At 35.9% G+C, this 213,044-nt stretch overlaps 3 protein-coding genes across 3 annotated transcripts; 2 read left to right on the top strand and 1 right to left on the bottom strand.

The window, feature by feature from the left end:
* Positions 1-11,040: 11,040 nt before the first annotated feature.
* Positions 11,041-40,569, bottom strand: LOC135154761 (mitogen-activated protein kinase kinase kinase 10-like). Its single transcript, XM_064102537.1, has 2 exons — positions 39,207-40,569; positions 11,041-12,453 (listed from the first exon to the last, which is right to left on the bottom strand). The coding sequence occupies exons 1-2, from the start codon at positions 39,973-39,975 to the stop codon at positions 12,269-12,271; spliced, it is 954 nt and encodes a 317-aa protein (XP_063958607.1). The 5' UTR covers positions 39,976-40,569; the 3' UTR covers positions 11,041-12,268.
* A 4,741-nt stretch (positions 40,570-45,310) lies between these two features.
* LOC129265264 (pecanex-like protein 1) lies at positions 45,311-107,656 on the top strand. Its single transcript, XM_064102536.1, has 33 exons — positions 45,311-45,674; positions 54,305-54,576; positions 59,975-60,092; positions 64,934-65,129; positions 65,616-65,705; positions 67,675-68,973; positions 69,523-69,651; positions 70,368-70,499; positions 71,460-71,642; positions 72,248-72,394; positions 72,913-73,036; positions 73,912-74,349; positions 74,792-74,945; positions 75,553-75,585; positions 82,520-82,700; positions 83,187-83,297; positions 83,964-84,055; positions 84,777-84,883; positions 88,219-88,327; positions 88,909-89,001; positions 90,297-90,447; positions 91,562-91,697; positions 92,940-93,132; positions 93,728-93,836; positions 94,696-94,825; positions 95,283-95,341; positions 96,009-96,224; positions 96,968-97,027; positions 97,645-97,838; positions 102,836-103,066; positions 104,807-104,910; positions 105,677-105,827; positions 106,784-107,656. Exons 1-33 carry the CDS (start codon positions 45,522-45,524, stop codon positions 106,973-106,975), a joined length of 6,087 nt encoding a protein of 2,028 aa, XP_063958606.1. The 5' UTR covers positions 45,311-45,521; the 3' UTR covers positions 106,976-107,656.
* LOC129265265 (pecanex-like protein 1) lies at positions 107,109-148,535 on the top strand. Its single transcript, XM_054903273.2, has 5 exons — positions 107,109-107,272; positions 132,907-132,985; positions 139,310-139,584; positions 146,265-146,365; positions 147,245-148,535. Exons 1-5 carry the CDS (start codon positions 107,109-107,111, stop codon positions 147,595-147,597), a joined length of 972 nt encoding a protein of 323 aa, XP_054759248.2. The 3' UTR covers positions 147,598-148,535.
* Positions 148,536-213,044: the final 64,509 nt, after the last annotated feature.

Genomic DNA, 213,044 nt, shown 5'->3' with positions numbered 1-213,044 from the left:
AGTCTGTTGCATCCTTGAATTATTTTCATTCTCATTATCATTCTTACACCTCAAAAGTTTTATTCCAGGCTGAGCCCATCTCTAAGAATGCCAGAAATGAGACCATATCCACGTCAAGTATCCATTCGCTACCCTTTGGTTTAGAGTGGCTATAATAGTTTCATATCTAACTTAGACCACATGGTCCAGTCTGGGCACACATCCAGACCATGTCAATTCTACATGTACAAATATACAGTAGTCAACCTGTACATTAACAAGAGGTGATTTCAAACCGCCTCGATCACAAGAATCCGTCACAATAACAAGAACTTTTTCAGGCTAAGAAATATCTGTTAATCATTCCCACATTCACATCGCCCGGAAACATACCCTTGGGATAAGCTCCTGAAGTTACAAGCATGCGCAGTATGGTCTGATAAGAAAGCAAGGCACAAGATTCAAAATCGCTAGCTCAGCAGCCACCCACGTCGCCCGCGCCCAACTACACGCTGGGCTAAAAGTTCCTGTTCCTGTTAAAAGTTCCTGCGACCTTGGAGAAATCCCTGCAAAAGTTCTCGTAATTTTGACAAGTACCTACTATTTAGCGGGTATTTTCTTTCGGAAAGATTACGCGTAATCGCCTTCACACTGCCAAAATTACCTGGTATTTTCTGATCACGATAAATTTCCTGATCAGAAAATACCTGGAACTGATGAACTTCCAAGGTGGTCTGAAACCACCTAGGGAGACCAAGAGACCCAAAAACAAGGTCTTTACAAACAGGTGGTCTTCATGGACAGGTTCTTGTAAAACATGTTTCAAAGGGGAATATAAATCAAGGGGGAAAAGACTTGTGGTCTTAACAGGTTGGACTCTACTACACTCAAGAGTTTTTATTAAATATGAAATGAGCAACTGTTGGTTAACAATTCATTTTGCAATTGCATGCAATTTTGTTTTGACCAATAGTCGGTAGATTCATATCTGAACAAACTGATACGATAGGTTGGTTAACAAATTCTCGGAGTGTATGCTAAGAAAGAAAACATTTGCAGATGAAACACTCATTTGTACTATAATGTTCAAAACCAAACTCATTGTAGGTCAGTCTACAATTATCCTGCTCACTTATGTACAGCATATAAGATTACTTTTTAAATGAAATATTCAAATGCATGAAAAAAAAATTATTATTCTGCTTATTCATGGCAACCTACATACAGTAACTAAATATTTACAAATCTCTCCATTAAAGTATTACTTTACTCTAGATTTATATGCAGTTGATGGAAAGAATCTTGTATATTAAAAAAAATCATGTGCTTTGAACTTGAAATGCAATATACTCAACAAATCCCGACATCATAGGCACAAACCTAAATCTCTGGTGATTCAATTCAGTCCTAGATATTGGAAAATTAATGAAACATGAACATAAAAGGGTAAAAGACAAGCAGTGGACTTGGAGGCAGCGTACACATGTAGGCCTATATAGGCATCAAACAGATTCCATTTAACTAGAGCATCCTTAAAGGACTAGCTTGGAAAGAAAGAAAGAAAAAGAAGGTGTATATTGAGAGCAAGTAAACATTAACATGTTGAGAAGAAAATTCCACTTGACTGCTGTCCATTGTCCTGGTGCCCATCTCCATATTCAATCGAAGTGCAGTGACCAGGTCATATTTCCAATCTCGCGAATCCTCCCTTTTTCTCCCCTCTTCTACTTAAAAAGTGCCGTCCATTTGATTGAAATGTTTACAGTAAGCTATTTTTGTGATGCGCTTGGACTGAGCATGTCTTTCCGTGATTCAAATTAGATTTGCACTGCCTGTTCCACCGATTTGCCAAACCCTACCATGTACCTTTGACAAGCACGCAACAAAATCCACATGAATGGTATGCCATAGTCTTTACTCGTCAGGTGAGGGTGTATATACACTTGAATGACATATGTTTATCACACTTTGTTTTGATATTGGAGAAATCACTTACAAATAGGCAATTTCAATTTCAGTTATTTTTCTACGATTCATTAAATATTGATAGCAAAAATGCACAAAACAATCCAAAACAGCAATGATTGAAAAAATATATAAACTTACTTCCTTACAATATCAATCAAGTGATACAAAGTACAGGAAATAAGCAACATTTACTATATATACGCTAATTTAAACAAATGGCTGGACAAAGGCCCTATGATTATCAAAGGTTTATTCCCAAAATAATAAGGATTAACTGATAAACTAGTGGGTTTTTTAACTCAGATTTCTTCCTTTTTTGTGATTTTTTTAAGAGTTAGTTTTCAGTAGTTGTACCACCTTCCCCATTCATGCAAAATCTACTTGAAGTAAAATGTTATGAATGCTAAATATGATTTTAAATCTCAAAATGAAAATAGCCTAGAAGAGTAAAATTTTTATTCATTATTTCAATACTTTGACTTCAAAAAGACTACAGAGTCTTTGTAGATTACAGCAGAAAAAATTAAATGGCAAATAATGAAAATAAAACAAAATATAGAAAATAATAGATTCTTAATTATTTTCTGATACATATCCAACAAAATTTCCTCTGAAGAATGACAGTGCATAGCTGTTTTTAGATCACAAATACCCTCTTTAACACTTATAGAATATTGATCATTTTCATCTTTTAACTTGCTCTCATTTTGATCATGAAAAATACATCTCAGACATCCACGGTTTGGGAAATATATTTATTGCAAAGTGATGACTGAAATGGTATTGAAAAAACTGTCAAAAGGAAGTAGGTGAGAAAAGATATTTCAGAAGATTGGAAAAAAAGGGAAATGAGAGAAATGAATGTAGTCCACGGTGATTGCAATCAATGCCGTTGAAGGTAATGATCAGACACCTGTCTTTGCAAGATGGTCACTCGATGGTAATAATGGAATATCCACAAAGGATCTGAAAAAACATGACAGCCAAGATTTGATAGAAATAGCAATTAAGAAATTGGCATCAAACTGACTGAATAAGTCTGACTTTTTTCAAGTTTCATTTCTGGTGAATATTAAGTATATTAATTTAAGATCACATATCAATCTATGCAACAGTAAAGATGTTTAACCTGTTGCTTCCATGTGTATCATCGACTCTCTCATAAGTTGCATATCACTGAGTTGTGCATATTGATCTGTGTTTTTTTTTTTATGAGTGAAACTTTAAAATGTCATAACTTTCTTACTTTACATCGATTTTGATGAAATTTTCAGTGTTATGCTTGTTTGATTTTTCTCTTTTTATTAAAATCAACTTTTTTTTCTGGGGTGGACTTGACCTTTAAGAAATGACCTAAACCCTCTGTTTTTCGTAAATTTAATCAATTTCTAAAATGCTTTCCTGTGTTTCATTTCAAATAATAAATGTGGACAAAATTTTGCATAATATAAACTGACATAATTCATCCATTAAATTGGTATTAATAATTGATGAATTTCCAATCTTGAATGCAATTATTTATAAAGCTTGTTTTGGAGACTGGCTGAGATTAAGGAGCTTTGTAAAATCACTGAGGAATTGACACACCTTTAATTCTTCATAAAAAGAAACTTTTGCATTACTCGTGTGAAACTTAAAAATCAATTGAAGTATAAAGTTCCACACAAGTATGAATAATTAATACTTTGATCAATACTTATAGAAGTTTGAATATATTTCTCAATTTTTTTTCTGCTTTAAGAACCAGGATTTATTACCATTTTAGATTCTTTTAGATCATAGCAGACTGTTGTTTAAGCTCTTTACTCAAGACCATAATTGAGCTTCAAAGTTAAAACTCTTATACAAGGATTCAGTGTACCTTGCAGGCACAACTGTTAAATATTTTACAAAATATTCATGAGGTCACTTTCCAAATTTGTATCAAAGAGCTCAAATACACAAAAGGACAGGCTTTGCTATGAAGTAGAGTAACATAATCTGATAGGGTAGGAAATCTCTTTTGGGAAGAAGAGATAGCTTTTCTAACGCATCATTAAAGAGCGAGTGTTCTCCTGGGAGATATCTGTCTTATTGAGTGACTGTAGGCAAGACTTATGATAATTTTCCTTTTAACAGAATCCTATTATCTTATGACACCCCTAAGAGGAGAGGACGCCGATGTCCAACCATCATCTAACAACTAATGTGAATTCCTAAAAAAAACAATCGAAAATAAAAGACTTATCTAAATTAAATTCATTTTCTCATAAATATTATTATAAAGGGTATTGAATATATATGACAGAAAAGGTGGTATCGCAGATCTATGGAAAATTCATGAAATCTAAAGATTAGAATATAGTGGGAAATAACTTCATCATGTAATTTTTAATACTTTTGAGCAAAAAAAAAAGAAAGTAAAGAAAGTGTTTAAAAATGGATATCATTCCAGATGATGCTGAGCTGCATACAACTTCAAAATCAACTTGTTTCATTTTTATGTACATGTATCTACCTATGCTTCATATAAAATCAATCTTTTTTAACAAAAAGGAGACAAACTCCATTAAAAAATCTTTATTATACTAACAAATTGAATCAATCATAAAATGCATAATAGGAAAAAACATTCATATTTACATTATACCGGTACTCATTTACTAGGTCAACTGTATACAACCATGCCACAAATAAATCAGCAAAAATGTATTTTATTTTTACTGAAATCATCAAAATTTTATTCTGATTTCCAATTATACTGAAAAATGTTCACCCATTGTGCACCACCCCCTTAAGACCATTCTAATTGCAGATTCAATGCAACGAGGAAGTGAATGCATTTGTAATTTGGAAAGAGGGTTTAATATCATGTCTGTAAGGTATAGATTAAGAAAATAAAGAAATAATTCCCATGATGCTGTTAGCAGAAATCCAGAAAATTTGAGAAATCATAAGAAAATATGGAACTGTTATCAAATTCCCATTATCATCGTTTGCCTCTTTTACCTGTATCTGACAATTCATCTCCTTTGGTATTTCTATTTTTAAGGGGGAAAAATGAGCAAAAAGGTAACACTCGTTTTTCCTAATTGGTTTCCCACACATGGTACTTTACAGTAAATGAATTTTAAACCCAATGAAAGTTATTTTCAATTTTAATGGTGAAAAGCACAAGAGAATGATCATTTAGCCCATCATGTCCAAAATAGCCCTAGCCCCCCATAAATATTATGCTGTACCACATTAATCATATGTAACTACATTTTTGAACATTGTTTATTACCAGTTACTCGATATTCATTTCAATGACCACCAATGAGAATGATCATTTAATTTAGCCCATCATGTCCAAAATAGCCCCCTCCCCATAAATATTATGCTGTACCACATTAATCATATGTATCTACATTTTTGAAAATTGTTTATTACCAGTTACTCGATATTCATTTCAATGAACACCATGAGAATGATCATTTAGCCCATCATGTCCAAAATAGCCCCCCCCCCCCCATAAATATTATACTGTACCACATTTTATGTAACTACATTTTAAAAAATTGTTTATTACCAGTTACTCGATATTCATTTCAATGACCACCAATGACTGCATTTTCATGCTGGGGGTGAGGGCTGTGTATTCCTTGAAACATGTCCCATTTATCAAAATATTATTTTTCAATATAATTTTTGTCATGTCACACAGGTAGGGTTCAATAACTCAACCAGTACAGTAAAGCACCATTGGAATGAGCAGGAAGCAGAAAGAAAAGCTCCTAAATTCTGATACAGAAAATTCAATTTTTCTCCCCCAAATTCAAGGTGTGTATGACTGTTATGTACATTGTACATACCCTTTCCCCTCCTGAACAAAAACAAAAAAACAGTGAAATATTTGATAAGATAGGCCTACTTAGAAAACATATTACTATCATGGTTGTCATCTACTACAGGTGTACAGTGTATGTGCAAAGAACTTACATTGTAATAATGAAACGCATATCATAAACCCTTCACTGTGCGCCTATTCTTTGGAATGCCAAGGACTCGCTCTGCGATGCAAATTATGTATGATAATTAACCACTTTGACCGTTCATGAGCTTTAAAGTTGAATTAAGAAGACGATTCCAAATATTGAGATATTTACATTAATAGCAACCTTACAATCCCCCAAACACTAAGAGGTGATTCGACCCCCCATTTTCTTTTTTCAAAATAGTGAATTTGAACGATTTATCCCTACCCATTTTCCCTGAGTTCGCTCCTGCAATGCCTACCGAGACGGGTGTTCTTTGAGTGTGACGTCACCGGGGGGTATTCGGTCTCGGTGTAGTAAACAAGGCAGTGCCGCTTTGTGTACTATGCACGTACGCCTTCATATGGAATAACTGCAGTTGAAGTTGTATCTGCGAGCCGTAGAACTTGCAAAGAGGAAATGATTAAAATATTTGTGGCCGTACTATTATTCCAAATATGTAAATTCCCTCAGAATGATACCATAGACCCTAAAGGAATAATTTCAAGGTGAATAATATGAAATTTGATCGAGATCTTCTCACCAGTCGATAACGTAGCAGACGTGTTATTATGACATATTTATCCGCGTGTGACGCGGCTCTTGCAAAAAAACACAGTTGGTTGCGGAATTGCTTTGTGCCGACCGGCCGCCCGCTCCGGCGCAGCTAGCTGTCGAGCTACCGTACCGCATACCTTTCTTGTTGTCTTCAACCATAGATATGTATACTAATTACTATAATATCCCTCTGTCTTCAACTCACTTGCGAATTGCGTTTGTATGTGTGACGGTGACCCCTAGCGTAATTAAATATAGAAAACAACTCAGAAGGCCAAGAAAGAATAATACGTTTGGTTCAAGATTGTTCTGTGGAATGAGCTATGAGTGGAAATGATCCAGAGGATATAAAAGTGGAGTCAAAGACAAAAGAAAAGAAGAAAAAACGCCAGGGGATCGCTGCACGGCCATGAACTAAGTCGACGTACCAGACCATAGCAGTACACTCAATGCCTGGGTGTTGTGTCTACTAGTATTATGCGTTCAGCGCGCGCTGAGCGAGAGCTGAGCTAGCCGCCGGAATTACTTTCCAGCTATTCACTTGATAGAACATCGTGATAAAATAAATGAGAAATAGTGAAAATATCATTCAATAACTCACTGTTTGCTATCTTACATCATGATTGAAGAGTTCATGATGGTTATTCATACTGTTTTTTATACAGGGAAAGTAAAGATTTGTACATATCAGTCCTATTTGTTTGATTTGAGTTGCTTTGAAAAAAAATTGTAAAATATCTTTCTCTCTCTGCATAGCATTTCTGTATGACATTCAGGCACCTCTTATACTAAATTCCCCCCGGTGACGTCACACTCCGAGTGGCTTTTCTGTACACTCGTCTCTCGGGCTCTGACAGGTGGCTAATTTCATAGACTTTCAAAGCAAAATATCGAGAAGGCAGAGGATTTTTGTGACATGCTATCTGTTTGAACAACTTATATATACTATATATTGTGTGTAGAACCTATATTTATGGAAACTCACCCCCTTCTTAATTCAACTTTAATTGACCTCAAATACATGTAGGCTTACTGCAGCACATTTTCATGGTTCTCATCTATATTTAACTCTCCACTGCATGAGGCGTGGCCTTGAGATCAGCGCTGCAATACATTTCACTGGCATTCGTACAGCTAGCCCATGCCATAATTATGTTGCGACTTGCGAATGACAAATAGATTTAATCAAATTCACTTCTGTGGATAGCCTAATCATGTTATGACGGTAGATGATAGTTCATCATTATTCAATTCTCTCACATTTTGACCTTTTACACTAAATCAAAGACAAACATGTGAGCATCAACCAAGTTACATGTTTAGATATTACAACCTTTTCTTATTTTTAATCATATTTCAATGAATATAATAGTGATAAATAAACCAAAATAGAATACTTCCTTATTCCTTTTGATGATCATTAAAAACATAGGATATTAAGGATATATTGCAATGAAATTTTAAAAATGAAAGTAAATATGAATTTGTGTATGAATAGCTGAAAAAAAAATTAATGTAACAAGATAGGTTATAAAATGAGATTTCAATTTCATACATGTATGTAGGGCCAACATTCATAAGGAGAGAACCCAAAACTACAGTTTTCACATAGGGCAATTCCATAAAATAATCAACCTTTTTGTACATCTGACCCCCATTTTTCTCGGATGTACATATTTTATGGAATTGCCCGACAGTAGCTAAGATTTGACTAGTTAGTAGAATATTACAATATAATTACCTAACAAGGAGTTAAATTGACCATTTATAGATTTTGCATTACTGGTATTGAAATATTAAATATTTTGCATTGATGAGACACTTTATGATTGGTATCTTTAAGATGCACACCATTTTAACATACTATCAAATTAACTTTTTAATCTAAAAATGTTCATCAATTTTTTAAATAATTAGTGGTTAAATTTTCAAAGCAGTCTGACCGATATTGTCAGGCATGGGAAGAGTGGAAGAGAGAAAGAAAAAAAATACAGTCAATAACACCCTGTACATCACCCTGGATACACATGTACAGTACACTGCAAAGACTCTGGTGTTGATTTAACACCAGCTCGGAATCTATATATGTCCACACCAGAGAAGTATTGAAACAACACCAGTTTGGAATCAAACCGATGCTGTTTTGATACTAATTGGTGTTGACTAATACCAAAACCGGCGTTGTTTAACACTTCTCGGGTGTGGACATATATATATTCCCGGCTGGTCTTAAATCAACACCGGATATTTTGCAGTGTACCGGGTATTAAGCTATTTCACTCTTCCATATCTTCCGGCTGTTTTGATGTTGTTGAGGGATCATGCTAATCTAATTTTTATACATGATGTAATTCATTGAGACAACATAGAAGTATACACATTACATGCCTGAAATTTCCTCATTAAGTACATGTAGGCTGCAATTAAATTTGCCAAAATAATTTTCATGAGATTCAAGTACAGTCCACCATATTGTGTAGAAGCTAGTGGGTAAACCTTACTCTAAGACTTATTTGAAATATTTACGGTAAATCACTTTTGGCGTTCAGAAAAAAACTTGAAATCCTCCTATACAGAAACAAGTAGATCTGTCACATTTCCAAGTATAACAAATAAATTAACTTTTTAATTCACTCACAAAAATTTACAGGATGATTTGTTTTGGACATAATGGATCTAGGCCCAATATAGTACAGTGGAAAAAGTAGGCTGAGCTGCAGCTGAGCTTGGGCAAAAATTGACTGCATTTTTATTTTTAGGTCAAATACAGGCCCTGAAACAGCTGGGCATTTGGCTCACCTCTGCAAGTAGTCTCAGCCTGGCATTTTCTCACTAGAAACTCATGCAGGGCCAAGCCATGGCTCCTTGAAACCGTTCTCATTATACTTTCTAAAACTTTTTTACTGGAAATCGGTTCAGGAAACCAGTTTGGAAGATCGCTTTGCTAGCGTTCCCATTTGATCACCCGAAAGTGGTTTTCAAAACCACTTCACGTAAAGCAGTCTTGTTGCTATGGGAACACTCTCATTGAGGTGATATGTTTCACACGAAATTTGAGACCGCAGCGTAGGCATTCCACATTTAGTGTGTGGAGTAGCGCACTCAAAATGTGCGAAGATTGCTTCCCTAAAACGGTTGTATCCTCACTTACGCTAAAACCAGTTTAACGAAGCAAAGTGATCTTCAAAACTACATCGCGAGGTGGTTTTTTGAACCAGTTTTGAAGATCACTTCCAAGACCGCTACGACCGTTATAATTACATGTTACTTACATGAGAATGGTGTCATAGACCCTGTTCTCATTACCGCCCTAAAACTAGTTTACTGGAAACTAGTTTAATGCATAATGAGAACGGTCGAAGTGGTCTTGGAAGCGATCTTCCAAACCAATTCGGAAAACCACCTTGAGATGTACATGTAGTTTTCAAGACCGATTTGCCTCGTTAAACTGGTTTTAGCGTGAAGACACCACCATTCATCGGGAAGCAATCTTCGCACATTTTGAGCGCGCTACTTCATACACTGTGAGTAAAAGTCTATGCTGCGGTTTCGAATTTCATGTGAAACATGTCACCCGCACTGAGAGCATTCCCATAGCAACAAGGAAACGTTTCATGAAGTGGTTTTGAAAACCACTTTCAGCTGATCAAATGGCAACGCTAGCAAAGCGATCTTCGAAACTGGTTTCCTGAACCGATTTCCAGTAAAATAGTTTTATAGATTATTTAAATGAAAACGGTGTCTCAGTCTGGTTTTTAATGTAAACGAGACAAAAACCATCCTAGAATATATGTGACATGCCAACCCTCTATCTTGACCCCGTTCACGCCCCCAAAATAATCAGTGTGTTTACATGCAGAGTATCACTCTGACAAAACAGTTAAAGTTTAAAATTCAGGCTGGGCCGAGTCAACTTCTGTAAATTATGCATGAAATTCAGGAGCTTCTGAGTACTACAATTTTAGCCCAGCCCTGAGCTGGAGGCAGAGAACTTTCACTTGGTAGTGAATGGAAACATGCGTATCACTTAGCCTAGTTTGCAAAATGAAAATGATGGGAACAAGCTTCAGTGATACTAAGATGTCACCTTTTGAATGATCTGTGTACTCTAAATTCTCTAATATGCATCACTTAACCACTCAATATGTAAAGAGCCCAAACCCTTAGAAAAATACAGCTTGGGAAGGCACCTTACTGCAACGCAGCTTGAGAGCACTTACAAGCTACATTACAAACATAACATAAAGCCGACATTACTTCATTATCAAAATGCACTGAACAGTTCAATCAACCTCATTTCAAATCAATCATTCCACAAATTTATTGACCGACCCCGACTATAACAATATTCTGAAAGGTCTCCATGTATTCACATAATTACATTACTCATAAATCAATAGGCGATTTTAACATAAACCCACTTAATGGTATACACTCACTCTTCTATCATCCATCCATCCATCAAATCTTCTTTCCTAACATTCCTCCACCTATATTGAATACAATTTGTTTCATGACCCCCCTCCTTTAATTTTTATTTGCATTATCGTTCTAGTTCTCATTTAATGTATCCAAGGCTATGGCCTTAAATGCCCAAATGATTGGCGTCAATGCCCCTTTCACTGCCCTAGTTTTGCCCTTTTTATATTTTTATAATTAGTTGTAGTAGTAATATAAAAACTGTGCCCTTTTTTAAAGTGGCCTTTTCTTATCCAAATAATATTGATATAAAAGACAGGATGGAATTTTCATCTTCTCCGTATCTCTACAGCATTCTCATTCATCTCTCCATCCACCTGAATTGGGCCTCCATCCATTCACATCCTGGTTGACTTTCACCATCAATCCACTCACTACACATGTCACCGCTAACTAATTAAACCAACCATGACAAGAACCTGCACTCCACTTCTCAAAACATCCACTGAAATTGTAAATCAAAACTAGGCTAAGAATGCATTTCATGCGTATTTCAGTTACCTCCATTCCCAGACAACACTGCACTACCAGAGATGCTTTTCACCATCAATCATACACTGGGTGATTTTAAATTTGGTAGGTGTTAGTGTTTGGTCAATATTTATGTCATCATAGCAACAAACTTCAAATGAAACTGGTCACTAGGGACTGAGCTATCAATAATATGATTTGGATCATATTTGTAAACTCAGATTACAGTAGGAATTGGATAAAGGAAAGACAATCAAATTTGTGCTTCCAGCACCAACTCTAAACTTGAAATCACCCAAATGCTTGAATGTAACACCAAATATGGTGTTACATGAACACCCCACCAATTAGTGTTATTTCGGGATCCGAATAAGGTTTCTGTTGTTAGTGGGGAGTAGTACATGGTTCCTCTTATTCATGTTGATTTTTATCTCCCACGAAAAAAATATTTTGAACTCAATTACTTATGTTGAAATTTTGTAAAAACAGCACTCAACTTCTCCAAAACATCCGACTGAACCAGTAAATCAATACCAGGCTAAACAAAGGTTTCTGTCCTGGAACACTTTGTCAAGCATTGTGGCCAGGTGGATTAGTCTTCTGACGTTGAAACAGAGGGTCATGGGTTGGAATCCCAACCACTTGTGGCATAATTTCCTTCAGCAAAATGATCCACATTGTGCTACATCTACACTCAACCCAGGTAAGGTACATGGGCACCTGACAGGAATAAATTCCTTGAAATGATTGTGCGCTGTTTCAGAAAAGGCTTGCTGGGCTGAAGCATATGCAAGAACTAAATATCATTGTTACTGAACCTACCTCCAGACATCGCTGCTCTTGGAGAAGAGCGATGACTTGATGACTTCTGGTGCCATCCAGGCGTACGTCCCTGCAGCACTCATCCTTGTGGTCTTGTACATCTCACGGGCCAGACCAAAGTCAGTGATCTTCAGCTGGATGTTGTACATATTACTATGTTCAACTTTCTGATCAAGGAGAACTGAAAGAATGAAAGAAAATATATGTATGAATGAAAATGAATGGGAAAAAACAATTCCTTAGGCTAAAAACTGTTCAATTATGATGATGAAGATAATCTGGTGATAATGATGAAGATTTTGATGATGATGATGATGATGATGATGATGAGGATTATAACGATGATGATGGTGAAGGGGATGATGATGAAGTTGATGATGATGATGATGACGATGACTATTGTGATGATCTTGATGATGATGATGATGATTTATCTGTAAGAATCATTCGAAAGCACTGGCTCAGTTGCTAGAAAAGACACTATCAGATCTGAATGTCAAATGGTTGTTTATAAAAACCTGTTTGAAATTGAATTGAGGTGTTTTTAGAACCTCTAGAAGATCATCATATACAAATGAATACACTGTAACATATTTCCAACAAGATGGGGTTGGAAAGGATCATTCAAATTATTACAAAAAACAATTATTAAAAAATTTCATCACTTATCCCTTAACAAAAACAGTTCACCTGTGTTCTAGAAATATTTTTTATAACAAATATGTCCATTATTTGCATTCAGTATTTCAGAAAAAAATTCCATGAATATCTGGAGGGCCAATAAGCATACACAGAATTCAATTCAATTCAATTCAATTCTGGTTTTATTGTGAAAATGGTACATGACAAAAGTCCGAAGACTCATATTATCATATTTACAAAGTAAAAATGTACATGTATATTATTAAAAGATTACAATATATCACAATTCTAGTGCTAGACAAATAATGAACAAATAAAGCCAGAAAAAATAATTTTGGATTTTGAATTGCTCAAAAATAACTAGGCAAGCAAAAGATATCATTTATCACCGCACCTTGGACTTTACATTCAAAGGCACCCATGACCTTTGGATCTTTACATAAAATAAATTGAGTGGGCTTGGAAAGAGAATTGCATAGTTATATCCGTCCATATTCAATAACATATTGCTTCAGTGCCTTCTATATCATTCCTCTCTCTCTTTCTCTCTTTGTCCATCTCTTTTGGTCTGTCTCTCTGCCATGCATCAAACCAAACTTCAAAGGCAACATGGGAATAGTATGTTTTGTATGTAATAATAAAGTGCAATCTACTGGAAGAGTAGTTATTGGACTGGGACAAAGGGCTGACATGATAGGTTATGAGAGGGACTGTTGTGCATCGGTATGCGCAATATTATTAAAAAATAAGATTTTATTGCAGAATGATAAATCACAGTGTACAAAGATGTCAACAACAAAAAAAGATTTAAAGTAGGCCACCATGTTGTATGTACACAAAAGTGAATACATCATATTCTTGAGTGTATCTCAAATTTAGTATTAAAAAAAAAACAGCAACAGAAATTCAGAATGTTTTTGTCAGTATTATTTTAATGTTATTACAAAAAGCCAAAGCAGTACATGTATTCAGTCCTTCCTTGTATGTACAATAGACAGCTCTATAATGTTGACACAGGGTCCATGGAACCATTTTGAAGATGGGGGGGGGGGCTAACCATGCAAAAAAATACAGTCAGATGGAAGCCCCCCCCCCCCTGTTCTGCATCCCACATAACATACTTGGGGGAGAAGATAAGAGTTGTATTTCCCCAGTGCTTCCAAAGTCGAAACATTTAATGACACGCACAAGTTTAAAATAAATTTCATTTTCTAATTCAAATAAAAACAAATTTTGGATATCCAAATAAATTTGCATCAAAATTAATCAGAATTATAGCAACACTACCACTACTGACCAACCAATCCCAAAGATACAAGCATTTCAACCATCTACTCAGTACTGCACACAGCCTCAATTAGCATTTGTCATCATAACACCTCAATCAACCAGGCAACTCATGGTGTGAAACTGTGAATGTACAATCAAGGTTATTCTGTTTGAAGCTAATAATACATTAAATGAATTATCATTATCTGGAAATTGCAATAAGCTTTCATATTTTTACTGGTAAATATCACCTATGGAGATATCATGATACTAGTCAAATACATGTACATGAAGAGAATCCATGAATGACACAATGTTATAGATAAAATAGAGCATACTGTGTATTATAGAATGGATGAGAAAATCCCTGCAATCTGATTGGTTGAGAGCTATGCAAGAATTTTTACTGGGCTGCATGAACGATATCTCGATAATCAAAACGATATTCACTGTAAACAAGCTATCGCCCGAAAAGGTCATTGTGATGTCATCGCGCATGTACTGTTACGCTTGTTTACGTCAAAATTTTGAATTTCCGATCAAGGCAGAATGAATCAAATAAAGGATGCAAAATGATCTGTAAGTACAAATACGGTACCGTAATTGTCATAGGAGCCGTAGGCGCTGGCCCCCGACGCGGCCCGGGCATACACACACAGCAATTGGAGGTCTGAGCCGAGGCTGCCTCATATCTAGTCAATGCAAAGCTGTATCTAGCATTTTGGGTATAATAATGCTTTTGTGCCAACATATTTTCAAGTTAGGCATACATATTTATGTTGTCCAGGGTTATCAAAGGGTCTGCATTACATTTTGGAATTTTCATGCATCCGGTAAATAAATCATGCGTCCGGTAAAAAAAATCATGCGTCCGGTAAATCATTAATTTTTGTCGTTTATTCAATAAATTTTTTCCATTCTATAAAACAGATGATGCATGGGTTTCTTTCGTGGGTCAGTGGAACTGTGTGCACGCGGTAACTTTGGCATTATGGTCTAAATCCACTCGGCTGCGCCTCGTGGGTTAAACCATGCCAAAGTTACCTTGTGCACACAGTTCCTACTGACCCACTCTAACCCATGCATCATTTGTATATTATAGAATGGATGGGAAAATCCCTGCAATCTGATTGGTTGAGAGCAATGCAAGAATTTTTACTGGGCTGCATGAACGATATCCCGATAATCAAAACGATATCCACTGTAAACAAGCTATCGTCCAAAAAGGTCATTGTGATGTCATCGCGCATGTACTGTTACGCTTGTTTACGTCAAAATTTTGAATTTTCGATCAAGGCAGAATGAATCAAATAAAGGATGCAAAATGATCTGTAAGTATAAATACGGTACCGTAATTGTCATAGGGATTAAAACTGCCTGCAAACTCGTTAGTTGAGAAGTCCAGACATACGATCTAACGTTTCAGCTGGGCTGGCTGTGCACAGCCAAATCTCCACTGCAGGCCCAGGCAGCCGTAGGCACTGGCCCCCGGCGCGGCCCGGGCATACACACACAGCTATTGGAGGTCTGAGGCTGCCTCATATACCGGTACTCATAGATCTAGACTAGTCAATGCAAAGCTGTATCTGGCATTTTGGGTATAATAATGCCTTTGTGCCAACATATTATCAATTTAGGCATACATATTTATGTTGTCCAGGGTTATCAAAGGGTCTGCATTACATTTTGGTATTTTCATGCATCCGGTAATAAATCATGCGTCCAGTAAAAAAAATAATGCGTCCAGTTAATATTTTCATGCGTCCGGTAAATTCAATTTACCGGACGCATGAAATTATCATGCATCCGGTAAATCATTAATTTTTGTGGTTTATTCAATAATTTTTTTCCATTCTATAAAACAGATGATGCATGGGTTTCTTTCGTGGGTTAAACCATGCCAAAGTTACCTTGTGCACACAGTTCCTACTGACCCACTCTAACCCATGCATCATTTGTATACTATAACGAAGGCAGAGAGGGAGGAAGAGATAAACAAAGAATCATTATTCGTTTACCACAAGGTATTAATAATTTTCCAGGGAAAACAAGACTGAATTGAAGTTAAAAGAGGACTTAAACATTTATTGAAACTTAAACGGAAAATGAATGATTCTAAAGGGAAAAAATTATAACAAAAGGGTAGAGATAGGGAGAATAAATGATCAGTTAAATAACAAACATATATGTATAGATGAAAAATCCTAATAAAATAGATAACACCGAGCACTGGAACAGAGAAAATTAAAAATAGAAAAAGAGAAAAGGAAATGCAAAAAATGAAGGATATTAAAATCAAGGAGTGTTCAAATACATTCTAATAAAATAGCCCTAGTATCCCTGTATAGTACAAACAGAGGAGATGGGAGTGAGACAGCCCATGAGGGAGAATTAAAGAGGACAGAAAAAAAAAGGATCAAACAATATTTTAAAATGAAATGAAGAGAAAGGGATAGCATTACACTTTAGTAAAGAAAGTAATAAGCAGAAAGAAGAGAGTTGAGCGAGAGATAGAGAGCAGGAAAGAGAGGGAGAGAAAGAGAGCGAAAGAGGGGGCAGGAGAGTGGGAGTAATATCGCCCAAGATTTTGGTGCAAATCAAGTTCAATTCCAGCTTGTGGTTTTTTACAAAAGTAGGCGTTCTTGCCTGATCAGTTTAGGACAGTGCTGCCAAGCGATGCATGAGAGAAAGAGAAGTCCATAAACAACCAAGCTCGTTTTACCTACAAAATCTACCTGCTCTCTGTATGGGTGGGAAAAAAATAGAATTACAACAAGGTTCATCATAATACTGCATTTTTTCTTTTATACATACGCTCCGCACTGTGAACATTATACACAGGCTTCTTTCATACAGTGATATCTTGATCTATAAAAAGCAGGAACATGACATTTGATTTGATGAATGAATTCATTGTTTGATATCTTGTATGCATTGCTTTTAATAAGATATATTGTGTTACAATAATTACACTGCCTTCCAAGAATATTTTTTTAATGCATATTAGAGCATACACTTTATACAGTCATGGAATGTGGCATTTGCTGCATTATAGAAACAAAAATTCATGAAAGGCCTACATCTTCATTTTTCCTTTATATTTATCCAGCTTTTCGAGAAGAAAAAAAGTATAAAATTATTCAATTAAATGAATAATGAAATAAGTCATAATAAAGTACATTGTAGGTCTACATGTACCAATCATTGGAGATTTATTGTAGGTACATCAAAGCAAAGCTTATCAGGAAAGGAAAATATCAAAAATGAAAATTTGGCACATCGATTCTGTTATGACAAAAAAATTGAGAATCCATTTAATTCAACTTTGTCATAATCAAAAACACATAAACTGTACATTTCTCCCAACCACTGAACAAGTTCATTATGGAAATTCCAGTATATGAAATTTTGATATATGCATACTGCATGCAGATGTAACATGTTCATATGTACTGGTGAACTGCAGTACAAATATTTACATTCTTAGTAGTACCTCGCTTGAAGTCCCGGCAGAAAACCTCAAGTAAGAAGAAAAAAATCAATCACAATTATGGATTATGATCTCTATTCCATAGGTCCCTCAACTAATTTTCCTCTTCCACGCCTCTCCCACTTTCCTCAATTTTCTGATGTGCCTAGGCTCACTGAGGTATATGATTACCTGTACACCTTCACACTGACTTTACTATGCTAATGTTATAAACCCTTTTCAGTAAATTGCTAGTCTGAATTACAAGATGAAGTAAAATTTTAAATAACAGAACAAGTGAAAGGACAGTTTACAAAATCTGCACTATCTTGGCTCTGCTTTAAAAAAAAAAAATCTCAAGAAAGTATTAAAAAAGGTCTGCATTATCTTAGCTCTGCTTTAAAGATAAAACCATGAATCTCAAGAAATTATTTTTAAAAAGTGTGCACTATTCTTAGCTCTGCTTTAAGATATATCCCAAAATCTCACAAAATCATAAAAAAGGGTTAACATTAAGATTAAAGATAAAGCCAAAAATCTCATGAAACCGTTTATAAAAAAAAGTATGCACTATTCTTAAGCTCTGCTTTTAAAGTTGAAGCCACAAAAATCTCACGAAATCATATTAAAAGGGGTCTGCACTATCTCAGCTCTGCTTTAAAGAAAAAGCCATAAATCTCACATAATCATTAAAAAAAAGGTCTGCATCATTCTTAGCTCTGCATTAAACAAAAAATAAAGCCAAAAATTTCACGAAATCGCTGTGCATGGTCAGAGTAATACTTTCTGTAGATTCAGAGGTGGCACTGGTGAGTATGGATCATACATTACAAAGAACCCACTGGACTGTTCGTATAAAGAGTAGGGGGTAAACCCCAGTGTAGTGGTCCACCTGCACCCCCACCCCTAACAATTTACAATGGGAGGAGAGACCTGCAGATCATAGTGATTCAGATTTAGAATCTAAGAATTTTAGAAGATTTTGTATCTTTTAATCAGAGTAGGCAAGCTGACACTGAATTACATCAGCTGCAGATCAATATTCATACCATTAAGACTGGACATGAGCTTTAAATGTAACTCATTTCAGTGGACTAAAATGCTTTGAACCTCCTGAGCAAAACTGATACTATCATGTTATCGTGAGCTGGTACTGGATTAGGGAACATCACACCATAATGGCATTGATCGTGGACCGTCAGTGCAGTGAGAATGAGAAGGGAATCTGGGCCGGTCCCCTGGAGAATCCAAGCTGACAGGAGCGCGTGCATCCCCAATGCACCTTACAGTGGGCAACCGCAGAATGACGCTACCTTATCCTCACAGACACCGGACCATCACTCACCCTTATTCTACAAATGATCAGACCCTAACTTAGGTCGGGAAGATGTATTAAGAGGAAAACACCTGAGATTCAGGGTTTGACAACTGGGACCCGTCTTACAAAGAGTTACGCTCGATCCAATCAATCGTAACTCTATGGAAATCCATCAGTGTCATAATTTCTTCTACAGGAAATTTGTAAAATGTCCTTTGTAGACAATGGAGAACACACCAAATTGTCAAGATCAAGAAATCAATGAATTTATGGATAAACATTCATATCTAGAAAAAATGTTGAACAAACAAGCATTTTACATGTATATGTTGACGTTGCTTGTCGTCCATAGTTGCGATTGATCAGATCAATCGTAACTCTTTGTAAGACGGGGCCCTGGTATATAAGTGCCATATATTCCAGAAAATCTGAATTGCTCAAATGAGCCCTGAAAAATCCCCATTCGCTGCAATATTAAAGCTGATCAGGGCCCCGTCTTACAAAGAGTTACGATTGATCCGATCGATCGTAACTCTATGGAAATCCGTCAGTGTTATAATTTTTTCTACAGGAAATTTGCAAAATGTCCTTTGTAAACAAAGGAGAACACACCAAATTGTCTAGAAAACAATGAATTTATGTAATTTACGTCATATCGAGAAAACATTTTGATCATTCATGCATTTTAGATGTTGACATTGCTGGCCGTCCATAGTTGTGATTGATCGGATCAATCGCAACTCTTTATAAGACGGGCCCCAGATGTTGCAGATTTTTTTTTATTATGCAGCTGGATGTGAAAAGTAATCACCAAAAATAACAATTAATTTGTTTTGCCTGATTTATTCACATTTTCATTTGATGAATTATATTGCAATCAGTGAAGTACAAATACATGTACCAAACAATATATATTTTCAAACATTTGTTGACATTCAATTAGAAAATTATATTCATTTCTTGTGCATGTTCTTGTTCATGTTCAGCCAAACCTGCATATTAAGGTCACCCAAGGAAAAAAGAAAAAGTGGCCACTGGAGAGTGGAGAAAAAGAGCCTAGAAAACTCAAATATTGCAGATTTAGCCAGTAGGTTGTAAAGTAGCCCCCCCCCCCAATAAAACAAAAGTAAGAGACAGTTCCTCAATGGGTAACAATTTTGGTAGCCACTAAAGACAGATTTCACTATTAATAAAGATAGATAGGGTGGCCATGAGGACAGGTTTGACTGGAGGCCTACTTATCTTTAGAATGATTTCTATTTTCATGCACTGTAGCTTTTATCACCACAGAATATTCAGTATTTGCAGTAGTTTACAACATAAACATGAATCCTATTGTAATGCAGCATACGCCCCCAGATGGTCCGAGCAGAGCAGAGGAGATCTTCATTGCTCAACGAGTGACCCTTGGCCATGCTACTATGGACTCTGGTAAAACGCTGATACTAGTGGTTCCTTGGTCCATATCTGCTGCTCATAAAAGGATATACATGTACACTAGACAATATTTTCAAAGATGACTAATTTTCAAATGAATTTTCATTATTTATTTTACTTACCAACTAATATAAATCAACGTCCGCTAAAGTTTTTGTTCTACGTTGCAGCATACACGTATCTACAGTGTTTAGTGATTCACTTTAATATTGAAAAACACCCTATTTTGTGCCTCATTTTCAAGCAATAAGATCCCAGTTCATGAGATAGCAGAAATGTGTCTGCACTTTCATCGGTGAGAATTCTTATTGGACACTCAGTCTGCTTTGTACTTATAAGATTATCAGTATAGCTAAAATTTCCTCATCAAACATAATGTATTCTCTGCCAGACAGTCTTTACAAGCTTTGTGTACAAAACGGCTTATAATGTATCTGAATTCGGTTATTTGTACTGTTTACTGAAGGAGTTTCATGTATTAAATCCTGTGTAAGCAAAGACATTGGCCACTGCATTCCTTCACCCTACATAAATCCGGCCACCCCCCTCCCCCGTAGTCAGGGACTAAACCTGATTCAAAACCTGGATGACACATGTTAACATCGTGGACTGTTACATTGACTTCACTCCAATGCACTATTCGCAAATTGTTATTTCCATGCACAACAAAGTAAATGTGTCTGCTACATAATGTCACATGACATAAATTACATTGCCAATCTATAAAGGCTACCTTAAATTACTAGCATTTAATAAAACCTTAGCCAAACATATTGTATTATGAATAACCACGGTTTCAGATTTTCAGCACACAAAAAATAGACCGACATGAATACCCAGGGGGGGGGGGCAGTCAAATGTATTGCTGTACACATGCGAGACCAAACACCCCCTAAACAAATTTTTCTCTGTGTGCAAAATAACCCCTTTAACAAGTTTTTCGCTGGCTTCATAAGTATACATTTTGGCCCCAGGGAAAAAGCTTTGGAAAAAAAAAACCCTAAACACGTTTGGCTTGTCTAAAAAAACAAGCTTTTTAAAAAAATACCCTAAATACGTTTGACCCCGCAATTGACCATTGAGCAGTCTTTCAAAACCACCCTTTTTTTGAAAATCTGTATTTTTGATACCATTAACAGGTGCATGCGCAGCCCGCGTCCAAAACTGAAAAAACACCCCCTTAAACATGTTTTTTGGGTCACGCATGTATTTAGCAATATATTTGACTGCCCCCCCCCCCCCCCGGGCATGAATATATATCTGTATCTTATTACAGCTGGCTTTAATATCTCTTTCAATTAAGTGAGAAATTCTTACAAATTACATTGTGGCCAGAAACAAAAGTATCTTTTGAAATATATTGTTTCATACAAAAGAAAACCTATAACTTGCCAAAACATTTTTTTTTACATTGACGCACTTGTACATGTACCGGTACACAATGTAGGAGCAACACAAAATCCAATTTCATCTTGTTTCCAATACAAATCAGATTCCCTGAAAACAGTGAAGACTAGGGTCAATGAGACTACATGCGGCACACCCGGTCGTTTTGCATCGTCAGTAGTTGCCGAAAAAGAACTGGAGGGGCCCTCACGCGAAGCCTGATAAGCTTGAGCATCCCCAGGGCCTGTAACGGATACGCAAGACGAAGGGGGAGAAATGGGATGTACAAACACACTAGAGGGACGATTGTGCTTGAGTGTGCACATCCAAGCGGGGGGCAATCACAGATTCACAGGCCCTAATCAATCACATATTGATGATTCTACGAGGGGCTTTGATTATCTCAGATGTTTGGGGGCAAAGAAATCATTAGCGCCTCACTCGTTTGCCAATTCAAACTAAAAATCATTGCTGACAGGAAATGTCAAATTCTAGTATCACGTTCTACATTCAATGTATATGTACATGTACAGTATGTAAAAAAATATCTTCACATTACGACATACTTAGATTTATCCCGTATTAAATCTGAGAGGCCTGCAAATTCGTTTTCCATATCTACTTCTTGATGTAAATAATATCTCAACAACGGAAATGCCACAAATTTACATACAGAGAAGAGGCACAAGGGTACTTTGGCATGCGTAACGCAAATGTCATTTTCAGGACGACTCCCCCAAAGGAAGTTTTTAAAAACATTCTTGCAATTCTAAAGACATACAACATACTGTAAACTGTAACATCAATGCAGTTGCTTTTCCATTACATGCACCAAACATCCAATGAAGATTTCTAATTTACCCAACTGCAAGAGACTGATAAAAAAGCAATGATTTATATAAACATACAAAAAGTAGGCCTATTATAGGTCTGCAAAAAAAAAGGCCTCATAATGTCACCCCAGGAGAGGCAGAATGGGTACCCAGTAGGATAATTTCTTGAATGCACAGAAAACTACTGATAAATGATAGCTTGGGGAAAGCTAGGGTAATATGATATACATAATTATACATAAAAAAGCACTTTGGAATAGATCATTTCTAGATAGATAGAGCTGTACAAACGCAAATCACTAATATCATTATACTGGAGAGGTGCGGTAGCCCAGTGGTCAAGGCACCCGACTACATGTATACATGTAGGTACACCATGAAATTCCGGTGTACGATTCCCAGCATGGTCGTTGACCAAGGAATTTTTATCTACATTAATCTTTTATCTTGCATCAAAATGAAAATGCTTTTATTATTGATACCAATGTGTGCACGTAATATCATGATAATCATGATTGGCCATGCATTTTATGTTGGGCCCACACATACATGTAGGTGGTATCGTTACATTTGCGCGACAAGCACAGAAATGATTAATGGTATAAATCTTATATGCTACATTGGTATATTTGGTATCATATTAAAGGGAATCTTTATACCAATTACTTTAAAGAAAAAGAAATACCTGAAATTACTTCATTTACCAGTAATTAGCAATGATGTAACATCAATTGGCGATTTTTGCATGGAGGTAGACGAGGGGAGCATAAATTTTTATTTCATTAAGAAAATGAATATGTAACATCACAGTACCTAAAATATGTAATAGTTTTGGGGCTCACTGGCTTATTCTTTAATAATAAGTGAATCAAATTTGAACTTATAAGTTTTTAAAGGATACCTGATTAAGCTAATTAGTATAATTAATAGATGTACATCATGAAATTAACATGATTGAAATTGTGGCTGTCTGATGTAAAGAAAATGAGGAGAGATAAAATATAGTTGTGGATTACACCTTCAATAAAATTTAGAAGCTGGAAAAACTTCAAAAGGAAAAGCACAAACTAATTAAAGACTTCAAAGAGAAATCAATCTGTTGTTAATTATTACCACATGGTTTCAATTTTGACAGTGTAAAGTCTGACAGTGATGACTTTGATGTGTCCGAATCTTCAGATTATTCTGGTATTAACAGATAGCCAGTACACCTTTTATGCAATTTTGATTTAATACTGAAAACTTGTTTGTAGCAATAAAGCCCTCATCTGATGCCAATTACTCTTTTTTCTTAAATTTACGTCACACTGCGTCTATGAATCAGTAGATGACACATTCCAATGTGACAACACTTTGGCTGGCACAAAGGTGTTCAGAGAACATTTTTCCCAATTATATCAAAAAATTACTTGAGAATGACACTGGTACAAAGATTACACTAAAACAGAGGCAATAGTAGCCTACCCATAGAATGTGTTTTGTATTGGCATTGACATTCAACCCAGGACCAAGAGACAATGTCCTGCAGAATGTTGAGCAAGAGGGTACATGTACATGTATATTTAAAACATAACACTATAAAATAACTAACCGAAGTATTTTTGCCAGGTGTAAGATAAATGGATTTATTTATAACATGTTAGTTGTTTTTGTTCACACTATTAAGTTTACGCTAAAGCAGTTATGAGAAGTTTCAATGTGCATTCATATTTTTCCTATATTTATGTTAAACCTGAATCTCAGTTGTAAACTTTTGGTCCGCCAGTCTTTGAGCGAAGAGATGACAAATCCCATGATTTGAGTGAAGTAAAATCATTTTTCATTCATAATAACCACAGTAAATATATTACAATATACTGGTTAGTGTTTGCAAGTATATTCATGCAACTAAAGGCAAGACTACATAATAATTTGGGGGGTAAATCAGGCATTGTTAGTATATTTACCCGAAAAAATTATGATGTGAATTTTTTTTTTAAAGATGATTGCGCAAAATTATTTTGGTAAGAGTTATCCCTAACAAGTATATGCGTGTTATTTTCCTATAGGGTGTAAAGTTTTTCTGATTTATTGGGAAGTATATTTTTTCACAGTTTTCCACATATTTTGACATTTAACTTTTTATGACATTACCTATGCCTTTTCTGATTGCATTGAATATATATACTTTTAACTCTTTTAAAAGTTACAAAACTTTCTTGTTCATCAAAACCATGCAATTCTATGCCATAACGAATAAAATATACATACATGTGTATTGCTTCAAGTAATGACTCAATGAAGGCTGGAGTGTTAGACTACAGCAGAGCAAGCCTGGCACTCAATTAATTCATAACTCATCACACCGGTCGATGCACCATGCCCGTAGGTATCATTTGCAATGGCTACTAATCATAAAGTTGACCAACCTACTGATGCCGAGCTAAAAAAAGGCAAGCCAATAATTGATATGCAAGATCAGTAGGATTTTGAATGCTGCAGGCAGTTACTACAATTATATCACCCAAAAGGAGTCTTAAAACTAGAGAAATGAAAAAATATATGTATGAAATGGGCCCCTGGTCTTCAGTAAGCTTAAAATTGACAATTACCTACAATATCAGTACCCTTTTTTCATGTTTGTTTAACAATGAAAGATACCAAAATCTTTCTCGATTATCAGCTGTAAATATCAGAAGTGTATTATGAGAAAGAGAGAAGAAGGATGCTGATAGTCAGTGATGAACATCACACTATATAAAACTATTCAGATACCTTTTTAAATATTATACTGATAAATAACTAAATACTGCTTAAAAATAGCATCCTTGTGCATCCTATATGTATATAAATAAATACTTTTTTTCAACTGCAAATATGTACATGTAGGCTATGTGTAGATGTATAGAACTAGTTAAATATCAGTGCTGAAGTGTATATTCAGTGATTGTATTTTGTCTAATCTTTTTTTTTTTGTAGCCCTTATCAGGTAGCTTTAAAAAAAACCAGAGTATTTTCATGGCTGCCAAAATTCTAAAAAAACAATGGACCAGTGGAAAATCTGCCAAGGTTCACTGTGATGTGAACGACCCCATCCCTAACTGGGTTCTAGTGAGAAATGACCTTTGGAACACTTGGTAAAATGACTGGCGGGCAATGTGAAAAGATTATAATGTGCTGTGCACAAGCAGCATTCACAACCAGATTACAATGTATGAGAACTAGGAGAATCTAATGTAAAGGAGGTTGATCATAGTCATCATACTACATAGTACAATAGTGACAACTACCATTCAGTTGAAATACATCTTATAAGTAAACAGAATACATCTTGGTCAATGTATTACTTAATGTGGTTTTATTCTTTGTTCCAACCAAATGTACTTGTACAAACCAACATTTTACATTGTAATATATACTTGATAAAACATCTAAATAACTATAAATATGAAATACTAATTCTTTTTTTTTAATCAAAATAAAATAAAGACTCTACACAGATGAAATCAGCAGTAGATATAGACATACTATAGATTTTTTTTGTATTTATGTTTTTATTAAGAATCATATCAAATTACAATATTTACAGTTATTCAATGAGATTGAAGAAATCACAAATAATCACATTTACAAGGTTAAAAAAAAAAAAGAAAAGGGGGAAAAAATTTGAAGAAGTGCCAAGGAGCACATGACCTTAAAGTAGGTTACAGAGAATGCAGGCCGATAGATTGAGGGGTCCATGCTCTATAATGCATTATAAACACTGGACTAGACAGGAACTCTTGCGATTTTACTTCATTGTACAGCAAGTATCAGGGCAATATGGTTGATTTTTATTATCGAAAAATACTTTTTTAATTTTTTCCTTTTTTTTCACATTTTCTGATAAAGTATCTGGTATCGTTTTTTTGCAATCAATAGTGTTATAATGTCCTTTTCCTTGCCGAACGATGACTTCATCTCTGCCTAGGGCCTCGCTGAAACAAACAACCCTTTGGCTATAATTTGTATAAGATGCAATCATGGTGCCATTCTCCACTGTCCTACATACAGCGGGTGAATAAAACCCCTTTCTTGGTTAATACATCCCTGGTATTTCTTATGAAATGACGAAGTATGAAAAGATGAGTCATCTCAGAGAGGGTCCACACCCTTCATTGGAGAGAGCATTAATCTATCGGCTCTTCCCTACTCTCAATCACAGGATGCTCTTTCCATGTTTACATGATCATTGAATCTCAGTCAACATGTCACGCCTCCTTGATGTGGTGAGAGGTTTTTTTTTTTAAAGCTATGCATCAGTGTGACTGATGTATGCTTTTCTTTTCGTAGCAGTTCACGTCGAGTTCTGATTAATTCCTGGACCTTCGATTTAATCATACTTACAGCTAAATTAACTATAGTATCACAGCAAACAATGATTCCATGAGAAAGCTTTTTCAATTCAAGGTTAACGAGTCAATATCATTATTCAATGTTGGTCTAATTCTAAATCCTGGTATAAATTCACCAAACTTTGTGAAATCATGAAATCTCATCAGAAAACTAATCATACTATAAAAGGGTACCAACACAGACAAGCACATGTGGGACAATGAGCTGTAAAAGGCTAGCTGGGCTAAAGCTATGGTAAATTCAGACATTAGATGGTAAATGGTAGTGTATGTGCTATATAAGAACTGAATCGTACATGTACATTTGTAGAAGTAGTAGAAGTAGTAGCAGTAGTAGAAGTAGTATTAGTAGTAGTAGTACTAGTAGTAGTGGTAGTAGTAGTAGTGGTGGTGGTTGTATTTAGTAGTAGCAGTAGTAGTAATAGTAAAATTAGTAGAAGAAGTAGACGTAGTAGTAGTAGAAGTAGTAGTAGTAGTAGTAGTAGTAGTAGTAGTACATGTAGAAGTAGAAGTAGTAGTAGAAGTAGTAGTAGTAGCAGTAGTAGTAGTAGTAAAACTCTGTAAAAGTAGTAATAAAATTAGTAACTAGAAGTAGAAGTAGTAGTAGTAGTAGTAGTAGTAGTAGTAGTAGTAGTAGTAGTAGTAGTAGTAGTAGTAGTAGTAGTAGTAGTAGTAGTAGTAGTAGTAGTAGTAGTAGTAGTAGTAGTAGTAGTAGTAGTAGTAGTAGTAGTAGTAGTAGTAGTAGTAGTAGTAGTAGTAGTAGTAGTAGTAGTAGTAGTAGTAGTAGTAGTAGTAGTAGTAGTAGTAGTAGTAGTAGTAGTAGTAGTAGTAGTAGTAGTAGTAGTAGTAGTAGTAGTAGTAGTAGTAGTAGTAGTAGTAGTAGTAGTAGTAGTAAAAGTAGTAGTAGAAGTAGAAGAAGTGGTACATTTAAAAGTAGTAGCAGTAGTAGAAGAAGTAGTCATGGTAAATGTAGAACAATCATACACTGTCAATGTCAATTGAAAAGTCTAAATTTTGGTTCCTATGGGTCCCTGATAATTTGCTTGAATTCTTTTTGAAAGGAAAACCACTTATAAAGCACGGATTGGAACAAAATATTTCAGGCTACAATCTTTATTGCTTTGTGTAGGCCAAAGTGGTTGGTGATAAATTCACACTGGCAGGACAGAGAATGGCTTTTTCTATTTTCATGAACTTTTTACTTTATATTCAATGTGTAAATGTGCTAAGGGTGAATCACATCAGAAAAAATATAATTGCAAAATGGACAGTTATTTTTCGTAGTTCAGTTCATTCTAAATACATGAAACTACAGCCATTAATAATAAGGATTGTTTGCAATAAAAGTTATTTTTTAATACCCCTATGGAGTGAAAAATTTGCCCTCATTCATGTGTACATGACTGATACAGTACACATAGATATGCATGGTACCGAAAATAATGGATTTTTTAAAAACAGCCAATGTTCACCACATTCCTTATTGATAAAATTCACAAAATCAATAAAATACATATATTACTCAGCATATTTTACATTGATGGGTTAACTGCCATAAGCCATGTATACAGTACAGTACATACATGTACATGTATGGTTACAAAATAATGGGATTTCCAAAAACAGCCCTATTGCCTTTTTACTGATAAAAAAATTCATCAAGTTTAAAAAAAAAATATTATATCCCCTGTCCCCCCCCCCCCCTTCAAAAAAGAAACAGTGGTTTGCCCACTAATAAATACAATGAAATGCAGAAGGACGTGTACATGAAATGTACATGTACATATAATGCATGTTATTGATATTTTGCATGGCCCTCTTATAGCAAAAAGTGTACCGGTATCCTAAACTCAATGTACATGTATGATGACTTTTGTCATTTATCCAACCTAAGCACCAGCCATTGTATCCTCATATACAGGTATAATGACATTCAATTGAAGTTCTATCCAATAATGGTTCTAATAAATTTGTGAAGTCCTTTCATGTGGCCGCAAGGTTATCCCCTAGAGCCACAGAATGCATAAATTTGAAATCATATCTCTGTTGAGTGTTCATAGACACAGTTATGGCATAGTTAATAGTCTTATAGCTACAGTAGGCTAACCAGTATGAACACTGTATACATACAAAATACTTCATGTATAAAGGATACAGAATGTTTCACAAATATCTACAGTAAATGTATTCCAATCAAGTCTGTTCACTTTCAGTTTCTACTAGTTATATATTATGTAGGTTTCTACAATTAGGTGTGTCACTTAATATTTCTTTGCATCAGATACCTGCCAAACCTTTATTTTATGTATAACAATTTCTTCTTCTTGCATTTTAATGCAATATATTTTTTCATCTCCACGATTTCTAAAATACATGTGCATGTATCTCATCAATAAGAAAAATATTTATCTTCTCATCAATTGCTATTTTCAGAACAGATCTTTTCTGATTTACATGTATGCAAGTAACACCTTCACATCATTATCCATTCAGAAATACAATTGTCAATTTCTATTAACATTCTAATTTTTACTTGTTGATTTGCTCTCTTTAATTGTGGAGTTACTCTATTCCTCCATGTACTGTACATGTACAACTTCCCTTTCGAGAAGATAAAATTACGGAATTGATCTTCTCAACCCATAATCCCTCCTCTCGACAGATTGTGTTCAAATCTGCCTCACACACATTAGACTATTAAAAATAAAAGTCACTCATGAAGTTGAATAGGAATCGTCTGAATTACCGGTTCCATGACATTTGCTCTGGCGACAATTGAATTGCTCCGATGGAAAGTCTGCACATTAAACAAAACACAAAACCTAACCTCCAAAACTAATAAACCCTAATCCTAATATTTACATTATTCTGAACCAAAAACTCTATTACAATCCTAGCTCTAATCCTATTCCTTCTGAGATATTAAAGTTGAATTAAGAAGACGATTCCAAATATTGAGATATTTACATTAATAGCAACCTTACAACCCCCCAAACACTAATAGGTGATTCGACCCCCCATTTTCTTTTTTCAAAATAGTGAATTTGAACGATTTATCCCTACCCATTTTCCCTAAGTTCGCTCCTGCAATGCCTACCGAGACGGGTGTTCTTTGAGTGTGACGTCACCGGGGGGTATTCGGTCCCGGTGTAGTAAACAAGGCAGTGCCGTTTTGTGTACTATGCACGTACTCCTTCATATGGAATAACTGCAGTTGAAGTTGTATCTGCGAGCCATAGAACTTGCAAAGAGGAAATGATTAAAATATTTGTGGCCGTACTATTATTCCAAATATGTGAATTCCCTCAGAATGATACCATAGACCCTAAAGGAATAATTTCAAGGTGAATAATATGAAATTTGATCGAGATCTTCTCACCAGTCGATAACGTAGCAGACGTGTTATTATGACATATTTATCCGCGTGTGACGCGGCTCTTGCAAAAAAACACAGTTGGTTGCGGAATTGCTTTGTGCCGACCGGCCGCCCGCTCCGGCGCAGCTAGCTGTCGAGCTACCGTACCGTTCTTGTTGTCTTCAACCATAGAGATGTATACTAATTACTATATATCTTTCTGTCTTCAACTCACTTCCGAATTGCGTTTGTATGTGTGACGGTGACCCCTAGCGTAATTAAATATAGAAAACAACTCAGAAGGCCGAGAAAGAATACTATACGTTTGGTTCAAGATTGTTCTGTGGAATGAGCTATGAGTGGAAATGATCCAGAGACCAGAGGATATAAAAGTGGAGTCAAAGACAAAAGAAAAGAAGAAAAAACGCCAGGGGATCGCTGCACGGCCATGAACTAAGTCGACATACCAGACCATAACAGTACACTCAATGCCTGGGTGTTGTGTGTACTGTACTAGTATCATGCGTTCAGCGCGCGCTGAGCTAGCCGCCGGAATTACTTTCCAGCTACTCACTTGATTGAACATCGTGATAAAATAAATGAGAAATAGTGAAAATATCATTCATTAACTCACTGTTTGCTATCTTACATCATGATTGAAGAGTTCATGGTGGTTATTCATACTGTTTTTTATACAGGGAAAGTAAAGATTTGTACATATCAGTCCTATTTGTTTGATTTGAGTTGCTTTGAAAAAAAATTGTAAAATATCTTTCTCTCTCTGCATAGGATTTCTGTATGACATTCAGGCACCTCTTATACTAAATTCCCCCCGGTGACGTCACACTCCGAGTGACTTTTCTGTACACTCGTCTCTCGGGCTCTGACAGGTGGCTAATTTCATAGACTTTCAAAGCAAAATATCGAGAAGGCAGAGGATTATTGTGACATGCTATGTGTTTGAACAACTTATATATACCAGGGAAGTGTTATAGATACTATATATTGTATGTAGAACCTATATTTATGGAAACTCACCCCCTTCTTAATTCAACTTTAAGACCGGAGCAATTGTCGCAGGAGCAAATATCGTGTCACCTAATTTAATGTACCAAGGACTTGGGAGAGCAGCATAGGTACATTTAGGCAGTTATGTACAGTAGGCTTTACAGTAAGTATTTTATTCATGAATATGTGCAAAGTACTTGACCTGTCCATGTTATATCAAGGAGAGTGATATCTCCTTGGTTATATTGATAGCAGCTAGAGTTGGTTGGTCCCTCACCTACATGTATTTCCTCCCCCTCCCATCTTCATGGGTAGATCTCCCTTCCTCTCATGATCTCCATCCCTCTCTCTTCTCCTTCTCACCCTCCTTCCATCTTTCTACCTTCCCAGCCCCTATCTTACTTCCTCCAAGGCAATTTTTTTTTTTTTGGGGGGGGGGAGGGGGAGGGGGGCTTCCATTCACACCCTAACAAGTATTAAAATCTGCAACATTGGTTTAACATGCAATGAATGGGGATTTTCCAGGTATCTTTTCAGCATCTTGGGGTGAAATCAATAAGCCCCCATGTACCCTTTTCCCCTACTTCCTCCATTCCCTTTCTCCTCCCTTCTCCTCCTCCTTCTCCCCCTCTCTCTACTCTGGATCTGCTCTCCCTCCATTGACACGGGCATTGACATTGCTACATGTACATGCTATCTCAGCCATGAAAGCAGGGTGAGCTACATCAGAACACCTTTTGGCATGCCTCGATATGTCTTGGGGGTTTATATGGAAAAAAAATAGTAGCAAGTACACAGTGTATGTATAGTGTACATCATACATGTAATTGTATTACAAACTGACTACAATATCAACATGATTGCACATGTAGGCATGCATGACTTGCTGTACTAGTATTTCAAAAATTTCAATATGAAACATTCACATTTCTGCCCATCCAATAGCCTAAAGGGCGATTCAGAGTTTATTTCTTTCAAAAATTATCCTTGATTTTTCCAAAAATATACTGTGCAGATAAAATACTATATCATCATACAGTATTACAGTAATAACAATGCAGAATGAATAATGGTAATCATTGACTGTTTTCTAAATTCTACAATTAACTTAAAGAGCTTTAATTTCATCATAACTTAATAGTAAATTAGCATAATAATTCTTAAATCATGCAGACCTCCACACACAAACATGTACATACTCTACATGTACATGTATATGTGTACACATCAGATCGTCAGTTATACATGAACATGTATGGAGAGGCCTACTGGTTTTAGTTTGCACATGACATGAATTGCCTGTTTTGTGTATTCATTTAAATTTCAAAGTAAAACTTTATTACAGACATTTGCATGCTGCATCTAGCATTAAGATCTCCCATGAAAATAACAAAGAGACTTTAAATAGCTGAATAAATAAGATGTGGGTTGTATTACCAAAGTACAAGGATATTTTCAAAATCTAGTCATGCATGCAGTAGAGTATTATACAGTTCAACACTATACTGTAACGTACTGTATGTCCTCCAATGTAGCACAGTGGTCATTCACTGCATAAGCATTTTACATTTTAATTTGGATTTGACTTAACACAGGTTCACGGTTTGCTCAATTTGTGCCTTATTTCTAGACAGGAATGACTTTGTCGAACCCTGCTTGGCATAATAGACCAGACCTTGGTATTTGCCACCCATTTACATAGGTCTGTATTGATCGTACAATACAGCTGTAACAGCAAGCACACATGTACATACCATTATAGCGTAATGTACATAGTACCATTATGCATTGCACATCCTCAATAACTTCTGCTCAATTCATACACATTATAATGTCCAATAGTCAGACGTATGTGTATAGTACTTTGTACATGTTTATATCATAGGCCTTTATGTACATTTACCTGTACATTTACATTGAATTCATCTGTCTTTGCATTTAATAATAATAATGGATTTCTGTGCTACATGTAATTCAATTACAAAGTGAATATGATTATTAATTGCCTTAATTTACATGATCCAATCACTACGTGTATAATGTCATTGCCAATGTAAAATGAGTAGGCAGTTTTCAAGCTTTGATGACACCAACCCATCGATAAGCAACATAACAAGCATCATGCCTATACATTACACAGCCTTGAACCAGCAGTGGTCTGCTATTAAGTATCCCCTTGATGTTTGACAAATTATGTACATGTTTCATGATTTTACTTCAAGACAGGAAAATTCATTATCTAAGTACAATATTGCAATTTTCTTTTCATTTCATTATACATGTATATGTTAGTTTTGTGGCTGGTTAAGGTACGAAATTCATGAAAATAAAGCGGCTGAAAAAATACCCCCCCCCCCCCCCGGTACACGTTTAGACAGGTCTATATCTACAGTTGTCCCCATATAAAGCAATAAATGCCGAACCATGAAACATCTTTGCTCATCTCCCAACTGCAACATCAAGGAATATATAATAGTCTAAGTTCTACCATGAAGGCAGCTGATCCATGAGTTTTTAAAAGGGCACTCAAGACTGAAATAAAAATATCTAAAGTAAAATAAATTAGCTAAAGTTTCATAAAAATCTGATGTAAAGTATTACAGTTATTGAATTTTAAAGTTAAGACATATATACTAGGCCTGAATAATATTTTGTTTACAAACCATTTATCCCATAACATACAGAACAAGTATATGTACATGTACATTTGTTGGCCCTACACCATGGGTTGTGTGATCGAGGAAGTAATTGAGAAGAGTACATTGACACTGGATGGAGCAGGCATAAGAGTTAAGACATATATACTAGGCCTGAATAATATTTTGATTACAAACCATTTATCCCATAACATACAGAACAAGTACATGTACATGTACATTTGTTGGCCCTACACCATGGGTTGTGCGATCGAGGAAGTAATTGAGAAGAGTACAATGACACTGGATGGAGCAGGCATAAGAGTACTACTTCTGCTAATGTTTGTAAGTCAGGTCATATTTGGGTCAACTAAAAAAAGAACCTCATGGTATGTAAACTACATCTACATGTACACCCATCAGCTGTTACTAATCACAATACCAGTGATGGATTTTCAATGTTCAGGTATGTATCCAGAAAACCAGAACACTCGAATAAGCTTTACACACTGCATTTACTTACTATCCTTAAAGGTAAATGCTAGTTTTGGTAACGATATCAAAATGATTTCGTACAGAATCCAATGAAATGACCACCAAAGTGTCTGTTTGTATAAATAAAACGCATGTGCCAAAGGATTCTGGAAGAAATTGTGTAATTGCTGAGAAATCAGCAAATAAGCACAGGATTCGGGTAGAGCGTCGGGCCCGACGCTCAAAGCAATAATTATACACAGTCCCACGTGCGCTTATCTGTGTTGGGGAAGTTCAGTCTGAACATTTTTCAGCGTAGATTTCAAGATTTCACAAAGTTCAGTTTATGTAACTGTACCAGATCTAGATCCTTGATGATATACTGACAATTAAGCCTGGTTTTACAGACTTTCTCATGAAATCAGTGTTTACTGCAACTACTGGAATTTCTCTTTAACCCCATACTAGATCCTTAACCCCCAGACTATCCTAAACCCCAGACTATCTTTTTTTGGTTTCACACCCCATACTATTTGCTTAGCCAGGGTTAACGCCTTAACCCCGGACTATCGCACAGCTCATGAATATTGATGATTTTGCCACACAGAGCATGATTTAAGTGCAATTTCGACTTCGGTGATTGGCTAATTAATGCTTAGCCCCACTTTTCCTTAGCTCCCGGTTTTGTTTTACACTGCATCTCTTCGCACCGCATTTGTGGTGCTAGCACCGCAATAAGCCGGCGAACCCTGCTTTTTTGCAGGGCTAGATGGTACCGTACCGTGCTAGCCCACTTAGCTAAAATGTAGTATGAAACCGAAGTGGGCTAAGCTTAACCCCGAGAAATCTTAGCCCCACCAATTTCCCGGGGTTGGGGAATATATGTGCAGTGTAAAGAGCTTAAAAGAGAATCATCTAATGCAGTAGCGGACCCAGGGGACACAGGCTGGCTGTCCCCTTTTTGAGAGCCATAATCAAAATTTGTAATGTAAAAATACCATTTTCACTTTTTACCCAAGTGTGCCCACCCCCCCTTTGAAAGTGAGAACCCTTTTCTTTTCTTTTTTTCTTGTCAAATACATTTTGGTCAATTTTTTTGCGGACGAAATGACCTGTAATTTTAGGTGAAAACCTTTTTTTTTTAGGGGGGGGGGAGCTGGTCAAATTTTCATTGGGAAAATGTGCCCCCCCCCCCTTTTGTAAAATCCTGAATCCGGCCCTGACCTAATGTAATTTCTTGCTTCACATTAAGTTTAGATGTGACGAGCAACTCCAAAATAGTAAAAAATATAACTTCAAAAAATAGAAAATTAGCTTGGTAGAAAAAGTATTTTCTTCTTCTTCATAAAGTCAAAGCTTGAAGATGTAAAGTTGAATAAAGGACAATTAAGACACAAATTAATGTTTCTTTGACATAATTTTCTTCTGACTGCTTGGAGGTTTCACTTAATACATTCACAGTGTGCATGTGTGAACCCTGACTCTCCTTGTTTTCTTCCTAATTTTTGAAGCTCTCTCTGAAGATCTTCTGCATTCAATCAAATATTTGTGCAGGTTAATTTAATATTCATTTATTTATTTATTTTTTTTTTTATTTATTCATTTGTTTCTGCATGTCATGACAATGTACATAGTGTGACCATCACAAAATTGAATACATTAAATTTTACATAATAATGACATTATACATTGTATAATTATGATCATTTACACAACTGATTATACCAAGGTTGCAGACATGCAGTGGTATGACAATATAAGCAGATGCTTGAGCTGTTGTCACACATTTGGATATATGAAATACATACATGTATATAAATATAAAAAATACTAAAAAGTCCAAACTAACGATTACACAAAGAAAAAAAAATGAACAAATTATTATGTGCCACAACTATTTACAAATTTATTTACAAGGATTGTATGCACTATTAAAGTAGGCCTATATCATTTTAAAGGCTTTTAGGATGTGCTTTTTCAAGCTCAATTAAAATCTAATAATTCATTTTGGGCAACTTATTGTTGGTTTTTAGAGTGGCAGGTCACATGTTGAAGACAAATTTCTTTATCTGAACATGCATATTACATAATGTAACTCACATCAAAGCTACATAAAAGTAATAGAGTCATCCCTGCTGAGCAATTATTTTGAAAGATGGTTTATGAAATCAAAATCAAGGTGAAATTATTATCGTCTTAATCTTGGACAACTTCTGACAGACATCTAGCAAGACAACAGTGAAATAGTGATTCAAGCTGAAAACCGACACATGATTAATAACAAATTATAAATAGCCCTAAATACTGAAAATCAACAAAATATTTTTTGGATATGTTCAAGTACTTGTACTGTAGTCCTGTATCATACATTAAACATTAAATGCCGTAGGCTACTTAATCCCTTTGCCAGCTCATAAAGGAAGCTACATGTATACTGGTATCATAGGCCTAGAGGCCTAGAGGTTGAAATTAATTTGAAGTCAAACAATATAGCCATTTGCTTGCTCTTCGAAACTGGACTTAATCCCTCCCTCGCCAGTTGGCAATTTTTTTCTTCAAATTTGTTATGGAATCAGGAATCAGATCAAATTTATAAATCTAGAAAAGTGGCATTCTCTATTTTAATCAAAATTTCAAGTATGCAGTACATTGTATAAATGTACTACTATGTACAGTAGTATTGTATAATTCTATCAGTGACTTCAAACTCACATCTCTTGGGACAACACAAATAGGAGAAATTCTACTTATATGTACATGTCATTAACACGAAAAAGGCAATCACTATTCATAAAACTTACATGTATGGAAAGGCGACTTTCAGAACATCTATGAAGAGTACTGGTGGCAGCGGTGGGATTCAAATCATTCAAAACTATTTCAATAATTTTAGAAAAGAGATCGTTTGTAGGACTTGATTTGAAACTCAGTACTGGTATTGATTGTTTCCACTAATACCGACTTATTTTTTTTTCATCTGACCCGTTCTATGAAGTGATGCCTTCTTTGAACTTGCAGCAGGCAACACAAGAGGTCACAGTGTGAAGTTTTCTAAACCCAGATGCTTGACCAGTGAGGCAAGATTCATCCAGTGGGTCGTTAATGACTGGAACTCACTCCCTGAAGATGTATTTTACAGCTCAGACTGTGAATAGCTTCAAGATCAGACTGGACAAGGTGTGGGCAGACAAGTAGTTCTGCTCACCATATGAGTAGCAAACCCCTATACATGTAGAAGATAGAGATCTGAGCCAAAATGACACCGACACCAGTGACCACACCAATCATTGAGACGGATGAAAATGGCACAGAACTGAAAGCCTGACTGCTGGGATCCTAAGCACTCTTCCAGAATCTTATGTAAAGGTAAATGTATACACAATTTATCCCCTGTATGAATCTTGTGCTGGGTGCCCTACATTGCTTGTATTTACAAGTTTCCATGAAATTTGCTCAGGACTGCGACAACTGCTTCGCTATAAATTCCACACACTATAAATCGAATGACTAACCCTGGATTTAACTATACATGTACCCTACCCTAAACCTAACCATACACAGAACATAAAGCCTATTGCAACCATAACCCTAATCTTGAGACAAAGCAAAGCCTAGGGCAATTTTTTTCAAGAACAAAGGTTGTGTCACCATTTGCAATGCTCCTTTTTATGGAAATAGATCAATATATTCATTTTGTTGTCCTAGATAATTCAATCCAAATCATGATTGGATTATGACAATCATACAAGTCAAACTCCGGGGGGGGGGGGCCAATCAAATATATTGCTGTACATACCTGTGACCAAGGAATTTCCAAACACCCCCTAAACGAGTTTTTCTCTGTGTGCAATATAACCCCCTAAACAAGTTTTTTGCGGGCTTTATTTACACATTTTGGCCCTTAACAAGTTGTCGCCAAAATATGACCTCGGGGAAAAAGCTTTGGGGAAAAAAACATACCCCAAACACACTTGGATAGTCTTTAAAAAAAAGCTTTGGGGAAAAAAACATACCCTAAATACGTTTGACCCCACGATTGACCATTGACCAGTCTTTCAAAACCACCCTTTTTCTTGAAAATCAGTGTTTTTTATACCCTTAACGAGTCCACGCGCGGACCGCGTCCAAAACTGAAAAAACACCCCTTTAAACATGTTTTTTGGGTCACACGTGTGTACAGCAATATATTTGACTGGCCCCCCCCCCCCCCCCCCCCCCGGGGTCAAACTTAACATTTGGTAAAGATACTGGACACCTTTTTTTCCTTTGGCAAGGTTCAACATTTAAAAGAGTACTTCTCTCCTACAGGCAAACAATTATGGTTGTCCAAATATTTTCTCCTCCAAATGCTCTGTCTTACTCTTGGTACCAACAAACTAGTGTGAAGGCAACTGTCTGCATCTTCACCATCATCATTATCACCATCACCACCATCATCATCTCACATCACCATCTTCATCATCTCCATCATCATCATCTTCTCTTCTTCATCATAATTTCTTTCAGTCATCATTTTCCATCTTATTTACGGGTGGCCTACTCTCACGCCATGACACTCCCTCCTCCTTTTTAATTCAGACTTCAGTCTTGGTTAAACGTCTTCCAGAAGTTTATGGGTCAAGTAACTGTATCAGATAAATTAAATACAATACACTGTATACACATTGTAAGATTGCTCTTGATAAGTTACATTAAATGATTTTCAACTTTTTTAAAGGAGAGTTTAATACTTACTATTGCTAGACTTGAGATCCCTATGGATGAGCGGGATTGGAGCTTCCCAGTGGAGGTAGTTCATGCCATCGGCGATTTGGTAAGCCCAGTTTACTAGAACGTTTGGCGGCATCGGCATCCTCTTACTAACAAGTAACCTGTTCAGCGAGCCTCCCCTTGCATATTCCATAACTATACACACATGAGGTTCCCGAAGACATGCACCTCTAAGTGATATAATATTCGGATGCGATAATAAACTGAAGAGTTTTGCCTCCTGTCTAACATTATCAATAGTTGATCTCATATTATCGTCTTCCTCCGGGTCGTGCCTCGCAGCTTTCACTGCGACTTCCTCTCCTCTCCAGGATCCGCGAAAAACCTTCCCAAAACCACCAACACCAATCAACTCGTTCAGCTGTATTTCGTTGAAATCAATTTCGTTAACTCCATAATTAATTTCCTTTTCGAGGATGAACTGCGAATCGCTGACATAATTATTCGGAAATATCCCTTGTTGGTCACCAACTTTGCCCATCCACCATCCATCGTCGCCTGAAACAGCGTGATCTTTGGAGATTATTTCCACCAAGTCGCCCCGGTGAATGGTCAGTTCGTCGTCTGCCGTGGCTTCGTAATCATACATTGCTGTGCATAGACTAGTCACAGGGAGAGCACCAAGATTTAGACTATGGTTTGTGCTCTCACTGCCCCCTGAAAGTGTTCTCGTTAGCGAAACCTGACCACCACCTGTCAGGGGCGAGGTGCTTAATTCATGGTTTTGTGCCATGTTAACTGGAAGATTATAAGTAAATTTGGCAATGATATAAAAATGATCCTATTCTATATAATTCCAATACATTAATTCCACATTAACCTTGACGCAGTCAACTTTTACTGAAGTTGACATTCGTCCACTTCATTTTCCAGCAGCTGACTGCATCGTATTTACCGAGCTATCCACAAATACACACACACACCCTCCCCACATTTGTTAGCTGGCTCCCGATGATGAGGATCTACCCGTTATGTTTGCAGGTTCCACGTAGCACACATTCCAAAATTCTCGACTAAATTCACCATATTCGTCAAAGTAGCGGGCATTTTCCAGGCTCCATTATGAGAAGAATCACGTTAGAATCACTATGTTAGCTCATTTCTAATGGCAATAAGTAGGTCTCCGAGTCCATCACAAAATATGCCAATCTACATTACGAGCGGCACAGGTGTATATTCTACAGGAAACGCCATTGCATTCACACGTACACAGCTTTACGCCAAAAAATCGTCTACCAACAGTGGTACTGCACTGGTCCATGCAATGCACACTCTCGCTTTAGTGGAAGAAGCCATTTGCAGTATGAATAGCTTTAGCGAGCGCATAGCATACACAATCTTCCGATCGTGTCGAGGTGGCGCTCGATTGGTTTCGGCCAGAGAAGCCATACACGTCGACTGCGGCATTTTTGAAGACGAACGTCATTATAGGGGGTTCCCCGACCCCACCAATGCCAAAACAATTATTTTAATTTAAAGCGGATCATCGGTACTCGATACCCGATATTTTGTTTCTTATAATTACTGTTTTGACTGTTTTGTTTGGAGCAACATAATATAGTGTCACAGGAGGCTCATCATCTCGGGAGGGGGCTCTTATCACAAACTTTCGACGGCACCCATTAAACATAATTTTTCCTGGGGGTCAGTGACCATCCTCATATTTTGCGAATGAAAAACCCTGTTTGGGCATTATCATATTTTTTCTCTAATCATGAACAATATGCATCCCGCTAAACAAATTAATGAACGCTCGAAAAGGCGATCAGAATGTGTATGTTGAATCGGAAATGGGACACTACAATATGCAAGTAGGCCCAATGCTCTTGATTATGAGTAATCATAATAATGCTCGAAGTCTGTCACTATAATAGACATTGGCAAATATTTATTGCTCTTCTTTGTTTCTTTGTATCTTCTCAATCTACTTCATGTCTGCCTTGTCGTTTTGAGAATCAAAGGCATTCCCGTATTCAAGGACTCGCGGCAGGATCTCTGAAGAGCATTGGCATAGGCGGATGAGCATTGGCATTGGCAAATGGCCCGAGGGGCCCACCCCCCCCCCCCCCTCTATTGGCGGAGCAGGAAAAGGGGAAAGGAATAAGAAGAAAGGAAAAGAGAGGAGAAAAAAGAAGAGGAGCAAGACGAGTGAATAAAATAAGGTGAGGGGAAGACTTGGAAAATAATTATAATAAAAAATCTTCATGCCATCATATATAAAATTTTCGCTCGCGCTTCGCGCTCGCATTGCCCGTCCAATGAGATACATATCTTGCTCAATATAGGCTGATATGGAGATGAAAGTATCAAGTTTTGAAGTCAATGTACAAAACATGTATCAGCTCGGACATCGAGCTTTCATTATTTTGTTTGATTTACAAATAAATTTTCAAAAAGTGCTCTGTAAAAATATGTCCGTCTTATGGTCTGAATATCAACATTTTCAGCTCGCCCTACGAGCTCGCATTATTTGATATTTCAAGTACCACTACGCTCCACTAGATACCCGGGGGGCTGGAAGTTTGGGTTGATGCAATTTTTTTTCCTTTCTTCTTTGAGCAAAGTTTTTTTTCCTTACTCTATTGAGACAAGTTTTTTTTTGCACCTTTCAAATGATTTGTCAGTGGACTAATAATAATATAATATAACATAAGATAATATAACGTTTTTTATTTTATTTAAGTTTTATTGAAATAAATCATAACAATCACAATATTTACAAATGATTAGTATAATAAAAAAGCATAAAATCATAAAACATTACAATAAAAAAAGGCAGATATTAGATTATAATTATCTAAAAGTTTTCAAGAGGGAAGCGCCGAGATAAAAACAAAAAAGACCGCCCTAAGAAAAGGAGAACAGAAGCTAATATAATATAGTATGATAATATAATGTAATATAATATAATATAATATAATATAATATAATATAATATAATCAATGCGTTATACCGGCAATGGCCTATGGTCCTGAAACCTGTTCTGTAACAAAGAAAATAGAACAGAAATTAAAAACCACTCAACACAGTATGGAACGTATAATGCTACGGATATCAAAACGTGACAGGAAGACCATACAATGGATTAGGAGCTATACTAGAGTAATAGACATAATCAAAGCAATTAAATCAATGAAATGGAGATGGGCTGGCCACCTTGCAAGATCACATGTTAATAGGTGGACCAAACGCAGGCAGAATGGAGACCATGGCTAGGATCACGAAATTGGGGTAGACAAAAATTGAGATGGAGTGACGAGCTCACAAAATTCATTGGCATAAATTGGACTGCATCAGCACAAGACAATCACCTTTGGCACCAACTTGAGGAGGCCTTCGCTTTGCAGTGGGCTGAAACATGGCTAATATGATGATGATGATTATGAATATAATATAATATAATATGATATATAAAATGATATAATATAATACAATATAATAAATAATATAACATAATATACAGTAAATTTTTCCCCACTACGTTTCTTATTCTTTCTTTCTCCCTCTTTTTTCTCTTTTTCCACCTTTTTTTTTTGGGGGGGGGGCACGTAGTTACGCCACTGTTAGTGAGGTACCTCTTCGTGAATCCCTAAAACAACATTGATATTGCTGTTTACAAGTTGTTGTCATGCAGGCATATATCAACTCGTGCTCCGCATTGGCACACCATTATAATAAATTATAAGAAATATTTCATTGAAATCGGTAGAATGTCCCGCTTTTATAGGTCTATATCTCACTTTATTATTGATCATTAATTTTGTATAATGATTTACGTATCGTATTTTCTATTTCGTTTCTGGTCAGTATATATAAATAAGAGTTAGCTCGTGCTTCGCCCTCGCATCATTTTTTAATGAGATGCATCTTTTTTTTATCATTGAAAAAAGGGATTATCAAATGTCCTGTTTTCAGATGAGTTAAATAGAATAAATCAGCTTGTACTTCTCGCTGGATCGCATTCATTATTTTGTTAGTTTATGATTACAAAAGGTGCTATGATCGTTTCCTTTTAATACATGAAATATTCAAAAATGTTATCTTGCACTTCGCGCTGCATTTACTTAGGCCTTATGAATACATTATCCTGTTTGCAAGAATAAAGCCAAAATGTACTTAAATTTCTGTCTTTATGACTAGAGACCCCCCCCCCCCCCCCCCCCCCGTCAAAAATAGCTTTTATAGCTCTTCGGGCCGATCGGGGAAAACGCCTGGAAATACCACCCGGCCCCCGCGCTGATCCGCCCCATGCAGGAAGAATCATGATCCAGATATTCCAGACTTACGGAAATTGAGTCGCTTTCTAATACAGGAGGAATGAATAACCCCTTTTTATGAAAGCTATAGTTTATTTTATTTCTTTTAATATTATGACGGCACTTTTGCATTTTCAATATACGTAGTTAGATTTGAAGGTATAATTTTGATGAATTGCCATGAAAAATGTAAGCTCTCTCTCTTTTTTTTTTTTTTGGGGGGGGGGGTTGTGACCACCTCTTCCCCATACTAGTTTTGCAACCATGCAACCCCAGTACAGGGGCGCTGAAATCAGCATTATACAATACTCGGGAGGCTGGAAACATAAGAGTCTCCACAATATCCTGCTTTTGTATAATTATGTTTTCTGAAGGCTAAAACCGGGTTTCCCATCAGAGGACTAATACTTATTAACTTCATTTTTACAAAAAAAGATTAGGTATTTCGTCACTCCTAAGTTAATCATGCAACTCGAAGCAAAAACTGATTTAGAAAAAGGGGCAGTTTAATTACTTTTATTGTTTTTAAGCAGTAATCTCACTAAACTACAATGCGATAATTTTTTTTCTATGAACTAACCTGAAAAAAATGACATTTTATAAACAATATTTGGTGAAACATTTATTATGTACGTCATCGTGAAATTTGCAAAAGATGACTGATATTGTCATACCTACGCTTTGCTTTTCCTTACGTTATACATCCAACTATAATAATGATTATTTTATATTTTAATGCATGTACTAATGTACATAATGATTACGTCTCCCTTGTAAAAAAGGTGCAGCAATATTTATCTTACACAACGAATCAGTAGTCCGATCCGATTTTTTTTCTACTCTTGGAGGAAAAATATGATTTTGAATGTATATAATAAAATAAATGGGGATATGACATCATCATGCATGCAGCTTGCTAATTGCATAATCATGAAGACATGCATAGAATGCACTGTCACTGTCCAAAAGTCAAACACTTCTCTTTATCAATCTACCAAGCTCTCGGCTGTAGATTTCCTTTAGCTCCCTATATACATGGACAGATTCAAGAATAGTGTTGATTCATATTTAAATAGCTTGATGTAAAACATTGTACTTTTAAATTTGATTATGGTTTATTATACGTGGCAGCCATGTGCCACTTTTCATCATTTTATGATGGCAACATGATCAACATCAGGCCTGAAGAACCAAAAAAATATTTCACCGAACCGATTTTAAAAATTTAAAATGTCATAACTTTTGCTGATTTTTGTTCGATTTATATGACATTTTTGTTTGTCTGATTCTGTTCATAGAATGTTTAGCCTTGGAGAACCCATTTAAATGTTCTTTATATGCGACTTTTATACTATATTTTACACAAAGTTCCCTATCTCACACTTTCCACAAGATAGGTCGCTTTGCTCCCTCGCCGATGATCTCACTCTATCAAAAATTTGTGCTCCCTATAAGACCCCCCTCCCCCCCAAGAAAAATGTACCGGCGCGCCTGTGCTTCTATTTCTTTGCTTATGGGGGTTATTTCATAAAAGTTGTCAGCACTGACTAAATTTTCAGTGTAGACAATTTCAGTGAAATTCTAAGTTTTGATTGGCTGAAAGGCACTGGCCTCTGATTGTTACTATGGTAACTGTCGGAGAAATGCTGATAACTTTCACGAAACGGTCCCCAGTCCCCAGTTCTGAAACTGTGGAGTTCTAAAAAAGCGACTGAGTGATATTTAGCACTTTTGGGGTTTAGCGCTTTGGATACCAGTAATATTCACCTCAGCACGGAAGATGACCTTATTTAGCATTGATATATTTCGCGATTTACTACGTGCAGAATTTCCGGATGTGTATTGTAAAATGGCTGCGCTGTGGGCTGAAGTGAATGTGAAGTGATGCGAATTGGAGACTTTTTGCCTCAAACTCTTTACGAATGACAGTGAATATTGATAATCCAAGAACATAGAAACACCTTAGTTTAATGAAGTCTTCTCCCCGTTGGAGCGGGTCAGCATGCAGGGAAATGTGATACTATGGGTTCGCATACTCTAGAAGTTATCCGTCAAGGATTGTGGGGTTCAGTGACTGGCGGATGGTATTTTGATCCTCATCAAGGAATTTTCTGCAACACACTCCACCTGTATCTGTGGATAATTTTATTGTGTTTGCCCCTCACTTTTTATTTGGTAAGATAGAAGAGAATAAGACAAAACATGAACTTTTCCGTTTTAACCTGTCAACTTTTTTTTCTGGCTCTTTCTTTTTTACTCCAGTGTCAGTGTCATGTTCTTCCTGTTTTTGGAATTGAATTTGAATTCATCAGGTTAATTTCATTTGTTTGTTTTATTCATTCTATTCATTCATTTAATTCATTTATTATCAATGTACATGTGCACTATTCTTAAATCAGGAATTCATGGCATTGAGGTCAATAATCGCAGGGGTAACTATAATTATCAGGTTTTTATTTTTAAGACACGAGGTTTTATTCTGAAAATGAGTCACCAATCGTTCACAGATCTGTCAACTCACTGCGGTTAGTTAGACAGTGCTTATATTATATCATTAATTGATTAGACACACATACATGTATGTATTGAAGGGGAGCCCCATGTCTGGGCACCTATAATTTTAAACTTAAGATTCAAAATGAATTCATTCTTATTCCACAATGTTTTCAGTTGATGATGTATTCTTCTTCTTCTTCAAGCTACACTGCCTCTAAAGTCTAAGTTCAATCCTGAAGATTCTTGCAGTATTGTAGTACCGGGGACCGGCAGGTGCAATACACCGGGTGAACACCCTACTCTTTGACGAATAGTGTATTGGTTTTAACGTGCATTGGTTGTGACTCTCCTATACACGGGACCAACATTTGCGTCCTTTCCGATGGACGGAGTGTTTTCCAACTGCATTCACACCCGCACCGAACACAGCGGTGAGGCACGTTAACACACAACGCTAGCATCAGTTTTTTTGTTAGACGTCTTCCGGCATGCTGCGGGACTCGAACCCACGCACGTTGAGATCTACGATCTTATCCGGAACAGGCGCTCTAACCGACTGAGCTACACCGCCTCCCTGTATCACTCCTAGTACCAATGAGGTCCAACATTACATGTATGGACCTCATAGGCGACATCAGTAGTATTTTTGGTTAGAAATCTCTGAGAACAGGATATTTATATATTATATCACAAGTACAAGCTATATTCCTTTCTCTTATTTAAATTATAATTTTATAGTGTAAATGCATCGTTAGCAACAACAAAAAATGAAAGAAATGAAGGGGAACTTACATTTTCACGGTTTTTTCCTGATTTTCTGGGCAGCTGCTCTTCTCTTCTGACTCGCGATCGAAGCTGATATGAAGATCACGTGATTCGCGTTCTCGTCAGCTGATCGGTTGGTTATTCTTTTCGTCAGACGTTAATAATATATATTTTATAATGCTAGCATTCATCGCTAATTTAGGTGAAAGAGATTGAAGTTAAACAGCGCCAGGTCGGAATCATAATTATTTTGGAAGAGTGTATTTATACACTCGATCTCATACCTGACGTAGACGGCGCTATTCAACAAATGCACAATCTTCAATATAAAAAATAAAACAGAAAGAACGCCTTGAACACAGGCCAAAATGCCTAACGATTTCTCCGCGGCATTAACAACTATCGTAAAGGGCGCTCCATTTATCAATAAAGATGGATGCTAAGCTGTCTATGGCGACAAAATTTGCCGCAAATATTTACGAAGAATTGTGAGAAATGGTCTGAAAATGCAACAAAAGAACCGGTGAGTACCGATTAAACATTATCAATTTATTTAATAGAACATATTTAATGACTACAATGTAACAATTTCTAGATAATATTGCTTAGTTCTAAGCTAGGGCGGCCCAAATGCGCGTGAGTGGAGTCCCAGTTTATTAGCACGGGTAAGTATTGGGGTGTCGCCTAGAGTGCCCTGTATGTATGTATTAATTATTCTTTTGAGTATGGCAGTGAGTCCAAACTTCGCGTGTGTCCATACTTGGCGGACAGTCATTATCTCAAAAAGTAGCTAATATCCTTAAAATCTGACATCAGCGTGAAAAGCGAACTTAAATTACCCTTCGGCGTAAGTTTCTTCAGGATGAGTTCAGTATTCATTAAAATATTGACAAAAGATCTGCAAATTTGTCACCGTTAGCGCCCTTTCCGAAGAAATCTGATATATTCTCAACAAGCATCACGATATCTATTTGCAAGCAGATATCATCAAAAACTTGAGTTCAATGTGGTACTGACTGAGAGTATTTCGTCATCAATCTGATATAAATATCTCACCTTTTGAGCTTGAGTTTTTGTTTAAACCTCAAAAACTTTGGTCCGCAAAGTTAGGTCACACTTTTTCAGAACTGTTTTCCAGCACAGCGCGCATTCGTCGATCAGAATAGAATTTTGAGATTGCGATACCGGGGAAACCCCATGACCTACATTATTATTACATGTACTTCACATTTTCGTCAAAGATTTTTTAGTTTACGATCTTACCGTCAATGTGGTAATTATTTCTTGAATTGGTTTTGTATAAATTGTGAATATTTTGTAAACAACTTTAAGCCTGATGAATATTTTTGAAAAGTCTGCGAAGTTTGGACTCCCCATCATAACTAAGTGTGCCAAAAATCTCGTGAAAATTTGAAAGAAATGGATCTAAATGATCTTCTTGGAAAAACCCTCAGACAGTCATTTTCAGATTGAATGAAACAATGGTGCCCCTTGTCTGAGCACCCCATTCAAGGATTTTGATGAGAAAGGCTGCATTTTGAGGCCGTCGCTTGAAATGCCTGAAATTCATTATTTTTCCACCATTTTGAGTCAGATTTTTTAATGAATATCAGGTGTAAAGTTTGTAGTCGTTGCATTATTGCATATCTTTTATTAGAATTGTGTACGTGTATGCGCAGACAAGGGCACTGCACAGAATTGGGCACCTCAAAATAGATATAAAACAAAACTTTGCAATTCATCAACTCTCAATCTCATGGAATAATCTGGTCCAGCACAAAATGTTGATATGGTAGAAGCTGGGATTCCCCATCTCAACCTTAAGCTGAAGCATATTCATATTATGGCTGAAAATCATTGTTTGTAGCATATGCATACATGTACAGACCTGCCAACCAGTACGTTTTAGCCGTATTAAGTACGTTTTTGCAACCAAAATACGGCAGTACGTTTTTTCTTTAAAAAATATGTTTTGTAAAAAATATTTTTTATTTTTTTATTTTTTTTTACAAAATCGTAATTTATTGAGAAAAATCATCTCTATATGTCTCTATTTCATAAAATGTACACAAATATGGTTATTAGATCAATGTAATTTCAGGTAACTTGTTTTTTTTTCCAATCATTTTGTAAAAACCAGGGTGAGATACAATGCATACACGAGTTTCAATGGGTTTTTTTTTTCGTCTGCAAGAGCAGTGCGCATTTTAGCTTGCATGCAGCTTGAGCGCCGTGATGGGCGAGTGCGCCAAGCATTTTATTATGAAATACACTTTTTGGGGAAAAATACAAAATATTTATCTCACATGGTAAAAATACTGATTTTTTGGTCAAAATATTGATTTTGGGGGATAAGAATACTGAAAATGCAAAATACAACTTGGCAGCTCTGCATGTACATGTACGTATGCTCACAACATGTTCTACAGTATCTACCATTTTCCATAGTACTCTTTGCATTGGACAGACTAGATGCCTATTTTTATTTATATGCTTTTAAGTTTGACAATAGTTTTTAAAGATGATTTAAAGATTTCTACTTTCAAGATTTATAATTATCATTTGCTATAAAAGTTGCCTTGACATTGATTCAGATGTTATTCTTTCGGAAAACTCGAAATTTCCATTAAAATAAGGTATAAACTTAGAGGGGATGCTCGCTCCATCAAAAAGTTAATTGAAAGAAAAAATTAGATAAGCATAATGCTGTAAACTTCATTAAAATTGGCTGTAAAATAAAATTCATGACAATATCGGTTGATTTCACAAAAATCTGAGCAATGAGCATCCTGGTCTGTTCTGAAAATGAAAGATCTTGGCTCTGTAATACAAAGATTAGCGATCAATCGCTAAATGAACTGACCAATCACGATCAATTTTACACGCGCATTTGGCTCAAAATTACTGATCAGGAACTATCAGAAGTGTTCTTTCATAATTGCTATTCATCATTAAGCTTTTGCTTACATGTACAGGGCCTTGGTTATGTCACCCTCTCACTATTTCTTTTGTATAATGAAATACATGTACATTATTTTCATCCTCATAATATGAAACAAAGTTTGATTCTTCCTTGAACATGTGCAATTGCCATTGGTGTAAAAGAGATTTGTTTTGCAAAATCTGGAAATTATTGCATATCACTGTGTTGTTAAATAGTAACTGTTTTGTGAAAAAAACCCCAACTAATTCCTAAGTTAAAGCAGGTCTAAAGTTTCCGTAAAGGATCAGTAATTTAAATTATAATGGAGTATCATCTAACAATACATGTACCAATCTTTTAACTGCTGATTCTGTGTGAAAGTTTCAAATATTGCCATACGTCATGAGGTTGTCCACCAAAAAGGGTGGTGCTGTTAAATATTTTGTTTGTCATTCTTCATTATTTTCAAAACCATGGGGCTATTTAAACAAGTTTGGATAATTTTGAAGCTGAATTAATTACTTAATACTCCATAAATTTTTATGACTCTAGTGTAGGGTCTATAGAACTTGAGTTGCTTGTCCTTAAAGGAGAAGAAAACCTTTAGAACAAGATAGCTTGTGTGAAAAGAGAAAAATCAAAGAAACAGATCAACAAAAGTTGAGAAAAATCGGACAAATAATGAGAATGTTATGAGCATTTGAATATTGCGATCACAAACGCTATGGAGATCCTCACATGGGCAATGCGACAAAGATGTGTGATGTCACTTGTGAACAACTCCCCCCATTACTTTAGTATATATTTCACTTAAATGGCATCTTTTATCACATCTATCAGTAGATCTTGTGTTCTTTCTATAGGAGGGCATATAATACAGATTTTAAAGAATACATTATGGATAGAGAGTTTGTATCACCATAAGAAAAAGCAAAAAGAGACATTTTGGGGGTATTTTATAGTCCATCAAAGGGAAAGTTGTTCACATGTGACATCACACATCCTTGTCGCATTGCCAATAGGAGGATCTCCATGGCATTAGTGATTGCAATATTTAAATGCTCATAACTTTCTCATGGTTTGTCCGATTTTTCTCAAACTTTCGTTGATCTGTTTCTTTGATTTTTCTGTTTCGACACAAGCCTACTTATTCCAAAGGTTTCATTCACCTTTAAATATGGAGCATCAGGGGGTGGTGCCGGAAGCGGTTCCGCTGGAAGCAGTGAGTGCTGCCTGTACAAAGTGAATTGAGGTTCTCAATATTTTGTACTATTTGGGGTAAAACATATATTTTTGTCAAAACTTGACCTCCATCCACAAATTTTGGTAGTAAATCATTAAAAGCTAACCTTCTTTTTCACAGTTTAATGATTGAAAAATAAATGTAGCAATGTCATTGACATGTGAATAGATGCATTATAGCGATGTCACATACTCGCGTTGGTCACAATTTTTATCTGCCACTGTACCAAGAACACTTTAAAATCTGTGTTCATCGATTGTAAATGATTACATAACATCTTTTAACAAACAGCAGGCCTCTACAAAAATTTTTGTTGTCACTTGCCCTGTCAGGCAAGTTATGAAATATTTGCTTGCCCGATAGAAAAAACTTCTTGCCCAATTTGTTTTATAATTTTATTATGACGGCACTACTATTATTTTTAAAGGACATACAAAATAACAACAATTGAGAATCATGTATAGTATAAAAGAACACACATTTAAAAGTTTACTCAGCAACGTAGGCCTGAGTCATTACGTTTATTTTGAAAAAACTTTTCGCTATTTATAAATGGGCGTTTAAGGTTAAAAAAAAAAACCTTAACCAAAAGTTGCTAAAATTTCATATTTTGCATCTTTAAATCCACGGAATGTTTATCTGTTTGCCATATTTCCTTAGAATTGTTTTGATTTAGTTGGAAACTATAAAGAAAGCCAGTGAAAAATATTCAGCTCTTTATTGACTCTGAAAAAGATCGTTTTATGATGTTAAAAAAAAATCATCAAAAAAAAAAAAGTGGAGTGGCTAAAATTTCACATTTTGCATCTTTAAATCCATGAAATGGTCATTTATTTTCCATATTTCCTTGAATTTTTTTTTCATTAGTTGGAAACTATCAAGAAAATTAAGAATATTCACCTCTCTCTTGTCTTTTCTTCATCATTTTATGATGTTACACTCGGTCAATATATTTTTCATTGTAGTCCCACATGTAGACTTTCATTTTTTTTTTCATGCAACATGAAAGTCTACATGTGGGACCACAATAACAAAAACATTTACCGAGTGTAAGCATCATCATAAATCAGAGTCAAGAAAGAGCTGAATAATCTTCATTTTCGGTAGTTTCCAACTAAATCAAGGTAATATGGAAAATAGATGGCCATTTCATGGATTTTTGCAAAAATGTGAAATTTTAGCCACTTTTGGTGTTTTTTTTGGGGGGGTTTGCATCAGCAAATTGTGCAAGATAGTAGCGTATGTGCAGTCATTGCACACATAGAACGTAAGATGCGATGGCACAGTTTTTCGAACGAGGTACCTGGCGATAAATTATTGGTAATTGGCGCTGATTTTACATCAGTTTCCACTTTTTTTACTGGTTTGACATAATATGAGAGATAGTTGTGATTATCCAAAAGATATTGAAATTTAGATGGTCTACTGATATTTTATTATTTTATTTCCAAAACAACCACTTGCCCGATCGGGCAATTGATTTTGAGAAATGCTTGCCCGCACGTCATTTTCACTTGCCCCGGGCAAGCGGGTTTGTCGCGCTCTGTTTAGAGTTTATTAATATTTTGTGAAAATAGTTATATGCACATCGTCATGAATATTCATTAGGTGGGCTGATGATGTCACACCTCCACTTTCCTTTTTCTAATGTTATTACATGAAATCATAAAATGTATCATTTTTTCATACATGTGTAAATGATTCGTCTCCATTATGATGAAATACATGTAAGTTGCGGCAATAAATAACTAAACTAAAAAAAATCAATAACTTTGTTATTATCCAATTTTGATAAAATTTTCAGTATTTTGCTCTGTGAAATTTACTCTATTTATTTAGATATAAATATTTTCAGCCCGGACCATCCCTTTAAGGTTGATTTTGGTCTAATTAAAGCTTGAATTAATTAAAGCTTAAATCAAACAAAATTATTCACTGTTTAATGAAATGCCTAAAATCTCTAGAAATCTATTCTGTACAGAAATATAATGATTTTGGTCATAGAGGTACTACAAAAATTAAACTAAAATTGAGATTGGGAGAAAAAAGTAAATTTTTCCATGTTCAGTTCAGTGTAACAATGTTGCCTCTCATAAAGATTAAAAAAAACCCCTCCCTTTTCCCTATTTTGTTGGTTGTTCAGTAATATGTGCAAATGTACAGTGTACACACAGTAGTACTATTATTGTTGGCTATTTCTGGAATCTGGGTCAAGAACAACTTGACTACTGTAGTGTGAATAAAATAAGGACATAATTGTGTCAAAGTTATTGGGTCAGCCGTTTTATAAGGATATTTATTTTCCTTTTTGGCTGTTCCCTCTCAATGCTTTTTTGTAAACTTTTATGTCTTTGATGTTATGTAAACTTTGTTCCCATGTATTTTATCACAATTATGTCATTTTTATGCAGAGAGCAAAATAAACTTGAATTGAAAAATTGAATTGATCCAATCATAGACAAAAGAGCGAGTGGACAAAAGATATTGAAAAAAAAGCATTGTGCTTGAATTTCATTCTTGAATTGTGTCTTTTACATGCACATGGTGATAGACATGGTACAGTACATGTACATCACCACTTCCTATTCTTTATCAATTTATGATACCTATCATTCAGATGTTGCATACATTTTCTAGGGGTTATTTTTTCACATTGAATTTTTGAGGCCATTTGAGTTGTAGGGTATTGCAATTGAATGGCTACTCTCTTTGAGCAACAAGCAATTATGCATTTATGTATATGTACATGTATATACATATTATCATTCTACAGTACATGTATGTAAAATCTTGATTTTCTAACTTTTTTAAAATATTGTTTGTGGCAAATGTTGGGACAACTCTAGAAAAGATGGTTTCCTCCAAGCATTCCATTTAATAGGGAATTGATTCAATGGTATGTACAGTAATGAGGTTGAAATTACCTACATGCATATATGCATGTTTATACAGATACATGTACATGTACACATATTTCCAATAAACTTCCTTTAGAGTCAATATACCACATATCCATTGTTATATATATATTACATGTATGTCAGTACAGATAAACACTTTTATGTACAGGATGTCATGTAAATTGGCCTTGATGATTTGAAATGTGTGGTATGGATGTAGTGGTTCGAATTAATATGTGTTACAAGTTTAACCTCAATCAAAACTAATGTCATACTGTACATGTACACATGATCGTGAATGATGTAATATTTTGTTACTTGTTACACTTGTGTCCATTAGAAAATGATTTTTCCAGAACTTGTTCTTTGATTTTTGTTTTGTAACAATGAATTTAGAGGCATTTGAAACAACAGTGCAAATTACAGCATATGAATTATGATGTAATGATTAATTTCTTTTGAATTACTTGTATTCCAGGCATTCCCACCTACAATAGCAGTATGGGTTATATACAGCGTGGTCATCACCGTCACCTTCAGTGTGATCAAGATAATAAGCTATCGCATGCATCTCATGTTTGATGTCGGTGAACATGATGGAGCTGCTAACACAGAGGAGAATGGAGATGAGAAAGCAGCCGGAGACAAGGGAGATAGCGAGGAGTTGGAGTCCAGCTCTCAGAGTCGAGACTTGGAGAAAGGAACAAGCAGCACCCTCAGTGCCCATGGACACAGCTCATCAAGGATTGGGTAAGCTTTCCATGTTTTTCCTTCTATAATGAATTGAAAAAAATAAAAATCATACATACACATATAGGTGGGCTATAAATGGATGATATTTCTAAAAACCAAATATTACATCTCATTTATTAAAGCAGATTTTTGTCCTGTACTTGCCACACAGAAACGTTGTTTGTGCTAACAATGCAGAAATATGTACAAAACATCAATCAGCTTCTGCATTTCAATATTTTTTTATAGAAATTTTGCCAAACATTGGGCTAGATTATATTTTTTGTAATTTGTTTTCTAAGTTGATATTTTTACGCAGTGCTACATGTGGGGGGTGATATGCTTCCGAGCAACAGCATGTAGCACTGCTCCATTCTGTGTTGTTTGTTTTTACCATGTATAATGTCATCTATGGTTGTAATCATGATTTGGTCAAATAAATAATAATAATAATAATGCATGAACCAACGTTCTCGCCAGGTTCACTCTGACGCTTGGCGGCGCGAAGCGACGCAAGCCGTGCAGCGGCCTTGGTGCATGCGAAGCACGCACGGGGGGAGGGTTCGGGAGGGGGGTGTCCCCCCTCCCGTCGCGAACTTGATTCTTAAACTTCAGAAACTTGATTCTGAAATATCACCCATTTTTACTTCTCTACATGTATAGCCCACCTCTATTACACAAATAATATGAAATTTTTTGTAAAAAAATATCCAAATGAATTATGATAATACATGCATATTACATATTTGTCATGTCGGTGCAGGAACACCCTTAGCAACACACTTTAAATGCACATTGCATGTGTGCAAAAACACCCTTAGTAGCATCATGGACCTACTAGACCATGGTAGCATGCATAAAGTCATTGCGTAAGGGCGTTTCTGCACCGGTGAGGTGTGCAGAAGTCTGGTGCGAAGGGTGTTCCTGCAATAACACAACAAAGTAGAAATATAATTGAAAAAAATTATAAACTTCATCCTGTATTCATCAAATTTTGTGATTATTTATATGTACCAAGTACGTACCATTTCCTTAACCCAAAATTCATTAAATTTGGTGCCTTGTGATAAGCATTTATTTTTGTCTATGAACACACTTTTTCTATATACAGGCATGTCTTTATTCATTTCACTTCAAGTATTTCATGATGTATTACTACTCTGATTTCTTAGCAAGTACAGTATTGAACACTGTCACCATATCAGGTGACATGTACTTCACACAAAAAACTACAATTGTTTATTTTTTTTTGCGCTCCTCAGTTGAAGTGGCCCTGAAGTAACATAAATGTGTAATCTGTATTAAATTTGTTAACAAAATTTGTTTTGTTTTAGATATTTCTTTTACATGTAATTAGATAATGATTAAAAAAAATTAATTTCTAACGATTTTGTTGAACTTTGGTGCACAACACAATAACAGAAAATAACGAAGAGTTACCTCTAAATTTTCGGCTGCTAACTGCAACCTTCGTCAGCGATGTGACCCGATTTGACCTTAGTGACGTAATGGTTGATGATTGGGTCGTAGACATTCGGAAACTTGTATCGCCCCCCGTCTCTGTTGAGAGAAGGTCTGAACGCCCGGATTTAGATGGCCTCTTTCACACCTCTCTCGAAGTACCGCGGCTCCCTGTCCAGCACTTGTACCTTGTTGATGTCAACACGATGGCCAGGGGATTCGATGTGGATGTGCTGAGATACCTCGGAGGAAGTGGAGCTAGGGCGTCGATGTTCAAGGAATCTTGTCCTAAGGGAACGTTCTGTTTCTCCTATGTATGATTCCTGACATAAACCCTTGGTCGTCTGTCCTTGACAAGGAATCAAATAAATAGGACCGGTGATATCCTTCTTCTCTGTCTTATCTTTTGGCGCAACCAAGTACTGTCTAAGGGTCCTTGTTGGTTTGTAGCACACCCTAATGCCAAATTGACTGAAATTCCTACAAAGGGCTTCCGATAATCCTTTAACGTAAGGAAGTACAATCTGTCCTTTGGGTGGCTTGGGGTTATCCTTTTTAGGCGGAGACTTTCCGTTAGCTGAGTTATCAATCTTGTTGAAGACCCAACTAGGATAGCCGCACTTGGAGAGAGCCTGTTTAACGTGAGCTTTTTCCTCAGAAACGGTGACTGGATCCGTGATAACCGCTTCCGCTCGTTGGAAAAGAGTCTTGATCACACCGAGCTTGGTTTCAAGTGGGTAATTAGAGGAAAAGTTCAGGTATTGGTCGGTGTGCGTAGGTTTACGGTAAAGTTTGATATCCAAGTTGACGTCTGGTAGAATAACCGTGAAAGTGTCAAGAAATGCCAGTAACCAGTAACCGGATCAATTACAAGCTTCTGAATGTCTATGACCCGATCATCGACCATTACGTCACTAAGGTCAAATCGGGTCACATCGCTGACGAAGGTTGCAGTTAGAAGCCGAAAATTTCGAGGTAACTCTTCGTTATTTTCTGTTTTTTGTGTTGTGAACCAAAGTTCAACAAAATCGTTATCTTTTACCAACACAGATGAACTTTCATGATCGTAAATTAATTTCTATTTTAAATTCTCAGGTTTAAATTAACACCCTAAAATATACAAAAATGCAGAATGTTTTCCTGCATTGTGTGTTTGTATAAAATATATCCATGTATAGTATGTGTACTCATGTACATGTACATATACTCATGTGAATCTACAACAAATACTGATTCATGACATTTATCCATTATGCACTGACTTTACATGCTTGAGCAGTCATCTTGAAGAGTTGACGGGAAAGACCTCTTTCTTCCTGTTTTAATGTAGGCCTATTTTTAGACATAAAAATGTATTGAATTTTTTTTGGGGATTCCAAACCATAACAAGCATGAACATTGGAAGGTTTCATTATAAAGTATTGAGCTTGGCAGGTGTCACTTAGTCTGCTTTAATGTAACAGAATGTGGATGGTGCTTCTGCCAATGGTAATATTGAGGTAGAAGTTCACTCGAGTTAAGGGTCTGAATGTGCAGCCTACTCATGCCTTGTGTACTGAAGGCCCTTGAAACGTCAAGTTTTGTATGTGCTAGTCTTTGCATGGCGACACACTTGCTGATCAAAGTTTCAATCAGGGTCTGTACCTGCAGACTAGGCGTCACTTTCAACGCAGAACAAACCATGCACTATACATGGAGTTTACATGTAGGTGTGTCTGCACATCAATATAGACAATTTTGTCTAATTTTGTCAGACTTTACATGGATGGTTTCTATTCTGTGAAGTTGCGTGAAATAAAACAGGATGTTTGCAAAACCAATGTAAATACTTAAAGGGGAATCCAGCCTTGGCCATAAAATGTTGTGTTGGGAAGGAGAAAAATAAATTTAACAGAATGGTGAAAGTTTGAAAGAAATCGGACAAGCAATAAGAAAGTTATAGCTGCTTTAAAATTGAGATCACTAATAGTATGTAGATTTCAAATTGGCAACTAGGTAAGTAAATTATGACAAGGGACAAGGACAACTTTCCCATAGGCCATGTACTTTATTATCAGGGATTTGTGGTTTTCTCCTAAGTACCCATCCTCTGGGGCAGTAATCTAAATATAACCCAGGTAGTGTATTGTTTTATGTCCACATGAAAGAAAAACAAATTTAAAATAAAACTTTTAGGAAAAATGACATTTTAGCCATAATATGTATTGGAGTACATGGAAGAGTAGTCCTTGCCTTACATCACTATGACATCCCATATGCGGCCAATTTGAAGTCTCCATGGGTATAGTGATTACCAATATTTACAACTTTTAAAAATTCATAACTTTCTTGTTGTTTGTCCAATATTGTTCAAACTTTCACCTATCAACTTGTCTGATTTTTCTTTTTCTTATAAAAACAAGTTTTTATTTGGGTTGGATTCCCCTTTAATATTTGCACTGTATTTGTAATGATTTAGTTTCTAAAAAAAACCTTTATAGCATAGCATCAGGATCACATTGATTTAGTCAGTGAAAGAAAATTGGTTTGAATTTTAGTTATAGTACAAGTACATGTACTTTGATTTTGTTGTCGCTTTTTATTGCATTCGTGGATCAATGCCCCAAACATGTTATAAAAGTACATCAAATAGGTCTCTATGCTCATCAACATCTGTTAGCCTATCCTTGTAATTCCAAAAAGAAAATGGTAAAGACCCTTTTATTTTTATTTACTCTAAACCTCTTTTGGCTTCAACAGTATGGAGTAATTTATCATTTAGAATTTTAAAGACAATCTTGTGAAATGTACAATACTTTAAGTGGATTGGAGTGTACTTAGGCTACACTGTACACAATGCTTAGAGTATGCAGGCAGTGTGCGAGTATTATGATGTTTCAATCAAGACTCATTGGATAATTACATTTACTTCAAATTTCAATTTGAAAAGGCTAATTATGACTCCCAGATATCTCGAACATAATGTATGTGATCCCATACTGCCATTCCTACATTACTGCCTCTACAATTCAAAAGTTGGGACAGCTACATTAGACTGTCAGAATAAACTATTTCGCAAATATGCACATGTATATCAGTCTGAAATAGATCCTGAATGAACATATATATATTAACTGATGAGAGAAAAGATGTCCTGCCAATTATTTGAAAGACAGGTTTTGCAGACTGTATCTTTTGAGTACCTATCTCAATCATTCAGATTGATGCACATTATTTATCTGTTTTATCACATATTTTTTTCTGTCAAGCTATTCATCACAATGTGAACATATTTCTGAATGGGAATACCTCTAGATTCAAGCTTTCTAATATTACGAAAAACAGGGACATGTGTGCCTGCATGTACATGTTGATTTTCATAAACCTTCAGTTATAAATTTGTTTTTTTCTGATTATGTTACCTTATTTCTGACTCCTTTCCTTTTTTACGGTTTTGTTTTTATTATTATTTTTTTTTAGATAGGGCTAGTATTATTGAATCATAAGGAGCACTTTTCATTTGCTTAATCACATCCCTTGTTGGATCCTTTTTGTCAACGCACCTCAAAGCATGTAAAATTCAACTTGAAAATCATTTTCTAAATCATAATTATAACATTACTAGCGCTTTTCCCAGGATACCCCAGTTTGAGCTGGAGCTACCACTTCTTCAGCATTAAAAATAATGCCAGGTTACTATTCATTTCACCTGGGTTGAGTGCAGCACAATGTGGGTAAATTTCTTGCAGAAGGAAAACATGCCATGACTGGGATTCGAACCTACAACACTGTTTGAAAGACGAGTCAGAACCCCTAGACCATGATGTGCCATGTATGTGTACGTGTGGGTATCTTTCATAGTTCTTCTCTTAATTACCTTCTTTGTTTCTCTTTTGCCTCCTGATTGTTTTTCAGTTGTCATGATGAAGATGAAGTCTTATAATCCCTTTTATTATTTCTATAAAACCCATAACAGTGAGGATAGTGATGCTATTGAGATGGTAGAACTCAACTCCAATCGTCCGAACTATCACTCAGGAACATCCAGCAGGACCAGAAGCAGGACTGCATCGTCCAATAAAAGCACAAAAGTGGTAATTCAAATTTCAATTATTTACATTAATTAATAAAATAAAGTATGTGGCCTTTTAATCCTATCTTAACATGAAGTGTACAATTGAATTCTTTGATATCTCTCCATGTAGTTCATCTTCATGCTTTTTTTTCTTGTAAGAATGGGAAAAGACTCCTGTAATATATTTAATATGAAATGCATGACAATGTGATAAGAGGAAGGGGGACATCTTGGTGCTCTCTTGGTGGAGACTGTGGAGAGACACCTTGGTGCTAATTTGTTATCTGATGCTCAGCACTGGGGAAATGTAATACACACTTCCTACAAGTGTTCACCAGGTAGTTGGACAAATTGAATAAAGCTTTGGTTTGATGTTTGTTTAGAATTCCTTCATAAAAAAATATATATTTCTTGGCAGTGGTTTACTGTCCCTTTTGATTTCTCATTGCCAGTGTGCAGTTAGTTGAACAAACAAACATCAGTTTATGTAATAACCTAACTATTTTTAACAGGAGAAAATCCAAGCAAACATGCCAAAACATGATTTAAATTTGAATAAAAACAGAGTACATTGATACATGTCTTAAGAAATCCCTATATCATGCAGTATTCTTTTGTGTATCCTGGAATTCATACATGCCTGTATATTATAGTAAATCTACTAGCACAATTATAATTTATTCATGCGGAGGATGGGGCTTCATTTATTCAATTTGTAGGCCGATGTAGCAGCTCATTGCATAAAGCATTTCATATTTCCTGTATAACTTGAGAGTGACTGCAAAAGGAATGAGGCTAATGACTACAGGTACTCACATTAAACTGGATTGAATATTAAAGCATCACTTTGTTACCCAACAGAGAATACAAGTATGCTCTGTTGCCGCTAATGATGAGGCACGGGAATTTGACTTGGCAATAGTATACTTACATCATAAAACACAGTTTTATTTATTAGTTTACATGTACATGTCAGAGAGTCATGTAGGTATTCATCTTGATCAGTCATTTGCATGGCTGCCAAATCTCTACTAATTTTGAAACCCATGAACATCCGTCATATCAGCTTTTATGACAGGAAACATTACATTTCACTTATTTAACAAGATTCCTTCATACATACATGTAGTGTACATTTGATTATTTATTATGAATTAATGCCTTAAGCCACATGAGATCAAACATATTTCTGATTTTTGTAATGTATATTAATGTATTTGTCTAGTAATTTGTTTCTTCTTTTTTTTTCATCACTTTATTTTCAAATCTGCACATTAATACAATGCATCCAGGACACTCCTCTTGAATGAGAAAATGCTGGGCAATAAAATTAAATACAAAAGAAAAAAATAAACCCTTAGAATGTAATACAATATTTATCAAAATATCATATATTGACAATGCTTGAGAGAGAGAGAGAGAGAAGAAAAATTTTTTTGCAAAAACAGCAGTGCTAATAGAAACACCAGCTGGTGATGTGAGAGGACTGCAACAGGCACAGCGCAACCTGAACACTGGTCAGATGCCTGCCCAAAAGCCACTGATGCCCTTATAAATGATTTTCAGTGTTACATCGACACCATGCAGTTGATATTATTGAAGTCTTTCGGCATGTTTCTACAGATAAACTTTAAACAGTATTACCCGCGTAAGTTAAACAGTATTACCCGCGTAAGTATCCAGAATTCCGGAAAACTTCCCTGTAGAAACCACCGTGATGCAGTTTATTGATAAACCGCATCGCGTATTTGCGACTTGGATTGTGAGTTAATCGGATTATTCATTCTGTAGAAACAGGTCGGTTTAAGAGTGATATGGTTTTTCAATTCCGGAAAAGATAAAATATTTTTAACGATTCTCTGTAGAAACACGTCATCTGTTTCAGTTTTATTTTTAAATGATGTACATTCCTATAGATGCATATACATGTACAAGTGGCTTTCATATGAAGTTCGAGTCTCATTGCATTTCAACTCACTGTCATGATAATTTTGACCTTTTACTAACTACCATGGTAACAAGGATAAACAATCAATCAAAATAAAAGTTGTATTATTTCAATAAGGTTATTTTTTATGGAATGAGACTCAGAGCATTTTTAAACCTCTAGAAATTTCAAATGCACATGTCAGGGCTCCACACTAACCCTTTTTTTCTACTGGTCCAACCTATTCATGTCGGACCAGTAGATACCCAGTTTTTCAATTTTTTACTGGTCTGAACCTAAATTCTACTGGTCACAAAAAATAAAGAAAACATTAAAAAAAAGGCGCGAGTTCATTTTGCTGTCCTTGTTACCCCCCCCCCCAAAAAAAAATGAAGGAATGAAAGACAAAAGGAAAGCAAGACAGAAAGAAAAAAAGAAAGTAAAGAAAGAATAAAAGAAAGGAAGGAAGGGAAGAAGGAAGAAAGAAAAAAGAAAAGGTAAAGAAAGGATAGATGTGAAGGAAGGGAAAAAAAGAAAGAATTTCTTTAGTTCTTTCTTTTTTTTCCTTCCTTCACATCTAGGAAAGAAATGAAGCAAGCAATAAAAAAAGAAAGAACAAAAGACAGAAAGTAGTGAGGGAAAGAAAGAAGAAGCAATAGAAAAAAAAGAAAGGGTAAAAGGAGAGATGGAAAGAAGGAAAAAAGAAAGAGAGGAAGGATTGAAAGAAGGAAGAAAGGAATAAAGAAGAAATAAAGAAAAGGTAAAATGATAAGAAGGAAAAAAGAATGAAGGAAAGAAATAAATAAAGAAGGATGGGAAGGAAGAAAGCAAGCAAGCAATATAAAAAAATTAAGAAAAGGTAAAAGAATAGATGAAAGGAAGAAAAAAAGAAAGACGTGAGAGACAAAGAAAGGAAGGAATTAATTAAGGAAAGAAAGAACGAAAGAAGAAAGGAGAGAAAGGAAGCAAGCAGTTAAAAAAAAGAAAGAAGGAAATGGTATAAGGATAGATTGAATGAAGGGAAAAAAGAAAGAACAAAAGACAGAAAGGAAGGAATGAAGGAAAGAAAGAGAAAGGACTGAAAGAAGGAAGAAATAAAAAACAAGAAAGGGTAAAGAAAGGATGGATGGAAGGAAGAAAGAAACAAAGAAAGTAACAAAGAATGAAGGAAAGAAAGAAAGGAAGAAAGAAAGAAGAGATAAATATAGGATGGATGGACTCAAGAATTAAAGAAAGAAAGAGAAAGAGAAAAATAAATAGAGAAAAATATTTTTTTAAAGTATAGAAAGAATGAAAGAACGAATTAAAAAAAAAGGAAATTAAAAAAGACAAAAAAAATGAAAGAAGAGAGGGAAGAAACAAAGAAAGATTGAAAAGGAAGGAGGAAAGAAAGATAGAAAGAAACCAGAGGAAGAAAGCTTAAACTATCATAAATAATCAGTTTCTTTTTGGCTCAATTAAAATATAGCTATGAAAGAAAGTCAGAAACCAAGTGTATCAACACACACACAAATGCATGTGTGGGGCTATCATGTATTCAGACGATATCACTCGAAACCCGAACTGTTTGAACTAAAACAGAAGTGAAAAATTCTCCTTTTACTGCTTACAAATGACAGAATTAACCCAATTTTTAGGAAATATGGACATTATAAGAGCTTTTCATGAGTGTGAACTGTGAATTTTGACAGTTCTGTGAGAGATTTCAACCAGAGGTTAGCCAAGCTTCGTTCGTGCAGCCAGTAGAAAATTTACCATTTGGGCTGTGTGGCTGGCTACATGTACACTATATGTTACCCTAGTAAAAATTACATGCGATTCATTCTGTGTGTATTCTGTGTGTGAATGACAGAAATTAACGGGAGGAAAATGGTTTGCAATTTGAGTCATGGAATATTTTTTATGTTTATGTTAGACCAGTGAATTTGACCATTTCTGGAAAAGTTACTGGCCCAACAATGATTTTTATTACTGGTCATGTCGGACCCATAAATCTTGCTATTTTTGGAAAAATAATTGGCCCGACAACGATATTTTTTACTGGTCATGTCGGACTGGTAAATCTTGCTATTTCTGAAAATCTACTGGCCCGACAGCGATTTTTACCGGTCGGGGACCGTCAGACCGGCGCTAGTGTCGAGCCCTGCACATGTACATGTTTGTTTATTAAAGTACCATGCACCTTCCAGCAATGTACCAATGCATTCACATTTATTTGGCTGTCTCTCAAATTACTTAAAGTGCCTGAGTAGGTTAAGGTTAATACAAGAGATACAATGTCTTGTTCCTGGTATCTTGTACATGTAGATGAAAAGCCTTTTTCGTTGGTGTATGGAACACAGCCAACGCAAGCAAAGATGGGCTTTTTTATCATTACCTGTAATAAATTACAAAGGGTTTATGAACTCTTGCTTGCTCGAAGGGAATCTGTTGCAAGAAATATGCAATCACAGTTTGGTCCAAAAGTTAATCGTCTGGAAGTCAGAAATTTTGCAATTGGTTTGAAGTGGCAGACCAGTGCAGCTTCTCAGTCGGTCCAAACCAACGATTTCCAAATATTGTCAGAGCTGACAATAAATAATCAGTGCTGACAACATTCATTAAACACACTTCTGAAACACATGTACTGGGTGCATCTGGTATTTCATAAAGCTGATCACATAAGATACAGATGATTTTACGCATGACTGTGGACACTTTCTTGTGCTAATTGTCGTATTCCTATGTAGCTGATCTAGCATCTGAGAACATTTTCCAGTGGTGTGTGAAGTCATGCATAACTTTACAAACAGCTTTATGAAACACCCACCAGGACTTGCATTTGATTTTTTTTTTTAATTGCATTTAATTGCAAATCTTTCTTAATTGGGCCCATGGTCTTGTTCGGTGATCTCAATTGTTTTTCTAATTATTCTTATTCTTTTATCTAACAGAATGTGGATGGTGCTTCTGCCAATGGTAATATTGAGGTAGAAGTTCACTCCCAGAGGAAAGATCTGTCGGCATGGGAGGAGACCCTCTTACAAGCTCTTAATGCCATTGAAAGAGGTCATAGAGATGATAGTCATACCAGTGATGATGGGCTTGATAGCAATGACCAGTCTCTTTCAGATGACTCAAAACCACAAGGTAATACAAATGTTATATTTAAAATAAAAATACATTCACTGAAATTGAAAATTATGAAATCTTGGGGTTGTTATTTATTGTGTACAGGTATATACATTTGTGTTTTGAAAGTATTCAATTCCTATTTCATGACATGAACATATTGTCGTTTTATTTTTATGAGATTAGATTTGAGGAATCCTCAATTAGATTTATAAGTGTCTCATATTAGCATGTTCTTTACTGTGATATCTTTTGTTATTAAGCTCAGACTTGAAACTATTTCAGATTTTCAACATTTTATTCTTTTTTCTTCTACTCTGAAATTTACTGTTGAAAAGGTGGGTAGAATATGTGTTTATTAATTAACGTCTTGCAATTACAGAATATCATGTGTTTAGATGAAAATTAGTAAATCCAAGTTATCGCAATCTGTACATGGACTTTATTCTTGATCTATATGAATCTGTGCTTACTTTTTGTGTCATTGTGTTGTTCTTTAAAAAGGTGCAGGAGGAGGCAGTGATACCCCTAGTATTACTATAGATGACGGAGTAAGGTCACGCTGTGTAACCACATCATTCCTCGAATCCTGTGGTATGTCTTACCTTTTCCATCAATCTAAGCTTCTCTAAAAAACACTCTAGTCCTCAAAAGTTAAAAAGTTGATACTATTATGGTGAAAATTGCTAAGAATTGGAAACACAAAGTTGTCGATTGTTGAAGGGAAAATGTCTGTGCACGGTGCAGGGAATTCCCCTTCAGCTTGTTATTTTACTCGCACATTGTATTGGAAGTCAATTTTACTTCATCTTGGTCATCTGGGTACTGGAAATGGATTGTCACTTTACAAAGCCTATTGGGATGATAGATTTCAGTAGTCACCAGGCTGTAGGGACAGATCAACAGAAGAAACCATCAAACCTGGGGGGTGTTTCACAAAGATTTAAGTATGACTCAGAGTCGCACTTAATGCTGACGTGTACATGATGGGCAACGCGCAATCTCATTGATCATTACGCAGTAGTGCGCGTCCTCTTCGCATGATCTGACCAATGCAGTCATGCCTTTTATGACGCAAGCAAATAGACATTTGAGTGCTACTTTAAGTCATACTTAAATCTTTGTGAAACATCCCCCTGGGACCTGTATTGGTTACTACTCTTGTCTTTCAATCAGAGGGACGTGGGTTCGAATCCCAGCCATGGGGTGTTTTCCTTCAGCAAGAAATTTACCCACAGAGTGCTGCACTCGACCCAGGTGAGGTGAATGGGTACCTGGTAGGATTTATTCCTTGAATGCTTTAGCGCCTATATGGCGGCTCAACTACAGCCGGGGTAAATAATATGATACCAAATATCAAGCGCAGTAGAGTATATGCAATTATAGTAGCTGCGCTATATAAATGGACCTTATTATTATTATTATTTTCAAAACTTTTGCCATAAAAAAACTCTGGGGAATAAACAAAATCTCTGGCAAACAAAATTATGCCATTGAACATTACACATTAAAAAACTCTGGCAAAAAAAATTGCTGGAGTTTTTTATGGCAAAAGTTTCATGCAACGGGCCCCTGGAGTGACACAACCTTGTATCTTTGCTGGGTAAATGAATGTTCAGGGGAGTGTTTTGTGAAGCGAATAATCAATGATTTTCACAGGCCAGGGTTGGGTTCAATTACAAGGTAATTGATCAATTAAGTATTAAATTAATTACATTTTTTTGGATAATTGAAATTGAAGTTTTGAACGCAAAAGTAATTGTAATTGTAACTTTAAAAAATGTAATTGACTTCAATTACTGTCAATTAATTTTGATTACATTCAATTACTTTACAATAAACTTACTTAATTTATGATTTAATTTCATGACCTTTTTCATGTCAACTGCTTCAGCCTCAAAGAGAGCTACAGGCAGAATCCGTTTTCTTTATAAACCTAAACCTTTGTCTTTTCAGTTTCTCTGTAACTTAAAATTATGTTGAAAGAGGTGGTAATGCGTACAGAATAAAAATTGGTTTCAGTTATGACTTTTCTAGACTTTTCTAGTAATTGAAATTGTAATTGATAAAAGTAATTGGTAATTGTAATTGAACATTTCTTTAATTAAGTAATTGTAATTGTGATTGGAGAAAGTAATTGAGCCCAACCCTGTCACAGGCAGATGTTATAAAGTACTGGAAAGCAAATTAATCAGTGGAAATCATCGACTTACGTCTTCATGAAATGCTTCCCACAAGAATTTTTTTTTTACCTTTGTAAAATGTCCAAAGGGATAATCTTCCATTTGTAGTAGTTATAAAGGTTTCGTCTTTTACATTTAAAATTGGAATTTGGACAGGATATCACTCATTAGATTATCCACCAATTTATAAGAATATATTGTACTTTCTTTTTTCATTTGTACTTCTACATGTATATTTTATTTCATTGGCAGAATGAAATAATAATGAGGATAAAAATATACATTTAGCACAGTGAGTGTACATTTACTTTTTAAGAAAAGGTTATTGTTGATTTTGAATAACTAAAATTTTGAATTCAATATATTTGATCTTATGACAGAAGAAGCAGATGCTCCGTGGAAAGATATGGACTCATCTAATGACATCAGGGACAGGGCCAGACTAAAATCATCCAAAGGAAAGTCTTCAGCCAAATCAGGCAAACACAGAACTAAAAGCTCTGGTATATCAAAGAGCGTGAGCAGCCAGGGTGTGTCCACAAGCACTCCTGCAGATGACGAAGATAGCAAGGACTTGTCCAAGTTGAAAGATCGTAACAAGAGGACTTCCTGTAGGTCTTTGGAGAGTGATCCTTGGGTGATGAGGGCCGATGAGCTCGCTTGGGAAGATGAACTAGCCATCATGGACCAGATATTTGCCCCTATGAAAGTAGTGAAAGGAGAGGAATCGGGGGATGAATCAGCCAAAAAAAGTGGTGATGATGAAGAAGAGGAGGAGGAAGAAAGTGTCGAGAAGCCACCTGCTACAAAAAAGAGTGACCTAGAGAAGGTTGTTGATGTGAAGAAAACCAAAGTGAAAAGGATCAGGAGATCACAGTCTGAGTCAGACTCAGGACTGGATCAAAGTAAAATTATTGATTTCAGGACTAGTGGAGCAGGGAGTGTGAATCCCAGACGAAGTTCAGGTGGGACTAGGGTAGGACCTAGAATTATATCAGTTGGACCTCCCTCCGGGAGTTCCTCTGTTGACTCAGCTAAAGCAGATGAAGTAGCGTGTGGGTCTGGGGCTAAGCCAAAGAAACACGGTGAGAAATCCGATCGTAAACGGAACCTTAGCACAGTTCCTATCTCTCCCCTGGAGGGGAAAGATGAACGGTCTTCAAGGAAAAGCCGGCACGCCAGCGCCCCAAGCTCATCCGCAGGGAATTTTAAGCGAGAGAGTAGCAAAGAACAAAAGCGAAAGACAAAAGAGAAGAACAAGCCACATGAGGGTTATATATCTACAGCAGATCGATTGAATAATAATAATGAAGTGCATGTGAAAGGAACGCACACTAAAGAACCAAAGAAACCTCTATCTGCATCTTTTTCAGAAGGAAGCTCATGTGAACCATTGGCGTGTTTTGGTATAGATGACAGTGAAATAAGTGGACAAAGTGGTTCAAGCAACACCTTGACACCGGAACATAGACTGCGTAGTCACTCCTTGTCCTCCAGCCTTAGCTCGGGATCAGATGATAGCACTGTCATCTCAGAACGATCTGCTTTTCTGGGTTCTTCTGCCACACCTAGTACACGGAGCACATCAAGTTCAACAGGTCTTCAGTGGCTGTTTGGTCTGGAAGGAGAATCACCGATGCAACTCAGTAGCCAGGGTAGTAGCCCCACTTCATTCAGATGTAAGACAAACCTTGAAATACATCTGCTTATACAGCCATGACCTGGGGCCCATTTCATAAAGATTGTTATTATAACAAATTTTCAATAACAGTTTAAAGCTCCTAAAATCATTAAATTTGATCAGCTGAAACTTATAAACTTTATAATTAAATTATTTTTTTGTTATTATAAGAAGTTTTTATGAAACGGTACCCTGTATGTTTAAATGCAGTCAATAGAAATGCTAGTACAAGGAAATAAATGGATTTTATGCATGAAAAATTTCTTGCTTTTGATAGGTTTATCCAATATGATTCTTTTTGAGGGAGGGAGCGGGGGCAAACTATAGACCATCAAAGAGGAAGATACATGAGATTTGATATAATGATTTTGATATAATGAATTTGATAAGATTTTTTTTTGGTGAGATATGTTTTATCTCATGAAAATTTCTGTATTTGTTATCTATCCATCTGACTATAATCCGTACCTCAAGCAAGAAATCATTTGAATCTTTCATAAAAATTTCCTAATTGATACCCTTGATTATTTGTTGCTTTATTGCACAGGCCAGCCAGGTCCAAGTGAAGAAGCAGCAAGTACATGCTCGTTTGATGCCAGGGGCAGTGATCGCTCACAAGACAGGACTAGAGAGGGAGCCATCCCAAAGCGGAGGGCAATTGTGGAGCGCAGTACAAGTTAGTATCAAAGTATCAAAGGAATGCTCTGATATAATGGTTGCCATCATGATGATGTTAGTGTGCATTATAATGTGTTAATTCTTGCTATCGACCATAACCAAAAGTTCCAGGATGTAGCTCACACGATTTACATGTATGACCTGGTAACTTCTGGTAGCTTGAAAGTAAGAGAAGTATACTGCAAGAGGGAAAAAACAAATAGCAAGTTTGATGATGATTCCTGTAAGAAGAGATTGAGAATGCAGTGTAAAAGCGGATGCGACTAGACTAGCCATAGTTACAGTACAAGCAGACCGGGAGTTGGGTCACACACCTCTGAATAACAAGTAGACAAAATACATTAATCCTTATGTTCAATGTTGAATGAATATAACTTATTATTACCATGTAATTGTAATTATATTGCTACAGTGAAAGCTATTCACATTTACAAAAGTTTCACTGACTGCTCGTAGAAAAGAAGGATACTGTTTTCAGTGTAAGCTTTCTACAGTATACATACCAAAAAGAAACCATACTAAAATGAAAAGAAAATGTAACTTTTTTTAAAATTCATCTTGGCAGGTTGTCAAAAAATACTTTTGATTTTAAGTTAAAGTTCAATGATTATTTTTTACCGAAGTTAGAAAGGATTCTAAAAAGAAATTATATTCCCCATCTGCATGTGTAACCTATTTGATTTTAGCATGACTATTTGCTTTTCTTGGTTTTAGGTGAAGAGTCTGCTCGTTATGACGAACCCTATGTAGCGCCGGATGGAACTGTTGTTAGCAACCATCTTCTGAGTAAAATGATGAGGAGGATGCTAAGAGAAGAATCTATTAGGTCACAATTAGAAGGAGCAGGTAAAGTCCACTTAGCAAAAAAAATGATTAGGTACCATCTATCAGGTTGGGTGTTTCATAAAGCTGTTTGTAAGTTACAAGTGACTTTACATACGACTCACGATCTTTTCTTTTCGTAAATGATGTACACCCGATTTTCATTGGTGTTGATGTAGTTCCTAAGAAAGGAGAGTCACCAGTTCGTAAAGTTGCTCATAACCCACAAACAGCTTTATGAAGCACTCTCTTGGTCAAACTTAGAAGTATCCTTCCATCTGAACAAATCAAGAAGGTGGTTAGAGGGACACTTTGAGCATTTTGGGCATTCTATTTTGGTATAGCATTTTTTTGTTCCCACATCCTATGTAACATTTTCATTCCTTTTGTTCAAGTACAAGACTAGAGGAAGATTAAGAGAGTGTCTTTACTTGAAAGCTCTACAAAAGGAATGGACAAGGTAGTGATGGAGGCGAAAACGAAGACACGAAGAAGAGATTAGTAAGGGTATAATTATATGGGGTAAGATAAGATTTCAGACGCAGAATGGGGATTAAACAGGATGTGTCATATCCCCTTGAAGATCAGCAAGAATGCTTTGAAAGTGTCGAGAAATAGGTTAATAAGACGTGAAAGGAATGATAAACTTTGATTTAATACTGAATCTACTTATGGCCATTACAACAAATTTCCTTTTAATTCTCTAAACCCATATGACATCACAATAATTTTATATTTAGGAGTGAATTAATTTTCCATCATATGTACTTTTTCAAAGCTTTCCAAAACTAAGATCACTTTTTCATAATAATCATGATTATACCGTAATTGCTTTTGAAATTTCTTGATTCTTTTGTAACATTGCTTTTTTGTTGATTTTATGTGTATTTTTATGCTTTTTGTAAAACATTTGTCAATTCAGCTTAACAAGCTGCGTCTTGTGTTTTAATAAATCTTGAATCTTGAATCTTGAATCCTATTCAGTGAATCCAAACTTCAGAAGGAGAAGGCGGTGGCAAGCCAGATACGTTAGTTCAACGAGTGAATCCCGACAGAGGGTGAGAAATAGCAGAAGTACCTTTCATGGTTCAACCGCTGCTGAAGACGAGACTAGACAGAGGCATGCTTCAGGAGAGAAGTCAAGACGACATAATTCAGATTCAACAGGTTAGTATACAAATAATGAATAGAACGATGTGCATGTTTGGAGATGCATTGCACGTGAGGTTTCATAAGAATGGTGTCAAACTATGCATTAAGCCGTTAATTGGAGGGCTCAGTATGCCCCATCGGAGGAAACGGAGGTGTCACGTCATTGATATATACATGTTTTAGATCAAGTGCGTGAGTTCATAGCAACACAGAAAACATGAGTCTTTAAACAATCTTACTATACATACTCTTCCTTCTCATGATAGTCTGGTCAGTGGTATAAAAAAGTTTGATCCATCACCTCTAATTGTAATATTTTTGTTACATACATGTCTTTTTTGGGGGTGATCCCATCATTATTAAGAAAAAAGTGATTAAGAAAAGCACACATCCTTCCGACACAAAAATTTGTTTGAAAGGTCCACCTATCTACAAGCAAATTTTGTTAGAATGTAGACTCTGATATCTGCTTTGTAACCCACTTTTTTAAAATATATATATATATATAAACAAACTCCATAATGACATTGATAGCATTCCACTCAGTTTATAGACTATTGTTCTACTACTTCTACTGATTCATGACCGATTCTCATCTTTGTCTTTGTTGATTGTGGCAGAAATGGTAGGAAGCCGAGCAATGATACCAAACTCATCTCCTCACAATGCCGCACTGACTATGCTGTCTAGAGCAGAGGGAAGGTACCTAGCTACCAATCATAACGATACATCCCCTGGTTCAGTTCATTGCTTTCAAGATGAACACGGTAAGTTTTTCATATCGATGCAAGAACGCCCTTACTACCCCCTATTTTGTGCATCACATCCATGTGGAAACAACCTTGTATGTGGTATATAATCCTGCTAAGAAAAAAATATGATCTCTTTCTATCTTATTTAACACACGTTTTACTCTTCATGTTGATTTATTTATTATTGTGAAGGGAAATTAATGTATTATGTATTGTGTACAGCAAAGTGAAAACTTAGTATCGCTCTTCATTGACGGTAACTTAGGCAATTTGTTTAGTTTAAATGAAATGTTGATATTCTTCTCCACATTGTCTTGTGGCAGATCAGTGTACAGGAAATGAAAATATACATCCTATACATGTATCTAATATACCTGTATATAACTTAGATACCATGATATAATCACTATATAAAAAACAGAATATTATTATATCATTACAAAAGAATAATGCCGAAAGCTGTCATATATAAGATGCATCTTTCAAATATGTGTTGGTTTATGCATTTCTCTTGGAACTGTTTTTTTTCATAGGTAACTGGATGACCTACACATTTAGTGATAACAGCTCTGGCATTGCTCAGAGAGTTGAAGCTGATCAGAATCAATCGCCTGAAGCATCACCTTCACCACCTAAAGAATCTACAAGCAACGAATGGTGAGTGATAGCTTTAGAACAACATCCTTTTGGGTTGGAAATAATAAGCTGAGAGGCATTTCATAAAGCTGTTTGCAAGTTACTCATGGTTTTACAAAGGAGTGTTGACCCTCTCTTGTGGTAGATCAGTTTGCAAATGTTTGAATTCCTAACAGCTTGAATTGACATTGGATCTTTGGAGATAAAAAATACTTTTTAACAAGGATTAGAATGCAAGATCCATTATTTGTCTACATCTGATATGAATGATAGAAATTCACTCTCATTATATTAAAATGGGAAATTAGGGGTATCTCATTAAGCATGAGAAAGGATTAATAGCCTTGAGTGAAGTCATTTGTAACTAATAACTTGGTCACGTTTGCTCTACGGCGGCTGTACGGTGAGTAAAAAACAATTGTTTTATTAATTTCAATTCAAACCACCTATATGTAGCTGGTATTAAAATGTTAAAATGGCCGTTTTGGACTCGCCGTAGAGCAAATGTGACCGGGGTAGTATGAACGGGTTCATGAAAAACAATACCCAGGTATATTCCAATGTAATGTATTTAGAGATATGAATACACTTTCGGATTCACTTTTAATGATATGCTTATTAACTATTTAACTTAAGGTAGTAGAATGCTGTGTAAATGCAGAAATTTGTTTCGAGGGAACAAAAACTTGATTTGTATACAATTTCGTTATGATACATTTTCATTCCACTCAATTTATTCAATCAATAAAATTATATCAGGACTATGATTGAAAGTATTAAAAGCATAAGACAGAAAACTGGACAACTAATGAAATTTGGTTCATGATATCACAGTTAAGCTTTAGGAAATTCCTGACTGTTCAACCATGCTCTTTGTCACTTATTTGATATCTCAGGGAAGAGACATCGAGCTGTCATTCTGACTCTACCGTCATATCAGTACCAAAGCCCAGGCCACCTCCTCGGGCCTTACGTGCCATCAGCAGCACGTCCGCAGGCGGAACCAGCGTTGGAGGAGGAGCAGGGGTAGCCAGCAGCGGGATAGACCTGGACCTTCCCACCAATATCCTGGACCGTTTAACGGATCCGCACCAGTGGGAGGCCACCCTGACGGGTCTCTTTGATGCCTACCCTAACATGGACTCTAGTAGTACTTATGAGGAAATGCACAGCATGGAGAGTAGGTCGGCGGTGGCAGCCAGGGCCACGGGACGGTGGATACGCAATAGGGACAACAAGGTCAAGGTCCTCCATAACTATCGCTTCTGGGTCCTGCCGTGGAGATCAATACGAGTCAGCTTTGATAGGCTGGCATTCCTGGCCCTCTTTGACAGGTTGGTGACTTCAAGGATGATGATGATGGTGATGGTAATGGTGGTGGTGTTGGCGATGATGATGAATGTGATGGAGATTATGATGGTGGTTGTGATGATGGTAATGTTGATGAAAATGTTGATGATGATGATGCTGATACTGGTGATCGTGATGCTGATGGTGAAGATAATGGTGCTGATGTTGAAGATAATGGTGATGATGGTGATGGCGATGTCGATGGCAGTGGATATATCAATGATTAAGATGATGGTGATGGTGTATCCTACTACCTGGGAAATTTTGAAAAATCAGAGAACATCATTATGAGAATCACAAATAAATAAATACTTTCGTATTTTTGTTATATGCATTTATTTGTTCCTGAATATAAAAATTCTAGTGAATGATATTTTTTCATCTATGAAATCCAAATGGAGTGTGTTTTTTGCTTTTTTATTTCAGGAATCGCACAGTGGTGGAGAGTGTTTTTGCAGTTTTGCTAGCAGTACTAGTATCCCTCTTTGGCTTTGCTGTCATGACCCAAGGTTTCCTTTATGATTTTTGGCTGTTTTGGTTCTGTCTCATTGTAGCAAGTTGTCAGTACTCTCTTATAAAGGTACGTATTGAAGAAGCGGTGTACCTGAGTTGGTACTAAAGGGAAAAAATTTGTTTGCCCTAACCTGACCGACCATTGTCAAATCTGCTGACATTTAATTTTCTATTTGATTTTATTTTTTTAAACTGACCCTCCAACATGAAAGTGTGCAGACTGACCCTAGTTTTCATAGTTTTTCCTACTTTTTATTTTATTTTACTGGCGAATGGCATGGTAAAACATCATTTGTGACATATATGTCACAAATGATGTTCTACCATGCCATTCGCCAGTAAAATATACGAAGGAGAAAAAAAAAGACCTGACCATTTTAGGCTTTAGATTTTTTTTCGGATGAGATCATATGACCATAATTTCTTGCTCATGCCAAAAGACATATAACACAAATATAAGGATCACTGCTGTATCAGTGGAGGTATGAGTGCTGCGGCACACCAATCAACAAATGAGCTAAAAATTTAACTTTTGTTGTGCTTTTGGTAGAAAATATGTTAAGAATTCATATAAAAACATGTTCATCTTACCAAATAATTAGAAATTTGTCCTGATTTAATGCAGCATATATATAGTATTGATTTGTAATTGTTCTCTCTTTTGTTTTCTTCAGAGTGTTCAACCAGATGCTGCCTCCCCAATGCATGTAAGTATTACTATCCTCTTGGCTTTCCAATGTGAAGGAATTGGGTTTATTGAAAAGTATTGCCTATTCAAAATAGGCAATGAGAAAATATGAGGTATATTGTGTGAAGGGTATGTCAAGCTTCATTCGGGTAAAAGAAATTGAACATTTGAATACATGCATGATTATGGACATTCAAAATTTGTCATTTTTGTCTCACCTGCATAGCAGAGTGAGACTATAGGCGCCGCTTTTCCGACGGCGGCGGCGGCGGCGACGGCGACGGCGGCGGCGGCGTCAACACCAAATCTTAACCTGAGGTTAAGTTTTTGAAATGACAGCATAACTTAGAAAGTATATGGACCTAGTTCATGAAACTTGGCCATAAGGTTAATCAAGTATTACTGAACATCCTGCCTGAGTTTCATGCCACATGACCAAGGTCAAAGGTCATTTAGGGTCAATGAACTTAGACCATGTTGGGGGAATCAACATCAAAATCTTAACCTAAGGTTAAGTTTTTGAAATGTCATCATAACTTAGAAAATATATGGACCTAGTTCATGAAACTTATACATAAGGTTAATCAAGTATCACTGAACATCCTGCATGAGTTTCACATCACATGACCAAGGTCAAAGGTCATTTAGGGTCAATGAACTTTGGCCGAATTGGGGGTATCTGTTGAATTACCATCATAACTTTGAAAGTTTATGGATCTGATTCATGAAACTTGGACATAATAGTAATCAAGTATTACTGAACATCCTGTGCAAGTTTCAGGTCACATGATCAAGGTCAAAGGTCATTTAGGGTCAATGAACTTTGGCCAAATTGGGGTATTTGTTGAATTACAGCCATAAATTTGAAAGTGTGTTGGTCTAGTTCATAAAACTTGGACATAATAGTAATCAAGTATCACTGAACATCCTGTGTGAGTTTCAGGTCACATGATCAAGGTCAAAGGTCATGTAAGGTCAAAGAACTTTGGCCACGTTGGGGGTATTTGTTGAATTGCCATCATATCTCTATAAGTGTATTGGTCTAGTTCATAAAACGTGGAAATAAGAGTAACCAAGTATCACTGAACATCTTGTGCGAGTTATAGTAGTTTTCAAAATCAGCACTGCTGCTATATTGAATCGCGTGATGCAGGTGAGACGGCCAGAGGCATTCCACTTGTTTTAAAATATTAATTGGTACATGTAATCTCATAATTGCAATCTTTTTCATTGTAACAATACCTCAAAATTAGATCATTCACTATCTAAATGTAAATAGAAGGATGTGTTTTCATAGTGAATAGAATGACTTTTACAGTTCTAACAAGTGCCTCAACGATACCGACAGAAGACACAAAAAATCGAAAATCGATCCAATGATATGTGTACATGTACATGATATACAATGTAATTCACATGTATAATGTAGCTCGAGCACCCCCAACCCACGTTTGGTAGTTGGAATTACAAGCACATGTCTGACCCAACAGCTGTATCTGTAAGATATTTGAAAGCATTTCGGGTACACTATAAACACGCAGCCACTGTGTCTGTGTTATGGGACAGAGCCAAAAGTCACATCACCACAACAGGATGGAATTTGATGAATTTCATCATAATCATTTAGTTGCCATGGCAATATCACTTTGTTAGCTCCATGGGACAAGATTGCCAGACATGTTTGCTTGTTCTTATAGAGGTTAATTGCAATAAGGACCGATCTTTGCAGTGAAGGGAATATACATCCCCACTACTTTCAAGTATGTTTCTGTCTGATTTCGTTTTAAAGCTTGTAACATAGTATGTACATGTATAATAAAGTTTGTTTGGTTCTTTAATTGGTGCTATAACGCATGTTTGACCCTGTTCACAGTTAAATGTAGTAGTGCATGTACTTCCTGAACTGGCTCCAAATAAACCAATTCAGTAGGAATGGGTTCAGCATGACTGAAAGCTCGAAAGTCTAACCAATCTTGTAGAACTACAGTGTATCTTGTGATTTGTTTTATAAATTGGCACAGTAATCAAGACTGCTTTGCTTTGTGAACCAGTTTACAGTGAATTTTTCTCTACCAAAATCATTCTTGAAGCGATGTTTAGAAGTATGTGTATGTTATCACCTAGAGTACATGTACATATGTACAGGACTATAATCAACAATGTATAATTTTGATTGATGTGCCAAGCTCTGACCCCACTGCCCAGCACTAGAGTATCCCTGTACAGGACATGTAGGCCTTTGGCTAATGGCTACATTGGTTTCCTACATGTACTTTCAACTCAAAACAGTGACCACCAACAAGTTCAACCAGAGATTAGTAGGATTCAGATGTATTGTTATTGAAGGACAGTCTCCAAATCTTCCCTTGTCTGACTATTCTACAGTGATTGGATGCTAATAATGGGATTATGACTGGTGGTTGAACACTATTGTTCCAACTTGTATGGAGAGTACCATGTACTGTACAATCAAGGAGTTCTCTACTCCTGCAACTCCCTACCATGTTCATGTACTAGGATTATCTAGGGCTACTTACATACATGTTTAAAGCATATAGGCCCATATTCTGATAGCAGGTTTAACTTAAACTCGGGTTTAAAGATGTGGTTTAAGTATGGCTAGCCAATTGTTACATAAATCACTAACAGTAGAGATATCATACTTCAGCTCATTTGGCTCTCAAATCATTAATATTTGTCTAGGAAGTATAAATAGATGATTGTCTTCACCATCAATGAATCATGAAAGAGCATAGTAAACATAAGAAACGTACAACTTAATAAAAATTTTGATACTTTTGGCTTCCCATACTTAAACCACAACTTTAAACCTGAGTTTAAGTTAAACCTGCTATCAGAATACGGGCCCCTGAATTTACAGGGGGATTCTAATTTTCTTGTCTTTTACCCTGTTGAAGCTCTTGTTTCTTTTTTTCTTGATAATGTTATAGTACAGTACACTAAAGGGATTAGGGATTGCTTTCTATAGTTTATTTATCAAAATCATCAATATTTCTATAATGATTTTGACGGGAAGGGGGGGGGGGTACATGTATGTAATTGTGACTGAGGGCTCTCAGAAAAGGTCAAGTGCATGGAATAACATCCCATTTAATCATGCAGTATATTATTCATGTAAATGATAAATTGCTACAAATATTGCCATTATTTTATAAATTACACTTTACGTAATTTTCTTGATATTTTAGTGGGGTTTTTTCTTCAAAATTCATGAAGGCCTTTGCCATTGTGCATTATGACAACATAATTAATAACATAATATTGTATGTACATGTAGTACGATAATACACCAGTCGTTGGACAGTACTTTATCAGAAGAAGAAGAATAGGCCTACACATTAAATCACACAAAAGGTTTATAGTAATATTGATGGTAAGCTACATATATGCAAGGAAGCAAATCAATACATTGTTGGGCATACAGTATAAAGTGTGCATTATGTTACCTTGAGCCAGGATTTAATCAATTTTTAATTTGTAAACAACTTGTTGAAACTCTGCTAGTTAACCTGCTGAAAACTAGGGCAGCATATATTTTATCTCAGCTGCAAAAATTATAAATAGAAAAAAAAATCAGGATTAGAAACATGATAACGAGGAAAAGTAATGATGTACATGTACATGGACATGCTTACCTTGGCAAGTCAAGGGAATTAGGTTGTAATTTTAGATTTATTTGTCCATTTTGAACTTGGTATCATGTCCCTTTAAAAAGTTGAAAGTTGGGGTAGGACTATTGTTGATGTACTGGGAAATGATATTTAAAAGATATTGAAAAAGTCAAACCAGTTTCATTATATAAAAGAAATTCACATATATATTTCCCCAGTTTTTGTCTAGCCTGCATAGCAGAGCAAGACTATAGGCTAAGCGCCGCTTTTTCGATGGCCCGGCGGCATCGTCTACATTGAAATCTTAACCAATGTTAAACTTTTGAAATGTCATCTTAATTTAGAAAGTATAGTTCATGAAACTTGGACATAAGGGTAATCATCAAGTATTACTGAAAATCCTGCCCGAGTTTCAGGTCACATGACCAAGGTGAAAGGTCAGTTTAGGGTCAATGAACTTTAATGTTCAGGATGCAGAATAAATTAACAAGATTCTTATTAAGAGAATGAAAGTAAATACCGGTATTTTAAATTAAAATGTAGATAATAATTAATCATATGAATTAAGATTTTGATTAAGTGAGTAGTAAAAGTATGAAATTAATAGATGAGTAGAATCGATAAAAGGGGAAAATTGGGGGGAAATAGATGCTCTTCATGTATTTGTCTCGCCTGAACAAAGTTCAGCAGAGACCTAGTGAGTCTGTTGGTCTGTTACAAAAATGTTCAAGTTTTTGTTCAACTTGCTCTCATTGTCTCGCCTGCATAGCAGAGCGAAACTATAGGCGCCGCTTTTCCGACGGCGGCGGCGGCGTCAACATCAAATCTTAACCTAAGGTTAAGTTTTTGAAATGATGTCATAACTTAGAAAGTATACAGTCAGACTGCAGGTCCCAAGAAAGTGGCTTCTTTTATCCAAGTGATATTCATAACTTGAGATGTTTTGCATATTTAATGAGCTTGATGCGGACCAAAACACCTCTTTTCATTCGGTCATTCCTGCTCTAATTGCGCATCGAATTTCATGAATTTGGTACCATTGTAAAGAAGAAGAATCATTCTTTCAGGTCATGTGTTTGGATTTATTCAAAGATTTTGTAATATAGGTTAAAATTTTGATCTAAAATATGCTACAAAATAAATTTTTTCACCTGACAAAAGCTGCTATTTTCACACTTTATTTTTGTTTGAGCCCAAATGATTTTTATATTATGATAAAGCTGAATATGTATGCTTTGAAATGATATAGGTTTCAAAATAAGAATTGGTTTAATCGGGTCAAGATCACACTTTTCATTTGCCAAGTACATAAAGCAGCTTGAAAACAAGAATACTGCACTCTGATTGGTCAACAAGACCACACAATGGCAAATTCCAACGGTTCCAGTGCCTGGGTTCGTGGGAAGGTCACACTTCCCATGTGGTAATCTCCTTAAATACCCCGCGCCTGTTGTTCTGTGAACCTTATCCAGCCAATCAGAACTCTGGATTTCATGCAAGTACAAAATTTCAGAAATCTCGTCTTGTACCTTGGTGGGAAAAGTGTGATCTTGACCCGATTAAAAGGTGCCGCATATCAAGAGTGGCATCGTGAGAAAGTACAGAAGTTCAGCTTTATGGTGATATAGATATCATTGAGGCTCAAAATAAAAAGTTTTGCACAATTTGCAAAAGAAAGCAGAGGAAGAAAATTCAGTTTTGAGGCACATTTTCAGGCCAGAAATTTACTTATTTAACAAAATATTGTATACAAAATAAATGACCAATATGAAAGAGTAACTTTTACTCTGTCTGATGGTGCAATAATATTTCATTTAACTTGAGGTTAAAACAGGTAAATTCTTAGAGAAAGAAAATCTCATGAATCACGAGATTTTGCAAGGAGGAGGATTCAGCCACGAGATGATTTGGATGAATCTGGCCTTTTTGCTCATTAGCATAGGGACCTGCGGTCTGACTGTATATGGACCTAGTTCATGAAACTTGGACATAAGGTTAATCAAGTATTACTGAACATCCTGCCCGAGTTTCAGGTCACATGACCAAGGTCAAAGGTCATTTAGGGTAAATGAACTTAGACCATGTTGGGAAAATTATTTTCAAAATCTTAACCGAAGGTTAAGTTTTTGAAATGACATCATAACTTAGAAAGTATATGGACCTAGTTCATGAAACTTGGGCATAAGGTTAATCAAGTATTAGTGAACATCCTGCTCGAGTTTCAGGTCACGTGACCAAGGTCAAAGGTCATTTAGGGTCAATGAACTTTGGTCAAGTTGGGGGTATTTGTTGAATTACTATCATAACTTTGACAATTTATGGATTTAGTTCATGAAACTTGGACATTAGGTTAATCAAGTACCACTGAATATCCTGTGTGAGTTTCAGGTCACATGACCATGGTCAATGGTCATTTAAGGTCAATGAACTTTGGCCGTGTTGGGGGTATATGTTAAATTACCATTCTAGCTCTGAAAGTTTATGGATCTAGTTCATAAAACTTGGACATAAGAGTAATCAAGTATCACTGAACATCCTGTACGAGTTTCAGGTCACATGACCATGGTCAAAGGTCATTTAAGGTCAATGAACTTTGGCCGTGTTGGGGGTAGTTGTTGAATTACCATCCTAACTGAAAGTTTATGGATCTAGTTCATAAAACTTGGGATATAAGAGTAATCAAGCATCACTGAACATCCCCTGTGAGTTTCAGGTCACAAAACCAAGTCAAAGGTCAGTTAAGGTCAATAAACTTAGGCCATGTTGGGGTAATTGTTGAAGTGCCATCATAACTTTGAAAGTTTATGGATAGAGTGAATGAAATGTGGACATGGGTGTAGTTGACAGTCTTAAGTCTCCGTTCAAATGTCATTTATGGTCAATGAACGTGGTATCATGTCATTATATGAATGGTGTTTTTGTGAATGATTATTTTATAGTAGTTTTCAAAGTTAGCACTGCTGCTATATTAAATTGCATAATGCAGGCGAGACTGCCAGAGGCGTTCCACTTGTTTTCTTATATCTCTGGTTTTGTATATAAATTGGTGAATGTGATTAATGTATGCTGGTTATTAGGCAAAAGAATGCAGTGAAGTATAGGGAGTTTATTGTAGGTTGTATAAAGGATTCCCTTCATTACAAACTTATTTGTATTTGATTAAAAACTCTCCAGCTTTTCATCCTTTGATTGTGTGATTTCTTTATTGACATCCTTCACAGACCTATAATTTTGCTTATATAGTATCTTGTTGCTTGATGGTTCTGTGAGATAAGATGTCCCATGTCTACATTTATTATGTTTTTGACTCTCTTTATACAGGGTCACAATCCAGTAATAGCTTACAGTAGACCACTGTACTTCTGCCTATGTTGTAGCTTGATCCTTCTACTAGATCATCTTTCCAGTACGTTACCGCATCGAAACAGAACGCTCTTTGAGCTCTACAACTTTACCTTCACTACTCTTGAGTTACTTATATTTGCAAGGGATCTTTTATTAGGTAAAGTATTATTAGGAATCATCATTTTCATTTCTTTATCATTTTCATTTTCGTCTTTGTCTTCCTCGTCCTCCTGTTTCTCCTCCTCCTCGTCATTACCATCATCATCATGATCTTCATCATCATGATCTTCATCATCATCATTGTCATCATTATCATCATCATCACCATCATCACCATCATCATCACCATTGTCATTGTCATCATCACTATAAGTATCATAGATGATGTATGATAGATGATCCGGAGATGTATGATATGCATTCGGTATATATGAATTATAACAGAATGTGTTATCTATATATTCAGAGAATATGTTTCCTTGTTGTATTTTGCAATGACAACTTTCCTTTCATAATGCTTTATTTAAAAAAAAAAATTCATCCTCATAATGTTTCTAAAGATCCCATGAATACATGCATTCAATGTGATTGTTCACTAAAGTCTTAATCATTGTAACATTTGTTTTATTTTTTCTCCCTACAGTGTTTATCTTGTTCTTTCCTCTGGTCTTCCTAGTGGGTCTCCTCCCTCAGTGCAATACGTTTGTTATGTATCTACTAGAAACAGCAGATATTCACATATTTGGAGGCAGTGGTAAGTTTACTTATGTACGTTGTTGAAAGTCTTGTGCTGTGACTTTGCGCTATATTCCACTTTAAAGGCACTAAGCGTCTTTTCATAGTGGCTTTCCTGCATTAGCCTATTGTTATGTCTGTGATGAGGTGTGAGAATTGGAAATGAAAGGCCGCTTTTAATCTGATAAAATCTGAATTGTTTACTCTGTCATGTCATAAAGAGGCAAGCTTGCATGTACTCAAAGGGTGATTAGAAAGAGTTCAACCTTGTCGGAAGTTATTGTTTCTCTTATAGCTGATGAGTATGCATGAGGAAACATGCATGGTATTTTTGTCTGTATAGGAGATAACCATACCAGGCTTTAACCGTATCAGCTGTCACCCTCTTGGTCAATCTCGGAACTATTTTAGCTGCACTGACAGTATGATCCTTGGGGGTGGGGTTTCACAAAGAATTAATTGTGACTTAGAGTCATGCTTACATGAAGACGCACACATGGTATGTTTTTCTTATTGATAAGTACACGGTAGCTCGCATCTTTTTGAAACACCCCAGGAAACGAATGGTCCAGGAAAGTGACTGAGGGTGGTCAAAGACACATTAGGCTGTCTTTTATTGCTTTTGTGTGGTTTGATCAGCCACTGAGCAGTCTCTGTTTGATCATTGTTTCTTTGGTGTTTGTAGGTACCACTGGTTTGGGAGCTGCTGCTTACTCCACCTTCCGTAGTATAATAGCTGTACTGGTTTTATGCGGGTTTGCCTATGGTGGCCTTCAGGTAACATTCATCTTTTCCTATCACTGTAATGAATTATTCTCCAAATATGATTTTAAAAAATATAATTATATTGATGCATGATGGAAGTTGCATTTGTAACCAGACACCACCAAACCACAAAAAGGTTGCCAGGGATTAAGGTGACATTGAGAAGATTTGTACTCTATAGAATTTTCATAGAAGTCATCAAATTAACAACATATTTGGCAAATAAGTAGTAAGCATATTGTGTTCTTTATTCAGAACTACCATAAATGTAGGATCCTGCCACATGATGAATCGAGGAAAGATAAAAATGAACTAGATATTTTGGGTCTCGGCTAAAAGAATTCACTTTGGGATTGATTGGTACTTTACAGCACATATGAAAATGGATATTACTCTTTAAAAAAAGAAAAATTACCCACTGAAATGTGACCAATATTACCCAAAACACAGTTGATTTATTTCAATTGAAATCTTCCCAGTGACACTTTTTGGTTGTTTTGTAGTGGTAGGTCACATACATGAAACGATCATTGCTACCGGGCCCTGTTTCATAAAGATTTGTTATAATAACAAATGCTCAATTTCTACAACATCAGCCAATCAGATTGAAGGATTTGAGTAGCTTTTAACTGTTATTGCAAATTTGTAATAACAAGTTTTATGTAATGGACCCCTGTTCAATGAAACCAATATGAATTAAGATATAATTAATGTTTGAATGTATTTGTTACAGGATGAAGAAGCTTCATCCCAACATGTGTTGTTCTCTGTGTTTTGTGGGTTAGCTGTAGCAGTCAGCTATCATCTCAGTAGAAGTGCCTCCAATCCTGGTGTCGTATGGTAAGATGCTTCTCTAGATTTCATTATATTTGTGAAAATGTCTGAAATAGCAGATACCACTGTAGTGTAGATGCCTTCTACGAGTGACTGAGTTTCCACAACTGAAATTAATTGTAACTTTTGTGGAAATCATTCAAACGACCACTGTGGTGTTTCTATATCATACAAAAAAGGAAGATATTTCAACTGCAATAAACAGCTGTAAATTCAAATTCAAATTCATTTATTTCACATCTCTGAAAAACAAACAAGATACAATATATCGAGATCAATCAAAATGATTCCATAGTAAAGGAGTAATGAATAATGTAAAATGACAAATTAACAAAAATAACAAAATACATAGGGTAATGAATGCGATGTGGGGGAATAGCAAAAGCCAAATAGACCTATCTAGGCTACTCCCTGATTAACATTCATTACCGAAAAAAGACCATCCTGCAATCAATTTATTAGATTGCAAGAAACACACATTACAAAATAAACGAAATCAACAAACTAATGAAGAATTTGAATAAAAACAACAACTATATTACATATTATATATATATATATACACTATATATACATATTATAAGCAAGCTTATTCACTGAGAACATGGTGAAGTATACATATTTAGAAGGTAAGACTTACATCTTACTTTAAAAGAATTTAGCGAAGGACTTTCTTTTATTTCAGGGGGCAAACTGTTCCATATGAGTGGTCCACTATAACTTATGACTGTTCTTGAGAAAGAAAAACGGTAAAAAGGAATGTATAAATTATCAGAATTTCTCGTATTATATTTGTTTACACTGCGATTTGTTTTAAAATAACTGTTGAATGTGTCAGGCAACTGATTCCTGTAGTATGAAAACATAAAACTTGCAGTGTGAAGGGTATGTATATCATAAATTTTTAGAATCTTTAATTTACAGAATAATTGATGAGAGTGAGCTAAATATGGGGAATTTGTTATTATTCTTATTGCCCGTTTTTGTAAGCGAAATAATTGTAGCATTAAATAATTTGCACAGTCCCCCCATACGATATTGCAATAGCTGAGATGCGTGAGTATCATTGTATTGTATAATTGAACATGAATATGCAATGGTAAGTCACCTTTTATTCTATTAAGTACACCAATGGTTTGAGAAATCTTCATAGAAATATTATTTACATGTTGTTTCCAACTCATGCTATCGTCAATTGTGACACCTAGGAATGTCCTATATTGCACTTTCTGAATTTCAAAATCATTTATATATAATTTTATGGAGTTTTCTTCAATTTTCTTATTTTTGGGCTTGAAAATCATAAAACATGTCTTCTTAGTGTTAATTTGTAGTCTGTTGGCTTGGAACCAAATGTGATCTTTTTTCCATTTCAGAATTTAAAATATTATTTAATTGAATGGGATCCTTACCAGATAAAAATAAACTTGTATCGTCTGCAAATAAGGTAGTAGTTAAAATATTATTTACATGTTGCAGGTCATTCATGTACAATATAAAAAGAAGAGGGCGTAGGTTGGACCCCTGGGGTACCCCTACTCTAATATCCTGAAAATCATGCATACACATTGTTTTCGATTTCTTAAGTAACTGATTAACCACTTCAATACTGTCTCTCTAAACCCGTACGATGATAGCTTATCAATTAAAATGTTATGGTCTATACAATCGAATGCTTTAGATAAGTCTAAAAATACACCAATCGTTATTGCTTTGTTTTCATATTCCTTAGCTATTTTTTCAGTTAAATCAATTAATGCATGAGCAGTGTTGTATCCCTGTCTGAAACCGAATTGCTTGTTATATAATATGTTATGTTTTGAAATAAATGCTATCAATTTGTCATATACTATTTTTTCAAAAACCTTGCTGAAAACTGATAAAATTGATATGGGTCGGTAGTTAGTTACTAGTGTTTTATTACCATTCTTAAAGATAGAAGTTACTTTAGCAAGTTTTAAAGAGTTCAGAAACACACCATTTTCAAGAGACATATTAATGATTTTACATAAAGGGGAAACTATTGCATGAATTGAATATTTAACTACCTTAGGACTAATATCATCGTAACCCGCGCTTTTATTCGCATCCAATTTCAAAATGACATCATATATATTTCTTTCTGTTACTGGCGTAAAGTACATAGAATGACAAATACTGTGTTTCATAAACCTTTTAAAGTTATTTTCTTGAGATAGATTTCTAGTACTCTCATGTATTTTAGAACCAATACTACTAAAAAAAATCATTAAATACATTTACAATTTCTTGCTGATTATCGATCATTTCTCCATTATTTTCAATACTATAATCAACATCTCTATTCTTATTTTTTTTTAAAATGTTATTTATTATTTTCCATGTCGCTCTAGAATTGTGTTTTACATTTTCAAATTTATGATGATAGAATTCACGTTTCTTTTTACGAATGAAGCTATGGACCATGTTTCTGTAACTTTTATATACATTCTCTCTATAGGAAGTTGGGTTCTTTAAAAATTTCTTATATAAAAAGTATTTTCGTTTGCACATTTTCTTGATATCCGTATTAAACCATGACCTTTCTGTAGATGTCTTTTTTATTTTAACATTTGTTATTGGAAAACTTTCATTATATAGTTTTTTGTAAATGTCTAAAAATATATCATAAACTTCATCAACGTTTTCTGTATTGTTTAAACATGTCCAATCAACACACTGTAATTTTCTACAAAATGTAATCATATTTTTTTTCACAGAAGTCTCTTATAGGGTAATGGGTCTTTGATTTATTAGAGATTAAAGGACCTTCAATTATTAAAAACTCTAGTGTGATAAATTTCTTCAAATATAAGGACCCTTTTAAATATTCATGTATGTTAGGAATTTGAATACACAGATGATGACACAGTTTTTTTTTTTAAATCTAATTTAAATGATATATCATATCAAATTTACAACTGTTCCAACTCTGCCATCACGTCAACTTTCTTGATAAGAGCACAGCAGCAACAGCAGCAAATCACTATCAAGATTTCCATGGTAGTTACCATAATGGCAAAGTTACTATAAATGTAACTCTTTATGAAACGTGTGACTGGGCCACATTGCATAAAAGTTGCCATTATGGTAACTTCGCCATCCAATGGTAACTTCCACGGTAACATGACCCAACAGCCAATCAAAATAAAGGATTCCATGAAAGATACCATTGGATGGCAAAGTTACCATAATATTAAGTTTTATGCAACGGGGCCCAGATCAAGTTTTTATTAAAATGGAAATTTGATGGGGTACAGTCATGGCAAAATGAAAATTGACTCAAGAATGAAGAACTGTTATTCTGTGGTTGGTGTTGATAGGTCCATTATCAAGGAACATGTGATGCCTGAGGATCATAGAGGGAATACTGAAGAGACTGAAGAAGAACAGATCAGGGATCCTCTTCCAGACAAACTTAAGAAGTCTGTGGTAAGGTCATCCATTTCAAGTCAATCAAATTCATTCTAGGACCTATCAAACACATTGATGTATGTATTCACAGAGGTGTACTACATATAATACTTATAGAATCGATGGCTGGATATTGTTAGTCAGAACTTAATAACAGATTTATGCACAACTGGAACATTTGTCAAACCTGTGAAGATATGACAACTCTATCTTCATTCTTCTGTTCTTTTTCTTTACTGGACCTCTCGACTAACATCATTTATGGTCATTTCCATTTTTTTGTATTGCTCATGTCTAGAAAATGTTCATAAATCAAACATCTATCCAAAACTTGGCTACCCTTTTATTTTAGGGTCATAGCTTTAATCTCTTGTCTGGTGTTTTCATATAGGTGTGTCAGGCTATGAGTTGAGACGTGTGGACATGCAAGAAAAAAGGTGTCTGTATAAAATTTTAAAAGTGCCATCACTGAGCCTGACCCTGCCTTTGCTTGTCCACACTGCAACAGACCAGTTTGGCCGCAGATTGGTCTAATCAGCCATCTTCGAACCACAAGGGAAGGATGAATATAATCCTCCCTATTTTTGTTTGTTTGACAGAGTGAGCGTCTTCAGTCTGATTTGATAGTGTGCCTTGTGATGTTGGCATTTGTTACTGCCCTTCATGTCAGTACTGTCTTCACTGAACTCATGGTAAGTACATCTTTTAGTCCTTGTGGATGTTTCATAAAGCTGTTAATAGGTTAAGAGTGACTTTAAGAACGACTGGTGAACCTTTCTTATGCTCGAAATAATCGCCAATGAACATAATTGGTCAATATCCTTTACCACAAGAAAGGTTCACCAGTCGTTCTTAAAGTCGCTCTTAACTTACGATCAGCTTTATGAAACAGCCCCCTGGTCATAAAATGGTGATATGGATCCCAATCAATTGATTGGCTGAGATCTTGTCATGTGACCAGTCATTAATTGTAGCTGTGGGGCATTTGCTAATAAGTGGTACTATTGACGAGTACTATTGATGAGGATGGTTTATCAAATGAAAGGGGTCCACATCAGTGTCTTCTTGCCTTGGTATGAATAATTAGCCATACTTGTTATCTTTTGATAGTCCAAACGCCTACAGCTATGCCTTGGGCATTTTAGAACTGTTCCAAAGGTATCTTGTGCATGTGATTCTTTATGATCCCCTTGAAGATGTTTATTATTTTAGAGAATTTTATTCTTAATGTCTTTCCCAAGGGAAAGTTACTCATATCATATCCAGGGTAATATTTTGAGCTGTGATTGAGTTTCTTGTTGATCTCTTGATAATTTATATTTAATTCTGCAAATATATTTCACTAGCTGTTTGCTGATCATAAGTATTAGCTGAGTTATCATAATTGTCTTCAAAACTTGTTAGAATGTAAGATACTCCTTTCAAGGTTTAACCAAAAAAGGTGACAAAACTGTCATCTCAGTCTTTAGTCAGATTGCTTAATCATGAAATGTAATGTGTAATTTAAATGGATTATTCCATTTTCCAATCATGGATTTGAGTGCAAATTCAAAGTAGCCTCTTATTCTTAGTTATGTCTATTGTTATATTGATACTTGTCTCATGATTCTTTTTATTATGCCTCCACTCACTGCAGGTGGTGTCGAAAGCATTATTTGTAATTCATGCAAATTTCAGTTTTTTATTGTTATTTTTATCGGTAGAGGTGTTGTGGCTTGAGGGATAAATTGAACCACAAGGTCCCGGGTACAAATCCCACCACAGCACTCGCATCCTTTGACAAGGTGCTTATCTACATTTCCACTCTCCACCCAGGTTTAGAAATGGGTACCTGGGAGGAAAGAATTCCTTGAATGCTTGAGCACCTGGTCAGGGTAGCCGTGCTAAGGCAGGGGTAATTGTACGCAGCGCTTAGAAACATTTTATTAAGTGCTATATAAATGTTGCATATTGTTATTATCTTTTATTTTTCATTTTCTCCTGACAGCCTGCATTGAGCTATGTTTTGTTCATCATCGCTGTAGTTGTAGGATTTCTTCTCCATTACATCTTGCCTCAGCTTAGGAAAGAGCTTCCCTTCGCTTGCTTCTCACAACCCCTTCTCAAGAGTAGAGAATACCATCAGTTTGAAGTCAGAGGTAAGAAATCATTTGAAAATGGTGATTGACTGAAATGTATCACATGATCAGTCAAATGACCTGTACAACAAAGTAACAAATATTAAAGGTTTTTAATTGGTAAATATTTTATGGAAGGTTGAATATATCTGTGAATTTAAAATGGTGATATGTATCCTAATCAAATGATTGACTGAAATCTTATGGTTAGTCGTTTATTCATTTATTGAACTTGACAGAAAATTTGCTAGTGACTGGTACTAATGATTAGTTCTACTGACTAGTCATTTTTTTTTTTTTAAAGATTTGATGGTTTATCAAATATGTGTATTATATTTTTAATGTAAATATATGTATATTAAATTAGACACACAGGAGTGCCATGATCTACTACGAGGAATACTTGCAATGTTATCAGTTGGTTACGATTGTAATCTTTCACAGTGCAGAAAGTACTTTTGTGAAAAATAACTATCAATGTACAGTGACAATCATTCTTTGATGCAAAATAAAGTTCAAATTCATACTGCATATTTATAAACTATTAAGATGATTCACACTGTAAGTCATAACAAAAGATTTAGGATGAATTTGCTTTTTTTTTTTTCATGTGTGTAGTCTTGAATAATAATAATAATAATAATAATAACACATTGTATTTATGTAGCACTTAATACTTGGTGTTTCTAAGTGCTTTACAAAACGATTAAGTAGCATACATTAATATAATTGAACATTTAACAAACAAGAAAGGAAATGTACAGTGTAAAGTATTATCATATTACAAATTACAAATAAGGTAAGAAAACGGCCTACTCAAGTTGGGAAATACAAATTAATGATAATAATAAAAGCAATGACGTTTAATAATTAAATTTTTCAAATACAATAAGTTAAACAAAATGAATTATCAGAAATACAATAACATATAAATTATGTTCGAATAACAAAGCAGTGCAATAGCTATACATAAAAAAGCAAGAAATAAAGGAATATTCGTTTGATATTGACAAGATTAAACTTAAAACTTAAAAGAAGAATTGTAAAGGTAATCGTTGGCATAAAATAGTACCTATTTCTAATTGTTATATCTCTTCGATATTACTTTCTATCTTGTCTGTCTTTTTGTTTATAGATGCAGCCAAGATCATGCTATTTGAGAAACTATATGTGTGGTTATGTTTCATCGAGCGCCATGTACTCTATCCTTTGGTCTTTGTAAGTGGACTCACTACATCGGGACCAGCCATTGCCAAAAAATTCACCCCATTGTAAGTACTTATATCTAGAAGCATTTGATGTAAATAAGAAGTCTCATTTGTCCCTTCTACAATAAAAGATACAACAATTTTACCAAACTATTGTAACTTTGAGTCTCTGTAAAACCATGTAAAATTTTAGAAGTCGGTGTGCCTTTACTGGGGTGATAAGACCTGTTTTTCAAATTTATGGGAACCTAGGGGAGAATATATTTTTTGTTACATATTTTATCAAGTTTTTATCATTTCCAGATCCCAGGTATGAAACAGCCTCTCTGTGTCAAAGGGGAGACTATTCCATTTGAATACAATTTTTTTTGCTGGCTGTGTTTTTTTTTGTTTTACTCTCTTGAACATTTAATATCTCTGTGAAACAAATTTCGTTATTCCAGCAACAATATAGGAAATAATATTCACTTGTGTAAAATTAGTAGGAATCCACCAAAACTATGTCCCAAATCCTTTGTTTTAAAGGTGAATGAACCCTTGGATCAAGTTAGTTTGTATGAGAACAGAAAAAATCAAGGAAAGTTCGAGTAAAATTGGACAAACAATAAGAAAGTTATGAGCATTTGAATGTTGAACACACTATTGCTACGGAAACCCCTCCCGTTTTAAACATGGCCAAGGTTTGTGATATCACAGAAGTGCAACCCCTGTTGTACACTGCATGAAAATATACCCCAAAATATCTTATTTTGCTCATTCTTATGATAGTACAAACTCTTTGTCCATGAAATATTTTATAAATTCCCTATAACACATCCTCCCATGAAAAAACACCTGGGGCCCGTAACACAAAGCTTAGCAATGATCTTAGAACATTTTTCTACGATTGATTGCATTGACTACAATGTACAATCAATCGTGAAAATCAAGTGTACGATTAATCGCTAACCTTTGTGTTACGAGACCCTGATCTATGGATAGACTTGAAAAAAGTGGCATTTGAAGCAAAGTATGTAGTAAAGTAATCGGGGAGGTGTACAACTGTGACATACATGTTGGTCACATTACCAATGGGAGAATTCCCAAATCATAAGTGATGTCAACACTCAAACTCATAATATTTCTTATTATTCGTTAAATTTTTCTCAAGCTTTCATTGATTTGTTTATTAGATTTTTTGTTTTCACCCAAGCATAGAATCAATATCATATGTTCATCTTTTAAATAATGTGTTTCCTCATCCCTCTCCATCAAAATAAAATTTGTGTATTAATCAGTGAAATATAAACATTTTTTTTTATTCAGTGGTGGAGCCGTCTTAATGAGTATTTGTGGTGTGAAGCTGTTGAGGGGTGCATACGGAGACACGGCTCGGCAGTACCCTATCCTTGCCTTCACAGCTCTGTTCTTTAAGTACGATTATACGGCAGGATCAGAGACATACCTCACAGATTACTTTGTCATCCATTACTTCATCATGACCATTCTACTCACTAAGGTAGGACATTTGATCTCCATTGTTTTCTTGTTCACTAGCAGTTCTAGTAGTAGTAGTAGTCATAGTAGTAGTAGTAGTAGTAGTAGTAGTAGTGGTAGTAGTAGTAGCAGTAGGAGCAGTAGTAGTAGTAGTAGTAGTAGTAGTAGTAGTAGTAGTAGTAGTGGTAGTGGTAGTGGTAGTGGTGGTGGTGGTGGTGGTGGTGGTGGTGGTGGTGGTAGTAGTGGTAGTAGTGGTAGTAGTGGTAGTAGTGGTAGTAGTGGTAGTAGTGGTAGTAGCAATAGTAGTAGTAGTAGTAGTAGTAGCAGCAGTAGTAGTAGTAGTAGCAGTAGTAGTAGCAATAGCAATAGTAGTAGTAGTAGCAGTAGTAGTAGTAGTAGTAGTAGTAGCAATAGCAATAGTAGTAGTAGTAGTAGTAGCAGTAGTAGTAGTAGCAGTAGTAATAGTAGTAGTAGTAGCAGTAGTAGTAGCAATAGCAGCAGCAATTTAAATAATACACTGATGCTAAGGTGCTTGAGAGAGAAGTGTCTATCAGATCTATCAGATTTATGGATAGCAACTGAACATTGTTTCTTGGATGTATATTTTCTTTTATCAGATATATGAATGGTTGCTGAAGCTCCAGTTTGTCTTCACCTACATAGCGCCATGGCAGATCACATGGGGGTCAGCATTCCATGCCTTCGCCCAGCCTCTTAGTGCTCCTCGTATCCTTTTAACTATCATTAATAATAATAATAGTCGGTTCTTTTATAGCACATAACACATGAATAACGACTCTATGCGCTTTCAAAGGACTTGGATATTATTACCCTGGCTGTAGCTTTTACGCGGTAGGCATTTGAAGGAATAAATTCCTGCCAGGTACCCATTCACCTCACCTTGGTTGAGTGCAGCACAATGTGGATTAATTTCTTGCAGAAGGAAACTACACAATGGCTGGGATTTAAACCCACGACCCTCTGTCTCAAAGTCCGGAGACTAATCCACTGGGCCTCAATGCTCCATGTAAACATAAATGTGGCTATGATCTCAAAATGACCAGTGAAGTGTTTGTATGTGTAAATGCGATACGTGTGACCAATGATTCTTGTCGAAAAATGTTGTAATTGCTAAGAAATGAGCAACGTATACATTGCATTCCAGCCATGTGTCTGGGCCCTGTCTTACAAAGAGTTGCGATTGATCGGATCAATCACAACTATGGACGGCCAGCAACGTCAAAATCTATTTTGCATGTTTGTTCAAAATATTTTCTAACTATGATGTATATTCATGCATTCAATGTTTTCTTTAAAATTCGCTGTGCTTCTCTTTGTTTACAAAAGATATTGTGCAAATTTCCTGTAGAAAAAATTATGACACTGATGGATTTCCATAGAGTTACGATTGATTGGATCAATTGTAACTATTTGTAAGACAGGGGCCCTGGTCTTTTTACAAGCAGTAATAATACCCTGTTCCAACATGTGCATATCTGCGTTGGTGGTCGACAATGTGATCGTACCATGTGAAAGCAGTTTTCATGGGCGTTTAATATATTTTGACCTTGACAATGATATCCAGATTCAGCTATGTTGTTTGTCCAGACCACCATCTCTGCGTTGTTCTCTACTCCTCTCAACCCTATCCTCGGCAGTGCAATATTTATCACATCTTATATCAGACCAATGAAGTTCTGGGAGAGGGATTACAAGTATGTCTCAATTATCATTTATTCCTCATGTTTTTAATCTCTAGATTAACCCATTTTGGTGGCATTTATCTACAAATGAGCTATACTATCTGACAATACAAAATACTCTGTTGATAATTTAGTTAAAATGTAAAGCATGTAACAAAGAGGTTTTCCTTAGATTACATTTTCAGTACTATATACTGCCTTAGTAATTTTAACTTCTTCATTCCTTCAACTACCCCTTGATGAATTTTCTGTTGAAGACACTTGCAATTGATTATGCATGTAACAATGTATGTTCTCTACAAAAAGTGGGATATGGTATACAGCGACACCTGTCTTTGATGACCGCCAAAGGGAAACGTAAAATGTGGCCTTTGTTGACAGGTGGCTTCTTACACAGGTTTGACTGTAGTATGATAATATGATCATAGTGTAGCTGTCATTATGCTCATCTTGTTTTTGTTTTATCCAGTACCAAAAGAGTGGATCATTCCAACACAAAGCTCTCCACACAGCTTGAGAAAAATCCTGGTAAGAATCCTATTAAATTGTTGTAATCTCTTGTGTTAAATTTGTGAAGATGAATTTGTTTTATTGTTGAATACTTAAAATAAAAAGTGGTTAAAGAAAAAGGGAACCTGATTCCTATCTTGTTTGCAAATGTTCATTATGAATGGGGTGCTTCATTTATCAAGCCTTGGCTTTAGGAGTCTCCTGGTCATTTGTAATGCATTGTACTTTTTGTTTGTACATATATGATTCATTGATATTTGTAAATGGTTGATAAGACAATCTAGTTGAATTGAATCAATATTTTAGGGGATGGTGGCATTTAAATATAGAGATTCTTATATTAAATTGTGCAGCTAAATTTGCACTTGTTGAATCACAGACATCTGTATGACTTTAAGAGAAACTCGAAACTCGAGGTATATAACACATTTTGTGCATAATCTGGGGCCCCGTTTCACAAAGGACTTGCAACTGTAGTAACTTTGCCATTATGGCAACTACCATGGTAATAGGGCTCAGCAGCCAATCATAATCAAGGTTTCCATGGTACATGTAGTTGCCATAATGGCAAAGTTAAAACAGTTGCAAGTCCTTTATGAAACGGGGCCCCTGGTCTAATATTTGACTTAAGGAACATCGACTTATGCAAGTTTACCTGAATATTGCATTGTTTCATCTCATCAAGGTGCCGATGACAACAATCTGAATTCCATCTTTTACGAGCACCTGACACGATCCCTGCAGGAGAGTCTATGTGGTGATCTGGTGCTGGGTCGCTGGGGTAACGTGATGGCCGGGGACTGCTTCATCCTGGCGTCGGACTACCTCAATGCTCTGGTACACATCGTAGAGATGGGAAACGGCTTCCTCACATTCCAGCTACGTGGACTTGAATTCAGAGGTGAGCAAGCCTGTAATCAAAATAAACTTGGGGGTGTTTCATGTAGCTGTACGTAAATCAACAGTGACTTGACGAATGACTGATGACTCTTTCTAAGAAACTAAATCAACGCCTCTTGATATCTTGAGTGTATCACTTACCAAAAGAAAGGATCAGCAGTTGTTCATGAAATTGCTCTAAACGTACAAACAGCTTAATGAAGCACCCACCACAGGTTAATTCACAAAGATTTAAGTGGGTGGGAAAGAAGAGCCAGCTACATGATAAGAACCTCCAGCCATCCTAATAATCCAATCCATATCTTAATTGTTCGAAATAGAAATCCTCTAAAAATTCATTTTGCCCTCTTGATTGTGGGCCCAGGAGCCACTGAGCAGCGCCAGAACTACGTCCCTCTATCCCTTCAATCATTGAACGCCAAACAGGGTAGCAGCAGTTCCCATCTTTTATGTCTTTTGGTTTGACGTGGCCGGGGTTTGAACCCCCGACCTCCCGGTTGTGAGGAGGACGCTCTACCAACTGAGCCAACACACCGGTATTGTAATGGAGCCCACTCTGGTGCAACCAAACTGATCACGATCTATGATTGGAACAGTAAGGCAGTAAGCGGGCAAATGGATCATAGAACATTAAATTAAAAAAAATTAAATTGGAAATGAGTTTGAAATAACAGGAAATCATGGTAAAATTGATATTCAAATAGTTGTAATAGTTGACTCTAAATAATCTTTGTTTATCATCAGGTACCTACTGTCAACAGAGGGAGGTTGAAGCTATTACAGAAGGAGTGGATGAAGATGATGGTAAGTACTCATACTTTGTCAACATTTAGTGTTATATTTTTGTTTCTTATTTAACAAACATCAATGTATCTGTACAATGTATTCCACAAGAATAAAAAAAAAGAAAGCTCATCATCATCATCAACATCATCGTTGTCGTCGTTATTATTATTTGGTTTAATCATCAAATATATAAAAAGTACAAGCAATGGTATAAAGAGAGTCACATGATTGCCAGGGAAGTAAATTACCAACTGAATAACTATAACTTGAAGGTCTTCCTCTTGGAACATATTTTCATTATTGATGTGGTGTATCAAGAAAAGCAAGATGACCAGGGCCCTGTCTTACAAAGAGTTACGATTGAACCGATCAATCGTAACTCTATGGAAATTCATCAGTGTCGTAATTTTTTATACGAAAAATTTGCACAGTGTACTTTGTATGCAAAAAGAAGCACCGTGAATTTTCAATAAAACAATGAATGCATGAATATACATCATAGCTAGAAAATATTTTGAACATGATTTGTAATAGATGTTGATATTGCTGGCCGTCCATAGTTGCGATTGATCGGATCAGTCATAACTCTTTGTAAGATGGGGCCCTGATATATTCTTGTGTTATTTTTGTTGTAGGATGTTGTTGCTGTGAGCCTGGTCATCTCCCCAGGATGTTATCTGCTAATGCTGCCTTTGGTCAGCGATGGTTGGCGTGGCAGGTGACCGCTAGCAAGTATGTTCTCTTGGGTTACAGCATCTCTGATAACTGTGCTTCGTCCATGCTTCAAGTCTTTGATCTCCGCAACATCCTCATCACTTATTATGTCAAGGTCAGTTCACAGTGTAGAAAAAATAACATCATTAAGACGTGTTATAGGCGGCGGGCGGAGTGACGTCACATCCGCTTTATAACGACAGCACTGACCTTACTGCGAAGAAAACAAAGTATAAGAAACACAATTAAATAATGTCAGAAACAGCACTGAAAATTTCAGAAAGATTTGTAAACTTCCAGATAACGAAATGGGTAAACTCGATTATCAGGACGTTCAGCACAAAGTATGAATGTGGTGTTGTTTGTGTATTATGCATTGTAGGCATGCCGAAACGCCACACTGCTGTACGCTGTTTTCATCGGCCGGTCATTTGCTAGAGCTCGAGATTAATAGTGCTGAGATGTTTGCCCAGGCCTATACATGTAGTTACAAATGCCCAATTTCTATAGCAAGTTTATTAGTCAATCAAATTGAATGATTTCAGTAGCATTAAACTGTTTTTGCAAATTTGTAATTATTAAAAGATTTATGAAATTGGCCCCTTATTTACCGTAAGTAACGGTGTATTAACCGCACCTTTTTCTCGGCGGGATATAAGCAAAAGTCGGGGGTGCGGTTTATCCACGGTGACGGGTCTGAGCCCACCCGCGTAAACCCTCCCGAACATGTAAGAAGTCTGCCAGTTCACAACACATCGAGTGGCCGGGCGTAGCCGCCCAGGGCAATGTCGTTTAGAGGGGTATGAGCCGCGGGTAATGGGAAGCGATTATTACGATCTTAATCAAATAGTGTCCATAACAAATGCACCCACCTTCATGACACTAATTTCGACTTTATTCTCGGTTCAAAGCAGCGAAGTTCCCTTTCAAAGAGACGCCAAGCATTCTCGGTAATAATTTGTCACAGCTGAGCAAGAGCCGAGAGCTAGCTTGCGTTGTATTGTGCTTTTAGTGCGACTTAAGCTGGCGCTATTCATTTTAACCCCTCAAAGTCTCGTTTCGCGCCAGCTTATTTTTTTCTTTCCTGTTTGCTTTTCATAAGATACCATGTACACCGTGCACCACGTATGAGAGAGACGGCACGAAGCCGTAAAACAACTGGAAAAAATGCCAATTTCTTTATTTTGTAGATGAATTGATCAAGAACAGCAGATTTCCGCATACCGGTAATCTCTTTGAATACTTTGAAATCTTTAACTTAGTTTTTGTTTCTTCGTACCTCAAATATGCATGTAAATGTGAGAAGGATTTTTTTATTTTTTTTTTTAGTCCAAAGTTGGGGGTGGGGTTAATACACGGGTGCGGTTAATACACCGTTACTTACGGTAACCACTTTGTGGCAATGAGTCATTTAACAGATTTTATACTCCAAATTGGCAACATCTTTTAGTCACAACTACAGTGTACACTAAAATGGTTGATGAACACCAATCTGCCACCCATCTTTAAACTGGACATTAGGGTCAAGCCTACACAAGGTGCATTATTCTTCAGCTGTTTTTCAACCCTTCGTAAATAATTATTTTTTTTCTAATCATCCACTGCCTAGATATTTGACAAATGTATTTGGATCGTATGAGAAATTTAAGAATTTATTTGTACTTTACTGAATCGTTGATATAGTCTGCTTTCATGGTATTCAAATGTAGCAATGTGCTCTTGTAGGCTTTGTGCATGTGGGCACGGGGTACTTAAAAAAAAAAAAATATCACAATGTAATATTCATCTAAAGTATTTCGGGAAGATATTTACAAGTTCATTTCTTTGACTTTCTTCTGGGTTTGTGCCAGTAGTGAAAAAAGGTAAAATTTAAGATTATAATGATAGGAGGGGAGGAAGTTCATGAGACTTTATATCCAGCGTGTCATATATAATTCTAGCAAGTTACTAATAATGATTAAAAGCTTACATTGATACTTGACAATTTGACTTTAAATTTTTATCAGACAAGGCTGTCTGTATGTATCCAATCACTTTGAAATGACACTGTTAGGGTTGGGTACAGCATGTATTCATATAACATTATTACCATTCGAACCCTTGAGACAATTACCCCTCTTATCAAGAAATTAAATTTGATAACTGGAATTATCAAGTACTTAGTCAATAGACCATAAAGATTCATATCTCTTTGTAAATGTTGAGTTTATCAAGATTCAGGAGCTTTATATTTTTGTAATTAATGTAAAGGCCAGTATTGATAGATATCTTGGTACTGTATTAGAGGCACGTTTTAGTTATTTATGTCGTGATGTAATCAGTCAGAGATTTCAGTCATTGATATTGAGGAATCTTGAGTGGGCTTGTCCTGAGAGGAATGTTAATTAGGTTCATGCTCTCAGTGATTTGAATAAATAAAAAATGTCCTAAAATTTCTGGAGAAATGTCAGGGTTGGAATCATAATCAATTAGCATTTTCAAGCTTTATGGTTGGCAAGGAGTGTACTGAATAATAGAGACACAGTTGGATAAAGGACAGAGTAGTTTATGTACACATACATCAACATTAATACAAAGATATCACAGAGCTAATAGCATGTAGAAAGAGATTGTTCTATAATGTCAGTAATTGTTTTCTCATTAAGCAATTTTCTGACTTTGGTAAAAAAAAAAAGGATTATTTTTAGAATTCTATAACTATTGGAGGGTATTTTGGATGCCCTCCCACTTCAAAATAATTTTCTCAGAAAAATGTGCTTTGTATAAAAGGAGAGTGGGTGCTGTAATTATGGGGATGGACTAATTAACTTTAATTTTTTTTTTTATTGGAATGTCACAAACAAGTACAGGATGGCAATTTTTTATGAATTACCGCATTAATGAATCAGGATATACAGAGACAATGCATGTTATTTGCATGTGATTGTAGTTTAACAAATTGATTTTTATATGTCAGTTCATCTGATGAGACGTTGTGGATAGTTCTTAGGTTTGCTGTGAGATATGGAAGGCAGTTCAGTTCCTGTAGACTATGGAATATGTTTGTACAAATCATTTTATTTTTTAGCCTGCAGAACTGCATTTCACAAAAAAAAGAGAATAGGAAGGAATGTACATTTTAAAGGTAGTAAAACATAAGGAATTTTGGGGGGAAAAAGAAAAGAAAGAGATTTAAAAAAAAAAAATGAGAAGGAATAAGCTTTGATAAACAAATACAATTGATAACTTTAATAGGAGTGACATGAATCTGACGGAAAGGATTTCATTATTGTTTATCAAGTGACCTGAGCATGACCTCAAGTAAAGAAACCAAGTTCACCATAATATTGTCTTCTAGATCTAGTGTAAATGAATGTTTTGAGTCTCACCTCATCTATTGAAGCAGAACACTTCCCTGCAAAGTATTACCTCCCTTCCTGAGGGTATCCCCCTCTTTCCTGTTGGGGATTCCCCAGGGAATAGAGGGTGAAGTGTATGTTTGATCACATGATCAGTGTGGGTGAGAACATGCTCTTCCTGCTCTTGTCATACACAATTAACTGTCAAGGTGTCGAGATACACATGGGTGTTGTGCGTGTGCAATACTTGTATGATATTTTCACATTGTTTTGATGTACTGTATGTATACAAATGCTATATGAACTCTGTACTTCATTCTTCGCTTCTCTAGAATGAAACCTAACATGTATCAAATTTGTTTAATGATTCCATTCAACGATAATTAAGTATTCGTTTGTTCTATATTTGAAAGCAGGAAGATATTGTCATCAGTGTTATTGTTATTGTGTCTTCTTGCTTATCGTTGGTGGGCTGTTGTAACAAAATTTATTGAGAATGTTGAGGAAGGTTGAGAAGAAATATATTTATGAAAGTTACAACATAAGTGGTAACAGTCTTTTGCTGAGAAAGAGTTCTCACCAGGAATTAGGAGACTTGATAATATGGGGTTGTGATCATTGCCATATTCCTAAAATGCTGCTTTTTCTGAGCTATCCTAAACATTATTTTATTTTGAGAGATGAGGTTTTAATGGCTCATTGAGGATATTAATTATCAGCTTAGAATCTCTTAAGTAAACTCTGAACAAGAATCAAAACTCCTTTACAGAGTCTGTGTACACCTATTAGTGGAATAATGTGGCCATTTAATGCCACAGGAAATACATAAGAGATTTGATTTATTGTGGTTTCTTCCTGCTCCCTAGTTATTGGAAGCCCAATCCTATGAGAATCACTCTCAGTTTGCATATATCCTGAAGATAATTCAACCCTGCTTCAGCTCTTATTAATCACATTTAGGTTGTTTTATCCTGTAATTACACGGTTTGTGAAAGTGCTTGGTCCAGAGAGATTTGTCATAATTTACACTGTCATAATGGCCCTCAAGATAGTTATCATACAAAATGAGGGTAAAATGAATCTGTAGATGGAATTGGAATAGAAAATTAGTTCTTATTTATGTTCTTATAGTGTTCTGTTATTGGTATTAAAGAATTACCCCCAATCTATTAAAGAAATGAAATGAGTAGATTTCTTTATTGTTGATTTTTTAGAAGAAGTTTTTTCAGACTTTCCTTGATAAGCTGTCTTTCTAATTGCATTAAGAAAATTTTCTTTAATGTCTTTTGGTAGATTATGTCTTTTAAATAATTTTGATGTTGATAACAAATGCAAAATTTACACAATTAAATTTTTTTTTAACAGTCTCTCAATATTGAAAGCTTTTAAGGAGGACCTTAATTTTGAAATATTTGTTTAAATTGTGACCCTGATCTTTGTTTTGTTCATATTCAATTAATACAATGAATATACTAATTAATTTAATAGCCATTGAGATGTAGTATGACACCTGCTTGTATGAATTCACCCACTAACAAAGTAAATGATATGAAAATTATTTATTCATTGTTAAATTGTTTAAAACCAACTATATTTTGTCTCCCTGAACCGCTGTGACAAGGTGGTGGATACTTATGTCTCTACCACTAAAAAGTCCTTGGTGATAACATTGGAATGGGTGTATTGTTGATATTCTATGTATGAAAAAGAAAACTTTTCAATATCATTTGCTTTTTTCTATTAAATATCAATATTTTTTCTCCTCCCTTTACAGAGTATCATTTACTATGTTGTCCGCTGCCCAAAGCTGAATCAGTGGCTTGAGAGTGAATCTCTGTCTGCTGCCCTCGAGGGCACCACAGTACCCAAGTACGTGGACTGTGACCCGACCTTCAACCCCAAGATCGATGACGACTATGATCAGGTCAAGAAGGGGGTTACACGGGATAGTTTCTGTGACTGCTATCTGGAGTGGATTCAGCACTGTGCAAGCAGACGTCAAGAGGTAGGCTAGGAGATCTACCTCTGGTTAGATCTGTATTCTTGAATGCGAGAGACTAAGGGTCACATTAAAATTAGAAGATTTTCCATTTTGGTTTGGAATAAATATTGTTTTCAAATCATAGACATGCCTACTCCCGTGCATTAGAAGGAGACCCTTGCTTTAGGGACTCATTGTGGGTGTTTATTGAATGTTGTCAGCACAGACCAGTTGTCTTTCTCCGACAGTTACCATAGTAACTGAGACCAGAGCTTCTCAGCCAATCAAACCCAAGGATTTCTCAGAAATTGCCAGAGCTGACTATTTAGTCAGTGCTGATAACTTTCATGAAACACCCCTGCTCATGGCTCCATTTTATCACATTTACAACCAGTCCAAAGCTTAACGATTTATTGTAAAGTTGATCAGTATGCTTGGTTGCCCATAATGGACAATGTAAATCGAGCATAAAATTTAGCCGTATGATCAAATGCTTAGCTTTTTTTTATTATGCAGCCTGGTTTCTCACACATAAAATGACAGCCCATTCCAATGTGCATGATATATAATCCCTGGCGGTCTCCCCCAAAAAGTGACAATTTCCTCCCTACAATTTTTCAACTTGGCATCTCTGATATCCATGTCATGTGATATAGTGATCATGTGACTCCGAGCCCCTTTCATCAATGAAAGATTGTGACTTTGGTAGCTGACTGATTGCCTTAGTTATCTGTGGTTCTGCCTTGGAGGTTGTACCTATTCTCCTAACAGAAATGAGATACTCATAAGAATGATGAGAATGATAAGAGTATTACTCATAGTGATGCTGTAATTGTCACTACCCTTGATAACCTAGTCACGATGACCCAAGAATGAAAGAGAACAATTTCAACTCAATTTAATTTATTGACCATTAAAAACATCAAAATATTTGCCGAAATGACATTATACAAATAATAATACAGAACATAACATCAGAGTCTTACCAGGGTAAATCAAATACAAGTTAAAAGGTACATAATTATAATGGCCAGGACACCTGAGAAGCAAGACTGCTTATAATCAGGGCCCTACAAATAAACCGGTTACAAAATAAACAAAAACACACACACACACACATGTACCCCAACACAATGCAAAAACAAACAAGATAGATAAGAAAATGTCATGAAAAGAGATGATAAATAAAAATACAGATGGAGATATGAATTTTTGAATAACTAAATCAAAATGACTTTGATAATGTCTTGAATCTAGAGAGTGTTGTACTGTTTGTAATATAATGTGGGAGTGAATTCCATTCTTTTGCTACTATATATCTGATTGAATTGCAAATAAATTTTATTTTATAAAGAGGAATATGTAAATTGCTATGTTGTCTTGTAGAGTAATTATGAATTTGAGAGTTTGTTTGAAACATAAGAAATTTTCTGGGAGGTTGCCTTTATGAAATTTAAACTTAAAAATCAAAGTTCCTTTATTTGGGGGATGTTTGACTTGTGTCTGAGATATCGATGAAGCAATCATTAATGGTGAAATTCATTTTAACTCCACATAGATGGATTCGTCCACATGTTTTATTGGTATTGCCATATGCTTACTGCTTTTTTAATTAATTCATTAATTGGTATGTTGAATCAGACCTGTTACTTGAAATATACAATAGTATGATTAAGCATAACTCTAAGGGTGCACAAAATCATGTGCAGAAAATTACAATTAGTTTTAAGTGTTGATTACGTGTGTACATGTTTTCTTACCTAGCCTCTTGAGAGTGGTAAAGATTCTCAGTTGGTCACCCTATGCTTTGGACTATGTGTGTTAGGACGGAGAGCTTTAGGTACAGCATCACACCACCTCTCAACAAGGTAAAACACTCTGTCATCTTGGAAACTGAATATTTCTTATCATCTGATTGTGTTTGTATCATTGCATGGTTTTCCTTACATAAATTAATGTTCATGCTGTATTCAAGATCTCCAGTATTAGTGTTACAAAATGAAAAGTAGTAGTATGCAATACATTTAATGATACATAACCACATGAAGCAAAGAATACAACCATTGCCTAATATCTAGGTGGCTTACAGTTCACCATTATGTTGGTCCTAAAAGGGACTGTTGGATAGTGGAGATCAAAATTTGAATGCAAGAAAGATCAAAAGATAAGAACGAGAAGTATCTTATGTGAAGAATTGTGAACTAGATGAGAATTGATGATTTGGAGCAGAAATTTGCAAAGTCATGGCAGTGTTGAGGAGGTGAGCTAGAAAGCTCATCGCTAAATGAGTAGATATCACGAAATATATTTTTCACCCTCGGCTTTCTCTTTCTTACCTTTCATTTTCATATCTATCACTCCACCATCCAACGGTCCTTTTCTGGATTAACCGCATGGTACATTATAAACCATGAATCTCCTTTACGCTATGTATACCACCATGCAAGCCTCCAAAGATCATACCGTAGTGACCTGCTGTTGCATATAGATTACAATCAGTGTTTATAGATTACTTTCATATTTAAATCATACTTTTTGTCTCGCCTGAACGAAGTTCAGCAGAGACCTAGTAATCACTTTTCCTGTTGGTCTGTTAGATATGTAACCATTCACATATGATTGATTCTCTTTCAGTATCCTGGAGTCTTTCCTGTATGGTCTACACGCGTTGTTCAAGGGTGATTTCCGTATCACGTCTCCCAGGGATGAATGGGTCTTCCAAGATGTTGAGATGCTCAGGAGGTGTGTTGCTCCGGGTGTTAGGATGTCTCTCAAACTTCATCAGGTAATTTATCTTAGTTAAGACCCTAAATGCGATTTCATTGACATGTTTCAACAAATTTAGTGGAGAAGTGTGATTCATTGTCCCTCTTCGTTTCTTTACCATGCACATCTCCCTTTGTCTTTCAATATACCTTATGTTCCTCCTCTTATACCCCCCCCCCCTTCGCCCCCACTGGATGTTACGATGTCACTAAAGCTTTTTCAGGTATAAACTTTCTCATCTTATTGTCAGAATCTCATTTCATTAAAAGATTTTAGGAGAGATGTATAACTCATATCCCCTCATTTCTTTACTTTTCACATCTCTTCTCCTGTTTTCTTTCTTTCTCCCTTTCTCTCTTTGGCTGTCTTTCTCTGTCATTTTTTCTCTTCCTCTAAGTTGATGGATTTTTTTTTTAGAGGGGGGATAGGGTAGGAGGATACCATTATAAGTTGATTTTTTTCTCCAAAGTATCTATTTTAATATTTGATTTAAAATATGCCATGTCATGTATCAGCATATATCAGCAGAGTAAGTATATCATACTCAGCAAATAAATTTGATAGCTCAGAGAGCATTGCTTTATCATTATTATCATGTTTTATATGCAGAATGATTTTCAAAGTTTGGGGGGGGTAGCTAAACATGCTTTTAAACAAACTTCACACCAAAAAGCAGGGGCCGCGGAAGCGGGGGGGCTGGGGGGGCTTTGCATGGTCAGCCCCCCCACTTTTGGCTCAGCCCCCCCACTTTGAAAACCGTTCCGCGGCCCCTGAAAAGGGTGAGGGGGTGAAGCCTCGACAGCTGCCCACTTCCATTCCACAGCCCCTGATATTCCATTATTATTGTTATTATTTTGTTTATGATATGATGCAATCTCAAGTCCTGAACAGAAGTTAGAGAAAGCTAAAAGTGCATTTGACTAATCATGTTTGATAATTGATATTCCATTATTATTATTATTATTCCTGTTTTAGGATCACTTCACATCTCCTGAGGAGTATGATGATCATCAAGCCCTCTATGATGCTATTTCAAGTCATGAAGAGAACTTAGTGATAGCTCATGAAGGGGATCCAGCATGGAGGAATGCAGTCTTATCCAACACTCCTTCACTTCTAGCACTCAGGTCAGTCACAAGAGAGGTTTTTATATCTTATGTAAATTAAATTATTGAATATTTTTATTTTATTTCTTCTTCATTTACGGGCTGGATGGCCCTCTTCAGCCACAGGCTGTTCAAGGGGTCCAGTAAATAGCATCATGTGACCAAACATATTCTTGCTATGATGTTGAAACAAAATGGCCATTGCTATGATGACATCAATGATGGAATGGAGCAGTATTCCATCATCGATGTCACAGATTATGCAATCTTTCGGATGCGCCAGTCAACAAGTTATCTCCCGGGAAAGTCCCGGCTCAGACGCTAATCAGATTCCGCTGAGCATGGTGGTTAAACAAAGGTAGGTCAGTCAGTGGAATTGTTAACTCTGCAACCAGGATCTGTAAGCGTAGTGCATGATCTAGGTTTTGGTCCATCATTAAGAATGATTTTGCATCTGCAAAGTACCTTTATCCATTAGGGTATTGGTAGCTTGTAGAAAGGTGATATGAAAAATAACATCAAGAGGACTTTTTTACTTGTTATTATTTGCAAATCTATTCCACTGGTATAGATATTAAGAAGATTTTACAAATAACAGAGAAGTGAATTTCTGTATTTTGTACCCAAAAAATGAAATTCAGAGGCCCTTACAAGGATTTTGCTCTTAGAAAAAAACACTTACCGTAAGTAACGGTGTATTAACCGCACCCGTGTATTAACCGCACCCCCCATTTTCGGATGGAAAAAAAAAAAAAATCATTAAAAAAAAAATTTAATCAAACTTACTTTCTATCTCTAATATGCGTATTTAAGAAAGAGTCAAGAACCAAAAAATATCGAAGAATTACTGGTAAAAAATGATGGGAAATCAGCGCTTCGTCACTTATCTGCAAGTTGCCGATATTATTGGCCACTTCCACACTCCGAGTCACCTCACACACACACATATGGTACCGGTGTTCATTGCAAGTACCGATACCAGCATCAACATGGGGGCTCACCCATACGAGAAGATCGTTCATATCATATTTCCTGCATCACAGCCCCACTTTTGCTTTCAGAATTCTGTCTAGCATTCAATGTCTTGACATGAATTTTAGACAAGGGAATACGGGAAGGTTCAAGATACGAGAAATTCGCAATTTTGTTCAGGTGTTTTTCTTGTCTGCTTTGAACCACTACCGGTAGTTCTCAGTACGTGTGTGGCGGTATCTTACAGACAGCAAAATAGGGAAAAAAATGCTAGTACCGGTATACCGTATTTTCAATGGGAGCTCTGGGCGGGAATAAAGTGAATAATAATTAAAAATAAAAAGTCGGAAGGAGTGAAGATGGGGATTGAAGATTGATTTTGAGATGATGGATGATAGAGAGAAATGAAGGAAAGGCAAATGAAAGAAATTAATTGTCAAATAATACCAATAATTTGTCAAACAAAATAACTTCCACGGAAAGGTAAAGCGCCAGCTTACGTTGACGTTGCGATAAACATTACACATGCATGTCTTATTCGGCTAGCTGCACCGCGCTGTGCGATCGATTGGCGTCTGAACTTTGCCGCGATGACTAAAAAATGACAACAAAGACAGAGTCACACCATTAAAAAAAGTCAGTTTCATGAAGGTAGGTGCGTTTGTTACCGTGATATAACTTTGAGTCATAGTTGCTTCCCTTTTATACCCGCGGCTCATACCCCTCTAAACGGGATTGCCCCAAGCGGCTACGCTCGGCCACCCGACGCGAGTTGAAAACTGGTAGTGGTATCGGGCTGAGATTGGCTTGGCTCAGACCTGTCACCGTGTATAAACCGCACCCCCGACTTTTGATTCTGTCCCGCCGAGAAAAAGGTGCGGTTAATACACCGTTACTTACGGTAAACACAACTGGAAAACAATCTGCATCAATCCCAACTGTAAGCTTCTAATTGGTTGAATACCAACTTGGGTTTGACTTGTGAAGTTGCATTTGATCACAGCTGTCTATGGATTGGGCCATATAAGTCATGACAAAACATCTTTGAAACAAGAGTTTGAGCACTGCTGTTAGGTTGTCTTTACTATCAAGTGCTATCAAGTTCATAGTGTTGAGGCCATGGTGACTTACCATAACCACTCCTCAAGGTCAAGACATTCTTGATGACAAACATACACTTGACACCTTGATGACCTTGATACTCGATGTTGGTTGACAGCAGTTGCTGTGTGTTTGTAGAAGGTATTAATGATGAAAACATCCTGTTATTAATGTTGCAGTATGAGTTAGAGGGACGGGTTGGGGCGAGTGGAAGTGTAAGGTGTGAGAAGTTGTCTTTATCAAGGATTGACAGTTCCCTTTGGCATGAGGCTGTGAAGGTGTTTGTAGGTAGTTATGTTGCTGTATGATAACAAATGTGAGCACTTGCTGTCTAAGAGACATAGGGGTGCTGCCAGGAAATGTTTGCAATCAGTCAAAAACTTCTCATGCAAATTTACAATTGATATAGCAATTGGTTTTACTGCTTGTTGCAAGAAAAGCTGACCAGGGCCCCATCTTACAAAGAGTTGCGATTGATCCAATCAACCACAACTATGGACGGCCAGCAACGTCAACCTCTAAAATGCAAATTTGTTCAAAGTATGTTCTAGATATGATGTATATTCATACATTCATCACATTCTTGACGATTCATTGTGATTATCTTTGTTTACTAAGGAGATTGTGAAAATTTCCTGAAGAAAAAAATTATGATATTGATGGATTTCCCTACAGTAGAGATTGATAAGATCAATGGTAACTCTTTTGAAAGAAGTGGCCCAGCTATCAAGTCCAAAGTTGCAATTAATTGCCTGACTTAAGATTGATTTCTGGACCCAAAGTTAACATGCAATTGATTGTAAGTTTCTTGCAATGCCGTAATTGTGACTTAAGCATTTCTGAGTTTCTTTGGTGTGACCAAGGCACTGTAACATGAAATATATGATCAGCTGTATAATGACATATGTAGCTGTCAGTAAATTTTAAACCTTGTATGAAAAGCTACAATTGATGTTATTATTACAATTATTGTTATTATTTCTTATTTTGAGGGACCCTTAGTTAATTTGTGAAGATAATAGACTATAAATGAAATGAATTATGATATTTAAAAAAAATAAACCTCTCATCATTACATTGTTAATATAAGCCACATCATATATCCCTTTTAGGCAACACAACTAAATTACGAAATCACACTGCATGTATATGTAGACTTAGAAACCACAATCACTTCTACAAAGCACTTTTCTGCAAGTAGACTTGGACTCTTCATCTTATGAACTTTTAGAGTGCAAGCTCATAACAATATTGATTTAATATCCAGATGAAATGACCCATTAACCTTATTTCTTAAACTTTAAGAGGAAGTACACTGTTTACTGACTCAAGACTCAATAGCAGAGGAAAGGGGTACCTGTTTGTTCGAAAACACAGATTACATCAAAACGAAATAATCATCATTTTTACAGTGGATTGATGCCAACAATAATGATGTTGTATCAACACTCCGTGTGCATCAGTCAGATAGATTTCATGTAGACCCCAAGTTTGTACATTGCTATTTGGTCCAATTTCCTGATTGTCGAGCACCACTTTGACTAGACCTATCCAGTCTGCTATCAATATGGTTTAATTGTCATTTGGTCCAACTACCATGTGTTCTAGTATCCACCTGTGCTACTTGGTTTCATTTGCCATTAACAATTGTGCAATTGTCTCTGTTTTCACCACTCTTTCTCGTTTTCACCATACATCTATTGAACATTACATCTTTACTGGTTGTTCCTATCAGATAGACTAGGGTATTAGACCAAGTGGAGAATTAGATGAAATGGATACATAACAAATAAAGATGAAATAAAATTGTAATTTGGAGAAATAACGACTAGGCCAAAAGAAATGTAAATGAATTGGGAGACAAAATGGGAGGGTACCTTGTTAGTTGAATCTAAACATACTTGGACAGTAGCAGATTTTTATCTAGTGGCAATTAACCTGTTCCAGAAGTATAATAGTCTTGAACACACTAAGGTCAAATCATTCAGAGATGAAGGAAGAAATTGCTTGTCATCCTGAAAATATCCATTCCAACAATCATCCACAGCATATGATTCATTTCAATCAATCTTGGCAGTAACCTAACACCGTCCCGAGACCAACCTACTTGGATCACCTCGGTACTGACACTTTTAGGTCATGATCCAGGAGTTTTTAATCAAGGGTCCTAGGACGATAGGAGGACAAACATGGTGATCAGCTATTTTAATCTGCGATGTTGCTCTTTCATGTTAGCATCTTTCCTTCCTGTCGGAGGATAGGCGTATCATATCCAGACACTAACATCCTCACCTGAATGTTAACAAGGGAATCTACTCCCAATACATCCTTCATGATTGACATGGTCTTAATCTATTCTAATCAATCATCCAATTTGCTTGGCAGGTATGTTTTTTAACTTGACATTGATGCATTCTACCAAATTTTCAAGCTGTAGGGTCCCATTGCTTGAAAATCACTTTTGTAGTTTTATTGTCTCGCCTGCATAGCAGAGCGAGACTATAGGCGCCGCTTTTCCGACGGCGGCGGCGGCGTCAACATCAAATCTTAACCTAAGGTTAAGTTTTTGAAATGACATCATAACTTAAAAAGTATATGGACCTAGTTCATGAAACTTGGCCATAAGGATAATCAAGTATTACTGAACATCCTACCTGAGTTTCAGGTCACATGACCAAGGTCAAAGGTCATTTAGGGTCAATGAACTTAGACCATGTTGGGAGAATTATTTTCAAAATCTTAACCGAAGGTTAAGTTTTTGAAATGACATCATAACTTAGAAAGTATATGGACCTAGTTCATGAAACTTATGCATAAGGTTAATCAAGTATCCTGCTCGAGTTTCAGGTCACGTGACCAAGGTCAAAGGTCATTTAGGGTCAATGAACTTTGGTCAAGTTGGGGGTATTTGTTGAATTACTATCATAACTTTGAAAATTTATGGATCTAGTTCATGAAACTTGGACATAAGGTTAATCAAGTATGAGTGAACATCCTGCCTGAGTTTCAGGTCACATGACCAAGGTCGAAGGTCATTTAGGGTCAATGAACTTTTATCCAAGTTGGGGGTATTTGTTGAATTACCATCATAACTTTGAAAATTTATGGATCTAGTTCATGAAACTTGGACATTAGGTTAATCAAGTACCACTGAATATCATGTGCGAGTTTCAGGTCACATGACCATGGTCAATGGTCATTTAAGGTCAATGAACTTTGGCCGCGTTGGGGGTATTTGTTAAGTTACCATCCTAACTCTGAAAGTTTATGGATCTAGTTCATAAAACTTGGACATAAGAGTAATCAAGTATCACTGAACATCCCCTGTGAGTTTCAGGTCACAAAACCAAGGTCAAAGGTCAGTTAAGGTCAATAAACTTAGGCCATGTTGGGGTAATTGTTGAATTGCCATCATAACTTTGAAAGTTTATGGATAGAGTGAATGAAATGTGGACATGGGTGTAGTTGGCAAGTCTTAAGTCACCGTTCAAATGTCATTTATGGTCAATGAACGTGGTATTATGTCATTATATGAATGGTGTTTTTGTGAATGATTATTTTATTGTAGTTTTCAAAGTTAGCACTGCTGCTACATGTATATTAAATCGCGTAATGCAGGCGAGACTGCCAGAGGCGTTCCACTTGTTATTAACTTTGACATTATAGTACATGTGGTTACATGTACCTATGGTGTCTTGCTTTTAATTGGCTTTTGAGCCCTTTAAACTTGGTAGTTACCATAATGACAGTTGATTGGGAATAGTTAGTTTTCATCTAAGGAGGTGTTAGTATGGGATGAGTATTTTTATATTTCCTGATATATAAGATTTTATATAGGCAAGGTAATTTGTTAAAATGTGGAGCATTGTGGTCTGGAAATTAATACACAATGTGCTGCACTCAACCCAGGTGAGGTAAATGTGTACCAACAGGAAGTAATTCCTCAAAAAGCTGTGAGCATCAGAATAGTTAGTCCAGCTTATCTTGAGCACCCAACATGGTGGATATGTTAGCAATATACATGTATTAATACTATGAGCAATGATCATGGTAATTCTGTTTCATATATTTCTCCCCTTTTCATTTTTTATGGCCAAAAAGGGTTTTTGCTGTAAATGTGAAAATTATATTATCATACCAAGTGGTATGTTAGCATTCAGGAAAAGTATTTAAAGTACAGTTTCATTAAAAACAAAGGAATGAAAATCTTACACCCAAAATATTAATGACAAATATGAATGTGTCAGCAGAAGTAAGTTTATTTTTATTATGTATTCATACCTGTTTCTCTCACACCCAGTGCCATACCATGCACTTCCATATCTCTTCCAAGCATGAAATCCCTCTTGGAACAAACAGAGATATTCATATGTCAGACCTTTGAAATGTACTTCCTGCCCCCTTTATCATTCTACTCGTCTTGTTTCTATTGTTGTACTACCAGGGGAGGGGTTGACCACATTAATTAGAACATACACATCCGTACGGTAAGCCAACCGTTCTCGAACGAACGGTGACAGACGAGATCTGTGGGTACGCCCAAGGCATGCCCCTAGATCCGGGAATTCCTGATGATCCTGAATGTGCTTCACAGAGCTGATAGGTCATGATTCAATCTTAATTATAACTATATAGTCAGGAGGGATCAATTATCAGAAGGTTTGTAAAGACCTGGGGCACATACATGTAACACAAAGCTTATGATCGTAGAACATTTTTCTATGATTAATTGCATTGACTACAATGTACAATCAGTCGTGAAAGATTAATCGCTAACCTTTGTGTTTCAGAGCCATGTTGCCTTTTTAATGAATTATGGTCGACTTACTCACATGTAAAGTATCGTGTTTGATTGGATTTATGTTCACTTGGGGGCAATTCCATAAAATATGTACATCCGACCCCCTATATGTGGGGCCTTCATGACATTTTCTGTCTCTGATTTTTGGTTCTTATGACAGTCTATAATGCTGTCAAATGACCATGACTTGGTCAGTTTTTTAAGTGAAGTAAGACTTAAGAAAAATGGGGGTCGGATGTACAAAAGGGTTGATCATTTTATGGAATTGCCCTTGGACTACAAGTAGAGGGTCTACTTCTCACTTGGTCTGCAAGCACAAGTGGTCTACTCAGAAAATGTAAGAACACATGGGCTAAACCCATCTGGTCTACTCTGAATGTGGTCTAATTGGCATTCGGTCTATACAACACCTAGTTTAATTTCCACTTGGTCTATTTCTCAATTGGTATAATGCCCATTTTGTCTGAATTCCACTTCATCTATCCGTTCTTTTTTACTGTCAAAATGAAACTTTGGTTCATAAACAATCCATCGAAATCATATAGACTATTAGACAAATATGAGACAAAATGGCTCAGAAAGCCTAACTTGGAATAGACAGATTGGAAAAAATGGGCTAAGTGGCAGTTAGACCAAATGGTTAGTAGACCAACTGGTTGTAGACATAGTACCATGTGGGATAATTTACATTCCATTCCTATTAACATCTCTAATTATAATTCACTCTGTGTCACATTGCTATTTGCTTCACATTTTTGTGAAGACTGCTACACAAAAATTCTTTGTGAAGCAGATTTTTTTTAATTATTTTTTACACATACGTGTTGGACTGTGCAGAACTTTATTGAGAGCTTTTTCCCTATGACCAAAATTGCTAATCAAATTTGATAAGAAAAATTATTCCCTGTATGTTGTGACTACCCTTACTTTAGCAAACCTGAGTCTAAAGGGAGTTGCTGACCACATTAATTACCACATTTATTTCCTGATGTGACATCGATGAAGGAACATCCCTTAATGCATTATGACAGATGAAATCTATTAGACCCACCCAAGGGATGATCTAAGCTCAAATAGTCTGACATTCCAGACCCAATCTAGATTCTTTTTGATTTATTTTGTTTTTGATGAGATCCTTTTTGTTCATTTGATATACAGAAGTTGATTTACTGGTGATATAAACAATATTGAAAACAGTTTAAAGTCATATGAAAAGTCATTTGAATAGCATATTGAGCTTTTGATCATCACACTTTCATTCTATGAAAGCCTAAGGGAAATCATAGTGAGATGAAATTCAAGTGTAAGAGCCATTTTTTTTTTAAACTGATGTGAATTTTTAAAAGAGAGAAATATAGCTAGTGCACCAAGATTAGGAATGGTTCTGATTTTATATGTTATTTATATAAAATTTTTCATGTTATTCATTTGTGAATATCAAAAATCAATTCAGTTCTCTCTATCACTCTCTTCTGACCAGTTCTGAGTCTAGAAAGATTTTCCACATGATGATTTTTTTTTCTGCATGATGCCAGATAGAATAGAAGTACTATTTCATCATCTGGAAAAAAAGTCAGTTATCCTAGAAATAAGGATTGCCCTGACCTTATTCAAACATTAGACTAATAATTGACCAGGAGATCTATCCATTCATCTGTATCAATCAGTTTTAAGTCACTGCCCTGTCAGTTGTGTATATTAGTAGGAAGGGGTTGATTTAGGGTGGGGCTAGGGGTAGAATAAAGTTGTGAAACCATACATTGATCATCACCATAGGGTTTTTGTTAAGTTTTTATTTGATTTTTTATTTCACATAAGCATGACTAAATTGTGCTTTAAGTGATTTATTAGTTATATGTATAAAGTCTATTTAAGTACACATTTACCGAAGAATACAATTTTAAAGTTATTTTCACGATGGGACTAGTAGTTTGCGATAAGTGTATAAAGCTTGTCATAGTACCTTCAGGGTTTTGTATGGAATAATCAATAAATTTCTGTCATTTTAGGCAGATGTATTATACAGATGATTCAATGTCATATCAACAGATGCACCTTTATGGCCCGAATTCACAAGGGTGGTTTTGAAATCCCACAGTTGAGTCCATGGTTAATGCAGATTTCCTGCATAAATTACGCTTATTTTACCACATATATTAAAAAATTCCAATGCTGATGCGCGCTTTTGTCACAGTGCGCCAAATTGACGCCTGTTGCCGTGGTTATCCACGCTATTTTATTCATGAGTCCACTGTTTTGAATTAATGAGTCCACTCTTCAAACAGTGGACTCGTAAATAAAATAGCGTATCTAATCATAGTAACAGGCGTCAATTTCGTGCACTTTGACAAAAGCGCGCATCAGCATTGGACATTTTTTACACACGCACCCGATACATGCAAAATTAAGCATAATTTATTCAGGAAATCTGCATAAACCATGGATTCAACCGTGGGTTTTTAAAACCACCTTTGTGAATTTGGGCCTATATGTCTAGTAAATTTCTTTATTTCTGTTATTAATATGAACACGTATCAAGCTCACTTACAGAGATACTGGAATAACTGGCATTTATCTACATGGGATAGCATAATTCATTTTTGTGCTATTTCTGTATATTCTATTAACCTTTTCCTTAAGCTTGTCATCCTGAAAATAGAGATGGAGAGGAAATTGTATCATTTAAGTGAATTAAATTATTCCATCAAAAGCTTAGCAATTATTCAAACATTCCTCCTCTGTTTCATACCCAGTGTTCTTGTAATGACTAATAAACAGGTTTAGGTGAAGCATAATTCATGATTCATTATGAGAGACAGTGCTTTGGTTCATGTAAGTGTCGACAAGAGAATCAAAATCAATTAAGCAATGTCTAGGTGCTTTGACGAAGAGAGGTGGAGTGATGTAAAGAGGAGGCAACTAAAAGTAACTGAAACCTGTGTCTTGGGTGTAATTGAAAAGTCAAAGGAGTAGTGAGGGAGTAGAAAATGAAGCCTATCTTATATTTCATAAAATTGAATCATATTGCAGTTTATCAGTAACATAATGCAAATTGACATTTTTATTATGTGATGGAATAACCAAGTTGTTGGAATTTGTTTTCCCCCCCAAAATAGAGCTGTCATTTTCCTGTCTTTGTGTGTTGATTATGGAATGAAAATGAACAAATTTTCAATACCATTCTTCTAAGAATTGCACTATTTTTTGTGGCATGAATGTTGTTATGCTCAGGATTTCTGTAAATAAACCGGATATTTGATAACAAAGGGGGAATGGAACATGACAGTGTGATTTTCTATGTGTGTACAAACAAATGAATGGTAAAGAAACTGACACAAACAAATGAAGCTTATTATTAACTTACCGTACATCAAAAGAATGCTTGAAATTTGCACTCTCCAATTAAGCATTATTCATTCTTCTCTATGTGTAATCTAAACCATTCAAGCTCTTGTATTTTTTTAACCCATAAGTGAGCATGCTTTAACTATTCATGGTACAATAATGCTGTTTTGCTATAAGCAGTATCTGCAAAATCGGATCTGTTAGCATTAACTCAGTGGCTATGTCCCATAATAAGAACTGGTTGAGTAGATCTAAAAAGAGATCAAAATTGGTAAGGTGTGGGACGTGTATCTTAACATATCTTCGACCTGCAGAAGCCCCTCTCTCTGTCGAAGGAAAAGCCTTGATGTGGGTTATCAATTGAAATCTTGAACTCGAGTTAAGAGTTTATTCAGTCTGGTCATTTAAACTGGGTCAGATTAGGGGTGATAATCCAACTATTACCTGGATAGCTAAGTGGAGACCTGAAGAAAAGCCTTGATAGAGTAGGTTAGATCCAGCCCTGAAGCAGTCTGGATATGAGATGTGGGTTAGTGAAACAGCCTTAGGCTGTTCAGGGAAAGGGAAGGTACAGGCCGCTTCATGCTGAACGGCTTCTCGCCTTAATGACAGCTCTTGATATGCAGGAGCTCTGCAGCCATTTCTAAGAGCAAGTAATTGAGAAAAGAAAAAGGTTCAAGTAGAAGTGTGCTGGTCACTCTAAAATAGCATAAGTTTCAGTTCTAAATGATTTTAATCATTGAAATGATATCACAACTTATTTTTTAAGACACTGCAAAATGAAATTAATCTGTACTTGGAGGATTTGTTCCATGACATATGTTTCTGTGACAATCGCTCCGCGGTAAATCCCACTCACTAATGGAATGACTGACTTCAACCCTGGATTTAAAGTAGAACTATATTGAAAATCGTAAAAATGGAGAATCATATATCAAATTAAAGGAGAAAATAAGGAGAACACGATGGTGTAAATCATTTATCATGGAGACCGATGGAACTCAGTTAATTGATAGTTCAAAGTTCTCTCTCTGAATGCTTCAAACACGCAGAATTACGTCCGCGAAATTGGGGATTTTTTTATGACGTCACTTTCTGTACGAGAGGCGTGATTGGCTCTCCAACGTGAAGCTCCACTTGCATGCAAAACCTGTTGCGAGGGTACGTTTTCTCTACATTGTCACTGAATACTTGATCCCGAAATGAAAGAAAACCCAGAATTTTATCTAGATTTGGATTTTCAAATTGATGATTATGAAGATGAAGAGAATGATGATGAAGTTTCTAGCTCTAGAAAAACAAAGTGACGTGGATAGAGGTATACATTAGGGGAATTACGCCGGTGATTATGAGTCGGACAATTCAACTTGCATGCCGATTCGCTACCAACACATGCAGCTGATAGCTGCACCGCGGGTCAAATCCATGAAAATGAATTCCATCACGACCACATCCAGACAGAATCTCTTTCTTCTATCAACATCATAATGAGAATGAAAATAATGATATAACTGTACTTACAAACAAGTGAATATATCCGAACCTAGGCTGAAGGTAAATCAACTCAAGGAATAACAGCAGACGATATGCACCGACGATGAATTTCACGTGGCTGGGAGATTGTCACTCGTTCTGTTAGATAAAATTTCTATCTCATTATTTTGACTAAATTACGAAACTCGGAGAATTAGTATTCTACATAAAAATTAAGTAACACCTGGTACTATATTTTTTGAATTACGATAAAACCTTTTTGAAGCAAAGAAAATGAGGTGAATTAAAATTAGATATAAAAGATCATCCGCCTAGCTCGCATTCGATTGTAAACAATCAGCAAGGCGAGCACATAGAGTTGGATAAAGCTACGCTTTATCCAACTCTATGGGCGAGCAAGCCACTGAACTGAAAATACGTATTTTCAGTTCAGTGGAGCAAGCTGGCCATGTACTTTTGATTGTTTGTTTACAATCGCATGCGGCTAAGTGGGTGATCCTTTATATCTTATTGTAATTTACCTCAATTTCTTTGCTTCAAAAATATTTTATCGTAATTCAAAATATAGTACCAGGTGTTACTTAATTTTTATGTAGAATACTAATTCTCCGAGTTTCGTAATTTAGTCAAAATAATGAGATATACATTTTATCTAACAGAACGAGTGACAATCTATTCCAGCCACGTGAAATTCATCGTCGGTGCATATCGTCTGCTGCTATTCCTTGAGTTGATTTACCTTCAGCCTAGGTTTGGATATATTCACTTATTTGTAAGTACAGTTATTTTATTATTTTCCTTCTCATTATGTTGTTGATAGAGGAAAGAGACTCTGTCTGGATGTGGTCATGCTGCATGGAATTCATTTTCATGGATTTGACCCGCGGTGCAGCTAGCAGCTGCATGCGTAATTGGTAGCGAATCGGCTTGCAAGTTGAATTGTCCTACTCATCATCACCGGCGTAATTCCCTTAATTTACCACCATCCACGTCACTTTGTTTTTCTAGAGTTAGAAACTTTATCATCATTCTCTTCATCTGCATAATCATCAATTTGAAAATCCAAATCTAGATAAACTTCTGGGTTTTCTTTCATTTCATGATCGAAGTATTCAGTGTCAGTGTGGAGAAAACGTACCCTCGCAACAGGTTTTGCATGCAAGTGGAGCTTGACGTGGGAGAGCCAATCACGCCTCTCGTACAGACAGTGACGTCATCAAATTCGAGTCAATTCAGAGACCGATGCGAGGCATATTTCGGAGAGGCATTTTAGCGCTTTTTAATTGGCGATTAACACCTTATGTATTATTTTCGTTATTTTTGAATGACCTAATGGAAATCCTCACATCATTACCTCTCCACTGATATATAATAAGGCCATATTCATAATCAATATATTTCTCCTTTAACACTATACCCTACACTGCACTACATTAACCCTGAACCTAGTATAAAACCCTATAGCAACCCCAATCCTAACCTAGTCTGCAGGCAATGACCCAGATTTAAATTTTGATCAACAGCTGTGTCTCCACGCAAAGACTATCACATACAAAATTTGCTGTTTCAATTCAGGGTCTGAGCGAGAGGGCCTTCAGTACACAAGGCATGAGTAGGCTGCAATTCAGACCCTAACTCGAGTGAAGGGTTTTTTACAGCCGACGTGTCCTAACCCTAGATCTTAGATTGAATAAAGCCCTGAGCAGTAGTTGCAGGAGCAAATGTTGTGTCCCTGGTGGATGAGGCACTACGTGCAAAAGTTTTGTCAAAGGTTAACTTAGGTTATCATTAATGTGACAAAAATCCCTAACCTGAACTACACCTTATTTTTTACAGGTTCTATTCAAGCTACTTATCTTTACTTCTTGAATACTTGCCTGAATCTTAGCAAGCCTTTGATTTTAAGTCCAATTTTCAATACCACAGTTTACATTTTCATTGAGGAGGGGGACGTCTGATCAAACACATATCCTGTAAATCCCCAAGAGAAGTAAAATGTGATTTTTTTCTAGAGTTTACAGATGGAAAGTTCAATAACATCAATGTTTTTTTTAGATTTTTTCCCCCCTCTTTCAGTAGGACAGGATAGCCCTCTTTCAGGAACCTATGGCTGGCAACGTAAAACAGGTGATCAGGGTGTCGGGTTTCATCTCCGTCTGTGACATAGTTCTTCCTGTACTTGGGTTTCCCAGGAAGGTTCTCCAAATGCTCCTGAAATTCATGGAATGATTGTTGGCACGCCCGGAGTAGAGGGGATTCACTGCATCCTGGGCAAATGTTCCGATGAATTGAATGAAGGGGTTTTAGGAGTCTCATGGTTGTGATTAAAAGTGTCTAGACTAATGTTAACAATGGGTGTGATATGAGAGTTAGGGTGGTATGTTCATATCAGAATAATTCTTATCTGATGGAAGAACTTGTCGGGTCTTGGAGAATAGTTCAAAGGGTGGCTCAGGTAATATTGGATCTTGACTGAGGGAATCCATTCAGCCCTCTTCATATGGTAAATGGTCAATGGTGGTGATTTTTTTTTTACCCGATTGCTAAGAAAGCATGAATGCCTGTAAGCAAGCAACCAGAGGACCTATGGCTTAAGGTCCTTTCCGAGGGACCTGGTAATGAGGATTCTCTTATTTAAGGGAACTAGTTCCCGTATTAAAGGGAACTAGCGGACGAAGTGGGAATCTACATGTAACCCGGGTCACTGGATCCGAAACCCCCGCTCTTCTGACTGAGCCATCGTGCCTCCATATATGTGCCCTGTAGTTCCTTTTCAATACTATCTCTCCTTCAACTATCATAAAATTTAATCTTTATCTTGGATTACCTCCTAGTTTATATGTTGTAAGATGTGAATTAGAATGGAGTTTTTCTTGATCCAGCAGATTAAAGCAAATAGTTGGTAAGATTAAGAAGATGAGCAAATCCAATCTACTGGACTGAAGTGATTGAAATTTGTTATTGTTCTCAAGTAATATGTAGAGAATTCAGATGATTTCTTTCTACAATAATCAAAATCCATATTTTATACTGAATTATACTTAAAATTTCAAAAGCTTTTGGTTTTTATTTTAGAACCTTTTCATGCTCAAACTTCTGTGTTATTATAATTTGTGTGAGGTTCATCTTTCGTAGCAACAGATGTATGCAAGGTGGATTCCATAATTGGAATTATGATGATATGTAGCAGGTGATTGGGTGCATCATCAGAGTTCTAGGAGGGGTCAAGAAGTGACTGACACTGTCTCATAGGTAACCTTGGTTTTGTGTGAACAAGCTGCCATGACTTACATCATCAAGAATGACAATACTCGCTACGTATGTTCACACCAATGTCTCATAGCTTACATTTGTTCCATGTGAACAAGCTGTCATGACTTACATCATCAATGATGACAATGCGAGCCATGTTCACACAACTGAAATATTGCTGTGATACAGTTTAAAACTGACAGATTGTTTTACTCAGAAAAGTAATATATAGGAAGATTTTATGTTAATGCAAAACTGGATGCTGCAAGTTCTTGGTAAAGTTTATAAGATGGCATGCATACACAATAGCCGGAAATGATTAAAGCTTGTAGTTTTATTGGGTAGTACCATAACCAATGGCTATTGAAATCATTTTTTGATTTGAACACTTGAGGCAGTTCTGTGCCGTATGGTTATAAGATGATCATTGTCTTGGATTCTGAGATTGATGAAAAAGTCCAGAGGGCGTTTCCTCAACATATTTTGTTGTCTGACAAGTTGTCAGATCTGAGAACTTTTCTTGGTTTTGATTGGCTGAGGAGCATCCCAGCACTTTGTCTTGGGTAATTTATGCCCTGGGTGGAGAGTGGCAAATTTGCAGAGTACTACCAGATGAACTCGGCTATCATGCATTGCCTTGATCGATAGCTGACATTTCTCTTTTCAATCTATGAAACATCAATACATATGAGCCAGTCTTCTTCCGAGTAACATGAATCACCTGTATGACCTGTACAATGAGGTCAAGATGACTTTCACCAAGATAAGGAAGGGTGGGAGCTGACTGAAACACTGTTGAAAGTCCTGTAATGACCTGTCTTTGTGCTTTGGAATCGTGAATGTTAGACACTCCTTGGTAATTTAGAACAAAAGTCTGAAAGTGTTTACAGCACTCCAGGATTGTTATACTTCTCTTGGAATGATTACATAGTAATATTTACCCAGTGTAGCCACGTCAGCTCTCTTGAATTGTTCTCCCAGTGGGCCCTGCAAAACATAATGTTTTTATCATTTTTCTGATAATGTTGAGCACCAGACAAGAAGCGCCCATTGTTATTGTCTTACATGTACGTATGACTTGGCCGGGATAGAACCCACGACCTCCCGTTCATCAGGCGGGCAATTTAGCCACCATGCCTGGTCTCAAGAAAAATAAGGATATATAAGGATTTGACCGGATATTCAAAATGAAATCCTTTGGCCAAGCCTGACTGGAAAACAGCTCCATCTATCATTGAAAATACATTCAGTAGATCTTCTAGGACACATCGGACACATCTATGGCATGAGGTGGAGTGTTATCATTACATGAAAGTAATAATACATGATTTATGATGATGATTGATGTCATTAATTTTGCAATTAGGGTTAGTTTTGCTTTGCTTAAAGGAGGGGAAAAATCCTCTGGTTAGTGCACTCTCCGCCTCTATGTGACTGTCCCATAGGTGGTCTATGTCCTTCTGAGGTAGCAGTGTGATTCATTCCGTGACTTCCATCTCAAAGTTCAAACTGACATTATTCATACAATCAGGCCGTGTTATTTCATTTTTAATCCCACACAATAATTCAAGGAATCTGTCTGGGTGAAGAGGCCCCCTTAAATTGCTTGGTTGGCCGTGCTAAATCTCTTACTCTGCAAAGTGCATAGAGAGATTTTTTGTCTATTATGTGCTTCACATATTAATCTTTGTTATTATTATGACTACAGGTATATGTATGTACAAGATTTATCAGAGCTACCAATTTTGAATCCAACCTGTCCTGGGCAGATGTACTCTAATATGCTAATCATTAAGATTTTTAGCATTCTTCTCTACCTCGCTTCACCCAAAGGAAAATGTCACCAGTACTAGGGTAAACTCCTGATCTTTTAAACATAGATTCATGACATGGATTTATGTAATATTACATATTGAAAAATTCAGTCACGCCAAAAATTGCACAGACATTGCTCCGGGGCAGTATTTCTTATACTGGCTTTAGTATTAACAACTCAGACAGTTCCAGGGGTTACAGATATCAATCTGCACATTGCTAAAATTAATCTGGATACTGAGTTAAGTTGAGATAAGAATCTTCATTTTTGTGGTTTGTCTCTCTCCCTCCAGCCTCTAGGTTCGGTATGCAGGTACAGACCACAGGAGTCATGGTTGCCATGGAAATAAATTTCCTTGGCAATGGTTTTGATGGTGTATTGCCAATGTCCTGTTGAGGATTTTGAATGGTTTATCTTCTAAGAGCAAAAGTTTGTTTTGCTTTTGTTTCTGCCAAACAAAGCAGAATCATGAAGCTGAAGATTTCTGAAATGCATCAAGGTGTTATCAAGTTCAATCCATAGGGTAAAAGGATATAATTCTCATTGATTATAATGTTCTTGAATATTTTTTTTTCAGGTATCTGAACAGATCTTTTCTATCCCTACACATGTACATATTATTGTTATTCATTTCAATAATATGTGACATTTTTCTTGTTCTAGTTCTTTTGTAAGTACTTTCTTTAAGTGATTATATTTAAAAGATATATATCTCAAAGTACAACTTTTGATGTTTGTGATATTACATGTATTTAGAAGTGTGATCGTACTTGATGGAGGGAGGGTTAAGTTAGGGCTGTGGTTGCTCTTCTTCAAAACACAATAACACATTTTCCCATAACAAACATAGTTATGATATTCCAAACAACAAATCATTTATATATCACCTTTTTGTTACAATGGTCACAATTTGAAACAGATGTTTGTCATTCCAGACATTCATTGCAATTCACAATGGAGACCAGCTTGGTTTGGGGTATCCTGTAAACTTCAGTTACAGTGCCACTTTAAGTCTGCATGGTCATACAGACCACATCCCACCAGGGAATGTGCCTTGTTCTGGCTTCACTGACGGTCGCTATGGTTACATATGTTTGTATATAGTGCTTTTTTCTGCACCTAGGTAAGACTGGATGAAATATATATAATGTGACTAAGGTTCTTGTTCCTTGTCCAGGTTAAAGGAGTTTAAAGATTTTCATGGACATGCATGAAGCATAAAATACTTTTTGCCCATACAGTGACTCAGCTCCCATAAGTGTGTTTACAGAAAATGTTGAAGACATAAAGGGGGTGGGGCATAGATTAGCGAGTGATCTTATTCATTATTCGTTTTGCAAAATATTGATAACTGTTGAAATGCTGTGGAGTAAGCATCAGACAAATAAAACGCCTAACTCCCCCCCCCAAAAAAAAAAAAAGACATGAAGATATTATTATTAAAAGATGTAAACAAATAAACTTGAAGATGTATTAATGGAGATTATCTATTATTTTTCTATGCCTCTATCACATTTTGACAAATAGTATAACTTATTTAGTAATCATCTATTAACTGTTATAAGACTTTTGATTCATGCTTTATTGTAAAGTTGAGACTTCAAAACCTTTGTTATTCTCTAAAGGTAATATTAGAAGTACATTGAATGTAACACATGAACTTTAATGATACAAAAACTCTGATTACCACCAACATTTGATATGATGTTAGTTGTAATATTATACTGACTTTTGGGGGGTTTTGTAAGACAAGGCTGCCTTGCCCATCCACTATCACTAACAAAATGACTCATAGAGGATATCTTGCCGATCTCTTATTACTACTGTGTGACACAACATTACACCTCAGTCGTCGGCTAATTCTCCTTGTCAGCATGTGCAAGTTACGTTGCTCTATGCTCTACTTTAATCATGAGGTTCACCTCTTTACATAATTCCTTGGCATTTTTATGCCATAGTCTGGCGTCACATCTTCTGCTGAGAGTCATCAACATTTTTTTTTTGCTGCTCTAGATGTAGGTAATTCTGTTTGAAAAATATTCCCTAGAAAGCTGTAGGCCTACTTTTGAAAATACATAATATATATAAATGCTTTGGGGACCGGCTAATTTTGTTATGATAATGTGATTGGAGGCCTCTGTTTACAGTACGTTAACTTTAAATTACTTTTCTGATGAATGAGTGAATTACTGGTAGTCTCTGGACATTGAAACTCTAATAGATTTGAATCCCAGCCATGGTGTAATTTCCTTCAGCAAGAAATTGATCTACTATGAGCTGCACTCAACCCAGGTGAGGTGAATAGGTATGGCAGGAAGTAATTCTTCAAGAAGCTGTGAGAATTGGAATCGGTAGACTAGCATAGCCGGGATAATATAGGAGAGACTTGAGCACCTAACAAGATGGATATGAATGCTGTACAAATACTGTATATTATTATTATTACTATGTTTATAGTAATTGGAATATACATTTTTAATTATTTTAACAAATATTAAATTTGCACCTGCTGGGGGAAGGGTGTTAAAATGACATACTTCTTTTCTTCTTCCATTAGAGAACATCCCTCTTGAAGAGTATTGTCATACTTGTGCAGAAAAGGTGCAGTGGCAGGAACACATGTACAGAAAGTGCAGTGATGTACTGTACAATATACAAAACATTGAAGAATCTCATTTCTTTATGTCATTCAAAAAAAAAATTGAAGGTCATTGTTAGAATAAATGGTAGAGATTACTTATTCAAAAAGTACCAAAATAAATCAAGTAATATAAAAATAAAAGAGCAAAGACCATGAAACTGCATAATTTGCTGTGCATCTTGTATATCAAAGTTCCTCTTCCTGAGCAATTATTAGGCATTTCAAATGGAAGAAATGATACTCTTTAAGAACGAAAGCAGTAGGAATGAAATGTTCTTTCACCCACATAGCATTAGATACAGTGACTGACAGATTAGATCCGGCATGTTTGTTGTGTTCTTGGTGATACCGAAGCCCGGTCAGTGGCAGGCGAGTATAACGAAGGGAAATCCAGGCATTTACACCGCGACCGGGTCTGTTGAATCCAGAGGGACACGGCCAATTGGTTTTATATGTTGCGTGGATACTGCTGTAAACAGTCTCTGGGATTCAATTCTGACTTTATATGGAGTTTGGTTATCATGTGATGAGATAAAGCTGAAGGTGCTCTTGCTACCCCATGTAGTTATGAGAAAGAGAAATTTAGAGGAAAGTGCCACTTTAATTTCAATTAGTGCCGTCTCATCTATTTGGGTGGCTGGATGCAGATGTGACCTTTGATATACCACCTTGATTTCCTCATTCATAATTGTCTCACCATTTCTGACCATATGACTTTTGAATTCTATTTAAAAAAAGGTCATATTTTTAAAGAGAATGCCACTGCCCCCCCATTGATTCAAATTGGCTATTTTTTTGTTTTTAGGACCTCATAATATCCTTGGCGTTTGATACAGTTGGTAATAATAGGCATTTATATAGCGCCATCTACATGTACCTAGAAATATTCTACCGAGGCACACTATTATTACCCTTGCTTCAGCTCGAGCTGCTTTTCCCAGTGCTCTGCCTTCGAGGAATTAATCCTGCCTCCTGTCACACATACACCCAACCTGGGTTGAGTGCAGCACAGTATGGATAAATTTCTTGCTGAAGGAATTCACGCCATGGCTTGCATTCAAACTCGCAACCATCTGTTTCAAAGTCAGAGTCATGAGACTAATCCACTCAGCCACAACGCTCCATTATTCCTCCATTCATTCATTCATTCATCCATCCATTCACCCTTTATTTTCATAATTTTTTGTACACAAAAATCTGCATCAACTAGCAATCCTCTTTAAATACTTTCATCATTAATGGATATTATTGAACTGTATGACTTTTGGCCCACACATGCATTTCATTTTGTAGACCAGTTTTATCGTATAACATCCGTGAGTGAGATAATTTATATCTGAGCATTACATCTGTGAATCTCAGATCTTTTCGCCATCTATGTGATATAGGAAATCATGAAGACGCCATCTTGGACTGATTTTCAAACCATTGAACCCCTCTTTATACCTCAGACACTATTTAAAGGCATTGGTTATGTTAACTCTGATTTGACTTTTTAAAATCTGAGCTGCAATGTCTATTTGTTCAATGTGTCTGATATTTTGTAAAAAAATGACGCCCTGAAGAAAATGCACCTGAAAGTCATTATTTTAGTGCTTCAAAAAATAAGTGATCAGCTGGAACACGATCCCAATTTTATTCCATATTCTACATGTGATACAAGTAGACTCCCCAAAAGATAAATTGAATGATGATTTTTTTGGTCTACACATAATTCTTTTTTCTCCAAGGATGTTTTTATTGATATGAAGAATATTGAATATGACACTCATCAAACTTGTGGATTTAAACAAAATAAGACTCTTGTCATGTTAACCTATGTCTGTAAGTAGAATTTTTCATCTCATGCTTTCCGTCTCCTATCCGTAGAGTAACACTTGTCAACCATTCACCAACCGAAAGCATTCATGTGCCAACACATACAAACAAAAGGAATAAAAGCCCTATCTTGAACTTGAGGAAGAATATATAATATAGTAAATCCTGTGACACAGGCAACCAGCCAAATGCATGAAAAGTAATCCCGTCTATTTTGAGATTAGAAACTTTCTGTGAAACTCCTTGGATTGATGAAGTTCAGATGCAAAGACATTGAGGACATATGTGTGAAGTATGCTTTCTGAGGGGCAAGGGAAGTAAAAGCTGTGAGAAGTCGTGCTCAAGAATATTTTCCCATGATATCCCTTCAAAAAGATGTCTGCAGGGTTACAGGCATACTTCCTTGCCTTCACCAGAGGACTGTCTTAATCATCATCCCAAAACACATGAATAATGTAACAAATGTCATTTTCTATCAGGGTTATACTTGAACATGCATTAGATCCATGATTTGGGCAAGGCCAGTCTGCAGTCTTTTGAAATACATATATTGAATTAAATTCAATACTTAAGTAGATATCAGCTTTGGAGAGATAGAGGTTTGTAAAAAAAATAAGCTTATTTTCAGTATCATATAAACTTGAAATAAGGAAAGGTTCCCAACAGTTTTGAATACTTTGTAATCTAATTTGATGTAGTCTCCTGTTAAGGATTGATGAGAGATTCGTTTATTCTTATTTTATTAGAATAAAGAATAAGCTACTTTCTTAATATGAGGGGCAGAATAAGATATTGATTTTGGATGGCATTTTCGTTTTAAACATTTGGAATATTTTCCAAATTCTCCACTCCACTCCACTTGTAGAGGTGTTGTGGCTCAGTGGATTAGTTTTCGGACTTTGAACCACAAGGTCCGGGGGTTCAAATCCCACCACAGCACTAGTGCCCTTTGGCAAGGCGTTTATCTACATTTACCACTCTTGACCCAGGTGTAGTAAATGGGTACCCGGTAGGAAGGAATTCCTTGAATCTCGATGCGCACGATCAGGGAAGCCATGCTAAAGCTGGGGTAATTGTATGCAGCGCTTAGAAACATTTGTATTAAGCGCGATATAAATGTTGCATATCATTATTATTATATTAAGTCAATCTGCAACAAGTACAAAAACTTAGGAATTTGAGGATGAGAATAGGAAAGAAAGATGATTTTTTAGCGTTTTCCTCAGACAAATTTCAGTCAACGTCACAGTCCAGTTAGAAGTCTCTGCCTCCAGGTAGTTGCTGAAACCAGGTCATCACTGGATATGCAGAAAAAGAAACCATACCACAGACAGACGTGATGAAATCTGTAAAATCTGTGTCATCTTGTAATACAGAAACAAATGATATGGGTTTCACCTTTTCCCTTTCCACATTGGCAAGAATGAAAATTTTTAAATGAATGAATGAATGATTATGTACGAATGAATGAATGAATTATGAATGAATTGATTAATGAATACATACAAGAATGAATGCATGGATGAAAGAAGAATGAATGATGAATGAATGAACGAATGAACAAATGAATGAATGAACAAATGAATTATGAATGAATGGATGGATGGTTGGATGGATGATGAATGGATGGATGAATGAATCGTAAGAAATTATGATGGTGCTGTTCATTGTGAATGAAATTTAAATGCTATGGAGCGGTCCAAGAATTATTTCAGCAAGTGCTTGACATCAACTCACTAGTCACTGTCACAGTCCAGTTCCACAGGTTGCCCTAAAGGTAGAATTAAATCCAGGTGAGAGAAAACTAGGCTAAGGGGAATACGGATAGGAGTGGAATATAATGCTAAGGGAAGTGGAATATAATCTAAGATAGCCAGAGGGAATATATCCATTGTCAGGTGGAAAAATAATTGTTTTTGACAGGTACATGTACGTAGGTGGGGTTTTGAGTTTGAATTCTTCTATTACCCCGTTTATACTTAGCCCCAGCTTAAGAATTCCACCCGAGAGGCAAGACTGACTCGCCCCTTTCCCCCATTGTAAACGTAAATCACCTGCCCCGGAGGCGTGTCTGACTCGTCTTGTAGAAAAGGCATGGATCGTCCTGCAAACTCGGCAATTTGTTTTGTGGTGTAGCGTGCATACTTTCATATTGCCAGTTTCATTTTTATGGTTTTTATTGTGGTGGATTGTGGGTAATTGATGGAACTGACATTCAAGGCGAGTATGCTGAGCAAGCTGGGGCTAAATGTATAAGCAGGGAAGAATAACCCACAAGCTGAGGCTCATTTACGAGACGGGTCTGATCCTTATATAACTAGGGCTAAATGTTAACACGCTATTAGTCGTAAAGATCAGCAGTGAGGTGAAAGTCTGAGTCTAAAACTGAATGATACTGACAAATACCATGGTCTAGAATTCTTTCGCGATAGTCGTCAGCTAAGTATGTGATAACTAGTGTAGTATCAATCTTAAGTGCCTCTCCACTTCAAAATGAATGGGCTAATTGCAGAATAGAAAGGCATACTACCTGTATTTGATCCTGTGGATTTGATCCTTCCATTTGAAACAGGGGATCATGGATTCAAATCCAGCTATAACATTAAATTTCTTCCATAAGATATTGTGCAATGTATTGCATTCAACTGAAGTGAAGGCTTAATTCCTTGAAATTCACTTAAAACACTAGGGACCGCAACTCTGGCGAAAGCTGGGGTCATATAGGGCCATAAGGTTCCTCTGAATTTGGGCAGCTAACGGACAATGCAATTATTTCATGAAACAGGGTGGGTTGGCTCAGGATTCAGATAAAGATACAAAACCCATATAGATGTAGCCAATTACATCTTCATTACAAGTATTCTTGAGCTCACTCTGATGGGGCAATAATAATAATAATTTTTACTCACTTTTTTTAGCAGATGTGAAGTAATTAACTTTATTGTATGAGCCTGCGCCTTTGACTTTGTGCAAACAGAAATATGGTGCAATGTAAATGCTGTGGATCATCGATAATGTCATATTTTTAATACCCAGGGTAGCCACTTCAGTTCTGAAAACTTTTATCCCAGCAGGCTGTGCTTAACATGATAAAGCATGCCAGATGAGAAATACTGGAATAATTTGCAAACTGATTTGCAAACCCCTTTCATAAACCCAATAAAACCCAATTATGCGGCTAATAGCAGCATAATTTGGTCGTAAAATCAGAGGAGGACAAGAGTTATCCGCATTATTCTGATGCTGCTATTATCCGCATAATAGCAGCATCGGGACAAGATTTTGAGTTTATGAACGTATTGCCAAATAATGCGGATAATTGCCATGGTGCGGTCACAAGGTCACCCTTTTCCAACACAACCGCATCGGAGGGGGCGTGTCCAGTTGTCATGACGATTATCCGCCTATTTCAGGACGGGCGCTCGTAAAAATAATGCGGATAATTTTCGGAGTTTGTGAACGCAATTTTTATTGAATTATCCGCATTACTCTTAGGCGGCTAATTGGAGGATAGGTTTTATTGGGTTTATGAAAGGGGTATGACTGTCTGATGAAAGCAGACTTACATTCTGAATGAATACCCAAGTCATATCCATTTTTCTTATTTTATTGAGTAAAATGCCACACTACAGCCTTCGCCAGGGGGCATTGCACCGCTGAAATCCTTGGTCTTCCTCTTTTCTAACCAGCTTCCCCCATCTTATTTCAAGCCTCTGTCATTCCTGCTCTGTACACCATTCATGCTCATGAGGCATTTTCAGACCGACTCGAGACTATCAGACTGTACTGCGCACAATTATAACTTCGAGAACTTACCCCGAGAGGGTGTGGCTTCACGTTGGTACGAATGCAGAAAACAATTATTTGGTATTGTGAGGCTTGAACAAGTTCTCATAAATTTTCAGGTATTCTGATAATTAAGTCGGTCCGAATTTATAAGCCTATAGAAGCTTTACAGAGTGTTTATGAATATTGCTTGATTTTAATCCTGATATTCATCACTTTTATCTGCGTTCAATCAACACCTTTTTATCCTGAAAACACAAAATGTTGCTTGAACACTGGTCCCTATTGAATGTCTTTTGTTTTTATGATTCATGTTTGTGATTTTAGTTTTTTTTAATTAATTAAATACAATGTTAGTGCCATAAGCGTTTTAATGATTAAAACTTGATGAAAGTTGATAATAAGCTACATGTACAGCTTGGGAAATAATGATTAGACCGTATTGTATATGAGCGTAGTAGGAAAGTGGTCTAATAATTATTTTTCAAACAGTGTAACAGTATTATGTTTTATTCTGTTTGATTTCTTTTGGTTACCATTTCCCACTCACTGCAATTTATCTTTAAATTCAGTGTAGTAACATTACAAAGAAGAAGAGAGGAAAAAGAAAACCAAATAAAGTTTCTCCGGCCACTCACCTTATTCTAAATCAACTGTAGCTGGGGGAAATGAACAAGGATACAAGTTAAGTCGCTGTCAGGAAGTTCTATGTAAATCAGAATGACAGCAAATGGGTTGATGTGGTTAGATCATATTGCTCATTGCCGCAGTATCTTTTCCATGTTGTCATAGATACATGTATGTTAAAAACTGGAAATTGAAATATGAATATTTCTAAAAATAATTGTTTGTTCAAATTGAGACATTGAAAAACTATATCAATGCGTTTTTCATATAGAGTTTTCAGAATTTTCGCATTAAAAAAATGTTGAATTTTTGTTTGATATTTATTTTCTTCCTCTACAGGCATGTTTTGGATGAAGGAACCGATGACTATAAGATCATCATGCTCAACAGAAAATACCTCAGTTTTAGAGTCATCAAGGTCAGTAAAATAAATCTGTACATTTTCCCACTTATACTCTGTTATCCAGCTTTATTAGTTCCACATTCCACAATAAAAAACTAAATTGAAATTGATCATTGTTCAATTGAAAACTATCATAAATGGCATATAAATGATGCTCTAAAAATATTTTTATGGAACTGTGTCCTCTTTTGTCTTAATGAAAGCATTTGTAAATACATCTTTGCTGCAACTTAGTGCAAGTAATAATTTAGTTCAAGGTATCACAAGTTCATGTACGATATCTCTCCTTTGGGGCTTAGATGCAAATCTGTTCTTCACAGGAACTTTTTTCAAACTTAAATTCTGAAACCATACTCAACAGATGGATATTATATGTCCTTCATCATTCAAATCATCATGGCAGGAAATCAGGATCTCAGCTCTGTTTTGTGAAACTTATTACCGATATTGATAACAACTTACAATTATCTCTTGAAAGCCATTGATCTTGTACAAATTTCATTGGCTGACAGCAAGTTTACCATACACATTGTTCTCATTGCGCTTTCTAAAACCAGTTTACTGGAAACCAGTTCAGGAAACCAGTTTGGAAGATCGCTTCATGTAAAGCGATCTTGTCGCTATGGGAATGCGCTCAGTGGGGTGACACGTTTCGCGCGAAATTCGAAACGGCAGCGTAGGCATTCTACACCTGTCGTGTGGAGTAGTGCGAAGATCGCTTCCCGAAGAACGGTTGTGTCCTCACTTACGCTAAAACCAGTTTAACGAGGCAAAGTGATCTTGAAAACTACATTGCAGGGTGGTTTTCTGAACCGGTTTGGAAGATCGCTTCGACCATTCTCATTAAACTAGTTTTAGGAAGGTAGTGAGAACGGTGTCAGAGATTCACGGCCAAGATTATGTTCTGAATATAATTATGGTCACTGATCAGATAGTTACCGTCCCATCCTTGATTTGATGCTGCCTTGTCCCACATATATGAAATGATGTAGTTTGATAAGTATCACTCCAAATTGGCCAAGGTTCATCTCAGGCATGTGGTAAAGAGCTCGGAAGTGAAAGCGCCATTCCATTTCTAAAGTCTTCAAAGCTTGGGTGCTAATTAGATTTACACCTCGGTTCATATAATTTATAGATATGATTTACTCCTTGCCAAAAGAAATGGAGCCATTTCTGCCCTGCGTGTGTTGTAGATTGATTGATTTGACTTTTATGTAATGATTTACTTGGAAAGTATATAGTATGGGATGGAGTAAGAGGTAAGGAGGGATGGGGCCATTCCTATTAACATACCACTGCACTATTCAACACAGTGCATCCAAAATCTTGCCAGTGGTCTAGAATATTGTCTATCACCTACTGGTTACTTACTTATCAAATGAAAGCATCACCTTCGAACTAGAATAAAAGAGACCTACATTAATTACATTAAAGTCATTTGTAAGGAGATGCTAATTATTTACAAGAGAAGAAAGTGCAGGAAATTTTTTAATAACATAGATTTAAAAATAGAAGATCAGAGACAATAATAGAAACATGATTATCAGTAGTAAAAAATTAAATAATACCCCCCAAAAAAAAAATATATATATATATTTATATATATATAAATAGATAAATAAATAAAAATGAAAATAAATAAAAGAATAAAAATAAATTAATTAATTAAAAAAAACACTAATTAAATATCTGATTTTGAACTATAACAAAATGGCAAATCTTTCATCACCATTTAGGTTCAGATATTAATCTTTATGGATTTCATAATAATAAACTAGGGTGTTAATTAGATATAGTTTATGTGCTCACCTATGCAACATATCCTTGTCAGCTTACATCAAATATTGAACTAGAATGTCGGAAAAGCCTGTCATTTCATTTCCACTTATATAAAATCTTCCTAGTTGGATAAATCTCTTCAAAAAGATATAATTATCTCAGTTTTGTTCCTGTTGTAATTGAGGCAGGAGATGTTTTAACTTGGTCAGGAAATCAAGATGGATTATCAAGTTAGTAAACAGGTATCAAATGTTGATATGCTTGTTGGAGGGAAGTGCGTGGTCAGGCCTATCTAGGACATTGTACTACAGGAAGGATATTCCTGTCACTTATAAGGTATACAGTACATGTAGCAATGTTCTGTCAAAATCTCATGTCCTCACATTGGGATATGGGATCTACCGTAGATTTGACAATTCCCTGGATTATATCTTCACACACCACCATTTTGAATCAATCCAGAAATTATCTAGATTTTTTTTATTATGTATGATATTTATTCTTGATATTTATTTGGAAAAAAAATGCATGTAGATATACCGACTGTCAATATAATCAATAGAGAAAGAAGCCTAGTAATTAAACTATATTTCATGGCATGATTTTGTATATTTCATGTTTACAAATGATATTCCAATGAAACACAAGCAACATTTATTTGTTCACTTTTTTTTCATCCTTAAAAGTTGATAAATGATGTTAATTCTAAAATATAGTAACATGGTTTGTATCACTAAGGGTGACTGTCATCTGTGTATTAAAAAAAATCAGATAAAAAAAATCAAATGTAATTCTTTCACTCTTGTATTTCCTTAACTGCATTAGGCCCAACAAATTTGAGCAATCCATCCATTCATTGTTGTCGCCATGTCAGGCATAATTTCAGAATGAGTCATTTGCCATGTTTGTTTACAAGAACTGATGCTTTCTTATTTTCCAAAAATAACTGTTGATAGGATATCTTTTAGTCCCTTTCTTCCTCACAAGGTAAAATTCATACAAAATCTACCCTTCAACTGACTCAGAGGAATGACAATGAACTTGAGATAAAACACATTTTTTTTATCTCTTTCTTTTTGCTATCCTTGACTTGGAACTGATGAGTGAAATTAACCATATTTATTTTCTATTTCCATTCTCTGGTTGTTTTTATAAAACATATAAATCATTAAATTTAATTTGTTATTTGTGCTCAGCCAATCAAATGCCAGTATTACAGGAAGCTTATATTAATAACTTTAAATTGTCATCAAGGAGATTTTTTATAAAACACTGTATATGATATTAGTTTTACATTTGTGACCGCAATGTTTTCTGAGCAAAACTACATGTTCTGGACGTTTTTTGGAGGGCATATCCATATCATCAAGTGATGACAATTTACTGAAGTCACTTACACTCGAGTCCATGACACATAATAAATGACTTATCATTTAGAAATGATTAAACAAATTTATTGATTTAATTTTACTTTATTAATCCAGTGTCAATTTTCTTTAGCCACATTTTAATTCTATACCTACCATCAACCAACACAATATTCTCCATATTCATAAATGACAGTGTAGCATTTGCGAGGTCTCTTGTTAGTTTTATGTCTTATCTTTCCAGTGTGACAGAGGAATCACTTTTTTCATAAATAAACCTTGTTCACAGGGGGGGGGGGGGGGTAATGATGGTTGTGGTGATTGCTGTACTTAGCTGTCATCGCTAAGCTAATTAGCAATTAAACTATATCCACAGGGAGAAGAGGATATGTGCTGCACAGGACTTGTTTTCACATCTTAATTTTATCTCGGTAGAATAGGGTATATTTTACACTTAACAGGTGTAATAGAGTAATCATTAATTTGTTTTCAAGATTATTTTGTTAGTCAAAGCAATATTAATATTTTTTAATGGAAGTAGGAAATTACTCTTCAGATTATTCATACTTTCCAAATTTATGATGTTATTAAGCTTAGAGTTGCAAAATTCAATTCACACATTCATAAATTATAGCAAACAGGTTAATTAAATTTTATCTTGATTCATTATTTCGTTGTGAAGAGAAGGGTATTTTCAAGACTGGGGATGACTTTAATGATAGGTATCAATATGCTCATCAAGTATACATGTATGTATATTCAGTCATTTTCCTCTCATAATCTGTTAGATATAAAGACTAACTAATACGCATATGTTACATTAACAAAAATCATCCATCTTTACTGAATATGTAATTTTGCAATGACTTTCCCCAATCCCCCTCAAAAAAGAAAGAAAGAAAGAAAAAGAAAAACCCACAAGTAGAAGGGGAAACACTAAATCCACAGCTAAATATTTTTCAGGCATTTGTTGTGAAAAATGTTATGAATATATTTGATCTACATTCACCACATGAAATATAATTAATGTAAAATTTCCAACCAAACATGAACTTGACTTGACATCAGACTATTACTTAAAGGAGAATGAAACCCTTGAAACCAGCTGAATCCATATCAAAGAGAAAAATCAAAGAAACATATTGTTGAAAGTTTGAGGAAGATTGAATGAATAATAAGAAAGTTATGAGCATTTGAATATTGAGATCACTAATGCCATGTAGTTCCTCCCATTGGCAATGCGACCAAGATCTGTGATGTCACACACGTACAACTCCCCCATAACTTTAGTACTTATTTCACTTATATTCTCACTTTTAAAGAGTCTATCACAAGGTGAGGTGTTCCCCCTTATGAGAAGACAAGTACAGAGGTTTCACAACATTATATCATTGATGAATCGTTTGTCATATGATTAGAATGAGCAAAAAGAGATGTTTTGGGGTATATTTTCAGTGTCCAAAAGGGAAGAGTTGTTCATCTGTGACATCATAGATCTTGGTCGCATTGCCAATGGGAGGATCTCCATAGCATTAGTGATCTCGACATTCACATGCTCATAACTCTTCTATTGCTAGTCCTATTTTACTCAAACTTTTGTTGATCTTATTCTTTGATTTTTATGCTTTCACAAAAGCTAACTTGCTCCAAGAGTTTCATTCTCCTTTAAATTCCACCGAAGCGACCATGTTGTCCTTGCACTCATCCTAAATCAAGACTTGAAGATTTAGGATGATAGGACTGAAGGATAGACCATGTCTCTCATTCATGTTCTTTCATTGGATGGCTCATAACAATGATGGAATGACTCACATTCATGTTTCTCAGCTAAAAGCAGGTGCTTATCACCATGGAAGGATAATATCTTTAATACAGTATGTGGAAGTCATTGGCTCCATCTTGGGAAGAGTTTAAACAGTTTTTGAATCAAATTCAAAATGAGATTGATTTTAAATTATATCTCACAATTGTAAAATAAAACACATTATAAGATATATCTTAGTTTGATTTGAGACTCTTTGTGACATATATACTCCAGTTTTTTCATTTTTTGGGAGAAGTACATATTGGGTTTGTGTTAGGATTTCCAAACAGATTAAAAAAACAACAACTGTAATTTCCCAATACCACACTTGAAATCTACATCAACCTAAAACACAATTATTTGGTAGTAGATTTGTGGACTGGTAAGGTTGTTAAGATTAAATAAAACTATTTATTTATTGGTAGTTAATAACGCAATATTCAAACTTTGGGTGTCTGCACATTTGAAAATTAAAAACATTTGGACTGAAGAGAAACTTTCTATGTTGCCAAATAACAATTGTCAAGCAGTGGAACAAGAGATGTAATATAACATATTAATATTCTTTGGATTATTTCCTAAATTTATTCAAAATTAGCCTTTAAGAGTATCAGATATCCAGCTAAATAATATTATGAATGACTAATTTTTGGTTGTTGTGTACAGACATGGAGGGAAGTGATTATAATTAATGAGTAATAATCATATTTCAGATTGAATGTAAAATGTGGTTGATAATGTCATATGTTATGACTTTGTCACACAGACATACTCACCTAGATGTTGCAACATTCAAGTTTTCAATTCCTCTCATTTCCTCTTCAACTTATATGTATTTCACATTATGTCAGCTCGCAACTTTGATATTAATTATTGATAAAAGGGGGAGAAAGTTAAAATAATGATAGGGGTTCGTTGGTCGAAGGATACAAGACAGGAAGTTATGATTGACTGTTTAAAAAGAAAACCAAGGTGAAGGAAGGTCTTTATACAACGGATCTCGAACAAGTTGGGAAATTGATATTAATAAACTTTGAAGGCTCAGGAAGAAATTTAACTCTCAAGGGAACAAGTGAAAGGAGGAATGAACTTCCATATTTCAGCGAATGAAATAAGATTTTAAGCTTATCTATGAAGAGAAATTATATGAACTGCTTGGTTCAAGAGGTTATTTTGTACCCTTGTTGTTAAGTAGGTGAAAGGTTGAATATGAATGTAAATAAAAATGTCAATCTTTTTTTGTTGTTTTCAACTTTTTAAGTTTTGAAAAAGATGCAAATAACAATTGAAATATATGACTTAAAATTTGGCTTAATACTTATGATTACCAAGAAATGTTTGTTGCCTGCCTTTATATGATTAGCAATTTATTATCTTTGTTGTTTGTAGGTCAATCGAGAGTGTGTCCGTGGCTTGTGGGCGGGGCAGCAGCAGGAGCTGGTCTTCTTACGCAATCGCAACCCTGAGCGCGGCAGCATCCAGAACGCAAAGCAGGCTTTGCGCAACATGATCAACTCTTCGTGCGACCAACCCATCGGGTACCCCATCTACGTGTCTCCGTTGACGACATCGTACGCAGACAGCAACAAGCAGCTCTGCAATGTAATCGGTCGACCGCTCAGTTTTGCCTGTATCAGGGAGAATGTTGCCAAATGCTGGACAAGGTATGTCACTGGTTGCCAACCTTTCACACCAGTAAAATATATTAAATCATTCCAGATATTTCATCTAATATTCAAGGGATAAAGGTTGCAATGGGTTAAAAGAATACATGATTAACCATAAAGCATTTACATTTATGTTATGGGATTTATGTTAAATACTGAAGAAAAAACAATCTATTAAATTGAAATTGGCAATTAAGTCACTGTAAAATATTGACCACATCATGGTTCGCCATTTATTGCATAGCATGTTTCTTCTTTGCACATGCAAGAAAACTTTCTTGTAAGTTTTTTGCCTTGTGCCGGTGCGTAGTGTATTTCTGTAAGTACATAGCCATATTGAAGCATAAGTCTTGATTGATTAGTACGGACACCTGCTCTGAAGTTCATGAAGAGTAGATTGCCTAGGTAAACCAAAGGAAAGCTTGATGATGTCATCAAAGTGGGTCACATTTAAACCCAAAACTACTGAGGAAGCCAAGATTGTACTCCTGGTTCAAGTGGCTCTGCACTGATTCTCTCCATCAAGTCTCACTTTTTGTCTCCGTATTTCAATGATATATCTGCGCAGTATGATACGTTGAAGATTTGATCATCACCTGTATTAGGTTTAAGCTGTTAGAGATCCTGGTGTATTACTGGGTGATCCTCGGGGCTTTCTATATCAGTTATTCAGGACTGGAAGTGAGCTCATGATGAATCCCCTACAATCCAATCTACATGGAAAGGAATCCTGGTTTAATTCCTCTGGAATTTATTTACACATCATATTATAACATAGGTGCATTATTTCAGGCATTGCAATTGGTCAAAATGTGTCACATGACATTCAACTTCTTTCACACATTGCAAAATGTGTGCAACGAAAATTGACATTGTGCACTCAAGCAGACCAATGCTATCGTGATGGGAGTAGGAGAGTAATAAAAATACCATAGAACCTTTTAAATACCTGTGATTCTGTGCCGTTATTTTATAAAACAAATAATGCACTTGCGCTGTTGTGTGTAAATGCAGTGAAAGCTTGATTTCTTTAGATGGTGCACACTGGGTACTCGACCAAAGGCTCGCGTACAATGTGCTACCTATCTAGAAATCTCATGTGCACTGTTTTTGTACTCATGCACTTGGTTCTGTGCTTTATTTGTATAGTATAGTCGATTACCCAGCTATCTAATTTGCTCTGTTTTTTTTAGTGACCCTGCCTACCCAGTAGACTCTTAGAGTCGTATCACTTTTATGTCGCAAGCTAAGATTGATGTTGCTTTAAAATTTGATATTCACCAAAACTGAGGAACTCCGCCGTAGATCAGGAAATAGTTAATTATAAGTCTTCTTGTAAAGGACATACCACATTTTATTAACATCTCTTTCTTCAAATTTATTCCCCTCACTTTAGCTTTGATGGCAGTTTCCAGTTCTCATACCTTTGGTATGAATTCTACCAAAGCCAAAGGCTTGATGTAATAATCATCTTGTCCATTTTATCTTAATGGGAGATATAATCATTAAAAAGTAGGAGAGAATTTGACCTTCCTAGGTCTTGATTTTGACCACTTCCATGAAGGTGCATTGGGGAATTGAACAAACCTATTAACACTTACAGGTCATAAAAGGTGTCTGGAGGGAAGTAATGCAGATATATGCCCCGAGGTGGTTTTTCCTATTTTAACTATATAATGATAAAATTTGTATACTCTAGGGGTGAAAAAATACAGTAAGCCTGTCAAGGGAGGTAATGCAGATATTTCCCTTGAACCATTACTCCTTGTTCACATAAAACTAGGCATTCCTGTTTCCCAGGGGCTAGTAGGATCCTGCTACCATTCGAAGTTGAAACAAAGAATAAAAAACAATTCTCTTTATGTCAGCTTTATGCTCAGATTGAATCATGAGATTATTCTACAGTATTTAGCAGATAGCATCTTGATAAAATCATCTTTTATTTTTAATAGTCATTCCATTTTAGTGGTATTTTTTGTATTAGGATACTACATAAGCCTGTAAAATATGAGAAAATGATGTTAAAAGAATGAAGCAAAGATCTTTCAATACTAGGGCAGTATGATTACAGTTGTATACAGATATTCATAAGGTCTGACAAGAACCGGTATGCTTCACAAGTTTGTGGCTTAATCAGAGTAGGAAAAAGGTGAAAATGCTCACAGTTGATTTTTAAAAATGTATAATTTAATTTTGGAAGAGTTTTCATAAATATTTAAAATTATTTTTCTTGTTTTCTTTATTGGTAGTCCGAAGAAAAATATGATTCATGACTTGACTAATGAAGAAGAAAGAAAAATAATAATGTCGCTCTTCACTAGATTGGTTCTCACCAGTTGTCCCGATACCAAAACATGACAATGTGACGCTTCATGTTTTCCTTAACATTGATATCAGAGTAACTTCAGAAAATTGCATTATCATGTTAGATGTAAGCTGGGAATGGATGTTGGCTCACAGCATCGCTCTTTGCGACAGACGAGGGATTACACACTCATTGTGTTTCACATATCATCTCAAAATCTTGGGAATTACGGGGGGATTCATTTACCCCCCTTCCAACAATCACCTGTGTTCTTAACATAGGATGAGTAAAGTGTGATCCGATAGATTTGGGTTACTTTATCAACGGTGATGGGTAATCTCTGATTGAGGTGTTAATTTGTCAGAGATTTTGAAGTCATCTTCCTGGGATATATATTTTAAGACTTTTCTGTTTTTTGGAAAATTAAGGATTATTCAGATACCCAAGCACCTATAGCAGGGGAAAAGTCACTTGGGGACTTGGGGCGATTTCACTCCCAAGATGCTCAAAAGAGCCTTGGACAATGCCCATTCATTGCAATGTTAGGACTTATCTAATTTAGCAGATTTAAAAAGTAGCTCCCCAAAGAAAATAATATCAATAATAAAATTTAAAAAAAAAATAAAAAAAATAATGAAAAAATGATAATAATAATGATAATAAAAAAAAAATTTAATGAAGAAAAAAAAAAAAGATAATTAATAAATAATAATAATATTATTTTTTACTGGCCTAGAGAATGAAATTAAGATTAAAAAGCACTATATAAAAGCTTATGTATTATTATTGTTCTTATTATTATTATTGAGACATGATCTTTCATGGTATATTTTTGTCCTGGTGTGAAAGAATCCTGATGATGAAAAGACAAAATGATAAAGTAGGGCATATATAAGATGAAGATAATTGTGTAGTATAAAAGCATCCTTCTGAAATCGGTTACATGTAAACCCATAATGATGATTGATTATGTCAGAGGTAGATGTTATGAATTGATGACTAATTAACTGAATGTGGGCACCTGAATTTCTAATCTGTAGAGCAATGATATCATGATTGCCCTTAAGCAATATCTTTTACTCCAAAGATTTATATGTCAGCCAGGCTTGACTTTCTATCATGGAGCCGTACATTTATCACATTGGTTCCTCAGAAGCAGAAGGGCTTTAATCATACCTTGATACATAGATAGGAAGACCTTTTTTTTCTCAAGACCTGACATAATTGGCTATTGTCTGTGTAAGATCATGTTTGACGAACCCTGGGGCCAGAAATCATACAGGACTGGGGATGATTCATGAATCAATAGGAAAATGAACTCTCAATTGTGTATTACCTGATGGTAAGAGGGAGAAGGGGAGGAGGGGTAGAATATTCAACTCCTGACCTGCCCCTTTTTTTCTTAAGTAAGATGGTAGAGAAATTAAATAATGCCTACATTGTGTGTGGGCAAGTCAGAATTCAATGAACGGGACAATGATGTGTCTGTACTTGTGAAGCATTTGAAAACATAGACAGGAATAACCATCGTTTCTGGGGATTTCCTTAACAATTTCTGACATTTCACTATAATCCCCATTCACCGACGGTTGTACGTTAGTGTGAGCTCGCATGTGTTATCACGGTCACCAATTCGGGCGACTAGTACTATCCAGACTTCAATATTTTGAAAAAAAAATCAAATTCACAGTCAAAGGATTTAGAAACTACCTAAATAATGTCTTGAGAATGTGAAGAATCAAGAAATTTGAAAAAATAGATTAAAAGGTGATAAAATAGTATGTTACCGATGTTTACTTGTCTTGGTCTCGAGAATCACCCCCCAAAATGGCAGCCAAAATATGAAGTATTTACCAATGAACGGAGAGGGCGTCAATAATTTATGAATGTGATATCGATATTGCTTTCAATATTATACGATCTGTTCCACATGCGAGCTAAACCGCTACGATCACAGGTAGCAGACGACATTCGATATATCGAGACATTAAAAAGTTAATAAGGATAATGACGTCATTCAAGATGGCGACTTGCAAGAAAAACCGTCAGCTTAGGTGAAAATGTCTTAGATGAAAGATTTCTCAATCATCCAGAGGATTTTTTTTCAATAACTCCGGTCCAAGGTACGCAATTACTTAAGTTATTTATATTTCCCTGATAATGGAAACCATGAAACTGTAAATTTCGCTTAAAAACAGTTTTAAATCGCGACCTATAAAACGTTAGTTCACTATACGTTGTCTATAGGTACGGGCCAACAACTCTTCAGTCTATGTATTGGTGAGTGGAGCCAACGTAGTTCAGCGGAACAACCAAAATACAGAGACTGAAGCTTTTGGTCTATTGAAAACATTGCTTTGATGAATTGAGTATTCCATAATGGCCGAATACAATGTTTCCTTTGATTTCATGCACACCAGAACTACAAACAAAAAAGTGCAAATTATTCTGAATTCAGTCATTTTGAACTAAAAAGGTTTGCTTTCTTAACCAAAATGTATGATATTTTAATGACATCGCTTACATTTATCTCTTTGATTTTTCATTTCTATTTCTTCATTTCCATTGTCTGTCCCCAGCCCAACCTGCATGTCAAAAACTAAATGACATGACTACTTTCAAGGCCAATTAATATCATATTTTTACAAAATTTGTCCTTTATGGATCATTCAAAGGAAAAAGACAATTTCACATATTCTAATTATTAATAGCTTAATTCAATTAAATGTAGAATTGTCAAAACCACAAATACAGGTTTACTGAGATCCGCATTATATCTCTGATATTTCTAATTCTGAACTGGGTTGACCTATAGAGAGTTAACCCAAGGATATCCTTTGAAGTCAGTTACATTTACTTTTCCAACTTGAAATTTTAATCTTGATTCGGAAATAGAAGAAAAGCAAGAAAGGGAAAAGTAAAAAGATGATGTCAAATTGTTCTAGATATCTGTGATTTCCATTCTATAAAAGGAAGTGGTTTACCAGTGCCACAAAGCAAGTTAATCCACTTTTCTCCATTAATTTCTTGTCTTGCCAACTTTGAGGATATTTTCAGTCTCTTTGGGTCTTTTTATGTACCTAATAAAAGAGCTCAAGAATTGATTGGATTTTTGCAGGAATGACTGAGTGAGTTTTGAGTGGAAATAGAAAAATTGCCAAGGAAATGTGGAATTTGGGGCACTTTCCCTTGAAAAGCTCTGTTTCCTCTTTTTGCTTCAGTTTTCCAAGATTCTGGACATTGCAGACAAGCAAACCATGTGATTCTTTTATAGTGATATTTCAGCAGTATCATGATGATTTGAATTTTAAGTCTAAGATATTTCTTTAAAAATATATATTTGGAGACCACATATTGATGTACAAAAGAAAGACATGAAGAGAGTTGAAACTTAATGATGCATTATAGTCTGGTGTTGATATTTATTATTGGGCAATAAAAATCATTGTGAAACTCTGATGCATCTACGTTTCAACTTTTCTCTCTCTCTGGATATGTTAAAAAACGAAACAAGATTGATACATTCAATATGTCAGAAAATTATATGAACATGTACCTCGAACATATCTTAGATTGGTTATTCATGAGCTTGCACATGAGCAGCTCATAAGTTCATATGAATGTGAAATTCCAAATGTCTGGTAAATTATCAGATAAACTAGAATCGGGATGAGAATCTGGTTAGGAAATTTTCAAGGAGTGATAATATTATGGATAGAGGAAGAATTGCCAAGACATTGGTATGATGTGTTTTAGTTTTGGTATATGGTATGATTTAGTATGTCAGCATGATCTGATTTGAGGAGAATGTGTGGATATGGCAGATAACATAATTTCAGATGATGGAGACATGTTTTATACATTTCAGATTTGATGTCATGGATATTATTTAGAAGAAAAAAGAGGTTCAATGAATTAGATTATGCCAAAAACAAACTTGTGAAAATTGTCAAAATGAGATCGAAATCTTAAGCTTATGAATCATGTACTTCAACGATTAGTGTAACTTAGTACTGTTTGCAACACTTTTCTCAACGTTTTTATTGTTGCATTTCCGTGATATTCTGATCTTATTTTGGTTTGAAGGAAAGTTTGAGATGATAGTTGTCAGTGTCCTATGAGGAAATGCATGAGTACATAGGTGGAGTTTAATTGGAAATGAGAAAACTATGATTATAATTTATTGAATATAATTATAATTAGAGAAGGAATTTGAATAAAAAAATAAACTGATCAACAAAAACATGAAGAAAATTAGCAATTGGAGAAATATCATGACTAGCCAGTAAATTCATTGCATAATATGATATTGAATAAGTTCAACATTGAAACAGCCATTAACAAATCATTATTGTCAATATTTTTTCTGCAGGTTAGTACAACGTTGTGTAGCTGGGTGTAGCAGTGGTGGTACTGTGAGGCGTAGTGGAGATAAGGAAGAAGGCGATACCAACCAACAAGGTACCGGGACAGGTACGTCAAAACTTATGTTTAATGCTTATAAATGGTCCTTAGTTATTAAAAAAAAACCAAAACAGGCATATGTGTGGATGCATTGTAGTTCTAGTGGTTTTGAATCTTTTCTTTCAATCAGAGAGCCATGGTTTCAAGTCCCAGTGATTAAATAATTTCCTTCAGCAAGAAGTGAATTCATATTGAGCTGCACTCAATCCAGGTGAGGTGATGAGGACCTGGCAGGAATTTATTCCTTGACATAATTGCATGCTGTAAAAGACCAGGGGGGTACTTAGATTTGGTTTGGACCAAAGTTTCAAAACCCATACCTATTTTACAGGTCATTTTGGCTAAAAAGGTACCCATCATTAAGGATTTATTCAAATTTGACAAGGAAAAAAAAAAGGGAAAAAAGGTTACCATCCAAAATTGGAGGAGAATATGGAACCATGTGTAAGGCCATTATCTAAAAAATGGGGCCATGGACCCCTGTCTAGGCCAGTATCTAAAAATTGGGGTCACGTTTAGGGATTTTCCTGCATAAAATCATACCCCACATTTAGGGATTTCTTCCCAAAAAGCGGCCCATTCCAGCGGCACATCCCCTTATTTTGTGAGTACCCCCCCCCCCCCCGGGGTTAAAGAATGCACAGCTAATGCAAGGGTAATAGTATCTCTTTAGGAAGTGCATAGGGACATCATATCATAAGATATATGTGCTACCTAGGAGCTATGTGGGTTGACTAGCTGTGATGGCAAAGGAGGAGCTATAACCGAGAAAGAAAGAACAATAGAGATTCTCTCTTGTGAAAATGCAGGATCTGATGTGGCTGGGTTTTTTTTTCTTCCAGACAACAAGAAATCAATCCTACACTACTGAATTACTCATTTATACAGGGAGCGGTTCTGGGGATCCGACACGTCAACAGCAAATGCAACAGCACATGCAGCAACAGCAACAACAACAGTCACAGCAGCAAGGGGGTTCAGAGAGCGGCTCGGTACGCCAGACACCAGCCCACAGCCGAGGGGGAAGTGGGCAGGGTTCAAACCTCGGGTCAGGAAGGAGGCTGAACATGGGGCGGGTCCCCATAGCCAATCTAGCCACCCTAATGATGGAGGACTACGGAGGGCCGGGGGGTAAAGAGTCTCTGCTCAACCACCGAGTTAAGGTGAGTGAAACCCAGGCAAAACTGCCCTGTTCACATGTCAGATGTGCAATACTTTTCAAAACCTGTCACAGAAATTAGACTTTTAATAGTTTAGAGTGCAAATACTTTTTTACATGATTTTTCACTTCAGTTGTTTTCCTTCACATTTAAACATTAAAATACTCTTTTTTTTCAACTCCTTACTCTAAACAGTATTTTCTTTTCTTTTGTAGGAAGAAACTATTATTATTATGTTTTTGGGGGGGCATTAGCCCCATTACCTCTCCCTTTTAAGTACTTTCTTCTTTTCAAAGTTGTAAGTTAAGAGGGAGAGAGAGGGCAACATTTTAAAAAGAGTTGATGAAAGAAAACTACATTATTACATAATTTCCTTCTCTCCCTAAGGAAGAGAAGATATTCATACTTCCTGTGGCCCTATCGTATACCTTCATAGATATGTGACTTGCCTAACTTTTAATGGTTTAATGGTATAGTGAAAGTAAAACTGAATACTTTCTTGTTTGGAATAAAATATTTTAAATGTTGATTTTAGTTTGGCAAAGCTTCATGTGAAAACATGCACTTAAAAACAAGCTGTTTAATGAGCGATGTAAACTTTTAGTTAAGAAATGACCCAGATTTGTATATTATTGCTGCTTCATTAAACTCAACCTTACCACTTACATGTATATCAAGTAGCGAGATATCTAAGCAGAAAACTTCCTTTTTCTCACAAAGATTATTATTCAGATCATTGCATTAGACCAGATTAGACTTACATATATAGACAATGTCAGAGAATATCAATCTCTTTTCTCATTTCTGTACTGTTTAAAGTAAGTTGCGTGAAATGTAGCTCTACAATTCACAAAAGAGATTGAAAATGGAAGAACCCACCTGTTCATATATCATGCATTTTTAAACATTTTGTGCATTTTATAATACATGCATCCCCACTGTTCATTATGATAAGAGGCTTATGGGTCGACCACTTTTTCCTATGACATACAAATTAGCATTGGCCACAAGTGAGAATTAAAAAAAAACAATAAAGAAATTTATAACTGAATGATGAATCCCAGGGTAGAATGAGGATAAGTAGAACTATAAGTGAGCTCTGAGGGATTACTTTGAAAGAGAAACATTGTGATTAATACATGGTGTTGAGTACAATGCGGTTGACCAATCTCTCAGGATTTACGTGAAAGAGTGACATCATAATAAGGGCACAATTTGTGCATATTATAAAACAAATTGAGGTGTTCTTTGATATTTTTTTTAGAGCTCTTTAATTCCTTTTTTTAAAATAATAATAATAATAGTACAGTTCTTAAATACGCATAACACCTACAGGTCTCTATGTGCGAGGAAAGCGAGAAATGTGGTTAGAATTGTAATTTTAAATATTAGACATCAAATAATTATACATAACATCAAAGAATATTAAACATGGATTGGACCTACATGCGACTAAGTTAAACATTCTGAAAAGAGGTGGGTTTTTAATTGTACTTTGAATTTCTCAAGCTGGGTAATATTTCGTAATGTCGGTGGTAGAGAATTCCATTGTGCTGGTGCAGCTTTTTGGTAGCTAATTTTACCTCTTTAATTCTTTTTTAGAGCTCTTTAATTCTTTTTCCAGGGCTCATTGCACTCTTCTACTCTGTATCTTATACCTGTACCTTTGACTCCCTTGTCAACTGACAGTCACACTGCTGTCATGGTTAGCTGGGAGATCTCATCCCTAGTAGTCCCCCACGGCAATACTTGACTTCCTCCTCCCTGCGAATTGATGCTTCCTCACTAAATAACCTTCTCCTGTAGTAAGGCCTTCATCATTAAATGATCCATCATTAAGCAACCAAGACCGGAGGCTAGTCCAGGAACCAAGACCGGAGACTAGTCCTGGGCATGAACCTTGCAGGAACCAAGACCAGTGGGGTGTCCTGTTCAGCTAAATTAATCCAGTCCTTTTATTTAATTTTATTTATTCAGAGACTAGCTATCTTGATATTTTACCAGGCATGGTGGTTCAGAGGTAGAGCGCCAAGGGCATGAACGGGAGGTCGTGGATTTGATTCCAAGCTGAGTCATACCAAAGACTAAAAAAAACCAGGACCTTCGGCCTTCTAGTCAGGAATTAGACCTAAATGTATTAGAGTTAGGAAGTAGACCTAAATGTATTAGAGTTAGGAACTAGACCTAAATGTATTATAATTAGGAACTAAACTGGCTACTCTGGGTAAATAAAGTTATTATTATTCAGTATTTAAAGACTTGTTGAATTCATGTAACATGTGTCGAGTTGTAACATGTATGATAAGAAGGGAGAAAATCAAAGTGATTAAGAGTATTCTCATCTGAAATTGTGCTCATTTGAAAGAACAATTGAGTGTTCATGATGCATTGTGATTTTCAGTGGTAGTCATAGGCTACTGAAATCATTGTTGGAGCAAGTCATGTATGTGATATTGAAAGAAGAAAGAAACCTACTTTTCAGCATTTTGTTTTTGCAGGAGTTTCTGCATTTTATTCATAAATCAATAACAAATGAAGAACTTGATACAATAACAATGACATACATGAGTGCATTTTTTGCATGGCAATCGAAAAGATAAATTATAATGTATAAGACTGAAAACTGTATTATAAATAAAGCATGTTACATAGTAAATCAGGTAAAAAATGCATCTGAGCATCATGAACTGTGTTCTTCAAGCTTACTGGAAGACAATTCAGACCACCTATTAAAACAGTCCCTGACCTACAAGATAATGAAAGATATCTGATGGGTTAATTACCTATTGGTCTTCAACCGCATTGTCTACTGCCCTAAAGGACTTCCTTCCTATCGGTACCTATTTACTTCTCCTGGGTGGAGAGTGGCAACTGTATATGAGCACCTTGCCAAAGGATGTGAGTGTTGTGGTGGGACTTGAACCCTGGACTTTGTGGATCAAAGTCCCAAGACTGAACCGCAACACCTACTCTTATAATCTTGATATTTTGGGTTTTTCAATACTGATAATCTGTAGATTGTGCCAGTCAGCAGAGTTGTCATTAGAAATGGCAAGTTCATTAAAAAACTCAGGCTTATGTAGACTGGCCTTTGTCAGCAGTTCATGTGCGTTAATACCAAGTCATTTTCAGTTGATTAAAGTGGCATTTCACAGGGGTGTTTACCGTCTCGGCCGTGAACGAGCCCACCTCTGATACCTGTCTCGGTGTTTCCCGTCTCAGCGACCAGCATATTTTCTCACTTTCAGGAGACCGTATCCCATGGCATGATTGAGCAGTTTTGGCGATTGGTTTTCTACTCCACTGACACGGGCAGGGATATCACCTTGCTTCAGGCCTGTTAGAAGTGATCTTGACATGGCCAGCTGACAGAAAAGGAAGAGAGAGAGAGAGAGTGGGCAATATGAAGAGAAAGAGAAAAAAAGAGAGGGGGAATACAAGAGAGAGAATGATATCAGGAAGAGAAGGAGAGAAAGAGAAAAAGGGTCACAGATAGAGCAAGAATCAGATAGAGAGAGGGGGAAAACATATGTAAGAAACAGAGGCAAAGAGAGAGAGGGGCTGAATGTGTTAAAATGAATACATTTAATTGATGTCAATCGATTATCAGATAGAGCCGCTCATAGCAGATGAGCTCAGTGGGATATTGTTACATTTCAGAAGACCAATTAAGTTATGAGTACAGTTCTGTAAAGGAACTGCCATATCAGTGGACTCATGAAAGTTGTAACCTTAGTTATAAGTGTATTTATTACTGGACGCCTTTTCAATATACGTCTCATTTCAGCATAATCAATTGAAAGATTAAAAACTATGCATAAACTATGGTTTGAAACTTTGGATTCGAAATCACCTCTGTGATTATTAAGATGCTTTCACACAAATGTTTTTAACCCCCCCTCCCAAATAATATGCACTCTAAAAAGGTAGGATTTAAGGAGAAGGAATTATGGTCTGTATCAATGATGAGTTCATGAGTCTTGAATACATCCAAAAGGTTAAGGTGTACTTGAAGTTATATGATTATTGCAGTGAAAAAAATTAATTGGTTGAACAGATGTAGACGTATGGAAGATCGCCAGTTGAAGATGCATATTGAGCATGAGTTGTGATTTTCATGAGTACATTCATACCTATACAGCATGGAGAAAATGCCGATATTTTTTTGAACAATCCTGAAATACCTGGCATGGCTATAATGGTCGTAATGATGATGCATATTTTTCAAACCATTATTTGATGTGTTTCTAAAATATTCTATCAATATCTAGTGGTTCCATCAACTAGCCAATCCCTTTATAGCTGTAATACTGCATGGAGTCTGAGAATAACCTGAAATTAAAAGTGAGAGCACACCTTGAGAAAGCGAGGGCCTTGTATCAACTCATCTTGAGCTAATTTTGTTGCAGAGGAGAACTTCTTTCAGTGATAGATTCAGGATTCTGTTACAAATTTGGATAGCACTCAACTAGAAGAAAGTGTTATCTGTCATGTGTTTGTGACAAATGGCTTGAAGTTGGATCATCGCCAAGGTCTTGTCATGCGTTGGAGATGGATTAACAACTTCTGTTTCCCTCCAAAATATCTTTTGAAAGTTCTCTTTTCAACTCTTTATCAAGAACATTTCAAGATCATGTAAATCTGGCAAGTATTCATAAGTGTGCTCTGAAATGTTACAGAGGAAGTGATCATGAACACGGAATGTGTTAATCTGTGTTTTTTTTTAATAAGTAGGAGAGCTTTTCTTGACCAATTCAGTCATGCTACCCCCCCCCCCTGTTTAATTACACATAAAGAGATAATTAGATCAAGAGTACCATTGTGTAATTATGCAAACTTCAGATATTAGGGGAGTCAGTTTCCAGCTTCTCTCCTGCACCCTTCCCTCATTACCCACCCAACCTCATCTTACATTTAGATTAAATCCTGATTCCACTCTTGATTATTATAGAGATTTGAAATAAATCTAGTTGTTTGTACTTTGTTTTTGTCGAACTTGAAATCACAGTTGAATCCTTAACATTTCTTTTTTTTAAATCTCAAATGATTCAAATTTTCACTTTATATTCAAATCTTTCAGATCTCAATCTAGTGTTCAGCTGGTTACCAACCATAGCTGATCTCGGTCCCATTTTATAAAGACTTGTTATAATAAAAAAATGTCAAATTTCTATAACAAGTTTGCTATCAGAAAATCAAATTGAATGATTTCAGTAGATTTAAACTGTTATTGGACATTTTTTTCATAACAAATCTTATGAAATGAGCCCTGGATTTATTTTAATCCATGAAATTTAGCCTTTATATCTTTAACTCATACCCTTAAAAAAAGTGGCCTAGTCTGTCTTCTCGCACTGTAAGCAGACTCAGCATGGTGTATAGGATTGTGAATGACCTTGCTGCAATAACCCAAGACAAATTTTTTCCTTAAGCACCACTGTCACTAGGAAAAATCACAACAAGTGTTTTCAGACATATCGTCCAAGAGGCAATATTGACAAATTTGCCTTTGCCCAACAAATCTGTACCTGAATGGAATAAACTCCCTCTTCAAATAGTTAATGCAGTTTCGCTTGACAGCTTCCAAAAGCTTCTGCAAAATCACCTTGAAAATATCCCTCACTCCTCCTCATAACGTGCGTCCAAGTTTAATTTCATCTTCGAGATAGGCTGCAGAGCCCTTTGAAGATTACAGCAGATGATGATGAACCAGATGAGCAAAGGCTTAACGTCCTCTCCTAGGAACCTGACAACGAGGATCAATGCCTTACCAAAGGGCACTTGCGCACCCCCCACCCCTCTAATGACTGAGCTATCACACCTCTTCTGCCACCATGGGATCCTTCTACACCCTCTCCACACCCCTCCTACCACCTATATAGCCTTTGGTGATGTAGAGGTAGCAGGTGGGTGGACTTTTGGCAGTGAGTGCCCTGTATCATGTGATGTATTGTTTGGCATATAGGGTTACAGGGCATGTAGAGAGCAGCCAAAGAAAATGGAACCACACCCGCTTCCAAGGAACAGTTACATCATTCTTCATGTTGTACATAATGTTGATAAGATGGCAAGATTTAAAGACATGAATATGAGAACAGTCACATTATTCTTCATGCTGCATGTTGATAGTATAATTCTTCTTTTCTCCCCAAAAGAGAAAGATTTAATTGATAAATTAAAGAAATTACATTTTGAATTTCTCGGTCAAGGAAAGAAGACAATTTTTTTGTTCATCAAGATAGATCTTATAGATAGATAGATTTTAGATAGATAAATTTTATTTACACATGGTAAAATACCCAAGCAGATGCATGGTCTGGTTTCCATTGGGTCTGTGCCATAAATAAATAAAAATACAAAGTAAAATGCACCTTATCTGTGAATAGCACGTGAAACATAATAATCAAAATTCTTAACTGCTAAAAAATAGAAATGGGGAAGTTTAAAAATAATTACACATCTATATAATATTTAGTATATGGCATTGATCAGAGACAAATGCATCAGGAAATCTTCTTAGGGAAGTGAATCAAATTTTACTTAGCATAATCATTGTAACTTCTAAGAAAGTAAGTATCAGACTTACTGGCTTTTATTCTCGACACAGGTGGTTGACATTCTGTGGTCTAAGTGTGTGGTTAAACTATAGATAGATAGCCAAATATGACACAAACCTCTAACAGAAAAATATTCAATTTTTCTGCTTATTTGGTGCTAAACTGTTAATATCTATGAATGATACCCACATGAATAAAGAGTAAAATAAACATTAATGAATATGCACTTTTAAAATGTGGTATTCTTTGCTCCCATAATGTCAGCACATGTTTTCAACATGGTTTTAGTTAAAACCAAGTTCAGAAGACAGACCAGCTTCTTTGAAGCCCTCTCCCAAAAAAGGTCAACACTGCTCTTCAGAATTATTCTTTCATGTCATATTCTAACCTCCCTATAATTCTAATATTGCTCAGCATTTTCTACCAAAAAATTAAGTAAGTGTTGATAATATTAGAAATGAATGAATCAGCTTTTATTCCATATTGAAATGTTGGTGAATGTAATCTTATTCAGAGTTTATACTTCTCTAGCGTCTACGCAAGGATTTCAGAAGTCAGATAGATGTCATTGCTCTCAGGCATTTAATGGTGTTCATGGTCAAATATGAATATTAGATTTGATGGACCGCCTGGAGTGTGGTCATCCTAAAATGATTTCTACCACTCAAAATATCTCGCTTAGTCATTCATAATGCTGTGAGGAGTTTAAAAATATCAATCCACTATCATTGACGATCATCTGGTCAGTTTTCAAGAAACTGTCGTATGAAAGTCTACGAGCGATCTGTCAATCACATAACACTTATCAGAAGTATCTCAAAGCCCATCTTCAACTGTTCTCTCTACCTGAGACTTACCTTGGTGGGGGGGGGGGAGAGAGTTGCAAGGATGTTCCATGTATATGCAATCAGTCGCAAATATCAGATGAATCGTTAATTGATAAATTATATCTCTAGCAAGTGTGATGATGGCTTCTGTTGCAAGATGAGGACCAGGGTCCCATCCATAAAGAGTAAAAAGAACTATTGATACTTTGTCATTATGGCAACTACTTTGGTAACAGAAATTAGTAGCCAATCACAATCAAGGTTTACATGGAAGTTACAATAATTGCAAAGGTGAAAATCAATCACAAATTTACAATGAATTGGAAAACTTCTGATATATTTTGGGACTTTGAACTTGACCTGCTAATTATGGAAGGTCTCTTGCCCCACCTCTTCATCAATTGAGATATATATGTGGTATTGCCTCACTTTACTGGTTGTGGTTACTGCCTAGCAAGGATGTTCAGTAACTTGTGTTGGTTCATTCTCTGATCACTCCCCAGGGAGAGGAGAATGTGCAGACATTGTGTGCACGCAAGCCAGAATCCAATGGTGGAGGGGGCGATATATTTTCAGAAACAATGCTTAAGTAAGCACATTAGGAAGGAAAATATTGTCATTATGATTGTCCCATTTCAGTGATCTACATTGACCAAATGCTTTAATTTGTGTTCTGAAATTGGTTTCAATCCCGCTCTTAACGCATTAACTTATCTTACCCAGCCTTAACCATAAAATGTGAGCCAAACATATTAGATTACAGCTTCATATCTGTCAGCAAGGTTTTTTATTATGAAATCTCATAGCACTTGTTCTTAAGACTTTAGATCAATCCTACTATTCAACCTGTTCCCCAATGGCTGTTGTTGAATTTTTGGCGCTTGTGGTTTGTTTTCACCTACCACATTTTTATCTCTTGGGTGCTATCTTTCCTGCTGTCCAATGTTGGCTTCCTATACATTCATTCCTTATATGGGCAGATCCTGAAAGCCACCATTCCATTTTGTTTGCTATAAACCTTGATCCGATGTCCGTCACTTAATAGGGATATAGGAAATCTATTGTAATTTTTTTTTTGACATTACACTGTGCTCTGCAAAGATGTAGGATGATAAAGGAGTGATTTCATGTATTCATGTTTGTTCTTTGCTGTTTATCCCCCCCCCCCTTGATAAAAATTTTCTGATCTTTCTCTTCTCATCCCTCTGTCTTTTTCATGTAAACTCTTGCTGTCCATCTATCAATCTATGTACATTTATCTGCCTATCAGTCTGTCCGTCTAATGTCTGTCTGTCTGTCTTCTCTTCTGTCTGTCTGTCTGTTCATCCGTCCATCCATCCATCTATATATCTATCTATCCGCCTGAGAGTCAGTCTGTCTTTCTATTTATCTAACTATCTCTCCTGTTTTCAATGTTGAGTTAGTAATGAATTGCACGTTATATTGGCTAAAGGCCTATTTTTTATGTTCACTGGTGGATCACCAATGCAAGCTGAATTTTTCTATGTAATTCCTGCATTCATGGACGGTGGACCAACAAAATGGATCTTGTATCTTTGTATAGAATGTGTCAATCTTTAAATCTCCTCTGTCTCTTTTCTTTCTCCGCAACCCACCTCATCTCTCTGTCTATATATCAACTGTTCTTTGTACTTCTCTCTCTTCCCTCTCTTGCGAATTCTCCCCATTTATGTCATCCTCTCATTCATTCCCATAATTCCTTGTATCTTTGTATAGAATGTGTCAATCTTTAAATCTCCTCTGTCTCTTTTCTTTCTCCGCAACCCACCTCATCTCTCTGTCTATATATCAACCGTTCTTTGTACTTCTCTCTCTTCCCTCTCTTGCGAATTCTCCCCATTTATGTCATCCTCTCATTCATTCCCATAATTCCTTGTTGAATTCACACTTGCCCATAACCCCATCTATCACCCTTGAATAGCCCACAACCACTGTCGCTATCCCCAGTTAGATCTCAAAGTGTTATTTCCTTGAATGGGAAACCTACTCCCGTTTGAGATTGAAAAACTATCTGCTCTTCATGACGCTGTGAGCTACATGATAACCTTAACAAGTACCCAATTTAGAAGGTGTGTGACCCACTTTACTGTTTCATCAAAGCTTTTGTTTGAGATGAACCAGCTTATGTTTTCTTCTGCTTGTGAGAATCATAAATGATCATGTGGCCAAAAGTGTTTATTATCTTAGTAAAAATTTATTTGCCATGGAAATACATACCCTACTACTACAGCTCATCACTCAAGAAAAAGCATGCCTAAATATTATGTATTCATGCCTTTTCTTTATATTTTGAGTTGAGAACTATTCGCTGTATATATAATTCCCTCATTTAATAGAATTATTCCAAGTGTTTTTGTGCTTTATTTTGATCCATTTACACCATGAGGGCAGCCAGTCAGCTCAATAAATTAAACCAGGAAATTAAAAATGTTGATAGGATAACGAAGAGTCCTGTTTTTCATTCCTAGACTTGACATTGAATAATTAAGGCGACGAAGCCCCCAAGGGGAACCCACACATCAAATGTCTGAAATGACTGTACTTAAATAGGCCTCTCAGAAAAGTAACTTGATTATATGCCTAGAAGGTTGTTGGCTGAGAGATCTCACATAGACATAGAGAGAGAGACAGGGGAAAGGATGCTGTAATCTAATTAAAGATTTGGGCTAAATTTGGTTAAGAGAGAATCTATTTCTTCCCGTCTAATATCGTCTTTATGAATGAAATAGTTCATGAGGGGAATAGGTTCAGTGTTAGATGGATCTCTTGACCTTCAGAACTTGACCAGCTTTCAATGGAATATTATAGAATTATGAACTTGATTATGTTTGAGGACCTTTGAAAGTATTTGAAATCTGGAATAACTATTGCAATTAAAGTGATGACCTGTCTTTGATACTTATATTAGAATTACTATTTCATATCAGCTGTAATTTTATCAAACAATGAAGGTGGAAATAAGAATAAAAATTATATTGTGGGAAGCAAGTTTGCATAATGATATACCTATATTAAGAGAACTTTAAATCCATCTGAGATCTTTTTCAAATGAAATGTCAATAAACATGTAGATGGATGGGGGTTACATAATGTAAATACATGTATTTGGTGAAATAGTGATGCATATCTTCATGAATGAAGTGTATTTCGGTTTTGAAGAATGTTTTAAAACAAAAAAAGATTATATGATTAATGATTTATCCACATCTTTTTGTTTGTATCATTGTTATTTTTTAATGGCACAAAAAGTGTATGTAATGAGTGAACAAAAGCAGAGTTTTTATTTTTTTCAGTTTATTTCATCTAGTAAAATTTGAGATCAATACAGAAAGGAGAGGTATGAACTCATCCTTAACTTGATTTGTTTTAATTTCATGGGAGGGGGAGTGGGCAAGACTAAATAGATGAAATCAAGCATAAATGAGAAAGTAGTTAAGAAAGTTGAAGTGAAGTTTGATGTGTTTTTGTGATGTGATGATGAGGGAAGCGTCTTAAAATAGCCTTGGTTCTATCAGGTGTTGGTCACAGGCGAGTGGGATGGGTAGATAGGCATGTCACTCCACACAGGAATACTCCGGAGGGTCCGTTCATACAGGATGTTTGTTTCTCAATGGCAGGGCATGAGGGGAAACGTAGTTACGTAGTCAGTGTAAACTGGTCAAGGGATGAGTTAAGATGTGCAGTGTGTGATGTTAGGGAAGGGACCATTGGAGGTTGGTGCTGCCAAAACATAGGGTGCAAGCCACCTTTTCAATATGCAGTGTTTGCAAATGTGAATGCTATTGAGAATTGGTTGCTAGGTTCAAAGTAAGGTCTTGATGGTAGAGAACGAGAGATATGATATGAAAGAAAGAAAGAGAGAAAGAAAGAAAGAGAGAGAAGGACAAAAATACAGATATACTGACTAGTAGACACTAGTAGACAAACGGACAGATACAGAGGTACAGAAAAGTAGTAAAAGCAAGGAAGATACATCGAAGAAAGAAAGAGAGAAGGACAAATATACAGATAGATAGAGAGATAGATAGATAGACTGACTGGCAGACAAACAGACAGATACAGAGGTAAAGAAAAGTAGTAAAAAGCAAGGAAGATAAATTGAAGAAGGAAAGAGAGAAGGACAAAAATACAGATAGATAGACTAGTAGACAAACAGACAGATACAGAGGTACAGAAAAGAAGTAAAAGCAAGGAAGATACAATGAAGAAGGGGGATTGATGAAGAAGGAGTACAAATGTGTGTGGGCTGTTTTTTTCCTATAATTTTAAAGCTTTTTTTTTCTTTTCAATTAATATATTTTCATAATCTTTTATAAAATTTATGTATGATCATGAAATGACAGTAATATTGATAATTTGTTAGGATTTGTAAGGTGTGGAATGTCACATTGAAATGTCAAATTGAACTTGGATGCCAACCTTATGTGATGGCTGAAGAGAGGGAGAGAGAAAGATAAATAAAGAATATGAGATATTTGACACAAATTTAAAGATATATCACATAGAGCAAAAAAAATAATAATAAAATCTGTAACTGTCATTTCAGGCACTTCCATTATGTCAAGTCTCCTAAATCAATGTTTTTGTGTGTGCTAAAATTGTCTTATATCAGATTATATAGTTTAAATATCTCCTTGCTTTGAGATATGGAAACACGTGTGGACCAGGAATCAATACATATTTTAGTGATGTTATAAATTTCTAGTACTTATTTGGTGGGTTGAGCTGATTTATTAGAGGTATGCACAGGTAATCCACTATGTCTACATGGTTGAACATAACAGGTCATACCTTATTAGCAATGTCCTGCAATATGTTCTGGTGAGGATTGGTTTATGATCATGTTTGTTGATGCTGAGAGAATATTTATCTTGGAGTCCCAGAACTTGAAGACATGAGATACCCTTTCAACCAGAGATCACCCCTCGATAATACCCTTGTTTTCAAAATGTTTAAGAAAGATGATAAGTCCTAGGGATGTTCTAATTTTGATGTTGTTCATGTATAATTAGATGTCTGTTTATCTACAGGCCTCACGCTTGTAATATTTTGCTATCGTTTCATTCATGAGCTGATCTAATCCACGAACATTGATTTAAGAAAACAGTCATTAATTTGTCACTTGCATAATTAATGTATTAGCCATTGAAGGTGAATGTGATAGTATCTAACCTAGATATTAAATCACCTGTTAAGAGCAATAAGGCATCATGTCGTATTTCATTACCCCAGTCATCGGATCCCGGCTTGCCTGCATACAATGGATGCACTTTCTCCAATCTAACTCTAACTCCAAAAAGAGTTTCCAAAGTCATTTGCTAGGCATACAACATAGAGTTGAAAAGTGTGGATTGACAACTTGCCAAAGGATGCTATGCCAGGGTAGGATTGGAAAACATGACCCTCTGATTTCAAAACGAGAGCCAGAACCGCTACACCATGATGATTTCACAGTTAGTTCAAGCCTTGTTCAGTCTACCTGGAAGAGGGTGTAATATGAATGACCGAATGTTCTCCCCTAGTTGAACTTGATGGGTGTTTTCCTCTTCTTGTTACAAGAATATAGGCACACAGTTGATTTAATGGGTGATTGATTAAGACCCCTGCTACATCTAGAAAATTGTGTACCTGAGGCGTCACTGTGGCCTACATGAGGGTAGGAAAAAATTGATGTAAACAGGGTAGACCTATCCTCGGTCACATTTACTTCTGGTAACTGTAGCCATCTTGGACCACGTCCAGAGCAAGAAAATGTATTTCTGTGATACAGAGGTGGTCCTTGGCTGGACTTGGGTTTACCTTGGGGCCACTTAAACAGAAACCAACCTCCAACCCACCTGGGTTCACTTGCAGTAGTTGCAGCACTGACCCTGGTTAGTCAATAGTGGTGTGAATGGTAGTCAGAAAGACAAAAATTCTGATTATGAAGTGTAGCTTCTACAAAATCAGATACTTGGCACTTGTTCCAGACCACTTTCAAATCTTAACATTTATCCAACATTTATCAAATTTAAATCAGGGTCTTTGCTTTCAGACTAACCAGAAGGGGTCAGGAAATCAAAATCTACATGCACTTTGAGATTGGATAAAAACAGTTTACATCTTTAGATTTGCAATCCCACTTGGTGTCTTTGACTATTTTTGCAGTTGAAGAAATAATGACATGTAGGTGTTCATCAAGTAAGGAATGAGGTGCTATCTGGTACAATTACAAATTTGTAAATTTGATATTTTTTTCCTCGAGGATAAACTATCCCGTTCATGTACATTTATGAAATTGGTCTTATGATATCTGAGAAATGCCCAAAAGTACTTATTAATGATCTTCCTGCGTGTAAAATCTATTGAAATGTCAGTTGTATTTAATTTAGAGGTCAAGATCATGTGTTAGTTTCATGTCACCTAATTCTATTCCAATGTGGGCGTGTAACCCATCTCATCCTCATTCCCCCTGTCACCCCCTCTAGCACCACAGGGTGTTGTATGTTCCTCTCTTGGCCCCTCTAGCACCAAAGGGGTGTTGCATGCTCCTCTATCGGTCCATCTGTGGTTGAAAACAGGAAGGTATTGTTTACCTACCCCTAGCTACATCTATGTTCATCTTATGTCACTCCATTATTTATCCATCTTTGCCACCTTTTTCCTGCACCTGAGGCGGATGGGAGGGTTTGAAATCATGACTCCCCCAAAATCAAATTTCTTTTCAGGTTTGTAGACTCTGCTTGAACCTGTGGTTGATTATCTGCTTGGGTTCGTGAGCTGAGCACGGTGCCTCTGGAACTTTATGAGTTTGTAAATCATCTCCCGAGTGGATGTAGAAAGATAAACTTTTTTGGCAGAAAAGATGGCAACAGTTGGGCTGTGTTTAGTTTGTTTGACAATCAGGGCATGTGCTTAGTATTAGAAAAAAAACCTGTACCGAAAAATTGAAGTGGAGGTAAAATTAAAAGGTCATGTAGCACTTGGTTTGGTTTAAATTATTCTTTTTCATAGAAGTGTACATATACTTCACTTTAACCTTGTGAACTGATGTGGAAGGTATTGTTTACAAACTCTAATCAGTGTTGACATTCATCTGTGAGAACCACACCTTTATATTAGAGTTGAACACCTTTTTCCTGATCCTGGGGGACAATGATAATTAGTATGATTTGTCCTTTCACTGTGAATCGTGTTTTGGGCGATGGTAAACCTCTTCCTCTTGGAAGTATGCTTTGATCAGGGAACATTGTTCAGTTATATTGTCTCATTAGTTTGAGTGCCTAATCTTCCATGAAATCTAAATAATGTTTACCTGAAAGGAAGTTGTTTTTGCACTTTCCCTTTTTGATTACATTTTCCAGTTTTGTTACTACAGTCCCATTTTGAAATATGTACAGTATCTTGTATGTACAGATTTTTTAAATTTTAACTGTGATAATGCAGTAGTGTCCCCTCATGCTCTCTCCACAGTTTTTTTTTATTTTTTAATATCCATATATGTTTCTCCTCAATCGATGTTTACAAAATGTAAAAGCACCCTTCAATAACTTAAACCCACAGAGCAGGAGATGCCGACTGAAACACACTCCTACATACATTTATATGTATGATCTTATACCACTTTATAAATTCACTTCATAAAACACTACGTCCTTACTTTCTCTAGGCAGGCTTTGATTTTTACAGGTGATGCCACCTGCTCTCTATTCTCTTAGAATTTTTCATTAATGAAAATAATTCTATATGCATTCTCTTTTCTCCAGATCATTGATGAATGCAAGGTGTATGACCGTCTCAACATCAACAAATTTGTAATGTGGCCTGATGAGACCATGCGACAGAGCGGCGGCGCCAGCGGTTGGAAGGGATGGTCCCCCGCCCCCGGAGCCGAGGGACAGGTAGTCCACGTCTGGGTACCCTTCCACATGGACCAAGCCAGACGATCTCATATAGACAAGACTATTCTGCTGGTCAAGATTGAGAACAAGTTTGTGCCTATAGCTGATAGCGGGGTCTTGGATGTAGGACCTGAAGTACATTTATAGCCCCTATTAGGTGACCAGATCGGGCCTCAAGTATTTGTTCATCCGGCTTTATATGCAGATTTTTTTTATTGCAGCAATGTCAAGAAAACACATTACTTAGAAACTCATGTTCAGGATATCCCATCTCTATATCTCAAAAAAGTGAAACCACTATGCCATGTTGAAAGAAATAATATCTTTTGTTACTGTTTTAGGGCAGCCATGTTTTATTTTCTCTAATTCTTTTTTTCTTCTTTTTTTAGATTCATGGTTTTTGTTGTCCCATTATTATCATCCATTGGAAGGAACAGCTGTTGATCTTATGGTGTGTTGTAAGAAAACAATTGCAAATATCTGTTTGCAATTTTACAAATGATAGATCAACTTAAGTTGTAGTAAATAAGTTTAAAGCTAAATGAAAGTAGTTGCAGTAAAACACTGATTTCATGAGAAAGTCTGTAAAAGCAAGGTTAAGTATTACTATATCATCGTGGATCTAGATCTGATACAGTTACATAAACTGAACTTTGTGAAATCATAAAATCTAAGTTGAAAAACGATCACACTGAAGATCGCCAACACAGATAGGCACACGTGGGACAGTGTATATTATTATTGTTGGAATAAAGAATCCAGGCTTTTTGCTTTTTTCTCAGCAATTACACAATTTCTTCCAGAATCCTTTGGCACATATTTTTTATTCATACAAACGGGCACTTGGGTGGTCATTATATTGGATTCCGTAAAAAGTCATTTTGAGATCGTTATCACAACTGGCATTTATCTTTAAACTCTTAACAAGAAGCAGATCATCATTTAATTGCAAATTTGCAATTAATTATAGACATAAGATTCATTTGGGGCCCCAAATATATTTCAATCGATCGCAAATGTCTTGCAATGCCCCATTTAATAGTCTTTGTTGACCTTTGTACCTAATGATGAAAACTACCTTGTGCGTTATGCAAAACGATGTATTAATGTTTGCTCATATGTTAAAGACGTGTTCAGCACAGCGTGTATGATTTATGTGTACTTTGTGAAGAGTGTGAAAGTTGATACAAAAGGAAAGCTGCATTTTGTTAGTTTGTGATGAGAAGCCTATACCGCTGCAATGTAGAAACAATAGTAGAAATACATTTTTTTGTCAGCCACTTCTTTATTTTGTTTTCAGTGATATTATTTTTGATTCACAGAATGATTGCGTTTAGGTGATTATAGTTTTAATTTCTGCAATAATTAACCAAAGCAGATGGGAATAACCGATTTCTTCTGGAGTAAACTTCATAATCTAGAAGTTATGATATGAACTGTCTATTTATTCAATGTACATTTCTTATAATATAGTTTGTATGCGTTCACTTTCTTAATTATCATATTTTCCTGCAAATATTGATGCATATATTCAGGATTAAATTTCTTGTGACAGATGTTAATTCATCGCTGAAATGTTTTTGCAAAGTGACCCTGTTTCCCCTCACAACTCTTTTATGACTTACATGCAGTGAACATAAACAGTACTTTGCAGTTACACATAGGGAGTCAAAAGGTTACATTCCTACATGTAAGTATTGCATTGGATCAAGTGAGTTAAACAAAATGAAATCGCCATGAGTTTGTTAGCGAATGAAACAATTAAGATATGTAGGCGGTTATTTTTATATATACAAGATATATATATTTCAGGTGTATTGAGAGAGAGAGTATATGTGTAGTTCACTTGTACTAGGGACTGCTATTATCGCTGTACGACTTAATGATTATATAACTATAAGTCACAGACATGTGGCATAAGCATTTGCCCTTATTTGAAAATTTTCAATGAAAACATATATGCTTCACATTTGTGAATTCTTGTTATTTATAACACATATCAGTGTTGGCATATCCTTTATGGCACCCAAATGATGTTTTTTAATTTCATAGTTGTTTCTTACTAAAAGCTGTAGTAAATTGTTTTGTGACAGCTTGCTCTTCTGCCGTCTTGCTTTGCTGTGTCTGGAAGAAGTCTTTACACTGCTGAGTTGGCTGAACTTATGGACCCTCCAGTACTTTGTTATTACACAGACCTCTCATTATGTATTTGTTAAAATCAAATTGGAAAAATTACAATAAGACAAAGAAAATGTGGTAATAGATGTTTTTTTTTAATTATAAACCAGTGAACTATTAGCCTATGATTATATGCTATGCATTGATATTAATGATGATGTATACAGGTGTCTGTTTTTACTCTAGAAAGTACTATGTGTTCTTATCTTCTCTATTTAGAATAAAGATAGATCGAATAAAAAGAAGAATTATTAACTATATGAGCACTTTTGATAAGTGTAATATGTGTAATTGTTAAAAAAATGAAGATGATACATCAAAGGTTAAGGAATGCATTCATTTTGTATCATACTTTGTATTTTGACGATCACAATAATGTATGACTACTGCTTATGTCTTACACTTTGTAACAATGATCTATGTATCTAATTATTTATCTGTTGTATGTCATTAACATGATTTGTATTTTTTTAAGAGAGATAATCTATGATGAAAAATGAGATATTATATCACCACCTACTGTAGGTAATACTTCTGTTGACAGGTGAAATGCTATATAAAAGTGTGTGTACTAATATTTCTTAAAGACTTATTGACTATGAATATGGTACACTTAGTGCAAAATACTGAAATGTATACTTGTATTTATATTATTTTGTTTTCATTTTTTCTGTTTCTGTAGGTTATTTTTGAGCGCCCCTCACAGTCCACCATCATATTAGGCCAAAGAAATTGCATGTATTCTGACCGGCTTACATTCCAAGCAATAGAAGATGAAGTTTGCCTGGGAATACAATTTAGATCCTTCAAAGTTTGGTATCTTAAAATTGGTTGGTTATTTTGGTTGCTTACTTTGATTAAGTCTGAGTTTGTACGTGACAAAGGTTGCATATGTTCCATGATGCTAATTTTCACTGCTTATTTGTAACTCACCAGGTAGAGAAGAAACGGTCCAAATCCAGCTTCATCACACATGATAGAATTCTGCCACAACCAGCCACTGTGTAGGATCAGAGACAACCTTTTCCAATTGTTTTTTTCCAAACCAAAAGATTATTCTGTTGTATAGGATATTGGAAGCGTTTCATGAACCATCTTGTCAATGATTTTCACTGACCTAATTCATTCTGAGCCAATCAGATGCAAGGATCTCAATAGCTTATAACAATTGTCAGTCAAACTCACTGACTCTTTGTTTCATGAAATGCTCCCATTAGTCAATACCTTTCTGTGTGTAAATGTAGAGCTAGTGAGTTTGAAAATAAAGAAATTTCACCCATATTGCCGCTTTACTCTCTTCTCTGAAGTATATGAAAATTTTAAATATTATACACATGTCATGTTTTTATTTTCATCAAAGCGAGCGATGTACATACATGTACAAAATTTGACTGCACTAAAGACTTAACTCAAGAAAGCCATTCAATAAATAGGTTTAAAAACTGTATTGGACAAAAATATTTCAGTGTTGAATTATCAATTAGTGTTTAAAATGGTCTCAATATTTTCTGGTGTTGATCAAGCGGACTGAGGTAACTATGGGTGAATGTTCTGAAAAGATGTTAGTGATTGTATGCTTACCGGAGTATGACCATTTCTTATGATTTTTATGTCATTTCTTTGTTTGTACATGTACATGGTTTACTGTTATTTACTCTGAACAAAATGCAATGAATTTTAATTTTATCGTGTCACAATTTATTCAGATGACCATTAACATGAGTTTAATGAATTTGAATGCTGTTCCTCTTTGCTCAGGCTAACATTATTTTTTGAAATTACCATTTACTAACGATCGAATAGATGTATAAGAGTAGTAATTTCGTGTTCTTTCAGACTTTTTCTCAGTTGCATTTCATGACTTTATTGGCAAACTTTATTTTGCAACAATGAGGGAAATTGTCTTTTTTAGATGCTGCACTGGTATGTTACGCATACCCATAAAATTTTGTTTTAATGCAATGTGTAATAGAAAATGCATATTGCTTGAATAGAAACTATAGGAATATTGTATTTTCTTGTATGGTTATAAAACGATTACTCTCTTTACCCGATGTTGTTTGTTATATCAGTTTATTCAAGTTGTTCTTAATTATTTGCGAGCCTCTTCAACTCATTTTTGCCACCATAAAAAATATATATTATTAGTGGGGAAACATGATGTTCAGTTCACACACATTTTATGACAGTGAACATTGCAAACTGAGCAACAAGTCTTGTGTTCAGACTACTTTTCTATGTTATTTTAGAAAGTCAATATGTCTACTGCCTTTCTTAAAATGTATATGTAAAAGATCATAGTGTTATGTCATAAGCATCATGTATGTACATTTTGTTTTAACAAGAGATTGATTGAAAAATTAATGATGATTGTGACACATAAATGTTTTTGAAATTAAAAGATTAAGCCATTTTGAGAGCTTGATTTAAAACATACAGTGTTTGCATTCTCTATTTGTTTTCCATGAGAGCTTACTTTTTACCCAAATTATGTAAATGAAAATGCGTGAATGATTAGAAGAGATGAGCATGATCGGTTAAGGGTTAGCATTGAGGTGAAAATTTTTTTTAAAGGTATTTCTATCAAATTTGCTTTTAAAATAATCTTTGATATCTCAGGTTTAAAAAAACTTAGTTTCATGAAGATTGATGATTCCTAAAGTACCGGAATAGTCCATTTTATTCATGGGGGTGCTGTGACCTTTCATCACGGACGGACATTTCTACTCAAATTAAATTCACTCTAGTTTTATTGTTTTTAAAGTTACTCTAATTTGGTTTGGATGTTCTTGCACTCTGAACATTACTCTATTATCAGACATAAAGTAGGAGAAAAAAAATATTGGGAAGTAATTTTTTTTAGTAGGTGTTAACATTTTCATTTTGAAATTTCCGTCCGTGATGAAAAAAAAGATGAAAAGTTTTTTTTATTTATCGGAATAGAAATAAAAAATAAAAAGGTGTAGAGGTATCTCTCTAAACACTGTACATCATTTTAGTTGAACATAGCTGAAATCCATACATTTTATCCATATCATAAACTCAATCAAAAATGATCACGGACGGACATTAATTTCATCACGGACGGACGAGTGAGTATATAAGCAAATACTGTGGAATGATCCATGTATGCAAATGAGAAACTTTGCTGAGCAGATTATGAATTTAATTTTAGCTTCCATTTGCAGCGAAAAGTGGCTCTGAGAATTATTCAGAACTCAAATGGAATAAACCTACAACTCTTCACAATGTTTTGTGATATCTTTGTTTGGCTGTTATTGGGGCTATATTGTTGTCAGGAAAAATTGTTAAACATAATTGGAATGCAGATAGAGTTGAAAAGCTACATGTACATGTCTATGCCAAAAAAGCGGGAAATAAAATATGGCAAGAACAAGTCCAAAGCTGTAGATTTCATCAATTCAAGCTTGCAGAAAGTGATGGAAAAGAAGAAAGTAAAATGCAATGCATAATCTGATAAGCAAAAAAAATCAATTTTTCCATGCACAAACCTATGGATTCACAATGCTTCTAACAGAACATGACATCACGGTCTTGAGGCTTGTGAAAAATACATGAATACCTTTTTTCAAAGTCCATTTTGGAGCTACGTAATTGCTTATCTGGTAAACTGTGAAAATGCATAAAGCTTGCACTGCAGTGTTTAGAAGTTTAATAAGCTTTGGATTGGTACATGTATATCTATTTCAATTTTGGATTCGGTCAGGGCCTAAATACATGAGGGCTGTTGATGTTATGGGATGTCTCCACTTTGATATGTGCAAAAGATGAATTTGAAGAGAGCCTCTGACAAGTGTTGTGTCATACTTGATCCAACAAACAAGCATAAGGATCAGCAACCTGTCGATCTTTTCGATTTAGTTTTTGGACCTAAAAAAACATCTTTGCTCTTGTAAGAGTAATGCCTAAAAATCACCATGATCATAAAAATACTTGTATCAACATGATCATTGATCAACTAGATGTTGATTTGGAACCTACTAGTATTCTACAATTAATATTCTTTACATTCGATTTTGACAAGAACTGTGTTAAGAGCAATCATATGACTCTAGATCAGCCATTCTCAATTAATTTTGTTGAAGCGCCAAATTTCTTGTTGAGAATCTGGACTGCTTAACTATCCAACACGCGAAGAGCGAAATATTGTGGTATGGGGGGGGGGGGGGGGATGCAGGACCACCTGAAGAGCAGAAGACCTTTTAAATGGCCGAGAGGGATTCTCAATCAACAGAAGATATAAAAATACCAACATACTACACAATTTATTTGAAATAAAAAATGATAATTGACTTGCTCAAATTAGTGTTAATTATAATGTTTCTGTATTAAAGTTTGTTCTTGATGAGGGTCGTGTTTAAAAAGCAAACTGGGTATGTTGATCAGTGGTAGAGCGTCAGCCTCATGAACGGGAGGCCTTGGGTTCGATCCCCAACAGAGTCATACAAAAATATATATAGGAATGGAACCTTCTGCCTTCTTGCTTGGCGCTCAGCATTTAGATTGGAGAAGGGTAGTAATGACATACATGGAAATGCAGGGCCCGCTGCAGTTCCCTAACCGAAATGGCTACTTTGAGTAAATAAAACGTAATTATGATTATTATTGTTATTATTAAAAGCACTGTTCACAAATCTATGTTCACATATTATGTACATAGTCTTTGTACCAATCGTAAATGAATACATCAAATAGATCATCCATAATAGGGGTTATCGAATGCTAGATTACACAAAATCAGAGGAAATCAAATAGCATTTATATTTTAAAAAGAGCTGAGTTCTTTATTTTCCCTTTGTAATTAAATGATCAAACCTCAATTCAAGATTAATAGTAGATCAACCTTTTATTTTCTAATGTTTTTTCTTTTTCTATACCGGCTCCCACGCGCCACTCCGGAAGGCTCAGTGCGCCACAAGTGGCGCGTGCGCCACCATTTGAGAATCCCTGCTCTAGATTATACTCTGCGTCTAGCATAGAAATCAAGTTGCTACATCTTAAATCAAGTTGTAGCAACTTGATTGTGCAACTAATACTGTTTAATAATATCAAAATATGTACAAATCATCAATACAATAGCATTTGTTCCCCCCAAAAAGTATTAAGAACTTCTTACAGGGTACTTCCAATGTATTTTGATTGTGTCCGTCCGTGATGTCCGTCCGAGATGTCCGTCCGTGATGGAAAATATTTGCAATTCTCTCAGAAGTTTGATATTGCTTAAGAATTCAATATGCTGAACATAGAAGCTAACATACCTGAGTGTTAGTTGCATTAACAATTATTGGTCAATGTTAAGCTGTTTAGATAGAAACAATAAAAATGTACAAAAATTCTAAAAACCACATTTCTATCATGTCCGTCCGTGATATGGCACATTTAGTGGATACCTATGTTTGTAGGTAACCATGGCAACAATTTTTTTTCATCATTCAGCATACTTTGTCCTACCCTTCACTATAAAATACAAAGGAACCTTGTTCATCTTATTCCTAATTTGTTACAAGCCTTCAAAACTTTCAAAATCTATCAAATGTCCGTCCGTGATGAACCGATCACGCTAAGATGCAATATATATTCAGCATTTATAAAAGAGCTGAATTGCTGAAATCATTAAGCAAAACGTTAATTTCTATGATTTTTGTCTCACCTGCATAGCAGAGTGAGACTATAGGCGCCGCTTTTCCGACGGCGACGGCGGCGGCGACGGCGGCGGCGGCGGCGGCGTCAACACCAAATCTTAACCTGAGGTTAAGTTTTTGAAATGACAGCATAACTTAGAAAGTATATGGACCTAGTTCATGAAACTTGGCCATAAGGGTAATCAAGTATTACTGAACATCCTGCCTGAGTTTCATGTCATATGACCAAGGTCAAAGGTCATTTAGGGTCAATGAACTTAGACCATGTTGGGGGAATCAACATCAAAATCTTAACCTAAGGTTAAGTTTTTGAAATGTCATCATAACTTAGAAAATATATGGACCTAGTTCATGAAACTTATACATAAGGTTAATCAAGTATCACTGAACATCCTGCATGAGATTCACGTCACATGACCAAGGTCAAAGGTCATTTAGGGTCAATGAACTTTGGCCGAATTGGGGGTATCTGTTGAATTACCATCATAACTTTGAAAGTTTATGGATCTGATTCATGAAACTTGGACATAATAGTAATCAAGTATTACTGAACATCCTGTGCAAGTTTCAGGTCACATGATTAAGGTCAAAGGTCATTTAGGGTCAATGAACTTTGGCCAAATTGGGGTATTTGTTGAATTACAGCCATAAATTTGAAAGTGTGTTGGTCTAGTTCATAAAACTTGGACATAAGAGTAATCAAGTATCACTGAACATCCTGTGCGAGTTTCAGGTCACATGATCAAGGTCAAAGGTCATGTAAGGTCAAAGAACTTTGGCCACGTTGGGGGTATTTGTTGAATTGCCATCATATCTCTATAAGTGTATTGGTCTAGTTCATAAAACGTGGAAATAAGAGTAACCAAGTATCACTGAACATCTTGTGCGAGTTATAGTAGTTTTCAAAATCAGCACTGCTGCTATATTGGATCGCGTGATGCAGGTGAGACGGCCAGAGGCATTCCACTTGTTAGTCCTAAAATACTGCATTTTGTTGTGTTGGATATGAGAGAATGTTGGAGAATAGCTACTGTGGATTTTGGTGATTTTTGATTAAAGATAATGTTTTATTTTTATTTTGAAAGTAAATGTCAAAAGTAAATAAGAACAACTGAACAGCGAATGAAAATAGATCACAGTGGACCTGCAGGTTGGTAGGTTAGCCGGGTAGAGTCGGGATGGAGTCAGTATGAAGTAGAGATGGCTTTGGATGTTAGGCGGCCTGACCACCTTTAATTCGATCAAGTTTTTGCAAACGACATTTTCCATCATTGATGCGCAACAATGTCTCGGTTATCTAAAAATGAGAGGAAAAATATCTTTCTTTTTATGTTGAACCGTGTATTTAATTCATCTCAGTAACAAATGTGTAGAATTGAGATAGGTCATTTACTTGGGGGAAAGACGCATATCCTCAATGCAGACCTTCTTCAAAGGTTAAATGGATCAGTTGATGATCCCATCCAAAAGAAAAGTTATTTACCGTTGTCCTGATTCATCCAAACAAAGATGACCTCAAAGACAACGATAAACACTTTTGAAATCCACCATAGCCTTGGTGAGACGACGTAGGCATCACATGTATTTATTAACATTCCGTCAGAAAAGAAATTAATATTCAGTTTTTGCACTAGCATTTATAGGAGGCGGGTCTTTGGGGACCGTGTATATTATTATCCGAATCCCCTACAAGAGGAAGAGAGAGAGAAATGGTGTGGCTTCTCTCCCTTCTTTTGATTCTCTCTCTTCACTTTCTGGACGTTATTCATCTTTGAATACAGAATATAAATTTGATATCATGTAGCACCAAAAATAAATTGATGAATAATTCTTTAAAGGGAAGAGGAAGAAATGACAAAATGTCTCATCAGATTGATATCCGTCTTCATGTAAAACGAATTTATGGATAAATGTAATATCGATGTTGGTACAACAATTTTTCAAATCTGGACCCTGTAGTTTTCCTAAGAACCGCCATTGCTGAAGACAATTCCTTTGGGAATCATTCTTGGTCATTAACTCATGTGATTTTCTTAATGAAACACTGTTTGGTGAGGAGAGAGCAAGTTTAACGTGAAAGATTTATCAGTGACCACGCAGGAAACTCTCCAAATGTCAAACCGCGGTTTGGTGACGTTGCGTGCGCGTCATAATCAGCGTCAGCCTTCTCCCATCACCTGGTTGCAACCATTTCTTGTTTGTTGTGTTTTTCCGCCAAAAAAAAAAAATCACCGCTACATTGCCCGCTTGGTGAGTATGTGGAAACGCCACAAACACCTGAAAGCTGAGAAGACGCGAGGGAACGGAAGATTTCCTGATGCTCTTATTTAACTTGGCTCCAAAACTGCCGAATTTTCGCTCGTGAGGATGACGATAATGCGGAAGATTTTATGGCAAGATTTCAGTGTCATCAGTGACGAAATAAGAATGACGTAACATAGATGTTAGAAAGTTTAGGGAAGAATTCAAGATTCCAGGGAACAAAATGACGTTGGAGAAAAATACTAGCATTTACAATTTAAGGTTAAATTGACACAGTGTTGTTCTTTGTTGTTTTCTCTATTTTTTCTCTCTTTTTGTCACGACACATACGATTATACAGCCTTTCATAAATAATCAAAATTGTGCCTTAAGATAGCTGAAGTAAACGCGCATTGCTGTTAAAAGAACCACATCATCATTAACGATATCATACATTTTGTGGCAAATAATGATACTTAAATATAACTTTAAAATGATAGAGTGAATAATTTCCAAAAAAAAATTCGCACACAGTTCTTTCGAAAATATTGTTTGTATATATACCTTTCAAAACGCGAAATTGAATGAACAGCGCATTGCTTTGTTTATGTCAAAGTTATTAAAAAAATGCATTTCAAAATTAACGCCATTCATAAATAGGTCTTATTTTTTCCCAATCTTCGTAAATAATAGTTATAAATCTTTAGTGTACGGAGGTCAATGTCATAGGAAATAGATACATTGTATCTCGCGTCTATAGGATTAATGATTATCTGATAACAATCTTTGTTTTAGACGAGTTTAAATTTGTTAATCGCCACAAGGGAGTCATATCGTAATGACCAATGTCTAGGCCTACACATTAATCCTCTGATCAAAATGATATTAACATTTGTTTTATAATTCTAAGGAAATAATCCGACATTTGATTTTATTATCAAAACAAATCTAATTATTGTATTTTATGATATGAAAGCTTCTCTTCATCCTTAAGTTTGCTTCCGTCAGTATGGAGAGTTACTTTTCATTTGCGCATTAAGATTCCCAATTTTGTATTATTTCTCTTATTTTCAATTCATCGAAATATTCTCAGTAGCGGATTGGGGGTCATAAAAGCAAATCCGGAACATGCTGAACTGCAAAACCTTAAAAATTACAAACTCATCATAATTGCTATTACATAATGCAAGCAAAATCAACGTCAGCAATTTACAATTCATTTGAAAGGTATTAGCAAAAAGTGTTAACCTATGTTACTTTATATCAACTTGAATTTGATAAATTTCATGTTTATGAATAGGAAATACAAAATGACCAGCAGAAAAAAAATCATCAATATGTTTACAGATTGAATGAAAAATTCAGCTCCCCCATGACAGAATATTCTATGAAACATTGTGTCTAAAATGTGTAGTAAATTTAAGGTCTATGAGGTAATCACTATCCCTTCCTGAAAGTCTGCGAAAGTAATTTTCACTCCAACTTACTTCATATTTTGGGGAAGCCCTGTCTAACCGTTACTCATTGCTGTAACAGAACGATCCAGGCTTGTAGGAAATGTTTTTTAACGAAATAATGAAGTTTTACTAATGACCCTCAAGAGGTTCATCCTCGGGACAATAGACAAACCCTTTACCAACCAATGGAGTGAGGTTTACAGGAATGAATCTGATAATGAGAGTAATTTGTAACATGACCAACTCTGTAGTCATAATTTTTAGTATTATCATGGAAATATTACCAATGATAGATAAAATGACATTGATGTTTACGGGATATGATTCATTCCTATTGCTTTTTGATTAACTTTTGCATAAGACATTGTGTCAGGGTTTGTTGAAAACACTGATTGGACCTTCAATCGCTTTGGATATTCCTCCAAAGTTTTGAATGTAAAATGAGCACATTTCTTCGCCACAACAAACTAACTTTCTACATTATTTTGTGTTTGTTTTATTTGTTTTTTCATTCCGTTCTTCCTTTTTTCTTAATCTGAAAATTTCCGACGGAAAACTGAGAAAATACGTTTGCCATTTGGCGACTATACAAACATTATGTTCACTTTAATAAACGTGCTATTGACGATTTTTTTTGCTCTTCTTTGCACTTGCTGTTGGCGGCAAATTTTTCTTATCATAATTTCCACAGTATTTATCATTATTGTTATGAAGAAAAAAAAGAAGAAAAAATAACAATGGACATCTCCATGTCAACCCTCGCCCGAAGATGGTCATGAATCACGCAGTGGAATGACCATGTAAGACAACTCATATAATGTATATCGGAGCTAATTAGACGAAGGACAATACTGCTATCCTACTCACAACATGTGGCAATTAATTACCGCGGCTTGCTCTAGGAAATGTATCATTGATTACCGTAATTGTTGGACAAATTGCCTTTCGAATTAAAAACAGTATGAGTAACGTTTCAGGTGAGGACAAGGATAACACAAGGTGTGGTTATAATGGTGTCATCACACGGTAGACGTGAAGGGTGGTCAACATGTATGGGTTCTGATTATAGCAAGGGCTGAATATTTGTTGCAACATCATGGTCGCATGGGAAATAGAGTTTATAGAGAACAGACAATAGGGAGTTTTCATTCTCAGTTGTTTCCATTACTGACCTGTCAGCTGGTCAGTAACGTACAAAATGTTTTTTTTATAAATGTATTTGATGATACTTGATCCTTGAATGCCTTGATTAAGTAGAACAGTATAATTTGGGGCCAGGGGATTCCCCAAGGCATGCCATCTGAATCAAGCCATCATGTCCTGTAACTTAAAAAGGAGAATATAATGAAGAATATACTGTCAAGGGATTTTTTCTTTTTTATTTAACAATAATTTGCGCAGAACTTAGAAGCGACAGAATTCTGCTAGCCTGGCTGACTTATTTCGTTCAATTTTGTTAGAACTATCATTTATTACCTATACTGATACAAAGAATATTAACGGACGTAAAAAATCTAATCAAATTTACTTTAGGATGTGATAATTATTAGCAGCATATAGCGTTGGGTGCACTTTTTCTAAACTGATCATTCTTTTTATGAGCGTTATTTCATTTCATGAAAATTAAAATATTCTTTCCACATTTGAAGTGATCCATGTAATACTAAATTTATCTTCTTGTTTTCATTCGACAGTTTTGTCTGGGGATACAATGTAGTTTGGTTAACCATAGCCTTTTATAAGGGTAACCCGAGGCCCGCTCTGCCCGAGGGAGTAAACGACCAGGTACTCTAAGGTCTGGACGGGGGTATAGGGATGTTGATGTAAGATTAATTTCATAATAGGTTTAAAGAAGATGGAGGGGAAGGAAGAAGATTGAATAACGATCTCTCCAGACTTCATAGTTGATAGATGAGATACCTGTTATTTGGCTCGTTGATAGATCTTGCAATCATCTTTGTAATTATAGTGTAAAACAATATGAAATTGAATTCAGAAATGGTGAGAATAGAACAAAATAAAATCATCCCACGATTGTTCGAATATTCCACGAATATAAACAGCTTAATAATCTAAAATCAATGAAATGGATAAAACAAAACAGTAAAGATGAATTACGAAAATATAAAGAACATTATTCTTCGTATGTATTAAGCCAACCATTGCTCTACTAAACATGAAACATGACATGACTGATTTCATTTGGGTCTTCAATAGATTTGAACATAACATCAGAAAACAAGCTGACTTAAAGTTCGAGTTCTTAGGCACGTTATAACTTCCCGTCTTATTTCAAGACCACTTTAATAAAAAGGTGAGCTTGATCAACTGTTTAAGCCTACATGAAATCTCCTTCCATGTAATCAAGATCATTACCAATTACATGTTATCAAGGTTATTCACTTTAAAACTTCTACTCGTTTTAGCACACCCACTTGAAGTTGTCTAAAGACGTCTTCCCACGTGTTTATGTTCACATTATCTAGGCGAGGAGATGTTAAAAAGCAGGTGGCTTTGCGGGAAGGTTTTATAATTCAGAAATCATGTTGTATAAAAGATTGAGGTTTGGTTATAAAAGCATATACCACCACGTTATTTGAGCAGACTTTTCAGTGATTGGTGCCTTTGCGATTAATGTATCTACATCGGAAACTGTCAATGAGGCTAAACTGAAGGGGGACACACTAAAAGTTCCACATCAATTTAAAGACAACAAAAAAATGTCACAAAGTATTTGGCTGTATTGAAATTGTAATATGCACTATACAAGACATGTTTATTATTATTATTATTATTATCATTATTATTTTAAAATACTTGAGAGTAAAGCAATAGCTGCACTCATCATTGAAATCTAAAATCTTTCTTCCCTTCCCTCTATTATTAGATGTTTACTCGTTGAAAATATCCATGAACTATATAATGAAAATTCTTTTTTTCTTTTTTACCAAGTTGACCAAGGAAAATTTTGTTAAGTTATGTAAGTTTTCTGATGTCAACAATCTATGTTTTAATTACTCATTAAATATATTGATATATCTCGAATCCTCGATCAATTAGTATAAGAGAGGAGATATATACTGTCATGTATGCTCAACTACACAAATAATAATCTGAAGTAGCCTTTTGTGTACGATAGAAATCAAATCAATGTTTGTATATAAACAGTCCAAAGAAAGTACATTCTCACGGTCGTTCTAATGAACTTCACAGTGAACCCAACACACGGAAAATGAGTAACGTCAGTATGTGCCTTGGACAAGATCTGATTTTTTTTCTAGAGTGAAGACACCTCAACTTTGCCAGTTCAGTAAAACAGTTGTCAATTTTAACACTGCGAGTTGGCACAAACACGGCTCCGTACGTGATTTCTATCGTTACACGACTCTCCATTGCGACAAGGAAAGCGAACTTCGTGTGGGCGGAGACTTATCCCCCGAGTTGATATTCTGCGTTCTGTGATTGGCTGATTGGTCTTCACCGCGACGATACTTTAGTGCAATCACACTTCCCGAAACAGCTGGAAAGTGAAAAGTGAAAGTACATGCATGCGACACATTCTGAAGTGAGCTTTGGTCGTCTGCTCCTAAAGGAGTACAGTCGTGTTGACCTATGCATAGCTATCTGTGCTGGATTACTAACTGCGTACTGCATTAAACTTGGATTACCGCAATAGCAGATAGGTGACGAGATTCTTGTAAAATCTCATTTTAGTCTGACTGCAGTATCGACGCACGTCTGAGAAGACTGACACATGTTGTAGGCAACAGCACGACAGCCAACATACCTTTATGACAAGGAGATGATAATTTGAGGCACTGTCTGATATTTTATTGAGATTATTGTCTTGCCCTCCATGTAAACTATCGATGAGTGTTAATAGCAGGACAATGATGAAGCTGAGACTCGGACATATCTTGAAAGGGGTTACTGTACGCCTACTGCTCAGCGCCCACGCGGCGTTGTGTGTGTGGCGAGTGGTTGCAGCAACAGGCGACTGGCGGTACTGGGGATTGTTGCTGGCTCAGTTGCTTGTGTTGCTTGAAGCTTTCATCACACTGAGCATGAAACGAGGAACAGAATGGAAATGGTATGTAGAATGAATATTCGAATTTCTACAATTTACAAATTTGTATTGATGGGGGATGATTGGTGATCTTTTTACATGTTTAATTCATGTGAATAACATGAATAACGTGCCTATTTGTAAAATAATTCTGGTAAAATTACTATGCAAACTTTTGAACTTTATATTATCTGTCTCTAATTCATATCTCTTTGCTAGATTTCTTCATTGCAATCTGCCTCTCCCTAAAACTATCTTTTCCCTTTTGAGTCAGTTCCTTTGATTTCCATCATGTCCATCAATCAATATCGAATCTTGTTCATTACCTCATGACTATCACCACTTACTAGATCTATTTTCAGAACTCGTATTCATATTATATTTCACGCACTTCACACATATTTTATTATTCATATATCAAAACTGGATTGTAATGATAGATTGCTGTTAATCTATGCCTCGCCAACCTTGAACGTCCATCTTGTACACCAAATTGCATGAATAGAAAACAATGTATATATATTAAACCTTTTTAATATCAAGTTTGGGTCTATATTGTTTCCCCGAAGCTTAGTAAAGTGATAGCCAGAGTGAATTTAAAGGTCAAGTCCACCCCACAAAATTTGCATGCCCAACAGGATGTGCATATAACTGTTTTGTGAAATTAAGCAAAACTTTAAAATGTCATAACTTTCTTATTTTACATCCGATTTTGATGAAATTTTCAGTGCTATGTTTGTTGGATTTTCTCTCTTTATTCAAATCAACTTTTTGTTGGGGTGGACTTGTCCTTTAAGAAAGATACAAACCATAACAGCCTAAAGAGATTCACTGGTAATGAAACTAAAAAGTGCAATATCTTTTTCATAATACTGTCTGCATGGTCTGATAGCCCAAAGTGAAAATTACTTTTTTTTTAACTGTTATGATTACCATGTACAGACAGGCTACGTAATCTGAACAGTCTGTAATATCACAGTTCATCATCAAACACATCAGAGCTTATGTACTTTTGGAAATACATTGTTATCCTTTACCATATGCTCAGAAGTTAATCAATTATAGTTTCAGATCAAGTTAAATATCAAGATATCTATCTCTGAAATATGTAAAATTATGGAATCTGTGCTCCATCAAATTTCAGCATTATTAGTCATTGTTTTACACTTTGCACCCAGTTTGCTAAAATTTAAAATAGGAGAATAATAGATTATTTCAACTCTTTCTGAACATATATTGGGTTGGTTGAAACGATTATTGTTGATTAAAATGGAGCAGTGTATAAATCTATAAGAAATTGTTGAAGTTTAATGTCGGTATTTGTATAACTTAATAAGCCTTGTGATTCTTAAACAACTTTTCTTGAAGTAAATAATTAATCAGATATCATCGAGATGATTGCGCACAGAAAAAACTTGTTCCCATGTTGTTTAAAAAACATACATCGCGGATGTGATGCTGTTATAAGAAAAAAAAAACATGAATCGATATCTAATCTGGAGAAAAATGTATTTAACTGACAACCAGTTCAATATTTTACAGAATGATTTTTAAAGTAATTCAAACAAAATTGTATACATACCTTATAATACAGACAAACAACAAGTTCAATCAACTAGTTTGCATAATACGATATAATAGTTTGCCCCCCAAAAGTCACGTTTTAGTGTTTCGGACACATTTTTAATGTGTTAAAATAAGATTAAGAAATCAGTATAGACTGAAATTCCATGTACACACTTTTACAATTTTAATTAGTGTGTCAGTCTTGCCATACCTGTGATTAAGAATGTACTCTAATATTTTTTTTATGAAGCCCCAACGATGGGTAAAATGTGAACCAACCAATAGTTGATTAAAAAAATCAATTTCTATGCAATTTTGTTTTAACCAACAGTTGGTGGGATCATATTTCAACCAAACCAAAAGTTGGTTAAAGTAATTATGATCCCATTAACTGTTAGTTAAAAAATTATCCCAAATCAGTTTGCATGCAATTTTGTTTCAACCAACATTTGGTAGGTTCATTTTTAACCAACTTAGCCTGTATGTTGTTTAAAATGATCCTGAGAATGTGGATGTTTGTGATGAGTCTTGTCAGACTCAGTGAACTTTGAATCCAACTTGAACCACTGACCTAGTATGGTCCATGTCTGAACTATCCAGGGTGGTTACTCTGTAGGTGAAGGGGAAAGTTTTACATCCCTGTCACCGATTATAATGCCTTTATTTCAGCAAGGCGTCCCCTGGTGTATGTTATTATGACGGCTTCATCGCACTTGGTGATAGATCGGGGATACACACCTCGAGATCTCGTCATTGTTCATCGCCGATGATTCACAGGCAAAACAGAAGATTCTGATTAAAGTCTACGAGATTAAGAAGAAGAAGTGTTTCATCATAGAACAGAAGGAGAGTGTCGAGCATTTTGCGTGATGAAATTAGGGCCTTGGGTTACAACGATGTCACAATTATGACGAATGTGTCTATATGTGTAGATTTATTTAAAAAAAATGCAGCGGTAATGGTGCAGTAATGGATGAAATTTATCCACCTCTTAATACTTCTTTAAAGCTAAATTCAACTTTGCTCCTGTCCTGTTAGATCTACTCTTCCTCACAAGACTTGAGTACGGAATGATTAATTTCAAATGAAATCAACCCATTTTGTCTCAAAATACTTATGACATTGATTGCATATAAAAGTTACAATTCTTCTCTTTGTTTTTTTCTTACTCTTCATTGATTTAATGGAAATTCAGGGAGGGTCATGAGTATTGTGACAGACAGGGGATAACTGAAGAATTTGACAATTGATATGTAGACTCACGTTACAATATTAACACGATGTTGTTGTCATTGGGGCCAGACATCAACTCGTATCGTCGTTTATGTTGGCCTTGGTCAAATTGAATATGAATCAGAGAAGTCCAAGGGAATTCTTTAAATTTCCGGTTCAACTATTGCTTTGCTTTTGACCTTTTGTTCCCGTTAACACTCCAAACTGTCCGTTGGAAACCCGAAAGATGCAACCTGCATAGTGCATGGTGCATTTATTTTAATGTCCTTGGGGTGTAAAGCTGTACCTCATAAGGAGCGTCAAATGTTGCATTGGAAGGGTGCAAAATGGCACCTTTTTCTTGACGTGTGTATAAGAAAGTTAAAGCAATCAACAGTTTGATGAGAATTCGTATAGGATATGTTGTAAAGCGCCAAGTGGAGACCGGAAAAACTGGTAATATCCAAGACATATGGCTTCTGTGGAGTAAGCCTTAAAATGCTGATTATTATCTACGGTATATATTTCATGATTCTGAAGATTAGTCAGTAGTGGGGTAACGGAAGGGCAAATAAGGGAAAGTACAGTCTTCTATAACTGTGATATTGTGCATCTGGGCAGGAGGTAACCTGACACTAATTTCCTTCATCATCACCTATGAATCAATGGAACAATGGCTTGACAGAAACCACCAGCATCTTTTGTTGTACTTTAAGGGGACACAAGAGGTGGAGGTGTGAACGATTCGAATGATCAACGATGATAAAGATGTCATCCGACAAGATCCAGATGAAAGAGGGTGTGAAAGTGAAACTGGGTACCGATTCTATGAAGGAAATGTATCATCCACTTGTCAATACGAAAAGAGATGTTAACACAAAGCTCTTTGTGAAGTTACAAACGACTTTGTGAACGGCTAAAATATCACATGCGAAGACATTGCAATCACAAAAGTTGTTATGCTTAAGTGTTTAAACTTTCAACATATTGAGTGAAAGAATGGGCCATATTTTACATGAAATTAGAGGAACAAAATTTCAACATTAGAGCGATTGTTGGCACAGATTTTGGCAGTTCAAATCTGGGTATTAAATATAATAAAGTGAAGACATCATTTGCGATGGAGGTATTTATCAGACTTAAGATCCATTGTAACATTCATTGATTAAATTTATTATTATGTCTTGATGATATAGTGCAATTAATTATACCAATTAAATCATTGTTTAATTACATTTTGTCTCACTAATTGCGGAATTGGGGAGCAATTAAGGTGATGAAACACATTTGGATGTATCAAAAGTAATTAATAATTGACCCCTAAAACATGTAAAAGATATATAGATAGCAATACTTTGGTCACAATCAAAACAATACGCGCCTATGAATAAAATTATAGTAGTTCCCTATTATAATAATTCACCTCAGACGACAGCATAGATTATTAAGTGTTTTAATATACACGAAGACATAAGATTATTGTTCTATCAGGGTTTGGCCATATCTTAATCCTACTGTCATGTTCATGTGCATCCAGCCGCCGTTGATGGGTCAGTTTCGGTAATCCAGCGAAACCTAACTGTCATAATGTGTACGTTTGTAGACAGTCAAAGCACAATGAATCACGTTTCCCGCGTAAAAAGGGTAAACAAAATATTTAATTTAGATCCGAGCAAATGGACTGTCAGTTTATCTAACTCAACAAAAAATGCATGTAGACGTAGTAGAAATATGAAATGTATCTGTCAATAAACATACAAAAAATGAATCATTCTACAATTAGTTTTTAATAGATTCAATATTGAATTGACATATTTTAGGCGCATGTTGGTCTAATACGTAAATAACAATACGCATTAACTTATTTAAAATTTTCAGTCAATATATTATATGGACATTTTTTAAAGTTGATTTTTATCAATCATTTGAATTAACAATAGAGCCTTTGGTGTTTCAGAATACTGCAAATATAATAAATAATTCATCCACTTTCTTTCCATTTACTTATAATCGTCTCATGCATAGAGCTCTATCTTTCTTTAATAGGAGCAAGCTCCATCCCAATCACCTGATTAAATCTCTCTGATTTGTCAACCTGTATAAATTCCTTCTGCAAAACATGCATTTAAATCAAGACTGTCTAATTGTAGGTCTGAATGTAGGAATAAACATTTCTGATTGATTGACATTTTATCATAAACAGTTTTAACAGATAAAAACATTAACAAATCTGCTTTTCACTCTCAAAATGAAGTTAAACAATTATTGATTTTCATTTTCAGTGTTGATTAGCCAAACTACTGCAAACAATAAAACATTATGAAGAAGCAAATTATCCCTTTCCCCAAAAAAGCCCTGGTAGGTCAAAAATCATGAAGGACAAAGTTGTACTTAAATTGACAGAATATTTTCACATATTGACAAGTACTGATCTTATTAATTGACAAGATCCATCGAAAATTTAATCCAAGAATTCGCTAATTTTGGATTGACATTGCAAATTAAGCCATAAATCATATTCTGATGGATCCATTGACAATTTTGACCGTCGCTTCGTCTGACATTTTGACGTATACGTTCTTGATGGTATTTCTACTTCTATAATTTTACATTCAAGTTTTAAAGCCTGGTGTCTCGTCTTAAATCTCCCATGGCATGCTAGACTTAGATAATGCTCCATGGGATTATAATGCCCCGCTATGAGCGATGCTTTAACCCCTATCGTCCTGATCCATCCCAAAATGTAGGGCATTTCAAATCAGAATAAGCTGTATAATGTTCAAGGGGTTAAACGAGAGGGGAGATGGGGAGAATCTGACGATAATTCTTGAGCGAGGCTCTTGAAGAAAGTCTTGATTGACAATCAAGAAACGGCAGATACATCGATGCGATAAATAGGCAGGAAATATGGACAAATATCTGTAAAAATATGATTAAGATAGATTTCGATATTTCGTGATAATTATATCGTGTCTTTACGATAGTAGTAATTTGTAGTTTCTGCATGATGAAATATTAGCTATATCTAGTGTCTAAAAAAATCTACCTATGCGTCGTATTCTGATTTTCTTGCCTATAGTCAACAGTTGCAGAATGTAATACTCCGTTACACCGATCGAATTTTCCCGCTCTTTTCATATCTTAATTGGATACTAACAGCGTATGATATTTACGTGTTAAGTGATGTTTTAAATAGAATGTTACTTCTCACATCCCTCGATAGAGCAATGTTAGATGAGAGAGATATCTCTGGTTCACAGGCGGAACTCGGGAGTGGGAATTTAAAGAGATTTGGGGATCAAGGTGTCGGGGGAGAGGCGGGAAGAAAATGATAAAAATCTAACCTATCCTCCAAATGTTAAATAGAATGTAACGTTTAGCATGTAACGGGACAACCGCTATGGACCCACCCATTTCGGGGATTCAAAACAGTCAAGAATGATTATATGTATTTCATGATTATACATGAGATAGATAAGTGGTAAATATTACGTTTCAAACTAGAAGGGAGTCATTCTAATGGAACTAATATAAAAAAAAAAAGGGAGCACAAATATTGTCATAATAATGTCTTCATGTTTCATGCGAGATGAGACACATTGGAAATTTATTAGTTATTTAAGAAATACTTTTTTATGTTCAAGCGAAAATGTCATGTGTTACCTGTGCTGTGTTTTCATTTTGGAGTTAAGGTTTTATGTCAATTATTGAATATTTAATTCAAATGGCTCACATGATCTTCACCTCATCACATAGCAAATGGCAAGATTTATGCCAAAATTGTAAATTTGCAATTGGAAAATTTATGCCAATAAAATGTCACTCTCGTATCAAAATATCTTTAAGAATTAATTAGTAATACATACATTGATTTTCTACTGATGATTAAGAAAGAGGACTTTGAAGTACTTGTTTTACGACCAGCTGACATTTGAAACAGACGCGTGGGTACTAATTCCTTCATTAACACTGATCTAAGTCCCTCATGATTGTGTCATCTATATTTAGGGGTAATTAACTTGTTGGAGTGTAAACTTGCTGCGATGATACAGTCATGATAATGCTAATAGTAACGATAAAAGTAACATTTCTTTGGACTATCACTACTGCTATACTATTACTACTACTTCTACTACTACTACTACTACTACTTCTACTACTACTACTACTACTACTACTACTACTACTACTACTACTACTACTACTACTACTACTACTACTGCTATACTATTACTACTACTTCTACTACTACTACTACTACTACTACTACTACTACTTCTACTACTACTACTACTACTATACTACTACTACTACTACTACTACTACTGCTACTACTACTACTACTACTACTACTACTACTACTACTACTACTACTACTACTACTACTACTTCTTCTTCTTCTTCTACTACTTCTATACTACTACTACTACTACTACTACTACTACTACTACCACCACCACTAGTACTACTTCTACTACTACTACTACTACTACTGCTACTACTACTACCAATACTGCTACTTCTACTACTACTACTACTATACTACTACTACTACTACTACTACTACTGCTACTATACTATACTATACTACTACTTCTTATTCAACTATTACTTCTACTACTACCACTACACTATATTTTAAAAAATAAAAATAATAATATTACTAATGAAGATATGAATAATAGTGTTATGTTTATTTGTCTTCCATTTTTGTCGTATTTACCTAAATGTGCAGACCTAAAGATGGGGAGATAGCGGGGTTAGAGGGGCCCTCTTCATTAGAGAGTTTGATGTTCATTACTAATTTAAATATTCATGGTCGATACCCTTTCCATTTGCGTCCCCATAGACCCCCACGAGGTAATATGTGTTTATTGAGTAATGGTTTCTTAAAGATGTTACCGGGCTTTGCCCTCCTTTGATCTTGATGTTGTGTTATTAGGTGACAAGAGATTGAATTGTAAGGGGTCATCTTCTCCGCCTATGGGGTAGCTACGGGGACGACGCAGGGGTGCAGAAGGGGTATTACCCCCCCCCCCCCCGATTATTGGAGGGAGGGGTGAGAAGTAACATACAGTATAGAAAATGCACGCAGGTATTTTAAAACGGGCGTACATGCACTGCAAAAACTCCGGTGTTGATTTAACACCAGCCCGGAATCTACATATGTCCACACCAGAGAATTGTTTATACAACACCAATTCGTATTAAAAGATCATCGGTTTGATTCCAAACTGGTGTTGTTTCAATACTTCTCTGGTGTGGACATATATAGATTCCGGGCTGGTGTTAAATTAACACCGGAGTTTTTGCAGTGTGGGGAGGGGGTATAGGTAGGCAACCCCCTTCGACATAGCAACCCTTTCAACGCCATCCCCACCCCCTGAACCTATGGACCCTTGTGATGTGATGCCACCCTAGGCAACACATAATTAAAGGGTTCTGGGAAAGTACAAGTTCACTGGCCACTGATGCTCCCTTATGAGACAACTGTGTTGAACACTCAGACAAATGAAGTTTCCTTTGCACTTTTCTCTCATGTGAATGAACCGATCAAATTGGGATGCCTGAGGAATAGGTCTAAACTTGATTTACTCAAGATGGGATATTGCCTAGCATGAGGTTATAAGTGAACCCAACTTACCTTGGATATCATATCAAGGCAATCACTGAATAATTGGTATGTTGAAAAGTAAAGGATTTCAAAAGGAGCAAAATTGCTGTCCGAGCCTCGAGGGCAAATAGGATAAAACCTCTTTTTCCCCTTAAATGTTCTCGATATCTTTAACATGTCCAAAAGTGATAATTGCTTTTATGAAATTTCTGTCTTTTAATCATTATTGTCTATCCAGAATGTATCGTCAATGAGAGCTTTGTGCTGATCAATATTAGAGAAGTTGTCTTCTGAAATGATTTGAGAGTAGTACTAAGTTGTGACGAGAGGCCGATATGTATTACTGCGTTTCTTGGAAGTAATTCTTAATACCTGTAACTTCATATCGACTAGTCCCCGTGTTAGGTTCGATAAATTAGGGGATGTTTACGGTCCTGGATCTTTCAAGGTTCACCGTTAAGACCTGGACCACCCTTCCTTTGCTTCCTATCCAGTGTCTGGGTCGTTGAGGCTTCTTTTTAAAGGCGGCCCCAAATTCAGCTATATCCTTATTTGTCGATAATTCGAGAGGGTAAATGCCTTATCTTCCCCTCAATCGAAAGTGATAGGTTATCCTGTGTGAAAAACATGAACGTCTTCTGAAGAGGGGTGGGGTGATTTTTTCCAAGTTGCAAAGACTTTCTTTGATTACATCAGATTACGTTCTGCATGTAAATGTTCTTCCCTTTGGAGCCCTTGAAACAACATAATGTTGCCATCCTCTTCATTGATTAAACAGAGATGTTATTTGGAGATATTTTGTGATTAGATGGGATTATCTCTTTGGCTTCTTCAGTCACAATTTCGACTTGCTTCTCCCCCAATACAAGAAGATCATATCATAATCGTGATAACGAAATGTTCTTATATATGAACTAATGACTCTCATCTTTGAAAAGTTCCTCGGGTTTGGTGTTTTCTCGGTTGCCAAGGTGACCACCAAGTAAGCCTATCCAAGTTTATGTTCCCATTCTCTTGTTAAACCTAAATTTACATCCATTTCTGGTATATCATTGTAGACGGAAAATATGATGATTAATAGCTTTCGAAGTTTCAGAAATTTCTAATCTCAATTACTATAGAACAAACTGCAAATAAAAAAAAATCGCAGAAATGCCCGATTCGCTAATATAATTCACAAGTCATAACAGATTTAGTTTATAATGTGAAGTTTATATAATTATGATACACAATGATACGAAACAAAATTCAATTATCAAAGCTCTAATAGCCATCCTTTGTTATAATGTCATCCTGTCACCTATCATGACTTATGTACTTGTGGTACACTTTGCTAAACTTAAGAAAACTATCTCACCACGCTGAAATGAACTTGTGTGTTGAATAGACAAATCACAAGATCGAATTCGGGGGGGGGGTGATATAGAGATGTCAGCATTGACAAAGACTAAATTGTCATTTCTGACAATTTCAGTGAAATATCAGGTTTTGATTGGCTGACAGGCAATGGCCTCTGACAGTATGGTAGTTGTCAGAGAGAATGGCAACTTGTTGGCAGTGCTGTCACGCATCATGAATTAGTGCCCTGAACTCCCAATTAAGAAATGATCAAAGGAATATTCACACGTCTTGTTTTAAATATTGCCTCCCGTACATTTCAGGCGTGCATATTACATTTGGCGTAAATTGAACTATAACATAGACAGTATACTTCCTATATCATGTATATCAAAGGATTTACATTTAATAGTATCAAGTTCAAACCAAAATCGTGAATTATCTGGAAAACACGAAGATATAAACTTGATGTGGCATTTGGAAGTAGGAATGTAGTTTAATTTGGTTAATCCTGTATCTGTTATTTCATTATTTCATTCCCGGTAGTCATTGTTTATCATTCCCCAAAACGTTATTTTTCACTATCTTCTACAATACATCCTTTTCATAATTATAAACACGAAAAGTTGAGGGCCGGAGCAAGAGTTCCCATGTACTATTGAATGAATGTTATTGAAAATAAATCATCTCTAAACACATTTTCTGACTAAAAGGAAATGATCACGCCGCGAATGATGATGAACTTTAAATACAGAAAGTTTTGTCATCAGTTAATAAGGTTGAGAAATTATAGAGACAAACGAGAGAAAACGAGTGAAAAGTACGAATGATCTACAAAATATGAAGTAAAACTGCAAAAAGTGACAGTTGAAAGAAGAAAATGAATAATTGGAACTCGATTTGTATTAATGGTATAATATGAAATGATTTTATTTGGGGGAGGAGAGGGGAGGGGGTGAGGGGTCATTAGCTAACGTGTTACGTATCTGGCAAATGATTGCCATTTAAAATGTATAGGGAATATAATTGAGCAGTCGACGTCATATAAAATGCATATACTTTTTTCTCCTCACAATATATTTTTCACTCACTGGACATAAACTTGATAGTGTGTATCAGGTTTCATGGGATAAGAGACCCAGAAAGGCTTTAATTACCAATTTAATCTCGTGTAATTAGTCTATTTCCGAATAATAACGAAAAGGATTAGCGAGTAGTTGCAATATTATGTTATATTCAGAAACATAATTCCGCACCCCGAGTGTTTGGGTGTATACTGAGTGAAAGGGAGGGAATTTAACGAAGGCAAAAGTTTGCGATGCAATCAGTGTTGCTGCATGAAAACAAAAAAGACTAAAGAACAACATGTGTCTTAAAACGTTTTGAAATCACGTGTTTTTATAGATTTTCCAGTCACATTATAACCGCAGTAGTTAAAGGATAATGATACTTAATGGTGGATGAGATTACAAGCAAAACAAAACAGATAATCATTGATGATAAAAACACAGTGTACATTGTATCTACATGTGCGTAAACCAGAAAAAAGGAATTTCCTTTATGAACAATTAAGTTATTCAATTTAATTTAAAATTCAAACACTCTTTGGTGTTATATTCAATCTTTAGGGTGTAATTTTAATACCTCAGTGTGTGGCCCGTAAGAGTGACTTGTGTAAGTTGTATAACACCCCAGTACACAGTGTACCTTTCTTCTCGATAGCTGCCATAACCATCAGGACCTCTTCAGGTACATATAGGCGTATTATGTTTGAAGATGAAAATTCTTACAGGGAACAGGGTCCCGTTGCATAAAAGTTTCTATATAATGGTAACTTTGCCATGCAATGGTAAATACCATGGTATCACTAATCAGCAGCCAATCAAAATCAAGGATTAGATGCAAGTTACAAGTTATTGCATGGCCAGGTTACCATAATGGGAACTTTTATGCAACGGGGTCCAGATCACGCAAAGAGCAGTAACAGATAAGATTTTGGGGATGGAGATAGTACACATCACACCATTACTGCTGATGCTCACATTCCTTCCGGGACTTTACTGTACTCCCGACAGGAGCATCCATTATCAAAGGAATTCCCGAAGGAATTCCAGCTCAGAGTCACGCCTAAATGATTATGATGATGTTAAGACCATGGATGGACTCCTTTGACACTCTTTTGGCACCCGAATCCACGGGGCGGGAAGGGAAAGGGAGTGGGGGTTGTTTGCACTGTGATTCACTCGCACTGAGTCTACATGGGTGACGATGTCGTCTGCATGCTCCAGTCAATTTTCTTTACTTTTCTGATGTCATGCGACGGCGGGAAAGGGAAGATGCGAGGCGACGAGTGAGCCATAAACGAACAAGAAGTGCTCGATTCCGGAATGGCATCGATAAGGGGTGTGGTGAAACATGTATCAACTCAACATCATCATGTTTAATACATTTAAGTTGTAGACTATCTCCATAAGGTTGTAATTGTTATATCCCCTTCATACGAATATTGCTCATAGAATATGTCGCCTGTTTTTAATATGCCTTGCGTTTGTATATAGATACGAGGGCGGGAATTAAGTGTGGCTGTGGAAAGTTTTAGAAAAATGAGCAACTCCTGAAATTCTTTATACACAAATACCTTTTGCTATAATTTACATGAAAATGTGTCTTGTGGGTGTTTGGATGACAATGTTTGTTTTTACCTTTGAATTTGGAGAAATAAATGCAATTAAATGAAATTTACAAGACAGAACAAGGACTAAATATTGAACCATGGTTGAAATGAGATCTAAATCCAAGTCAAAATAATTTTGTCTACACTCTAAGATCTTTTTTTTAAACCAAGCTATAATTTGGTGCGAATATGAACAGACCAACTGTTGGTCAAATCTTAATTGTATGGAAAAATAATAAATTGGGATTTTTTTACCAACAAGTTAAAGTTAAAAAATTTTAGAGTGTGTGGCTCGGTCACTCCGAAAACTCTATATAAATATCAAAATAAATGGTGGAAAAGTGCTAGTCCTTTGTAGGCCTATAAAGCAATTAATACAAACATTTCCCATCATATCGTTGATAAAGGATATTAAGAATGAGCACAAGACATAAGGCTGACTTAAAGGCGCCCTTTGACAGCCCACCAATGTCATTTCGATTAGGCATCCTTCTTTCGACTGAAGTAAAGATGAGCTTGTTGTGAAGGAAACAATCGAATCAGTCACAGCTTCCTGTGAAACCTTACCCCAGTGTATTAAGCCAAGCATGACGGAAACAGATGATTTCCTCTTCGTTTTTAATTCAATCCCCATTTTAGATTCCCTCTAAGTAATGGCTAACTGTATCATCATGTGATCGAAGTATCAATCATTTAAAGTTAATTGACAACTTCTAAGACATCTGCTCTTGCTTGTGGCAGCTTGTCCAAATCAACCCATTGTTGGCAAGATTGTAGATGACTGAAAAACAAATGATCATAAGTTTACTTTGAGAAAATTGAAATTCAAGCGCAATCACCAGTGCGTTTTCTCACAGATTAAAAAGAAAGAACAAACGTCAAGCTGTGTTTGATTTATGAAGTGTTAGGGCATAACAAGGCAACAATAGTAGCAATCAATATATACATGTATATCAAAGGTATATTGTAGGCCGTCATATACTTTGAAATTAAAATGTGATTTAAAACAAGTCGAAGGAAGCCAGTTTTCTTAGATTTATTGAAATAACTTTCTCTGTCATGATGCTGATGAAGCGAGGCCGTCATCTGTTCCCAACCTCGGTTTAAGAAGTTTTCTGATCACAGATGTGGTATCACCCGAGTCACCTTCGACAGTCACGAGAGAAAACGAAATATTGATAACAAAAGGAGGGGGGCTTTGCGTCTTACGTGACGTCAGCAGGCCTATATTACAACATCACGTGATTGCTTCTGTACGATTAGCACTGGTCCTCAGCAACCCCCTTTTTAAGAGGATAAATTAGTGAAATACTGGTAGATAAAACAATATTTCGTTTCTTTTCTTCATTTTTAACCGAACAAGTTGTTGAAAGAAACGTATTTTCCGAAGAAAAAAAAATTAAATATACACAATTAACGAGATTTTTGGTTTAAGTTCAACTACGCCTACTTAATTTCTCGTGTTGGAAGACGGACTCTAGGCCTCTCTTCTGATCATAATGATCGGCATGTTCCATGTGTGATTTCCCACTGACCCCGCCCAAAATAAATTATCTGAAATTTAACTTTTTATGTTTTTTGTGGTCTAACTTCACACAATTAATAGTAAGAAATTGAAACAATGAAACAAGTATAGAATGACGGAGTCACAAATATTCGATTAGTTATCGAGATAACATGAGACCTCGCCCATTGATATGAATTTTGATTTTCCCGTTCTTAAGTTTGAAAGCTGACCGAATCCTCAAGAGGACAAGAGATTGATATCTGCTGTACCCACAATGCATGCATACGGCAATACTTCAATACTTCTTTATAATGCACTATGGGCTTATCAGACGTATAGATTTAAATCAAGTTTTCAGTAATTAAATTCATGCTTAATAAAAGAAGAAGATATAGAAACCGAAAACCCTCTTAAATTTTCAACTGTTTTCAATCCTTCTGAGGATTAAATCTCTTTATAAGACCTCGGCCTCTGTAATTCCTTCTGATTTCGATTCAGAGGGATTATCTTTAATTCGATTCCGATGATTATTACAATGCAATTTTTGTTTCGGAAAGAACATTGGACATTGACTCATGACACGGACTCTGAGAGGGGCATGAGACAGCGAATATAAGAAGGAAATATTGTGAATGTTTTTCCTAACTGTCATCACTTATTACTTGTCTTCGAGCAACATCTGTGTAAAGATGTCATCATGAAAACTATGTCATAATCAAGACCATTGACAGATATTCATTACAAAAATGGAATATTGTTTAGCATTGTCACGTAATATATCAGTCAGTACAACTGAATGATTAAAGTGAACACCCCCCCAAAAAAAAATCGATAGTCAACATTGGGTAACAATATTATAGAGCTTTTTTTGCCAACAATAAGTGTTTATTAGGATATCAAATTGATCATAATTATGCGAGTTTGCCAGGTTATGTATCAGTTTAAAATATTTTCTACCTATTGGTACGTCTTTATTTCCATAGGGGATATAAGTTTTTAGCAATGCATATTTATTTCAAGGTAATTAGTGTTCATCTTTCTTATAGACCTTATTTCAATTTGTTATCTTTGTCTGTAAATGTCAGTTTTCAAACAGTGTCATCCATGTCGTTGAAAGAATATTGTATTTTTCTTCTGGTCTGCAGTCAGATGTATTCCAGTTTCAGACCTTATTTCAATTTGTTTTCTTTGTCTGTAAATGTCAGTTTTCAAACAGTGTCATCCATGTCGTTGAAAGAATATTGTATTTTTCTTCTGGTCTGCAGTCAGATGTATTCCAGTTTCAACCAATGGTATGAGAATTTTTTTATCGAAATTGTGAAGAAACGATGATGCTTATTCCCATAATTCACTGTGACAAATATAGAACATCATTTAATACAAGAGTTCTCTCGTGTTTCAGACACACCTTTGTAAGAAAATGCGTTATTTTCGCTACTTTCCTGAAATGACTCTGCCGAACTTCTTTGTTATTTTTCTACTTCACTCGTTGCTCAGGAATAAAGTCTTTGAGGCCTGGTTATCCCTTTGTAGACAGTAAGATTCTGCTTCTGTTTCGGTGATATCAAATAATTTCCGCATATCATATTATAGTCATATCCTCACATTCTTTTGATAAAAAAAAACAGGAGCGATACACGTGAAGTAAACACGATCATAAATTGGATAAGAAAGTCATGGGGCCACGTTCGAATGAGAAGTATAATATTGTATGAAACAAAGAAATTAGGCTTTATGCTGCCATATGTTTAGTCACGATATATTTTCTAACACAATGATTTCGTGGTGACATCGCGTGTTTATACAGGTCTTTTGAATCGAATCCATTTTCATACTAAAATGACCCCAAAACAAAAACAGCAGCAAGCCAGGTGCAATGTTAAGTATATAAATGCAAATATTAGAATAGATGGAGAATATCCAATTCCTGAGTATTGTTGGAAACAATATTTTTGTACGTTCATTATAAAGGAAGTAAAATCAAGACATCCAGGGTCCCATAACACAAAGGTTAGCGATTGATCGTACGTTTGATTTTCACGATTGATTGTACATTCTAGTCAATGGAATCAATCGTAGAAAATATTTATACGATCATTGCTAAGCTTTGTTTTACGGAGCCCTGATCAACAATAGTAGTCCTTTCTTAGATTGCAGAGAAGTCCCCAATTTGTGTATAATACTATAGCTGCCAGGTATGCAAGTACAGGGTAAGGGGAGACGCCAGGATGTTTTAATGGTAGGGAGGGAGGGGGCAAGATGGCGTAAAAGTTACGTCAATGTTCTCAATGAAATAACAAGGATAACACATAATGCTACTCTCCTTTCTTAATTTTTGTCACTGTTTTTATTCTCCCCTACTTTTTTCCCTACTTGAATAATCGGCCGCTCCTGTACCCGATGTGGCGCCTCTCCTGTTCAGTTTATCAACAATACATACCTTCCCTCTCTGTCACAAGTTCTTGTAATAACCGAACACACCTCCCCAAATCCCCTAGAAAATGAAAGTAATACTTACAAAGGAATAACGAAGGTCGAGCGGGAAAAACAAGAGCTTGTGGTCGGGACTTAAGAAGATATTTTCTTCATATTTTTCTTATGGAATAATTTGGGGTGGATTATGTAGAGCAATTACCGAAGGAAAACCACATGACAGACACGATACCTCGGGTCGGGGTTCTGACGTAAAGAAGTACCTCAAAGCGGTCACTTCACCTGTTCTAATAATGACCAGTATGTCTAAAATCCCTTAAGATCAAGTCCTTGTAATGGCCACTGATCTCCCTTAAATTGGACACAGGCCTCTGACAAACATGTAAAAATGCACACTAATCTCCTTCGAACTAAAGACAAACAGACTGATAATATGAAAACGATTGAGTAACTCTTCATTTTCATAATTATCTTGTAATCAGCATAATCCTTTTTATCCCATCAACTTCCAACATAATTGTGAATAACGTCTTCCCAACGTCATATGGCGTAATCACTTACCTCATTTTACCTCCCTTCTGTGAACCTATCTTAAATTTCACCTCGTCAGCGACTACTTTCTTCACTTTTGAAAAAAATATATATCAAAATAATCTACTTACTTGACCTTATTCAAAAGCAAGTGAAATTACGTAATCACTTTTCCTGGATGATCACCATGTTTATTTTTGTCTTGTTTATCTTTAAATTGAGGATACCACCGTTTTCCTATATACAACTGTGTCGGAAATAACGGTTATGTAAAATCCACATTTAACGAAGACATTTCCCAACACTCGTCTTAATTCACGTGTAAAAACATTTGCTCTACCTGGTCACAATAACATTTCATACTTGCTGTAAGTCTTTTCTTCTTTTTCTGTAACGATTCTTTTTGCTTCTCATTGTTAGCTTTCAAAAGTTTCCCTCTTCAAAACTCTGACTCGATGTGAAAAATAATGCAGTTATTGACTTTAATATGCCTTTTTATCTCACTATCAGATTTCTTTAAAAAAAGGAATACATTAAAAACAATTTACCTATACCATTTTTTGTAATGACGCCAGCCCTGGCTTGAGTCTTTGATTTACGACATTTTTATCATTAGACAAACAAATAATTTGTTGGACAGTTTAGCATATTCGGTTAATGAACATTAGGCCTATATTGAATGCTTCATCCAATGACGAAAACGCAAAATAAGTTAAAGAAAAATAAAGGAGAGAAGTTTTAGCTATTCTTTATATATCGATGCCGTTGCAAATCAATAGCATTCAAAGATCAGACAAGGAGTCAACATCTTATGTAGATGAGCTTCAGCATTCGATGTTAACCTGATGCTGCAAAAAGTAGAGAAGGTTTTATTGTTATTATCGATGTTTCAACAACTGGAGGGGCAGTGGCATTTCAAGAATCGTTCTGGGAGTAGTTTTCTGGTGATAGAAATGAAAAATACTTCCGAGGAATAATATTAGTTGGGAGGTTCATCATCCGTTTACTCTCGGATATAACAGTAGCGTTTGGAATAACAGCTAGAGGCTAGATTGCTGAAGAGGTCATGAAAAGTTGATAGAAAAAAAAATCATAATAATGACTGTGCACGTACTACTCGTTCATGATCGGATTCTTAGAGCAGATAAAGAATTATTTTAATCCGATAATGATCTTCGTTAAGAAGTTTCGAAGGTATACGGTTACGAGCTCCCCTCTTTACTATTCAGATGATTTTAATCTAATACGGATATATCCGTATCCGGTTAGTTCTGGGAAAGATTTTTGATACTGTTATAATTGAATCACACAGACTTCGTTTAAAGAATTGAAACTCCCATCGTTTGTCCACACAGTAGCGTAAGTCACGTGATATGAAGGTAAAAGAATACGAAATAGATAGAATCAGAGAGAGAAAGAGAGAGAGAGGGAGATTAAGAGAGAAGGGGATGATGTAGAGATGGGGAGGAATGTGAATTTAATCATTTGATTTAAATTTGATAATTCTTTGCAGGAAGGAAAATAAGTTGAAGTAGAAAGAAGAGGAGCGGGAGAGTGAGAGAAAAAGGATTTGATGAGGGAGGCGTAAAATAAAGAAGCATTCTTTGCACTTTGCCAATATTAATTTGCTAACACTGTTTTATAATTATCGACGCAATGATCAGACTAATGTGAACATTTATTTATGACAAAAAGATCGAAATGATAATATTAGTCTACTCCACTTTATACTTAAAAGGTGTAATGTCGAAGGAGTAAAATAAGCTTGATTGAAAAAGAATTGGTTTCATAATTTCTAACATGAAAACAGGATCCTGTCAGGTTCAACTACTCATATTTTGTTATGGAATGACGATGCTGTAATATGTGGGAAAGGAATTTGTTTTGAAAGTGGACGTTATTTTCACGCGGACGGAATGAATTTACATTCTTAGATACAGGAAATTTTACTCATCGCAGTGGGTGATATAGAGTATCTAGAAATATCCTGTCCGTATCATTGTACATTGGTTTATATTTTTAGCTTGATCCCTTGGCACTTTGGCAGTCCGACCTGTTTGTTATGGTTGTATGTTTTGGGTCATTTTTAGTAATGCTATATAAGAACAAGATATGGGAGGGAATTGAATACATTAGAACGAATGTGACATACGAAACCAGTCATTATCCGTTCCACACAACTTTTCTGATTCATTGGTTTGTAGTTCATGCATTGGTTGTAGTTAAATTTGGCAGACCAATAAATAATGGTTAGAAATTTGTAGAAAGTGAAGGGAAGATGAATTAAAATAAACTGAATATTTGATTTGAAAAAGATGAATAGCGACAACATCAATAAAGGGGTGATTGTATCACAGTTTGAGTGGGATGGAGGTTCGAATGACAATTACTTAATTAAGAAGGAATGAATAAGGGAGAACGAGAAATGGAATTATTGCGTTTGAGGAATATGTTTAAGTATAGAAAGAGAGAGGGGGGGCGGCGACGGGAGTGATGAGGCTGGGGTAAAATAAAGAAGCGTTCTATTTGTAGCCCAATACCTATTAATAATACAAAAAATAAATTTTTGGGTGAATTCAAACACCAAATCTCCCCTAATATAGTTATATGACACGTAGGATAATGATACTGACGTTTCATGTTCTGCTAAATTTAGACGGAGAAAAGTTATACGATTGACCTGAAAATCTAGAGTTGATATTCAATATACACCTCACATTGATACCTTAGCTATCCCAAAAATGGAAGTGAAATACGTAAAATGTTTAGTGACGAGATTACTCTGTTCAAATTATCAGGGGCGTCGATCAATGTTTCGGATGGGGGGGGGGTGGGGCAATGCATGGGGAAAATATTTTTAAAAAATCGATGCGCTCCGCGCGACAAGAGACTGTGTTGAAATAGCATTACATGTATTAATTAGACTCAATTTGAAGTTTTGATATTTAGGCTTAAAGAAAAACAATTACATGGACATGCGAGATATATTGTGCATTTCAGTATATACTTGATGTAGGCCTAACATAAGCATAAACATGCAAAGCTATTGTATGCATATCAATATATTGCATTAATGTAAACAAGTTTCTCGTGTGTCATCACGGATATCCATCGCTGATATTCATTTCTGTTTCATCTTACTCTCTCTTTCAGGTTCTGTCCTAGCGTTCTCATCTACCTCATTTCAGTTATCCCCTGCATGTGGTTCCTGGAACTTCATAAACTTGATATAGACCTGGACTTCTGGGCCCTCCTATACCCATCACCACACTGCAATCACCCAGATCTGGTCCATGGACTCATGCAGAATGCAACCAACGAATCGGAAGCAATGATGGTAAAGAAATAAGTTATTTATTGCATCATTCCCCAGAAGAGGTCTGGCGGGGGATACAAAATTGGCAATGGCACTGTCCTTTGAAAGAATATATTGCATTTTCGTATTAATATGAAAAGGGCTGGGAACGTCAGCTGCAAATTCTCTGAACATGTTTCACATGCTAGTCAGATTGCTGGTATAAATTCAAGCAAAACAAACGAAACAAAATAAAAACAACAGCAAACCGAGAGAAAGACAATTAAAATATTGTAATACGAAAGGGCGGGTATGGCAGACATAGAGTCACATACAAAAGTCAGACACCAATTCCTTTGTGGAGCGGGTGGAGTATTGTGAAACACCGGAGAGCATTAGTAATCAGGATGACAACTAGAATTAATAGAACAATTATTCTAAGACTCATTTCCTCTCACCTTTTCTGTTACCCCTCTGATCAAAAGCTAAACCCTTTCGCGCCATTTTTACTTGGTCATTTGGGACAAACATCGCGCCCGTAATTTATGCGTTCTGCCGGAATACTCGCCGGCGCGACATTTTGGGCATCCGTTTTCGCTATCACTCACCCTTCTCTTCAATCAACATAGACTGGGACTAGGTGGGGGAAAAGGCAAGGGGCGTTAGCGAAAGTTGATGATGTTGTCGTCTGCAACATGTTGCCTGTTGATGTCACGCTCTTTTCCAGAAGCTTGACTAGCCATCCGATCGGAAATCTAGCATTTCCACGACCAGGTGGTCAGGCGAACCTGGTTCATGGGTCTCAGCGTCAAGTGAGACTTTGCTACAGGCGGATTTTTAGATACAAGTCACCGGGATTTATTGGCTGTTTTTAATTATGGATCTATACTCGATACCTCTCTTAAAACGCATTACATGCGTTGATGCTAATATTCATTTATATTGATTAAATCGTTATCCTTGATTAAATTTTCGAAGAAAACCCCAACAACCGTTCATCATATATATACTAGTATAATAAACTCTATCGTAACCCTGAGTTGTGTTTTATATTCAAGAAAAAGTAATGAAAGTTTTGAAAGTTTCGAAAACTAGGGCAATCATGATTATACATGTACGGGTCAACAACCGTCGCCTTTATATTGACAGAAATTATATGTTTATTTTCCCTTTTATTGAGTCACTGGTCATGATGATGAAGCTTTTCTCGGTTATTCCAGCCACAATGGCAATCAAATCGGATATAATTCCTGCAAGTAGCCTTTCCTTCTTGGCGCCAGACTGGCATTCAAAGTATCAAAGGTGTGGGTATCTCTCCGTCTTCAGTTCTGTTTGTTATGGATGTTGCCATGGTGATTCACCTATTTTCGGTATATATGAACGACGTATTTGGTAAAAGATATACATGTAGATTCAGATCGGATTTTTTTTTTGCTTCGTTGCTTATATTGAATTGTCAAATCACTTTCATGGATTTATTGAAAAACATTTTGTTTTAACTAACCAAAAGAAGAATTAAGGCTCATATTCCGATTACAAATTCGTTGTTGGTCTTAGCATTGGAGTGGAGATATTAAATGTAGCTCGAACACGCAAATATACACGAATTAAAAACAAACAAACTATACAAAAAATATAATATTATTCTTTTTCTCAACAGCTACATCATTCTATGCATAAAATGTGGCCGAGTACATGATGATGGCTAGTTAATAACGAATGCGGGATAATCAGGAAGAACTTATAGGCCTGAAAGAAGAAAGAACCCAAGCACCCCCCTCCCCCATCTGTAGGCCAGTGTGCCCCCTTTCATATGAATACATTGAAACTTTCTTCTTGGAATGGTTTTAACGAGATAATAGCTGGCCATGAATACAGTACTGGCTGTGTTTCATAAAGCTGTTCCTAACTTACGAGCGACTATATACGAACGAATGGTAACCCTTTCTTATGGTAAATGGTATACACCAGATTGACATTGGTGTTTACGAAATTCCAAAGAAAGGATCACCAGTAAAGGATCGCTCGTAAAGTCTTTCGTAACTTATACAAACAGTTTATGAAACAGCCCCGGGTGGAATATCCAGGTAATTGATTTAGAAAAAATACAACATGGTCTTGTCGGGGGTAATACTTTGTGCGTGGGAGTCGTGCCCTACCCCTCAGACTGAACAACTCAATCAAGGGGTGTCTTAATCTACAAGGATTAAGGGTATATATATTCAAAACAATAGCTTTAGCACAAGAACCTTGACATGTTTAAGGTTGATCCACAATCTTCTGAAGATGATAACTTAGTGACCGGGTTAGTGATATATAGTTTATTCTCGTAGTATAGTCTTGCTTTGTTTAACCATGTGTTATTGACTTTATGCATTGTCTATAGCCTTGGTAGATGGACAATGTAGGGTCTATATACTTATTTAAAACCATTTAATAAATGGACAGCATTGTAGGAAAATCATAGAACTCACTCTTAATATGAAAGATATCTGCATGGAAGAAAATAAACATTAAATCAATGAACATAAATGTACTGCATCCATTTTACGGCCTAAAACCGTATTGCGTATGATGAGTCACAATTATCAATGACATGAGCCACCAAACCACGCTGAATACATGCTACATCTATGCTTTTGGACTGTAGTATACTGTGGTTATAGTTGTTTTCTCTGTGGTATCAGTGGAAAGATCCTCATAAGCTGCTACTCTGCTACTCCTAAAAACAAAGACCCTGTGTTGCACACTGTGTTTATCCTTCAAATCGAGGACCCTGATTCCCATTGACATCTTGCAAAAGTTCTGACTAGACATGCTAGAGCCGGGGTAAAGTAAACGCCCCTACACCTTACCCTCATCCTTAGTACCGGCACTGCCTCCCTCCCCTTGACCGATTGATAGGTGAAGGATACAGATTGTTCACTCTTCATTGACCGAAGATCTTCACTGGGTGGAGCATCATAAAACGTAATAATTATCGAAAAAGAGACTAAATGCTGACAGTTAGCAGAAGCCCAGTGATGGCTTTTTCCACGCTGATTATAATCCTGAAATTGGTGACTTGAATAGGTTAAGCTATATTCATACAGCCGAATCATGTTAAGAACTTCGGATGGTTATTTCAAGGACTTTGCAAACTTTTTTTTGGTGTGTGTTCGAAAACATTGCTCTGTGCTGCAAAAAAAGATATCATCATTATGCAACTGGGCATCTCTACACTCTACATATTCAAGCAGGGGGGGGGGGGGCAGTGAGTTTTGATAGTGTGTGTGCAGGACGTCCTAATTGTCTAAATTGAATTGCAATGGTAATGGAGTTACACGATCAATGTATCTCTTTTATTATGCTTTTCATTCTTCTTTTTTAATTCCTAGTTTTGTTCTTTGTTTCTCCTGACCTTTTCTCTCTACTTTTTTTTTCACTACTTGAAAAGTCCATCGGTTGGTCGCCCCTCGTGTAATACCGCCCTTGCATTGAACTATAGATGTATAGTAGCTGGTGTGATACGTCTCCTTTCAGTCTCACATCCCATTGAATCCGAAAGCATGGAAATCAAACCCCCTCTTTAGGAATAAGACAGATCGTCATATTATGTAGAGTATAGAATCGCACATGATAGAAAATGTTAGGACAACTGCTAGTTCAGACAAAAGAACAGTTTCTGAGAGATTATTATCAAAATTCATTTTTCGGAGATAGGCCTACTTAGAGTAGACTGGTGATTGATTACAAGTAGATGAGGAGAAATGTTTCTTTTAAGTTGGGTTATTTTTTCTTTTATTTTTGAGGAAATGTAATTTAGAAAGATGAAAGTGTGACGAAATAAATTTCGTGAGGTTTTTGCCCCACTCCCTTTGGTGGTGTGTGTGGGAGGGGGGGTGGAGACGACCCCTCTCTTTGGCTGCTGCACACACACGAAAAAAAAAAATCGAAATTCGAAGGGGCACACATTCACACATTACCCCTGTCCTCCTCCCCTTCACCCGAGATGGTCGCCCATGCTACAGAAAAAAAGATCACAAGGACCTTCTGCTTCCAGCTACTAGTATATAACTATGTCGTTGACGAGGATACGAGGTTGAGTATGCGATAGGGGTAGACGATAAAACACACTGTATAGGCCCTATTGATGATAATGAAACACCAATCACACATTCGAAATTCTAAATATTGTCAATGTTTGGCCAGTGACGCCACGGAAACCACAACGGTTTGATTTGTTTTTGCATATGAATATCCGAACAGACTCCCCGTACAACATATCCAGGGACCTCTGCTTTTTTCACTCTAAAACCTATAACCCTTTCCGTCTCGTCGCAACAAGAATAGCGAATTTTGTTATTTTTTCCTCAAGCTTGGCTCACTCCATATTGACCTTTGCTTAGGGAGCTTGTCAAAAGTCCATGCACCGTTCTATACCGTCTTTACTGCATCCGGGTTTTCGCTTCGGCTTTCCTGCCCAACGTTCCCTTCTCTTCAAAGGAACGGCCGCCATCAAAGGCCCATTGATGCCACCGTTCTTTTGTTCGTCTTTCCTGCAAGTCTTAATTTCTGTCGAAAAACCGGAGAATCTATTCTAAATAGCTCCCTCTACGACCAAAACAAAGGCGTGCCTTCATATTTATTGTCGGATCGGAGAGTTCGGGTGACTGTTCTGAACTACGGTTCGCATCTATAATGGAAGTTCGGGTGCACTCATAAAGCCACAGTAGCTTAATCAAAAATCACGCACGTGTCATAAATCGTTACTGATCTTTCGAATTTGCTGCAATAACCATGAAAACCTCCTTTTTCGCATTGGAAGAGGGTCAATTCATGATGTTTTAGGTGGGAAAATAAGATTCCACACATTTTCGTTTCGTAGGCCCAAGCCATTCGTACAATTCACGTCAACTTGGAATATTTATTATTACTCGCATCTGTGTCGGGAGCCCCCCCCCCCCAAAAAAAAAAAAAAAAATAATAATAAATAAAGCGAAGGAAATGGAAAGATGAAATGAATATGACCGGAACAGCTTGGCACTATAAGGCATAGATAGATCAAAGATTTATTAGAAACTGTTAAAAAATAGTTTGTTCAATTTTTGGACGGGCAACCATTTCCCCAGGATAACATAATTATTGTCTCTTAATTTTCTTTATCTCCTTGTTTTAAAGAAGCGGGACCAAAAGAGAAGATGAAACGAGGAAGAAGAAAACTAAGGATAGGGAGAGAAAAGGAAGGGGAAACAGAGAGAAAATAAGAAAAAAACATTGGGATGGAGGAAGAGGAAGGGTGAAAAAATATGGAGGAAAAACAGTTGAAAGAGGAAAAAAAATTGGAAATTTGAGAGGGGGAGAAATTTAGGATCGAATCAACGGGAGAGGGGGGACAAATTGGAATATGGAAATGGATAGAGACAGAAAATAAGGGGAAAGAAGAAGAGAGATCTGGTGGACGATGGGGGGGGAGAAATAAAGGGGAAAAAGGGAAAGAGTGAAAGGGGAACAGAGGGGAAGACATGCAGTGGCGGAGGCTGGATCCGCCCCTGATTTAGATTTACATTTTATTTACCCCATCGATCCCCTCTCGGGGTATGAGAGTACATATAAACAACTTATAACAGACTAAAGTATGTAACTTCATTTAATTGGTTTAACGTATTAAACGTAATGTTCGGAATTGAAGATGAATACCAAATGTTGTAACGATCTGAAAATTAGTTCGATCAGAATCCAATGAAATTTACCAACGGAGTGTTTGTTTGTATAAATGAAAAATATTTGCCAAATAGCCCTGTGAAAGAAAATCGTGCTGAGAAATGAGCGATATAAGCACGGAATTCCATCAAGTGTCAGGTATTTTTCGAGGCAATATTATAATACACTGTCCCACGTATGCTTTTCTGTTTTAGTCATCATCAGAATTATCGATATTGAGCGGCGATTTCATTATTCTACAAAAATAAGTGTATATTAATGTACTAGATCTAGATTTATGATTAATATTTCGTATCGAAATCGTCATGTAATCATATTTGAAATTGCGTCTGATACTTTGTGCTGTACATGGTCTATACTATGACCTCTCATAATTATCGATATCGTCATCACCGCTGTTACAATCGCAATCATCTTCATTTCTCTATTATAAGTATTATCTTCATAAACATTTTTATTATTTCATTATAATTTTATCTTCATAAATCGGTGAGGTGGGAGAAGGAGAAGGAGAAGAAGAATTACCAAGGAGAAGCAGACGTACATGTAGAATGGGGGAGCAGTAAAAAGGGATGAGAATAATAATGAGAGATGAGGAAGAATACGAAGAGGAAAAAGGAAGATAAAGAAAAAGCTTATCAGTATATTACATCATCTGATCAAGTTTTTATTCTCATCTCGATCGTTCTCTGCATGGGTAGTGTTTAATTTATTGTTCTAATTGTCATGTTAAAACTCTTCGATTAACTTTGGTAAATAATACGTAATTTTGTCTTTTGAATTTTGTCGAGTATTAACAAGCATTTTAAAATGTTTACAAAAGTGCAGTGGTCATCGGATTTTTTTCTTCAGATGTCATGAATCAAGCACAATTTCTCGATGATGTTCTATTTTAGAAATAACCTTTTGAACACCAAACGAAGTATGTTGCAATGTTATTCAGACCTACATCTTGAAGTCTGTCCCGATAGATGGTTTCCAATTCAAAATACACAGACATTTTGATCGGTCGCCAAATCGCTGGAAAAAAAAGAATGTGTGAAAAGGGCTAAATTTTCCAATAAAACACATTTGATTTCATACCTATCACATCACAATCACTTTAGGGCCATGCTCATATAATCAAGGAGATATCATCTCCTTGATATTATATAGTACTCAGGAATGGAATGGTGACATGAACTTTTCTGACCGGGATTTACCAATATAATTATAAACTTAAAAGCTTTAAATCATCATCAAGAAGGAATATAAGCGGACACAATTCAGTTAAAAAAATAAGAATAAACTAAATGGGAGGCTTACAAGTTGCACCAAATTGTGTGTGATTTTTATTTCATCTAAAAGTATGTTTCTAGGTATTATTCATTGAATGTGTGACTTTCGTAACTTTCAGTATTTTTATTTGTCATAATCACCAAGGCTACCACTACCACATTCACCATCACCGCCACCACCACCATCATCATCATCAGTTTTGATTATCATCACTATCATCAGCAGCATCATTATCGTCAACAGCAAATCATCTATGTCATTATCATAGTTATTGAAATTAGGATCATTTTTTGTAAGGAAATAATGAAAGGGAATGAAAGAAAGGTTGTAGCGGGAAGGGAAGGGGGTGGGGTTGAATTTGTTCTAAAGTAAAATCAATGTGAGTAGAATTAACTCTATGTTTTTATCTATATTGCAGTGATGGTAAAAATCAGTACAATATTAGGATGCCATGATGTTCAATAATTTAAACTTCAAATTTCAATACTTCACGGGTGAAGATATGGGGCCGTAAGCTTCAGGGTGATTATGTAGAATGATATTAACATTAGATCATTACTCTAAAATAGATGAAAGATAATTATTATTTATCATCTATATCAGGTTGTACACAACTGGCCTACAGCAAAAGCAAATAGGGCCATGATATAGTCTTCTCCAGCAAGAGAATTTAACATTATTGACCTTTCAGGATTACTTGGCATTGATACTCATCGAACTGTTCTTAGTCATTGCCCAGGCCTATGATCATGAAAAAGCAAGATCACTCACCCGTGTAGAGAATCATTGACAATGGCATGCTCAGCGGGTTCGCCACAGACAACAATGAATGGGAGAGGCGCTCAGAGAATAGTTCCCCATATCCGCTGTCGTGATTATTGTCATAATTTCAATAGATAAACCTATTTCAAAAGACCGTTGGCCCGTCCGATGGGGAATCTTTTGTACTATAGTGTAATAAAGTACGTGTATACAGTAACTACCGTCCCGACTTCTTTCTTTCACCATCATCGAGTAGCGATTAGCGTGTAAAATCGCATAAATTATCTCACAAAACGGATCTAATGTTCATGATTACCAGCATCACCATTATCATTACTATTACCTTTCATATATTCTTAATTATATAAAATATAAAATTGATATTGGAGAACGATTGGAAATAGATACTGAATGAATGATGATGGTGATGATGATAACAGTGATGATGATATAATGATAATTATAACTTTGAAGTGATATTAACGGACATGATAATACGAATAATAATATCAGTGATAATGTTGATGATTAAGTGATAACAAATGAAGATGATTGGTATATTTTGCGGCAATGAACCATGTATAACTTGAGACGCGTTTTTCCTTTATCATGTTTGTTATAAAAGGTTTTCATATCATGATCCTGAAATACATAGATTATATTTAGATTAAAAAGAATGAGAATGGATGGCCTTCATCTAATTTTGGAAAAGATTTTGCGGGTTGTCAAGTCCGACGCAGTATCAAACATGCTTGCATATCGAGGTCGATGCGATTTTTATATCGACATCATCCCCCAGAGTCTATCAAGTTATGAATTTGTGTGCATTTTCGCAAAATTGACATTTGTAATACGAGATTATTCTAATGTTATAGTACTGTAACATCCGAACTGCATGCCATCCCGGCTACGTACGTTTTGAATACATTGGCTATTTCGATTTCTAGATGCATGATACCATGCAGTTAAAGCGGTGTACGCCTGAATCATATTGATTGTATTAACTTTATTATAACGTCGACAAACAGAATTCATCAGATTCATCATCTTTATCATTACACCAATGACATGGACTTATGCACATATAGGCCTACGTCTTTTGCTTGATTGAACACTGACCCTCTCCCCCTCCCCTCCCCCATTAGAGCGAAAACAATGGAATTGCGCTCTCTCATTAATATTGATTTCGATACGGAGATCGGGAAACGCACGCCACTAATTTACATTATTTGTATACCACTTAGAACAAAACATTTATCTAAACGCTAAGGAAAAAATATATAGAGAGAAGGAATTTCACCAAAAAATAAAGTAGTTGTACAGTTCACAGTAGGCTGTAAACAATTGAGGGGCTTCACATGCGGAGGGAAAGCTATATTTAACAAAAAAAGTTTTAACACGGATTTGAATTTCTCTCTTGAATCTGCTTGTTTAATACTTTTTGGTAGATTGTTCCAGAGTTGGATCCAGGGGTGGGGCAAGGGGTCCGCCCTCCCTCCTCCCCCTATTGGCGGAGCAAAAAAAGGGGGAAAGAAAGACCAAAAACGGGAAAAGAGGGGAGAAAAAATGGTAAACATGAGAGGAGGAAAACGAGTGAATAAATAAGATGAGGGGAAGACTTCGAAAACAATAAAAAAAAATCTTTCATGTCATTATATAAAATTTTCGCTCGTGCTTTGCGCTCGCATTACCTTTTAGGTAGTTTACCTATATGGAACTTTAAATATCAAATTTTGAAGTCAATATACATAACATATTTCAGCTCGGAAATTGAACTTTCATTTAAAAAAAAGTGTTCTGTAAAAAATTCTTTTTTATTGTCTGAATATAAACATTTTCTGCTTGCGCTGCGCGCTCACAAAATTTGATTTCCAGGTACCTATTATTTTCCTGTATTCCATATACTTATAAAAATATTCCTATTCATGTCAGATTGTAAAAACGTATCAGCTAGCGCTGCATGCTAGCATTTTGATTGGTGAGTTATAAAAATTTAAATATTAGTTCTATAACAAACTACTTCAAATCTCCATTTTATGACAGTTTATCAACAATTTTCGGCTGGCGATATGCGCGCACATTGATTGTTAAAAATATATTAACTCATGCATCTTATTCATTATTACAAAAGCGCTTTAAATTGTTCCTTTTTCAGAATGGAATATCGACAAGTTTCATCTAGCGCATTGATAGGAAGAGAAATAGGAAGACAGTCATAATTTTCATACGATAGAATAATGTTCTTAGAATGTCCCGGTCCTACATGTATGTCAAACTCAAAGTAATAATAATGAAACATATCAGCTCCTTTTTAACTGTGATCCATATCCACTCACAATTTTCCTACAAATCTCGAATTTTCCGCTTGCGCTTCGCGCTCGCATCAATTGCTTTGTTATATATTCAACTTTTTCATGATTACAAAAATTGCTTAGAATTTCAATTCTTCAGGTAGAAAGGTCAAAATTTTCAGCTCGCGCTTCGCGCTCGCGTTATTTGACTGTTGAAATATGTAATGTCTTCATGGCTAACTGCAATCAGCCGTTAACATATCTTTTTTTTTTATCAGAATGATCAAAGCGTATATTAAATTTACTCATCTCGTTTAGGATCACAAGCATTGCCAGAATGCCATTTTAGGACAAAATACATGGAATAATAATTTAAACAATAGCTCGAGCTTCGCGCTCGCACTATTTAAATAAGGCTTATGAGATTATTTTACATTCATTTAAACAAACAAAAATCATATTTGAGCGGCTGATCGGGGGTATGTGGTTAAAAAGACCCCCCCCCCCCTTTGGCGAAGGCTGGTTCCGCCCCTGCAAGTGTACTCACTTTTTGAGAGTCACAGCAAATATCTGTAATATGAATATGTTGTTCAAACACAAGTAAAGACCTTAATTTTTTAACGTCACGTTTTAAACGGGTCAAAAATGCCCTATTTTAGTGACACCAACCGGTGCCAACACTGAACACTTCAATGTTCTTGCTCGTAAATAAATACTGTTTTCCCGAAAGCACGAATCCAATTAATGCTTATTTAACCACATGTCTATCCCGGCTTTTGTATGAAAAAAAAAGAGATCAGGCTCAGTGGGATTGAAAAGAAAAATCTTACCAGCGCCTGAACAAATCACGCTTGCATTATTTAGTCTGATACTTACCCTCTCGATGACTTTGAAATATTATGGTTGTTATTAAATCGAGTATTATACATCTGTTCTATGAAACTCGATTTTGAAAACATTTATTATAAAGATACTTATGAACAAATCATATTTGGTTTACATATTATAAGCGCCTTCTCATATTTCAAGTTTACCTTATAAACGTACACTGTAAGTATTTTCAAACGAAATCTATGAAAAGGATGGAAGTTAGACTTTCATTTTGATGCCAAATAGTCTTATTAATTGGGATTAGTTGCAAACACGGTGTTCGATTAAAAGACACATCGGGGACACATCAAAGTATTAAGACAGTCACCCGCGCTGACAAAGTGGTAATCTCCCATTGAAATACCCCCACCAATCAAGGGGTCATCCTTCTATTGAAATCCGCCACCAGTCAGACCACCTCTATGTTCAACAATAGGGTAATCTCCCCAATCAAGAATGGGGTAATTTAAATCTACCTTGACAATGGGGTAAGCCGAGCTCTCCCATTAAATACAGCTAGCAATGCACTGGCCCAGGTCATTTTCAACGTCCGGCTTTCGGGGAATTAAAATGAGCATCAAATGGGTAGTTTTCTTGTTCTCGTTTTGTCCCCATACTAGAGCCTTGATTTTGGTTCTTTTCGTAATGTGTATTTTAATATGGTTTCCATTATACATCTCAGCATTTCGACATTTAATGTAGTTTAATACTTGTCTTTATAAAGAGCAATATTACATAAAACCTGTTTGGCGCAGCAAATTATAACATAACGTTCCACTGATATTTTATCAACACATTTTTAATTAACCATGTAACTTCCCTCCTTATAGGTCTACTCTTAATATTAACATTCGAGTTATATTATTTGCCTATCATCTCTCCGTGCATTTTGATAATCAAATATATTTGGAAAAGGGGTGTTTACCAGGCGAAAGTGAAGGTCCTCACTTGTGCATGAACGACATATCCTCATTAAAATACATGCTGTGAGTTTCAAAGGGGGGGCACACTTGTGTAAAAATGGCATATTTACATTAGCAATTGATAATGACTCTCAAAGGGGGAGGGCGCAAGGGCCGGATGCCACCCCCCCCCCCCCCCGTATCACTACTGTACCCTCCAGGTGCAGAATATAGACCAACTGACTTCTTTTAGTATTATTGTTATTATTATTATTACTTATTATTTGTACTGCGCTTTTCCCATTAGGCCCAAAGCGCTTACAATAGTAGAGGTCACAGAATAGACCACAATACTTTTGAGAGGCCAACTATTGTTCAAAATAAATACGGCGCCTATTAGATTGTATTGTGTTAATTCGGCAGGATCTGCGCCAGCATACACTCCATCCTTCTTGATCTAGTATGCCTAATACCTCGGTCACATTTGTTCTACGGCGGCCGTACGGCGAGTCGAAAACAGTCGTTTCAACAGTTTTTGTACCAGCTAAATATAGGTGGTTTGAATAAAAATGAATAAAACGGCTGTTTTCGACTCGCCGTACGGCCGCCGGAGAGCAAATGTGACCGAGACATTACCATTTCCTGAACGTTTATTGATTTTTTTTTTGTGTAAAAGTATTTAAATTTGCAAGCTATACAGAATACAGCTATACGATTAAGAGGTGAAGTACAAAGTTGGAAGGGAAACTAGGCCAAAGAGGCTTTCGTATTACAAACTTTACGTCGGTAAATTATGTTTACCTTAGACACTGGGAATCTAATTTGCAATAATTTGACACACACATATTGCAGATAAATTCAGATATTTGATAGGAAGAAGAAATCAACGGCAATATGCACTACTGTATAAGTCAAACGTGAAGGTTAAAAAAATAAGTATAGAAAAGGTTTAGAAAAATTCAAAGGAAGAAATGAAGTTGGATGAAAAAAAAGAAGCTATTAAAATTAAGTTGACAAAATTAAATATTGTGAGTAGAACTGAAAAATTGAAAGAAATAATTAAGCCTTCCCCAACCGCCGAACGGTTTTGAAGGGGATCACCATGCATAAAATCATGGTACTTTTTACGTTTTGTACGCTATTTGGAGGAAAAAGAGTGTGGAGGCTTCAGCCCAGACCCCCTTCGGTTCTGTGTCTGCTGGATGGTAATCAAGAACACTTGGTCACTTAGTACTCTAGATCACATGGGAAATTGATAAGAGAATAAAGACGGATCCCAGGTAAAAAGATAATATAGGTTTTCATGTCCAATTTCATGTCAGAGTCACTTAAATGTGTTAATTTGCATTTTAATTCACGCGATATTTTTTCCCCGGAGACATCGGTCATTCAAAGTTTAGAATGGGATTCATTAAAATACGCTATAATTCCTTTATAAACATTCAACTCAATTCATGGTCAAGACTACCTCAAATTTGATAATTTTTATACTAAATTGTTAAGTGCTTTTGATTTCGTTTGAAAGTAAAGATGTTTGTAATGGTCTTACAAAGTAACGAAAATACTTTTTGTTCTAAATTTCGGGCAATGAAATTCAAGAATTGTGCATTTAATCAACAATGACCGATATGACTGCTTGAGCATCCAATTTAATTTTTAAAAGTTCAAATTAATGATATTTTATTCGTTTGTTTTGAACGACATCTGTATTATGTGTGAATATATACGTTTCTAGCATGTTAATGTTTAAACATAATGTATAATAAGAGTAAAATTGTTGTGCACTTTGGCTAAATTAGATATAGGCCTATGTTTAGCTCAAATATGAATTTCAACGATGCCCTTGTCCATTTTCCCACAAAAACGCTTGCATTTTATGAGTTTATTATTTTTTGTCACAGTATAGCGTTTCAATGTAGATATTTAAATGCCATCATTTTGGGACCCAGGTATGATTTATATTGCATCTTTTGCAAAGGGTTTTGCATTTCGTTTACAAAGAAGTTAAGGACGATTCCATATTTTTCCTTTTCACCCGACAATGCTGACTGTGTGGGCTCAGTGTGATGAAAAAAAATCTTACCCGCGCCTGAACATTTACTTTTAGAAAGTCAGTGTCTTAACGGTATATTCTTCAAAATAAAGCAACTCGTTCTATTTAAAAAAAATCAAATCTAAATCTAATTGAACTTTGTCACTACTGAAACCTGAAACGAAAAACTATAAAAAGAAATTGTGAAAGCGTAACTTTGGAAAATGTACCCCCAATGGACTAGGCACACCGATACAAGGACACAATGATATTCAGATCAGTGACTAGAGATCGGGCGTTCAATAGTTTGCCTAAAACGCCGATATCGTGAACATAGAGGGCGCTAATGCAAAAACATTTTATCGGAGAGCCAACCGAAGCATGTCAGAAGAAAAGATAAAAGCGAACGCTTCCGTTTTCGCTGCAAAAGGGCACGCTGGCGTCTTGAATGGCAAGAGCACTGACCCGTAGGAAAGAAAAATGGACAATGGCACGCTCAGCGGGTTCGCCGTAGAATATAAAGGTAAAGACGCACGCACACTTTTGACAACACGCCTTAGAGATCCGGTGGTCAGGGCGACTAGAAAACAAAATGAGCACCCAATTTAACAGTCAGTGTGGAAACAATTT

Source organism: Lytechinus pictus, chromosome 7 (genome assembly GCF_037042905.1).
Source record: "Lytechinus pictus isolate F3 Inbred chromosome 7, Lp3.0, whole genome shotgun sequence".
Lineage (NCBI taxonomy): Eukaryota > Metazoa > Echinodermata > Echinoidea > Temnopleuroida > Toxopneustidae > Lytechinus > Lytechinus pictus.
Note: the sequence above shows the minus strand (reverse complement) of the source record. Positions and strands in the feature narration are given on the sequence as shown.

Bases quoted from the DNA above. Each gene is read 5' to 3' on its own strand.
- LOC129265264 (XM_064102536.1), top strand. From the start codon at position 45,522: ATGGGTTCGCATACTCTAGAAGTTATCCGTCAAGGATTGTGGGGTTCA. The intron at 74,350-74,791 runs GTTGGTGACTTC...TTTTTATTTCAG, and splicing joins TTCCTGGCCCTCTTTGACAG to GAATCGCACAGTGGTGGAGA. The intron at 75,586-82,519 runs GTAAGTATTACT...CTCTTTATACAG, and splicing joins ATGCTGCCTCCCCAATGCAT to GGTCACAATCCAGTAATAGC.
- LOC135154761 (XM_064102537.1), bottom strand. From the start codon at position 39,975: ATGGCACAAAACCATGAATTAAGCACCTCGCCCCTGACAGGTGGTGGT. The intron at 12,454-39,206 runs GTAAGTATTAAA...TCATTCTTTCAG, and splicing joins GGATCTCAAGTCTAGCAATA to TTCTCCTTGATCAGAAAGTT.
- LOC129265265 (XM_054903273.2), top strand. From the start codon at position 107,109: ATGGCCATTGCTATGATGACATCAATGATGGAATGGAGCAGTATTCCA. The intron at 139,585-146,264 runs GTATGTCACTGG...TTTTTTCTGCAG, and splicing joins GTTGCCAAATGCTGGACAAG to GTTAGTACAACGTTGTGTAG. The intron at 146,366-147,244 runs GTACGTCAAAAC...TCATTTATACAG, and splicing joins CCAACAAGGTACCGGGACAG to GGAGCGGTTCTGGGGATCCG.